General features: G+C 39.5%; 4 protein-coding genes across 5 annotated transcripts; 3 read left to right on the top strand and 1 right to left on the bottom strand.

The window, feature by feature from the left end:
- The first annotated feature begins 10,164 nt into the window (after positions 1–10,164).
- Positions 10,165–55,912, top strand: si:dkey-174m14.3 (uncharacterized protein LOC563117 homolog). 2 transcript variants are annotated; one of them, XM_061707102.1, is made up of 7 exons: positions 10,165–10,967; positions 18,844–18,881; positions 40,796–40,957; positions 46,449–46,515; positions 48,594–48,701; positions 49,622–49,702; positions 53,191–55,912. In XM_061707102.1, the coding sequence occupies exons 1-7, from the start codon at positions 10,665–10,667 to the stop codon at positions 54,601–54,603; spliced, it is 2,172 nt and encodes a 723-aa protein (XP_061563086.1). In that variant the 5' UTR covers positions 10,165–10,664; the 3' UTR covers positions 54,604–55,912. The 2 variants fall into 2 exon arrangements, with proteins under 2 accessions (XP_061563086.1, XP_061563087.1); XM_061707103.1 differs by lacking the exons at positions 10,165–10,967; positions 18,844–18,881 and adding an exon at positions 37,362–37,546.
- A 2,416-nt stretch (positions 55,913–58,328) lies between these two features.
- rdh14b (retinol dehydrogenase 14b) lies at positions 58,329–61,474 on the bottom strand. The gene is made up of 2 exons (XM_061707105.1): positions 61,060–61,474; positions 58,329–59,211 (listed from the first exon to the last, which is right to left on the bottom strand). Exons 1-2 carry the CDS (start codon positions 61,411–61,413, stop codon positions 58,594–58,596), a joined length of 972 nt encoding a protein of 323 aa, XP_061563089.1. The 5' UTR covers positions 61,414–61,474; the 3' UTR covers positions 58,329–58,593.
- A 1,659-nt stretch (positions 61,475–63,133) lies between these two features.
- Positions 63,134–79,027, top strand: LOC133418424 (interleukin-31 receptor subunit alpha-like). Its single transcript, XM_061707101.1, has 16 exons — positions 63,134–63,243; positions 65,665–65,934; positions 66,023–66,152; positions 66,251–66,438; positions 66,596–66,705; positions 69,692–69,721; positions 70,053–70,197; positions 70,993–71,075; positions 72,654–72,870; positions 72,995–73,159; positions 75,743–75,844; positions 75,941–76,090; positions 76,174–76,314; positions 77,204–77,288; positions 77,482–77,563; positions 78,367–79,027. Exons 1-16 carry the CDS (start codon positions 63,189–63,191, stop codon positions 78,775–78,777), a joined length of 2,364 nt encoding a protein of 787 aa, XP_061563085.1. The 5' UTR covers positions 63,134–63,188; the 3' UTR covers positions 78,778–79,027.
- Positions 79,028–81,788: 2,761 nt separating this feature from the next.
- rngtt (RNA guanylyltransferase and 5'-phosphatase) lies at positions 81,789–217,451 on the top strand. The gene is made up of 16 exons (XM_061746417.1): positions 81,789–82,177; positions 87,700–87,809; positions 87,890–87,993; positions 88,101–88,189; positions 91,665–91,740; positions 94,177–94,426; positions 99,552–99,661; positions 100,826–100,927; positions 122,448–122,583; positions 132,734–132,805; positions 148,229–148,393; positions 173,179–173,247; positions 189,335–189,435; positions 197,048–197,114; positions 213,936–214,059; positions 216,782–217,451. The coding sequence occupies exons 1-16, from the start codon at positions 82,114–82,116 to the stop codon at positions 216,946–216,948; spliced, it is 1,806 nt and encodes a 601-aa protein (XP_061602401.1). The 5' UTR covers positions 81,789–82,113; the 3' UTR covers positions 216,949–217,451.
- The last annotated feature ends 40,729 nt before the right edge of the window (positions 217,452–258,180 follow it).

Raw genomic sequence — 258,180 nt, 5'->3', positions numbered from 1 at the left:
TTAGAGGTAAAGGATGCTTAACTGCAGTCATGCCCTCAGGTTCAGTTAGTTTACACTTACTAGCCGCTCTTATTCATTAAATGAATGCACAGTATACTTCACTGTATCTGCCCAAGGATAATAAAAAAGGAAAGATTTATGAAAACACTGCAGTTAAATAAATTTATTGAATTTGACTTTTGCATTTCTTTTGCCTGAAGTATTTAATTAAGCTCTGAGCACTTTCAGTAGCCAAGGCATCTTGTTGGATAATGGCTTATGGTGATTTTATCAATATTTCTCTTCAACAAAGTGGAAGCAGTACATAAAATTGCACGGTTTGCCTCAAGGCTGTTTTGCATTTCCTTGAGATATTCAGAGGAATTCCTGCTTTTATGTCTTAACCATGAAGCTGCAGAGACAGGAGGTGCTTAGCTTTATTTACCTTTGCAGAATGACCGGATTAGATTTCATCAAGTTTAAAGGAGACACGTTACGTTGTTGTCATTTGTTTTCAAATGCAGATTCAAATTTAAAAGCATTAGTTAAATGTCTTGACAGGCTTAGGTCAAAATATCAGAGGAAAATGCCGTAATACCATTTGCATGAACCTCCTGGTTCTCCATCACAAGATAGGAGATAAAAATACTGACATTTCAGGTTTTGAAAACAATATTATTATTATTTTCCTGATGTGGTTGAGGGCTGAAGCTGACAAATATTCCTTTGGGGATACCAACAAAAAAAGATAGAGAAAGAGATTTGCATTGTTTAAGATGCTTTTCTTTGCTCAGGCTTCAAAGTGCCACAGGAAAGGGTAAAGGAGAAGATGAATGGAGAAGGACTGGATAAACTTATGGACATCATACATCCATGACAGTCTGCCTTTTCTCAGCTGTGGTGCATGTGGGGGGAATGCTGAGCTGGAAGAACTCATCCCTGTTACAATGAAGAGGATGCCAAATATGTTCTTAGTAAGGTTTGGAGGGTTATTTTTAATACATATGCCTGTTTTTCTCTAAGTGGATTACATGGTCGGAAACATAACTACAGAGCAGTAAAAAAAAAATGTAGCAAAATACAATAAATTGGAAGTAGTTGGTTACGTTAATCAGAGCATTAAAATTGTTGATTGTTTGTTCTGCCATTGAACATTGGTTTCACTACAACTGCATTCCTCCACCTAATTGTTGTTTTTTGTTGTAGAAAGGAATGATACCAGATTAGCCAGCAGGGACTGGAACACCAAGGAAAAGGAAAATAGATATTCCACCAGATGCAACAGTGACACGTGACATGTAAAAGAATTTGTCCTGGAAAGAGCATATACATTCTGTAACTAACAAAATCTCTAGATCCCTTGGTATCATCAGAAGAATCAGAGGTTTGGTCCATCAGGCTTGTCTCGTTACTCTTTATTACAGTTTAATTTATCCTTATCTCATTTATGGCAACATTGTTTGGGCAAGTACATATTCATCAAATTTACACAAATTACTCATTACTCAAAATAAATTTGTAAGAATAGCTACTTCTGCCTCCTATTTGGCCCCATCTGCCCCTTTGTTTAAAAAATTAAATTTATTATCCATCTATGATATTGACATACTCCAATCATGTGCTTTCATTTACAAATGCACTTATCTTGCAAATATGCTTCCAAGTACTTTCAAAGAGTTTTTTAAGACCAATTCGCAAATTCATAACTATAATACCAGACAATATGAGGATCTCCATTCTTCATTCAGTCGTACCAATAGCAGTCAGTTCTCCATCAAAGACAGAGGTGCCTCACTCTGGAACTCTCATATACTTATCGCAAAATCTTCACTGTCTATTAATAGTTTTAAACAGAGATGGAAGACCAGCCTTATTGATCAAGCGTCTAGAAGTGCTTCCACTTAATGTGGACTCACTTCTGCACGTGCACACCGAGAAATTGTCTGTTTATATCCATCTTTTTGGAACGCTGTTTTTTTTTTTGTTTTTTTGTTTTTTGTTCTTGCTATTATTTCAATACAATGTATTTTCTTGGTGAGAACTTTGAATAAGCCCATTTAGGGCTTCCTTTCTCACCTGCACATATTTTCATGCTTTTTATGTTCATTTAAACTTTTGTACCGTTTTTTTATGTTGTGCAAATAAACAAATCAAATAAACAAATCAAAATGTATGACATAGACATGGGATCATCCATCACCAGGGTGTCTTCATTTGGAAGAGACCGATATCTGTCTGTGGTGGACAAAGTAGGAGAAGAGCAGCTATTTACGGAACTTTTTCCTGATCTTTCTGAAAGTTTTGCTGATGCTGGTAGCTACAACTGTGTTTGTTTCAAAGAAACGTGAGCGGACCTCATTGATGTAACAAAGAGATGATCTAAGGTTCTGTGTCTTTGTTTATAAGGAAGGTTGTAAATTAATCAATCAAGAATACCTCTGCTAGGTGGAAATGACAGTCGTCAGCAGTTATCCTGTTTAAGTACAGTACATGTAATATGAACTGCGTCCTCATGCTGATACTACTGAGAGTTATACACTTTACTCCTGAATTGAATGTTACTCTGAAAGCCAGCTGTCTATCTTGTTGCTGTAACGAATGCATCAAATTAGGTTTTCAGTTTTGTTTAATCCGTCATCATATTCACTTTGCATGTGATTCATGAGACATATGGCATACATTTATTTTGATCAAAATGAGTAATTGCTTGTGCAGAGAGAGCACTGACAAAACTGTCTTTGCCAACGCATTTATTCAGTCTTAGAGGATGTCCACAATATTGTAAAAAGTAAAAGGTAAAAATGCCTGAAATAAAGCTTATTACAAAAAACTCTTCCCACACTCTTTGCAAGACATGAGAAGGGGAAAAAAAATCTAATAATCATATGAAAATAGTTAATCCAAAACATAAGATTGAAAAAGTGAATTATTTGGAGGTCGGAAGAATGTGATGGTTTAACTCCCAAATGCTTCATTAAATTGACAAGTTCAGGACCTCGCATTGCTCAGTTGGTTGATCAACACACCTATGAGGCTTTCACCCTTGTGCAGGCGGCACATGTTAGAATCCTGGCCTGTGGCTTTTTACTGCATGTCTTCCCCTCTCTCTACCCAATTTTCCTAACTAGTCTTCCAAAACTAGACTTTCAAAATAAAGGCCTCAAAGCCCCTTTAAAAAAAAAATTACAAGTTCTGCCCTACCAGTGACTCTGTTTTGTATAAAATTATCACCACAAACCAATGCAAACACTGATAAAGACTGTGGCCTAACAGTAGTGCAGGACCTGCAACCAACAATGCTTTTCCAGTTTCTGTGATGAACAGGGACCTGAATATTGGTACTTTAAATTAAAGAGAGTGCACAGGTTCATTAGTATTACTGAATCTGGCACAGAGACTCTTAGGGCCCGATTTACTAAAGGTTTGCGTGTGTTAAAACGTGTGCAAACTTGACAGCACCCGCAAACTTTTTCAGTGCACACGCAATTTAGTACTCTTTATTTAGGATCTTAGTAAATCGGGCCCTTAGAGATGTAATGTACTCCTTTGAGTACCTGAAAAGTAATAATAATACTTAGTGATGTGGAATTAATTGCATTTTAATTGTGAGTTCAACTTTGACTTAATTACAAATATAGTGTACCGGTAATCAAGAAAAATATATTTTGCCATAATTTGTCTTTTGTTCTGTAACACATGCACTCCAGGCATAGACTTAACGTAACCATATTTCAGTGATTCCTTCTTCTTTTTTGTAATGCAATGAAGTTATTTCACTGAAATTGAGGTCACAGTGGGTTTTTATTGGCAAAAATGTTAAAGGGGTTATTTGAGCAGCTCCTTGCTCCTTTGACCTGATTCATTTTATTAAGTCTGAAATCTTATTTTGACCTAAATTTAAGTTTACCAAAAGACATTTCCATGCCAGTTAGATGACTGTTATTATAAATAATAATAATTTCAATTTTGACCAAAATAATTAACAACAAAATTACTCATTTTGTTTAGGGGAACTCTAATTGATTATGACTACCACTGTCTTGAGAAGTGCTTGATCCTGTAAGCCATAAACAAAATATCCCCCTACAAATAGCAATTTATATACTTTGTAAGATTATATTTTCTTTGAGCCAGACTTACCTCAGAGAGCTGGTAGGACAACTGCTTTGATTTCCTCAAACACGCTTCATCATCTCTACGCCTGTGAAAAACCTATAATATAACATGTACGTATATCTAGAATAACACATTTACTCAACTGTATAATTTCACGGTTGAATAAATAGTCCTACTCACAGTGTGTTATGTCCTAACACACAGTGATGAATGTATTTAATGAATCTTTTATAGTGGTTTAAAAAAAAAAATCTTTAAATCAAAAAAAAAAAAAAACTTCAGACAGTATCTTTGCTCTTACTTGGGATCATTTAGGATATAGTTCAGGACAAGATTATTGCATGGACCGTAAAAACTGAACTGAAAAGAATAAGTGAAAAAAGAACAAAATATAGACTCATTAACATATCAGTGTGAAAGGAAATGTCTTTTTATTTTAGCATCTTAATTGCTTAAGCACATTAATTTAGCTTGATGTAAAGCAATCTGACGTATCCGTCCGTCCGTCCGTCCGTCCATCCGTCCGTCCATCCATCCATCCATCCATCCATCCATCTTCTTCTGCTCATCCGTTACCGGGTCGATGGGGCAGCAGTCTTAGCAGAGATGCCCAGACTTCCTTCACCCCCCAGACACTTCCTCCAGCTCTTCCAGGGGGACTGAGACGTTCCCAGGCCAGTCAAGAGACATAGTCTCTCCAGCATGTCCTGGGTCTTCTTCCCAGTGGGACATGCCTGGAACACCTCTCCAATCTGACATTATAAATCCAATCTGACATAATGTTGGTCAAATGAGGCACCCCATGTTGTGTCTGAGTATGAAATTTGTATTCCACTGTGGTCTGTCTTGATGAGGTCTTATCGTGGCTGTGACTTTATAGTTCCTCTTGGCCATTTATCTGCATTATCTCGCAATATGGTAATTCTTGGGGACTTTAAGATTCACATGGACGACAATAATCCCATTACCAGAGACTTTAGATCCTGTTTAGATAGTTTTGGTTTACAGCAATACATCAACCTCCCAACTCATTCCAAAGCTCATATTCTGGACTTGGTCTGCTGCTCAGGTGTTAATCCTACGGACTGCAAAGCTCATTTCATTCCTTTCTCCGACCATAAACTAATTTTAAAATTAGTTTAAAATGTCGGTCTCTGTTCAAAATCCACCCTCCTCGTTACATTTCTTTTAGGAAACTTAAGGATATTCATTTAGACACCATTTGGCTAGAGAGAACCCCCCCACCCCATCCAGTCTCTCCACTCCTGATGAATTAGTTGCTCATTTTAATAACAATGTCAACAATCTCCTTGAAACATTTGCTCGTCTGAAACACAGGTCGGTTACCTTTTCCCGCTCGACTCCATGGTTAACTCTCACCCTCCAACAACTCAAATCTAAAGGACGCCGGCTTGAACACCTGGCTAAAAAAACTGGAATCACTGTCCATGAGGATATGTATAACAATCAGATCTATAAGGATTGTATTGCCTCTGCTAAATCTATATACTACTCTGGTTTAGTTTGCAGTTTCCAGTGATGGGAGCTCTAAATCTCTCTTCTCTCCTGATTTGATCCCTGCTCATCTGTATTCAACAGACTTCTGTAATTCCCTTTTATCCTTCTTTACTTCGAAAATATCTAATATCCACCTTCAACTTACTTCTGATAAATCTGCTGCATCCACCATGGACTCTCTACTCCCCTCTGCCGATCATCTATTCTCCAGTTTTACTCCAAATCGAAAATCCAAATCCAAATTGACTGAATTCCACTGAACTGAGACGGCCACCGTCCACAGGGAACACTTATTTTAGTGAAGTAGAGGCTCAACACGTTTATATTAGAAAAACAAAAGTTAAAGATTCCTTCATTGGACAAAAACTGAATGAAGGAATTACCAGTATCCAGTATTATGTAGTATAGTCAGATGTCTGTTTATTAGATTCTGATGAATGCAGACTTACGCAAAAGCTACAGTAATTCAGGACTATTTGTGATGCCGGCATTACTGTGTTGCAAAGCGGACTGATGGAAATAGCCTACATATTAACAACATGTTGAATGCGTAAAGTTCTATTATGATTTTTATTATGAGATTTTTGCTTTTTTATTTGTCGTGTTAAACTGTTATTGAATGTACGGATAGTAATACACCAAAGGGTATAATATATGTATCATACTAGACTAATGAAATATAATAAAATAAAATATTTCATTACCAAGTTTGATGATTAAAAGAATTCAAAAAAGAAGCTCAAGTGTAAAATATGCTGGTTACTCACACTTAATCACAATTCCTGGCCTGTGTTCATGATTTACAGCTGGTAAAACAGATGAAAAGCAGTGGTAGCTACTCTTAACTGTGTGTCCGTAAGGAATAGGGCTTGGTCACCAAGGTGCATTCTGGGACGCGGCGGCCGTGTTGGATGCCTCGTGAGTGTAAACAAACCGCAGTGTAGTAGCAGTGTAGTAGCACCAAGTGAACAGACAGAACGCAAAAAAAAGATGTTAAAATACCGGAAAGGAACTGGAATTTATCGGGATACCTTAAACAAGGAAGCCAGGGAGCGGTATATGGAGAAAATAATGATTATTAATGGTTTGGATCCATATGAAATCCCTACTAAAGAGTGGAGCTCCACTCATTAGTAAGGACTTACTGCCGCAGTTCTGCACAACCCACGTCTTAGGCTACCTTGTTTGCAAGTGTTTGGCAGCTGCTTTGGTAAATGTTTGACTCGCCATGTGTTTCAATAAATTAGTATAATAGTACAACATACAGTACATGTTTTGTATTACTCTTACTTTTTTCTTTTTCTTTTTTAGCTGCTATATTATGCGGAAGAGGCTCCGAGGCGTGAGCAATATTTTTGTTTTCCTCGTGGGATTATTTTTTTCCTCTGCAGCTACAAATAGAGTTAATATTTTTTCCTCAACAAACTAGTTTTATCTGAAGATTGGGGTTAATCGCACCGCAGAGAGCTGGCCAGCAACTGCGTTTAGCTGGAGAAGTGGGGAATAAAACCTGTGTGAATGATCCGACCCCCAGTCTGTGTTAGTGTTTGTTTGTGGTTTACTGTGGAAGGTTATGTTTGGTCGTCTTACAGCCGCGATCCAAGCGAGCCGACGACTTACTCTGTTATCTGAGATACTTGGCCTCCGTGGTTCTGCCTCCGAGCAGGAAAGCGGTGAAAAGTTAAACCATTAGCGACCTTTTCCCTACGTTTGTCATGTGTGGAGCTGCTGCACCCCACAACACAGCAACGGATTACCATGGTTACAGAATAACGGAAAGTAACGATTACAAGTACCGGTAGGCTAAGACACAACGAAGAGGGAGCACGTCTGTACACAGTGGTCCGAAGAGCAGCTAAGGTAGCCTCCAACAGGGCGGCTCCGCCAGGTGATGACGTCAAGACGACCAAGCCCTATAGGGACGCAATCATCGTATTTCCTTTTATCCACCCGTCACCCTGAGTGGGGCCTGGAATGTAGCCAACAAGACGTGGACGGAGGACTCTGATCTTGCTGCTAGGTTAGGGTTCGTGACCGAGTTGGTCGCCGGGGTGGACGAACGTCAGGCGAGCAGAGCTCTATACCCGGTGCTCTTAGTGCTGATTGCGTATGCTTCCCGAGGCCAGATGTCCGAGAGACGCATAAGGAGGATGATAGATGACCTTAGAGTCCCTCTCGGATCTGTGATTGAGATGCTCCGTGCCAGGGACGTGACCACAACCTGGATGAATTTCGGCCACTTGGTGTGTGATGGGAATATCAGGGAAATCCTGGAGCGCTTGGCGGAGGCTTTGCCTGTCAGCGCGGTTAGGCTGAGAGTCGCACTGGACCAGGCCGCCGGATCTGGACTAACCCGGCTGGATGTTATAACCAGGGCGATCGCGGAGATAAGGGACTTCCCATGGTTCCTTATCCAAAGGCTGTACAAGGAGGAGTGGAGGGCAGCGTACAATGCCATTCGGGCGGTCGGGGCAAATCAATGGTATTGGTGCCGTAAGGACCTCTCCGTCGTGAGGTCGTCCCAATTCAAGTATCTCTCGTGGGTCTGCGGTCGCGTGCTGATTGAGGTGGGAGGAGACAAATCCCTTGCGCGCTATAAGGGATTTGTACCTCACAAGATCAATGAACCTGTGATTACCAAAATCATCGCCGCATACATTGAATCGGTGGATCACGGCGACATCACTCTGGACTCCACCGCTGCAGAGGTGGACGAGACAGCGATCATGATCACAGCTGCGCGGTTACTCATAGCGGACGCGCCACCCTCTGGTCGGCCAGGGAACTGCACCGTTCCACAACAATAAGTTTAGAAAGTTAGGGAACCCAGGTGGGTTACAGAAGCATCAAAGATGCTTAACATTGTGGAGAATGTGACCAGTTTGTTTTGTAACTTACACTCATTATACATCCTGGTCTATTAAAAGATAAAATAAAATAAATGTTATGTATAACACCTGAGGTCAAACAACTGAATGGTTATTTTAAATACATCTATTGCAGCTGTAGAAGCAGTTCTGAAGTATTCATTCAGTAACATATCATACTTCTGCCCTTATTTGAAGATCACTTTGCTGTACTCCACATTCCCACGCTCCATTAAACATTTTGGCAAGTGCATAGTCAAAAACAAACAGTTTATGAAAAATGGGGACGAAATATTCCATTTCTCCACTTAACTTGTCATTTTATATCATTGTAATAAGTCCTTGTTCTGAACATTTATCCGGGCTGAATCCATCCCGAGTGTCAGAGGATGACATTAAAATGTAAAACACAAGAAGCTTAAAATTACACCAAATGTGTTATTTGGCTGAGCTGGCAGACTCCTCTAAACGGCATGAAAATTAGCTCCTGAATGTTGAAACAGATTGTTCTAATTAAACAGAAAACACTTTTTGTCAAGTCTCTCTTTTCTAATTTTCACTCTAATCCACAGCTGTGAATTACAATAACTCAAATTCCACACTTTTGGACACTGTACTGAAACCTAGTGGAGGTTATGACAACAAGATTATGAAGAGTAACTGAGATTCCATTTACAGAAAATAACTCTGAACAAATGCAGATTTGTGTTCATTTGAGCCTTTAAAAGAGTGAGATTGTTTTCACTTCCCACTACTCTTTATGCTAAACTCGACTAACCATTTCCTGGCAGCTCCATGCTTCATAAAGAGATATGAGAAGGGTATTGATTGACTAAAACAGTGCAAATGCAAAATGTGAAATGAGTAACATTTCTATCTGAACCACAAAAGATAATCTCCACTTCAGACACGTGGTCTGGTTTAAAGATTTTACCACAGGCACAATTCTGCAGTTAATCAGAGATATTGGTGTGATTATCTACCATTACCTATGACTTCACAAGTTTATCCATTAGCCTGAAAGTGGATGCGTGGGTGTGTGTCTGTGCTGCCATGTGGTCTGTTGGATCAATGCTTTTCGACAACCAATGACCTGGAAAAAGCTGAAAAAGCTTTGTCTGCTCCGCTATCAATAGGCAGTCTAATTAAGAACAGCCCCCTCTGTGTAAGCACTGCTCAACTAGCAAAGACACTTGGCAAGACTATATGGATCATGTCTCTTATTAAACCCAAACCTGAAGCTTCTGCAGATTAACAGCCGAGTAGCTATGGTTTTCACTGTCGTTTTGGCCTCAGAACATGGATGTCCTTGCCCGGCATAGCAGCACAGCAGGGGGGGGTTATACTGGCACTGAAGGAGGCCATCTGTTCTGCCTAGAGTGAATTGTATTGGACCACTTTTAGGTCAGGCTTGCACAATAGTGAACCCAGATTGGGGTAGAACTCTTTAAAATCACAGCAATTTACTCCACCGTGTGCTATGGCATTTAGAGAGAGGACACATCTTTCCATCCAACACTCAAACCAATGGATGCGAAGCACATCACACCCTGCTCCCAGAAAGGCACAGCTCAGCAGATATCCCTGAAATCTTGGGCTCCCTGCAGCCCAATGTTCAGCGGTGATCAGGTGTGGTTGGAGGATTTGATAAGTTCGGCTTCTAATCAGTCCTCATCCAGCAGGCCGTCCAGTCCCAGTGTCCCCAGCAGCAGCCCGGGAGGCAGCAGAAGCAGTGACGATGGTACTGGCAGCTTACACAGCTGGAACTCCGGGGTTACGTGCCTCCTGCACAGCTCCATCAAGAAGCAGAGCCACAAAGCTTTTCAAATTCGAATCAGAGAGGAAAGTGATTGGGAGAAGCAAGCAGAAGGTCCCTCCAGTGGGCCTCATGGTGGAGCTCATCTACAGGCAGAGCAGGGAGGGGGCAGCCACCATGAACTGCATCAGGGCAGGGCACAGAGTCACGCCACAGTTAAGAGTGTTAAACTGCAGCAGCTGCTGGAGGAGAGGATAAAAGCCAAGCTGAAGTTTTCAAAGTTCCTGGATGAAGTAACTTCCAACATACTGGACCCCAACAGCCTGCAGGCATTTGGAAAACCAGTGTCTCCTTCTTGCTTCACCATCAAAAACTCGTATCACCCTGAAAACCACATTCAAGTGGTAAACCCTAGATTGTGTATCTCCATGGCCCAACATCAAGAAGCGTTACCTGAGTCAAAGACTCCAAAAGAGGAAACTTACACTGAAATTCCACTGAAAACATATCTGGAGACAGATATCGACTCCGTCCGGACGGATTTTGAAGCACAGGACCTGGAGATGAAAGCAGAGACATGGGCACAGCTGGAGGTAGATGAGAAAAATGTGATTCCACCTCCTCCACAGTTCTGTCAAGGATTCAAGATGAAAAGTCCCCTTCCTGAGTTTCGTCGTGACTTCCCCAGATACCCTTACAGATCTGCCTCTGTGCCCAGGGACATCAACATGGTGAGTGATGAAAGTAGTCACAGTCTTTAATCAAAGCGGGCCTCTGAACATATGTTATTACTGCAGTGGAAATTGTTTCTCATAGAGGCTGAAGTGATGTCTGAATTAATCAGCCATCACTTTGAATGATTTGAGAGAACTGTTGCCATTTGTCTTAGGTGTTTCTGCTGCATTATTCAGAGTGAAGATGTACAGGACAATGAGCAAAACTTAAGAGTTACAGCTTCTTTGTCTCATCCAGTGTTAGGGGTTTTTGTATTTGTAACCTGACATGCAGCAAAAAAGAATACAAAAGTAATATATAAAACAATAAATTATTAAAACAAGATATATACTGAAAAAATCTTTTGCACCACGGGGAAATTTCATCTCACAATATGAATCAGAAAAACACATGAATTTATGCTCATTTATAGCCCTGCCCCCCATACACATATTCGTATAGAAGAAAAACGAGACCATCATAACTTTACAGCTCTATTTACAGCATTAGCTTTATATCATTCTTACACGGTAGCATTTTTAAACCTGCATTAATAAGTTATGGATTACTTTGGGGCAACAAAATAAACTGCTGAATCACACTGACACCTTTCAGATGTATTTGTTGAGTTTCCAGTCACCAAAGGAATACTACTGCAACATTTGCATACTTTTGAGCTCTGTTCTCACTCTCCGCCAACATTTTTAATACTCATCTGTCATTTCAGTTGTTAAATATGCCTGTGTTCTGTTGTTCTACACTTTATATGGTTGCTTTTAGGGTTTTTATGTTTTGTGCCCAAAAAAGCACTGATGTGTGTGGTGACAGTGAAGCCTACATGTTTATGTTTTGGGATCCAAAAAACAATCCTCTTAAATGTTTTGTTGAGCTCCAAGGACTTGGGAATCATAGAAATAGTTACTCATTGCAAGTTTTTACAAATAAATCCCATTATTATTCACATTATAAGTCACTTTCAGTCATGTCAAGTGTTACGATCACAAGTTGAAACACTCGGCTCAATTCTGTAACCAGAACATATCTAAAAGGACACCACACTCGAGTTTAAGTTGATCATGAGGGAAACCTGAGCCAACCACCCAGTGGGCCGTCGGACCCAGAACCTCCCTCCTTAACCTAACAAGAACAGGAACTTAACCTCACAAAACAAAAACAGAGGGAAGAAAACCAAACTGACAGACCCCCATCCTCAAAGCAACACAAACAAAAGAAACACAGGAACCTGAAGGAAGACAAGAAGTCAAAATTACTTCCTTGGCGTTCTTATGGATGCTTTCCTAGATCCCACAAACCAAAACATTTCAATTTCATTTAATTTAATTTCATTTAATATGGATAATGGCAAAGCAGTTTTGAGATAATAGGTGTTTTAAGCAAAAATGGCAAAAAAAAATGTCAGCACAGGGAATGAGTACATCACCTCTAGGTATGGGGTGCCCCAAGGGTCCCTTCTCTTTGCCACATACACCACCTCTCTGGGCCAGATTATTCATTTACATGACTTCTCAGATCACTGCTATGCAGATGATACACAACTCTACCTGCCATTCCTACCAGACAACCCTGCGATCTCTGAATGATTCTCAGCTTGCCCCTCTGACCTGTCTGGATGGATGAAAGATCACCACCTTCAACTTAGCCCACCTGAGACTGAGGACCTAGTCAATCCTGCCTATTATTCATTCGGCCTCGATGTATTTGTAAATTTAGCTTTATTATTGCCGCTCCTGCAAAGGTTACAAAGGACCTGGGCATGTATGATGACCAGTTATCTTTCTCTAACCATGTTGCCTCGGTGTCCCATCATGCCGTTTTGCTCTCTACACCCCTTAAAAAATAAGACGGAACTGATTCATTATGCAACTCGACTCCTGGTACAAGCCATGGTTCTATCCTGGCTAAAATACTGCCATGCCCTTCTAGCCAGCCTTCCAGCTTGTGTGATCAAACTGCTACAAAAGGTCAAGAATGCAGCGGCATGTCGGGTTTTTAATCAACCCAGACAGGCACGTGTAGCACCTCTGTTCATTGAGCTTCACTGGCTACCTGTGGCTGCTTGAATAAAACACAAGTTTCTGTCACTTGCCTACAAGGTTATCTCGGGGTCTGAACCTGCCTATGAACTTGATCGTAGAGGCTTACACAGGGTTGTTTTAACTTCAGAATGTTTCTCTAACAACAGATACACCACACCGAGACCTGCAGGACCTACCGGATCAGTTGCAAACATCCCAGAGGTCTTTTGTCCAAACCTCAGAGCCTCACAGCAGTTTTTGTTACACAGGGTAGACGAATATATATTATTAGGAAACTAATAACATTTTGACGTTGATCAGCTCATAAAATATTTGGTACTCAACTAAATTAGTCAATAAATTAGAAGAAAAAAAGTAAGCTTAGTTTTCATAAGGCATTTTTCCCCTAATCTGTACAAATAGTTTAAATACTGTACATTCTCACAGGTGATGTTCCATTTTCTTTAAGATAAAAAGAAGACACAAAAATAATTATAGAATTATAGCCATACTACTTGCACAAAGAAAAAGAATATACTTAACCTTATAAACCTTAACCTTATTCAGGGGAAATTGCTCTATCACCTACATATGTTGTTATCTGGTATGACCAGCCATATTGTTAATTCAAACATGTGACACATACTTTATTCATTGCCGTCATTTAAAAAAAATCAACTGCTTATGAATATATCAGAAAATTCTGAAAATTCTGAGAATTAAGAGTTCGATTGTGGATTGATCTCCTTTCCATCTGTTCTTATCAGATAAGGAGACTAAATAACTATATGGTTAATACAGTCTTTTGTTTTTACATTACATAATTCGCGGTTAGAAAAAAATTCTAGTTTGCAAAATAGCTGGATTTTTCCTGAGATCATGATCACAAGAGAATACATTCTGCCAAGCTTATTGTTGCTGGTAAATACTCCTTCGGTTGGATTAATCAGCATCATTCTGTTAGGTTTTAGATATGATGAAAATCGACAATGGAAAGTCCTAAGGAAGCTAGCATCCATCTATTTTCTATATCTGTCACAGCTGTAATTTTTTCTGGTGGGGAAAAAATGTTTTGTCAAGGTTGAATTGACTTGCCCAGTTTATTTGGTGTGATTGTTAACTCTAACCCAGGACTGATAAACAGACAGTTTATTTGTCTGTCATGACCTACTTACTTCCTACTACTGCAGTATGACAGACCATTCATGACCATTCATGATCCATTTATTACTGTTACATCATGAAATCAGGCTCTGTAAGCCTTCATGTCTTACCCCAAAACATTAAACTACAACTTTAAAATGTCCCTTCAAAATACCCAGTGCAGTTGCAACTTTCAGCCAGCTACTTTGTGCTTTTAAACCAAGTCTTAACTAGTTTCAACCACCTATCGGGTAGGTATCACAGGTAACAGCATGCTGTGTCTAGTTTTATTCATGTATTTATTCTATTATTATGTAGACACCATGAGGAGAAGATATTCATTCCTGAATAACAGACAGTTGGAAAAGACTCAAGGCTGACATACTAGTTCAGGACACAGAGAACAGCAAACACATCTGCCATTGATGTCTTGGGTCAGCAGTGTGCCTCTCCATTCATTTTGTGGCCTCTCAAAACAAGACACGGGCAGAGACCCGGAGGGTGTAACGTCAACATTAACACTACATTAATAGCTAATGGGGTTGTCAAACTAGTGGATCATATTTTTAGTTCTTTTTAGAGTCCTAATATCATTGACACCTGTGGAAGGTGAAAACATCAAAACATTGTGATGAGACCTTACATAGCTCTTCTTAGTCTTGAAATTTGTTCAACAGTTCTAATTTTACTGCTTTCTTGTCAAACGGCCATCCACCAGGGGCTGTAATATCCAGGGGAATTGCTGCTGGTACGGTCTCTCAGAGCAAGTTGGTCCTGGGGGACAAGCCAGACAAGGGAGGGACTTATCTATAAGTCTATAAATTTGTACCATTGGATCCGATCTGGCTCAGCCCACATTTGTTTGCCCTTCTGTGGAGGGCCACCAGCAAGAAGGGCCATAGGGGTCGGGTCAGTAGCGGAATATGTCAGAGCCGGGCTGGGGGGGCGGGGCATACGACCGGGCTCTTTGCAGCCTGGAGCCAGTTAAATAGCACTAACATCGTCTCCCGTTCGTCCGGACCACTTCACTTTTGGAAGCTCATCCCTTTTCAGGGTGGTTTTAGTTTCATTCTGACACCATGTTACGTTACTCTAAGCTTAACTATCTTAAAATAACGAGATAGAGAGAGTTACTTGCTGTTAACCGTTTACTTCAACGTCCTTAGCAACAGTAACCAATGACAACACATCCGGGTCCCTACATACTAACAACCAGCCCCCTGATTGGCTGAGACATAACCACGTTTATACTGTACTGTAACAGGTTGGATTAACTTTACACAACAACATAGTCCAACAAACCACAAAAACAACAAAAACATAGCCTAATAAAACGAATACATTTCAGGAGTTCAGCACCACGGAGAGCCTCCAGATCACTCTGAAATCACCATCTGACATCCACTTCCACTAATGACAGTAGTGTAGTAAAATGTCACGGCGGCCCATAAATTCACATACAAGTTCAAATTCAATTTGAAGTATTATGGCCTACTCACCACTACTTGAAGGTACAGTACAACGTCGCGTCGGCTTCATCTCCCATAGGAGGAGGATTAAGGCAAACAAAATATGAGTCTAGTTTGGGCAATTCGGCTTTTTCTTGCTCCCTTTTTTATCTTTCTTTGCGTTTTATTGCTCCACTTTTGTGTTTATAACTCCCGCTCATGTTTAGGTTGTAGGATTACTGCGCTCTGTTGACAAGTGATCGATGATGACGTATGACGTTGATAGACGGCTGTTGATGACGAACGATTTTACCCAAAATACATTTGGAGATTTACTTGCAATTTTTGTTTTAATGTTAAATGTGAGTGTGAAAATCTCAACATATTATACAATGCTTTATACCTAATATGAACCAAGTGGTGCCAAAAAAAAAAAAAAAAAAATCTTGCGGGGCGGCGGGGCCTGCGGCGGGCCTGCGGCCCATTGGGCCCCAGGCCGGGGGAGTACCGCCACCCCCCCCCCCCAGTCCCCCCTGAAGCCCCGGCCGTGGGTCCGGTGCATTTTGAGCAGAAGTCAAAGGTTTTGGCCTTGGGTGCTGACCGTGAGCTACCCAGATTTGTCCTGGAGGCGTCCGAACCGGTGCCATTTTCCATAATCAGGAACAGCCCTGCAAAAGTGGCTTTCAGGAACCTTTACGGGGTGAACAACGTTCCTGTAGTAGGAGAGGTACTCAGATTGGCCAACAGGAACTGCCAGGTGGGGGGTCTCTGCTAATCGGGTTTCTAAATTATGTTTAGCAACTCTCACATAAATCATGGACCAGAAACATTTTGCTGTGAGTACATTTGATGAGATTACAATAAAAAAACAATAGATGGACCGAAGAGTCGGTTCAGGCCTGGTTGGCATATTACACCAATGTAGAGGTCCAGCAGGGTTTTTGTTTTAATCGCAACTACTACCAAACAAAGTTACATCCGTTGTTTTACCTGTTTCTTCCTCACTTTCTTCCTTTGCCGCGTTCTTCTTGTTCATCTTCTTTTATGCTGCTGACTGTTTCAGAATGGTGAAAATGCACATTACTGCCACCTTGTGGTCAGCCGTGTTATTTGTTAAGTCAATAGCTCTTGTGTGGGCCATTATGTAATGGAGACACGCCAGCTAAAAGGGGCTGAGGAGACGGACAGCCCTGTTAGAGGTTCCTGTCTGGCGGATTTACCCTGAATTCGCACTAATGGAAATCACCTTACGTCTCCTTGTTGTCTTTCAACAAGTTTCCACTTAAGAAATTATTGCACTTTATGTCAGTAGGTTTGCAGTCGGTTTGCAGGTTAAAAAGAAGAAAAAAAAAAGCTCATACATCAGAATTAGGAAATACTTTGAATGAATTCCAAATGGTTAATCCATTTGGCAAGAATGAAAACAGTTAGTTAGTCATGTATGCACACAGGCTGGCTGCTGCTCAGCTGGTCCACCGCTTCAGGTAAGCCATGTCTCTGTAAGTCTGCATTGGAGCGCTGCTTTGTGCTGACCAGCACAAGTGCAGTTTTATGAAATGGCTCATTAGCATTCTGTCCATCACTGACTCCTCCACAGAAACAATCTGAAGTGAACAATGCAGTCATTTACTTACCAACTAAGCCCACTCAGTCGCTTTTGTTTTGTCACGTCCATCATCTGCTCAGTTTGAGGAATAACTTCGATAAAATGGTTGTGGGATCAGTCAGATTGTTTAAACAACTGTTAGCTTCCCTAGCAACTGGTGTTTCCACAGTCTTACAAGCAGCAGCGTGCAGTTTACACAAGGACAGGCCTGAAGGCTCAATCAGCAGTTGCTGCATTAAAAGCGAGCGTATTTGCAGTCTCAGCATGACATTCACACCAGTAGTAAATGATAATACATTTGGCTTCGGTTACCTCATTTCAGAATGAACATTGCTTCACTCACTAGTATCACAGAAGTTTGCCTTTTGGCGCAGATATCACTCCCTGAATGGAAACCATCCATGTGTTTTGTAATTTACTGTATTTGCAATGTCTCCATGGTGCTCCCTAAACCCTAAACACACCTGACAGATCCTCCAAATCGGCTCTGCTCCTATTTAATAATAAAGGAGAAGATCACATTGCCTTAATTTATTGTCTGATTAAAATTCAGCCTTTGCCGTCACCTTAGCAACTGCTTGAAAAAAGGTGGGTGGTGTGGGGGCTGCGAGGCAGGCTTGTGAGCCTGTTGGTGTTCATCTCGCTGTAGTCTGTGAGTATCTATGTGTTGCAAAGTTTCATCTCCTCGCAGAAGTCCTTGTACTTGTGCAAACGCAGGAACGAAAAATTCTCTGCAGGCAATCAACCTTCTGTTGCACTTACATGTACTAATTTGTTTTCCTGCTGACCCTGGACGACGACAACTAATCTGTTGGGAAGGATTGCCTTTGTGCATACATGCAGGAAAACCCCCAACGACAGCTGACAGTTTTACCTGCTTTCTAGCTTTCACTGCATGGCGATGATACAGCGCCACCAAGGCCACTCTTGATTCGGCCTGTGCTCCAAATCTGAATGAGGATTCTGGGGGGAATATTCCCAGCCTGAGGCTTAATACAGCCTGTTCTGAAAAACTGCCAGTAAGAGACTTCTATAAAACATATTCTTCCTCACAGCTTTGGACTTGAGATGTAAGATTCAACAGATTGAACCACCTGTTCCCTCCCTCCTTTCTCATTCTCCCTCATTCTCCCCTCCTGTCTTCGTTTCTATCTTTGGTCCCACTCTGCAGTTCAGCACCTCGACGAGGATGCTGCGATTCTGCTCATTCTCATGTGTGGACTTGCCATGTATCTGCATTCAAGCTACAATGGAGATTCCCGGTCTCCCTCCCGTCCCCTCTCTCCCTCAACTTCCTCTCCCTCGCTCTCTATCCCTCCCTCTCTCTCTCTCTCATTCTTGGTATGATATGACTGTTCTCTTCGCACCTCAAGTGAGCACAGATGTACACATCCGGCTGCAGTCTGATGGGTTTTCTCACAAGCAGGAGTGGAAGGGAAAGAGGGGAGGAAGCAGATGAGGGAGCATCCAAGAGAGGAGAGTGGGAGGTGTGTATGGGGGGGGGGCATAAGTATAAACAGAGGGAAACAGAGAGCGTGTGCCTGCTGAATATGTATGTTTCTCTTTTGGATGAGTGTGTGTGGTGCAGCGATGCCCTACTTGGCAGCTCCTGGGCCACTTTGATGGGTCCGCTCCGCTAACATGCTGTCATTTCCTTTAGCTGCCTGACGAGGAGTTGAACAACATAGATGCTATCAGGTAAGCCTCTACCTCCATCTCCTTCACTCCCTCAGTTCTGCTCACATCTTTCAGCGCTCCATAATCACGCCCCCGCATTCTTCCTGTCTTCTTCCTTTAAGCTTCTTCCCTCCCACTCTTCCTCTCTGTCTTTCCACTCTTGCACAGTCTTGCTGCCTGACTCTCCTTGTCTTCCCTTCTGGCTCAGCTGCTGCTGCTGCTGCTGCTGCTGCTGGAGTGGCGTGGTGTGGTGTGGTGTCGGTGGTGGCAGCAGCTGTGCAGGTGGCGGCGGCGCTGGGGTGTGCATGTGTTGGGGTTTCTCTGAGCTTTAAGGGAGAGCCGGGTAAGCCGATCCAGATAACACATAGAGGGGGGTTTCTCCGTCCCCAGCGAGACTCAGCCAGCAGGATTTTATCTCTCCGTCTCCAGGATGAAGCTCTGCGTGAGCAGAAGGTACTGCTTCACCGTTTGCATCTCTGATTTGGATTACTGCCTCGGTTTCGTCAATACCTACGTGTGTGAATGTGTGTGTTACATGCTCATTTGTACGTGATGTGACTGCACTTCAAATGTCAGTTTAATGCTGTGCTGGTTAGACTAATTGATCTTCTCCGATAGTTTGTCAAAGATAGAAAGGCTCTTTCTTTTTTCTTTTTGCTAGTTGTATGCAGTAATTCTCTCGGTTGACAATTCACCGCAATGAATGTATCTGAATCGAGCTCAGTGATTTTTAATCAGTTCTCAATGTGTTGAGGTTGTAAGACTGCCCACCTACAGTTCTTATGCGTGTGTTTTTGCATGATTTTCAACAAACAACTACCAGAATGAACTGATTAACTTCCCTGCATGATAACACTGCTTTGCCACAAGGACTAACTAGGCAATAATATCTCTCATTTTTGTTTTTAGAAAAGCCAGATATTCTGAAACGTTAACTATAACCTGTGCGAGAACTAACTAATGCCTTCACATGCTTGTGTAAACAGATTTTAATACGCTCATTATGAAATGAGTAGTAATCACCCACTTTTCTGATTAAATTTGCATTGGACGGGAACGGAAGCAGCAATGGAAAAAATAAAAAGACAATGTGCAGGAGCAATTTCTTCCTCGTCTCCTTCGTTTCCTTTTTACCTTGCTGTCCTAGACAGGTTTTAATTAACACTATTGCTAATGAACAATTAATAATACGGTGCAGCTTTTTCTTTTGTGTTCGATTATTGATGGTGTTATTACGATTTCAGGCAGATTATAATATAAAAGCTGTATAAGCAGCCAATGATGGGTAATTAATCTTAACGGGGTGTTTCCTTAATGCGAGGCATCAATTGTTCTCATGTCTGTGTCACAGCTCTAATTGAATTATAACAGCTCTGCAGAGATAAGATGGGGTGGTACTATACCTTTTCACCTCACACTTCGCACAGGAAACAGCCTTAGCCTGGAGGCTGAGACAAAGTTGAGATGAGGTTAAACAGTAAGCTGGACCTACCTCCGAGTCTGACCTATACCTTTCCATCCCACCTCGACCCCCTCCCCACGAACCTCATATCCCTTATATCCGAGACGCTCTCCAGCCTAAATGATGAAATTTCCTGAAATCTTTCCTGCTTTGCTGCTATCTCCTTCTCTCTCTGTCTCTCTCTGTCTCTCTCTCTCTCTGTCATAAGTCCTGTCCCTCCCTTGGCCGGGCTGCTACGCTGGGAGCCCTGTGGCGGAGATAGGGATGTAAATTTTACATGGCAACACACTGGAGCATTGAAGCAGAGAAAGTGCCTCAGTTGGTTAAACATATTTAAGATATCAAAGAGCGCCTAACATTTTTGCCAAAAAAAAAAGAGCCAAAAACCAAAACATTCAAAGTAATTTAAAGAATTAGACTTACTTCTCTTTAATGCCAGATCGAAACTGAACAAAAACATGACACTGATGTTCAGGTAAAAATCACATAAAAGAGTGTTCTTTGATGAGATTTGGGTCGTTTTCTTTGAAAACAGCATTAAACCTATGCAAGGCATTTAAAACCCTCTCAGATAAATGTCATGTGTCCTTAACTTCTTATCTTATCTAAACCGTCTTAGAAATGGCAATTAAATTATTTCTGTATCGATTAATCAATAAAATTGTCTAAAATACATATTTTTAGACTGTAAATATAGATGGGTAACAGATAAAAGAAAAAAACAGCTTAAAATAGTACAGAAAATCCCAGTAATGACTCAAATGCTCATAAATATACTGGTACTATATATAGACACTCAGTTGATGTTTTAATGACAGTGGTGGGGATTGTTATCCAACCTGTCATCTCACAGGTGTTCACCCAGGTGTGGATCTGCTGACTGTGACAGCTAAATTATTCACATCATTTCCCTGTTCATTAAGCAATTTACTGACCTTCTGTGCTCTGTTTTTTTGAAGTTTCCGGTTCCCCCTTTTAAACATTTTGCCAAAGATGCCACAGTTTCTTCACTCTCTTGAGCTGATTTCACAACAATTTCCAAATGGTGTCTGAAACGCCAGGCCTGCAAATTGTGAGGAGGTGCCACTTCACACCTGCCGCAGACAACAGGAGATTGCTCTTGTCAGGCGTATTTTCGCTGCAGAGTGTACTGAGTTTGGTTTGGCTGATGGAGGAGCTGGTTTACGTGTGCAGATGGATTGAGATCACGCAAGAACTGTGCTGCAACTGCTTCTTAAAATGGCCATAAACAACCCTGTCCCTGTATGTTCATTGCATTTGTCTGAGGGTGTTTTTGAAACCACCACTTACAAATTTCTTGTTAATATTATTACTATTTATGTATGGTATGGTGCAAGCAAACAAGATATATGTCAATTTTTAAATGTTTTAGCTGCTGAGAGGATTTTGATGTGTTTAGATTGAGACAGCTGTGTCTTTATCTCTTACTAAGCTAAGTGGCTGCATTATGGCATGAGTGCTATCATCCATCCATCCATTCTTGTGTTTTTTCTATTCATGCTATTCAAGAACTGGACAAACCCTCTGGCACCACCCATATCTTGTTTTTTTAAGTCCCTGGACCTCAGTTCGAGCTCATCCTGGTGGAGCTCTAGGCAAAGGTAGCTAGTCAACTGCTTGTTTGAAGTCCAGTTAGTAAATCTGGAAGGGTCCGGGCCAACCTGCAGGGTCTTACTTAGCTAAACTTTGTCCTGGACCTTTCACTAATTCTTATGTTACTTTTAACTGAACAGCAAGCTGTATTATCTCGACAATAAGAATTATTATGCTCTGTTTTATCTTATAGTATCCTGTCTGATGAGCAAGCCGATCTAGCTCTTCGGCTGGAGCCTATCCCAGCTGTCTTTGGTGATGGTGGTGTAGTATCAGTCTAATTTATCTTAGTTTTGGCCTAAAACAAAAAGCAAATAAACGATTCTACAAAAATGGTAAACTACTTCTTTCATTTTGACATGATCACTTTATCATTGGATGTATCGTCTTTACTTTTTCACATGCGACTCAGTGCTTGAAAACGTAACCTCTAAATATCATTTTCATTAAAAATCTCACTTATCATTATCTTTAACTATAGTATTCTGTACTCTAGTACTGTAATACCGGATTGTGGTATGTTTTCATTTTATAAGGAATGTGTTAATTTTGTTTTTTATTCACCAATGGGCCAAAATATTACTGATTGAAGCAAATTGCTCTTTAGCTTTTGACAATGTCACATGTCGAGATCTTGGACACGTAACTCCAAATTGAGCTTTACCTTTAAGTTCAACTTTAATAAGGACAGTTTGTTGTGGCCAAATTGTTGATTTAATCTATACAGCTCAACATTGACGGTAAATGGAGAGACAAATGCAAAATCTGGTACTAAAGGGTTCCTAAGGTCAGTTTTTTCTCTTTTTTTGACTAGGTAGTCAAAATGCTTTGACTGGTGTAGATCAAGTAGTGCTGCTGTAATAGAGGGCTTTGTTTTAAAGTGGCGTGGGAGAAAGGCTGGTCTGAAGGCTTTAAAATGTAGTTTTGACCTGCTGGAGTGGACAGGGTTGCTCAGATTAATGTGCTCTCCTGCCCTGTGTGGTTTGAACAGTCAGCCTCTTCCCTCCCACTCCGTCTGTGGGCCTCTCCCTCCTAATGCAACGGCTCCTATGGGGGTCATCAGCTATCATCTCAACCCCATTATTCTTCTTCCCCTCTGCCCTCTTCTGCACCAACAATCAGATTGTACAGGTGGAAACTATCTCTCATGAGGATGAAGCTGGCTAAATGGTTTAGCTGAAAATACCGGCTGCTTTAACTTAAATTTTTGTATTTCTTTTTTCCTTGTAATGCAGCCTGAAGAAGCGAACATTAAGCTGCATTGGTGCCTATAAATTTTTCCACCAATTTCCAACTTTCCTATATTCTTGTTTGACTATCATTTTAAACCTCTTCAGCTTTTCACACAGAGATAAAGAGAAATATTTCCAAATAAATCCAATGACATTATACGTGCCTGTCTACTCATTTGCAGTTGAAGTTGAAAACTTTCAATCAGTGCTGTGACAGTCAGTTTAAGTTGGTGCTCTTTCTTTAAATAAAAAACACCCAACAAAAAACAAAAACAGGAATTCATCACATTTGTGAAATCTATGATGACATAAAGACAGAAATGTTTGGGGAATCTTGAAAAAAGGTTTGTTGATGTCCGTTGCTCTGGAAAATGTTAACTAACTAAACTACATAAAGATGACGAAAATTAAGATTCTTAAAATTTACGTACAACTGGAGAAATTGTAAAACCATTATTACATTCCCCAGGAAATTCAACATAAATGTAAGTTTAAAAGTAACGTGTATAACATGCAGTAGAGTTGAGCTGGAAAAGAGAAGCAACTTCTTACTCTCTTAATATTGGCCAACATCAACGCTGCTTTTTTTCTCTAGATTATGTGGATAGACTCAAATACTGTGTTTTGTGGATGGATGATACCTAAATACAGTTATCTGGTTTAGATGACAGACACTGAATTGAAATTAACTATAGCCAAGGAACCTTATTCCATCTATGAGATAATTTAGTGGAATTATCACTGTTTGAGTGCTTTTTGCTCCATCTGGACCAAGACCTCTTTCCATCATTGACGGTACAATGAACTTTGAGTAATAGAAGCAAATTCACATCCATCATATACATCTGTGTGTGAATCTGACTAATGAGATGTATGTCTCACAAAAAACTCTTCTGTCAGTCGTTTAATATGATTGAGGTTAATGTTTTGGAATTGCCAATTAAAAGTCCTGATGTTAATTCATCAGAAGTGTCCCAGAAGGCCCCAAAGTGAGCGGCTCATGTGAAGAAATCCATCATTGCAGAGTTTAAAATGTTCTTCACAGATAAAAGTGCTGGAAAACCTCCAACCTGGTGTGTAGCCTTTATCCTTTAGTGTGTAGCCATCATTACCTTCCGCTTTCTGACTATGTTCTGACTAAGTTCCTGTGATGTGTGTCAACTGAAGTAATCAAAGATGATTATTTGCCCAGTAAAGAGTTAAAAGGGATAGAATCTCGTAGGAGGAACATTTGCACTGCACCATCAGTCAGTCTCCATTGAGCCCCGTGTTAAAATGTCCACGTGTGGCAGAAATAATCATATTTACCGATTCTTTTGGTTTCAATTGGTAGATTTCACACTTGTAAAAACTGTATGGAAGGGCAGGATGTTTATGTAGCTCATTAGACAGTTTTTGGGTTGGCAAACGGTCTGCTGCTCGCAGCTGAGAGCTGAGCCCGCAGCTAATCCGGCCTTCTGCCGGCGGCCGCTGCCATCGACTGGCTGGTTTAAGGCCTGCGGCTGAATGTATAATGTTAGCTAGCATCAGAGGTAAACATGAGTTCAGCTACGCTAAACTAGGACGCTTGTGGTTAATTAATTATGGTGGGCGTGTTCTGTTTATTACAAAACATTTGTCTATTTCCGGGTTAACCAGGGTTGGACAGCAAAACTGATTGTTTTGTCGTCTTCCACTGGCTTCAAAAACAACTCTTCAGATGACTAGGGTTGTCACCCGTCCCTTGAAATACGGAATTGTTACGTAATTGGGAATTAAAAGTTGCGTTCCGTATTGAACCAATACAGACACATATTATGCTCTTATTTATTGATGTCATAATTTACAGGTAAAGGTCGAAAATTTGAATATATTGCAAAACTTCATTCGTTTCAGTAAATTCAACTTAAGGTGAAACAAATATTATTTCCCACAACATGCAAAGTGAGATATTTCAAGCCTTTATTTGTAATATATGTTTTGTGATTATGGCTCACAGTTTATGAAAACCCCAAATAAAAAATCTCCGAAAATTAGATTATGAAATCAAAAAACAATTCAATCATCAAAACTATAACAAATAAAGGTTTAAAATATCTACAGTTGCGTTGCATGTAATGAGACTATGTAATATAATAGTTTCACCTTTTAAGTTGAATTATTGAAATAAATTATTTATGCGGTTCATATTCGAAACACGCAAAGACCGTATTCATGTCATCTCCACGGCTTTTTGTGACTTTTCACATCCAAACATTATTATGGTTTTTATTCCTTTTGGGCCACGTCTACATATTTCCCCCTCTACGTTTTAAAAAATAGCATAATTTACATAAGATCGTTTTCAAAATGTCTTCATTTACACAAACCCACATAAATACGCTGTTAAGGGATGCTATGAGCAGCCAAACCTACAGGGGGCAGTGTAACGAGAAGCGTAAAGTCATGCTAGCCAATCGGAATCCTGGAAAAAAACATCAACAAATGACACAAGTAACTACAGTGGCCAAATAAATTGTAAACACAGGTCGCACACATGACGCTGGTGAAGTTTCTGTCGCATAATGTGACGTTCTGAAGCCTAAATGTGAGTTTTTGCAAATCTCCACTTTGGCCGGAGTTTTCAGAAATTTTCTTTTTGGTGACTTTGAGCTTCGTTCAAAACGCATGAAAACACCACAGTTTTTGCTACGAGTAAACTGGGCCTTGGTGTCGTCTGTTGACGTGTGTCGAGTGCTGTCTGCGGCATAGCTTTTTTGAGGAATTTTACATTTTAAAGAGGTTTTTTATGGTTTAAACTTGCAAATGGACAATTTTAAAGAGCATGTTTTTGCAAGTTTTAAGGAGATTCATAAAAATTTGAGCTGGGCTCAGAGGTTTTATTTTTGTTTTTTAAGGCCAAGGTAACCAACCATAACACCATGGGTCTATGAGTTGTTGTCAGTAGATTCACAGTAGAAACTGCCAAAGACACATTCCTTGTGTCTGGATGCTAAATATTAAATTACTGTATAATAGGGCTTGGTCGTCTTGACGTCATCACCTGGCGGAGCCGCCATTTTGGAAGCTACCTAGCTGCTCTTCGGACCACTGCACATTGTGTACAGACGTGCTCCCTCTTCGTTGTGTCTTACTTGTAATCGTTACTTTCCGTTATTCTGTAACCATGGTAACCCGTTGCTGTGTTGTAGCTGCAGTAGCTCCACACATAACCGACGTGGGGAAAAGACCGCTAATGGTTTAACTTTTCACCGCTTTCCTGCTCGGAGGCAGAACCACGGAGGCCAAGTATCTGAGATAACAGAGTAAAAGAGTCGTCGGCTCGCTTGGATCGCGGCTGTAGGACGACCAAACATAACCTTCCGCAGTAAAGCACAAACAAGCACTCACACGGCCCGGGGTCGGATCATTCACACAGGTTTTATTCCCACTTCTCCAGCTAAACGCAGTTGCTGGCCAGCTCTCTGCGCGGCGATTAACCCCAATCTTCAGATAAAACTAGTTTGTTGAGGAAAAAAATATTAACTCTATTTGTAGCTACAGAGGAAAAAAATAATCCCACGAGGAAAACAAAAATATTGCTCACGCCTCAGAGCCTCTTCAACATAATATAGCGGTCAAAAACAGAAAAGAAAAAAGTAAGAGTAATACAAAACATGTACTGTATGTTGTACTATTATACTAATTTATTGAAACACATGGCGAGTCAAACATTTACCAAAGCAGCTGCCAAACACTCGTAAACAAGGTAGCCGAAGACGTGGGTTGTGCAGAACTGCGGCAGTAAGTCCTTACTAATGAGTGGAGCTCCACTCTTTAGTAGGGATTTCATATGGATCCAAACCGTTAATAATCATTATTTTCTCCATATACCGCTCCCTGGCTTCCTTGTTTAAGGCATCCCGGTAAATTCCAGTTCCTTTTCGACATTTTAACATCTTTTTCTGCGTTCCGTCTGTTCACTTGGTGCTACCACACTGCTACTACACTGCTGTTTGTTTACACTCACGATGCTGCCAAAACGGCCGCCGCGTCCCAGAATGCAGCTTGGTGACCAAGCCCTATTAACACACATAAACGCTGTGTAAAACCACTAATGGTCTCAAATAACCAAAATATTTAGTTTTAGGCCAAAAGATTTGATTTCCTTTGGACAAAGAGGAGAGAGGCCCTTAAGCTGTGAAATCACGGTGACCTCCCTAATGAGGCAAGGCATTAAACACACACATTACTGTTTCTCTAACGCATTTCTGCAGCATGTACACCAGTGATCATACTGAGATCTCCTTTACCCACTACATTAATGACACTGGTGGAAAGCTACTATATTGCTTTCTATATTTTTCAATATAGTCTTTTTTGGGGGGGTAAAAGCTCTATTCACTCAACCCACAGTTGAGGCTTTTTAGGCAGCCTCTTGAGAGTGAATGGATACCTAAGTACATCTGAGCTGCCCACTATATAAGTCTATAAGTACATGAGTTAAATGCATCTCTGACACACACACATTCACACAAGGGTACACACACACACGCAGCAAAACAGAGCAGTACACTGCAGACTAGCAGATTTGCAGAGGTGTTTCTTTGTTGTGTCTAATCACTACCTGTCCGTTCGGGCTCCACTCGAAAACAATATGCTGTGATAGTGCACACTGGGCTGCATACCGGGGTGTTTGTGTGCGCGCTCATAAATGTGTGTTTTTGTGCCTGTTCTATTTTTAATGAGTTGAAACTTTTTGAAAGCTGCTTGTGCTTTTCCATCCCACATGTTTTGGATTGTGGCTGCAAAGGTTGCAAGCAATGTTCTTATTTTTTTGTCGCAAACAAGTCAAATAGGCCACAACATTTAATAGCCCGTTTCACTGCACAGCACAGCTGCATACATCAACTGAGAAGTCATCATCATCATAAAAATAAAAATAAATCCCCTGGAAATAGTTTATGGAAGGAGAGCATGGATGTAGGCTTTCCTTTTTCTTTCTTTCTTTCAATTTAATTGAAACATTGAAATGCAAAAGCAATTCGGAGCAGAACCACTGACTCGGAACAAGGTTATCAAATCAAATCAAATCAAATCAAACTTTATTTATATAGCACTTTTCCTACAAATAATGAAACACAAAGTGCTTAACAGAAAAAAAAAAAAAAAAAAAAAAAAAAAAAAAAAAAAAAAAAAAAAAAAAAAAAAAAAACAAATAAACATAAAACTTATTAATGTCCCCCCCCCCCCCCCCCCCCCCGCAGACAAAAGCACACTACAATTCACCTAAATTCCTAACACACACAGACACGCACGCAGACACATGGTGTAGACATGGCTAGGCACAGAGGATCCAGGTGAGGAAACGGTAACAGGGAGCCGTCCAGGCCAGGAGGTCTCATAGCCCGCAGCTACAAGGGGGGGGGGGGCCCACAGAGACCATCCCGGCCCGGACGGATAGAGGAGTCCACACCACAGCGGTGAAGCCGTGGTGCAGAGCTCCACAACCATCCAGGCCAGAACGACCCCCAGGACGACCCCCTGCAGGCCAGAGTCACTCCCAGCATGGAGGCTCCCCATGAGGAAACACTGGAGATAAAAGCTACAAGAAAACAGGATAAAATACACTAAAGGAGTTTATAAAAAACATAAAACATACAAACATAAAATCCTAAAAGTATGTCTAGAAAGTAAGACATTAAAAACTAAAATAATAAAACAGTAAAATGTATAAAATAGACCATAAATAACAACTAAAATATTTAGATAAAACATTGAGATTAAACAAAAATAAAATACGATAAGAAAGGATAAACTAAATATAAAACAGAGCAGTAAGATTTAATAAAAATAAGGGTGAGCATAAGAAATGTAAAAGAGTTAAATGAGTCAGTTAAAAGCCTGATTAAAGAGATGGGTCTTGAGCCTCTTTTTAAAAACATCAACAGTCTCTGCGGCCCTGAGGTTCTCCGGGAGGCTGTTCCACAATCGGGGACCATAAAAACTGAATGCCGCCTCCCCGTGTGTCCTGGTTCTAACTTTTGGTATGGTTAAAAGGCCAGCACCGGAGGACCTCAGGGTCCGCGAGGGTCGATAGGGTAAAAGTAGTGCAGACAAATAAGAAGGCCCAAGACCATTAAGACACTTAAAAACTAGTAAAAGAACCTTAAAATCGATCCTGAAGCGCACGGGGAGCCAATGCAGCGATTTTAAAACAGGTGTAATGTGCTCCCGCCCTCTGGTCCTCGTCAGCACGCGTGCGGCTGAATTCTGTAATAATTGTAGGTTGTACATGTTCTTTTTGGGAAGACCAGAGAGCAGGGCGTTACAATAATCTAAACGACATGAGATAAAAGCATGCATTAGCACCTCCGTACTGGCCTGAGAGAGAAACGGGCGGACTCTGGCTATGTTCTTAAGATGGTAAAAACCGATCTTTGTTATGTTTTTAATATGTGGAATAAAAGTGAGCTCAGAGTCAAAAATCACGCCCAGATTTTTAACTGATTTTGAGGGTTTAAAATCCTGTAACTTTGGTAAAAGTTTCTCTCTCTGGCCTTCGGGACCGATGAGTAAAATCTCTGTTTTGCCCTGGTTGAGCTGTAGGAAGTTTGCTGCCATCCATGACTTGATGTCTAAAATACAGTTAAAAAGGGCATCAATTGGCCCAGTGTCATCAGGAGACACGGCGATGTACAGTTGCGTATCGTCAGCGTAACTATGGAAGCTGATGCCGTGTCTCCTGATGACGTCCCCAAGGGGCAGCATGTACAGATTAAAAAGAGTTGGACCTAAAATTGACCCTTGGGGAACCCCACACTTTAACTTATAGGTTCCTGAGGAACATGTATCCATACTTACGAAGAAACTTCGATCAGTGAGGTAGGACGTGAACCATTTAAGAACAGTACCAGAGAGGCCGACCAGGTGCTTCAGTCTGTTTAATAAAATGTGATGGTCTACTGTATCGAAGGCGGCGGTTAGATCCAGCAGAACCAAGACTGTGAGTTTTTGGTTATCTAAATTGCACCTGATGTCATTTAAAATCTTTAAAAGTGCTGTCTCTGTACTGTGGTTCATCCTAAAACCGGACTGATGAGCCTCTAAAATGTGTGTTGAGTTTAAAAATTCATTCACTTGATTAAAAACAAGTTTTTCTAAAATTTTACTTAAAAACGGTAAGTTGGATACAGGCCGGTAGTTATTTAAAACATTGGGGTCCAACCCACTCTTCTTCAGAAGGGGCTTCACCACCGCCGTTTTAAAGGCGGCGGGGAAGGCACCCGTCTGAAGAGAGCAGTTGACCAAATACAAAAGCTGTTCCTCAAAGAACCCATAGAGTGTTTTAAAAAACGGTGTGGGAATGGGGTCTAAAAGGCAGGTTGTGGGCTTTACCTTGGAGAAAACTCTACAAAGTGTCCCCGCATCAACCAAGGCAAAACTCTCCAGTGTTTCCTCAGGTAAAAGCATTGATCCAGGTGTGTTAAGAGTTAAAATCTGTTGAGATAAAAGACTGGATCTAATGTCATCAATTTTACCCCTGAAGTGGTCTGCAAAATCCTCACAGAGGGCATCTGTTGCTGTCTTATGGGATCTGTTCAGGTTTCCATTTGTTAGAAGATCTATTGTGGAGAAAAGGAATTTGGAATTGTTTTTGTTATTTAGAATTAGGTTTTTGAAATGGGCGGTTCTTGCTTTTTTAATACTGTTATTGTAGTACTTAAGGTGTTGGCAAAAAATGTCATAATGAACTGTTAATTTTGATTTCCTCCATCTTCTTTCGGCACTCCTGCAGTTTCTTTTTAGTTTCTTTATTTCCTCAGTTCTCCATGGGGGTGTAGGTTTTACGCTAATTCTTTTAGTTAAAATCGGAGCCACTGAGTCCAGCGTTGTTTTGAGTATTTTGTTAAAATTGTCAACGATAAAATCACAGGGAGCTGGTAAGATTTCTGCAGGAGTGTTCTGTAAAATCTGGATAAAATTTGCAGCCACTTCAGGAGTTAGGTTACGTTTCCTCACCGTTCTCACCGGGGCCTCCCGCTGGTTAAAACTGGTGATGTTAAAAAACACGCAAAAATGGTCAGACACAGCCAGGTCCACAACAGAGCACGCACCCAGGGACAGGCCGTAGGTTATGACCAGGTCCAGGGTGCGCCCCCTGCTGTGGGTCGGCTGTGTGACATGTTGCTTAAAATCTAGACAGTTTAAAAGGTTTAAAAATTCTCTGGATACTGGGTCTGAGATGTTGTCTAAGTGCAGATTAAAATCACCAGTTATTAAGCAGGATCAGCAGGAAACTTGGGAAGTTTCAGCATTAACTGTGAATATTTTTGGGTTGGAGAAAGAGGAGGTCTCGGCTCTGAGAGGGATTTACTGGCACCATAATAGGACATTTTTTTGACTTTTCTTTCTTCCTGTCTTTCTTTTGAACACTATGGGCCAAATCCACAAAGAACAGATTGCGCCCGCAAATAGCTCTGTGAATTGCCCCGCATTTGCGCCCGCAATTTGCCCCGCCTTAAGGTCCTATTCACAAAAGATTTTGCTCTAATGATACACCGGGGGAAACACGCCCATAAAGTTTTGCGGCTGAGTGCAATTTGCACTTGTCTGAGTAAGTGAGCGGAGCTGTTTCCAGTGTTCTCCATATTTCAGCACACAGATTGGTCCATAATGAAAACTGCAGAAATAAAAAATAAAGCGAGTGAAAATAAAACGTCCCTCCCCACTTTTCAAACTCATGCTTCTGTCCCCCCCCCCCCCCCCAGCTTTTTTTACATTTCATAAACTGTAAATAACGGTAGGCTCAGCCTGTATTACAGATCATCAAGAGACTGTGCGTAGACGGGACGGGAGCCGGCTCCCCCTCCTCCCTCCTCCCTCCGTGCTGCTCAAGGATGATTTATGGTTCCGCGTTAAATCGACGCAGAGCATACGGCGTAGGGTACGCAGCGACGCGCACCGTACAGTGCGCGTCGCCGTGTACCCTACGGCGTAACCTTACGACGTAGGCTCTGCGTCGATTTAACGCAGACCATTATTTAGGCATAATTAGGCTTAACTAGTGTGTGCGTATGTGACAGACGTGCATGGGACGATTGTGAAATACGGAATGAACTGTTTTATATGAATTCTAATTCCCAATTACGTAACAATTCCGTATTTCAAGGGACGGGTGGCAAGCCCACTCACCGCGGCTGCATCTCCAGCAGCAGCTGAGAGTCCTGACTGATGCTGAGCTTCACAGGGACACGATCAGCGCTATTTTATTATAAGTCTGATATATGTTGTGATATGTGATGACATTATTAAGCTGTTAAACACACACATTCTAGATTTATATGTTTATATGGAATTGTTTGTAATAAAGCAGCCCCTTATAGGATGAATCCTGAGCTCCTGTTATTTTTATTTTTAAATCTGAGATAAGTCCGCAACAACCCCACTTGATCTGACTGTGTACAGTCATGTCTGACTATAGATTTCACCCTTAATATCATTCAGTATCACACAGGCTTGAATGATATTGAAGAGAGAGAGAAACAGAGAGATGGGGAGTGAGGAGTGCGTTTGCGCGCAGTTTAATACACGCTTCTGAAAGACGGTATTTGCTCCACTATTTTTGCGTGTGGCAAATAGCGCTGGCCTTTGTGAATTAGACGGTTTTTGCAATGAGACTTATTTGCATAGAAAGGGGGCAATTTTGCACCGAATGTATGAATATTACCTAATTTACATGCATGCAAATGGCACAGGCGCACAATGCCACTATTTGCTTGGCAGCGCAGTTTGTGGTGCAATTCCCCCTTTGTGGGTGCTTTGTGAATTAGACGCTCTCTTTTTGTCTCATTTGCACCGGTTTAGCGGCCGCAAAAGCCGCGCAATCCTTTTGTGGATTTGGCCCTATGTTCTGTCAAGATTTAACTCTTCCTCTCTTCCATAAATTAATTTATTAAAACAAATGGTGCAGTATTCTTTCAGATACAAGTATTTACTCCAAAGGACATACAAAATTATAATTTTTGTTGATAAAAAAAAACAACAACTTGTTAGATAAACAGAACAGAGCTGTATTTTCCTTCTCAAGTGTATTTATCCCAAATTCAACAGAATCAAGATATTCAGTAATTGTTTAAAACATGTTCTTTTATTTTTGTGCTTACCCTCTTTGGTCGACAATTTAGATACAAGTTTCCAGGTGCAAATTAGCAGATGACATCATGTCTGTTGATATCTGAAACAAAACTTCTACAACAGACTGAGAACTAGCTCCTCCCTCAGTCGCTCTCCAAGAAAACCCACCATAAACTCTTCAAAGTTCATCCCTGATTCCTCTCCTTCATGCGCAAAAGTCCAAGAATGACCTCATCTCCGTCTGTCTGTGATTCTCTGAATCAATGTTTGTTATGGTTTGAGGGGGAACGCTGCTTCTACTATGTTTGATCCTAGTTTACAAGTCAGATCTGTGTGAAGGCAGTGCACTCATGTGATGGGCAGCTAACAGCTGGTGAGGAAATATTCACTAAACTGACTGTTGCTCTGGAACAGAAATCACTTACCCTACCTTTAAATTCAATTCCACTTAGGTGGCTAATGTGCGATTAACCATCCAAGCTGGAAACAGCTATTAGCAGTCCAATATAACAACAACCATATAAAATAATACCATTGTAACCAGCACCATTTTTCATGACCAAACATCTTAGTTGTGGGTATAAAAAGCACAGAAATGTGCATTCAGGTGTTTTTCTGCTTCTGTTTGGACCTCCATCGGCTCATTGCTCATCCCCAAAAATCCTCTGGGGATGTTGTTATGATTACATATTCCCCTGTGCAGAGTACCATCAGCAACACATGGAATCCGTTCAGTGGGTCATTATCCCCTGCTGCTGGTGCATGTTGGTGGGTAACTGCTTAGGTGCCTGCTCTCGAGTTAATCAATGCTGGAGAGAGAAATGGCAAAGACGTAAACCCACACACCATCACCCCAATTTGAAAGATGCATCTTTTTTTTCTGTGAGGTGGGTGACTCATACTGTACATGTTATGGAGTTTGCTTCCTTGTTAATTTGAAGGCATGCAGAGGAGAAGAGCATCTTTTTCACCATGTTCCTCTGCTGGATGAGTCAGCCCTTCAGGTTCCCCCACTGTAATGCTGAGGTCTGGGCCTGCGATGGGCTTTTCCTGAAAGTCAATCTATCTGCAAGGTAGATGTGATCAGGAAGGCAGAGATGGAGAAACAGAGCAGCCATAGAGGAAGCAGAAATTAGGATTCGCACTGGAGATTTCACACCCACTTGCATTGATTTCCTTTCTAATTTGGCTTCCTCTTTACTGTCTTTGACTGAATTGTAAATTCCTTGGCTTACATTTCCCCCCAGAAGTGTCGTGCCTTCCCCTCTGCCTCATTCCACAACTTTAATTTCCTCCACCTCCTCCTTTACCACCTCCCTCTTCTCTTCCTCCTCTTTTCAGAGCTCTGATTTCCTCTCAAATGTCAGCATGGCACGAGTGGGTGGCAGGCATTACCATCTGAATGTGCCCCTTCGAAGTCTTTGCTACAGCTGATGGAGGAAGAAACGAGAGAATGAATGAGCGCTGTATTATGCGCTGCTATGGTTTGACAGCGGACACTTGACATGGCCTGAGATGTCTCATTTACATCTCTCCTTTTTTGTTCTTTTTAAGACAGTTACTGCTGGTTCATTTTGCTCCTTGGTGATAGAGATGGAGTGGTAAAAGAATGATGCTGCAGTACACACACACACACACACACACACAGAAATTCAAAGGTACATACAAATGCATGCCAACATCTCTATCTTCCAAGTATGTATGCTGAGGCAAATAAGTATTCACCATACATTTCTACATCTCATACAAATGCAAAGGCACCTCAACCTGATCTCGTGCATAAACACACACACACACACACACACACACACACACACACACACACACACACACACACACACACACACACACACACACACACACACACACACACACACACACACACACACACACACACACACACACATAGAGGTTGTGTGCTACAGTATGACTCAGAGGGGAGATGCTGGAGTGAAGGCTCCAGCGGCGGTGGTGAGCTGTCACCATCTGGAAAAGTACATGTCTGTGCCACCTCAGCCAGCAGCATAACTTGCCTCTCAACAACTCAGTGTCAGTGGACAAGTATGTTTGTTGGTTTTAATGTCACCTGTTTTTTTTTTTTTTTGCATGCCTGTGTGTATGTGTGTCTATATGTGTGCACACAATCTAAGGCTACAACACAACGCAAATGAGATGTTTTAGTGAGCTGTAACCTCCTGCAGTTCAGATCCACACAGTCCATTGTTTCCTTCCTGAATGGTCAATGCAGCCCTCGGATCAGGGGAGCTTTGATCACGCTTTGACAGCTGTCTCATCTAATAATGTGCTCCATTTGTCTGTGTGATAAAAGCTGCACCTGTGCCGTGGCCGCCATCAAGACTCAGAGGATTGGAGAGCCGGAGGAAATATTTACCCAGGACGTTTTTGTCTTTTGGCCTTGTCACACTCTTTCCAGTCCGTCTGGATCTACGTGTTAACACCTGTCCTTTGTGTTGACCATACACTAAATAAAAATGTTGATCTTTTTCAAATGATGAGCATGATATTGGATGACTTTTTCTGGTAAACTTAGTGAAAGGCTCTTCTTTTACAGTTCCTCTCATTTGTTGGGTGCCGCAAAGGTCCGTATTCAGCCCTGCGTTATTCTCACATTCAATGTTGTCTTTGGGGCCTTTTTTTTTTATTAAATAACCATTATTTCCCTTGAATTTACAACTATATCCATGTTTCCTATAATGCCAGACAACAGAAACCTACCGCAACATTACTAAACTGTAAGGCTGCTCTGACAGTAGGTAATCTGTTTCATGGCCAAGCACAACTGACCCCTAAAGTCTGGTTCATTTGGCAAGTGGAAGTGCTCCTGTCAGTCCACAAGGACAGCATGACTCCGTCCCTCTCACTGGAAGAGAACTGGAGGAGTAGTACATGCATATGCAGCTCTGCAGTAGTTGCTGTTGTTAAAGATCAGCAAGTAGTTTTTGACAGCCTTTGGTGCAGGTTGTTGCTATAATGACTCTCTTTTTGCACATCTAAACACAACAGTTGCAGTATTCTTAAAGGCAGACATTTTGGCTGCATTACAGCTGAAACCAAGAGCAGCGAAGTCAGCAGCACTTGCTGTTCTGCCTCTATTGTTTTTATTTTTCTAAGGGATGTCTCTTATCTTCTTATCTTATTTCAAGAGTTGAATTGGGTGGAGTAATGTGGATGCCAGGCATAACTGCTACAAAGGTTTTATGTCCGTAAGTAAAACCTACTATAGTGTAAATAGCCTATGAGTGATTGACAGGGAGAGGCCTCATTACTCCCTCAAAGACCTATAAAAAGTTATTAACACTTTCATCACCTGTCAACTAGATGTTCTGTATGCCAGCTCAGGTCGGTCTGATTTGCCGTGTTGGCATAAGCAGCTTGTCTTTTCACTGGCATGCAAAATTGGTTAAGTTTTGTTTCAAAATGTGCTTTGAAAATAACTTTGAGCCTCTTATAAAGGACTTTGAATGTCTGGGCCCCTACTATTTTCATTTTAGGTGAAAAATAACAAGGTTCTGATTATTGTGATATGTGATTTTATGTGTTTTCCTTCAGATGGACAAACTATCTGATATGTTACTTGCATCTGTGCAAAGGAATCATATATTACATATATTGTATAATCAAAGCTAAAGAGAGTCTGTGGACACTGTTCCTTTCCGTAGATTTTTCTTTTTCGTCTTTAAAAGAGAGGTTTTGATGGATAACTGAGAGGAGCTCTGACAGAAAGTCCAAAATTGCAGCAAACAACATGCAGTCAGTAAAAAAGAAGGAGAAGAAAAAAAACAAAAATTTGCCTAAAAGCTGCTTCAGAGAGGTGGATTAAACACTTTTGAAAGACGTTAACCTTCAAAATGCATTTTCTTTCTCTACTGCTCTTAATTTAATGAAGAGTTTAATGTTTTTTTTTTTACTGCCAAGGACAAAACTGTGGGAATTTTTGCAACCAAAATGACTATAATTACAAAATGCTGGCAGCAGCGCCTGTGTCCCTCAGATGTGAACCTTCCTTACATTGTAGTTATTAATAGCTGTCCACATCTCTGTTTGCTTTGTTTGGCAGGGCCAGCACAGGTAGAGCACTAAGTAATTCTGAAGGCAGCACTTAGCTGGTCTCCTTTGGAAAACTAACATACATGCCGGCCCCCTGTGAGCAAGCCCTATAAACACATGAGAGGGAAGGAACACAGACAAACCATGAAAAAGATATACATTGGCAAAACTGCCTTAAAAGTCCCCCGAAATGGCAGCAAACACCCAAAAAAGAGGTAAGAATGACTATCTCACGACATCTTTCCATCAGTCCTCATTTTTATCTGTTTGTCTGTTCACCCGCCCACGAGGGGTCCCCTCTTGTCGTCCAGCGGTGCTAAAGCAGCCTCGTTGAGCCTCTCTAAGCCCAGAAGTCATGCTGCCTCGTCATCCCATCTCACCAGAATGAAAACACTCATTACGTCCTACTCAACTGCCGCTCGCAGAAGAGGTCACTAATGGGGGGATTTTTCATCCCTGAAGCTACTTCATGTAGTTATCCTGCACCAAACAACAAACACCTGCATTCCCCTGCTAATGTCTGCCAATCAAAATGGAGCAAGAGGTGAGCTGGTGGGCACTGCTAGATAACGCAGCACTCAAATGTCATCCAGTCAGTTGAGACGTTCATTGAATTACTCTGTAGGAAGGTGTTTTCACTGGCAATGTTGCAGATAGAGCAGCCTTTTGCAGAAACATAAACAACATACTAGATCTGGTCCAAACTTGTCATTTCTATCATTTCTGTACTTGAGAATGTATCCTGTTATAGAGTGATATTTATCAGCAGTCCACTTTCAACATGTTCCGCGCGTATAGCCAAGTGGACAGCAGTTGTCTGCCTGCAATCTAGAAAAATTATTTTTGAGTGTGACGTGTTATGAGTGTCTGCTTTAAAGGTATTGTGACATCATTTTTAACATGCTTTTAACACTATTAAAAGTCTTGGCCAACATCCCTCAAATGTGTCTAAAAGAGTGTAACAAGAAAAACTTCACTCTAGTACTCTTTTCCTGGCTTTTTATGACAGTGTTTTTTTGCGCCGTGAAAAACGCTTCCTTTTCCCCCTTTCCTGTCAATCATTGCCCCGTTCCTCCTCCAAACCTCCTCCTCCAGCCATACGCTCACAGCGGCGTCGGAGAGTTAAGCCGGGAGCGACAGGCGAAGCATGCACGGAAAAGCAGCAGGGCGAACCACAGCAAACAATCATAAAAATAAAGGCATGCAAGCAGCACTGTCCCCTTATCTTAAGTCCAGTCAGTGGCCGCGGGTCTTCTCAGCAGTTTTCCTCCGGTGATTAGAACAAAAGAGGCTCTAAACAGTTCCGTGTTAAGCCTGATTTATGGTTCTGCGTTAAATCGACGCAGAGCCTACGCCGTAGGGTTCAGCGTACGGTGCGCGTCGCCGCGTAACCCTACGCCGTAGGCTCTGCGTCGGTGTAACGCGGAACCATAAATCAGCCTTTATGGTGCGCTGGAGAGGAGAGGAGGCAGGGAGCTGGGTGGAGGGGGCGGTGATTTAGCGGGTCTATACGTAACGACCCGCCACCAAACCAGATGCGCCGTTTTTGCATAGTTATGCGGAAAATCCCAGAAAGCACACAATACACTGAATGTTAAAAGTTCGTTGTTTTTTGGGTGTAATTGATGTCAAGACACCCAACAAAACACAAAAAATCAAGAAAAATTTGTTTTTCATGTCACAATACCTTTAATATAAACTGTGACGTCTTTCTAAAGCCAGACAACTTTTTTGTAAAGCGTTTAATCCCAACACTGTGACAAAAATAAAATTACTATTAAACAGCTGAAGATCTTAGCTCGACGGCCATGATTTGGACTCATCCAACCCGTTAAATCCAACGCAACATGCTTTTTTTTCTGAGTATTCCACGTAGTGATGTCCTATTTAGGTATTGCCATGTCCATTAGTGCGAAAAACCATAAAAGTCTAATCTGTGGATGCAGTTTGGTTGATTAATCTGCGTGACTACGTCATGTTTTGTTGTGAGACCGGGATGTGACATATGATATAAAACAGAAGTTGTTAAAAAAAGTCTCTGTGTAGTCATGCTCAGTCCAAAGATACTGACTTTGGTTGAGTACATAACACCTGAGGGACAATTTTTCTCAAAATATTTAGCTTATTATCACTTACAGTTTTTTTTAACTCAGCATTATTTAGATCGTAATGCATGTTCGTTTGGTGCCTTTTTAAAAGAATATGAAGATTTTAGGTAACAAGGATTTAAGGCTTGAAATTACCAAATCTATTCAGACCCTGGTGTAGCTTTGCATGTAAATGCATAAAATGCTGAGGTAAAAAATAGGGTTAAGATTCAATTTCTGAAAGATTTGCTGTCACTAAAATGTTTTATCATTTTTTCATCAAAACTAAGTATGGAACGCATTTAATTTCTCCACAATACTGGCAGAGCATGTATGTACTGTACATACGTACATTCAATACATGTCTATGTAAGTGTGGAACTCCAAATAAAGAGGCCTACAAAACTCAAATTTAAAGAATATAAATGAAAGTGCAGAGAAATGCAGATCATAAAAGAATCTAAGTGAAGTTTGGACCCAGCCAAGTTTCATCCAGCTGACTGTGAAATATCCTGCCTGCTCATTAGATGGGAATTGGATAATACTTCCTCTTTCCTTAAAAAAAAAGAAGAGTTATGCCTGATTTCTTTGCTGGTTCCTTACAACCCTTGCCCTTTGTATAATCTTGTTAAGAGAAAGAAAAAGAGACAAAGATAAAGCGCAAAGAGCGCCGTGTCCACATCTTCATCCATTTTGTGCTGTCTGTTATCCGGCAGCGGATAGAGTCATTACCTTCCTTCCTCCATCTGTCCGTCAATACAAGGTCCATTAAGCAGAGCCACGCACGCTCAGATCCATCACAGCAACAGACATTTCCTCTATTTCCACTCACACTTTCCACTTTATTAAATTGAAGCCCAGGTAATGCACATGCTCTAAAAATAGCCATCATTGTGCTTTCTTGGTAAATTACATGTTGGAAATATCGCTGTTTGGAAATCTGACCCTTCAGTCTCTATTAGTATGATGTATTAGAGTTCATTAACTCATACTCCACAGATTGTAGCTTCCTTTTTTCTCTCTCCGTGTAACCAATCTCACAAGTGATTAGGTTTCTGCAGTGTGCATCAGAGTTTTATTTTGAAAAGCTCTCATTCTCAAAGGTCTAATGACTTCAAAAGTTCCTTAACCCTGGCTTCTTAAGCTGAGGTCATTTTCTAGTTTCTTGTTATATTTATACAAAACACTTTTACAAATAATGTCTTTGCTTGTTTCACTTTACCATGATGTTCTCATCACAGCTGCATGGCCATTGAAAAGTTATGTTGACTTTCATAAGTCAGTTTGAAAATCTTTGACCTACTAGAAGCCTTTTTGTACCCCTTAAACATAACATAACATATGCTCTGATACCGTCCATCTTCCGTGTGTGTGTAGCTCACTGTTGGAGCAGAAGGAGGACCTGCGGAAGAGACTTTCCTACACAACACACAAGCTGGAGTTGCTGCAGAGTGAGTTCGACTCCACGCGGCAGTACTTGGAGACGGAGCTGCGTAGAGCACAGGAGGAGCTGGACAAGTTCACTGATAAGCTGCGCAGGTGGGCTCTCATCAAACACTATTCATGACTGAAGATAATAAGGAGGCAAAAAGAAAAAGCTGTGACACAAAAGGAGGGTGTTTTTTTTGTGGTCTGTAAGATTCTTCATTGCATGATTGATCTAAGAGAGGACGACAATGACATAGTTCACTCACAGAGCTAAAGGTTTTAGTTCACTTCAACTATTTGTTTAATGTCAATTCACAGAAAAAGTCATCACTAAGCAGTTTACAGAGGAACCAAACACACCCAATAATGCCATCCAATTCATGATAACTGTGATAAAGGTTGCAGAAGGGAGGAACATTTATTATAACTTTCTATTGGAGAGACAAAACATTCTAAATTTGTAGTAATGTAATATATACAACCATTAATATTAACATTTTGTTTGGTCATAAGTAGATACATACCAACTCATAACATTTAAAATGATAATAATGATAATTATAATGTTTATTTATTTAAGAACTATTACAAATTATATCAAATAACAAATTATTAATGTTGAATAAAATTAAAATACTTACACATTCAGGTGGAAACAAAAGCTTCCCCCTCAATAATAAAGTAAAGTAAAGTCGAATAAAAAAAAGAGAGAAAAAAATTGAATCTTTTAGGTCACTTTGAGCTGTAAAAATATCGGAAAAAGTTTCTTAAATTCATAATGTCGTGTTGTATAGTGATAGAGTCAGCTAAACATATGAAATATTATTAAAGGGTTAAATAAACTACTACTACTACTACTACTACTACTACTACTACTACTACTACTACTACTACTACTACTACTACTACCACTACTAGTACTACTACTACTACCACTACTAGTACTACTACTACTACTACTACTACTACTACCACTACTAGTACTACTACTACTACCACTACTAGTACTACTACTACTACTACTACTACTACTACCACTACTAGTACTACTACTACTACCACTACTAGTACTACTACTACTACTACTACTACTACTACTACTACTACTACTACTACTACTACCACTACTAGTACTACTACTACTACCACTACTAGTACTACTACTACTACTACTACTACTACTACCACTACTAGTACTACTACTACTACCACTACTAGTACTACTACTACTACTACTACTACTACTACCACTACTACTACTACTACTACTACCACTACTAGTACTACTACTACTACTACTACTACTACTACCACTACTACTACTACTACTACTACTACTGTCATTTAGCAGACACTTTTATCCAAAGCGAGAGAACAACACAAGCACAAAATCACATAGTGATGCTTGATAAATACATCAAAATAGGCCAGATGAAAAGAAGAAAACGCCACAATAAGTATTGTAAATGAGGGCTCGCCCTCAATGATTTTTCGAGTTTAAATAAAGATATATATATATATATAATCAATCAAATATCCTAAATTCTAGATTACAGAAAACAGTCTTAAATCTTAAAAAATCATCTTCACAATAATGAATGAGCAGTTAGTGCACTAATGTTTAGCATATCTGATTTGGCTAGCTTGTTATTATATAAACACATATTTAATATTCTTTTGTTAAAATTTAATACCACAGATAAACTATATTTAGCCATTTCTAGTAATATAAAAACTTAAAATTTGAAGAGTCACTGGGCTCAATGAGTAAAATTTCCAAAAATAAAAATAAAATGCGATGTTGTGTTTCATGTTCTCAAAGTATTTCTACAATATAGTATTTCACACAAATGAATGTGATGGAGAAATTCCAAAAGTATAAATTAAACTGAATTTGCCTTTAAACCTTTTTTATTTCTTTTTTCATGTAATTCCCTATTGTATAATACAACAGGTTCCATGTTACCCAAAGTCATTTATATCAGTTCAGGTACATATGTGATAACTCCGATGGAAAGTTTCCAATATTGTAGAATGTAGAATGATAAAAATGTACTATAAATAAACAAATGTGAATTAAATCAACCAGGGAACCAGCTGAAATGTAAACTTCATAGTTTTTACATATTTGTCTACGTTCCCGGGTTGATAAAGTTTTTTCAGGTGTCATTATATGTGCAGATATGAAAGGAGAAGTAATGATAACCTGCCATGAACCTGAGAGGAACCTAACATCAACCTTCTCATTCCTCAGAGCTCATGAATCTGAGATGTAATGTTTCATTTAGCATCTTGTCTTTCTCATTTTCAGACAGTTCTCCTCCCTGGCTTGTCTTATTCATAGTGAATGTAGAACAACATCATAAATCTAATACAGAACACCTTTTCTGTGATAATTCTGTACTGCAGACAATCATCGTGGCATGTTGCTCAGCGCTACACCAGATGTTTCCCCGCTCTGATCAGTTGAGGGTCCGGAGTGGTTTTCACTCTGTGCCTGTTGATAACAACACCTTGAAATCAATATTTAATTGAGAAATCCCAGACTAGTCATTTTTTTTCTTTTGCATTTGAACATCTATGCCAATCTCACTTAAGATAAAAGTTGAGTAGAAAAGGCAACTTCAGCACCATCACGTTCAGTCTTAATACCAGCGGATTGTTTGCTGTGAAATAGAGAAAACACCTTATTTTGTGGGATAAATTAATAGATAAATAGATTAATTAAAATGCTGTAATTTCTTTAAAAGCACATGATCTACACTAAAATAAATGGAAACCATGTAGTATATATGACATCTTGTAGTGACATTTGTGGTCTTTAAAGTAAACCTCTACACAGAGTCCAAGAGCAAAAAACTATTCACAAAACATTGAAAAACTGCAAGCTAAAACTTTGCCAAAGAGCCTGAAACCATTCTATGAGTGTTGGCAGCGTGTTCTTTAGTCAGATGGAACCAAAATAAATTTGTTTGGAACAAATGGGTCTTGGCACGCTTGGTGAAGACCTGGCCAAGATGACCAGGAGCAGGGAGCTGGGACACTGATGATTTGATTACTTTCTATAAAAATGTTGTCAAAAAAAATATTTTTCATAACTAATTGCTTTTCATTCTTTTTAAACTTTGGCTACATAAAAAAAACAAACTAAAACTGTGTGTGTGTGTGTGTGTGTGCGTGCGTGCGTGCGTGCGTGCGTGCGTGCGTGCGTGCGTGCGTGCGTGCGTGCGTGCGTGCGTGCGTGCGTGCGTGCGTGCGTGCGTGCGTGCGTGCGTGTGTGTGTGTGTGTGAAAATGGTTCATTAATACGACACAGTATTTCTCCTCATGCTCTGAGGAATATGTGTTCAGTGTTTCAATGTTTTCATTTTTCTCTTTTCTGGAATTGTCTTCTTCAGACTACGATGTTCTTGGTTTACAAAGTCAATCTGTTTTGTTTGCTACCCACAACCTTCTTTGGCAAGTTTATTTTCTCTTTGTTAGACCTCTTTGGGCATGCTATATTTGAGGAAAATGTTCAAGTCTAACAACAAATTTGTTTGGGCTAGGTCGTAATAAGTGCAATTAATGTTACAATTAATCCAGGGGATTGTGGCCAATAACTCACTCACGTTACATCGGACCACCAAAACTTTAGCTCTAACAAAAAGCATGAAATAAAGTTGAAAGTTGTAGCTTTTATGAGATCAATTTGTAGCAATCGCTTTGTGTGTGTGTGTGTGTGTGTGTGTGTGTGTGTGTGTGTGTGTGTGTGTGTGTGTGTGTGTGTGTGTGTGTATAACTTACTACAACTGTGATTCTAACTGCTGAGTCAAAAAATGACCCTAGGACAACCTTTGTACCCTGTTAGTGTACAGATTTGATAAAAATGCAAACAGAGAAGATGTTTCATTTTTTTGTAATGTTGGGATCAATTCAGGAAAAGTCATCAAATTTTGAAATGAAAAAAGATGGATGGAAGACAGTGTGCAGGTTTTGTTGTATGTTATCAGTCGCATATACTGTATTTTTGGAGGAATTTTCCCATCAAGGTCCCATCAATATCTCTGTTGAGTTTGGTTCAGGGCTCATGTGAATAGTTTTCTTTTTCAGCCCCTAGGTTTTCTGGTGTGTTTGGAGTCTGGCGTGTTCAAGTCGAATGACCTAGTTCAATGTTTCAAGTTTCAAAGTTTGAGTAGCTGGACATACTGTAAGGCCTCATGCTCAGGTCCTCAGGTTCCAACAGCGCAAATTTAAGTAAATGGTTTTCACTACACATGATGCTGTGCACTATGCCGAACATCTCCAGAGATGAGCCTCATATGTCCAAAGGTCATCAGTCCAGAATTCTTATTGATTGTTTAGATGAAACAATGTCTTCATTGAACGTCTGCTGATGTGGACCCTGCCTCACAAATGTGATCAAGACTTGCTGAACCGTATCAGGTTGGAAAATGACAAGGTCTCAACGTGTTAGGAAATCATCAATCTTCAATTAGATAAACTGTCTATAAATAGAGAGGTTAGTACTGTGGTACTGTAGTGGTAATGCTTTTAGTAGTGAAAACACAAAACGTAGCACGTTTATGGCACATTAAAGGCACAGCTTAACAACATTGAAACATCAGTCCAGCAGTGAAGTAAGGTAAAAAAAAAAAGAATCATGATGTGGCTTTGCCTCACTGCCTGGACCACTTGCTATCATCAATGAGAATATTAAGTCTATCAAAACATCCTACTGGTTAATGTCAGAATGTTTCAGTAGAAGTTCGGTGAATGCAGCAGAAAAGGCCTTTCTGAGTGTTTTGGTGAGAGTCCAGGTTTCACCCCCATAGGCTGTGGAGGAACCTCGAAAGGGCTGTTCACACCAGACATCCTCCAAAGATGTCTGCATTGAAGCAGCTCTGTAAGATATTTAGCATATCTGATTTCTGCAAAAAATCTGATATTTTGCAAAAATCCACAGAATGTGACATTTATTCAAAGTTCCAAATATATTGTTGTGAAGCCTCGTTTCAGCTCCCCTGAAACTGGGATCAATACACAATGAAATCTCAGTTATACAATCGGTTATCAGCGCAGTAATGAAATCATAAATTAAATAACAGTTTAACAGTTTTACATGAAACAGCATTGCACATCCGGAGAGGATCTTTAACAGCGTACAAGAGGATTATTTGGGGTTATTATAACTTTTCTAGAATTTAGCTCTTGAAACTCAAAGAAGTGTCGACATTTTTCAAGTAAAGAACAATAAAACTAAACAAAACTATATATAATTGTATGCCTTTTTTCCCCCCACTTTAATATTCTTGTGGTTTTTCCGATGTACTGTATCTGACGCCAGGATGCAAGTAAGAGAACATTATTTCCATGCAGATGCCAATAGGGAGGTAATTACTGTCATTATATAAGTTAACATGATGAGAAGGTTCATGTTCAGTTCAACGATACGCGACAAAAGACTTATGTATAAATGAAACTTAGACAAATAAAATTTCCCTTTGACTGATACACCACTGAGCCTTGGCGATAAGCATATTTCTGGAAGGGTTTTCAGGTTTTACGCTGTGCTCACAGGCTATTATCTGCGAATGAGCAATGTTGTTTATTGTGTTGTTTAGAATACAAAGCAGCTACTCAGCACTGCAGAGGATCAACCAAGATCTGGAGGAAAAGATCCAGAGAAATGTAAGTACCAAAACATTTGTGTGTGTGTGTGTGTGTGTCTGTGTGTGTGTGACTTTTTTCAAAGCATTTGCATCTGTAAACGCGTGTAATACCCAGACGGAAACGCTCTCATGTTTGCCACAGAAGACTGTGAAATGTTTGAGGAAGTCGTGGGGTGTGAAAGCTGCTGCAGAACACTTGGAGACCCAGATTGAAAATGAATCCCCTGCTGTTGGCGCCACTGACATTAATTATGCCTTATTACAGTTGGTTGTCCTCCTTCCAGTGGGGAGCGATAGCAAACCCATTGTTCCCTGGAGCAGCGCACCTCACTTCAATTGCCAGACGTTGCGTTTGCCCTCCGAAAGATACAATTAGTCTGCCCGAGAACACTGCATGACCATCAGGTGTTTTTGCTGCTGAACAGACAGCTGAAAATGCTCATCGGATGGCTTTGTTGCAGCGAAAGATAATAATAATTACAGTCGTCAGCGTTGTGGATATAATGTTAGACACCAGGTACAGATAATAGGGAGCTAAAGGTCACCCAGCGTTTTAAGTGAATAAATCAGCTAATCTTAAAATAAAAGCCAAAAAAGCTCTTTTCCATGAGAAGTCTTCTCGTCAGCTGTTGTGGATTCATCTCACGTATATCCTCCTCAAGAGGGAGAGAGGTGCTGAGTAAGTCTCTCTGCAATCGTAAAGCTTGTTTACTCCAGCGGTCCCACACACCTCCCTGACCCCTGGGCCCTGCACTGCTACAACAGAGAATGTAATTACAACACGGATAAACACATGTCTGTGCCTCTACTCACACCAGTGTCCAAATAGGTAAAACTCTGAACACTTAAACAGAAAAAAACATCCAGTGTACAACTGCTATATGTCAGTACAAACATCCACAATCCAAAATGAATTTGCTTGAATATAATCAACAGTAGCCAAAACTACCTATATATCATGTCTCATTCCCCCTTCTTTTAGATTATTATTTTAAATCTTCTGTGGATCTGTTTTTGGACCAAGATATTTTACATTTTGTTATCTTTTATAAATATAGACATTTAAACACACACGCAGAAACAAAAAGGCAGCACTTTTTTTAGGAAGACCATATATACAACCACACATAAGGATTGACCTCTTCAGTTACACCTAGTAGGACATTACTGAAACTGTTGTTCATGCAACTGTAGATACAAATAAACAACATAAAAATACATAAAATACATAAAAAATTATTTAAAATAAATCCTTCATGTAAACACGTGCCAAGAAGCAACATTTGGTATTCCTCTTGTTTTCAAAATTCCAACAAAAACAACTTACAAGTTTCCTACATCCCTCTCTGAAAAAAATTTAAAAAATAATGCATTAATCCAACTGAAACCTAGTTTTAAATGCATGTGAACACCTTAGTCTGAATGAAATCGAACTAAACTGAACTTCTCACGGGCATGCTGCTACACCCAGAAAGCCCTGTGTGTTTACTTTTAACCAGACTGAGACAGGTCTGCACGCTCTGCACATGCTCAATAGTTCCCATCCTCAACTTTGATGCAGAAGTAATAGAAGAGGCCAAAATAGAAAAGTAGAAAAAATGTAGAGAGCTGTAAGTCTGTCCACGTCACCATTTGCCATTAATCCAGCTTGCTGCCTCCAGCTCAACCAAAGATTTCTCTGTTGTCTTGGTTTGTGGTACATCCGATGAAATGGAAAATCCCAGCGTTTAAAATATGAAAGCGGGTGCTAACACCAGCTCTTGTGGGGGAGGCTGTAACACTTTGTTTGATAAATCAATTTCCTTTACATGCATGTGTATAAGGATAAGGAAAGGAATCCAGTTTAACAGCTTAAAGCTGCAGCTGTAGCCCGACTAAAGTGTGCATACGAACCTACTGAATGAAAATATACAGTATATATTTTAGATGAATATATTCCTTTATATGAAGGAAAGGTACATGGGAAAAATAAAGCACACTGCGTATTAAGGAACACACTAGAAACTGCAAATATGTATTTGATACTGTACACAGTGATTTTTGTTTCAACTGAAGGTTCGTGTGTAAATGAATAAAATCATTTCATGTTGTCGTCAGTCACAGCACCACGATGATGAGAAACGGGCTCTGAGCAGAGAGATCATCGTCCTCAACAACCACCTGATGGAGGCAAAGCTCACCATCGAGAAGCTGCAAGAAGACAACGTAAGTTAGAGCCATACCAGCGTTTGTTCGTCAATATTGATTTGTCCCTGGAAAACAAAGTCAAATTAACCGTCGCTATGCTGGCTCAGGATCTGAGTTTGGCCAGGAATTAAACTCTCTTAAACCTCTGAAGTTTGGCATGAGTTCAATTTCTGTTCCCCAAAAATATCACATTGATCCACTAAATGTGTCTTTTTTGTGTGTTTGGTTAAACCTGAGAAACTTAAGTTTGAACAAGAGTTTAAGGACTTTATTAATTAAAATCAGACATGCTAAGACACCCTACACACTAATATTGTTATGATTAACCCATGTTTAGATGCAAACTGTCGGAAACTCTGATTTCTGGATTATGTGTGTCAGTCCCTTAACGAACAATTTAATCTCTCCCAAATAGAGCAATTTAATTTCAAATGGTCATTCAATTTGATAAAAATGTATATAATCATGTACCAAAAGCGCAATCGACATTTCTAAACAAGAAATTCACTGTTTATATAAAAGGAAACAGAAAAATCCAGATTTTATGGGGACTTTTATGTCTTTTTTGCCTGATAAATAGAAATATCAATAATAAAACATAATCCTGCAAAAGTTAGTTGTCACATTGAGAAAATATTCTTATTTGAAATATACATCTCATTATAGCATATTTTATGTATAAAGATCCACCATAATTTTTGTATTTTTTTATGATTGTTTAAATAGTCAGCGCAAAACTAATTAAACAGCAGCAACTAAAGACTAGAAAAACAACAAAATACTCCACAATGAGATGTATTAAATGACATTTGACACCTGTAGGTGTTAACAAATTCTCTCCCACATTTCTGAACATGCAAAGTGAGGTTTTTCTGGAGTAGAAGTGATGTACTGCCTTCACTGGTTCTCATAGCCGTGTACGTTGTGTGTGTCCACAGGACCTGTACAGAAAGGACTGTAACCTGGCGGCTCAGCTGCTGCAGTGCAACAAGTCTCTGTACAGAGCCCAGCTCTCTGAGGTGAATCCTGCACTCACTCCTACAAGCTAACAGGAAGGTCATCTTGCCCATCATTAGCCACAAAAGATAAGAGACAAGACTTGGCAGAGTGATTGGAAGCGAGAGTCACTGCAGATACAGTAGAAGACCTAAAGCAGTTTGTTGTTGAGCTGAATAACCTTCACCTGAGAGAGATGAAAGAGGTTTCAAAAAGTTGTTAGTTCTAAGCTTAACTGGCATATAATCATGAGGTAGGTATTAAAGGAAGTACATACAGTATGGATTATATAATATATTCAGCCAGTTTTAAAGTATAGCGTGTTATCAATTCACTTTTTTTTACCTGTATTTCAAAAATGGACCTACATTTTGATGCGTTTTGTCATTTAAATTTCAAAAGGAGTTCATTTGGTGCCATATCAGTTGAAACTACTGTACTGTAGATCTCCTGCTGGCTATATGTACCTGGAGTCCAGGCCAGTCTCTTTGTCCCTGACTGTCAAGGTGCCGTTAAGCCCAAAGGAACTGAACAAGGTTCTGTAATCATAGAATTTTTCGACCATGGTGACGTGCAAGTCAGCAGGGAAACCACTTAAAGGCACATTGTGAAGCAAAGTGAAGGACAGTTGCAGGCAAAAGGCAGATAAACAGCACACTGCAGCCTCGTGCAGGAAAAAAAGAAAGCATGTGGGTATTGATGAGTGTTTTAACACCAGGCCAGCTTGGCTTCACTTTTTGCTGAATCAGCCGTGGGCTTTGTGCCTCGCCTGTGTGACAATAAAGCTGGCAATTATCCAGAAGCTTAAAGAATGACTTTCCTCGTTTTAACCATATAGCTGAAGGGACATATCAATGCAAACTGCATTTGGTTGCGTAAGGCCTATAAAATATCAACCCCACATATAAACAGCATATGCAAGCACATGCACAGCCAAGGATCCATCACAGAATGAGAAAGTGTCCTGCTGGCTCCCTCCTAAACATGATGATGGGGGTCAGAGGCCATACATGCCCTTGCTCCACGTCCACCGGCCCGCTGCTCCCGTGGGCGGGATCGAAGCACATTGATGAATTGCGCTGCAGTATTTTTGAAAAGCACACAGGCCTTTCAGCAGCCACTGAGCTGCTTTAGCTATTTATTCTTGCTGCAAAAGAAGCGCAACCTGCAATCCTTAGCACGGGACATAAATCTCTCTTCTAAGTTGTTTAAAAAAAGAACCCAAATTAGATATATAAGGACTGTAATTAATCAGCATTTACTTTAGATGTAATCAAAACTGTTTTGATAAGAATGTCTTTCATGTGCTTGTCTTTTCATTTGCCAACTAACTGGACGAACAAAAGTTATAATAAGCTTGCATCTCATTGCCAATTAAGAGCAACTGACTATATTCCTGCTGATGATGTGCTGCAGTTAACTTCCTTGTTGCTATGGAGCGGTTCAGATAGTAGATGGAAGCTTTCTTACAGAGAAATGCTCAAATTAGACCCGTCTTTCTCAACTAACGCAACTCAGTTTGCCATGATTGTCAAACGCATTCTATTATTTTGTTTTATTGAGTTCCTGGTGTCAGAAAACCACAAAATGGTTTCATAATCAGAAATCAGTGACTTACTGACACACATACTGAAGTAAACATAAACAGGGATGGAAAACCTGTATAAGGGATAAGGATAAGGATAATCTTTATTGTCTCTCTTGAGAGAAATTTGTCTTGGACAAAAACTAGAGACTCCAGGCACCACATATATAACAAGACATATAAAATCACAATAAACAAAAACACATCGTCATATCCCCCCCGCTCTTTGCATGCCCCCTCGCAATGTCCTGAAAAAACACCTACACAAAAAATACCTTGCTACAGCAACATTATTGCACATCCCTCTACACATATAGCAGCATAATCATTATTGCACATCCCTCTATTCTATTGTATGCAAAGGGGATACACAGTCACATGTGTACAGTTGCTTCTTATTAACAATTAAATCTTAATTTCGGGATCATATATAGGCTATGTTAAAAAATGCAATTGGTTTTAATGACAAAGTGTCACTGCGCTCAGTGATTCTGGAGTAGTCTCAAACAAAAGCTAACAGTCTTCAGGCGGGTTTTGTAAAGTCTTTGGTCTTCAAGTCCAACCAGTGGGTCGGGCTCACACTGTGAAACAGCCCATGACTTGGATCAGTGGTGACTGAAGACAGCCCTCGGCAGAATTCTGGCACAGACAGAAATGTGGGACCAAATTTCCACAATATGCCGCTTCTACAGCCATGATTTATTTATGTAAGACCTAGATACTAAATTCAAAGATGGTGCAGGGTCAGGAGAATACAAACTACTCGCCAACTGCCTACACAAAAACGTCTAAACCTCTCTGCGCATGAGATTTACTGAACGGCTCCGATGGCTTCACATAAAAAATGTTTTCAATAATGCTTGGGAATGTTTCGCAGTGATTTGCAAATCTCATGAACCACATTTTATTCACAATAGACCACAGAAAACGTGTCAAATGTTCAAACTCAGGAAATGTAACTGCTTTAGAAAAATAGGTAATTTGGAACATGGTCTGTTTTTCTTTACTCCTGAGAAACCCTTTAAGATGCTGCCATCAAATTCAAAATTAGGTCATATCTTCCACGTATTATGTCTCACTCGTAGCATGTTTTCAGTTAATATGATTTGTTATGAATAAAATGTGGTTTTATCATTGCATTCTGTTTTTAAAACCAACTCTTCTTATATTGGGGTTGTAAAACCTCTAGAGAAGGAACTTCATTATAAATAAGGAAAATGATTGATTGTTGATTATGCTTGAAGTTAAAGGCGTTCTGCCAAGATTTACAAAACTCTTTCTTAACAGTGGTCTATGGGTAAAAATCCTTTTGAGCGCTAGGGATGGAAACTGTGAAAAATGTGCCTGGGAAACAGCATCAGATTGATGTCTCGTTGTATATCTAAGCTAAAGACTGCAACTGCTTTGATGATTTCATTTGCAGCTTTACTTTATAACCCACGTCTTCAAAACAGCTGGCAGGGGTTGGCACGACTTTTGGCAAGTGCCATTTTTGAGTAAAGGCAAGGAAAAAAAATGATGCTAGAAAACCTGTATTTCAAAACCAGATTGGCACAGATGGAAATCGACGCTCACCGTTTGCATAATTTAACAGCTCAAAATTAATACTGTACAGCTTGGCACAAATAACCCCTAACCCACTGCGCAGTGTAATCTGCAGTAAGATTAAACTGTTGTGTGCTTTAGAGGAGCCTTAAGGTACACAGCCTGATAGACTTTTTGATTAAAATAACTAGGGAATGTTTTGTAGGGCAATGAAGTGTACAATATTCAAGATAGTCTCTACTGTCCATAGAATGGGGTGCTTTGTTTAAGGATTGCATTGATAATATGCAAAACTTTTAAAGAATACCTCCCGTTGATGGTGCTTTAACACTTATATCACACTTGTTCTCCTCGATTCTCTTTTTTTTTCCTGACACGTAGCTGCCTGCTGACATTCAGGAGCGACTGTCCATGCACCTGGAAGAGTCTCCTCTCTGCCACAGCTACCCTGACTCTGTCTCGGCTTCTCTCATTGCGGAGGTGCTTGAGAAGCCAGACGAAGCCTGCAGCAGCAGCCAGGCGTCTCGTTCCCCCAGCCCCCAAACCCAAGACCAGGCTTTTATTCTGGAGAGACTGGGCCCTGGCGAACGGCTGGGGCTCCGTGCAGCCTATAAATCTGATCTGTACAGCAGTGACACAGCCCTTTACTGCCCTGATGACCGCCACCGTGAGAGGAGGCCCAGCATGGATCTCCACGGTCAGAGAAAGCTGCTGTACGGGCCCCAGAACTCCACCGACAGCACCCCGGAAGACGGTTCAGTGGGGCTGAGAGCTGGCTTCTCCCAGGAACATTTTGCCAAGTTCCCTGCTACACTGGGTGGAGGCTCCAGCTCTTACTCCAGCTTCAGCGGAGGGGGATCAGAGGACAAGGGCAACGGCCCACCCAGCAGTGCAGCCTCCTCCCCGCACCATCATTCCCTGTACATGGATTGGAGAGACGCAGGAGACTATGAGAGAAAAAGTGACTCATCCTGGGACCAGGACAGTCCAAGGGGCTTTGCCAATGCTCATCCCTTCCAACAGACGGAGCTGAGCCACCACCAGAACGGCAGCTCACCAGTCTACAGCCGCACCATGTCCTCCTGTTTCAGTGAGCCCTACGAGCCGCTCCCCCCATCCTCCTCCCCGAGTGTGGCCTATGGCGACAGTCGTCGAGGTAGCACGTTGGCACCTGAAGAGGAGGAGCTGATTGGTCGATGGAGGCAACTCAGTGTGGAGGATTTGAGTGCCCACACCTACCGCAGCCCAGGCCGGGCCTCACCTTACAGCTTCTCAGAGCAGCACTTCTCCGTCCGCCCTGCTAAGATCCGGCTGGGGCCGCTCTACAGCAGCTTCCAGGAAGGAGCTGATTATTACCACCATGGAGCAGGTGCCATGGACCCAGTGTGGGTCGGTACCAGCCCCAGTCCCGAATGCAGTCCAGATCTCCGGCAGGCACACAGCCAAGCCCACCTGTACCGGACCGAGGAAAGCCACGACCCGGAGCACGGCGTCTACCACTCAGGGAGCTCCAAAGACAGGGAGGGCAACGTCGCCGCTGGTGGTCAGAGCACGGATTATGCAGACCCCAGCCCCAACAGCTCCACCGAGTCCCTCAACCAGACGGCCCTAGAGATGGCTGCAGAGCTGCAGCACTATCAAGTGGAGATGCACAGCATCCCTCCACAGGTCACCCCATCGCCTCCGCCAGCCCCACCTCCCCCTCCCCCGTACAACCAAAAGTTTGGCTCGTTGGGGCTCACCAGGAAGGACAGTCTGACCAAGGCCCAGCTTTACGGGACTCTTCTGAACTGAAGGACCTGACGATCAGGTTCAGTCTCTGAAAAGCTCAAACACACAAGCCCTTGACGTACTCAGCCACACCTTGTGTTGGCACAAACATTTCCCTGAAAATGGTCTGAGAAGCAGCGAGGAGCCAGACGATTCATGAAGATTTCACTAGTGCAGATCATTTAAGACCCTTTGGTGTCTGGTCACGGGATCGCAAACGTTTACAGCGCAAACATGCGGAAGGAGCAAGTCACAAGTCAAGAGCTGGAGGATAAGACGGAACGGCCAGAGAAGAGCTCACGAACTCTTACAATGTATAAGAATGTGTATGTATTTAAATACCAATGTAAAAATATATAGTATTAACTGAAAATTGAGTGATATATTTTGTATGTAGCTGTTAGAAAGAAATGGATCCAAAACAAGCGCAAATCTTCAGGTCAGTTCTTTTTCAGTTCTATAATGCCTTTTTTGATCGCCAAAAGGAAATTATATCATCCTGGTAGGAAGTTACTTCTGACTGTCAGCATTATAGAGTGACTATAAAAGGTTATTATGAAAGGCTTTAGCTGTGCTGGCTTCCTAGGAGCTGAACGTTGCATGTTTTGCCAGAAATATTAGACAACAATCCACATCATCAGTACAAAACAGTGATTCAGCAGAAGGGTTCTTGAGGTTTGCTATAAGACTATAGATCAGTCCTGCTATTGGCCACAACTTTCTACAATGACTGAATACTGAAACAATATCATTTCCCTTCAAAGATTAAAAAAGTATCATTGAAGTGAATTGAAAGGAATCTGTTGTTAAAAAGCATTGCAATCCCAATGCCTTTACTTTTGCCGCCCTGCTTGCAGTCCGTCTGCCCGTATAGTCTGAAAGCCAGATGGAGGGGCGTTGGAGTCTCGTTCCAGCAGCCACATCTTGGGGAAACAAATATAACTTTATACCTGATACTCCCGACGTGTCCTCTTCAGTGCTCCAAGCTCATCCATTTCATTTGACAGTGATCCTACTTTTCAAGAACAGAAATGGTTTAAAAACTCCTCCTCCCTTCTCTCGGTTTTGCTCCTGCTCGACAACCGTCACATCCCCTTTTAACTGATTAGGGAAATCGGGATCTCAGTTTGGGTAATTGTTGGCCTTTTGGACGCTCAATAACCTGTTTTAGCGTAAACAACTCTGCTGTTGCCATCGTTCCTCATTGTAACGTGTAAAAAAGTGCCCGAAATAGTAGCAGAAATCTCTTAAGCGGCACGGCATCCAAACTGACATGAGAAAATCTGTCAAAAATCTGGGTTTTAGAGGAAAAGTTCAAGAATATACAAATATACACACAGACCCACTGCAAAAAGCTGCCACTAGCACAGCGCCCTTCTCGATTATATTGATAATCCTGGAACATGTATATAAATTAAACTCTGCAGATGGTATAACTTAAAACTCACCTTTGAAATAAGACTTGCCCATACAAACCGCACAGGGATCAGTTTCAGTCGTTGTTTTAATCATTTGATCATCGTGCGGTGTGTTGACAGAGAGAAACAAAAACAAACGCATCCCTAAGGTTGTAATGTTTCATTTTTATTCTGTTAATTGAAGTTGACAGTATTAATGGCTGTGTTTTATTGTTATTGATGGAACTTTTTGAGACGTTAACATCTGTCTTAGCAGTCCGTATATTACTTTATCATTTGCTTTTCAGTTTTTCCTGCCCCCATTCTACCTCACGCCCACACCCCCACTAAGCCTCTGTAACCCCTGTTTATTTGACAGTGATGCATGTTTATATATTTTGGTTGTTTTGTTCACTTAATAAAGCACAAGTTATACATATAACCCATTGCCCCCAGCGTTCATTTAGTTTTACACGTGGGGATCTGAAATCTGGATGCATGAAAGAAACAATATCTTTTACTTTTACTACTTTCAGACATGTGATGTGTGACGTTTGTGTCTAGCAAGTTGTGGTGATGACTACAGCATCACCTATTAGTTGTACATCTGTGTTTCACATTTTGCTTTTACAGGATTACACTCCAACCTTAAAGGTATTGTGACATGAAAAACACATTTTTCTTGATTTTTTGTGTTTTGTTGGGTGTCTTGACATCAATTACACCCAAAAAACAATGAACTTTTAACATTCAGTGTATTGTGTGCTTTCTGGGATTTTCCGCATAACTATGCAAAAACGGCGCATCTGGTTTGGTGGCGGGTCGTTACGTATAGACCCGCTAAATCACCGCCCCCTCCACCCAGCTCCCTGCCTCCTCTCCTCTCCAGCGCACCATAAAGGCTGATTTATGGTTCCGCGTTACACTGACGTAGAGCCTACGGCGTAGGGTTACGCGGCGACGCGCACCGAACGCTGAACCCTACGGCGTAGGCTCTGCGTCGATTTAACGCGGAACCATAAATCAGGCTTAACACGGAGCTGTTTAGAGCCTCTTCTGTTCTAATCACCGGAGGAAAACTGCTAAGAAGACCCGCGGCCACTGACTGGACTTAAGATAAGAGGACACTGCTGCTTGCATGCCTTTATTTTTATGATTGTTTGCTGTGGACTGTCTGCTTCGCCCTGCTGCTTTTCCGTGCATGCTTCGCCTGTCGCTCCCGGCTTAACTCTCCGACGCCGCTGTGAGCGTATTGCTCGCGGGGAGCTGCGGTCCCGGTCCTCTGGTCCCGGTTGGACTTCATTCCCGGGCTGTAGTCGCCCTGTCTGGGCTGTGTGTCGGTGTTTGTGGTTCGGTGTGCGCGCGTGTGTGTGGAGACGCCGGCAGAAGTGTGTAGCGGTTGGTTGGAGGAGGTTTGGAGGAGGAGCGGGGCAATGATTGACAGGAAAGGGGAAAAAGGAAGCGTTTTTCACGGCGCAAAAAAACACTGTCATAAAAAGCCAGTAATGGAGTACTAGAGTGAAGTTTTTCTTGTTACACCCTTTTAGACACATTTGAGGGATGTTGGCCAAGACTTTTAATAGTGTTAAAAGCATGTTAAAAATGATGTCACAATACCTTTAAAGCCCCCTGTGTATCAACTACTGAGCTTTGACACCACCTCAGACCGGAGAAACAGCCACACAAGAGCCACAGCTTCCCAACACATTTGATTGCAAACAGATGATCGGTTTTAATCACTAAAACTGTCAGCAGCTTTAATGTTGCGGGTAATTGACAGACTCTATTACTGGTCTCCGTTCCGGCCTTCCGGCTGATGTTAGAGGTGATTTATATGTCAGATTAAACCCATCCATGATGTAGCAGAGGTTATCCTCTGCATCACAGACCTCTTCAGGATGCTGCAGAAATCACTTAATAGCCACTTCTCACCTCTTCTTTCTTTACAATCCAAGACACATGCACAGTTTGGTTTTTAAACCGAACTATGATTCCTTTTTACGTTGATGGGTTTCTGAATCTTGGTAGTGTCACTTGTGTAAAAGAAATTAAATTAAGATATCTAGGCGAGACATTAACAGAGTGACTAGGCTTGCTGGATGCAACAAATTTTAAAAGGTACAGTGATCATTTTCATACTGCTTATTTCCACATTTCTTTCAGTGTTTAGACATTGCTTCCCTTCTCCAGAAGGCTTGTACCATAGGTGCTGAGACACAGCTTCATGCACATGTAGTTTTGATATATTTAACATGTTTTTTTTTAAAATCTTTTCCCCGTAAACTAATTTCTTAAAAGTTGTGCAAAAAAGCAGACCAGTTTTCCAGAACTGGAATTTATTGGACTAGTGTAAGTTTGAACCATCGCTTTAACAGGCACGAATTCAATCTCACATCCTTACGCAATCTCTAATCAGCTCAGTCCAATGTACCTCACATGCTCTTAATTATCACACTTCAGTGGCACAATATGTCATTCCATTCATGTTCTTATCTCCAGGGTGGTTAAAGATTTTTCAAAACCAATCTCCTGCAGAATGGTACCCACAGGGCTGCAAGAGTATTTAGTGCTCCAACACTTAAGTTCACACAGTACTGTCCACAGAACTGGCCTATGCTTAGTTAGAGAGTCCAACCATGTTTTTACTTATGTCCCACAGTCTTTTGGCTGCCTGGTCATCTGTAGCTTTGTCCATCAGCTTCTCCTCCTCGCAGTTAGCGAAGCACTTCCCCGACACTCCCTCCACCTCTGGGGAGCACGCCAGATACAGCGGAGTCTGGGCTCCCTCCAACGGGCTCTTGAAAAAGACCAACGAGGCGAGGTAGAACAGCGGCTTAGCCAGGAGAGGGATTTGTACGTGCCTGCCCAGCCTGGTCCGCACGATTCCCGGAGTGAGAGCGTTGACCGTGACCCTGGTGCCCTCGAGATGGCGAGCGAGCTCAAGCGTAAACAGCAAGTTGGCCAACTTGCTCTGGCTGTAACAAAACGCCTTGTTGTAGTTATTTTCGCTGTTTAAGTCATCAAAATTGATGTGGCCATATTTGTAAAGTTTAGAGGAAACTACAACGATGCGGCTTGGAGCTGAGGTCTTCAGAAGGTCCAGCAGCAGGTGAGTAAGGAGGAAATGACCCAGGTGATTCACTCCCAGCTGCATCTCAAATCCATCCTCCGTCTTTGTGTAAGGACACTGGTAGATGCCGGCATTGTTGATAAGCACGTCAATCTTGGATTCCTCCTAAAAAGAAACACACATTTAAACATTTTGGACTCTACAAAGACAGATTGGTATCATCTCTGCAGCAATGATAAACAAACAAATACTGGTGAAGACGTACTCTTAGTGTGTTTAAAATTGCTCGTGGCTTCATTTGTTGCAGTTTTTATGATCTCCAACACATATTTGTTTACATTTATGGTGATTTAAAATCATTAATTATTTTATATATATTAAAAAAAAAAAAGATTTAATTCCATCCACAACATTTATGTTCAAGGCATCTAGAAATAAAACTAATTTGGTTTCACAAGGAACACGCAGAGACACCCAGTGGTTATGAAAGAGAAATGCAGGCAAATACAGACCAGGCAAACTGCTGCCTCCACAAATAATCCATGTTTACCTCGACACAACTGAGACATTCATAATTATGTCACGGCTTGAAAGATTATTATTTTTAAAGGCTTTCAATATAGGAAAAGCAGATGCCAAAATTAACATAAATGAACACTGAATCAATGTCACTTTAAATTATCCAAACACAACATAACAAATAGTATTTATTAACCGATCACACCATCTGTGGTCATTCTAAAAGTAAAATGAAAAAAAAAACTCAAACCCCAGGATAATTTTTTTTTTACTTCACCTCAGTCAATCTGAAACATTTTTCCACCAAGTCTAGATTGTGTATGTTTATTATTGACACTTTCATGAAATTTAAGAAAAGCATGTACCTATTTTCCAAATGTCCATTTTTATGAATCTGTATTTGCACTATTTTCATTTAAACATGGGGCTTATAACATATCACAGCATTTGTTTTTATATACAATTAACAAAAAATTATATCGGTTACATTTACACACAACTACAATAAACTTTTAAAATTGTATTTGTGTGCTATAATATTCTGCTGTTTATCGTCCCATTGGAGTAGAAGAATGTTAAATAAATATATAGCCAACCAACAATGTTATTCTTTTTACTTGTCTTAGGGATGACAGAGGTGATTGTGTGCTGCCAGGGGTGTGGGGTTTATGATTTAACTAATTATCACTGATGTCAGTTTCCATTTTCAGAACTTTTTTATTTTGTTGGCAATATTATCTGACTGCATGTCGACAACAAAAGTTCAAAACCGTTGTTTGTTCAGGATCAACACAGAAAGTCACCACCACGGACAGCCCTCTTATATCCAGCTAAACTCTTTTATAAAGTGGACACAACACATGACAACAACAGCATCTAGATTGTACACGAAACTAGCCCTTTCAAAAGGGAAATTTAGCAGATTGTGAGCACATAATAAGTACAAGAAGCACAATAAGCAAACAAAGAAGAATGTACACATGCATGAGATGAAATGACAACCTAAATTGGTTTTGTCGGTTTCTTTAGCATCTTTTCACTTTCTGTTTTCAGAGCTATCATTATTATTATTATTATTATTATTATTATTATTATTATTACAGTTATTACAGCTATTATTATAATTAATAATAATAAAAATAACAATAACAATAATATTACTACTATTACTATTATTATTATTTTGTGTAACCTCATGATACCCATGAAGCCCAGACCTTTTCGGTCAAAATAATCACAGTGTTGACCAGGGAAAAACCTGGATTCCAGGATTTTTTATGCTTGTGATTGACCAAAATAAACGAACTAACATAATTGTAATTTGTAAGTGGTTGACATGTAGTTATTTTACATTTCCTGTAAACCTGTCTTAAAATGTAAGATACAGATACTGGAAAATTTCCCGTATTTTTAAATCCCAAACTTGCCAGGTACTGTAGGCCTATGCCATATCTCCTACTATGCGCCCCCTCACTCCCTCACTCCCTCACTTACCTCAATGACCTCCTCACAGAACCTGCGGACGGAGCGGAGCGAGGACAAGTCCAGGTGTTTGAGGACCAGCTCGCCCTGCTCCGGCCCCGCCTGGAGCTTCAGGTCCCGGGCCGCCTCCTCGGCGCTGCCCGGGTCCCGGCAGGCCATGATGACCCTCGCCCGGAGCCGCAGCAGCTCCCCGGCCACAGCCCGGCCGATGCCGCTGTTGGCCCCGGTCACGATCACCGTCTTCCCCCGCATGCTGCCGGCCGGAAACCGGAGCAGCTCCACCGCTTTCTGCCGCGGGAACAACCGGCGCATGAGGAGCAGGACTCCGCCGCCGACCACAGCGGCGATCAGCACGGCGGTGGACATGGAGACGCTCGGCAAGGACGGATCAGCTGATTATCTGTCCGAGTTACGAACGCAGCCCGGAAATAAATATGGCGTACTGCGCAAACTCCAACATGTTCTATTAGGTCGATTATATAAGAGTAGTATTTTTACATAAATGTACGGTCTTACAAATGTCAAATCTCAATTGACAATTCTAATGTAATGAATTTACTGTTCTAAAAACCTATTACATTTACTTTAACAGGTCGGAAAAGTACTTCCGGGGTCTACTTTAACATAATCACATAACAGGACTGTCATGTGACAGAAGAACTTTATCACAATATTCTAATTTTCTGAGACAGTCCTGTAATTCAACATGACAGCGGTTCACTAGTGGGCACTTTTAAACGTAGACTAAAAACTAATCACTTTGGTCTGGCTCTTATGTAGCATCAAATTTGATAGTTTTATTCTGTTTAACATTTTTTAGAGGTATTTGTTTTATTTATTTATCTATTTCTTGTAATGTTTTTATTATTATTATATTTTATTGTTGGAGACTGATTATTTTTTAGCCTTAATTCTTGAACTTTTATCATTGTTTCATTTTAATTAACTGTATTGTATGTCAGTGTGCATTGGTCTCCCAGTTATTATTTTTGTTTTTATTATGCTTATTTTTCAGTCAAAATGTTAAGCACTTTGTATTTCATGTACCTGGATGAAAGGTGCTATACAAGCACAAAATCACATAGGAGGGTCCAGCAGGATAAGTGCTGGTCAGACTGCTGAGAGTCCAGTTGGACACAGGTGCTGCCATTATTTTATATATATATATATATATATATATATATATATATATATATATATATATATATATATATATATATATATATATATATATGTATATAAAGTGCGTGCAGCTTACTAGATGCAGAAGTGCTTTAGAGTCTTTAACGACGAAAGAGACTGTTGTTATAATAAAGAATTTTAAAATATATTAACTGTATAACATTTTTTGCTATTGATACATTTCAACAAAATCACATTCATTCTTTTAGCTATTTTTCTATTTGACAGTCCTGGCACCTTTTAAAATAATATAAGTCAACCACTAGGTGGAGCCAAAGGAACAAAAATGATCGTTGAGTATATTTACGTGCGCCAGGGCACACATGTCTCTGTAAAGCATCCGAACTAACTCAGTAGTTGTTTTACAATCCCTCCGTGCGAGAAGACTTTGTAGAAAAATAATTAAGCGAAGTGCAAACGACGAAAAGACTATTTTGAAGACCTTGAACCCGGTCAGATCCCAAAATATGAGACTTGCAAATGATTCAAACTGTTTCTGTATTTTTGAATCCATGACAGAAAATACAGTAGAGCTCCTTCAAAAAATGTGAAATACAATTCATTATTGATTCCTCTATTAACTTAAAAGGCGTGACCCGTGAGATAATTGAAATACTACGTCTATTATCCTATGTTCTGATAATCATATCTGACACATAAGGCAAGCGCGTGCCGTGTTAGAGGGTTATTGTCCTCTGAAATAAAATAAATAAATGAAAAAAAAAGTGGAGGTAGAGGAAAGATTGGGGGCTGGCTTTCGGTTGCTTCCTCTTGTGGCTGTTTCCAGTTGGGTAATATCCCTCGTTTATTTCAATGCTTGCTTCAGTTCCTGGTAACAGCTGAAACACATCGGGGACAACATGCGGTTCAGCCGTAATAGACTCCGTGACTGAGCCCGTCACTAACACATCTCTCAGCTCGGATGCTTTAAACAACCATTCTGGCTTTAGAGAAAAACGATGTATGCGTTCTTGGTTTCGTTTGTTTTGCTTTTTATCTCCTCTATTCGTGGAGGTAAGTAACCCCTGGGTTGATTATGTGCAATATTGTAGAAAACAACATTAAGTATTTGTTTCACACATTTGCTGTTGTAGTCCTACATGTTTGGGCTTCAGAGTCACTGCAGTGATGGTCTTTTTATTTATTCATTTATTTATTATTTTGGGCAACATTTTTTTTCTATTACTTACTTCTATTTTTTACTAGTACTTTCTGATCCATGTCTTATCAAGATTAAATGTCAGGCATATTACTTTTTAAAAAGTAACTATGGTAATTGATAATATGATTTTGTTAGCAGGAGATATTTCATTTCTGATCTTGCTCAGAGTATAGATAGCATAAAATGGCCTGATATGATAGAGACAGTCCTGCTGTCTTCATAAAATGTGTCTCTTACTGTATATATTGTATGATGCAGAATACGTCATGACCCTCTGGGAGTATAGAAAAGAGACTAAAAGGTACTTAGCCTGTGTTATTGTGTCATGATTTAGACTGATCACTGATATATTGAGAAAAATGAGGATAGGCATGCAAAGATCCCCAGAAGAAAAAAGTGCTTGATTTAAAACATGGAGAGCTATGCAATGGATGTTCCAATGAAAGTTATCAAGACACAGATAATGTTGATAATAAACCCCGAACTGTCTTATTATTCAGTGTTATATGAGATCTAGCGGGATTTGTAGAGAAAGATTATGATTGTGAGAGGCAGTAAAGAGGTGATTTGTTACTTAGCTAAAGTATTTTCAGTACTATGATGTATTCCATATTCAAAGTAAAAATATTCATGCAAATGTTTAGTCAGGAAATGTGCAATCATGTGTTTGAGACAAACTTTTCAAGGATTTCGGAGATAAATGGAAAGTTGGATCAAGTATGTAGCGTAATTAGCCAATACATAAGAGTGTACTGTCAGTCATTCGTGACTTTTTTTCTGTGATTGACAGTTTTATTTGTCAAATAGTTCATAAACCCATGCTAAGTGATGGTGGAATACAATGGTACCCTGCCTAAACTGATGCAACGTAACCTGAGTTTGTTCTTAGTCTTCTCTATAAGCAGTCGCTTTGGCTCGGTACAAGAATTTAATTTTTTTGTAAAATATAAAGCTGTCTTTACTGTCAGTGTCAGATGCTCTGAAGCTTGCTCTTGTCTGATGTTAAGATATATCCTGTGTGTGCACGTCTTCTGGTGAATTAGAAAGGCTGAATCAAGCTTTCAAAAGACTTGTAAAGACTTGTTAGGGCTTTTGTTTTTGATTGATAGCTTGGATTTAATGGGTGACTTGAATTAGCGTTGGCTCGCACTCATCTGATGCCAGTGCATGAGCTAAGGTAGCCTGTTTGTTGCTTTAAAATACATCTGTTTGAGATTAATAAGGAGATAACCTGAATCATTTAGAGCCAATGTAGATCATCTTCCTCCAATTTGTTTCTTTGTGTGATAATTTACAGATTACATGGGTGCTTGACTCTGTAACTAACTGTAATCTGAACAATAACGTGTTAGACACAGACAGGATGACTGTTGTTTGACACATCCTCCCGTGTTCAGACATTCCACCAGTTTCTCCATACTTGTGGAGTTCCAATGACATGAATGACGGTGCACTCTCTAAAGTAATCCCACAAATGCTTCACATTTGTAATCACTCCACCTGCAACTGATTCTACAGCAGCAACAGGAAATGTTGAGTCACTGAGAGCGGAGACCAGCCAGTAACTCTTGCTGTCAGACACAAACAGGCAGATACAGTACATGCAACGGATTTGCAGTCACTGTGCGTTATATTACTTTGCAGAGCTTGAATGTATTATATGAAGACAATGTCAGGATATGCCTTTCACCATCATGTGAAATTCCCTCTCAAGGCATTCTGGGGAAGTTGGCTTAAGAATAAGACTTTTTTAGATGAAAGAAAAAACAAGAATCTTGTCCAAACTAAAGTGTGAATTCATTGCCTGCTTTTCTGAGACATAGAGGCTGTAATTTAATGACAGAAATAAAACAAGGGGGAAAAAAATCTATTATAAAATTAACCACCAAAACTCTTTTCATGAACTGTAAGACGTACGCTCTTAAATGAAAGATAACACTATTTTTATGATGTGGTTAATATGATCAGTTTTGTGGTTGGTACTTATCCATTATCAGAAACTGGTTCCACCACAAATCAAAATGCTCTTTTAAATGCAGAACAAACCATATGTACTGCAAATATTACTATGCTTCACTTTTTTTGGTTGAGAATACTGGTTCTGGTACAACCATCATATCTTTTGTGAAATATTATCTATCTCTGTTGCCCAAAAGGTTTGAATAAGTTTGTTTTCCAAGAAACATTTCTCTTTTTATTCCTCTGTTTTTTTCATTTATGAAGTATAAAAACTAACAATGGAAAAGCTTTAATTGAATTCTAATTTCTCACAGACGGCCACGACAACAAGTGTGATGTCGTACCGAAAAATCAGTTCATTGAAGAGGGATCCACGGCTGAGATATTTTGCCAAACCACATGTGTAAATGAGAACATCTCCTGGACTTTGAACAACAATCCCACTGATCCAAGCAAGTCAACGATAATCAACTCCACACACACAGTCCTTTCACTGGAAAACTTCACTCCCCGCAGTGCTACCGTGCAGTGTCACAGCGCAAAAACCAACATAGTCCTCGGAGGCACCATCATCAGAACATATAGTAAGACGTCATTTCCTTATTTTGCATCGATCAATGTGGCTTTTGATTTTTGCAGTGAGGTGATAAATATGGCACCTTTTTTTTTCAGCAAAGCCTAAAAACATATCATGTATCTGGCATTATAAATCTAAAGAAATGTACGGTGTTCCCGAGCTGTTAACATGTAAATGGGAGCATCACGCAAACCCTTCAGTGGACATAAACTATACAGTACTCTGGTAAGTTAAGAATTTTCTTCGCCTTTGTGTAAGAAATGATGTCCTTATTTGTATTTCTATCAAAAGTTATAACTGAAACTTGCTTCTTTTAATGATAGTTCTTTAAACTCAACCTCCTGTCAAATGTGCAACACAAGTGAAACATACTGCACATCCAGGGATGTCCATTCTGATATGGAAATATTTGAAGACATGTTGGTTAACCCCGTCACTGTTAGAATTAGAGCTAAAACTGCTGATTGGGAGGCGTACTCTGATCCCTATACATTTGACCCATTTCACAGATGTAAGTACCATACATTATATTTTGCATTAACAAATGTATTTATTTATTTCCAAAAGATCTCTTGGTGTTTTGCTAAAGCTTTGATAAAGCTGCCTTTATTTATTTCCAAAAGATCTCTTGGTGTTTTGATAAAGCTGCCTTGATTATTTTCCGTCAGTGAAAATTAATGCCCCGACGGTAGAGGTAGCCGCCTTCTTGGATTGTCTGCTTGTGACGTGGGAACGGACATTCTTACAACCATGGCACTGTGAAGTCAAATACTACAAGGTATGACCACTTGAAAAGTATATAGCTGAGAAACCAATTATATCATTAATAATCATGTCACAAAAAAAAAAAAAAATAGACTTCTGTGTTACGGTCCAGTCATTTCAAGAAGTCACATGTAGAAAATAATTCTTTTCATACGCAAAAACTAAAAGTGAAGATTGGCACAGTGCTTTGTATAGTTTTGAAGAACTTGTATATTATTTTAAGAAACATTTGCAAATTGTGAAGAAAAGGGAAATCTACCATAAGACACTATCTTTATTCCAACCTGGCAACATTTGTGTTTTTGTTTCAACACGGTGAGCGCCTCTACTATTCTGTGTCATGTATTTAACAAAAACATTTGAATATTTGAGTGAATGATTAAACCACAGCCTGATTTCAGCATTATTACATATCTTGGACTATTTACTGTATAAAAGAGAAACTCTTTCAAAAAACAAAAAAAAAGGCTTTTAAAAAACAAAAAAGCTTTGAAGTCACAGTGTGGAGAAATTTCATCGGTAGCCTATTGTTTTGGAGGCTTAATGTTTCACAATTGTTCACTGGCTTCCCTGTATTTTAATCGTAAGTGCGCGCCTGTCAGAACACAGTCTATAAGTTCCCTTAAGACTTAAATGAAGAAGCAGGAAGCAGTCAATGTCCTTTTCTGCTCTGCTTTAATCCCATCTAGAGTGCACTTACAAATGTGGTGGGTGTGTGTGTGTGGTTCTGGAATAAACCAAAAAATTATAAAAAATCAATAAACAGCAATAAACATATGTTTAACAACAACACACAATCCAAATAACAATGTCATTAGCATGAACATCTCACAGAGATAATATGCATGAGACACCATCACATATCTAGCTGGCAATAAAGAAATCAGTCAGTGACATTCTGGTAACACAACATAGATCACTCTTGAACCATTAGCAAACCTTGCTGTATAAAACTGCTGGAAATACTCACCAGCAGACTCACAAATATATAACAACAAAGAACAACACAACTTACGTTTCCCTGGACACACACTGAACCACAAACGGCAGATCAACCGACACAAAGCAATATAACAGCTTCATTCACATTATGAATTATCTGGCCTCTCGTCATCGTCTTTCTTCTTCTGCCTCATGGTCCGTGGCACTCAGCGGGAGTTAACCTCTGCTGTGCAAATCAGACCATCAGCCCCAGGGAACACCTTGTTAATTCTCCCATCACGCCATGATGCTCTAGGTAGTTAGGGATTGACAATCATCACGATAGTGTCCAACTGAAGAGGGGATTTATCTGACTGCTACTTGGACCGGGTTTGCAGTGTGGGCGGGTGGTGGCGCAGGAACTGCACCCAGAAGCGATCGGCACTTGACAATGGCGACGGCTGAGCAGCTCTGAGGTGTGATATACTGCCTGAGGTAGCGAAGGGTGTGGCCGCCCCATCAGGAGCAGATTTGGGGGTGACCCGGTCTGCATCTGCTACGTCTGATGGTACATAGCAGAGGGGCTTGGAATTGAGGATACCCTCAATCTGGATCACTTTGTCACTGACAACTTGTGAGCCCCGGGCAGCAGTCAGAGCAGCCTTAATAGACCTGCTTTCCCACTCCCAAGAGCCTCCGCAGTGGGGGGCACTAGGTGGGTTGAAGCGAAACTTTATCTGGTACTCTGCCAGCTGGGTTTGGAGAGAAGAGTGAGGGGTTTCAAAGTCTTATTGTAATTTCCTATCTCCACCCCTGAAGTCAAGGACTACAGGGTGGATCACATCGTCTTCCAGATCCTGGTGTTGTGCCACAAAGGCGGTGCTGGTTCAGTTATTAAAGAGTTATTAATAATTGTCTTAAGATAGTTATTAATGATTAATAAAGAAGATTACTTATCAAAATGAATCAATCAAAACGGGGCACCACCTGACTTATCAGGAAAGTAGCTCAAAGTAGCTGTTATTACACGTGCCAGCCTGTTGCCAGGGGTGGCGTTACACAACAACAATGAAGGAAGGAGTCCAAGCACATACTTTTGCAACCAGCAGTTGTGACAAATATGTATAAAATGAACACAAAAGTCTTCTCTCATTCAAATGAATCCGAATTTATTTACACAAGTGTTAAAAGATAGTTAAACAACACTTAGGATAAATTCCGATGCCTAAACTACACATAAACAGCAACAAACTAAACACTAACACAAACTTCAGATTATATATACCGTGTGTGTGTGTGTGTGTGTGTGTGTGTGTGTGTGTGTGTGTGTGTGTGTGTGTGTGTGTGTGTGTGTGTGTGTGTGTGTGTGTGTGTGTGTGTGTGTGTGTGTGTGTGTGTGTGTGTGTGTGGCAAATATGAACAGCCATTTCATATATCCATGAAAAACCGCTCATCTTAACAAGGAACTTGCAAAAACAAGTGAAGCAAATTTAAAAAGCATTGGCGAGGAGCTGGAGAGACCTCTTTCAGAAGTAGAGGCCTGGAAAAATATGTTTTTTTTGGGCACACACAGAACCACAAACAGCAGATCAACCAACACAAAGCAATATAACAGCTTCAATCACGTTATTCAGCCTATCATCGTCTCTTCAGCTCTTCATCTCTTCTTCAGCCACATGATCTGCGGCACTCAGTGATATCGAGCTCGAAAATTGCTGTACTTCTATCGTAGAATTCCTCCCCATGAACCTTTTACATGCTTTGTGAAAGAATTTGCTAACATAACATATTATTACACTTGGGGAAAAAAGGTGATATAAAGTAGCTAAAGTAGTCAACATTTATATGCTTTTTGTTGAACTGGACAATTATATTGTCACCATGGCAACGTGATGGAAAAAAAACACAAACAAATAACAACAACAAATAAAATCTATTATATATATATATATATATATATATATATATATATATATATATATATATATATATATATATATATATACATACATACATACGTACATATATATTCTTTGGGGCTTGATAAAGGCTACTTATGTCTGTCTTTTCTGTTCCAGGCTTTACCACATAGTGAAGAAACCCCAAAGGTAAAGAAACACTCTGTTTTGATTAGGCGCTTGTTTTTAGAATTTTCTTTTTTGGTTTCTTACAAAGACCAGATTCCATCCAACAAGATAAGATAAAGAATAAAGAAATTCAGGTTCATGACCAAACATGTTTTTTATATGAAGTAGCATAATCTATTATTTTTAAGATGTAATTACTCCCCAAAGTGGATTTATTTGTGCATCACAGGTTTTAACAACTCTTAATACATGAATATACATAAATCAGTATTAAAGCTGAAGTGGCTGATTAATTTGTTGGATCATGTTTCTTACTCCAACCTTTATTTTTCACAACGGCTGCTTCCTTAAGATCCTAAACTGTGACAACTGCACTAATGCCACCATTGAAGATGTGGAATCCTGCAGTAACCATACGGTTTTGGCTCGATGTGCCTACCACGATGCTCCCTGGAGCGACTGGAGCTCCAAGAAGATGGTTCTGACCAAACTAAACAGTAAGAGCAGTGCTTATTTAGAATTGCACACAAGAATTCAATAAAAGAAATCTGGAAGTGAAAAAAGAAGGCTATATATGCATTTTAAAATCACATATTTGCATTTTTGAGAAGTAACTTAAAAAGGTTTATTTGTTGTGCACACTGAAAGAGCATATCTGTTTTCCCCTTTGTTTTAAAGTAATAAAGTTCAGCATGGGTGCTGCGATTCATGGATATGTATTGCAATTGATCAAAAAACAAAAGTAGATAACAGCTTTCTGGAATATTTCTGCTCATGTGATAGTACCTTTTTTGTTTTTGGTGCTTCTTTCCCTTCAATTGTGTGATGTTGTGGCAGTAACATTTTAAATAGAATCATCACCCTGATAACTCATAACTAAATCACTTGTTCATACACGCTTACAGTAAAATGTGCCAAATAATAAAGAGATGGAACAATTAAATGTGATTTACTACATTACTCTTTGAGGAATCGTGGCTGTTGAAAATATTCCAGATATGTCGCAAGTCTGCAGATTCCACTCCAACAAATAGCTATATGTCTCGCAGTCTTGAAGGTTACTAGTTACTAGAAAAATACACTTCCATGGCTGATTCTTGTGAAACTGTACGATGAAAAACGTTGATTGAATTTCAAGAAACCTGACACCTGTTTGTACTGATTGCTGCTAGCTTAGAGCAGTTTGAATTTTGGTTCCATATGTGTGCAGTGATCCTGTTCCTCCACACTTGATTACATGTGTCTACTTGTCTATACCCATTTGACTGTCAACATATTTGAACCTTTTCCAGGGAATCGTACCAGGCTGCAGCTGTGGAGAAAAGTGACGGAAGTCGGAAAAAATGGGAATAGAAAAGTTCACGTCATGTGGATGGTAAGGAAGAGCATAATTAGTGCCTTTGCACAGCAAACACTCACCAGCCACTTTGTTAGGTACAGCTGCTATAGAGAGTGAATGTATATTTTTATTTTAAAGCAGTACAAAGGAACTTCTCCAATTTTTCACACAGAGGGCAGAAGTTGCTTTTACGACACTGACCAAGATCCCTATTTGTTTAGTCTTTGGCTCGGTGTCTTTCACACCCCTTCACTCTGGTTCTCGAATCAGATTCCCTTCTCTATAAACCAACACGTTCAGAAACTAATTTCGCTATTAAACTCAGATAGGGAACAGAGTTAGTCAAGATTGGTTCATGATGGTATTTTTGCTGGGGAATCCAAACAAATTTAACTTATGATATCTTTAGAAATTGTTGTTGAATTCATTTATTATTCATTATAGATTTTTTTAAATCTATTTATCTTTTTATATTATTACATATTACATAATTATTACATACAGAACAACAACAACATCATAAAAGTATATATATATATATATATATATATATAAAATCTATTTATCTTTGTATATTATTACATATTACATAATTATTACATACAGAACAACAACAACATCACCAAAGTATATATATATATATATATATATATATATATATATATATATATATATATATATATATATATATATATATATCATGCATGGATACATGATCTTATGTTGTGGAAACACTGCATTTTGTGGTTCGTTGTCCTTTTGTTGTATGTTTGTCTATATGTATTTTTGATGTCTTGTTGTACAACTAATTCTCCCTCTGGGGACTTTAAAGTTAAGTTGACATCACAGTATAATTATGCACTAGAGACCCCCTCTTCATTCTGCCTCCACTCTCCACCTGTGGATCCACAGTGATTCTAAGAAGGCACCACATGTGCCCCCCAGTGTGTGCTTTCACACATGCTATTCTGCAGTCTGCAGACAGTCCCCAATCAGCAAAAAGTAACGTCTCTAGTCACTGAATGTTTTGTCCATTCAGGATTAAAAAAACAGTGTCACTGAATAACCAGCAATAAGAGAAGAAAAGTTTCTTTGGATTGTGTCCGTGGGTACAAACACAGCAGTACAAACACTCAGTTGCCTTGTAGCTGATACCCTAAGTCTAGAGATAAACTTAATAATAACGCCTTAAAACACTGCTATCAGGCGCCATCCTCATGATGGACTGATTTCATCTGATTTCAACTTTTCTACATCAACAACCCGTCGGGCACTTGCCTGTGAATGCAGCTATAGGCCCGCCGGTGTGACGTCTACTGTTACTGATACTGAGCTAGGGACATCGTTGCTAATGTGTGACATAGTGCCGGAAAGTTGTTACTGTGCCAGCTTTTTGTCAGTAGCAGGACCACAAGCGCCAGGCTTAAAGCTCCTTTCAATTAAATGAATGCTAGTATTTTGATGTGAAAAACTTCTTTATGCTGCTTTTATTGTCTATATTCATTTCAAAATGTATAGCTTTGCCATTCATTTGCTACTTTTAGGACATCAGAATCTGGTCTTAAAAAAAATCCGTCTTCGTATCAATTTGTTGTCATGTTTTTGTCTTTACAGGATACTTCTAAGACTTGTGAAGAGGCTTTTAACTACACTATCAAACTAACTACCTACAAAAAAGACACGGCCGGAGGAATTGATACATCTCTTTTATGTGACAGCTCACCCTGTGCTATTGAAGTCGACCAAAATTCACACATAATCAAAATCATAGCTTCCTATAATGGCAATGTGCTTGCAGACGACTCGGTTTATGTACCAGCTGTTGGAGAGGGTGAGTTTCACTACATTTGTAATGGGTGACCACCATTGGTTTTCTTTAAAAGAATGTCAGTTGTTGAATAATTTTTTTTTTACTTGCCCATTACTCCTTTTTTTCTTCTTGATCTTCATGGCAGACCTCCCTCGAGTTGAGGACCTCCACACCTCAACCAATCGAGGTGTTTTACTGGTTAGCTGGAAGGCTCTTCAGCAGCCTGTCGGTGGCTACATGATCGACTGGACCCACGATGGAAATGAATATCATTGGATGGAGAGCAGCGTCGCTAATGCAGCTCTGTTTGGTAGGTCGCAGAGGTGCAAAGGTGACCGGTTACCGGAGAGACGTATGGATATCAAAACAGTGTGCCATTATCACACAGAGTGAATCCTTTCTCTGATTCATCAGCTCATCAAAGAAAATAATGGAATCATTAGTGGTATAACACATTAAAAGCTGCTGTGTAATGCATTTGCCAGGAAGAACGTATCTTTTTTAAAAGCTTCTCAAGAACTCTGATTCATCATGTGCTGCTTACTGCTCAGTGTCTTGAAGGTCTGATTCAATTATTAAAACCGTCATACACCGTATGGCCCCATTCACACCTGCCATCAGAATTGTTGTACATACATATATATATATACATATATAAATGTAGGTATATATATATATATACGTGTATGTACTGTATATATGTTGCAGGCTCTAAGTGCAGGTCAGAAATTCAGAAAAAAAAACAACTAAAGATAAGTGCAGTAAGCAGCAACTTCAATGTTACGATGGCACGAAAGGCCAAAAGTGGATCCTGTGTTGAAAGATTTAACATTCTGGCCTGGGAAAAATACTTCCAAACCCCAAATTATCATCATTGTCATTGTCATATCATCATTGTGGTTATCATGACACCACAATGACGAAAACAGTTAAGGGCTCACCACATGTTTGTGTCCTCTGGGCGACCATAAATGTGTGTAGCGGAGCGATGCAGCTCAGATCAGGTCAGTAAAGTCAGAAACTGGCCCTACACTGGCAGCATTGGCTACGCAAATGCATTATATCATAGCTGAGCAACACATTCTCCCTGTCAATCTCTGGTTAACGCAGGAAAACATGGTTCTGAACTTGTGTCTGTTTATTACAAGAAACAAAAATTTGCTTTGTTTTGGAAAAGAGTTAAAGCTGTGAGGAGAGAAACATTTAAAAAGATATAGGAAAGTGAGATGGGTGACCGATTCTGCCAGAAAGGGACGCAACTTTTCATGTTCACACACCTGTGTGAAATGACCCAAACAGAAAAAGAGCTCCGTGTACAAAGGGAGGGAGAATTCAAGGGGTTGAGGCTGTTGCTCACTTTGTAGACAAATATGAGAGCTCAAATTACGACTTTTGTTTGATTGAGACAGCTGGTTTGGTTTGATTACTTTAGGCATTTTTATTTAGTATACAATAATTTATTCCCCTTAACTTGAATTTCCTTTTCTACTTAACTTGGGGATCGTCTTGTTGCAAAACCTTTAATTTACCGTAAACCGTTAATTATTCAGTGAAGAAAATATTCTTGCATTTAGTATAGACTTTTATTGTGTACACTCATGATTACTGCTTCGCTTTAATGATAATGTTTTCCAGACATTCTGCGTTTTTGCAGATTTGGCAGCAGAAAATCTGTTAGGGTTTATATGCAATCCAGTGTTTGGTTGAGATCGCCCCAGGATTCAAATACACACACACATGTAGTGGTTTCACAACTTTCAGGATGTCTGAAGAAAAAAAAAGGCCCAAAAAAGAAAAAAAAAAGGATTTAATTGTAATGGTGGTTATTGGAGCGATGAGGGATGGATGTTTGGGTCCAGAGCTGGGTGAGAGAGTCACTCTGGGGAGGTAGATCTGCTGGCTGTGATGGGTGGTGCACGAGGTGACGGAGGGTGAGCAGGCAGGAGTCAGAGGTGGGCAGTTTCCTCAAATGGGCTGTGGCTGGTGCAGGGACAGGATCCAACCAGGGAGGGAGATGAAATCCAAAAGTTGGCACCTGAGCACGCCGAGGAACAAGAGTTGGGTTGACATTTTAGTGGTGGAAACTGCTTTTGGATGACTAAAGAGTGGTTGCCTGAATGACGGTCATTGAGCTGATGAAGCCCACGTCGCAGCTCACTGTCCTGTCCTGTCCAGCATTTTCTGCAGATGAGTGAACTCTGATGTCCCGAAAGCTTGTTGCATGAATGAAATATCATTTTTGGAGGATGGGTTCATAATAAAGAATAATAAAATAAGATACAGTAAGCCAGAGTGGAATGTGAGAATTCTTTAGAGGACGTGGATAAAATGCCATTTCATTGTGAAACAGCGAAAAGAGGCCAGTGAAGAAGAAGATGGGGAATAAATTCTGATAAAAGTACTCATGAACATGTGGAAGCTGTGTACTGGGAATCCTAGAAGTGGAAAAATTGCTGTAGGCTAATTTGGCACCCTTACCAACCTGTGTAAATAATAAAATACCGACAATCCGGCTTCAAAGCAATCTTCTAAGGAAGTTTTTTTTCTTCAGATGGTTGGACTGATTGAGTGCCAGAGTGACTGTGTCTAAATAAAGTTGTTTTTTTGTAAAACTAAACGGGAACAATAATAGAAGTATGAACATTCCGACAATCAGTTTATGCCTTAAATATAGCTGAAAACCGGTACTTGGTGTGTGGACGCATAGACGTGTACTTTCAAGCAGGTACCCTTTCTCCAGTTGCGTGTCCTGTCTCTTTTTGGCTCAGTTTTTTTTAGTCTGCTGTGAAAAAAAAGGTCACTCATTGTACATCCATTTTTTTAACAACAGTTAATTATCACTTCACTGTAACTTTTGCTATGTTTTTTTTCTTCTTTTCTCTCCATCCTGAAGATCTCCATGATGAAAAGCCATACAATATCACAGTAACGCCCTTTCTGGATGACAAAACAGGCCACGGCGCACACGTCCTCCAGATGTGCTCCAGAGTCGGAGGTAGACCAGATTGATGTTTAAATGCATTTGGAAGAGTTTTCTTTTTTTTTTCTTTTATGTTCTACTAACCAGATATTAAAAATGTGATCTCCACAGTTCCAGGTGATGTTACTTTGAGAAACGTTCAACCTTACGACAAAGGTGCCTTTGTAAGCTGGAAGACGGATTCCCAGGATCCATGCAGCGGTGTTGTTACGCACTACATCATCTTTTATGAGACAGACACTCCTAAACACAGACGGCTCAGTAAGTTTACCCCAGTATGTAGGAGGTTTGGACTTTTCTTTTTGTATCACATTTATAAAATATATCTGATGGGTTTCTTGTAGATCTTACTGTGGATGGCCAAAAGCGCGACATATTTTTGAAAGATTTGACTCCAGACACTTCTTACATCTTATACATCGAGGCCAAATCGCTCACTGGAAGCACTACAAGCCAAAAAAGGAGCTTTATAACCCAAAGATTTGGTGAGTCGTGTGTGAGAGCTCAAGTTCAAATCCTGAACATGTTGAAGAGGCCCTTTTTTTTGTTCTCAAGTCACTCATTTAAACTGTAAATAAGAGAAGTGAAGGGAATAGCTTTTGATGAATTACCATCAGAATCAGAATCAGAATCAGAATCATCTCCATGACAACAGCTCCCTCATCTGTGTCACTTCTTCATGGCGAAGAAGATGAGTAGTTTGGCACCTTTTAAAATGTTTTTCTTGACTTTCAAAGGTACAGTACATACATCCTTTATAAACCCTGCCAGGATTTTATTTGAATACCATCACAAATCCAGATCAAGCTGCTAGTTTAGAAGGTTTAGTAAAGTGTATGAAAGTGTAATAGAGCAAGGTAACACAGCCCATCGTGAGTGCACATTTCAATGTATTATTTTTTTCACAATCTACTCACAAGATGGGCAAATGAGGATGAGCTATTCACTGAATGTGACTGGATTTGTCAGGGTTTGACACTTCCCCCCAGTTTGAGTTTTAGTTCTGTCCCTCCTGTTTCCCCTTTGCCCTGATTGTGTCTGCACCTGTGTCTCGTCGTGTCTCGTTATCCCCTGTGTATATCTGGTCTTGTCATTCCTTTGTTGCCTGTCGGTCCGTACTGTTTGTTCCCTCCATGTACTCCTGGTTTTCGATCCCTGTATACGTGAGTTGTTTTTGATCCTGCTCTGCAGCATTTTAGTTTGGCTTTTTTGTGGAATAAATCCTTCTGTTTTTTGAGAACTCCTGCCTCCAGCCTCCCTCTCTCTCCTTGCGTTTGGGTCCTCAACACCACGCCTTGTGACAGGATTTGAAATTGTATTGTAGTGTTTTTTTTGTTGTACTTTGCAAACTTCCTCCTTTCTTTTCTTCAACAGATCCACGGCTCATTACAGCAATCATCGTCTGTGGAAGCATTGTAATGGTTCTGGTGTTGTTTCTTGGGTTGTGCTGTGCCATTCAGTAGGTGACAGATTTACTGAATGAATATCTCTGATAATGTTAAACCAAACTACTGAACCAGCGTCACTTTCAGTTATCCACACTGAAACACCTGCCTTGTCGCTGCACTCTGGATGTACAGTACATTCACACAGAATTTCCTGTCAAAAAAAAAAAACATCTTTCTGGTATCTGTTCTAATTTCTAATTTAAGGTGGAAGAAATATTTGGAGAAGCCGTTGCCAAATCCAGGGCTCAGTTTTGCGGCTACGTGGTTGTTGCAGAGCCATCAACAGGTCTGTAAAGAGGAAACAAGTGGATTGAATTTCACCCACATCAACATGGTTGAAGGAGTGAGAAGAACATTGGGTTCTGGGTTATTTGTGGTCACTATTGCGATTGCATTATGTAGGTTGTAATGACGGGGATGGAGTGGGGGTGGGAGTGTACACTTGATTCTTTGAGGTGCTGGACCACTTCAAAGACACACTGTGTATACATGAGCACACAGGACCACATGGGGGCAGCATATCATGAGAAGGTTCATGTGTGTTCATGAACATATGCACACTTACCCATCGTGAAACTTGACTTTAAATAGTCTATCCAGAAAAGTAACTTGATTGACATGCATGTAGAATAGACTCGCGGCCAGCGTAACTTCCTATTTTTCTTGACTTTACAAACATAGACTCAACGGAACAAGAATTTGTATCACTTTCACTGAAACAAAGGGATAGTTCAAGGCTTGATGATATTGTCCCCAGTATTTCCGTGGCTGTTTTGTCACCACGGTGGATCTATATGTTCAATGTAGCACCTTAATGGTTGTTTTTTGATAGATGATTATTTGACTCCTACATATGGTTTTACACATTTTGCTGTGTTTTAGATTTTTGAAATGCGTGTGTGTGTGTGTGTGTGTGTGTACATGTATGTACACATCATTCATTTTTTTAATGACAGTGTGTGCTTAAATTGTTCCCACAAACGTTCCCCGTAGCCTGAACTGCACTCCCCCAGAATAACTTCCAGTTACTTCCTATTAAATTATCATTAATTTGCTTCATGCTGATGTTTGTGTTTCTGCCCACGGCAGGTGTCCCACTTGCAGCCGCCCAGTAATCCCACTGAAAGCCCTTGCGACAGAGTCTACACAGAGGAATCTGTGACGGAGACCACCCCTCAATCCGCCGGAGACGCTGATGTTCACACAATCAGGGAGCAGACGGAGGAATACTCTCAACCAGTCATCTCTCTCATGCCAGAGGATGACAAGCCAGCTGAACCTGCCGGGATACAGTTCCCACCTTCTTCTGATGAATCAACAATGTTCCTTTCTTCTGAGAGCAGTCCGGTTTACCCTTATCGAAGCCAAACCTCTGTGAAAGTGAATGTAGCAAGGACTGTAAAGCAGTCCAAGCATGACTCACACAAACAGCATGAAAAGATGTCGATGAAGACTGTTTACGTCAGTTTGGACATGTACAAACAAGGCGATGCTAGGTGAGGAAAATGGAAAAGTTATATAAACAGATTTGTGGGGTAGAGACTTCCAAAGTCCACCTTCAATCGCCAGAGAGAGATGCAGGATGGGTTTTGTCTGTTTGTGTGATGTTCTGCAATTAACAATAATAATAATAATAATAATTAAAGCTGCAGGCAGCGATGAACGGGCCCTCGCGCGTGCAATTTTCACCAATAAAGGTCAGGGACTCAAAACCGAGTCCGATGACACCACCCACGACTCTTTATGTCAAACCATTGAAAGGTTATGGCAGAAAGTAGGAACTATCAGATATCGACCAATCAGATGAAGGGGCGGGGCTAATTTGCACCAATTATGGTCAAGGACTCAAAACCATGTCCGATGACACCACCCACGAGTCTTTATGTCAAACCATTCAAAAGTTATTGCAGAAAATAGAAACTATCACATATCGACCAATCAGAAGAAGGGGTGGGGCTAATTTGCACCAAGTAAGGTGAAGGACTCAAAACCGAGTCTGATGACACCACCCACGACTCTGTATGTCATACCATTCAAAGGTTATGGCAGAAAATAGATTATCAAATATTGACCAATCAGAAGAAGGGGCGGGGCTAATTTGCATTAATTATGTTCAAGGACTCAAAACCAAATCAGATGACACCACCCACGACTCTTTATGTCAAACCATTCAAAAGTTATGGCAGAAAGTAAGAACTATTAAATATGGAGTGTCACACCAACTGGCAAATTACTATGAATTAACTATTTTATAAAATGCGGTGTGGTCAACAACAAAACAAAAATGAAGATATTCCAAACTTTCCTCCCTCTTCCACCCTAAACGCGTGTGAGTGACGGTGTTCCCCTCCAATGTGACGTAAACACCGTGAATCACTGTGACTACGTTTACATGCAGTCAAAATTCGGGTTATGCTAATATTCAGGTTTTAAAAGGGTTATTGACTGCATGTAAACGCAGTCAGTGACAACAAAGTAAACAATATAACTAATACAAGATGTGACTAAACAAGTCACACATTTATGAATAAGTAAAGCTTCAGTGGCTGAATCTTTTATTAGTTACTGTCAAATAAAATCAAAGATGAACGGTTGTAAACTCATTTTAAATGGTTATAAAACATTTTTTCTATGTTTTTTTTTTACTGTATCAAGCTACTTTATAAAGGTATTAGGAACTACTATTTAAGGCAAACACCAGTATGGTATAATGAGTTCTCAGTAATACAAACATTTAGCTTTTTAAACAGTTTTACAACAAAAATGTGCTCACTTCATGCAGTATTGACTAAATGATTCCAATATATACTGTTATGATGTTTCACAGTCTGGATTATGAAATACCTCTGCTTTATACTTTTATTTTGTTTTATAAGTATTGTTAGTTTTTTATTATGTTTTTTTTTCCCAGTTTGTTTACACAGCAGTAAACTTGCAAAGCTATCAGTAATCGTACCTCTTTACATGAACATTTCAAGCAATAAAGCAAATATATAACCGAAATTGTTTTGTCTACGGGGTTTTCTTATGTTCTTGTATATATGTATATATATATGTATTTTTTTTGTGTGTTTTCTTTAGAATTGGGACTTCCATATACTGTACTTTGATTTACCTCATGCGTTTTTATTTTTATTTTGATACTAGTTTTTCTTCTGTGCCTTAGTTATTTTTAGTTTTGCTCCCAGTCTTTGGTTCCAGTTTGTGACTACTGTACTCAGTGCAGGTTTTGTTTTCTTGTTTAGTTGTTACCGCATGCCTCCCCCGTGTGGTCAGACGTGGTATTGCAACATAGACTGTCAGGTTCTGCTTCTTTCTTACTGCAAAATATGACAATGTATATGAAATGGAGCATTTATAAACTCAATAAATGTTAAATATTTTCTTCACAGTCCTGCAGTTTCCATCCTCTGCAACACATAAACCGGGTACTTCGAGAGGTTGGGAAGCATAGCAAGAATTATATGAAATGTGTGTACGTGTATATCAATTGTCTAAATTAATTTCAGAAACGTTATTGCCTGGGTGCGGAATGTCTTTAATTTAATGGTTGTAGACAATTCATAACGCAAAGTGGAGTATGTTGTTTTCATGGAGATGTTTACATTTCTAATTCTGATAATGTATATCCCTTTCACAGTATTCCTTCTTGCATTATTTAAAACCTCTTAAATACTGATAGCCCGTAAATAATCTAAATATTGATGATAGTGGGTACAATATACAACAAACAGATATGCACATTGAAATTTGTTTTTCATTAAAAAAATGCATGTCGATATACATGCATATACACACACACACACACACATATATATATATATATATATATATATATATATATATATATATAGAGAGAGAGAGAGAGAGAGAGAGAGAGATACTTTATTACAGACTGAATGTCCAATAAAAGATTAAAAATAAAATAAAAAGTAACAACAAATATTTTTTTTTAAATGCCATACATTATTTCGTACATAAGGTTTCCTTTTTAAAATGTAGACATCGGACCAAGAAATTTATTATTAAAAATAAAGATGTTAATAATGTACATATTTGTTCATTATTAAACAACATTTATATTTTTTCCACATTATACTTCCTCCAATAAGCTCTTGACAAACAACAACAATAAGTACAAAAAGCTCTATCCAGTATATATAACCTTGGAAGTTTCAATAAATTGTGCATAATAAACGATTTGTTTGACATTGCAAGCGCTGTAATTTATTTGCTGAATCTACGTTATTACTGAGATCTTTATGTCAACTTTTCCCAACGGTTTTTTATGTGTCCAAAATTATAGGGAACTAGTTAGAGTTCATTTTAAGTTCAACTTAAAAAAGAATCTCGCAAAGAACAAAAATATACACTAAATGCATGTCTTAAATGCCCAGTTTAAGTAGGAATATTATAGAAACATGTATGCTTTTTGTAGCTGTGTCACTTGTTGACCAGCAGGGGGCAGCAGGACACGGTGCTCAGACTTGTTCGAGCTTTATTTATTAACACGAAGAAGCCTGGTGGGCATTGCTGTGCTAGCCATTTGCTAACAATCAGGATTAAAGGAAGACAAACGGAGATATAAAACAGTATTTCTCGTAATATGTCTTACAGTACGTATTGACAGCCTGCGTGTAGCGTGAACCCCTTCCTGTCCGTCAGAATGTGGATCCTGGTCGGACTTACTGGATGATCCTGCTGAAATCAGTCGAGGGAGGGCCGTGAAGCCTCGGTGCTCGAGTGGATCCCGACCCGGGGTCGGAGCGCTGCGAGCCCGCAGCATCAAGCCGCGGATTAGCCGGGGGATTAGTCAGTATTTTAACTTTCCAGAACATGTCGCACACTGGACCCCCTCCTCGGTGGCGGAACTGTCCCAGGAGAGGTCAGCCTGTTGCAAGTGAGTGGAAACGTGTGGAAGCGTAGTATTTAATCAGAATGTTGTGGTTTTAGTGCTGGTATTGAGAGACCTTGCTCTCTTCTCTTAAACTCCTTTATTCACTGCTTTCTGTAATTCAACACTGATAATAAAGCAACAGATAGCTGTTTTGTTTAGTTGTTGGTTATTCGGGAATTAAAGGGGTAATTTTAAATGTAAAACAGCTAACTAATCCATAGTATGTTGCCATATTTATATATATGGTTATATATAAATAGCCGGAGTAAGTTAATTACAGGGAGGATTTTTTTTTAAACCTTAATATTTTCTCAAAGGGTTTGTTTACAGAGCGACTGAATTTGCCATATTTTTAAATGTGACGCCACGCTTTCGCGCGTTTCTCAGAAACGCGACTCCGCTGCCAAAGCTCGGATCTCTGCCCAAATGCGTGTGTCCTTTTCTGGCTTTTAATATTATACTAATCGATCGGATGCAATCTGGGAGGTGTTGTGCTTCTCTTTGATCTGCAAACGTGTTTAAAAATGTTGCATGCGTGCATTTGAACGGCTTTTAGCAGTAGCATCACGTGTCATAACAACATTTGGTGATGCTGCTTTTAGCCACTAGAGAGGAGCTGGAAATGTGGACGTTTTTAAACGTAGACTAAAAACTCATCTCTTTGGTCTGGCTTTTATCTAGCTTCAAATTTTATAGTTTTATTCTGTTCAACATTTTTTTTAGAGGTATTTGTTTTATTTATTTGTCTATTTCGGAATCACATAACATGTTGAATTACAGGACTGTCTCAGAAAATTTGAATATTGTGATAAAGTCCTTTATTTTCTGTAATGTAAAAATGTCATCCATTCTGGATTCATTACAAATCAACTGAAATATTGCAAGCCTTTTATTATTTTAATATGGTTGATCATGGTTTACAGTTTAAGAAAACTCAAATATCCTATCTCAAAAAATTTGAATATTCTGGGAATCTTAATCTTAAACTGTAAACCATGATCCGCAATATTAAAATAATAAAAGGCTTGCAATATTTCAGTTGATTTGTAATGAATCCAGAATGTATGACATTTTTGTTTTTTTTAATTGCATTACAGAAAATAAAGGACTATATCACAATATTCTAATTTTCTGAGACAGTCCTGTAATTCAACATGACAGCGGTTCACTAGTGGACATTTTTAAACATAGACTAAAAACTCATCTCTTTGGTCTGGCTCTTATGTAGCATCAAATTTTATAGTTTTATTCTGTTTAACATTTTTTCATAGGTATTTGTTTTATTTATTTATCTATTTCTTGTAATGTTTTTATTATTATTATATGTTATTTTTTTTAGCCCTAATTCTTGAACTTTTATCATTATTTAATTTTAATTGACTATATTGTATGTCAATGTGTCTCCCAGTTTTTATTTTTATAGAATAGACTTTATTGTCATTGTGCTCAGGTTACAACGAGATTGGTTAGGATGTTCCCACCAAAGTGCAAAGGAAGCAATCAAAATAAGAGGAATAAATAAGTATAAAAAGCACAGTATAAAACCATAAAAGCAATAAAAACAATGAATGGATAAAGTGCAACAAACTGTGACCCGTACATAACTCCCACATCATTCAGAAAATACACCTGCTCTGTTATGTTATGTATTGTTGTGTTTATGTTATGCTATGTTGTGTATTATTTAACAGTCTAATGGCCCAGGGATAATGGGTGTTTTTGAGTCTGTTTGTCCGCTGCTTCAGGACTCTGTACCTCTGCCACAGGGCAGCAGGTCAAAAAGACTGTACCCGGGGTGAGATGGGTCCTGTAAAATCCTTTTTGCCCTTTTCAGCCCCTTTTGTTTTTATTATGCTTATTTTTCAGTCAAAATGTTAAGCACTTTGTATTTCATGTACCTGGATGAAAGGTGCTATACAAATAAAATTTGATTGATTGATTGAACAAACCGGGTCCGCCTTCATCCCGGTGCAGTGTTTGTTGCACATAGGGTTGCCAACCGTCCCTTGAAAAACTGAATCGTCCTGTATTTATAAACTAAAGTACACGTCCCGTATTGAGCTGAAAAGGGACGCAATTTGTCCCGTATTAATGTGAGAGTCAAAAAATAGTCATAAAATGCCAATGGAAAATGACATTGAGCTGTTGAGTTCATAAGTTATTTTTTTCTGTTTTACTACAACTGTACCCTACAGTCATGGCCTTTGAGGCACAATTATGTTTACAAGTTTTCTACAGACTTTCTGTTTGCACTTTTGTTATTGCACTAAAAATGTGCACTATTACAGAATGGATATGCTGCTTTCTTTCTATTGTTTTATATTAATTTATACAATTTTAAGTGACGCAGGACATGTTTCTGTTTAAGAAAGATACTTATTTTATTCAGTTCATTTTGTATTGAAGTGAATTGCTGGATAATCATTTGTTCTCCATGTGTTCATGGCATTCAAAAATATGCATCTAATTCAATTCAGGATCGAGTCAATTTCATATACCATAACTGATGCAGACTTTCGATCTGACTGCTGATAAGAAGCTGTTTGATCCATCTGTTCTGTAGTCTGGAGGACACAGCAGTCATGGTTTCTAAAAACGATTTCAAGTTTCATTTTTTGAGACTGCATTAAGTTTTAGTCTATTTTGCCTCAGTCCATTTTAAATGAGCCTTTGCCCAGATAAGACAGTTGCAATACTAAATCATGTTTACAAATGGCTTCTTCTTTGCATGGTTATTGGTAGAACTTTAACTTGCAGTTGTGGATGATGGTAAACTCTGTTCTTTGACAGATATTTCCAGAAGTGTTCCTCAGCATATGCAGTGTTTTCCATCACATAATGATGTACATTTTTATGCTGTGTTGACTAAGAGCCTGAAGATCCCATGCATCCCATCTTGATTATTGGACTTGTCCCATGTCCACAGGGATTTCTCAATATTTCTGCTGAATTGTTTCATATTATTTACTGTAAATTATGAGATATTCAAAATGTTTGAATTCAATGCTGAGGAATATTATTATTAAATTGTAACATGATTTGTAGAAGCAGTTTTTCCACAGATTGATGAACTGCCCATCTTTACTTCTGTGATACTCTGCCTACTTAAGATGGTCTTCTTTTAAACCTTAGAGAATTGCAAGATATGTCTCCAGGTGTTTCTTTTTATACCCCAATCACAATGAAGTTGGGATGCTGTGTAAAATGTTAATAAAAACTAAATTTAATGATTAGGGAAATCTCATAAATCAATATTTTATATTAAATAGAAAGTACACAACACATATGTTGAAATGAAGAAATGTTTCAATTTCATGGTAAATATTGGCTTACTTTGAGTATGATGACAGTAACACAGCTCAAAACAATTTGGAACAGGACCAACAAAAGGCTGGAAAAGTAATTGGTAGACATCAAAAACAACTGGAGGGGCATTTGAAAACTAATTAGGTTAATTGGCAACAAGTCAGTAACTGGGGTATAACTGGGCTTCAAATGACAGAGCCTTTCACATGAAAATATGGACGGCGGTCCATCAATATGCAACAAACTAAACAAAAAATTGGAACAGTTTCAGGAAAATGTTCAACTTAAAATTGTGGAAAGGGAAGATCCCATCACATACAGTGTATAATATCCCCAAAAGATTCAGAGAATCAGGAGGAATCTATGTGTGCATTGGACAAGGCTGATCCTCACGTGAAACTGTGTCAAAAACAAGCATGATTTTTCTCCTGGAAATCACTGCTTGGGCTCAGGAACACTTCCAGAGATGGACTTGAACTGTACGTGAACACAATTCATTATGAAATTCACAAATGCAGTTTACCAATCCCAGCATGCAAAGAAGAAGTCGTATTTGAAAACGATTTTCGAGATGCTGCATCTTCTCCGACCCAGAGCTTATTTAAAATGGTCTGAGGCAAAAACTGAAAATTGTTTTATTTGGAAACCATGGACCTGTGTCCTGTGAACCACAGGGGCCAATGACCAGCTAACTTTTTATCAGTGCTTAGTTCAAAAGCCTGGATCTCTGATGGTATGGAGTTGCATTGGTGAACTTTTCACAACTGAAAAGACATAAATGCTGAAAAATACATTGAGGTTTTAGAGCAACATATGCTCCCATCCAGACATCTCTTTCAGAGAAGCCTTGCATACTGTATTTCAGCAACACACTGCTAAACCACATACTGCATCCACAACAGCATTGCTTTGCAGGAGATGAGTCTAGGTGCTAAACTGATCTGCATGCAGTCCAGACCTTTCACTAACAGAAAACATTTTGAGCATCATAAAATGAAAGATCAGACAACGAAGGCCCAGGACTGTTGAGCAACTAGAATCCTGCATCAGAAAACTATGGGATAAAATTCCTCTCCTAACAAGAACTGGTGTCTTCACTTCCCAGAGGTTTACCTACAGTTGTTAAAAGAAGAGGGTATTCTGCAGGATGATAAACATCGCCCTGTTCTACCATTTTTTTCTTTGTGTTGATGCCAAATGTCTTTGAGTTTCAACATCTGATATGTTGTTGTGTTGGGAATAAAAAATGGGTTTATAAGATTTTCAAATCCTTTCATTCTGTTTTTATCGTCATTTTACACAACATCTCAACCTCATTTGAATTACGGTTGGAATACAACTTGTATTTTTCAAGCTTATGCTGCCTTCATTTCCAAAATGAGCTAACATTTGTCATGGAATGGTAAAAGTCGTACTGTCAACATTTGATGTTGTTGTTTTTTTTGTTTTTTTTTTTTATGTTTCCCTGATTGTGTGCTTGTATTGGTACTAGTTTGAGATGAGCACTTGTGTCAAATATGTTTTTATGGATAGTTTCTTCTTTCAGGCCACCTGATTAACACTGACCTAAATTTATATTTTTGTTTATGATCACATTGGCTATGGAACATGAACTTTTTTTTTAGTCCATAAATTAGAAAAGCAAAGCAACAAAAACATTTTTAGAATAATCAGTATTACATCAGCAATTGTTACTGGTATTGTTGTCAGATCTCATTTTATTTCAGCATCTGATTATGAAAAATCTGTTTGCATCGAAAATTAGATGTTTTAAACGATGGAAATGAGCATATTTGTGGCACTGTTTTTAACTTTTGTGTTTTCATCAACAACAAAAGATTAAGTTGCGTATTTTGCTCTCTATAAGGTGGATATTGTATTTTAGATCTGGTGCAATGTTTTTAATGCTACATTTAAAAGCAAGACAATCATTTTCAGATCTAATGGATGACATAATTGATAACATAAATTAGCATGAAGTCTTTCATTGTTTTTTGTTTTTTTTTGTGTAAGTAATCTGTGCCCACCCTGGTGCATGTAGGGTTTTTATTTGTTCTACTTTTTAAGGCCAGTTTTTCAACCACATTACATTTGTAATATAGCTAATTTATTATTATTTTTGTGTGAATTTGAAATTTCTCAATTAACCTGCTTCTGCTCAGCCTGTTCAACTTTTGTTGCAGTGCTGGACTATTAAACTACTTGTATTTTCTTCCTAGATAAATTCCTGCCAATGAAAACGATGTTGGGGCCCAGATATGATGATCAAGTTGCAGAGGAGAACAGGTTTCATCCGAGCATGCTGTTAATTTATTTAAAAAGTCTAAAAGTAAGTAACTCGGCAAATACGGAAGAATCGGTCTCATTTAGAAAAGCCTCATCTCACTGTATTTCTTTTCTCTTCCTCAGGTAAAAATGGGTTTGCTTGTGGATTTGACAAACACTACTCGCTTTTATGACCGCAGTGACATTGAAAAAGAAGGGATCAAATATGTGAAGCTTCAGTGTAAAGGGTAAGAGCAGATTCATTGGGACAAACTAAACTGATTGTCCAGAGTTTGTGCTCTGTAGATCCTTTAGGTCACATCTGCTGAGGGCTGTTTTTCTTTTTCTCATTTAGTCACGGGGAATGTCCTTCTAAGGATACAACATCGATGTTCATCAGGCTCTGTGAGCACTTCATAGAGAAGAATCCAACAGAATTGATAGGTAAATATGGGATTTGTTAAGTAATTAATTGACTCTGATTTTTAGCCTTCAGTTTTTTCATAGTGGTAGTTTTTACACAGATGACTGCTTTGAATGTTTTAATAAGAAGGGTTGGATGTATTCGGTACATTGTTTTGTATGTATCAGAAGAGACTCTTCTCCATTTCTGACGTCCATGCTTGGTTCTGGAGTAACATCTGAATGAATACCTTTTTAGGGGTAGAGCAACACAGTACTCCGCCACAGCCAATAAAGTCTTATATCTGTATTTCAACTTTTTCCAACATGCAGAATCTTCTGCAGGGGTGTGCCTGCAATCAGGTCAGATTTCCTCTTTTGTCCAAGCTTTGCAAAAGCCATTTGGCTTTGCAGACTACCAGAACTCCAAACTTTTGGTCACTCACGTTACCCTGGAAGCTATGGCTCCCACAATCCAGTATGAGAGCTACTGCTTTTTTGTGGGCCTGCCCCCATGGGGTTTGGCCCAGGAAACAGGGAATTGATCACCCCTCTGAAAACCCTTATTCCTGTCCACGTAAGTCTGCAAAGCTCATACTGGACACGGCACACTGAGCTGCTGCTCTTCAGCTGAAGAGGCAGGTGGCTGAGTAAATTCTCTTAGGGCAATGGGAGAGAATGAGCCCGCCACTTTGGGCATAATGGTTGGGTTGGGTGTAAGGGGTGTAAGATCTGGACAGCAGATCTGCCCCCCTCATTCAAAATGAACTTTATGCCTGCTGAAGATTGGGACACACTGCAAGGAGCTCCAGGTAATTTATGTGTGACTGCTGGAGGTCTGGATTCCAGCGCCCATTGACGCATTGGCCCATGTGTAGTCCAACCCAGCTTGACAGATAGAACAGAAAGCTAGCCACTGCCAGCAGCACAGTGCCAGAGTGGACTCCAACATGCCCATCACCATCCAAGCGCAATGATGCACGGGATCAAACCCGGAGGGAGGCCACCCGCCGCTGGAAATCCCTCCAATGTGGTTGAGTCGGACCACTCATGTCCTCAAAGTCCAGAGAGGAGGTCCCCTTGTATGAGACAACTAGACTGGTGGTCTTTCCACAAGCTGAAACTTCTGCCAGCAGTTTGGGAAAAACAGGGTGAAGCTGTTTTGCTGTTCTTGCAGCCGGGTGCAATTTAACCCCTCATAACGTGACCTGGTTGTTGCTGAAATGCTAAAACACAAGGGTGGTGTTAGCTGGTGTGTGTTAAACCTTGTTTGAATGATGCTGCAGCACAGCACAAGCTACTTGTAGGATGGTGTCACATCATCGTTATCACCAGCCAATCAGAGTTGGCGTAATGAGAGAAATGCTTCCGAAGAATATGCAAGGGGCGTATCCCATAGTGAGACATCCAAACGACGGCTATGAACGACAACGAGATTCACTCTTAACTGATAACACTGTTATGCGTCCGCTGACGAAACATTCATTCTGGCCATGTTGATTCCTTACTTACACAGGAGGTTTGTAAAGCAAACGTCCAGTGACTTGACAGATTGTTAACACTGAGTAAGCTTATTGGCATGTATCCCTTTAATGAATCTCGGTTTGACTTTATTTTTTTTAATTTTGTACAGTTAGATATTATTATTATTATTATTATTGCTGCTTTGGCTAATTTGCAACATTTTTCTCTGACTTATATCTTTTGCATATAAGATGATTCAGTTTTCTATTGCCAGCATTAAATGAACATAATAAGGATGTTAGATTCTCATAAAATCATTCTTTCCAATTTACTGTTTCATGAGAAAATCAGTTTGGTTTAGTCAAAGCTGGTGATTCGATGTTCATCACATTGTAGTCAGCTTGAAATAATATGCTGCCTCATTCAAACATACTGTGTTTTTGCCTACTCTACTCTCATTCAGTCGTGCTCTGAAGAAGTATTTTAAGTTGTTTGCATGTGTACCTCAAGAGTTCTCCTGTAACTTCTGGTAGCTGTTTTCTGTCGTTTTATGATTGTTCAGCCATGTCCAAATATAGCTGAGTAATTCTTACGATATAAATATATTTTATTTATAAATTGTACATATTTCGGTAACGATAATAATCTGTTTTAGTTTTTCATATGTTTATAAGTACACTCTTCTATTACTTAAACCTCACCTTAAATTTAAAATAAAAAACTACTAGATTTAGGTTTTGTTTGCTTAAATGACAATCTCCGAGACTTAATTTGGAGCCATTGCCTTCTGTGTGCAGCAGAGGGCAGGCTTACTCCACCTTTTTAATAAGAGCATATGGAACTAGGGTTGCTCTGGTTGCATCTTTTATTATTAACATTGTTTCTAACCATACACTGATGGTAAATATTGAACAGTTTCCCAGCACTGCCAGTCAACTACTGATAGCCATGAGCAGCTCTCAGTTTAAACCCCTCCAATATTTTGAACCTGGAGATGTAAAAGATTAGGATCACCATTGCACACATTTTTGAAGTTTGTGTTTGCTGTGTAGGTGGTTTAAAAAAAACAAGAACAAAAAAAACAACAACACGTAGCTCTCAGTGGTGAATTAGTTGTTTTTTTTGTTTGTTTTTTTTAAAAAAAAGGGTTGTGGCTCTATGAAGTGTACATAGATGGAGGGACTGCACTGCTGCACTGGTGACAACAGGGTGCTCTCTCGTACTTTGTCCTGTTCTATTGTAATTCGCCCTGTTCTCGTCCGCTCTTTACCTCCAACTGCGACTTCTAAATGGAAAAGCCCGAACATTGGAGCAGATTGTGTGAATATCATCGAAGCAACATCCTGCCTTTGGCCAGCTGGTGGTTAGGGTTTGTTGTCTCTGCAGTACACAAGTCCAAATAAAAAATTTGGACATGTAAATGTGATGCTCGTCCTCCAACACTGGTTTGTCTTCATCACTAGTGCTGGTACTGATGGTCAGATTCACTGGACCGGGGAAGTGTTGGAATCAAATATTTTGATTCATTGTTTTTGAAGTTTCCACCCTACCTGCTAATGAAACAAAACAAAAACTATCTTTCTTCAGGCTGTTTAACACACACACTTATCCTGTTCAACTTGAAATAAATAAATAGCAGGAATTGCTGTTTGCCCTTTGTCCTTTTTTTCCTTCACATTTCCCTTAATGTTTCAATAATCCTGCGATCTCCTTTGTGTGACAAGCTGGCTGGTTTCAGATTTTTGATACGAGTATAAAGACAAGACCCCCCTTCAAGGATATCCATGCCACTTCTCCAAACATGACTTCATCCATGTTATATCTCAAAAAGCACAGATACAGTTGATGTGAGAGATTGCTGTGGATAATGCTGCTTGGCTGTTTAAATAATGGACTTGCTTACATTATTCTGTATTAAAACAAAGCAAGTGAAACGAGCAGGCTATTATGTGACATCCATTACCATTGACAAAGAGTGTATTTAAATCTTTAGTGTTGTGTCCTTTTTTTTATTTTTTTTTATAAAATGCTTCTCTTATACTTTGTTCCAAAGGTGTTCACTGCACGCACGGTTTTAACCGGACAGGCTTTCTGATATGTGCATACCTCGTGGAGAAGATGGACTGGAGGTAAGGGCTTTATGCACCGTGATCACTCAAACACAGCTGGAATGGCACTTTCAGAGTCTTCACAATCATCTTGCGTGATAATTCAAAACACACAACAGAGACTTCCCTGCAGTGGGTTGCGTAATAACTTCCGTTTCATTTTTCCAGCCCCCGTAGTGTTTTTTGTTTTTCTTTGAACCCATTTCTTATCCAATTTTTTTTTTCTCCCAGTTGTAGCTGCATCTTTTGACTCCACAAAGGTTTACTCTGTCACTAATATTAATAGATTAATAGAAAGCTTTGCAAAAAAGCTGGTTGGTTAGCAGTGACCAGGCCTGTCACAGTGATGAAAAATTTACAGCGGCTGAGCAGGAGTGGAGAGGATGCGTCTTTAGTCAGAGGAAAAGCTGGAGTCTGAGAAAGCAGAATCTCTGGAGACACGGAGGCTGAATCAAACCCTCCCACCACCCACTATTTCCTGTGAAACAAATATTCTGAGACCATTTACAGCTGTCATCCACTATTGTCCTTTGCACAATAATTCCACTATTGAATTGTCAACAATGGGCTGGTTGTTGTTAAGGCTACAGCTAATAGCTATATTTATGTATTTCTTTTCAAGTCTTATTACCTGTTAAAAGCACAACAGATACGATATTCTGACTTTAGCATTTATTATGTGTAAACTGTACATGTGCTTATTGAGTCATAGTTACGTGCAAAACCAGTGTCCTGTAAGTGGTACTATACTGAAGTAGATCAGAGTCCCTCAAGTGGATTATATTTTGTAATACTAGTACTTCAGTTCCATGTACATGCTGTAATTAAATGTTGATAACTGTAGCACCCGGTCCCACGACTGCACAAATGCACAGTTCAAACCCAGTCGTTTATGCTCATTTTGAGTGACACTTTGTTGATTTGTTGACCTGTCTTTCTCAGGGGCTCAAATTTAATGAAACCCTCAACTCAGCTTTTGTTGTTTCTTTATCTATTAAGCTGATGTGAAGTGTGGACTTAAATCCAGCAGTGAAATTGTTTGAGAGCCTTTGACGGGCACCCACCTCATGCAGCCATCTGTAGGCTGCAAAATAAAATAAATCTATCAGAAAGGGAGTGGGAAGTAACCTGATGCAACAGATGGTTATTTGCACAAAACAAGGCAAGTCTTCATCAGAGGCTGTTTGAAAAAGGGCAAGACTGTTAAAAAAAATACTCAACAGGTGGGTGATTGGATCAACCATCTGTCCATCAGTCAAGCAAGAATAGCATCAACCAGTCAGGCCATCAAAGTGAAGCCAGATGATGAATCAATCTGTCTGAAGCCGTTCAGGAGAAAACAACAAATAACAAAAAAAAAAAATGCTGCTTTTTCAGTCGAGAGACTTTTTAGTTCAGGTATAACTGATGCTAAAGCAGTAATTGCAGTACTGCCGTCGTCACACCCAAAACTCATCCGTAGCTTCCGCCTAACTGGTTTAAATGACAGCCTAAAAAATGCAGCTATTAACCATGATAAATTCTCTGAAGATGCAGACTTGTAAGTATTTTGTGTGAATCCATTTGCTTTGCAAGATTAGGCATGCATATTAAGATTGGTCAGATGTTTATTAGGATTTACTGTCAGCTCAGATTTGATTAAATGAAGCAGGGCTGATTGAAAAGGAGCGTGACCGTATAGATGGTCAATAACATAAACCCTTCTGTACAAGCAAGCCAGGAGTGTTTGAAAGTAGCAGCAGTTAACTTGTGAAAAAGATCAAATTAAATGCAGAAACGACTATGGAGACTAAACATTTTCTTTGGTTACGTCTATTGGTTCTGTACTTTAGGCAGTCCGTATCTGCAAAGAGGTTTTAAATTGTTGAAAAATAGTATTTATTTTCTGTTAAGGTTCTTTTAGTCCAATTGTACAAACACCCTCTAAACAACAGAACAAAATGAACAAATTAAAGCTTGACAGTATGCACTTTGAATGTAGACTTTCATCAAATTTGAAGCCTTGACTGATTTTTCTTATTCTGTTGTTTTTATTGAAAGCCAAAGCATCAAGCATTGCCTAAAGCTCTTAAGTGTGTTTAGAAAATGTTGTTTTATATTTCATGATGCATGATGTATTTTATATTTGATAATGTACGTAATGTGTTGAAGTTGGGCTTTTGTTTGACAGTTCAGTTTGTTGTGATGGAAGAAACGGGTAACATCACATTCTCAATTAGATTTTAATTACTTATTGATTCTTAACTCTTTACTGATTTGAAAATTTAATTAATTGACCGACACATAAAGCACCAGTGTTAACAGTGCTAAAAATGCCACATTTAAATCAACGGTCCACCAATAAACCTGTATAGCCTTTTAAATGTATTTTACAGCCAACCGTACAGTTTTAGCCATTTAAATGAAAAAGATCAAATCCGGTTTGAAGACACCTGGTTTTTGTTTTCTGTCAATCAGCATGGAGGCAGCAGTGAAAGTGTTTGCCCAGTCCCGGCCCCCGGGGATCTACAAGGGAGACTACCTCAAAGAGCTTTTCCGTAGCCATGGTGAGGAAGAGGACGCACCCCCTCCTCCCGAACTCCCCGAGTGGTGCTTCGAGGACGATGACGGGGACATGGACGATGACGGTAATGCGGTCAGCCAGGAGTCGGGTCCCAGCTCCTCTGGGTCAGCGCATGGCAAAAGAAAGAAAGAGAAACTAAAACTGGTAAGAGTTCCATGAAATGATCCCTCTCCACTTAATACTGATCTAATGCAGGACCGTGTGTGTGTGTGTGTGTGTGTGTGTGTGTGTGTGTGTGTGTGTGTGTGTGTGTGTGTGTGTGTGTGTGTGTGTGTGTGTGTGTGTGTGTGTGTGTGTGTGTGTGTGTGTGTGTGTGTGTGTGTGTGTGTGTGTGTGTGTGTGTGTGTGTGTGTGTGTGTGTGTGTGTGTGTGTGTGTGTGTGTGTGTGTATTATACATACAGTGTATATATACATACACACACACACACACACACACAATTTGTGCATCAAATTTAGTATATTAAACATATACTTACAGACACACATTTATTTATATATATATATATATAATATCTATATATATATATAGATATTATATACCGGTGTGTATATATATATATATATGTGTGTGTGTGTCTGTGAGTATATGTATAATAATCAACTAAATTTGATGCACAAATTGGAAGAAAATGACACTTTCCATCTTCTCTGTTGCTGCTGTGTGATTTTGATTAGATAAAAGCTTTCTCTGCTTTCATCAGGTTGATTTGGTGAAATAAGAAGAGTTGAATCATCTCCACTTGCTTAGTAATTTGGTTCATATTTCAGCTTCAGTATAATTTGCCGTAGTTTTTTAAAGCTTCAATTTAAAAGACGGCAATGACGGAACATGCAATTCTTGTAAAGGCAATGAAAAGGGGGGGAAAAGTTAATGAAACATATATTTGTTGGAGTGAACCATTTGTTACTTTACACCGCAACAGTAGAGCTTGTTTTCATTGCATGCAGAGATAACTGAAAACCTGAATTAAGGTAAATGAGTAGTTGGGAATGACATGTTGGACGAGAGAGCAGCAGCACCTGCAGTCTGCAGCACCTGACTGTTGTCAAGAAATGCAGGTTGAGACACTGGTCTCCATCTCTGGTTGTTGTGGGAGAAACAGCTGCTTGTGTACCGGTTTTTGTGTCGTACATAAATGAATCAAGTGGTTCTGAAACAGTTTCTCTTGAATATATCTTTAAAACATTTGGTGATGGATTCAATGAGATATGAACAGCAAATTTGTATTTAGCCTTTTCATTTAATATCCGTTTTCTTGCCATACACTATATTAACATTTAGATACTGGATGCATCTGCTGTAATGCTTTGAAGACTTAAATTTATAGTTTTTATATTTTTCCCATCATCATGTTGCTCCTTTGATACAGTGAGGGAGCACTTGGATGCCTTTCGCACTGATTCTGATGTAATGAGTCTTTTAAAAGGAGGCTGAAATGCATCATTTATTTTTAATTTCAAAAGTTCTTTGAAGGGAAAACCATTGCTAAATATGATCATGGAGGACATATGAGCAGAGGAAAAAAAATGAAGCCTCTGTATTTTCAGGAACGAGATCCCTGCCAAATATTTCAGTAAAATAAAACATTGATAATGTGTGTTTACTTTAAATCAGTGTCAGCAGTTCACGTCTTATTTTTTTCTTTGCTTTTCTCTCTGCTAATAGTCTATATTAACACAGGTGAATTCCTAATGAACCTGTGCTTATTTGCATTGATTTTGGTTTGACTTTTTGTACTTGCATGTACACTGAGGAAGGAGGTCCATAAATGCAGCTCCCAGCCAGGCTGCTGCTAGTGAGCAGGGACATGTGAATGAGGAGCTCTTCATTCTCCTGGCAACACTCTTCACTTTTATTCAGCCTCTTATATGGTCTCTAATACTGCAGGCTTTAAAAATAGCTTTAAAAGGACTTTGTTAATTGATTATGTCTGTATCAGTGGCATTGTATGATGTATTTATATCTTTTTTTTATTTAATATTAATTCAATAGATTTCAAATATTTTTCTCATTTGGTGGAAACAAATGCATATACCACCCAACCTTATATTCATGATCATCTTTTAATAGAATATAAATGCAGTTTACACATGAAGTCTTTTAGCAAGTTTCTGTTTAGAAAACAAGAGAAGCGTGGAGTAATTACCTCTGAAATTCAAGGGACTGTTTGATATGTTCTTGATCATTTGAATGAGTTTGATTGAAAATTCCTGTCTCAGTTTCTATTGATCAGAGATAATTGGTTAGTATTCAGGTGTCGTCTCTTGTTGACTAACTGTTCAAAGCCCTATTTTGCTTATGATCATCTGGCAAAAGTAAGCAACACATTTACTGAGGATCAACGAATGACTGATTCTGATTTTAAAAGGACACCTACTGTTCGTTTATAAAAACAGACGCCATGTAGTTTTCCTTTAATGAAGCAAATAAACTCATTGAATCAGCTCTAATATTCGGGATACGGCAAAATTTAAAACTAATTGCTGTTACAGTTTGGTCTGAGCAATTTGAATTTGTGTGATCGGTACACCACTTTTATAATCTAAAGCAATTACAAATACATCTACGTCCATGGGTATATTGAATAATATGTCTTAATATTGTGGAATCAGGTCCATCTCAGCAGAGTCTTAAATTCATTTGTCTGCTGGTTAATGTTCTCTGAGTATTAGGGTTTTATCAGAGTCGGTATCAGTCTGAGACATTCAGGTTCAGGTGAAATTAGTCTGAGTAATTTATGTTACTCTGAGGGTTATCTGCTGATCTGAAAGGGGAAATGTTTCAGTTCTTTTTATGCAGATTTAATCAGCATCACTACAGCAAACAGTCAAGTGTCAATTTTTACCAAAACTGTATCAAAGCTTTAGTTGATTTATTTATTATTTGAAATTTTAATCAGTTTGCTAAATTAGGATCAAATGAAAAAAATCTGCAATTAATTAATATTTAACTTGAATTAATAGAAAAAGATCCACATGATAATGACAGGTCACTGTTTGTCTAAATACAGGGAACATGGCATTTCTCTCCCAATATTGATATTTGTGTGAGCTGCATAGTTATGTGAACTGTTTCCAAAATGTACTTGGCAGCTGACTTGCATATATTTTATTTTGTATGATCCAGAATAGTGACAATTACAATGGTAGAGTTGTGGTTTCAACGAGCCCCTCACATCCATTTTGCATCAGCTGCATCTTTGTAAACAGGCACTTACTAAATCAATACACAATCATGCAGAAAGCATGATTACTGGATTCCAACTGCCACCCTTTTATTTAAAAACAAAAAGAAAAAAAAAAAGCCCACCCAGATGAAATTGTGGTAATCTTCTAGCAAACCTTCTATGTTGTGGCCCTTCATCATTCAAGCATGTAAGGGAAGACCTCATTGGTACATTATCATAGTGATCGTTATAAATGTTGGTGCCCTATTGTTATTTTCGGCAAGTAAATGTGGCGGCTGAGTACTGGGCCCTGATCTATTTATTCTGTCTGCGGCAGTAAGTACAAATAGCAACACCACATCTAACATGAATGAAAATGTGAGCGAGAGAGGAGAAAATGAAGGCACTCTTATCACTCAACACTATGTATTGGAAATAAATGAAAATAAGAGTTGAATAAGAGTTCTTGTATTTTTAGATAAGTCGATTTACCCACTTGTTCAAACATACAGCCAAAATACAGTTCTAAAGGTAATATTTGCACATTTTGTTATAAATAAGTGCTGATCAACTTCTGTGGAAGCAGAGTCATGAACTCTCATTTTGCGTTTATTGATGGTAGTTTAGTTTGTATGACATTGGTTGTCGACTTGTGCAGATCTTTGACTATGTAACAGCAACTGGACGGAAATACTTTTTTTTTATAATCTTTTTATTCTCATACAAAGTTAAACTAATCTCTATTTGTCTTTAGGTTGAGGTATTGATACTGTCACCTACGTGTCTCTTTAGGGGCTCACTTTTACGTAGCTCCATTGGCCCCTGTACTAACATTAATTACCATGTTGCTGCAAACATATACAGTCTATACATGCAGCACTCAAACCTGCTACAATTCATATTGATTTGGGTCCAACTTAAAGGAGCATGAGGCAGGATTTATGAAAAAAATGTGTATACGTTTTAAGTTTTCTAGTAATAATGTCAGATGAAGCGTTCCAAACCAAAAAGAATGAGCCCTCTAGTTTATCTCTCCGTTGCCTTGAACAGGCTGTGTGCTGCAAAATGTGCTGCAATTGTGGCACCAAATTTCCCACGCTGTCCTGCGGATGTGACGTCACATGACGCTGCATGTGCGTTCTCCCCGTTCTCCCGTGCCGGCTTTGCTGTTGGCTGCAGTACCCCCAACGGCCGTCGTGGCGAAGGTGGCGCTAAGCAGTCTCATTTCTTAAAAGGAGCCTCATGCTCCTTTAATAAATTATGAAGGTTGTATTAACCTCATAATCTTCTGTTTAAATAATGAAGGTCAAACGTCCAAGATATTTAACATTTTCAAGAGAGAAAAAATATTTCCTTACTGAATTATACCAATGAAAATAAAGGACTAATTGAAACTCATTTATATTTGATCTTTAATTTCATGAAACCTGAGTGTTTGCTTCTGATGCAGTGCTGCTGATTAAAATGTCTGTTGGAATAATCTTGCGTCCAGACCCGCAGATGCCTCAGAGTAACATCCATTCCTCAGACTAATTTCTCCCGATAATTAAGGTCTCAGTCTAATACTGAGTTTAATACAGTCATAATACTCAGGGGACATATTAGCCTCCAGAAGGCTAAATTTAATATTACTCAACGTAAAATGAGCATGATTCCACATTATTAATTAATTTTGAATATAATCACGTTGGGAAAAGTATTTATAGTCACATGTGAAATTATCAGAGAGATCTATAGACTGAATCATATCAAGATCTGATTAAAAGTTGATCATAAGGATGATTAATGGCCTTCACCTTAATTGGATGTATTTTCAGATCAGCTGAAAGACAGACAGCGGATCCAGAGCAGCAGATTTTATAAGGCACATGGGAATGGCTTTTGAAGTAACCAGTCAGAGAAAAAAAGCAGTTTCTATTGTAATTATTAGTATAATTATCCTCCTTTTTGTATCTGCACACAAAGATTCACAAAGCTTAGAAGCAGCTGTTTTGATGACTGACAAAAAAAAACAGTTTTCCGCTGTGTGTAGGAGGGTTTGAATGTTGTCTTTAAATCCAATCCAAGCCCAACCTTCTACTTTCCGCCTCTTTCCTCCCAGGGTGCGATATTTCTTGAAGACATCACAGTGAAAGGCGTCACACAGGTTACCGCTCAACCCAAGTTGGGAGAAATCCAAAGAATGTGTCAGGAGATGGCGGAGTGGGACAAGTAAGAAGCTCCGTAATTGCCCTCCTCGTCCCCTTCTGGGAAACTGTGTGTATCTGAGTATATGTATGTAGGTGTGCTATGCTGAGTGACTCATCTGTTTCAACTCCTTGTTTTTAAGATCTTCCCATTTTCAGTCTCTTGGCAAGAGAGTCAAGAATAGATTTTTTTTTTCTCCCTCTTTTGGAGAAATATGCAGCTGCAGCTTAGTTTTAATTATTTTATATAAAATTGGGGAGAATCAGGCTGACTGCAGTGTCTTATCACAGAAGAGAGAAAGCTCCATCCCACGATTGTTCTCTACCTGTTTTTGTTTTCTTAATTATTAATACAGATACTCCCTTGTGCTCCTGTCTGGCTATACAGTATGGTCTAATTTAAGTGAAATATCTCTTTTGAGCTTTTCTTCTTGTGAAGCCAGTATCATCAACATTGCTTTTGTTCTAAATGTACCAAACAAGTCTTTTTTTTTTTGTTTTCTTCCAATCTTCTTTCTTTTAAGAGGTACATTTTTGTCACAACATCCATTCCCTTCTGCAGACTTTTAGTGTTCCCATAGAAATTCAAATCTTTACCTTCAAAAGGAGCAAAATTAATTGAGAAATGAAAGAAAACTTTAAAAAAAGAGTGAGAATAATTCCTAATGCACATTATTGCCTTTTTGGCACCCCAAAGACTAAAATAGCCAGTTGCAGACCTTGAAAAGTAATGCATCAGGACTCTGTTGCAGACTACTCATAATTTATTTATACAAATGATGTAAGCATCACTATGCTGAATGAGCAAGAGCTCAAGTTTTGGCTCTGTGTTAAATTTTCTTCAGCCCAATGAGTGTAAAATGTCTTCACCAGGTGGTTGGTAACTATGTCTTTGCTGACAGGTGCTGCAAAGTTCATGTTCAACAGGTTTTTAAATTGAACAGTCACATGCAGCATCTGTGTAAGTTGCGTCGTAGACAAGAAAAACAATGGGCTGTTGCTCATGTAACAAAGATTTATGGTATATTTTTCTTTTGGAGAAACATCATTTTTTCAATGCCTCATTATAGAAAGATGTTAGTTGAAATGATGGTATTAAGATGAGCTTAACTGGAATAGTGTGTGTTGTGGTGAGGTCTTTGGACGAGACCAAACATGAATGTAAAACGGGCTTTGATTTTTGTTTCAGGTCTGGGTTTCCCGGTGCACAGCCTGTGTCCATGGACAGACAAAACCTTCGTTTCCTCGAGCAGAATCCATATAAAGTGAGCTGGAAAGCTGATGGCACACGGTAAGTTGTAAATTGTTTGGAGCAAATTACTCCTAGTCCAGATCATTAGAATTGTCATTTTTTGTGTCTCTAATTGCTACACTTTCCATTTGATTAGAGTCATTAGGAATCTCTGCATAAACATTTATGTAATATCCACAGGAACTCAGCGTCAGAGATTTCAGTTCATCATACTCACACACTCTCAAAACTACAGAAATTATCTTATAACCCTTCATAGATTGATGGGCAGTAAAAATAGATTCTCTTTAAAATCACAGACATGTTTTTTGCTCTTTGGTATTCACACACAACTGAATGCTTCAGACAATTTACCTGCCAAAAAGTCTGCTTTTATGGAGGCGCTTGCTTGGGCTAATGATCAAATTAATCATGCACAATGATTACCAGGACTTAACTGCTACTTGTGCTTGTGATTGCTTAATTTCTGAGGTTGCTTTTACCTGTTTTAAGATCTGGTTTACTTTTTACTTTTTTTTTTTCCATATTTTTTTTACAAACTTCATGACATGAAACGGGAAGAAGTGTTCGAGGATGTACTTTCTTATTCACTTGAGTGTATGTGCAGAACTCTAGGGAAAAGGATAAGGACCAAAAAATATTTGAAAAACAGGCAATGTGAAATATTTTAACTGAACATTGACACTATGATATTGATTGATATATTTAAAGTGATCCTAAATAAATAAGAACTCCACCTTGCAACTACTACTGCAATAGAAACACACTCCATGTAAATAAGCATTGAAACTGACATCTTGTGCAGCGGAGTTCCATCTTGTTAGGGGTGCTATGATTAGTTGACATTGCCAACAAAAGTCAGTAATAAAAATAGTCTCTAATGAATTTAATTGTTGGTGGGGGAATAATTTCAACAGAGTGAGGCATCTGCTCCTGGTCTTCCCATCTCTGCTGGGAATTGCATATCTGCAATAGTGTCACCACACCTGTTTTTCAACAGAAGGAGGCACCATCCTTCCTATCTTTGCCGAAAGTTGCACATGTTCAATATAGTACAGTGCCAGGTAAACAATGCAAATCCACAGCAACTGACAGCAAAGTTAAAAAAAGATATATTTTTAGATTAAGTGTTCATCGTTCTTGTTAATTACCACATCATTTAAACAAGCTGAAAGCAAATAAGAGCCATTTAATAATTGAGATTCATAATCCGACTAGTCGACTAATTGTTTCAATAGTCGATGACCAATCGATTATTAGAAAAATAGTTAGGTGCAGCTTAGGTGCAGCCCTACATCCGATGAGGCATAAACTGTATATTAGTTTAAATTCATGGCACTTTAAAAATATCAGGCTACCATTTAATGCGATGGCATTAAATTTGTCACTATATTGTGCAGCCCTATTAGTAGCGTAACCTCCGGAGTTACTCGGGGATCGCCTGAGCCAGTACTGACTGAGCTTTCTCAAGGTGAAACATTTGATACCTAATCATGACAGTTCTTACTCCAGAATCAAAAATTGGGAACAAGATCCTCAGAACCTGGTAGCTACATTTGGAAACCACATGGGAGCCTGCACTCTCGAGACTTGAGTGCTCCATTAGTATAATACGCTACACTAGGGACTCTAAGATATGATTTAGCTCTGTCTTTAAAAGCCTTTCACGGCAGAATAAGACCGAAAGATATGCAGACAAGTCTTTGGTTTTGTCATTAGGTTTTAATTACAGTTTCAAGACGGTCAAATAAAGTCTTCACCGTACAGCATTAAAGATATGCACTGTGGAATTGTAAATTGTTTCCACTGATCAACATACCGGTACTTCCATTGAGGTGGATGACTGCATCCAATGTCTTGTTCGTGAGGCATAGCAAATGGAGCAGGGGCACTTATTATTTCCTGTCACGTTTCGCCGTGAATTTGTTCTTCTTTTGTTTTCTGTCTCTGGTGCTCTAAGCTACTGCTGTGATGGGCGAGGAGAGTTTTAGTATTCTGGTAGTCTGCTCTGAAGCACCGTCTCTCTGGCTGCTGCAAATGTGCGGTGTGCTGATGAATATTTAATGACTGCAGTCAATTTCAGAATTTTTACATATCTGTGCTTCAATTTCCTGTAATAGTGGGACCGGGTGAGAACAGATTTGGCTTCTATCCAGGATGCTGCGTGTAATTAGTATCTTTAATCTGTAAACGCGTTTAAAAAAAAAAAAAAAAAAAAAAAAAAAATCATGGTGCATGTTCTGCTTTTAGATATGAAAAGTGTCACAGTGGTCTTCCTGCTATCTGCTTAATCTTATGCTTCACCCTGTTTTCCAACAGTTTCTGAAGTTTAGTAGGGCAGTGGCGCTATATGAGATCTATTCAGTGATGATGCTGGGAATGACTCATCACTGAGGGATGCGCTGTACTGCCAATATGATGAGCTGTATTATTATTATTACTTTGTTTATTACATTTAAAGATAAAAATTATGCAGTGCAAATCAGGTTAGATAAAGTTTGACCCACAACACTTGCAGTACCTCATCTGTCAAGAGGGTGCAGTGAGCAACATTGTTTTGAAAAATAATCAAAACATCATCATTAAAATGTGTAATGGAGTTAAACGAATGCAGCAAAAGTTTGTTTAAAATTTTCATTTTAAAGGGACTCTAGTTAAGCTCCACGGTAATGTAGTAACACCGGACCAAGCCCTCAGAGAACAGATGGGTCTTGGCATGCCTTGCTGGGTAAATGTACGTGTTTAATGATAAATGGTAAAATAGGGGCAGCACAGTGGCTAAGTGGTGAGCACTGTTGCCTCACAGCAAGAAAGTTCCGCGTGTGTGTGAGGTTGTGTCGGCCATCCGGCATATAATCTTGCCAAATCAGTGTGTGGACTATGGCCCGCTATGATGACCCCTCTGCTCAGAGGGAGAATGAGGTAAAATAGATAAAGAAAATCGTACATTATTATAGAGGGACTTATTTAAAGATGTATAAAACAGTTTTGCATTTAAAAAAAAAAATCTAGACATAAAAAGTAACATGTCCTGAACTTAAAACTTAGATTTGCTTTGCTTTGTGTTTTGGTGAATGAATGAGTTCCATGTCACCGCCAGCCCCACGGACCAGAGTTATGTTGAGTTTAGTGTCATCACCTGATTTATTTTTGCTTGTTTCCAACAGGGTGGAAGTCTATTATTAATCCCAAATGTAAAGGGATTGCTACCTGTGTCATCATAGAAAAGAGGAGCTCTATAATGTAAGATGTGCTGTTTATTGTCAGAGGTGGGTTGATGAATAATTCATCCACAGGGAAATTAAAGTGTATAAGAAACACTACAGTTGTTTAGGAAAATTCAGTGTGAATGTATATTTTTGTAGCTGGAGTGAACCCTCTTTTGTTATGAAGTAATACATTTCCTGCCTCCTGTAGATTTTCTGCAGGCTCCTGAAGTTTGTTGACGCTAAGATACACAGTCCTCACCTCAAGCGTAGTATATTTTTCCTGGCCTAAAAAAAAAAAAATCGATTTCATAGATGATAAACTGGGAGGATTCTCTCTGTTTTGTTCTGTCGCTGAGGTTTCAAGATCATGCTTGGGATGCTGCTGTTTTTCTGCCTATTTTAAGCAGACATTTTATACTGGAAATAGGTGAAATAGTTTGCAGTAATCCTTAAAAAACGAGCAGAAAGGTAGCTGGAATGTATAGATTCACAAATTTCAAGCCTTGTTTTCGTTTTTCGCATACAAAATAAAGACGTGCTCTGATTTGTAGTTTTCAAAAGGAAAAGCTTAATTTGAAAGAGAGCTTGTACACATTCTGCTTTGCTGATGCTTCTTTACAATGAATTGCGTAATTATACCTTGCTTGGAGCTCAGTTCTTTCATGTAAGTTTAACTTTGCGTGAAATTTAATTTACACAAAAGAATTGATGGTGGCAGGAGAAATACGTTTTATAGAAAGCATTTCAAAATTTACCAGGGGTAACATCAAGATAAGGAGATATCGGCTATTCGGCTCAAGTTATCAATGGATATAGGCAAATGAATTAACAGTATTGATTATTATTTTATTGATTCTGCTTTTAATCTTTTCTGAAGCTATTAAGTCTGAAATCTCCTTGAGGATCAGGTGTGAATTTAGTCAAAGTGTCTATAACCCGAGGAGGAACCCAGCCACTGAACAGTCCAAAGCCTCAATATATCCAACACAAACTAGATTTCCATCCTGGTTCAGGTGTGACTGAGCTTAACGACGACCGCCACGTGTATTTTTAATCGGCAGGATGTCAGCAGAAAATATGCTATTGTCAATGGCTTGGACACGAGATGGCTAATAATAGAAATATGCTGGAGATTGAGCTTCTAGGAAGGAGAAAAAGATGAAGACCAAAGATGAGATTTCTCAGTGTGGTTGAAGATGATATGCAGTCGGGTGTCTGGAGTAAGACACTGTTGCACCCTAAGGAGAAGTTTATAACACAGGGGACTTGCAATTTATAAAACTTATAAATTATGATTTTTTTTTTCTGCAGGACTGGTGAAATTTACTGTTGGTGGAGGAGCAGGGTGATCTCATAATTTGTCATTCTTATCATGTCGTGCATGGACTACACAGATAATTTCTTATTAAATGTCCTCCTTTCTGTCCTATGGCACTTTAAGACCTGAAATGGATTTTTAATAGAAAATATGTCTCATCAAGGTGGTGGGGGAAATGATTTTTCCTGCATAATGTCAGAGTTTCTTATTCAAGTATTACATTTTCTGACTCCCTCAAGGTTTCCTTTTGTGTGGAACAGAAAATGAAAAAAGGCATCTTTTGATCTTGTCATTTCTATTCACAAGTATTTCTACTTCTTTCTTTTCATTTAACTGTAAAATTTAGCAAACAAATTTTAGAGTGAAAATGTTAGATTTCAGCTCCCTCACTTGCTCTTGGTGTTGCTCAGTAAGTTTTACTCAGTTGCAATATTGCAGTTCTCTCTCTCACATACCTACCATACCTCAAACGGGAGAGGATTAAAAAAAACAACCCCAAAAAATCTGCCTCTGCTTGTAATCTGCCAAGAGGGGTGGCTTCTGAAGGACTTTGGAAAGAACAGTAAAGTCACTAGATCTGGCATGACTTGGTTTTCTAATTGCATTGTTGTAGAGGTTTCTGCCAGCGCTAAATTGGTTTGTGCCTCAGAGAGGAAGATGAGGAGGAAGGAGAGGGTCCAATTATGTCCATGAGAATTTAAACATGCAACTCTCCACAATTTGGACTTGATAAGCTCAAGAGGACTGGTGAAAAGCTTCTGCTTCGAGATATTCTCTTCAAAGTCCTTTCCTCCACCCAGTCACAACTGCAGACACTAATTTAAAATGAGAAATGAATTATGCATGCTTCCTGTAGGGTGTGTGTGCGTGCGTGTGTGTGTGGGATGTTTGCAGCTGATTGGTTGGTAATCACACAACAGAAGTACTTTTATTGTACAGGGTTTACTAGTTATTGAGTTAGTTAGACAATACCATTTTATGAATGAAAACTAAGTCTGACAGTTGTTTTCACTAAATTTTTCACTTGTAAAAGTATAACATGTTGATGTGGCACCATTGCGTGGTACTCGCCTCTTCTCTTCTTCACTTTGTGCTGAAAACTCCCACCTGCCACCTTGAGCTGTGTAGGGACCAGCTGCTTGTTGTTGCAGCAGAGTCCGTGTGAACGTGCAGTGACACAGACAGGACTTGAAACGTATGTGTGCATGTGCTGAATTGTAAAAGCCCTGTATGAATTTGCTACCCGCTCTGCGTGCTAAGCTCTCTGAGATCTGTTTCTGTCTGACCATGATGCCTGGGTGCTTCAGTGATCAGCTTCAGTTTGCGGGAAAGAAAAGAGCCATCTGAATTCATGGGCTGCTCCCGGTTAAAAAATGTGCTCCCAGATTTGTAATTCATAGCCCGTGCCACATGTTTGCACCATGGTCACGGATTTGTAAACTGTGTGTTTAAGAATTCCACATGGCTACCACACGGCAGGTCTGCAGTGGTTTCATTTCACATTAGTCCTTTTTGCTCCACTCGCTTGGAAAACTAGAGGATCCCTCCTAAAATTGAGTAGAGTCAAGCCGAGCTACGGAATGTGATGACAAAAGTCAGAAGATTTCATTGGTACCACAGATGCGTATTTGTTCCCTCTTTTGTTGTATCTAAGACCAAAGATCCCCTCTAATGCAGTAAGATACAGCGACTTAAGGTCAGTAGAGCCTTGTCAAGCCTATAACATCCCCCACCGTTTACGTTCAATGACATTTTATCTTTTTAGTTTCTCGATATAAGCTAGAGGAGATTTTTTAAGTTTGGATAGATGGTTTTTGTGATTTTTATATATTTTTTTTTTAAAGAGAAAAATAAATAAAAAAAAAAAACAACCTCTGCTGCCTTTTGTTTAAATTTGCATTTTTGGACATTTTTGTTGAAAATGAAACGTACTATGACAAAATTTTTCTTGCATGGCCAGCTCTACCGATTTACTTCATGAAATGGGTCTGGTTCGTACTGCACCAATCACAACAGGGCGGGGGGGCAGATCGATGTGATGACTCGTATAGATGTGCCCAGAAGTCGTAATTCTAAACAACCAAATCGGTGCAGGACTGGTTTTAGGAAGATGGTTAACGGAGGATATTTCTCTACTCACCACCGTTTTGTCTGTCATGCAAAGTTTTGTTAAAATCAGTTGGGTCTTTTAGATCTGTGCAGCTAGCGAGTGCAATCCTGACTTTGTTGCAAGCAGTTTCTCTTTTGGTGCAGGAGGTATTTGTTTCCATTAAGTACAGAGACTTTAGACACTACTATAATTAATCTTCTTACATATTTAATGGTTCAATCTGTACTGTTTGTCTGTTAGGTATACCATTTGCCAAACTGAGATTATTCATGTGCTAATATTGACATTGCTTTGCATTAGCCACCTTCCTTTTTAATTTTATTGCACTTGATTCTTAAATCAGTTACCTAAATTTCTTTTGTCTCTTTGTTTAACACAAAAGGGACCTTCCCCTTGATGTACCTCTAATGATGTGCAAAGCCGTTGAATCGAGTGTAAGCCCTCCCCTGGAGCTCGGCTGCTGTCAGTCATACCGCAGGACTGGGCTTTCAGAGCTGAGACAACGGCCGTCTGCACCTCATTAGGGCTAAAGAGCTTGGGGAACATGGCTCAGGGGTTGAGGATAAATCCTGAGACTCAGCACCCATCAGAGAGCAGGAAAGAGCTGAGGAGGAGGAGGTGGTGGTGAGGGGCCTACACTTGTGTCCGTATAGGAGCACATTATATTTAATGATTTTTGATTTGTCAGAAGAACAGAACAGTGTCTGCTGTGAATATAACTTTAGAGAAGAGAGGAAGGGATGAATCAGGTGGAACTGTAATGAAAACTAAGTCCGCTGGGGAGTAGAAACGAACTGATGGTCTCCTCTTTTTTCTTCTGAACACACTTGACAGTGTTAGCTATGGCTAGCAGGCCAATTAGACAATGAGAGAAGCACTTCTGCTCTGCACAGACTTGTGTCCACACTGGTTGACTGATCTGCTCAGTTGTGACACTCTGAATTTGTGTTTGATCTTTTTAGCCATCAGCCTTTTACTGGGATGAAATCTATTATCCCTTAAGAGAAGATCTTCCTGTCTGTGAGAATCATTATTTGCCTTAGCTGAGCTATCCAGACATTTCCTGTTTCCCCTCTCATCCAACTCGGCCCCCACTGCCTCTGCATCATTTTAATGTTTTCATCGTTTGTCCTCTCCCACCCTGGAAATGTAAGTGCGGCTTTATCGGGCCCACTCACCATTCTTTCCTTAACCTCCCACATATTTAGTGTTTCCCGCAGTTCATATGTGACTATTGGATGACCCTGCTTTTATGTCTCAAGACTATTGTGATCTTTGGTTGATATCGTCATGGCTACAAGCTAAACTCATCACAGGAAGCCCTTGAATGTATTCTTTTAACAGAGGAGTGTGTTATGATGATCACTTTCCTCTACCAGCATACTTGAGAAGCACTTAACTATAATGCAAATTACAAGCTCCTGCGTCTAGCTTCTCACCCCATTCCCCTGCAAAGTTATGACTAACTGCAAAGATGGTGTTTTCTGCTCCATTTGTTCCTGGATATGTTAATAAAGGAAACAAAGCTGTAGGACTTGTACAATCTTACCATTTTTGTTAAGCTACTCTAACTGTGTTAGTAAATGAAATAATTTTATTAATAACTGGAGAGTAATTTAACACACAGTGGGCCTCAAATATAATGAACATACACAAGAAGCAATGCTCCATTTGTAACATAGTGCTATTCCCAAATATTTTGAGAAATGACCTACGTGTTCAGCTCGAGCATCTGGATCTTTTATCTTGCACTTAGTGAAACAGAGATGATAATACATTAGCTATTATCATGCTAACTGCAAAGAATAGTCATGCCATAATGTAATGATTTTTTTTTTTCCAGAATCTGTCATTTTAGTGGGTGTTGATCAATCAGAATGATATTCTTCAGCATGAGAACAACAACACAAGGAACATTTCTTCTATCGTTGCACATTTTTCCCGGCTCCTGTGAAGCCCCCCTCGCTCTAATTTTTGGCATCTTTTTGAAGTCTCTCCTCTTTATGCCAGCTGGTATGAATGGCATATTTATTACATGTAATCCTTGTGATACGATGGCGGAGAGTCACAGCAGGACTGCAACATGTGTCGCCGTGTCTTTTGGGAACTATGTATCAGTCTTTCATCCCAAAAGGTGTGCAATCTTTCCAATGTGTATTAGTTGTGACTTTTTTTATACCATCAAAACTTTTCTCAGAATTTCTTATGTAAAGGTTAAAATATCACTTATTTGTGTTTTAGTTACCTTGAAGCTTTACCTTTTCAAATTACAGTGAAGCTTTAGTAGCTCATTATGACTTCGCTTAATCGTACTTTGAGTGCTTTTGGCCTAATGAGTAACAGACAGCCTGCAAAATATAATTGAGTTTAAAGCATGTGTGACTTGAAAACAGATTGCCAATTATATACTACTTTTGTAAATAGAGTTTTTATTCTGACACTCAGTTATCCAGCTTATCTTCAAGCAAAGGTTTCAAGGGACTTTATGGAGAAGTTAAAATAAATCTCAAGCCTCAAAGGAGGCCTTTCTTTCTTTTTTTTGCAGCATTAAGTTTAGACAAAGATTAAACTTGATAAACTCTGATTAATGTTAACACCCCATTAGATAGACTTCCTTGCCTTTGCAGCATAGATGAGAATATAGGAGCAATGTCACAGATGCTACTAAATCACAATCATGGTGTAATTCCTGTGTCACTTATAGGCTTAATAAAACCCTCTGTAGCAGACCTTGGATTTGAAGAAAGGTAGAGAGTCTCGACTGATGCGTAAGGTTTGTTTTATTGAAGTCGCATCCGGAATCATGCCGACAGAGTCCTTACGACACCGTGAAAACTATATAGAAAAAGGATACAAACAATTCATAAAACTAGTTTCCACAGCGCGTATAAAAAACTCATGAATGAAACAGTTCTTAATTTAATAATGCAATGTTAAAAACATACACAACTATATCGAATTGTCAAAGGAAACAACCAGAAAACAAAAACAAACATCGTACCTCGCTGCGCTCTCCAAGGAATGCGAAACAAACAAACTGCTTTCCTCTCGCACAAACAGAGCAGACCCTGAAAAGGTGATTGTCTGTTCGTCACCATCAACATCAAAAATGTATGGACTGAACGGGACAGAGCCTCAGATGACAAAAAACCCAATCCTGTATGACAGGCCCGGGGAAGTTCTACAGTGTACCCGGCTTCCACGAAGCCAGCTGATCATCAAAGCCGCGGGGCCGCCCACCGGACCTTTTCAATCATGCGGGCGGATTTCCGGTCAATTTACACCCAAATCATATCAAATAAATACAAAATACAATATATATGAAAGAAATCACAATTTTAAGACATATCCAAAAAATATATCAACTAAACAAATGACAACTCAATATGGTCCTTTACACCCTCTGTTATATTTAAGCTATTGGAGGCTAATATTGAGAACTGTTACTTAAATCAGTACATTGAAGTATGTTCATGAGAGGCTTGCTTTGCTTACAGCTTGATCATAAATATGGTGGATTCAGTCACCTTTTGCTTCATCTCTCACTGGCTGAGCAGTTCCTGGTTTGAGTCATGATTCTTGGCTTCCAATTCAAGGGAGGCCCCTTAAAAATGTTTACATTTTAAAAGTTTCATTGCTGAATATTGAGGATAAATATTAAGTATTTTTAACAGGTCTAGGGTTGTGCACTGCTTTCATAGGGCTTTTCAACCAAAGTGTTCCGGTTTTAGTTTGGTGCCAGTGCCAGACTTGCACATTCGATTCCCATTATTTCCATATTCCCATTACACTTTTTAGCAAAAGAAAAGCGAGATACTGAATTTGCGATAAAGGTAATCCCTGAAGGGACTTTGTGTGTCTTTTGAATGGTGTTTTTCTCTGTATGAGCATCACTCCTCTATTTCTCACTTCATATCGCCGTAACTCTCCTTATCTCTCCGTATCTCGTCATTTCATACTTCTCTTCAAAACAAACACTTTGAAGTGGATGGATAAAAACATCTTTCGTCTTGGAAAAATGATTGTGACTGACGGTACTTCTGTTATGAAAAGAGTCAACAGAAGACGAGGGCGGTGGATGATCATTCAAATGATTATTCAGAGGCAAAGCCCTTATGTATCGCAATAATCCAGTAATGCATATTGATTAAGTAGCGTTATAGCACAAAGACACCGTATTAACTTTAGATTGACCGTCTGTCACATTCAGCACTGCCAGAGATGTGCAAATGCAAAAAAAGTGTTTTCATTAGACTTTTGCGCTAAACTGAATTACCGACACAACTGTAAAACCACCTCAAGGGAGCATAAAAAGGTTTTTGCGATATTCACGTTTTTTGAATTAGACGCATTTCCATAACAGAGGTTTCTTTGCAACATTTAGGTTTTCTGCAAAATTGGAGGTAATGGAAATGCGGTTGTTATTCTCAGGGATTTCCTTCCCCTTTACGGATTACCTGCTTTGGTAATGTAATAAGTGACGTAGAGTCCTGGCTCTCCGCCTGGTGGAAAAGCAATCCAGTTGTAGAACCTGCTTGGAACTGGCTCTAGCACCAGCACCGATTTTGAGTTGGTCAAAAATGCCTATTATGTGATAGTTTAAGCTGCCGATTATCACTTGGGACTCACATTCACTGTTCATTAATTTGTACAGTTTAGGCGTATTAAATTCATTTTCACCAAGGGACACATCAGCACCACAGCTGCTGTCAAAGGGCCAATTGTAAGTTTAAAGGCTGAATTATACTTCTGCGTCAAAACGACGCCGTGTCTACGGCGTGTGGTTTTTGGACACGCAGAGGACACGCCGTCACATGCGCCGTCAGTGACGTGCACCTCCCGAAAATTGTAACTACGCGTCGAGGAGACGCCGTCCACACGCAGACCGAGAGGGCTGTGATTGGTTCGTTTGAAAGCGAAGCATTTCCGGTTTCCGGTTTGAAGCAGTAGTGAACTTCCAGGGCTTTTTTCTTCGTTTATGTGTGATTTTTTTTGTTTTTGTTTTTTGCACAATAGTTGTCCTTATTTCTTTGATTTACTGTGACCGGAAAAAGTCGGATAAACCATTCAGAAAAAGATCGCTAACTAGTGGCCGCGGGGGGTACTGCACCGCGACCAAATGGAGAGACGGAGAAGTCTGAACAGTTCGTGACGGTGTCACGGGTGCGCCGTGTGTGTGACGCAGAACCATACTCAGCCCTTAAGACTGCATTAATGTAACCATTCCTCAGAATAATGCTAAAGAGCAGTCTCTGTATTGATTATTATTATTAGGGGTGTCAAATTAGCGCGTTAATTGCGATTAATTAATTACAGGCATATTTATTGCGTTGTTTTTTTAATCACTTAATCAATTTTTCTAATCTCTAACTTTACTTTTTCTTATTAAAAGAGCTGTGGTAAATAAATGACGTGACATTTTACAAAAAATAAATGACTGCACGCAGCCTTGCAGGTAGTTTACATCCATCTGTTGATGCATTGGTTATAAAATTGATCTGGCGGCATGAACACCTACACCTGAATATAAACACTGAATTTATAGCCACACATTTAAAGTAGTATATGGAAGTAAATCATATTGTCTAAGCTCATACGTATGTTAGTCCAGTTTAAGTTAAGTTGAAGAGGCCATGCTGCTTGTCCCTGAACGCAGCAAGCAGATCTCTCAGCACCCTGAGACACCATCCTCATCCACTGACCATGTTTTGAATATAACAATAAACAAAAACCAAAACACAAGGAAAACCATTACCTTGCACACACATTGAACTTTTCTCATTCTAATACAGTTCATTGTATATTTTAGAAATAGTATTTGTTTTCTGGCTCGATGTGTGACACAAATTTCCTGTGGTGTAGCAGCATGCAGGTCATCATCAGTAATGCGGGATCTGTGTTTGGTCGTATTTATAATCAGGACTGAGAACATCTGTTCGTGCAGATAAGTGCTCCCGAACATGAACAAAATACGGAGTGGTGGCATCAAAGCAGGGGGCAGTAGATGGTAAAAGTCCTATAATGCAGCGTTTTGTAAGCTTGCTCTCTTTATTAACGCCATCTGAAGGTGGTGCTCTGTTGATGTCAGCTTTGAAAGGATTGGTGAAGATGGCAAAGTCTGAGTGCTGTGTTCTGAAGTAAGAGAAGCCCAGATCAAAGTCATTACTTAGCTGGCTTACCTTAGTAGCCAAAAGAGTACACTAAAAAGTGCCAGGAACACTGGTGCTGAGATCTCTGACACACAGGAAGCTGGTACGTTTGTCCTGTTCTAGTTAGGACTTCCATAGGTGCATTTTTACGCTGGAAAGCTGTGACTATTTCATTCATTCAATCTGCTTAATGACTTTTTCATCCCTGCGCTCTGTGATTTTGTTGTGCCAGATGCTGTTATGTCACCAATTTGGATCTGACAGTTCAGGCAAGGATTTGAACCTTTTTAGTTTGCATTTTTTCCTTCAGGTCAACAACTTGTTTGAAGATGAGCGGCACGTCCCCGTGCTCTGAGGCCACCTCTTGCTAAAAGAGCTGGTACTGGCCAGGCCATGCAGCCACATGAAGTTTAATGTTTTCATGATCGTAGCCATTAAAAACTTTTCTCTGCGCAGTGCTTCCTGATAGATAATGCAGTGGTATGTTACCACAGATGTGCAGCAGTTTGTTTTTTGTTTTTTTTTTCTTTCCTTTTTTAGTAGTCTAACCAAGCCCCCCTTTTTACACCACACATTGTGGGTGTTAGCCCCATCAGCTTGTCCTAGGGTCATTTATTTTCACTTATGGACTTGCACTTTGGAGCTCTCAGACTGACATTGAGGGCAGAGAGGATTCGTGTGTTTAAACCTTTGCCCAATCTGGCTCAATATTGGAAAACAGCAGTATTATTTGAAATTATTTGAAATTCTAGGGTGTGATCCAGGGAGACAGCCTGGATCATTCTACCCTGAGCAAGCTCTGTGATGAAATGATAACATGCACCTTGATATGATGTACCCTGAACAGCTTGCTTGATTGATATACCGTCAGACGAAGTGACAGATGTGTGATATATTGGTGATTTTGAGTTGGTGGAGGACTGTTGTCCAGTTTGGGTGTTTTAGGTCAAAACAGATCAGCTCAGTTACCATTAGAGCTCTTAACCAAATACACAGTAATTACCCAGTACAGTGAGCAACCCTGAGATTACAGTTCAACATAAAGTTCCACTTATAATAAGGGAGATCCAAGTCCAAATTGAAAGCTATGAGGGGTCTCAATCAAATTTACACCAGATACATTCTCATATCATATTTGGCAAACAGGTTGTTAAAAAAGCTGCCAATTTAAACATAACAGTCTTTTATTGCTGAATCTCTGAGATGGGGGCACTGAAGGATTAAAAAGTAATTTTCCTGCAATAGCCTTTCTTTCTCTTTTTTTTTTAAATCCAAAAAGGAGGAAAATACAGATATGCTAGCTCAAAAACCAGTAAATCCAGCAAAATGTAAGGTTCTTTAATTCAGTCATGCCAACAAAGTATGACCCCCAGAACACTGCATAAGCCTTTAGGTTAAAAAAAGAAAATGTCTACAGTTTCTTATCTATACATTAACATTTATTTTTATAAACTATATTATACAAGCAGAATATGTTTGCTACAGAATATTAAATGTCTTTCCACTATGTCCCTCTTTCCCTCAGTAGTTGGTTAAGTTGTGTTGGAACCAGGTTAGAAATGATTTAGTTTTGCTCGTCTTAGTTTTTATCTCACCTGCAAAGGCTTGCCATGGATTAGTGGAACTTTGACAACTGCTGCTGCATGCACTTTGAAGATGGAGTAATCTCCTAACAGCTAAGGAAGAGCTTTTGTGTTGGACAAGGGTAACAAGGGAGTTTTATATATATAAAAAATGTATACACATTCTTTAAATAATTATATATTTTTTTTATCACAAGTCAATCAGTGGTCTTTCAGGGTCATCCACCGATTGTGGGTACTACTGTATACGACTGGTAAATATTTCATGTAATTAGAAGATATCTCCATGAACCTTTCTTTGTTGGACATTACAGGTATTTATAGATTCAAGTTTTTGTTCGATTGCAATTTCACTGCAACCTTATTATCACATTATGAAATCTTGTTAATAATGTGCAAATTGAAGCCCAAATCTCGAGTGGTATTCTTCTTTGCTCGTAGCAATCCAGCTTTCATTTGTGAGGATTACCATATTAAATCTTCAAAATAAAATGATCCCAGAAAATTACAGGCCATTATCGTTTGTCTGGAAGAACTGCATTAGAGCAGAGTAATTGTGTTAATAAAGTATCACAAGCTTCATCTTGATTGCAAAAAAAAATATAGTTTCAACTTTTTTTTATCCCCAAAGGTGGGAATTCGTGTTCAGCCAGCAGTCCAAAATAAAACACATGATCATAACAACACGCATCATACATGCATTATACATACAGGACAGATTGGTTAAAACAAAATTACTGGGAAAAAAAAACCTTTAAACTATTTAGGAGACCCACAGCAGCAGGTAAAAGTGAGTTTTTGATCCTGTTGGTCCTTCATTTAAGTATATAACATCTGCGGCCAGGAGGAAGCAGCACAAACTGTTAAAGAACGGATGATTTGGATTGACTCCTTTTCAAGGCTCTGATGAACATTCAAATTATTCAACATCACACCGGCAACCACCCCAGATACTTTAACAAAATTAAAAAACGTAGTCTTGGTTTTTAAGCTAACCAAACCGAACCAGCAGACAACTGCAAAGACAATGAGAGTTAAAAAAAATAATAATCTAAAAATTAAGTAGATTATGTTAAAATTACAGGCGTTGTTGATATTTTTGCACACATCATCAGTCTGTGGCTCAAGGGTGAGCTTGTTGTCAATTAAAATTACACTGACTGACAACTTCAACTGGCTGGTCATCCTTTACTACCGGAGAGCTGACTGTAGATTTCTTCCCAACATCTGCAATCATCTCTTTAGTTTAAGCCACATTGATTTTGAAGAAAAAAACAAAATAGGATTTGCACCGATGAAAATTGTCGTCACATGGTGAGAATTGTTCAGGTTGCCTTTGGACAGCGAACTGGATAGCGTGATGACCTGGTTGAAGACTCTGGAAAGTATTCGTATGAAGAACAAATAAAAGTGGATATAAAACACAACTTTGTGGTGTTCCACTGGAATATAAGAGAGCGTTCAGGAAAACACAACTAACCTTCAAACGCTACAACCTTTCAGTTTAAAAAAAATCCAGCAGCCAACATTGAAGACCATTTTTATTGTGATGGTTGGTCTTCAATCTTTGTGCTAAAACATGAGGCTGAATGCAATCAAGAGCTGTTGAAGAATCAATCGAAAATAGCAACACTAATGACGTAGCACACGCCATGTGTGACAGGGTCATATTTAATACGGCGGTAATGGCATCATCCAAACCCCTGCTGGACCTGGAGGCGAATTGGGTTTGGTCCAAATCTGCCTCAACTATCCTAAGCTCATCTTTCACCAATCTATCAAGGGTTTTCATTATTAATGAGGTCTGGGCTACAGGCCGATAGTCATTCAGTTTTTTATGTGTGTTGTTTTTTGGCACAGGGACGGTTATTGAGTCCTTCCTGATGCGGGGGACCCTTTACAGGTGGAGTGGCACTGAAAAAACTAAAGCAAAAAACGTTTGCCAACTGTTGAGCATAGTTCCGTTTGACTGAGATTGATTTTGTTGCATATCAAAAGGAATAATTTGCTTGCGACATCCATGTGAAGTCCCCAGTTGAAGACTGTTTCTGTCACTGTTGTTTTTTTGATGAGGTGTTGTCCACTATAGCAACTTTTGCAACATTCTTCTTTGCACGATGGTCTGCACGGATTCCAGAGCACAGCACCAGCCTTTTTATCTATTTGTTCACTCATTCAAGTCTTTGGTTTTGATGCTGCTGCCCAAGTGGAGCCTGTAGATGAACCTGTATGCTTCTGTTGTGCCACAGCGGTTGCGCTGTTCAGTTATCAAGATTTATTAATAATTTTATTCAACAATTATTAATAATTAATAAAGTAGATTACTTATCTAATTGAATTATCAGAATCAAATCAGGGCACCACCTGGGTTTAACCATGAAAAATGATAACTTTAACAGCAAATCAGTCTCAAAAATAGGGGTTATTCTGTAGAGTAACAGTAAAGGGCTGTTATTTCTGCAGGATGATGTTGAAGCCTCTTAAATAGTTCAGCACTAGCTCTGTCAAACAGCCATTGTGACAAAATATGTGTAAAACAACACAAACGACTCAATCAGAATTTATTTACACCCAGGTGTCAAGCAGGTGGAAAAGCGACACCATCGAATAAATCCTGACGGCACTCTACATAAAACACTAAACATTAGAAAAACGACAAGAATAAAACTTTAACTGCACAAAGAAAAAGGAATCAAAAATAATAAACACGTGGTACAAAACTTTCGATCATCTGTGTCTCAAAACAACTGGCTGCACGTGGCCTGCAAAGATGGCTGCGGCATTTAAAGATCGCGGCGCCCTCGCCACGCCACGTGCAATCAGAAGGGATGACAAACACGGCATTTAAACCGTGAATAACTGGCGAAACTGGCGCCACAAATTAAACAAACAACAATAACGTCGGTAGTTGCCGGCGTTACACACTAATATGCATATGGTAAATAACGTTGCACACAAATTTAGCTCTAAACCGCTCTAAATTAAACTGATCGCCCAAAACACAGCCTCACGCTTTCTCGATTCCGGATCGGGAAGGACTCGCATTCTCGGGTGCTGATCGAGTGTCTGCTGGGGTTTTCCAGGTGTGGGAGAGCATTCGTTTCGGCTCGGCTCCACCATGCGGCTCGGTTCCTCTGTCCAGCGGGGATCCCACCGGCAGATCGCTCCTGCAGGGATCCTCCGGTAGCCAGCGACTGCTCGGCCCTCTCCTGTTCCTACTTTGAAAAGAAAAGACAGTCTTGCAGCGTGCAACAGCCGGGCCGATCCTTCCCGTCATGGAGCCTCTTGACGCGGCCTCCAGGCGCGGGACGGCCCACTGTAATCAGGGCCGCTCCCGTTTCATCGCCGAGGCACGAGCTTCACGGATGCAGGAGGGTCTGGCTTCTCGGGCTGATGTGGACACGCTGCCGGAGGATCGGGTCCTCCTGGCGAAAGAACTCAAGCAGAGAAAAAGTTAGTAGGAGTGGGAGCCGGCAGCGCTCCGGGCCGCAGGAGACCTCTACGGATCTTCAGGCAGGATGATCCGGCTATTAAAAATAATGCCTGTTCTGTCTTCTTTCACATAGCTAAGATGTTGTATTTCCAGTCTGCTCAGTTGAACAGACGATCCAGTTATCTGTAGTCTTCCACTAACTCCATCTCTTTTCCCAGGATGCAAATGTTATTATTTCTGGTCCTCCTAAAATCTAGTCATCCCATTTTGTCTGATTCACAGATGAGGGGACGGTTCCCACACAATCCACATAGTGGTCAAGTAGTCCTCTGTGATCGGTCTTTGGTTCGTCACTGACGCACCTCTCAAAAGCAGTCACCTGAGTATTTCTTGAAATGACAGAAGTCTGAGGTGTACAGAGTGAAAAGAAACTGTTATAGCACGGTTCCCAGCAGCGCTTCGGTGTTGCTAACCACCCGCTCAGACACACAGGCCTTCAATCTCACAAACTAGGGTCTGTCAGATAGTCAATAATCTGTGACGGCTTTCCTTTGTATTTTCTGGAGTTTCTCACATAACAGGTTAGATAGAATTCTGTTAAACAAGCTGGATAGATCAAAGAAGATGTTCCTCACAGTGTTGCCCACTGTTACTGGATGAGAGTAGGCTTGTTGAAGCATGTAAATGATGGTGTCTTGAAATTCTAATGTAAATCAGTAGCTAGACTCTTCTCCTCCATTGTTCCCCGATGATGGAACGACCTACCAAACTGTCCGATCTGCAGGGTCTGTATCTACTTGTAAGAGCAAGCTAAAGACTCAGCTCTTTAGGGAGCACTTCTGCATCTAGTAAACGTCTCTGCTCAGCAGAATTAGTTAGAAGATCCAGCTCTTCGCAGGACTCAGCACTGAGTAGGCTGCATGCACTTATGACAAGATGATCGTATGATGGTGTCTTTTTAGACGTAGCTTTGTTGTATAAAGGGACTGTTGGGTTGGGCGGAGAAAAAAAATTCAAAAATTCTAGCATTGGCATGGCAGCACCTGTGTCCAACTGGACTCACAGCAGTCTTTGTTTTTTTGCTTGTGGTGTTCTCTCAGATGTAAGTCACTTTGGATAAAAGCGTCTGCTAAACGATAGTTATAGTAGTAAAGTCATATATTTCTCTGGAAAAGGAGTTCTTGTGTACCCTCAATTAATGCACGTTTCAGGACAGACCTCATTTTTTTTATTTTATTTTTTTTATTTAACCTTTATTTAACCAGGCAAGCAATTTAAGAACACATTTCTTATTTACAAGTGCAGCCTAGGGGGGTAAGGGGAGGGAGCTAAGATGAAAAAAACAAAAAACAAAGTATATAAATACACAAAAATACATTAAAACACAATACAAAAGATAAAACAATTAATCATAGTTATTCAGGATATAATCACGATTCTTTGAGGGTCCAGGAAATTAACAGAATTATTCAGAAACGTTGGGAGATTATGTTGCTTTTTTCCCCATCCAAAATTTATCACATGGTTCAGTTTTATGATATAAAAAAACACACATCTGATTTAGGACTCTTACTTATTAGAATATGCATCTTGTTAAATGTGTGCATGCAGGATCCATATTTCAGAATCTGTAGCTTTTAACAGCAACTTCCATTTTTAAAGGACTGCCTTTTGTCTTAGCTACAACCTTAGAATCAAAATAATTTATTTTGGTTAATCGATAAAGCAACATGCTGGGGTGAAAGCAGCCCCAGGTCTGCTATAGAGGGTATGCATTGACGTCACTTTCCCACTGGACCACGCCCCCTTACTCGCATTGAGTGGCAAAAATGGCTGCAACTAGTAGGGGAAACTGTGGAGAAGACGGGATAACAGCCGATTATCGGCTTAAATTAAAGGCAGTTGGACTTGACAGTGACCCGTACAGTTACCTGAAGAACCGGTTGTCTATGGACATAAATATCAGGAAACTCGATTTGTGGCCAAATAATAATATGTACTTAATTTTCTACGCCGGGGAAATACACGAAGCAAAGCTTGAAGGCACACAAAAGTTTTGATGCTTGGTCCTACTTCAAGGCAGGATTTGTTGTAGAAATTAAAGTAATGAGGACACCGGACTTTATGATTTGACCGTTTAACGTAGCACTACCCAAAAATCCAACATTACCTGATACAAAATGGGAACCGCAAATCCACGTTTCGGTGCCTGAAATCCAGTTGTTTCTGTGAATTGCAGCGATCCATTTGTCTCTCTTAAGTTTATTTTTCGGCAGTCTGTAAAACGATAACTCCGATTTCTTGCTAAATCTATGAGTACAGTCGATGGCACAACAGCTCTTTCCCATTTTAGATGATGTTTTCAAGTGCTCAAACTGAAAGTCTACGCTGCCACTCAGTCTTTCTGCCACTCAGTGGGCGTAACCCACTGTGAAGTCGCATCTGTGACGTCATGTGCATTCCCTCTATTAGATGGTAAGGAATGTTAACTTAATTGAGCACCAAGACAATGAGAATTGCATGGCAAATTAATATGCAAAATAGCAGATAATGTTGGCACTTAAGGCATTTGACCTCTGTTGAAATAAATAGACATTTTAATTCTGATAAGACTCAACAATGTAATTCCGTTTCAGTGATTGTGTGGACAAGATCCTTGCAGAAAAATATATACGATTATTACCCTGCTTGCACGGAAGTGGATACATATGTAAAAATAAGCAAGTGTTGGAAGCAGAGACCATCATTTTACGTCTGTTCACAGTAGTTTGCTGGATATCTGTAGTTGTACTGTACCCAATAGAGTCTGGAAAACTGAAGGAGATGCCTGGACAAATACGGTAGTCCTTTTTCATACATGTTGTTTGCAAATACAAAGTAAAAATGACTTCATCTGTAGGGTTCCACTTTATCACTTTGGTGGAATGGCATTGATGATTCATGTTGGAGGAATAACATCCCAATTTATTTTGACGTAGTTCTAAGTGCTATTGTTAATTTCCCTTTTCTTTCCATAACATGTTCTGTTCACATTTAAAATGGCTTTAATTCTTGTTGTTTCGATGCACAACAAAAGTTTGCACTCTTTACTGTGTAAGAATAAACCTAGGGCATCTATTTATTTAATGCAGAAGCTGCACACTTTTGCTCCCTAGTGCAGATTTATTTAGCACATCAGTATGTCGTAACGTTTCGAGCGGTCTCCTCACTTATTTTTTCCTGGATCTATGCTTTGAGACCAGCACCTGTTGAGCTTTTGGATGTGCGCGACCTATTTTATCCTTTAATGCAGAGGCTGCAATTGTTATGCTTCAACTGAGCTTGCCTGGGCTGTGGAGGCCTACAACCCAGGCCGTTTTTGTGGTTGTTTTTACTCTTAATTGGTGTTCACATAGTCCTAGAGATTTGTCATTGCAGAAAAAAAGTGCTCTATCTAAAGCAGAGCCAAATATAAAAATACCTTGTTGTTTTTTTGTGATACAGTTCCTTACATCTTTTTTGTTAATAATATCTGTAATTTAATGTTTGGGTTACAGAGCAAAGGAATTCAATAGCTCTGTTTGGGAGTCTCTATGCAGAAATGTCAGATTATTAAAGGGAACATTTAATGTGAAGTCATGTCAAGCAAAAATGTATTTAACATTAGTTCCACAAATGATTTCCCCACTTCACTTCATGAATCTATTCCAACACTTGACAAATTCACCTTGTTTGCCTGTTAGTCATCTCCATAATAGGACCAACTTTTTCTCCACAGGTACATGATGCTGATCAACGGCAAAAATGAAGTATACATGGTCGACAGGGACAACAGTATCTTCCAGATAGCAAACTTGGAGTTTCCCTTCCGGAAAGAGCCACACGTCCACTTATCACACACTCTTCTGGATGGGGTGAGTTATTATTGTACCATTTACTTTATGTTGAATTGTTGTGTTATCCATGAAAATACTTCATGTCCAGTGCAGGATTGGAAATGAGTTCCCGCTACCTGCCATATGTGGGTTATTTTGAGTAGTGCTCTTGCTCAATCTCCCAGCCACTGCCGCGGACATGTAAAACACGTCGTAAAATAAATAATAACCTTAGAATTTTTCACATTTAACAACAGGGATGGCACCTCGAGTGCGTTTTCTCTGCCTAGACATTTTACGTGAAACTTTTTTTATTGCACTGTAAATGAAGAACAAAAAAAAAAGTTTTCTGTTTTAGTTCATTCTTTTTTTAAATATAATAATAACATGGTGTTAAGTAGCAGAAGTCATAAGATGCGTTGAGCCAAAAACTGAAATTAGCTTGTGACTAACTCTGGTGCAGCCTTTTTAATGTACCTGCACATTGTCCTTTAAATAAATAATAGGGGCGTAACGATACACTAATCTCACAATACCGTACGATACACGATATTGAGGTCACGATAACCAGTGGCGGCCTTTGGCATCAGGGGGCCCGTTTCAATATTTAATATGGGGCCCTATTTATTAATATATTCACCAGCTATGTGTCCTGCGTCCGTGACGCATTATAAGCTGAAAGAACGCAGTAAACGCATCCATGCGTGACGCATGGATGCGTTTACTGCGTTGGTGTTATTATGCCGCGTTCCATGTGTCCTCGGAAGTCAGAATTTCCCAGTTCCCAGTCGGAATTTTCAACTGGAACGCCCCTCAAAGTGGGATTTCCTACTGGGAAAGTGGGAGAAGCTTCACCACCCCCGAGTTACCATTCCAAGATGGCTGCCATTCCCAGTTCCCAGTTCCGATTTCCGAGGTAAATGGAACGCGGCATTAGAGTGGGCGGCAGCCGCTGCTGTAGTCGGTGCAGATGCTGGACCAAAGAAAGAGGTCACTTTCGGAAGACTACTGTTACCTTTCTTAATTTCCAGTCCTATCTCCGAACCGTAGTTGGGAGAGCTCGTATTTAAATACGGTTTCTGGCTCGTTGCTGGTAACCGGCGGTTGTCTGGAGTCCGGGGAAAGTGAAGGAAAAAAGGACGGAGGAAAAATACTGTCCGTGCAACGTCGCACATTTATTACAAACTTGTAAAGAGCAAACAAAACACGTGAGGGCCGACAACTGAAACTAACGGAGGACACACTGAAAAGTAACTGAACACGTGTACCGGTCTTCCACACGCGCACACCTGCATCTCCCTCTCTCTCCTCTGCTGCACCCACTACGTCTCACACACACACACCCGAACACAGACACCGCCTTAAAGGGGACCGGGCTGGCCGGTAACACTACTCACAGCTTTCTTCTTTATATCTGCTAATTTTCTCTTTTCAGCACCACTCTGGTATGTTCGTTTCATTTTTCTTGGATGTTAGCTGGTTAGTTTAGTGGCGGGTAGTGATTTATTATTGTGTCTTCCTTGCGCATTTATTTTTTTGTCAGTCAGTTGGGGGGCCCCCTGGTGGCCGGGGCCCGTTTCAACTGAAACGGTTGAAACATAGGTAAGGCCGCCTATGACGATAACAATACGATATTATAGCAGTATTTTTTCAACAACCTTGAATGAGGAACATATGACTGGAAAAAATTGTCTTTTATTTGAAAGACACAAAATACAAAACAATGCTGTGCATTTGCCCTATTGTTACAGGTTGTAATGCTTTATAACTGTTTAAGTTTTAAAGAGAAAGCCAGGCCAACCATTTTCCACAAACTGAACTAAAAGTAAATGTCAGGTTTGCATTATGCATCTTCAGTAAAAGTATTTTAGTAAAAATATTTTGCCACAAACTGAATAGTTTCTCTCATGTATGATTTGACTTTTTTTCTTTTCCAGAAATTTAACAACTAAAATTAAATGAATAAATAAAAGTAAATATATTCTTTATATTCTGATGTAAATCAGGGACTATAATGACACTAGTCAGTTTATCTGTAGTGATTAGTCTGTTTTAGATTGGACGGAGTGATACGGCACTAGGTGCTGTGTTGATGTTCTAAAATCCTACACTGTTGAGCGGACATTAAAGTACACTCGAACTCAGCAGAAGTTGTCCCCGTGTTTATCATACTCACGACCCGAAAAAGGTTTAATTTAATAAGGTAAGGCGTAACTCTACACCAGACTTAAAAGTTCAGAGCTCAAAACCCCGCTAGAGTCCCGTGATCAGGACGTAAAACGGGACTAGTTTCTTCTGAGCGGAGTAAGATTTTTTTTTGTCCATATTAATAACCCAATATCGCGATACAGTTTGTCACCTCCACGACACGTATTGTGACGTTTTTGTATGTGGCACGATATATTGTTACACTCCAAATAAATAAATAAATAAAATAAAACACGAGACATAGAAGTATACATTTTTTAAATAGTCGAGTATATGACAACAGTTACCCTGACAGGTGGTGTCTGACAAGAAGAGTCTTTTCTGTTCTTTGTGAACACTAGTATGCTTTGGGTTTTATTTTTCTAATACTTTTTTCTTGATTTAGTCCAGTAAAACATCTAATTTTACTGTCTAAACTGACAAAAAACTAAACAAAAGAGCACCATTTATAAACGAAAGACAAAGTGCCAGCAGTTATTTCATGGCCATCTATTGCTTACACATTTTTCTCTTCGCTCTGGTGAAATACCGCATGCCAACCGTCAATTATAGCATTTCTTCCATAGTTTTCATTGTTCCATTATTTGTTGTCAAGATGTTGGAAGTTAAAGGTCGTGTAAATAGAGGTGGTACTGTTTATAGTGGAGAACAAACCTGCTTCCTGTTCCAAGCGGAGTTGAGTCCTAATGTAGTGTGGAAGAAAAAGGATATAATTGTTATTCATTTTCTTGAAGGTGTTTTACTGTAACACTTAGCTGTGCGCAGGGGTCGATGACTTATCCTCTCGCTGTAATAACAGGCTCAGGCTTTCATGGGCATGTTTGCACTGTATAGGTCACTCAGATCCCTGCTCCCCCCAGCAGCAGGTGCACAGACATGAGTCATTTCACACTCCCTTTCCGACGAAACCTAGGGGAGGAAATTGCTGCATGTTCATGTAGTTAGAGGTTTGATTATGAATTTTAAGCAGTGTTTGTGTTTGGTATTCTTGCAGATAATTTGCCCGTCATTGTTTTGTTTTATTCTGCTTTGTCAAAGTTCAACAATTTATTCAAATGACTGTGTGACTCCATGTAACACATCCGACTAATGTGATGAATTGAGCTTCCACGCTCAGACAGGATGTTTAATTGCAGCTTTTTGCTGTTCCTAGGAAGGAGCAGTGATATGTATTTACATTGCCACAAGGTTTGTTTTGACTTTAACTGTTGATGCCTCTGGCTCTCGGTTCATAAAGGTCCGCGTTTAGCTTTTAATAGTGAGCCGTGTAGATGCATCATTGTGTTTTCTGATATGATTCATCTTACTCCCAAAGCGACTGGTCTCTGTTTTCAGGGCATTTCATAGTAGTTTTGAACAAACTTAACAATGTTTAACAAGCTTTTATAAGTTCTATTCCACTTTTGGATTGAATTTCTGCTGGATTTACTTGGTCACTTGGTTACTATGTGTATTTGCCTCTTTCTGTCTGTGTAATGGGTTAAGGTGCCTCATGCACATTGACGGGAGCCTTTTGCAATTTCATCATTTCTTGTCTCCTGTCCCTCTACCAGTGCAGTGCATGCCTGTTGTTCACTCCCTTTTTTCTTTCCGTCAGTCTGGCTCTTGGAAGGTTAGTTTATATACTCGGACCGCTTGTCCTGAGACGTGGGAAGTAAAATGTTATTAGCCATGAAGGATACAAATTGGAATAATTTCTCTTCATGACTGTGCATAATAATGCACTACTAAAAGCAATTAACACACAGTTGTACTCTATCATCTTTGAAAAACAGCACTGTGGAATTTTCCACCATATTGAGGTTTGTTTAAAAGCAAAAATCTGAACCTTTTGTTGTGAAAAATAAAGCGTTACATTTTGTAGCTTGATCCTCAGTCAAAGACAAATACAATTTCTTGCCATTCTAGACATCTAGCCTTTTTCCTACCATTTTTTTAAAATAAAAATATCTAAATATCTACCATATAGTCATGAAGAAATGAATTTATGCCCAGAGAAATGGGGATATGGTTGCTTCATTTATTTTTTCTCTGAGTGACATTTGATTCCCATGATAGGTCATCTTACCTGAGCTCCATGCTTCTTCTTATAACACCACCATTGGAACACCTCAATCTGGTATCAAAACTAAACACTAAATACACAACTTGATGTGACAGGGAATGTTTAAAAAAAACAAAAAAAAACATTTGCAAAAGACTCTTGGCAGGTAAAAGAATTAACCATTTGTCAACCCTGTCTACAGCTTCCCCAGAAACATTTTCAGGCCTGATATGGACCAGAAATGACAGATGAGGCATCGTAATGGTGCACAGGCTAGGGTTGCACGGTGTAGGGAACATTTATCATCACTGCATGAGTTATATGTGCAATATCAATTTTGCAAAAGAAATTTGCAAAGTGATACTAATGGTTTAAAAAAAGAAAAGTAACAGTAGTCCATTATTTTTCGAAGTGTCATGCATTCACACTCTAAATGTTCGCAATGTATTTTTCATTGTCAGCTTTATTTATATAGCGCATATAAATCCTACGGCCAACCAAAGTGCTTTACAGTAAAAAAAATCATCATCAATAAGAAACAAACATTAAATTAAGACGGATAAAAATCCAGTAGGTGTGGCTGCTCAGCCAAATGCCGAGGTGAACAAATGGGCTTTAAGACACGTTTTAAAAATGGAAAGGCTATTAATAGCCAGCATAGAGAGAGTGAATGTGTTCCACAGCGTGGGAGCCACAACTACAAAAGATTGATCTCTTCTGGTCCAGGACCATCTGGTCAGCTGACCCAAGGCTTGATTCACCGTAACAAGGTCGGATAAATAATCTGGGGCCAATCAATTCAAAGACTAAAAATTAGAGTTACAATAATCTAAGTGCGATGTAATAAAAGCGTGGATAACTCTTTCCAGATTAGCTCTGGCTAGAAGCCGAAGCTGGAAGAAGATAGCCTTAACCACGGGGTGATTTGCTTGTCTAATTTGAATGAGCCATCAATAAAACCAAGATTCCTTGCCTGTGATTGTATATAAGGTGCTAGTGGGCCAAGGGAGCTGGTAAGAACCTGGACACTGTCAGGCCGACCAAACGGAACAATCGCAGTTTTCGTTTCATTTAATCTAGAAAATTTAAGTCCATCTATGTCTTAATATCCCCCATCCAATTAAACACAGCATGAAGAGATTCCTTAGAAGGGGGCTTTAATGGCAAGTAAACCTGCACATCGTCAGCGAAGCAGTGAAAAGGAATAATATGCTTCCTAAATATTGACCCCAGGGGTAACATGTAAAGGGAGAACAGTAGAGGACCCAGAGCCGATCCCTGGGGGACCTCACAGGTCAGAGGGGTCACTGAAGAGGAAAACTGCCCCAACGGCACACAGAAAGATCTATCAGCAAGGTATGATTTAAACTAGTCAAACACTGTGTCTTTAATGCCTACACAGTGCTCAAGGCTTGACAGGAGAATAGTGTGATCCACTGTGTCAAATGCTGCTATTAGGTCTGAAAGAATTGAAAAGGCACAATTACCAGAATCAAGGTTTAACAGAAGATCATTAAAAACATTTAAAAGAGCAGTTTCAGTGCTGTGAAGAGGCTTAAAACTAGACTGAAACGATTCAACAGTGTTGGCTCATTAAAAAAAAATGATTTTAGTTGGTTACAAACAACTTTCTCTAAAACTTTAGAAACAACAGGGTTTTTAGAAATTGGCCTGAAATTGGACAGCACCAATGGATCCAAGTTTTTCCTTTTTTTTTTTTTTAAAAGGGGTCGGACTAAGTCAGGGTTCAAAGGAGGAAGGAATGGATCCAGAGCTGAGACAAAGGTTTATAAGAAACAAGATACAGTAAAAGATCCAACTGAGCTAAGAACCTTTTTTAAGCAAACGAGATGGAATGCTGTCGGATGGACAATTAGCAGAACGTAGATGTTCAACAATATCAGTGAGTCTAGAAAGTGAAATAGGCTCAAACTGGTGAAAGACAGCTGAGCTTGTAGGAATTGAGGGAATCTGAGCAGGCTGAGGCAGCGAGGATTTAAGAGCAGGATTGTTGTTTACAAAAAACTGCAAAAAAATAAATAAAAAAAACAGGTCGGAAAAGGATATATGGCAGATTTCAGTTATTTGTACATTAAATCCATATGATGGTACACAATCCAAAACGTGGCCTTTTTTGCAGACATTGAAATCACCAACAATGAAATAGTGATCATATTCCAGAACCACACACACACACACACACACACACACACACACACACACTGTTGGATGTTGGATCAAAACAATGTGTGTTCTTCCATGCTTCTATATGGGTTTAACTGCCCTGTTTTACATTGCTTCTTGTGATAGTTTCTTTGGGCAAGAACAATAAAGATTTCTTTTATTAATTTTTTTTACAGTCTTAACCAGTAAGGACCCATGATGACACAGTTGTCACACTGCCTTTAAATACTCTGGAGTTCCTGACACATATCGTCCACTTCGTTTGTATTTTGCACCTCAAATTTCTTCAAGTAGAAATGGGTCTTGGTTTTCCTGGGTTACCTTTCACCCAATTTGGTGGCCAACAACGTTGCTGAAATGACCACATACTCATGTGGAAAATATTTCAAGGGAAGCTGAAAATGTTCTTCTGCAATGATTAATTGTTTTTTTTTTTTAAGAAAGCTGTACTGCCATATAAAGTTGTTTTTGTTTTTTAATAATACAGCAGTTGCTGGGTGCAGTTTTTATTTACTTTCTTTCCCAATCAAACAATGTTGCTTTAGTAAAGATAATACTTCTAACTTTTTCAGTGTCTTCATTGGCCATTTATTCTGAGGGATAATTTATAAGACACTAGAGAAACATTAGCTGCATACACTGAAGAATATGTTTATACTGTGTGTTGCAAGTGACATGATATTCACTGTTTTCTTAAATCATATCACTTATTTTTCGAATTTCTTGCCACCCCCATAAATACCGGATCATCTTCTATCAGAGCATGCAGGAAATACTTACTAATTTCTTCTTTGTCTTTGTCCTGGCTTACTTGCTAATTACCTGCCCTAATAGGCTAGTGCTGCCACTAACGATTATTTTCTTGTCCATTTATCTATTGATTATTTTTTTTGAATAATCTAACAATTATTTTTTTAATTAATTTTAAATTAAGGATTTTTGTTCTTTTTAATGCATCTTTCTGTTAACTGCCAACAAATAATGCATTTAGCCATTCTCACAATGTATTACTAAAAAATAAGATACATCTCATACATAAACAAAAAGCACAAGTGTCTTAGGGCATCTTTTGGTTTATTCAGAAAATTCTCCTTAAAAAGTCCTTAATTCTAACATAGATTCTGTTCAATGTTGTAAGTCTGAATGGTTTTCCATCACATGCCTTAATCACTACAAATTCCCGTTGAATAAAGTTACTTTTTTTTATTTTAAATGATCTTTGCCAACTGTTACATTGACAAACGTGATAAAGAACATATTAATAGAAATTAGGGATGTCCCAATACCATTTTTTTCACACCAAGTACGAGTATGAGTATTTTAATTTGTGTACTCGCCGATACCGAGTACCGATCCGATACTTCTACCACAAAAATAACTAGGCTAAAAATGCAATGAAAAATGCAATGAATTGGAAGACAGGTTTTATTTGCAACAGAAATTCAATTTTAAACAAAACTCGGCCAGCTAGGCTACATTGAGCTGTTACTTTTCTTTATCCCTTTTATCCACGTACGCGTCAATCTCATGACATCACTGAGTGATTCTTTGGGAACAATGTTTGTTTTTGCATGTTTTGTCACATATACACAGACTCAAACACACACAGTTTCTATGAGTTCATGGGCTTGTTCTAGTTCTGCCTGGTTAAAAAAGTACAAAGGCTTGAAATTTTGTGCTACTTGTGCTTAATTTATTTTTTTTATTCTGTTATTTTATTATTTATTAAAGTACTTGAATTTACTTTAAGATTAATTTAATTTAGCTATTTTTTATTTATTTTATTGATTTAATTTGCCTGAAGATGATTATTTTGTACTTCAGACGTTACTCAACAGTTACTCAGTACTTGAGTAGTTTTTTCACCAAGTACTTTTTTACTTTTACTCAAGTAATTATTTGGATGACTACTTTTTACTTCTAATTGAGTCATATTATTCTGAAGTAACAGTACTTTTACTTGAGTACATTTTTTGGCTCCTCTACCCACCTCCGGAAACAACACAAACAATCAAATAGAATTTAAAAAACAGGCTAAATGAAATGATGTTACACACTCTTGTACAGTAGGTGGTGGTATGCACCTTAAAGTTGGTTGCTATCCGCCAATAAAACAGAGAAGAAGAAGAACATTAACAATCCCATTCTTACAGTCCGGTTATATAGAGTGCCGTTTCAGGCAAGATAGTGACAATTAATGTAAGCAGGACGTCAGCAGGGTGGACATATTTCATAATAAGGGACGACGACAGAAGCAACACAGACTGCAGGCTGTCGGCGCGGCTAACGCGGCTAACGGCTAACCGGAATGTAACAATGGGATTGTTTATGTTGTACTGTGAGTTACGTGGAGTGTTTAATAAAGTTCCCTGTGAGTAAGGTTTGTCCAGTTTGTATAATTAAGGACGATAGAATTTACTGAAACATGGAACAGCTAGCTACAGCCACAGAGCTGCTGCTGCTCAGCCAGGCTGGCAGGCCCGGGGAGCCGCGGGGCGGCTCAACATCCCACCCTAGCGGCGCTAACCAGTAACTACAAGTATCGGTGCGTGGTAAAGCGGAGAATTTTTGCGAGTACGAGTATATGAGGGCAGTATCGGCCCCCGATACCGATACCAGTATCTGTATTGATACCAGTATCGGTATCGGGGCATCCCTAATAGAAATCAATATTGTTTAGTTTTTTATTGCTCAAAAAAGTAAAAAAATAGACAAACACTTTGAAGCAGGTAAGCCATTAGCATCATAATTTTATTTTTTACACCAGAAAATCATCAAACCACGACTTACATGTGAAAACTATAAAATAACAAATTACATTTAATGCAGATAATGCTTTTACTGTTTATTTACCTTAATAATTAGGTAAATACTTTGTTTTAGTGTCATCACTTTGAGGTTGGAGAACCACAGGAAGTTTTCTTTTAAGATCCTCACGCGTGGCGTTTCTTGTGCTGCTGTGATACGCCATTTCGATTTTACAGAGCGTGGAGAGCACCATTTTGTTGGGTTTCTCCCTGAAAAAGTCCCAAACCTTAGATGCCCGAATCCAGTTTTTAGAGGTAGAAGTTTCATATGCTTCTTGTACTCGCCATTGTCAGGGTGTTGTGTATATGCGGCATGCGACTCATCGACACATTCTATGCAAGTTGATATATTTACGTACAGTAATCAACGTAATCGATTGTTGCAGCTCTAATGTAGGCCACAATTATTTTTTGTTGATTATTAATTGATTATTGGCTTAGCAATTTGTCGTGGTTCTGATAAGTTTTGATACTATTATAGTTTACACCTACCGACAATTGAATTATTCACATGCCCTTCCTAAACAATAGTAGCCATTTGTTTTGTTCACTTTGACTAGTTCGAGAGTGGAGACGGTCCCGTTTTCATCTTAGCTGTCGCTTGGTCACCAGGTTGTGTAACACTTTACTTAAAACTAATCATCTGCCTGAATGTCCTGTACCGCAGCTGCACGTCACCTCCACTGGAGAGCTTTGCATAATAGATGTGAAGGACTATTTCTGCGTTATGTCCTCCTTCACCAGACCCTACCCAATACACACACACACACACACACACACACACACACACACACACACACACACACACACACACACACACACACACACACAGACACCACTTTAGTCATACAGGGATGTTTCTGTATACTTTCTTTGTCTTTCTACTCAACCGTATAATTGTTTTAAAGATCTTTTCATACCCTGACCTTTGTCTTTATCCCTGCAGGAGATGATCATCGACAAGGTGAATGGTCAGCCCGTCCCCCGCTATTTGATATATGACATCATCAAATTCAGAGTGAGTAGCCTGAGCTTTTTAGAATGTACAGGGTCAAGGTCTAAGGTGGAGAGCACTTGGGAAGAATGCCATTAACCCTGCAATGCTCTTTTTGCATTTTCTTTCCCCTAAGGTTGAACAAAAGGATTTGTATTTTCTGTGGCTGTAATCAGCAGCTTGTAGCATACATAACAAGAACAAAAGGTTGACATGTGTGTCAAGAAGTTGCATAGTCTGGACATGGGATTTCAGGTTTTAGTTTGTTTTTTAAAGCTGAAAAATCTTAATTCCCTGTTGGCTTCTTTGGATACTATAATGTAGTCGTCTGCAAAGAAGAGCTCATTCAAGCTCTGCAATATTTGCATAGAGATGAGACGGTTTTCCCATTCTGCATGGCTTTGCCTAAAGCCCACACCCTGTCATGCATCAGGCTTTTTTTTATAAACTTTGACCTTAAAGATCATTTTGGATGACCCCAATGCTGAATATTTAACCTTTCGACTTTAGGTAGTGATGAGTGCAAAAACCACAAAGGTGTATGTTTTTGCATGACTCTTGTAATCTGGTTTATCGTAATCTTGTCGTCATGGCACAATCCAGGCATTATCTGTCTATGTATTGTCACTTTCATAACCTGAGTATGCTTCTCTGGGGACCGACCAGCCTGGAGATTTGGGTTTGGAACAAATCAACTCTTTCAATGACAAAATCCCCCTCTTTTTCCAATCACCATAGGCTTCTGAAATATGACATTTCCCTGGGTTGCTCTGGAACTTCCCATGTCCCAGAGACAACAAATATCCCCTCTGTAGAGAGCGGCCCCATTCTTACAGTACAATAGTCCCAGGTTAAAACACGTCTTCTATGTTTCTCCTGTCTGGGAGACAGAAAGCGATTTAAACTGCTCTGACAAAAGGCAGATGACCAAACCCTGAGCGATCAGCTGTGATTATCTGTGACTCCATATTGTGAGTGTCAGAAGCTTCACAATTTTCTTTTGAAAAACCTCAAGGATTTAGCGCCATCACTTTTCTCCTGCATTGTAACAGTAAATGTTAACAAGGGAACAGACAGAATTGTTTTTCAATAGTCTAAATCAACTCAGGCTGTTACAGAGTCACACGGTCACCAAGTTTCTGTCTGATTTCTAGATTATTCTGAGGTAATGCTAAAACCAATAGTTAATATAGTGTGGGATTGTCATATTTATTTTCTAATGTCAAATGGCAACACATTGACACAAGACAAGGCACGTTTATTTGTACAGCACATTTCAGCAACAAGGCAATTCAAGGTGCTTTACATAATGAAAAAGGCAAAGGCATAATAAGAAAACGTTAGACTTAAGATAGAATAACAATGTGGTACTGAAATTGAACACTGTTTACATTTAAATTCACCTTGGAACCTTATTTGTGTTTTTTCCTGTAATGATATGGGGTTTGGAAAAACGTGCAATTACGATCAGTGAATCTGTGTTATCTATTTTACATCTCAGATATTATCAGACTCAGCAGTTTTTTTTTCCTTTTTATTTTGTCAAGCACTTTGCGTTACAGTTCTGCTTGCAAAAGATCCCTAAATTAAGTATTTAAGCTTTTATCAGTGAAACTGGTTAACCTCAGCTATTTAAATATTTTCAGTGATTCTTATTGGATTTTAATTAGCATAATTCCAATCTATTACTTGCATCTATGCTGAGTGCATCCATGTTTACATTTTTTTTTAAAATGTATGTGTAATATGATGTTTCTCCCTTTTGGATTGTTTCAACCTGGCCATTTTGCTTGAACATCCTGAGGACAGTACAAGGCTGTTAATCTCTTAACACGCTTCCAAATTGTGAATTTATTCATCTTCTCAAGCAATTTGCATGTTGCTACTGGTGAGCAGGCAGATTCGGAGACAGCATACTGAGCTGGCAGTTTGCCTTTGGTAAGCCTCTGCTGTGGCCTTTAAAAATAACTTTATAGTAAGGCTGGGGATCAATTCAAATGCAGTGGCGGCTTGTCAATAGCGGGCGCTAGGGCGCCGCCCCCATTAAAATTACTGGGGGGAAAAAAAAAAATATATAGACACAGTACACAAAAATTACATAATAAAAAGTAATTATCACATCTGTACACTCATAAAATGTGTCTGACTTAATTTTTCAAGCCTTCCCATACTGAGTTTATTCAGAGTTGTTTTTTGTGCAGACTGAAATACATAGGTTTCAATGGCGAGGGGCGCCGGCCAAATGAGTGTGTATTGCATGTTCTTAAACTTTTCTTCCATGTGACTTCATGCTGGTCTCTAATTGGCTACTCAAAGACTCTCCTCCGGGGGCAGCTCTCTGCGCCCGTGGCCAATCAGCGTGTTTTCTGTCATTCTTCATCCAATCTGGTTGATTCATGAGCTGTCAATCAAAGCCACACCCCTGACAGTGTAGACGCGGAACTGCATCTGTCACTCGCATACAAACGGAGTCACAGCCATAGACATGTATCCTTATCCGCCCCATGGAGCTGCTGCTGCTGCGATACGTCAACGTCGCCACCTTATTGGATGTGGCAAGACTGCGCTGTAAACTAATACAAGTAAATTGACTTATTTTCATGAAGCGCCTTTCTACAAAGAAATGTACGTTTTACGTCTCTTTATTCATTCACACACGCACTAATATACTTGGGAAACAGTTAGGCACCAAATATAATATATTTAATTTTCTGAGATGGCAAAAATAAGAACTTTATTCCCACATAGGAGTAATTCATGTTATATCAGCAATAGAGAACAAGGTAGTGCCGAAAAACAATATATATATCCCCCCTCACAAAAATAAGAAAAATAGAGAAACATATTTTCTCATCAACAAAACAAATTTTTCAAATAACAAAATAACATATTTGAACCATTTTTCAGACAATATCTGTCAATATCGCTATATAATAGATATATAAAATATAATTAAAAAGAAATATAAAAAATCTGAAAAATAGTTCAAATGTGTTGTTTTGTTACTTGAAAATTTTAAAATATGTTTATGTAAAATATGCTACATGTATATGTATATATGTAGTATATGTAGTGATATGTAATAAAGAATAACAAAAAAATGTATGTTCAAGTAGAGTTTACAGTTGTGTTGTAATCCCCACTCGCCATTCCCCCCCAAAAATTTTTATCACCAGCCGCCACTGTTCAAATGTCAAGAATCGATTATCACCATTCAATTTTATTCAGAATCGATATCGATTTAGGTTAGTGTTATTAAAAAAAAAAGTTGATTTGAGCTGATCCCTGAATTACATGACTGTGTAGTTATGCAACATTTTAATACTAGTATTAAACTTCACTCCATTTTCATTGTTTGATAGTTTGACACCACATGTCAATGACGTGACTACTGGGATTTCACCGGGCGAAAATATTTTTTTTTCAGGAATTAATATGAGAATCGATTTAGATTTTTTTCAACACAGACCTACTTGATAGGTAACTTTGGATGAAGGGGAAGTGAGGTGGTCATTATGTTGGTCACCCCCCTTTCTCCATCGATCAGAGGGACCACATAAGTGGTGAAGGGAATGTCTAGCATTTCTTCACGACTCTCACCGAGCCATCAGTAAAGCGCCGTTATATTGATTCCTGCTGGCCATTATTAACCTTCTCCATTATCTGCAGTGGCTGCGCCTTTGTACTCATGCTCGTACTTAGAACCATGGCCTAAAGTGACACCCTGACGCGTGCGTGCGTGCCTGCCTCAATTGGAGTCTCATGAAAGTAACTATGCCCTTCTGGAACAGTGGGTACTTTTTAACTGTGTGTAAAAGGTCAGTTTTGTTGAGTTTGATGTGAAACTAAGGTGTCAGCTTTTACTCTCATAGCTTTTATGTTGTGCGTGCTGCTGGATACTTCACCTCTTCAGCCATGCAATGGATTGGCTGTGACAGCCACCGTCAGACGGAGACTGAATCTTCTGCTCATGCTCTGGCTGCAGGGCATTAACGAGGATTTTGTCTTGCAGGGCTCTGCTGATTGTCAGTCACTGGGGAATTGGCAAGAGAACAAAAATTACATTTATGTCCCCTATAATTATTTAATTTTTTTTTTTTTTCAACATCCCCACCAGTGTGTAGCCATTTTTGAAATGGACATGTAACTGGCTCAGCTTGATTAACAACTGAGCTGAAAGGAGTGCTTATAACATTCCCCCAGAGGCTTTATCTTTTGAGGTAAGAACAACTTCACTGACATCAGTTCCTTTTATTTCTGCCTGAACGGTTTGTCTCCAGGTACAGTCTGAAAAAGTTCAGGACTTTCTAACCTTAAGTTATTGCCTTTGCTGCATCATTGCTTTTAAGGATCCTGCAGGAATACTGTGATAACTTTCTTCGGTTATATCTCACCGTATACCTTGAATATAAAATGTATACATTTGCTGTGCTTCAGTAAATGTGCACTTTGTCATAGCTCAGTGATAGTGACTTTTCTTCAGAATAAATTGAAAGGGATTTAAGTTGGCAGATAAACAAATGCTAGTGGTGGCTTAAAGACTTTTTCTCACACCAGACAATTTATCCTTTTGGGCAGAGAAGTCACAGATGTAATATAGTAAGTTTTCTTTCTTTTATTTTCTTTTCCCACTTTTGCACTTGTCTGGTGAGCATGTATGGACGGCCCTGTGATATGAGTTTGCTGTGGTGGAATCTGGATCGAGATCTGACAGGGAGCTGAAACCCTAGTGTGGATTTAAATAACTTCTGTTAAAAATGACACTTTGGAATGAACAAAGTGGACTAGCATGAGCTTAGCCTTAGAGAAGGACACCATCAGCACAGCACTCCATCAGTACGGATATCATTTTAGTGACCAGACATAAGATGAGACTTTATTCTCATTGTATCAAGCAGGCATCAGATTCTTCCGCGGATCCGCGGAATTCCGCGGATTTTGGTCTCAGCAAAACGTTTCCGTGGTCTCCGCGGAACGGGGGGAAAAATAAATAAAAAAGTAGGGTTACGGCGTAGGTTCTGCGTCGATTTAACGCAGGACCATAAATCAGCCTTCACAGACAGACAGCCAGGACGCGGCAGCAGCAGAAATGAAGAGGAGCCGGCAGCTCAGTTTAAAATACAGTTTTGCAGCGGGACAAAAAAGCAGCAGCACTGATGTGTTGCAGGTAGGCTGTGCAGAGATGAGTATGGGCTTGCCACCCGCCCCTTGAAATACGGAATTGTTACGTAATTGGGAATTAAAAGTTGCGTTTCGTATTGAACCAATACGGAACCCCTTTGCGCTCCGTTGCCTCGTTAAGCCTCAGTTATGGTTCCGCGTTAAATCGACGCAGAACCTCCGCCGTAGGGTACGCGGCGACCCGCAATGTACGGCGTAGGTTCTGCGTTGGTCTGACGCGGAACCATAAATCAGCCTTTACCTCTCACTGCTGCTAACTGCACCGACACGCGCGACTTTAAACAAAAACAAAGTAAAGTCAAGATGTCTCCCGAGGCTCCAAACACCCCACCTCGTCCTAAAAGAGGAAACAGAGGTCTCTCTGAGGTGTGTCAGGCAGCATGCTGCAGGAACCTCCATAAACGTAATATAACGTCCCAGAGGAGCCAGGCATCTGTTGCTCAGTTCCTCATACCTGAATCATCCCCTGAGCTGGATATGGTATGATATGGGACATATATATGGGATATATATATATATATATATATATATACATACATATACATATATATATATTATGCTCTTATTTATTGGTCATAATATACAGGTGAAGGTCGAAAAATTAGAATATATTGCTAAACTTAATTAGTTTCAGTAAATTCAACTAAAGGTGAAACAAATATATTATTTACCACTACATGCAAAGTGAGATATTTCAAGCCTTTATTTGTTATAATTTTAATGATTATGGCTCACAGCTTATGAAAACTCAAAATAAAAAATCTCAAAAAATTTGAATATTTTATGAAATCAATAAAGAATTAAATAATCAAAATTATAACAAATAGTTCAGTGGAGCTCATGAAGGGAGCTCCTCATCACTGAACTTTGAGCAGATCTGTTCGGAGTTCCACACCACAGTTCTGAAAGACAAGGAGCTGCTTGTCTTTTGTCGTTTTGTCATTTAATTTAGGTGTGAAAGGGGGATTCTGGCTAGAAGTTTAAGATATAATTATCTTGATTTCAAGATTTATTCATGCATGAAGAATTACCCATGATGATGAATGCGTGTTATTATGTTATCAAAATGCATAATTCTTTGCAAAAATTCTGATTTTTTGTGTGTATTCTTGCATTGATAAAAGATGTGATTATGGAGCTTTGAGACCACCAGAATGCACCATTTTGAGTCTATTTTTCAAAATTTTACGGGGGGGCATGCCCCCGGACCCCCCTAGAGGGTTCGGGCGCTTTGCGCCCTCACTCGTCTGCGTCGAGAATTTTCCTCTTTTTTTAGGACAAGCCATTCTGATGCCTGATCAAGATGCAAAGACATTTGTTTGGTAGCTCCCAGACAGAAGCTATTCCTCACTGAAAGGTGTATAGACAAGCAAAAAGAATAAAACATGATATAACAAAATGACAAGCATAAATAATAAAAATAATATACCAATATGGCTTTATTAACAATTTCCAAAGGATATGTGTGGGAAACTTTCAAGACAATATCAGAGGCTTGTCAGGATAGATAGATGAACAACAAATTCAGAAGAACATTTTTCAGAGTGCTCAAGATCTCAAGCTGAGGCGAAAGCATCTCAAAAATTGAAGAGAACAACCTTTTTTTTAATAGAAAAAGTTAGACATTAAATGATGTGACCTTATGTTTGTAGGAGAAGCAGGGAATATGTGGGAGTGTTATGTGGTTGCCAGGAATGTCCAGGGTATTTCCTCCTCTGGTAGAGGATTTTGTACAGCCAGTTAAAATGAAAAATCTATCGCTGGCTTCTGGGGAATATCAACCATTAGTGGCCAACAGTGACTTTACAGATGACCTCAGATACTGTAAATCGCTCATAAATATCATCAAAGTCATTCTGGTGAGACTTTGTTTGACATTTTGCCTTCAATTATAAAACCTGTCCGTCCTCACCTCCATGTCAGTTTTTAAAAAGTGATTGAACATAGGGAACTTAGGAAAATATCTGAGTTTTTCAGAATTGATATAATCATGAACAAGTGCGTATACAGTAGGAATTCAATACAATATACAGTTAATTTTTTTGCTCCTGCCTTCACACAGCACATGAACAAAGAGGATACTGAAATAAATGAAGTGGGTGGAACAAACGGGAGTCATGAATCCAAAGTTGTTAGAGAGATTCCTGAATTATCATGCAATGTCATCAAACATAGTGGTTTGACAGACGTGTGCTTTTTCTGAAAGGGGATCATCTCTACCCACTCTCACAGTGACTCATAGAGACGCAGCAGCAGAACGCTTCAGAATAGCTTATTGTATAACCAAATAGACTATCATGATGAATTCCTGCCCATGGCCAGCCGCTCTACATTTTTAGATATAAATCGGCTGCCGTGCAGTGCCAAGTGGAGATGTGTCGGCTCCTAATGTGGAGCACAGGTGGAAATTGGTGAAATTCTACAAATTTTGAGCGAAAATCTTCCTCATAGAACTCACCACTTCATACCAAACTGAGGGTATTTCTCATCCAGCATCCTATCAAGAACTGTCACCTCATTCAACACCCCCACACACACATTAATAGATGTTTTGTTGTTTTTTTTAACATGCTGCGGCAATAGAGCCCCGAAGCTTATTAAGCCTTTTTTGCTTTTAAAGCATAAGAGCAGGATTCAAAATCCGTCTGTAAATCCGTCTTATCCAAAACTGTAAAAAAAAAAAGAAGCTGTTGCTTTCTTTCTTTTTTTGTGTCCTGAGGGAGGCAGCATATTAAGCCTGATTTTTGCCACCAGTGTATAACGCTGAATATAATGTGTCCCTAATTATCCATGACAGAATTCCCTGTACTGTTCACCCTTTTGCTTCTCCAACCTCACAGTGTAGCAGCCTTTATTTTTTCTAGTGGGGCTGTCTTTTAGTTCTATATTCAATACACATCCTATTTAGTTTCCATATGCTCTCAGTGCAGTTTGCTCATATGGGGGTTATGTAATTTCCCTTTTCAAACCTCTTTGTTTAGTTACCTCGCTCTATAAATGATAAAATTCATGCATCTGTTGATTAATTGGTTTCAGTTTGGTTTAAAGCAACACCAAGGAGCTTTTGACATGTTCAGCTCAGCAGGTCCTCCTATAGGTGTGGAGGTGAAGTTGCATCATTACTATCTGGAGTCTGTGAGTCGCCACGATGTCCACTGTTGCTCAGTGAGGTAACTTAGTCGATGTCGATGAGTGACATGATGCCACAAAGTGATACACAGCTGTCTCAACAGACAACTGGGACTGATGTCCACTGTAGCTCAGTAAGCTAGATTCATCCGTGTTGATGTGTGATATAATACCGTAAAGCGATACGCAGTTGTTGCGAGAGACAACTGGGATGGAAGTCCAAAGTTACTTTGATACTACTACAGACGGCGACAGCTACACGATGATTACTAAAAGTAATCAAATATTCCCTCAAAGGAAATTGAAACTCATATTTTATCATGAAAGAATGTCTTTTATGCTGCTTTAAGATGTATGTACACTTACCAGGCCTTTTATTAGTGAGTGAATGTAATTTTGAACTAAGAATATGTTTGGTAGACTTTTAAGTGCTTGGCTCTAAAATATCTGGGAATTCCAACCAGTAGAGTCTGTTTGGAAGTATAACATTTCATAAATGAACTTCTAATATATATATAAATCTTGCAACTATAGAAAACATCGTAAAAAATCTTACTTAAAGACAGTTTAAGCTTCATAGTATGTGTATAGTGTACATGGAGTTTTTAATAGCCAGTTTTTCCATTACGGGGTCTGTGGAATCACTATCGGTGCTTATTAAAATTCTCTCTAACAAAATGTGTGTTTATCTATCAAGGTTAATCTGTTCCTGTCATGTGTCAGAAATGGTCAAACTATCTCTTCAACAAATGAAGAAACGCACAATAAATGTGTAAACGTATGGTGCCCACAGAGATTTTACCCTCTAGACCAGAGCAAAAGAAATTAAGAAAGAGAAAAATGTTATGGTGATTTCACAGATATAATTCAGTTTTTTTTCCATCAGTCACGTTTGTTTAACAAGATTTGCCTGTGTTGTGTTTTCCCCCTGAACAGTCGTGGACAGCACATGCCTTGAATCATCAACACTCGCGGTACATCTTGTACTGTGCTGATGGCACAGCTGACAGATGGTCCAGAACGTGTGGGACATTATACCAGCTGTTGCTCCAGGAGAGCGTGGCGTGGTCACTTCTGTCAGACCTCCCTCCAAAACAAACTCAAAAAAAAAAAAAAAAAAAGAACATACGGCTCAGTGACAGTTAATCAAATTGCAATTTGTTCATGATCTTGGTTGAAGTTTTTATCTCAAACTTTTTAAATCCACATTTAGCAAGACAGATGGACATAGATAAAACGCCTCAAGGACATAGTCATGGTTCGCTGCTTGATTGCCATCAGATCAGCCATAACAACTTGACAAACATTTGGCCATTTCATTTTCAGCAAACACAGGGCGTCCTGATAAATGCAACAACCAGAGAACCCAAGACTACATTTTAATGTGCCTCTTGCTTTGTTCAGCCAATTTAAAGTAGATTTAATAATTGCTACTACTACTTTTATCCAAAGCGACTTACACGACTGTCTCAGAAAATTAGAATATTGTGATAAAGTTCTTTATTTTCTGTAATGCAATTACAAAAACTGATGTCATACATTCTGGATTCATTACAAATCAACTGAAATATTGCAAGCCTTTTACTATTTTAATATTGCTGATTATGGTTTACAGTTTAAAGAGCATATTGCAGGTTAGGGTTTTTTCAAAAATTATGCCTGACCTTATGTGAAAATGACTATGTGAGAAGTTAATGTAGGATTTAATATGTTTTACAAGACATAAGGGCACTTATTCAGAGGAAAAGGTGGCTGATTTTAGCAAAGCTCCTAAAAACGCTTTTTTTTTCGAACACTGCGTCATATGACGCAGCACTGGGGAGCAGTCTCCACAGCTCTGCCCCATCTGACTGCGCAGACCCCGTACACACGTAGCCGGTATCTGCTAAACCGAAGATATTTTCCTACGTTTGGACCTGTCATCCACATGAAAACGCAAATAAACGAATGTTTAAAAAAACTCCGGACAGAGACAACCGGAGTTTTGCGTTTTCGAACGTCACATTATGCTCCAAAACAACAACAAATCTGCTCTGATTCTGACGTCTAACGTGCAACCTTTGTTTACTACAGAACTACAGATGATCCACCATCTGTTCTCCAAGCTATTTATTAAATAAATAGTCTCTGCTCTTGAGCACCGTTTACTGCGTTACACCGACGCAGAGACTACGCCGTAGGGTACGCGGCGACGCGCAGCCCTACGCCGTACCCTACGGCGTACTCTGCTGGCTGCGTCGATTTAACGCGGCAGCTCCGTGGTGGGACACGGGGGGACTCGGGCCCGTTACCGAGAAGGAGACGCGGCTCCCGGGAGAGCTGCGCCGCGGAGGCCGGCCCGAAGGCCGGAGGAACAGATGATCTGCAGGTTTGGAATGCTTATGAATGTCGTCAAAAAACGCAGATCTTCGGTTATGTGTGGAAGGTTTTTTTTTTTTTTTTAACAACGATGTAATGTGGATACAAATTATTTTATAAACGAAGGGGGGGAAATATACGGTTTTAAAAATACCCGGCTATTTCGGATGCATTTAATCAGAAAAAAGATAAGATAATAAGCTTGTTATCTGTTTAGAAAGTACAAACGTAGACAGATTACAAGTACTCATCCATCTTTTAGGAGTTATTTTCTGAGTTTCTTTCAGGAGCGCACGGACGGTTGCTGCGGTGAATAAAGGCGGATTTATGGTTCCGCGTAAAATCGACGTGGCGACGCACGCAGCGTTCGGTGCGTCGCCACGTACCCTACGCCGTAGGGTCTGCGTTGGTGTAACGCGGACCCATAAATCAGCCTTTTAAAAAGCGAGTTTCAGCTGTCAATCAAAAGAACGTGGGGGCCCTAACGGGTTTGTAATTATAAGGCTGTGACCCGTCATATTGGTGTGAATACACATTCACAACCTCTTCAGTGTCACAACTAACATTAAGATCCATTATTTTTCCTATTGTTGAAATTCACCGCACTCGCTCCCGCTACGTCACTTCCGGTTCAGCTTTTTCAGATGCGGAAGTAAAATACTCTCACAAAAACAACTCTGGAGGTCACTGTAGTATATATTTATGCGTATTTCAATGAAAATTCAGTTCCTACATTATTTTCCTACACATTGATTCACAGGGGTCTCCAACCTGCAATCTGCTCTTTAAGATTAAGATTCCCAGAATATTAAATTTTTTTGAGATATTGGGATATTTGAGTTTTCTTAAGCTGTAAGCCATGATATATATATATATATATATATATATATATATATACCCCCGGCTGTGGGCGCGGTGCAATCAAATCAAAAAAACATTTTTTTAATCCACGCTCGTGCGTGGATTGCGCCCTGGGCAGTCGCCCATATTGCCCATATCAAAAAAACGGCCCTGGTCCGGTGGATGGGGAATTTACACCCCGACGGCACCATTGATAAAGGTAGAGTGATATTTGTTCTTTGTGGAAATGACTTTGCTCACCACTGAAGCCGCTCAAGTTTAGCCACATAAACGCAAAGCACCCGGTTGCAAGCGCAGCCGCAGCTAACGTTAGCAGCAACGATGTTGCCACAGCAACGCTCTTCACCAAACTAAACTCGAGGAGAGCAGCCGCGCATGCGCACGTCTGCGACCGAGAGGCTGGCGAATGATCTTGCCAAGTGGATGTAAATGGCTAGGACTGCATCTGTTCAAGTCTGTTAAAAAGATGAATGACTTTATAAAGCCACTTTTTTGTTGTTACATATCAATCTTTTGATCTACCACAATAATGTCATGATTACCCATGACATTATTGTAATGGGTGCAATAATGAGGAAAACGCCTCAAGTTCAGGGCTTTTCTCAGCAATGTTTTTGTGAGATTGAAAAAGAGATTAATTAATTACAGATTTTAATTAATTAATCTACATTTTTTTAATCGCTTGACAGCACTAGTTGTTTACTGGTATGATGGAAGCATCAGGACCACTTACTGTCGAGCATTGCCGTAACACACCTGTATAAGCGGATTGTCGTGAAATTATGATGGAGATCACATCATTTACGGTCTTTTTGGATGACGAAAATACAACTTCACAGACACAAAAGTGGTCATATTCTGTTTCCACTCTCTAGAAGTACAAACAGAAGACGGTAGTAAGCTGTCATTAACATGACTGTACTCTTAAGCCTTTATAATTACAGCAATACTCTGATTTTCCACTCCAATTTGCTGGGTTCCTGCATGACACAAGACAATCCACGCTCGCAGTTAAGTCTAATCATCACTGATTATTGGTCATTCGCCCCCTGATGAAATTGAAACAGAAATCTCTTTCCCTTTCCCTCCTCCAGTCAATATAAAGATTCTGAGAAGAGAAATGGCCTTTATCAAACAAAGACTATTTTAAATGCTCCCAACTCATACCTCTCCATTCAGAGCCTGCCAACACATTTATCACCGAATATTGATTGACAATGGCTTCATTTTTAGAGCCCATAGAAATTTCACCGTTCACTTGTGTTTTGACATTTTTTCTAGCTAGAATCTGTCCTTTCAATTCTTGAAAAAGTTAGATAGTATTGTGAAAACTATTCTTAAAGTCATCATTGTAGAAAGAAAAATTTAAATTTTAATAGAGGCCATTGACACAGCACTTTCTTTGTAGAAACCTTTACAGTAAACATTCAACACTTAAACTTTATTTATTTATATAGCACCAAATCATACAGTATGAATGCAACACATGGTGTTTTACACACAGAATAAAATAACAATCAGAAAACACAATCATTACCAATTATTACCAATTACCAATATACTAGTTGTTTAATCTATTAATAACTCTTTTATTGGTGTATTTGCATCAAAACCTGTGATTTAAAAAGAGATTAATGTTGTACTACTCGCACAGTTGAAAGCCAGTTCTTGGTAAAATAAAAAAGAAGGTCTTCTCTTTCATTTTGACAGTGTTCGTCGAAAAATAGCTTGTTTAATTTGATCTAATGAGGACAATAGTTAGACTTAAAAATATTTGGAGATGTGTAGGAGTCTTGAAATGAGCCTCTGTTTTGGCAACAAAGACATGGAACCTTATTTGGACCTTGAGATACTTACTTCTTCTAACTTGTGAGAAATACTAAATGTCAAATTGTTGTCACACATTAATCGGGTGCAACTGGCTGACTTTCACAACTTGTTTTATTTGTGCACATAAAAAGCGAAATCTGTGAGTCATTGTTTTTAAGCCTTTTGCCATCTTAGCAACAGAGATGATGTTAACTGTCATTCGACAGACGCGTTTCTTCATGACTCCTCTGCATCATTTAGCACCATCATGTGCATGCTATCGGTTTTCTTTTCTATTTTGAGGCTGTTCTAAGTTTCCTCTTAAGCGTGGTCCACCAGATGGGTTTGATAGCACCTTTGCTCTGCCTCACTGGTCCTGTTTGGTCAAAAGGCAATGACAGCTCAGGTGTGCGTGCTTATCATGTGTAGGGCAACTGACTTTCAGGCCAGTTTCGGGAGGAAGCAGTCGTGCATTATTAACTTCTAATGTTAATATCGCCTTTATCTGAACTGATGTCCCATGAAGGATTTGTGCATCTACTTCTTACTGCAATGCTGCAATGTGAGAACGGTACAAGGATGCAGTTAACTGTGTTTATGCCTTGAAAATCTGGACAGTGAATTATTTTGGTAAATACTGAAACATTCATTACTTTTACACGTTTAATGTGGGCAGTGCAAACTTTAGAAAAACAAGCCTTTAATATGCAGGACTTTGTTTTTGTGATGGGTCAAATGTGGTTGGAGTATTGAGTCAAAATCTGTGTAAACAGGTGTGGGCTGTTATCTATTTATTTATTTAACGATTAAGCAGCTGAAAGTTCTAAATTTAATTTGAAGCACAGCAATAACATCTACACAGAGTTGTGAGCTTGTAGCATGTGGTTGAAAGAAGCTCTCATTGCAAATTAAATGGACCATCCGCAAACTGGAAAAACAAAAATCCATTCCATTAAAGAGAAAATATGAATGTTATGAGTGGTCTCTCCGAATAAAAGAAATAGATTCTGAGGAAAGATGAAGAAAATGATGGCTCTGTCCTTTGCGTGGTATAAAAAAAATCCCCTTTCTACATCCATATATGTGGCTTTCAACAACGCTAGGTTACCATTGTTTATTAATGAAGCAGCAGAAAATAGATGCAGCTGGATGAAACATACAGGGAGATGCTGTCAGCACAGATTCAAGCATATATGCATCAACACTGCGTCTCAACCCATATGGACGATAACCCACAGCACATTAGTTAAGCAGCATGGGAGTTTTGAGGATGAAGAAGTAGGATGTTCTATAGACTATGTATCAGATTGAGCTGTATTGCTCTTGCTGAATATCAAACAATTGCAAGAGGAACCAAAAACAACAACTGAGGATGGCTGCAGGCCCTGGACCATCTATCCCAGACCTACCGCAGACACATTCCCTGCAAAGCTTTTATGTTTTTGGGTTGTTGTTTTTTTTTACTTTTGAAAAACAGAAGCATAAAATACACTGTATTTATAAACTGTGTTTGATAACCCCAGCATGGGGTGTAGAGTTTGCACTTTTTAGCCCTTTTCCAGCTTTAATAACAGAAATGGATTTCAAATGTTCTTCGCTCCATTTGTTGTATTCAAAATTGAGATGTAATAAAAAAGTATTGGTATATTTTTGGTAATCTTCATAGTTTCCTAAATCCAAACCTCCAAAGGATAATAGCATATATTCTTATTTTGGAATAACCCATATCATTTCTGTTAATAGAAATAAATATAAGCTATGACTGAAGTGTTTGATGCTCATCCAATTACACTCCTTGTCTTCATTTGGCAAATCTCCATCAGCTTATTTAGGAATCATGCAGTCAGTCTGCTGTGAAAACATTTTATTATTCGCAAGTGTGATTTTATTACACCTGATGAAGTTTTACCCTGACTACTTCATGTTATAACATTTTTATTGTGCTGAAGTTAGTTATATTGCATTACAGAGCACCTCTTATGGTTAGGATGAGTCTGTCTACATCATTCTTGGAAAGAATGACTTTTGCTTTGAGTTAGTATAAATAGTCATGCGTACATGTGAGAATCGGTGTACATTAAGATAACTGATTTTTGTTTTGTGTTTCAGGCGCAGCCAGTTGGCCAGTGTGATTTCAACATCCGGTTGTTATGCATAGAAAAGGAAATAATTTCTCCCCGAATGGAAAAGATGAAGACTGGACAGATTGACAAAACCAAGGAGCCTTTCAGTGTCCGAAATAAGCCCTTCTTTGACATCCATGCTTCACGCAAGGTAAGGGGGTCCAAGACAAACGGCACTTAGCAACATTGCTTTGGCAAACGTGACCAGTAATGGCCTATTTCAGCATTTTGCACAAAGTCATGCAGAGACAGCCCAAATGTCTTGCATGTAGTTTTAGTGTAGATGCTCAATGAATGAAACAGCAGCTTATAAAGCTAAACCTCCCCATCAGTCAGTCAGAACTGAAGAAGCCTATGAATAAGAGATAAAATGTCAAGAACCAAGAAAAGTCCAGTTGCCTTCTATTTAGTCGTGCATATCGTATGCTCAGGCAAACTCCATGAGTAATATCACAGTTGGAGCCCTGGGAGCTGTTTTCCAGACTAACAGTTCTTTGAGGCCAAATTGGTCCCCGGAGAGGTGGCAGAACAAGAGCAGCTGACACACACTGATGCACCTTGATCTTCAATCTTGAGGGATTTCCTGACACTGAGACCATTGCACAATGGGAATTATCAGGAGTGAATTTAAAATGTGAGTGGTCGCAAGAGCCGACTGCAGCGCAGTCCTGAGGTTTATTATGTAAATTATTATGAGGTAATATACTTTCACAGCCTTTGTTGAATGCTGAGTTCCCTTTTCTTGACTTTTTTTTTTGGGCTATATTTTTCAGGGTTTCCCATGCCCATTATCACGCCTAATGTGACAGTTGTCCATATGCTAAACACAGCAAAGCTTTTATTTTGACACTTACTGGCTGCTAAGTCCTCTTCAAAGGTCTGCTCTTGTGCTCACATCTCTGCTCTGTTGGAGGTCGTAGCACAATTTATTTTCTGTTTTTCTCAGGCCGAGATCAGTTAGAACTCGTACATTCACAGATGATCAAACTATCAGAGAGTGGCGTTTTATTTTGATGTTTCCTAGGCTCTTGTCATGTCTTTTTCTGCCATCACTGATATATTGTGCTTTGTGAAATTCTCACTATGAAGGGTTGTTTTACCTATGGTCCTAATTCTGAGCATTCCTTCTAAGAACGTTTATGGGAGATGTAAAAGACCCTACAGATGTAGGGGTTCATCGTGAAACAGATATCCTGGAAATGAAGTCACTGGAACTGTATGCGGGTTTTGACTGCCTTATTGTGTTCCTCGGAGGCCATCTGCTCCCCATACAGTCCTGTCTCTGTTGTAGGGAACATTTAAGAGGGAAACTGGAATCTGGCTCATTAATTCATACGAGCACAACCCTCCACTTCATATCAATCAAATTCCTTTTGGGGATATTTCAGTGGCATGCTGCAGTTGTATGCTGGGTTTTGTCTGTTGCATGGCTGCTGTTTTTCATCTCACTTACACATTCGGGCTGACTCCTCCTTACCAATTGGAGTCTTTTATTCTTTTTGCTTCCTCCACATGTTCAGTGATAATACAAAGAACCCTTTTTGTTTCATACAGTTCCTGCGTCCGGAGAGCGAGATATTATATTTTGTGAATTTCCCTCTTGTGAGGATGGATTAGACCTGGTTAACAAAGCATGTAAAAGTAAAAGATGATTCAAAGATAATGGTTCTTAATAAAAGAGCTGCTCTGCTTCATGGTTAATAGGCTATAACGTGTACTTTTTACTTAAAATGTGAAGATTCATGCTTAATTTCAGTGGTGGATATTTTCAAGTGCAAGGTTTTCCCTTATAGCATACATTACCTAAACTGTTTATGATGACGTTTATTTCCACAAATAGACAGACAGACAGAAATGGACGGACGGACGGATGGATGGCTGGGATGGATGCAGAGGTGGAAAAAGTACAAAAATATTGTACTTAAGTAAAAGTACAAATTTTCTGCTTGAAAATTACTTAAGTAAAAGTAAAAAGTACCCATTAAGAACATTACTTAAGTAAAAGTATAAAAGTACCTCAAATAAATATAATAAAGTACCAAAAGTACATGGTGTAAAATGTACTTAAGTACAAAAGTAAAAAGTACAAAGTACAAAGTACAAAATTCAAAGTACAAAATTATTTTCAAAAGGATTGCAAAGAAATTAAGAATCCAAGAATTTGCTTACAACTCTAAATAATGGTGATATTATTCTGACCACTTTAGCGTTTGTTTCCATTACCCCATTTTAATTTCTCCCTTTGCTCATCATTGCTGCTGTTCCCCATTAGCCCCGCTGACAGGTCCACCCCCAGCCTGTAGTATGCAGTGACAACATTAAGCAACCCCAGCTGATAAAGGATGAGACTTTTGAACTTTTAAATGCCAAAACCACCTTAGAAGGGGTGGCATCAAAGAATGATGCGTATGGACACGCGTCGGCTGCCGCTCAAGGCTGATTTATGGTTCCGCGTTACACCAACGCACCCTACGGCGAGGCTCTGCGTCGATTTAACGCGGAACCATAATTCAGGCTTCAGTCCTCATCGGTACTCGACGCGACGGCGGTTCCTCCGGCCTTCCGGCCCGCCTCTGCGGCGCAACTCTCCCGGGAGCTGCGGCTCCTTCACGCGCCCCCCTTCCTTCCCGTCCGCCTCATGGTTCCGCGTTAAATCGACGCACACCGGCTACGGCGTAGCGTGTGCGTCGCCGCGTACCCTACGCCGTAGCTCTGCGCCGGTGTAACGCGGAACCATAAATCAGCCCCCGCTGTGCTGTTCTTTAATTTGTAGCGAGTAACGACGTGTCCAATTTTAAATATAGCGGATTAAAAGTACGATTTTTTTCCTTGAAAATGTAATGAAGTAAAAGTAAAAGTACAGAAAAATGAAAGTATCAATAAAAGTACAAATTCTCAAAAATCTTATTTAAGTACAATAACGAAGTACTTGTACTTCGTTACTTTACACCACTGGATGGATGGATGGATGGATGGATGGATGGATGGATTTTTTTTCTCCAATATGAACAATGTCTTTCATTTTATTGTTGTACGGTTGTTGGTAGTGTAGAGCTGTCATTGGTTTCACAGTAACTACCCCGCCTCGCATACCAGGTACCTCCAACCAGGGACACATATTTTGTTTTCAAACTCCGTTGCAGTTTATTTCACACCTCACAATGGAACAAATAAATGTAAGCTCCAATAAAAAAAATTACAACCTATTTTAAATAACAAAACAACAAAATGTGTTTAAAAACCAACTCCCTGTCAATAACCAGTGCATAATGCGCAGAGTCTCTTGGGCCCGAGGCAAAAATTCCCACACTTTTATTTTTTTCTTTTGCTCTTCCTGCTTGTTTGTTTTTTCTGTTTTTTTTGTTTTTTGCCTTAATATCTTACTGCCAGATAGATAGCTTCTCTTAATTTTGTAGACCCACTTTTGTCAGGTTTACATAAGACACAGCAAGAGCGAGAGGCGGGGTCCCCCCCTTTAGGGAGTTCTCCACTGACCAGCCACTGTCATTGCAAATTCTCCTTTGAACCGCAAATATTTAAGTTGGATGGCCCTCGGGGCCGTTTGGCAAGCACCTTTGATTATGCTAGCAGTGTTCAAGCATTCATTTTTTCATTCAATCATACTTCTCTGTTATGCTTGGCGTCCCGCAAGGTTCAATGACTCTGCGCCCCCCCACTTTGGGAACCACTTGTCCGTATAAAGGTATTTAAAATTTACCATGTATATATCAAAAGTTCCCACATTTAAACTAATTCAGCTCTATACAGTTATTTCAATGCTTTCCCATTTTTTTTAAGATTATGTAAATACTTTTACTTAAGCTCTGGTATGAGCTTTTCATTGTGTATGTCTAATGAAATTAGTTTGGCAAAACGCATTACACAGAGAAAACATTATTTTTGAAAGGTTTCAAGGTAGTTGAATGATTTTTAGAGTTATTTAGTTGAATAAGTCGATGGATGGGTGGTTTAGAGCAGAGCAGAGCATTTTAGCACTACTGGTTTAGTGCCCAAAGAATGTATTTTGGTTGAGAACCACATTCGGTATGTGTGATTCACTTATTGCTCTGGTGATGACTATTATTTTCTGATCTTCCTTTCAATCAGTACGTTAGGATCTCAAAAATCAATTAGTTTTTTTTAAATGTCCTTTTCCTGTTATGTGTATGCTTCATGTTCATAGCAACAGCCAGTAGTGCAGCTTCTTTTCAGTGTGAAGGTTGAACTGAAAAGCAATTGTAAGCAATTGTCTTGTGATGTGCTTTGGTGAGCATACCACAGAGATACAGAGCAAACGCTCCCCTTTCAGTCATGTTTTTACTCCTCTATCTATAGCAGAGTGGAGTTAAAGGGTTTGTCTTGAGTCGGTTTTTGACGTTTTAGTAAGCCACTCAAAAATATGTGCTTTCAAGTCTTTGTCCCCGTCACATTAACTCTGATCACAAAGGCGTTCTGTAGGAAATGCAGCCGATGCCACCTTTACCAAGGATGGGTTTTGGGGGCAAACTTTGCTTTCTACAGCTCTGTAAAATAGAAGGAGAAGCAAGTGACTAATTTAATATGCACAAATATAAGGGCTCTTATTATTTGTCATACCTCAGAATTGACCAAAGCTTATACTGCAGATGGAGTTGGCAATGAAGGTTTTAATTTTTCATGCACCCAGTTGCATTTCATTTTTTCTCTTGTGGTTAAAGTTGGATGTCACCAGTGTAAATATAAAACAGACTTATCCTGGTTTAAAGCACCGTCTCCTTGCTTAAAAAAACACAACTAAAAGTACTAAAGGAAACTCTGTCCCACACGTTATTAAGTACATGTGTATTTTAGCTTGCAAATAAATTACCTTTGTAAAACAACGTAGTTTTATAAAGTGTTATGTGTAACAATTTGTGTATATATCACACAAGAGAGAAGACTAACAATCATCCACACTTTTCTTTTCTGCAAAAAGATATGTGGCACCCCTAATTTTAAGTGAATATTAAGACTGCTTCTGAGTTAATTTCACACTTTTATTTAAAGCCCTTATTGCTATGAGGAGATTTCCACAAGATAATCTGAGCAATATTGAACTTAAAGCAAAAACCTTTTTTTTTTTTTTTTTTTTAAACCCATATCGTTTTGAATCAAATGGGTAACCCCAAGAATCTGAAAGCGGTCCAATCATGTGATACCTGTAGTCTTCATCAAATTGCATGTGGTCATCGCACAGTTATGACCACCTGCCTCAAATTCAAAACAACAGACATAGCGATAATGAAATGGAGCTGTCTGTGCCTATCAAATACCCACACCCCGAGTCGGTATGAATGCGTGCTCAGCTGTGCAGTTGTCTCCTGCAAAAAGAGTCTGCTTCAGAGCTTTAAAGTTTCTCATTAGATGGGTAATCTCACAACTGACTGCGATGTAAAAGTTAAGGTTCACTGAAAGTGCTGCAATTTTAATAATATACAAAAACACACATGACCCCATTAAAACAAACAAGTCATAAATTATTAGAAAATACTGTGAACATTGCACTGGATCCATTGAAAACACTAAAATGGGTCATGATGTCTGACGACTAAGAGGTCTTATGTACCTCTGCCTCACTGGAACTCTAATTCTATTCAATTTCATAATTTTACGTTTTTAATGCCCTGGATCGCTTTTTAAACGCTGACAAACTTAAGCAAATAAATAGCAAATGCCACAGGAATTTGGAATGCTGTACATCAAAACTTTTTCTCCTTACTGGTGGATATTACAGTTCTTGGTGAATATCTTTTATATCAATTGGATAAAATAAAAAACTGATGAACCCTAACCAAAATTAACCAAAATAAATTATTTTTCCCCCCTAAATGATGCAGTTAACAGTGTAGCATCATCTGGTTTAAAGGGGACCTATTATGAAAAACATATTTTTTTCTTGCTTTAACATGTATAAAGTGGTCTCCCCTCAGCCTGCAACTCAGAGAAGGAGGAAAGCAACCAAATTCTGCAGTGTCTGTACAGCCGCCCGGATGATCCATCCAGTATGACGTGGCTTCTACGAGCCGTTCAGATTCTGCTCCCTTTTGTTACGTAACGAAAATGCCATTTACATAGGTTGGCCTCCGATGCGTGAAACCACGCCCACAACTAGCTCTGGCCGGAACAACAACTCCGCCGGCCGGAGCTTCTGCCATTTTTTCGTAGCGGTGTATCACGTCATTCAGGCAGCCAATCAGCACAGTGCCTCATTATCATAGCCCCGTCCACTCACAATCCCGCATAGATAATGAGGTTAGAGAATGGGAAGATAAAGACATGGCTCAGAGGCTGAATTTCTAATTTATTTAGCAAAAACAATCAAAAGCTTGTTTTTAAGACATTCAAGGCCTGTTTAAAATAGGTATTAGATGCCATAATAGGTCCCCTTTAAATCATGCAGTACTTCAGGTTTGAGTTTTAGTGGAAAATGTATTTTTCTTTGGTTAATACTTTTGAGACCTGTCAGATAGACATTATATTGTATTTAGCAGATGCTTTTATTCAAAGCGACTTACAACAGAGAAATGCAATCAAGCCACAGTAACATAGATCATAAAGCAGGTGCAGGTAAGACAACATTCAAGTGCACTTTAGGAAAGTTAGAGACAGAGCGCAGTTCACGACAGAAAGTTTTCTCGGAGGAGTAGAGACTTCAAGAGCTTCTTGAATGTAGAGAGGGACGATTTTGCTCTTGTGGCCACTGGTAACTTGTTCACCATTGAGGAAACACATGAGAGAACAGTCTGGACTAAGATCTTTGTGTGAAAAAGGAGCCAGGCCATGGTGTGCTCTTGTGAAGACCACAGTGCTCGTGAAAGGATGTAGTTCATATGGGCAGGTGCTGACCCCAAGATCACATTGTAGGCTTGAGAGACTTGTAAGTAAAAGTACATTGACTACGTTTACATGCAGTCAAAATTCGGGTTAAGGTCAATATTCCGGTTACTGAAACATTCGGAATAATCTGTTTACATGCGTGAGCAAACAGGGTTATCCCTGTATACATGGTAATTGTACTTGCACACTAAGACTGCAAAATCAGCAGTGTATCAAACACTTTTTCTCCCCACTGTAGCACCTTTCTGGTTAAAAATTGCAAAGGGCTTCACAATAAAACACAGGACAAAAAACAAAACAAAAATTAAGCAAAAGTAACTTTTAAAAGATCTAAAGAGATCAGCATCTACAGATCTCAGTGTGAGAGAAAGGGAGTTCCAGAGGGAGGGGAGCACTGCTGCAAAGGCTCTGTCATTAGTTTCCAGCCATGTTTGCTTCATTGCAAGCAGACCCTGGTCACGTGATCTCACAGACCTACAGGGACACAAGGCTTCAAAAGGTTTCTAATATAAACCGGTGCCTGATCATTCAAACCTTATATATGTTAAAACGAGAATTTTAAACTCTACTCTGTAGTGAATAGGGAGCCAGTGCAGCTGGATTAGTTAGGGGGTGACATGTGAAAACTCGGTAGGTTAGCCTTGCCACCATTCTGTACAACCTGAAAACATTCCAGTGATGTATTTTTTTCTCCACTTAAACGTGACCATCGAATTACAATAATTAAGACGTGATGAAATGAAGGCACGGATTATCATCTCCATCTCAGATCGTGACACAATTGGACCGAGCTTGGCAGTATTTTGCCAATGTTAAAATGGTAAAAACCAAAAGTAAAAAGTGATTTAATGTGAGAAGACAAAACGAGATCCAGAGTTAGCACAAGGTCTCGATTATCTTGGGGAGAAACCTAACAAAACAAGGATTTCATTTGTTGCATCATTCAGTTGAAGAAAATTGTCTTTCATCCAACTCCTGATAGAATTCAAACACCTAGGCAAGATCTGTATCTTTAAAACACCCTGAGGTTTAAAAAAAATGTCTTTAAAAGAGCCTAAAATATGCTGCAAAGGGAGAAAAATAAACAATAAAGGCCCCAAAACAGACCCAAAGGTAAGTGATGAAGAAGAGGACTTAAACTTAGCAATAGCCACAGAAAATTATCTTACAGATAGATAAGAGGAAAACCATTTGAAAGCAGAACCTGATACCTCGACCCAGTGTTTCAACTTGTCGAGGAGGAAATGGTGATCGACTGATGGAGTGGTTTGTACACTTTGTAAGACTTTGTTGGCTTATCATGGGAGCACAACCGCGACGCATAAGCACCTGCAAAAGAAGCACAGAAGATGCTTCCAAACAGCAAAGGGCAACTTAAGTATGATTATTATTTAAACTTCACACCAGTTTGTGGGTTTTTTTTTACGATAATTGTCTTTGAATATTAAGCAGGCTACCTCCATGTAATGTTTGAGGAAATGACGTTGCACACGCATTTACAAATTCTTTGAGTTGCTTTCAAAATAAACAGAAATTAAATGGCAATCATTTTATTTATTTATTTTTGGGTGGGAAATTAGACTTTTTACATTTCTGACTTTTTCAATTAAAAAGGACAATATTTTTTCACCATCATCATTTGAGATAATGGGAACACCAGGAGGAATAGGAGTAACAATAACACTAATGGTGTAAATGGCACCTTAGGATTACCTCTGCTATTCAAAATTAGATTTGATAAGTATGTAGTCCTCACATCTTTAACAGTATTGTTAAACAAAACTAAAAGATCCCTTTAAGTGAACCAGGTGAACATGCAAACCAGCTTTACTCCATCAACACACGCTTTTCTACAAAAGCATTTTAGACAACGAATACTGTTATTTACCTAGGGTGATATCTTCGAGACAGGAGCTAGTCTAGTTTTAACGGGGAAGATATGATCTAAAATGGAAAGACAATAACTGTTAAAAAGATCTTTTGAAAGATTGACATCATAGGAGGGTAAAACCAACTGAAAAGAATCAGAAAACACACCAACAGCATAGGAGTTTAAGATGCGAGAGCACAGAAAACGACAAGATAAAAAAGAATGAGTGATGATCAGAAATAAAAATGAAACCTACGGTAAAGCACAAGTTTCGAACGGTGGTTCTAACGATAAAAAAAGTGTCCGACATTCACTGAGCGACATGAGAATCGACTCCTACAGACCCCAACGTGTCCTCCGCGGCCAGATGTCCAAGGCTGACTGATAAAGCAGCTGGGCATACAGCAACGAGGGACGAGGCGTGCTGCCAGGTTTCAGTGAGAAAGAGGAAATTCAAGTTTCTTAAGAGTATACAATTGTTCAACAGGAACGTTTTTATTAGTCACAGATCGGTCTTAAAGAGTGCCATGCTCAGAGAGGCAGGATTTTTATCAGTGACGGCCCGAGCCACAAAGTGCAAGAGCTGAGGGTTTGAGGGTCCTGACCCTCAGACATTCCTCTCATTCCTCTCACCACAGGCAAGGCAAGACAAGCAAGCAGAGAGTTACGGTAGGATGTACATTCCTCAGGTAGTACGACCTCATGGATCCCAGGCCCTATATGTCCAAGCAGGGACACGGGAAAAAGAACGCTTGACATTGTCACTCCTAGCTTCCAGAGCAGCCTGATCTTCACCTGGATGCCAGGTCTTTTCCCTCTCCTCCTCTGTAGTCTACTTTGCACTAGTAGTAGGGCATCACTTTGGATGCCGGATAAGGATCCAGCCACTGGGAATAGCGATAGGAGAACGCCAGAGCAAGGAAGGAGAGGAATCTTTACCGATCGTAGAAAATCCGACAGACAAGAATGTCAGGCAATCATTAACTAAAGCAGAAACATCAGCACAGAGAAAAGCAGCACAGCAGATTTACAGGACAGACTGCTGCCAGCAGCGGCTGCACCAGACACAGGTGTCATACTGCAAAGAGCTTTCAACCACTGGAGGCTCTTGTGTTTTATAGGACCAGCCACAGATAACCAGTGAAACTGGGTGAACATTGGTACGACGTGTGTCTGTCTGGGTTGATTGAAAACCAGGCATGCCGCTGGATTCTGGATCTTTTGTATGAGTTTGATTGCACAAGATGAAAGGCCAGCTAGGGGGGGATTGCAAGACATAACCATTGGCCTGTACCAGGAGTTGAGTTGCGTATTGCGTCAGGTATGGTCTTATTTTTTTAATGTTGTAGAGAGCAAAGCAGCATGAGCAGGGCACCAAGGCGACATGGTCAGAGAAGAATAACTGGTCATCAAACACGAAACCCAGGTTCTTTGTAACCTTTGTGGGAATAACCTGTTCTATAATTGAGAATGTTATGGTATGCTTTGTCCATTGGGTTTCATTTAAACAAATACTTATGTTCAGTGGCCTGGAGCACTTGCTTTAGGGTTTCCAGAGGGACAGAGCCTTGTAATCTGCCAGGGTTTTGACAAAAACTTTATTATTTATAGTCAATGTGTACACAGTAAAATTTCAATGATAACAAAAAAGAGGAAAATAAAATTATACTGTGAAATATAGTTCTTGGGAAGAAAAAAATTAAAGATTTTTATAAACACTAAATCATTATCAGCCAGAGATTGAGATCGATGACAAAAGGTGTGTCAAGGCCTTTTACAGTGAAAACAAACAAGTTTCATTTAAATTATTGTTCGCTAAGAAAAATATATAGAATCCAGAAAGTTTCCAAAATCAAAGCTATTTTAACATGCATTTATATTTAGATTTCAGTTTATTAATTATTGCAAATTGCAATGGAAATGATCCTCACTAATGTGCAAAAGGACTTCGCACTGCAATTACATGTCTCATTAGACGATAATCTCATGATTCTGACGGGCTGTCTTAAAGTGCCAGTTACTTTGTGTGTAGTTTTGCATCCATTTATCCAGTGTGTGGTGCATAGGTTGTGACTGCTGATATGACTGACATCCAGTATTGCCCTTTTATTGAATTTCAGTGTTTGAGTGGTACAACTACTTGTCTCCCCTCGAGAAGTTTTCCATTGAATTACGTGCTTCCAAGTTCTTTGTTTTTTCACATCAGAATATATTGACAGCATCTGATTTCAGTTTTCTGTCTGTCTCTTTCCAGAGAGCAGTAATCAAACCCATGGCACTGATTAGATAGAACAAAAGCCATCTACATCAAGGCATACTAAGATTATATGCTTTTTCCCCTTAAGAGAAAGATGCACAGTATTTATTGGACTACATTTAGCTTTGATCACAACACATTTGTCATGGCTTCATTTTGACAACCGCATGCAATTTAAAAATATTAATTGTGAGCAAGGCCTGCATATCTATTTCACCAATATTTATGGTGTCTTCTTGCATATCTTGTATTTATGTTGGGGGAGTTGAACTGCCGTGTGAAGTCTTCTCCTGCACCCCCTTACCATTCTTGATGGTGCTTAAAGTATAACCCCTGACGTGGCCAATCCAATGTGGGATAGTTATTTATCATTCTCCCGCAGCCTTTCTTTCACAATATGAGCCCAATAAAGTCTGGCATTGTAATGTGGAATATGTTGAATGTTGATGTCCAAGTCTGAGTGTTATTTTCCTGGTTGAATCATGTTTGTGCCAGTCAGGACAGAAGAAAGTAACACCACCTGGACAGCATGTCTCATTAGTAGCAGGTTGTCAGTCAGCTGGTTTCTTGTTGCTGGATGACCTCACACCTTGAAAGCTGTGGGCTCCTTAGCTGTTGCAGCTGGAAAGGCATATATTTGTCTCATTAATGTTGGTATTTTATCAGTGTAAAAGGGCTTTTTTTGGTATTAAGATAAATCAATTGCTAATAGCTGACTGACTGAATAGTTGACTCTAATTTGTAGTAATTTTGGTGTATAGTCAGTCACTAAGATCAAGGATTTGCCTTGAGTTAACCATATGGATCATAGCTGAAATGTTTAAATTGAAGTTAATCTGTCTTTACATTTTTTTAATTAGTAGCAGAAATGCAGCTGGAGGGCATGCAGTTAAAACCGCACCAATCAGCTTTGTCCCACCTAGTTCAGTAACAATGCAGCCCAAAAAGGCAACCAGTCTATGTAATACATGCACCCCCCCTGATTCAATAACTTTATGACCTGCACCCACTCACAGAGGGAAACATGTAGTTTGTTGTATTGTGGCTCATGCTTCTTGGAAAAACACACAACATAGACTCGCTGACTGATGATGTTTGCTTACGTCTTTTGCCTTCACATTTTTAGAATTGTTTAAAGCATGCAAGAAATTATGCAACAACTGATGCTGCACATTGTATCTATACAGCAAAGGTCAAACTCACTGGCAACACGGTGGCTGAATATGAAGCAATATTGACTTATTGCACCCCATTTTTATTTGCTTCACTTGATTTCTTCATGGCTACCTGCTTCAGAGTTGATCTACTTAAGGAAAGAGGCATGTGTTCTCTGGGTAAGGTCGACAGATGGCTATCTTCTGATGTTCTTTGGCCAATTTTGTGTTTTGTCTTTCTGCCTGTAGTTTATCTTCATTTCTTTTTTTCTTTTTGACCTGCGATGATGTCCTGACATTCCTGCCAACAAAAGGTCATACTGTGATGTACAGACAGACTATTATTATTATAGAAAAATTGATTTTTTTTTGGGGGGGGGGTCTGTAAACATACTTGCAGTTTTTGTGCAAGAACATGAAGGTTTTTTTTTGTTTTTAAAAATGTAACTCTAGACATTTTATCCATGCATACTATTTAAACGTTACATTGTAAATTTCCCATGGCTGTTTTTGGCTGGCTGAAACCTGAAAGAAGAAAGTATTGGAGACAGGAATAACCTTATTACCTTGTTATTGAATGAACCATTTAAGCTGTCACTAAGAAACTTGAGCTTTTACAGGGGCCAGTAGTAATATTACATTTGTTTTTTCCTCTCAAGCTAGAGAACCTAAGTACCAGTTTGTAATGTGCTCATCCATCTATCTATCATTGGGCGTTTTTAGATAAGACCCCGTTATTTTCCCTGGATGAAGTACTTTTGTTTAACAAATGCTGTTATTCCTGGTGCCTGAACCTGAGTTGAGGGTAGGAAATAAGAGTCAGGAGACGTTATCGAGTGGTAATAACTTGATGACCCTTGCTGGCTTCACAAATGTCAGAAGAGCAGACTCATGCAGCGATGGGTGCAGGAGATGGAGCAGGTGCCAGATCCATGCAGCCCCCAAAAACAACAGTTTTTATGTTATGGCTTCCCCCAAATGGTGTAGCGCTATGTATAGATTTTTGTTATTATTGTAGTAACAGTAGACTATAAACTTTGACTTTATAACTTGCCTGGGATCAATAAAATTGATTAGAGTGAACTGTAACTTCTTTTCAGTGTCGCTGAACCTTCTCTGAAGCACTTCCAGCAGTATACTTTTAGCTTTATATTTTGTACCATGTCAGGTAAATTCATATAAAGTTTATTGCTTGATATAAATTCTCCTCTATTGAATCCCAAGTTGAAATGTCCAACTTTGCAGCAGAAATAAACACATTTGCAGCCTGGATCAAAAAAAGTTGTGGTCTCCATAGACTGCACATGACTAGATTTCACATCTAATAAGGCTTTGGTACTACTCCAGATGAATTAATATAAAGCACTACATTTATTTATAAAATGGGGCATAGCCTTTTGATTGGCAGTCAGTTTAGCCAACGACTAGCCATCAGGACTTCCTCATCAGTCACCGACATGTTACGAAGCTTAGTGACGCAATCATCAGTTAGCACTCAAGGCTGAATTATGCTTCTGCGTCAAAACGACGCCGTGTCTACGGCGTGTGGTTTTTGTACACGCAGAGGACACGCCGTCACATGCGCCGTCAGTGACGTGCACCTCCCGAAAATTGTAACTACGCGTCGAGGAGACGCCGACCACACGCAGACCGAGAGGGCTGTGATTGGTTCGTTTGAAAGCGAAGCATTTCCGGTTTCCGGTTTGAATCAGTAGTGAACTTCCAGGGCTTTTTTCTTCGTTTATATGTGATTTTTTTTGTTTTTGTTTTTTGCACAATAGTTGTCCTTATTTCTTTGATTTACTGTGACCGGAAAAAGTCGGATAAACCATTCAGAAAAAGATCGCTAACTAGTGGCCGCGGGGGGTACTGCACCGCGACCAAATGGAGAGACGGAGAACTCTGAACGATTCGTGACGGCGTCACGGGTGCGCCGTGTGCTCTCCGTGTGTGTGACGCAGAACCATACCCGCACCTTCACTCGTACTAACCCAGTGTGGCCTAAACGCAGCGCTCATCTCTGACTTCACCAGCCGGCCGATTAGCCGGCCAGCCAGCCACCAATCAGGCTAGTTGGGCTCAGAATCTCCAAATTCTGGTCCATGGATGGTTGATCGGTGCATCTCTACTTAAAATCTATTGCAACAAAACGTTGTGTGCATTTACAGTAGAAAAGGGTGTGGTTGCAGTGTCTGTCTTATTTGTCTTATGTGGTATTTTCAACACATGCCACAGAAAATTAATTTTAACTTGAGAAAATTGTCTGCCTGGTTACCCCAAAAGAAAAATTAAAAGGCATAATGTCGACTTTAAGATTAGTTTAATCTGTTACGTATAATTATGAATACAACGCATTTAAGGTTACTGTGAAGGACAGGTGACCTGTCCGCATACCCAGTTTTTCATCCCATTGAGGACTCGGGCCGTCACCCTCCACCGCAAAGGGGTTAGGAGCAGGTATGGAAAAAGATTGAATAAATTAATTAAATCCCTTACTTAACTTTACTCCTACACTCATTATACAGTGAACAACCCCAAAGAAACATGAATTATTTAAGATGGATTCAAAGGGCAGTTAAAATGATCTATGCGTTTATGGTGGCTGATTGGCATTTCCATCTGTGTTTTATCTGTCCCCAGGGCCTTAGTTGGAATCCTTTTTACCATTTGATTTATATGAAAGAAAACTATATGTTTTCAGTTTTCTCTCATTTTTGAATACTAGTTACATAAAACGAGAAGCTTAAATGTTTAAATGTTAAATATTTTGGGAGTTGCACATACAAAGAAATAAATGAAAAGTAACAAAATAAGAAAATTATGGGGAGTCGTAGAAAGAAAAAAAACCTGGGTTACAAAGTCAATCAAGAAATACTTCAGTAAAAGTAGAGGCTTTGTTTTTATAGTTTATACTCAAGAGCCTTAACCAATAGTTTGACCTTTCAATTTGTATCTATTTAATTTAATTTAATTTATTTATTTTTTTGAGTTGACTCTGTTAAAACAGATAAAATGCCAACCGCATATCAGTTCTGACATTTTGTATGTATTACTCACACAGCTAATAACCCGATTGATCAGCTGCTTCTGCTTATGGAGAACTAACATGGCCAACGCTCACTGACATGAAACGCAACATGGCCAGTTGGTACTTTCTCACGCTGATCATCAGTCTGCTCTCTGTATGAGTGTGTCTGAGTGTGTGGGCGGTGTTCGGCACTGCTGTGCATCTGCGGTAGCGAGTTCATCTTCCTTCTCTCTGGCAGAGGTATGACTTCAGAAAAGAATTTAATTGGCTTAAGTCCCATCTCTCCAACATAATAAGTTAATATTGCATGTCTATCAAGCTTCACAGCATTTGTATTGATTGTAGTCACTTGGTTTTTATTTGCTGTTGATGGGAATCATCATTGTGGAGGAATGAAATATTAGATAAATTCAACGTTTTTTGTTTGATGTTGGTACATTTAATTTGCCTTTTGACCAGCCAGTAAAATGCCATGTGTGCAAATGCTGCTAACCTAAACAGCGTCAAAGTTATTTAAAAAAAAAAATGGTTGTTATAGTTTTGTTTCTATAATTCTTAGTTGTGTGGACGGTATGTTTTTATTTCTTCTAAAGGTTTCTGCACACTGCAGGCTTTTTTCAGTGTTATAAAAAATGTGGATCTGCTTAAACCTGGTTAAGACATCGGTCTACACAAACTCTACACACTTCCCTTGCGTTGAAGGCTACGACCTGATATGGCGGGATATAGATTGCATCATCAGCTTAACCGTTCTGGAGTAGCTTTTATATATTCGCAAAAAATGGTTTAAAAATAATTAGAGTAGAATATGTTTCCGATCATAATCAGGAGAAGAGACCAGTTTTTAGATACCAGTTTTGCAGAGAGTGAGTAGTACACCATGATGTATCTCAGGCTACAGATACAAACATTAAATGTGACAGCATCCTCATAGTGTCGACTTACAACTCCACCAAGTCTGGTTCTTTCTCAGAGTTCCATAAACCTTAGCGTCTTTAGTTTTTTTTTTTTTTTTGTAATTAGGGCCCGAGCACTGACAGTGCGAAGGCCCTATTGTATCTGACTGTAGACACACACACACGTATGTTTGGGGTGTCACTGATGAAAAATGGAACATTCGTGATGGTGTCTTGTGTTGTAGCTCTAAAGGCAGCCCACATAAAAGCTGCCGCTGAAGTGTGGTTCAGTTTCTTGTTATACTTATTATTGATCTGTCAACGTATACTGATGATACACTTCTACCTCCGATGTAGCCTATGATTCAGGAGGTCTCACGATCATACAGTCTACACGTACCATTCTTGATGTTGCAGCCAAGATTCAGTAAATGCAGTTGTACAGTGTGAGATGTAATAATCTAATAAGACTGTAACAATTTTTGCAACAAAACTATTCTCCTTTCTGTCCTTAAAGGAAGCACGAGTCTACTTTTTGATGGACACACAATGCTCAGTCTGCTTAAATGCAATGATTGCATACCATTCTTTTACCTTGATCATATTTTTATGAAGCATCCTACATTTATCAAGAAGCAACTTTGGATTTGCAGATATTGACATTTTCCAGACAGCATACCCTTGTTCAACTCTTGGTCAGTCAGTCAGTGATTTTTGGAGCCCTGGCCACTAGCTCTGTTATAGGTTTTCATTTAATAGTCAGCCGCATACTGGCTTCAGAGGGTCGTTCACATTAGGCTTGAAAGGAGCCTCAAGCAACAGCCTTATGGTCTGACTGGAATATCAATCCATCTATTCCAGCTTTGAATCAGCCCCGCACCTACACCTCTTAAGAACAGTGAGGATGAACGAGACAGGGGGTGGACACAATGGCTTGAGGAGAGAAAAGATGGTGAATAATATTAGTGCAGGTGTGGTGAGAAAAAGCAATGAGAGAAAGAGAAAGTGTTGCTTTTATTACAGCATTTTTCTGCCTTATTCTCCCTTTTATGGATTTAAGCATTCTGTTAAAAAATAAATGACTATAAGTCATGTGTAACTCTGCTTCATACAATGCTTACATCTAGGAGCCATTACTTATTTATTAAAATTCTCGTCACATTCTGTGATTGTGGTTTGTTAGGTTGATATTGGATAAAACCACTGTTTAGATACTTCAGTAAATCTTTGGTGACGTCTGGTAGATTGCTCCTTCAGCAGAGATCTCATTCTGCAGTCGCTTCACTCCTACCTATTTCTTATTCCAATTGTGTGCTTGTAGCCCATATAATCCATAATTGTTAACCACCTCGGAAATGGCCATTCACTCTCAAGGTCAAGCACAAAACATAATTTTCCCTTGCGGGATTCCAAGTGGCATTCTTCACTGCACAAATGTTTGTTGATTTAATAACAATATAAAGTCTTTTTCTTCTCTTGAATTTATCCACTGGTGTTATTTAGAAGTGTCTTCAACCAAAAGAGGGGAAAAAAACTCCAAGCTATCATCCATATTTAACATGTGACCTTTTATGCTTATTTACACTTTGCAGAGGTTTTTTTCTAAATTGCTATTTGCAGTTTGGTCTGACCTTTCCACTGGTAAACGGAGAAAATTTGAAAAATACCCTCACGAAGTTAGGAACAGCCATCAAACGTACTCCAGTGTGGATAGATTATGTTTATGCCCCAGTTAGTTTGATGAGTTTTTGACAGGTCATTACCTAATTGGCTGTCAGTGTTTGCAGATATTTCAATAACTGATAAATTGTCATTCTTCAGAATGACTAAAACAGACACCCACACATTTCTGCACAAAGCTTGGTTGACATCTTAGCCTACCACGTGCAGTGTTTTTCTCTATCCCATTTAGCTGCATCAGTGAACACATCGGGGTAATGTGACATTCACTATTTCTCCCAGAGACACTTCAGGATGTGGACTGGGCAGGAAGGGGATTGATCTGGTCTTCCAGTCTGTGAACAACAGCTCTGTATCTTCAGCTTTATTAAACAATCCCTCTATCTCTCCACTGTGGCCATCACTAACACATTTTCTGTGAATTTATGCCTGGGGTTCCTTCTAAATATATTTTAAATTTACCCCAAATTTTCAAAAATAAAAGGCTAATTTATAGTGATGCACCGAAATGAAAATTTGTGACCGAAACCGAAAATAATAATAAAAACTTGGCCGAATACCGAATAATACCGAACAATGGTTCTTCGCAGTTTTTCATTTATTTTGCCAATTTTTTCACCATTGCATAAATCAAATAAATGTGCAGTGAAATACTCGCCAGTCACAATTTGTCTTACTGTACTTATTGTATTTTTTCTCATAATCCTTTTTCATTTTCTCCCGTTGAAATCCAACTAATCGGGTCGCGGTGGGGCGGGGCTGATCTCCGCAATTTGAAGCCTTGTATAATAATTGTAAAAATCTGGGTTGTTTTCTTGGAGGATCTCGTCATATCAGACAGTGAGGGTTCTCCACCGCATCTGTAGTACGGGGGCTTTTCTCTGCGCTCTTTCCCCGATCTCCTGCGCTGTGCGTCCCATGACCGTCTCCATCACCAAGCGGCTTTCCCAAGTCCAACTCAGCCTGGATCATTTCTCTTGTCCTCTGCTTTTTTCCCACATCCAAGTAATGATCTGACATGCTGACATGCTGCATTTAACACCGCATGCTCCTCACTCCACGCTGTTCACTGTTTGATTGCGTCATCACACGCCGTTATTAATTGTTCGGTTTTTTCCCAACTTATTCCACCGAACACCGAAAGTGTTTTTTTTTTTTTGCTATTTTCGGCCAGACAATTTAAGTTACCGAACATTCGGTGCATCACTACTAATTTATACTAGTTTCCAATCACTACTGATGATTCGAACCTGTTGGATACAAATACAGGCACCTTTTCTTTGCTGTGCATGATTACCTTGTGTTCTTACACTACAGCTGTGTAGCTGAACCTGGTTATGACATTTTTACTCTGAATCAGTCATATTTTAAATGAGCTTTGTTCCTTTCATTGTGTTTTTGAACACCAGGATTTTGGACTATTGTAACTAAGTACTATTGGAAGAATTACTTCAACACCATGGTGCGTGTACTGAATGCTAAATGAATGCAGGGTTGAAACCTAGCATGACTTTAAAAGAAAAATTATATAAACATTGGTAGGCAGAACAGTTCTTAACTCTATTCTCAAAACATTGTTAAATGCAGCAATGCCCTTCAGAGTTTATATATCTGTATAGCATGAAAAAAATTGCAATTGTCATTTATTAGTCACTTTCTTCCAAGGTATGCCACATAGCAATGTAGTCCTTCAGAAAGCAGTTTCCATTTTCCTAATTTTTGTCACACTTTTGTCTGAAAATGTTGAATACATGACAACAAAGTACAAGGTAAATGTGTGCTTATGCTGAAAAATCCACATCCCTTTAAAGGTTGCGTAATGGAGACAAGTAGTATGTGGTCTTAAGACCGCAGAAAAAGAAGGTGTAATGAAATAAAGTAGTTATAAAAGCAGAGCTCGATAGAAAAAGAAATTCATACTTTTAAATGATGAAAAGGCTGCCAAAAAAAGCACAATGTGAACTGAGTCTTTTGAAAACTCATATATAAGCAATGTGCTCTTGAGCTTGACGTCACAAGAGGTGACTGTAGCTTGACCTCAGCATTTCTGTTTCAGAAGGAATGTATTCTTCTTTTGGTCATAAATCATATCTGAGCTCAGTTGTGTGCAGGAGTTATGTCCTTGCTGTTATTAAAAGCTACTAACTTTATCCTATTAAATGTTATTGATGTAGGTGTCCTGTGGTGTTATTGAACACCACAGGAAAATCATTGTAAATAACTGTACAAAAAAATATAGAAATACATTTATTTGAAATACAGTGAAGAATAAGAGTGATGGGAAAGGGCACAGTGTTACCTCCATGGTGTCAGGCTGAAGAAATCATAAAACTGGGGACCTTTCATCATTGTACAATGAGCTCAAAAAGAAACACTGGAGAGGGAGTTGTTCCAACTTCCATCACTCTGACAGTCATTTTCCAGAGGGAAAGTCACTGCTTAGCATGTTAGAAGTTGGTTTGTTTCCCAAAATGTTTCCATCGCTATTGCCCCGTTTCTGCCCTGCAGTTTCCATTGAAAGCTTGATCTCTTAATGGAGCTTTGCTGTTCACCTCCGCCTACACAACCCTACTGTACCATGCTCAGCTCTGTTTCCTTTCTAAAGAGGTTTACAATAAAAGGAGGATTTCAGCCCCTCTTTGCGTTATAACTCCAAGGAACTTCCTTACTGTAGGAGGATGTGTGAGAGGAAGTCATCTCCCCATGCAGGGTTCACTGTGCTCTCCGAAGACGGTGGGTGGGTGTGCTAAGATGGCAAGAGAACTGACTTGGAACTCCCAGATCTTGCCGCCTACATGCCTTTCCCTCATAAATGCTTCGTTTCTTTTTAGTCCGGCTATCTGCCTTCTTCATGTCACCATGGTTGTCAAGCTTTGTGTGATCTGCTGTGACTCATTCATCATTCTGGAGAGCACTGATGTCGCTCTGCTATCTTTGCAAATAGCTGGGAGTGAAGACTTTTTCATAGCTTTTAGTCTTGTGTATTCTGCTCTCCTCTAATTACTATTGACTTCTTTTGCTTCCCGGAGAGAATATCTGCTGAGAAATAGTGCAGTTGAGCTCATCTCTAATGTCTAATCACTGGTCAGTTGAACAAGGCATTATTTAAAAATGTGAAATGATCCAGATAATGAAAATATGTTGCTGTTAGGCCACTGGTCCAAAGCTGGAAAGTCCTCATACGCTAGAATTTTTTTTGTTGTTTTTTTTTTTATTAGGAAAAAAAAAAGTCTGGCTACTAAAAAGCAATCAGCATAATTTTGATTTTTCTGTCCCCAAACTGATAATGCCTTAGAGAAAGGGGGAAAATTATCATCACTGTTTTTCATAATGCAAATTACTCGAAGTTCCAGATTCCAGATTCTGATTCATTGATTAACAGGGTTACCATATCAACAACACAGGTTTACTGTGCTGTGCACTGGCTTAAATTAATGTTGTTGTTTTTGGGGGTTTTTGTTGTCCAATTTGGTTTGTACTCTACTTGAATGAGAGCCAGGCAGCATGTGGGTAATGATCATGCACCTGCTGCCAGCTTTAAGCTACTTCATAATGGCTATGTTCACACAGTAGGAAAAAGCAACCCTAATCCAATTTTTGCCCATATGTATTTTTTTTTAATTATGTATTTATTTTTTGGCTGTCTGAAATCTGATTTTTCTTCTTTTTTTTCTCTCTTTTCTTCTTTCCATATCAGACGTGGGTCACTTTCATATATGATGCCAAGTCGAATACGTATCTGATATTTTCCAAAGCCAGTCCGTCTGAACCGTCAGGTTTGCATCTCATCCGTGTCTGACTCCATTTCCTCATCCACACAAGTGGAAGCCATCGCTCCACATGTAACCAGTTAGATATTTTAGTTTCCTTTTGCTCAGGTTTCTTCTCATTATAGTTAGTTTGAGTTTGTCCACTTCCACTGTGCAAAAAACACAACAAAAAAAATCATTCAGGTTCCCAGCTGCTGTAATTTTTTTACATCCATACACATGATGTATGACATTTGACATCATTTCGTCTTCCTGCACATGTGGGTCACTTTAAAGGGGATGCCTTTTCACAACGAAATCAGATATAAGATACATCTAAACTACTAATGTGAACATTTGGCCAAAAATCCGAATTGAGCATTAAGCCCTGCAGTGTGAATGTGGCTTATTTGACTTGTGATTGCAGTAATGAAAGAATGAGCCTTTAAAATATTCCTTGACATATCCTTTACAAATGTTTAACAGAGATAAAAAAATATCTGACAGATGCAGCGTGCTATGAGAAGCTCATTTTGTTATGTTTCACCTTCATATTTTTGTTCAGTTTAAAGTCTGGGTAAATCCGCTCTATTACAGCAAATATTATTTGATGCATTATACTGTACTCGGCTCAGTACAAAGAGAACTTTTTTGAAAGCCTAACAGCTGCTAAAACAGGCCTCTTGGTTTTATGATAATTACATTGGTGTGTTTAATGCTTTTTTCTTTTCCATTGCGTTAAATAATCATTAGATTGTGGTATCAATCTTTTTTTTTTCTTGATTTCTGGAAGCAACAAAATTACTTTTGTCGGCAATCTGCCATTTCCTTCACAGCAATGTCTTGGCTCATTTTTCTGATTGTTGACAGTCCTCTTTTCTGCTCAACACTTTGTCATCTCCAATTCAACAGGGACCCCCTTATCCACATCTGCATATTGGAATGTTTCAAGAGCAGGCAATATTTAAGCATAGGAACAGAATCATTTCAGTTTGCTTCAACCAGCCAGAGCATCAAAACGACTTGCCTCATAATGTCTATCCTTCTGAGCCCTCATTGCTGTGTTGTCTGGCAGCAAGACATTAGCCTGCATCCTTTAGCTCGCCTGGGTCATGATGTAGAGGCTGTTGCGCAGCTTGTTGATTAATCATTCTCTCATCTGGAAAAATCAGAGGAGCGGGTCAAAGCCTCAGAGTCTTGGTCATGTTTGAGTCAGTTAGAGGGTAGTTATGGGTAGGGGTGGGTTAAAAATATCGATATATCGATATTTTATCGATATACATGTGTAGGAACGATTATCGATACATAAATCCAAGTATCGATTTAAATTTTTTTTTTTTTTTTTTTTAATCCCGATTAAATGTGCTCCTTGAGCCTTTCTCACATTCAGAAAAAAGCATGTTATGTTATTTGGTCTGTAGTCCTTACTCTTTCCCCCCAAAAATGAAACTGGTGACCTGTACCCCACCTCACTCACTATTAGTGATGCACCGAAATGAAAATATGTGGCCGAAACCGAAAATAATAATAAACACTTGGCCCAATACGGAATAACATACCAAACAATGGTTCTTTGCAGTTTTTATTTTATTTTGCCAATTTTTTCACTATTGCATCAAATAAAAGTGCTTAAGGCATGCTTTTCAAAGAAAAACATATTTTACAAAATTACAATACAAATACAAATATTTTTTTGAACATGAACAACTGAACATTTTTTAATTTGCCAGCATTTTTTAAATATTCCAGTAGACATTATACCAACAAGGCACAATAACTTAAAATGAATAAATTGGCAAAATAAGTTTTTTGGCCATCTTTGAGCTTACATTAGGCCTATAACTGACTGCTGAAAAATTGTAACATAGGCCTTAAAACAAAAAAAAAATGCATTTAAGGCATTGAAGGGCATTGTAAAAAAGAAAAGTGCAAAAGAAGTGGATAAAACAAAATAAAGAAAAGATTTTATTTTATTTTATTGCTTTTATGTTAAATACAGCTTATTATTATTATCATTATTATTATTATTATTATTATTATTATTATTATTATTATTATTATTACCTGCGTGCCATCTGTGCCAAGTCAGGAAAGCGGCCTTGATTGGTCCTCCAAGGGTTATCGCTCCTGGGGATGGGGACTTCTGACAGATAACCATCTAACTGTTGAGCGGTTGCGCTTGTCGTCTGCCTGGCATCTGGGTTATTTTCTTGGAGGATCTCAAACATATCAGACAGTGAGGGTTCGCGCACCGCATCTGTAGTACGGGCCCTTTTCTCTGCGCTCTCTCCCCGATCTCCTGCGCGGTGCGTCCCATGACCGTCTCCATCACCAAGCAGCGTTCCCAAATCCAACTCTGGATCATTTCTCGTGTCCTCTGCTTTTCCCCACATCCAAGTTCTAACATGCTGACATGTCTGCTGCATATAACACCACACGGCCCTTACTCCACGCTGTTCGCTGTTTGATTGCGTCATCTAAACATGCCGTTATTAATTGTTCGTTTTTTTTCCTCACTTATTCCACCGAACACCAAGTGTTTTTTTTGCTATTTTCGGCCGAACAATTTCGTTTACCGAACATTCGGTGCATCACTACCCACTATAGTCGGCTCCAGCAGCCTATGAATCACTTGTGCCCCTTAGTCTGACAAGAGGAAACAAGAGACAATAATCAATACAAGTGTATTCTTCACTCTCCTTTTGTTCAACATTCCCGTGCCTTCCTGCATTTCTAAAATGCCATCTTAATGGCTTGGATCATGTTACCTGATATCCTTTGCAGTGTACTAAGGAATCCACTTTTTATTTTTATTGATTTATTTATTGTTATTGACCAAGGCAATTTCCTGCTTGCTTAGTAATATTTAGTCTCTAAATTTATAGAAAAGAACAAGGTTACTTATCAACTTTTCTTGTAAAACACATCAAAATACCATCTCTGACTTAAATGGAAATAGTTGCTTTTGCAGTTGTTGTGCTTCATGATTAAGAAAATGTACTTTTACTGCACATTTGTTCTTCTTCGACTCCTGGGCATCCCTGATGAGGCTGCTGTATTTTCCTTTTCTCTGTTTCAGTCCGCTCTTTCCAGTCATCAGCTTAATGATTTGTTGCTGGGCCGTTACCCAACCTGCTATTTTAAGTTACATATTTTAATTTCTCAGTCATGCACAGTCAGTCAGAAGATAGGTGCTTAGTTTCAGAGCTAGATGGATTAAAACAAGGTATCAGACATTTGCTTAAAATTGCAGGATTTGCTACATGTAAGCCTTACAGTTATGTTGAAACTTTGTACTTTAGGAGTATTAGCAGTTTTCAAGTACTGTGGCTGTAGTTGGCTTTATATCTCAGTATTTTTTTAATGTGTTTCCAGCTAAAGCGTTTGGCTGCCCATCTTGTTCTCTGTCAGTTTTGCTTGACTGAAACCATGTCCCTGTATTTTCAGCTCCTGGAAGGCAGCTTTACATCCCAGGTCAGCCATGAAGTTGATGGACTAATCTTCCAGCCATGTGGGGTAAGCCTCCATCTATGTTTGACAGCCTATCATTTGTCTCACCTGTAGTTCCCCTGCCCCAGGTGAATGTCAGATGCTGAGTTTTGTTCCAGCATCCTTTTATAAGAATCAGACAGCTTGTCACCACCAGCCCTGATTGGTCATCTTCTGTACCAGGCTTTCTGTCTCTCATTGTAAAGGAGAGCACACACCTGCTAATGTACATTCCTACATGAATTCACATGAGCACAGGCCTGTCTGTGAGACACTGCACATTAATGAGACACATGAAGGTTTGTGTTATGACAGAAGTGGTTTGAACTGTGTTTTTTACTTTAGAAAAGGAGAAAATCCAATTTATCTGTGACGGTAACATAATTCTTTTTCTTCTTCTGTGATGGGGTGAAAGACTCATATTTCTTTTTGTAAAATGTGAATAAATGAGTGTAATGTCAATTCAGGAACTACATTGAGTTGCCTCTAGAAACTACATATTATCTGATCCGGTTAAAAATTTCGAAAGGGTCAAAAGCAAAAAATGCCAGTCAATAAAAATTAGATTTACTGTTGACGCTACTCTGTTAGTGTTTATATTTCTCTTGTTTTGCATCTAATAAAATAAAACAGCTTGATAATATTAAATAATACAGACCAATCAAATGGTTGCGAAAAAAAAAGACAGGTTCCAGTGCTGTGGAAGACATTTTTGTACCTTGTTCACATACCATACACATAACATTCATCTGTCCTTCATAACTGCAGAGAACTGCTTGGCCCCTTTGTAGCATGGTGTGGGAACAATCATCTCATCTTAAATGTAAACAAGACAGGAGATAAATAAGTTTATGTACCTCAGCGTTCACCTGGACAATCAATTGGATTGGAGGCACAACAATGATGCTGTCTACAACAACAGACAAAGCAGAACTTATTTTTGAGGGAGATTAGGTCAGTGTTTGCATCACAAAGGTACATATTTTCTCGAAGTCGGCTGTGGAGTATCCAATCTGATTTCCAGTCATCTGTTGGGGGTATGAGCATCAGAGCCAAATGAAAAAACTGAGAAAGAAGCCTGGCTCTGTTCGAGGGACTCTTCTGGAGCTGTATCTGCAAAGAAAGGTGCTTTATAAAATGAAAACCATACTGGGCAACACTGAAAATCCTCCTCACAAGACCTTTATTCAACAACATAGCCTTTAGTCAGAGGCATCTTCAGATCTGCTGCAATACGGATCCACTACAGGAGATGCTTCCTGCTTACAGATGTTGAGAACATTGAGAAAGGCTGAAGATAATTTTAATAATGACTGCTACTTCAACTTATAATTAGTGTTGCACCCTGGAAAGGTAAGAGCCGAACCCACACCTTACTACATAGTGTACACCCTAGAGAAGCTCTACAGAGAACAGTGAAGTGAGCTAATCAGCAGACTGACCTTTCAGACACTAGTACTAGTAGTTATAAACAAAAGTTAGCATCAGTGGTAGCTGAAAGTGGTCAAATAACTGCCTGTAACAGAGCCTTACTGGATAATTAGTTGACATAAATGGGTGTTGGAAATTAATGGAATTAAAGACTATTTGGATTCTAAGTCAACCACATATCATAGTAATTGTGTTGCTCCATCGTGTATGTCTCAACTATCCTTGAGAGCCATTCTGTGGTAAACAGTCAGGTTGGGTAGTGAAGTTTGGCAAAGCAGCTGTGTTGACTGTCTTTTGACTGTAGCACAGCGACTGCAGCATGCTTCGAGAAATGGATGCTGATGAAATGTATCTGATTGTCCAGGCATGCATCTCCAAAGGCTCCTTCACTATTATGTACTTGTTTCAGTGTGACTACATAAATACTTTATTTTTTAAGGCGTTTGCAATCCCTGATGCTCTTGTGTGGTTCATGTAAATTGTCATTTTTTTTCGTATTTTAATTAATATATGAATTTGAATGAAGGAAAGGTAGAATTGAGTCTGTCATTACCAAAGTTGATTAATTTCTAAAACCTTAGACATGACGTGAATGTTTTTGGAAATAGAATTCATTAATTGCAAAATGGAATAAGATTTTCAGTTTCTCTTTTAGCTGTAGGCTACTTGATGCCTGAGAGGACAAGTGGTGGAAGCTGTATTCAGTTTCTAAACACTACACGATCCTAATGAGAAAATGATTTTTGGATTTAGCATGGTACATTTCTATTTTGATGCCGCCAGTCTTTGATCTATGATGATATTGTTCAGTCTGTGAATTTCATAGATGATGACTAACTAGGCTATTTTTGTCTGAGCATGTATTAAACCTGAAAACAACAGCAACAACATTAGGAACAAGCTGTCAAAATTGCTCTCCAACCCTTTTTTTATGGCTTTGTTTCACTTAGGAGGAACGATTGATTTTTATCAAGCTTGAAATGAGTCAGCTGGGGCAATGTGCGAACATCCTGTCCACAAGAAAACTATTTTTCTGGACAGGACATTCTTCAGGCAAGTCATTATTTGTCAGGTGCCTTTCATCACTCCTCTTATTATTCCCGCCTTTGAATAGGACAGAAGTTCCTTCAGAAGATTGCAAGGCTGTGTACAAAACACCAGTGATTTGAGAAAAGAACACCGGAAAGATTTTTATTTATTTATTTTCGTAGTGTCACTTTTTTAACTTTCTGTGCTCAGTTACTTGTAATTCAGTCACCATTTAGTGATATTTTTTGGCAGTTTAGCATTTTTGACAGATGAAACCTCCTTTGATGTTACACATACAGTGTGAAAGGAAATCTCACCACAACTAAAAAGGCATAATTTTCTGTAGATGCATATAAAACACAGGAAACCGAGAGCAAAACTGCAGTGAAATGGGTTGGCAATTTATAGAGAACAAATAAAGGCAATTGAGCAAATAAATTCTCTTTTTTTCCCCCCTTTTTCCCTTAACCTTCCTTCTTTGTCATGGGTTATTGGCAGCTATTTGTAGAAATTGCCTTGGTAAGCCACCTTATTGAAATGAGATGTCATTTTTGTAAGTGTGCGGCGCATTGGGACCAAGCATTGGTTTTCTATGAGCTCTTATTGCCACCCCCTAGTGAGCGTTTCATGTTTGGAATTTGGAAGCACATTTTCCTTTGGGGCGTTTCAGTACTATGTTGTGTTTGCCTATTTTGTAAGAAATGATGTTCATTTATTACTTTAGTGCATCCAGTTGAAGATCAGAGCGATTCTGGCTTTGAATCTTTTTTACATCTTTTCACATTCAAACATGACGGAGTTGCCATAGAGGAAGTGATCTGCAAATGACCTGCAAATGAACCACTTAACATTGACTGGATATACATTTCTGTCTGGATTCTGAACTTGCATCTGGTCAAAATTATTCCATTTAACTAATTCATCAAAGGTTTGTAATATGGCCCTGTTTTACGCATTCACATTACTGCATTACTGAGTTCTTGAATTTATTTGCTGACTGGCCATTCTCATTCATTTTTTCTTCGATACCAAAGGTTTGTCTAGATTCAACTCAACAGTAACAAAGGATGCAATTGAGACGGCCTCTGAAAGGCAGAGAAACAAATCATGTGACATAAATTATGTGACAACTAGAAGAGTATCTACAAAAAAACACAATAGCATGCAGTGGAGAAGGAATGCTGTTGAATGACTGCCGGTTTTACAGTGCATCTTGCTGACCCAAGCTAAATATGAACTTTTAGTTATTATTTTGCAGATACCTTGATTGTTTTGAATGGCTCTAGGGCTGTGTCTGAAACCACCAGCTCTTCACTACCGGTATATTGGGGAGTGGCAGCCTAGTGGTTACAGAGGAGGGCTGGAGTCTGGAGGACCCAGGTTCAAGCACCTGGATTGCAACCAAAAGTCAACCACCTTGGGCCCCTGAGCAAGGCCCTTAACCCTTACTGCTGGCAGACCACTGCTACTAGTTCAACTAGAAAATGGGTTAAATGCAGAGAAAGAATTTCCCCATTGTGGGAGTACTAAGGGATTATTATTTATTTTTATTTTATATAGCCCCCATGGTCATTGTGTAGGGACTCTTACATGAAGATCAAGTAATGAGTTCATCGACTGAATGAACTGGTGGACTACTACGGTCATTTTTATCTGTGCTGTTGGTTTGCTGTCGCACAGATAAAACATAACAAATCACCATCAATTTATGTGCCAGTACTGCATAACCTATTTTAATATCTTCTCAGATGAATTTGTCTCCATTATAACTTGAAGCCCATTTATTGTCCACTTTCATACACTGATACATCTGTCTGTGCTAAATAACGTTTCCGTCACTATCCCTCATACTTCTATACATGATTCGCCTTCATACGGTTGTTAAGCATCACATCCACCGGAGGTCGTGAAGAGTTAATCACAGTTATATACAAACAGCGAGGGTATGTCTATATACGTTATTCTACATTCTCCAACATCTGTGATCGCACACTCATAAATCTACATAGACATTTACAGAGATCTTGTGACTGTGGAGGCTGTTGGAGATCAGCAACTCGTTAATTAAAGGAATTTGTTTTCATTTGCATTACTTTGAAGACACAGGAAACAATCACAGTGGTGCAAACGGCATAAAAAGTACAATAGAAACACTCCAACACTAATACTAAATGACTACAGCAACAATTAATTTCCCTTTGGGGATAAAGTATTTTTGAATTTGAACAGTATAGAAATGAAATGTCTTTGAAACAGAACTGGATGCAAAGCTTTGTCTTGACACCTTCAAAACTGAGCTATAGTTATAGGGTAATGTACTCTACATAGACTGGTAGTACCGTAATAAAGAATACACATCACAATTCTGCCATTACATGTTTAAAAAGGATCAAGAATGAAAACTTGAGACTGACTGAAAGCTTCATGACTGACTGGATCCATTATGTAACCTAATTTGCAGCAGTTCAGATTCAGTTTGTCACAGAAATAGAGTTTCAGTCTGAAAAGAGGATACTGTTGTCAGATCTGTGCTTAGTGAATAAGGGTAACTTAAGTTTGCTTTTTGGAATCAAAAGGAGAGAGGGAAGATACCATTGTCAATGCAGAATTTCTTTTAATCCATAACAGAAGATGTGAAGGTTTCTTTTTAAACTTCTGTTCTTTGATTCAGGTATCTAGATATATCGTAAGCTTCATTTTAGAGTGGATAAACGTTGGTCATTACACTTTTATCACAGTTAAAATCAAAAAAGTAAAAATAAAAGGGTTTAAATTATTTACCACAAACACTTCTAACAATCTGTCAAGCCAATAACTTATTGATGTTAGTGTTCAGGTCTCCACAATAGCCAGTCTTGTTTTAATCCTTCTTTGTGTGGATGGATTTAAGTGGTCTCAGGGTTAATCGGAGCGCAGCCTCGTTGATGTGAATGTCTATTAATATCAGTACAAATGTTGCTGCAGCGGCAGCTGCAGTCGCTGGTCGTGTTATCTTACCCAACACCTTGTGTCCTAGGGATGTGTTTTCTTTATTTAAGGAGCATTGAATAGATTTGGAATTGATAAGACAACCAGTGCTACAGATGGCAGAATTGAAAGCTCTTCAGATAATCTATGTGCAAAGATGACAAAGAAGTTTGGGGTTTTTTCTCCTTATTTATTCTCTTGTTTATAAAAACTATAGAAATAACAAAGTGATTCATATATAAAGGCATGTGAATGAGATTCTTTTATTTATTATTCTTTTCAATGTAAATGTTCACTTTTGTATCAGTTTGTTGGAGATCAGTTGAACATTTAGTTAATCGCGTAATTCTCTCCGTATTTTATACAGCTGATGAATTAGCATAAAATCTGTATGAAGGTTTGCAAGCAGGTAGCTTTTAAGATTTGCTTTTCAGATTTGCAATGTCCCAGTTTTCCTCACCCCTGATTCTTAAGGCATATTCTTTTATTTTGCTGCACCATTTTTGCACCGTGACATCTAAACCCATCAAGCAGGCACAAACACATCGCTGATGGCTTTCTCAAGGAAAGTGGCCAGTGCATCTCAGCTGTAGCAGAGAGAGGTTCTCCCTGGGGAGCAGATTTATTGGACTTGTCCAGCCTTTTGTCTGTAATCCCTAACACATTATGTCTGCCTCGCAGCACTAGCTATTATTGAAATGAAAGTGGGGGGAAAAATAAATGTAATCAAAGGACTTGACGTAAACCCTTCAGCAACCTTACTTTTCAACAAAGGAATTGGACATTTATAAAGCTTCTTGCGACTAGAGATCCTTTTTGATTCTATCTTGTGTTTATTGTATATATTGATCAGGCACTCAAAGGTCTCATTATAGTGTAGATAATGCAATAGTTTTTTTACAATCTATAAAATAATCCTACTTTATAATCTATACATTCATTGATTGTGCTCAAAGGTTCTAACATGCTTGAGTGTAACATACAATACAGGGTTCAACCTTTTCTAACTAATACATTTTAGCACAGCACACTGTTTATTCACTTAAACCTATTTATTACCTCGCACACACTTGCGGCTCACTTTTATTGTGTCTGCACTTAGTGTTTAATGTACTGACTTCACATCTGCAGTAACCGCCTTGTTCACTTTTCACATGAACTGACACCATCATGTGAGTTTCTGCCACTATTTAAGAGTTTTAATTTCACACCTACTCCAGCGTTATGTTTTTTGTTTTGTTTTTTAAATAAAGGGATCCTGGACACTTGTGCAGTAGAGAAACAACCAGACATGGCCCCAATGTGAAGTACAACAGTGTATTCCAAGCATGGTGCAGCCGTCACACCATGTTAAAAAGTGGGCTAATACTGTAGCTTGACTCTCAGCAACTGATACGCATTTTAACAATTGGCTACAGAGCATACCATTTTACTTGGCTGGAGTAAAGGGATATTAATCTTTCAGAAGAAACTTGGTGACAACTCATGATGTTTAGTCTGTTCCCCCTTTGTGTGATGGATAATAGTTGGTATCTGATTTCTGCAAATGTTGCAGATATTAACTCAAACAGTCTGTGAGATCATTTTAAAGTATATTTCTTCTTTGAAATGACTTCTGTGTAATGTGTAAAAAAAACAACCTGTAGACCCATATTTGTAACATTAAACAGTTTTATTCAACAAGGCCAGAGCAGCATACATAGCTGCTTTGCCAAAGTATGCTCTAGACTTATACATTGTTGTTTTTTAAGGGTTTTGTAGGTTTAGTCTGACATTCACTACCTTTTTCACACATTTCTTTGCATTATATTTGGTAGCTTTAGTTCACACTTTAGAATGAGAATTTAAACACACGTGTAGGTCAAATTGATATTGCCAGCTTCATCATCATTAGTGTATGATTACGGTCAATTTTGATAGTATGTATCGAAAACCGTACTTTGGTGCTGATCTCGCCATAGCGAGTGCAATTTTAGCACAACTAATCAGCTTTATCGAGTGAAAAAAGACTAATGTCACAGACGCAAGCTGTTGAAATGAGTTCTGGGTGGGTGGGTGGGTTAGGGAAATTTTGTAGGGGTGTGATGAACCTTTAAACCACACCAATAAATCAATTTAATGATGAACGTTCCAATCGCATTGATGCAAAATGAAGATATTCCTTAGACATCAATACATGTAATCCTTATCAAAACATGTTATCGAGTGGCCTGTCTCTTTTTATTAAAATAACAGTTTTTCATTTAACTGCCAACAAGGCTGTTAAATGTCACTGTCTTGTATAATTCGGTAGCCCTTGAATTAAACTGAATCAAAACCGTATTGGTGCAGACTTTGTGATATCAGCAAAAAGCGAATCATCATCCAGTCAATCGATGAATATCAGTCAGATTAGGCTTGATGCTCCTCAGCACACTTTTTATTGCCCTCTAAAAAAGACCAGGAGTAGTAGTTTCACAACTGTCATCCGGAGGTCCCCATAGAAACGAACGAACCAACTGTTCTATCATGTTAAGGAACAGGAACAAGTGGAGTTGAGACATAAGTGGAGCCATTCGACGTGGTTTGGTCACCTGATAATTATGCCTTCTGGGTGCCTCAAATCAGTTGTTACCGGCATGACTGTAGCTATGCTAAACAAACGCATTACATTCAGTGTGCTTTTCTTTGAAAACGTAATGGGATTTAGTTTAGTGACGGTTGCAAATGTTGCATTTGAAGCTCAGAGAAAATACTGCTGCAATCAATACTGATTCCATAAGAGCATGTGTAAAAGAATTAGACCTCTACCTTTTATTTTTGACAGGGAGAATGGACTGTATAAAAAAAAGAAAAGAAAAAAGAGCCGTGGCTGTAAATCTTAATAATCCTGTATGTTTTGTGTTCTTGTTTACTCCAAAAGCTTTGTGGGTATTGAAAGTAGCGGGCTGGTTTTCTCCCAGTGAGAACATAGATTTCACCAATTCCTTTATATCTGTATTTCTGGACTTAAAGAGAAAGCAGCTTCATCAGATTTCACATTGTTTGTCAATTTTTACTTGTTAATACTTGTTGCTTCACATTTACATCAGTGCAGCTCCACCGTGTTCTTTCCTTTTTCTTTCCTCATGATATTGGCTCAAATTTAAGTGAGCTAAACAGAAATGTAAGATTCATGTTAAAATGTTGACACCATCAAGTGTGGAAAATAAAGTATAGAAAACTGGAGATGATCTCTACACTGCACTTTTAAAATGTGCAGCAATGTAAACTGCAAAGTACCTGTTGAGCTCTGTGGTTCAACGACGACTGCCTTGATGAGCCCACTTCTTGTTTTTAGGGCAGTTTGCTACAGTCTTCCTGAGAGGCTGTGATTTTCCATTCATGATTGAGTAACTACAACGGTAGTCTTTTTAAATAGTTTGGTTACAGTCACAAAGTTTTAGGTGGAAGGATTGTTGACCAGTTTTAATTTGAATCTGGGTTCAGGAATGTTAAACGGGAGAATCGGCTTCACTAAGCTTCAACAGTAAATGTGTTTCCTGAGCCATTTCGTGCTGTGATTTTTGAAATCCACCACATTTAAGAATTTTGTTTGGATTTTTTTTTTAAACCAGAGATAAGAGTAGAGAGCTCAGGATTTTTTATTTATTTATAAATTTCACAGAAACCATTACTGTTTTCTCAAAGCTTGCAAGTGCGAGCTTACAAGTAATTGAATAAAGGCCAGAAGATGCTTTTGACAAGACAAATGAAAGCAGTTCTGTTATCTCAACAATATGGAAATAGTTTGTTTATCAAACAGATTCCTGTTCTGTTTGAGTGTAAAAGTCTCCTGAAATAAATCCGGACAACAAACTTATCTACAGCCAATTACAAAACTATAACTAAAGACATGTCCTGCCTTATTTACCAGTGACGTTCTTAAAAGAGATTAAAAGAGGTTGCTGGCAGAAGGAAATTGCATTGTTGTATTTTATTTCAGGAAATTTTAAATGATTCTTGGGTGAGAATGAGTCTTGTAGGGGTAATGTGATATTCAATACCATACAAGTAATTAATTTGTCACAAAACCACAAAATTAAAGCTGCTAGTTTTGGTATTTACTGTAATCTGTCCCTTTTTAAAGCAAAAAACAGCAAATCGTCATAGAAACAGACGTTTTACACAGTGCAGGTCTCTGCCGTCTCACACCTGCAGCCTCTGAAATTCTAAATTGAAACCACATATTATTTATATGCAGATGCACATCGCTAAATGGAAATGCATTTGCTAGATAACAGATGCGTTCCTGACGGCAAGGTTGGTTCCGAAGGTCTGTTTTTTCACTTCACTATTATAGCTTGTGTTTTTTAAGTGCAGTCATTTATTAACTAAACTAATCATACTTATGAAGTGCATCAAGCAGTACATTTTCATTTAAAAAAATGAATTTGAAGGTTTGTTGTCTGTGCCTGCAGTCTGATTGGACTTTAATGGGGCTGTTGCTATGGTTCTGCTCATCTGAGTTAATGCAGAGAAAATATCACTGTGGTTTCAAATGGTGGTGTATACATTTTGGCTTGCAGAGTTGGAAACAAGCTTGATTAATATTGGCAAGAAACGGAATGGAAAGATTTGCGTAGCATAGTAATAATATTTTTGATGTGAAATACTAGAAAATTATTAAAGCTGATTAAAGCTTCTTTCGAGAGAGTGCGTGATTGTTTTAATGTTGATGGCATTGGTAAGATTTAAAAAAGGCTGGATCAGAATTCGGTTTCCCTTTGTTCACCTTTTTTCAAAAGCCTTCAAGGGTATAAGAACGGCAAAATCCACTCTTTCCATTCTTGTTAGATATTTTCCAGCTGCTCAGCAGTTTGGGGCCTCCTCTGTTGTATGTTTTATTTCATAATACAGAAAGGGTTTTTATTTAGAGCCAAGTCGTGACTGCAGGCAGAGGCAATGTAATTTGAACTTTTAATACCTAATCATGTTATTGACCTGCTCCTAATTAACCTAATGAGTTGTTCCACGCTCTACTGGATGCAGTTCACTTTTATTTGTGGGCCATTTAACCTCCAATATTTATTAAACTGAAGAAAAACTGAAGAAAAATTCTCAACAATTTAAATGTGACCGGGTGCTCCACTTGACTCGCAAATGTTTACATTCGATGTTGATGTGAACATCCGAGCCCCCTTTTTGTTTCTCTCCTAATTCGACATGTTTAATTGGTATCAGGTCAGTCAGTGAGAGGGATTAGTCAGGCGAGTTAATGAGCTCTGGATGTTAATGTGACATCAATTGTGTTAACAAAAACAAATACTCCTGACTGACCTAAAGCTATGTTGGTTCCAAAAATAGATTTGTATAATGGTAGGTCAATATTAGTTAATCTTTTGTGATCCAATTCAGCTTTACAAATGGATTAGCACTCAAGGGAAGCAAAGATTATTTGTCAGTGCTAAAGGTGAATAAAACATTTTAGTTACCAGAAAGTCGCTGCTGTGGCCATTGTGTGCATCTCCTCCATGTTTCCTAGTGGTTTTTACACTTTCTCCCGCTATTATCACTGGATGATGAATGCGTGTTTAACATAAACGTAAGGTGTGTTATTGCTTGAAAGCGAGTGGGAGGGGAGGGGAGGGAAGGCAAGTCGGGAGGCGTTATCCGCCGTGGGTGTGTTGAACGACGTATTATCCCTACATCAGCAGGATGAAAGACGCCGTCACCAGGTGTGATTTTCAAAACGAGGATGGATGAACATCGGGATGAGCGTTTTTTGGCCGGGTTTTGCTTCTTGCAAAGCCCCAGTTTATCATTTTTGTGGCCAGTTGTTCAAACACAGGGCCAGCTCGACATGCCACCCCGCGTTAGTCAATGTAAAAAGGACAGGTGACATGTGTGGTCCACGTGTTAAATGTGGGGTATCAGCCAATGTAAAAGGGCTCTTGACTCCTCTTTTCAGGTTGCCTTCCTCAGTCTCTCAATAGTTGTAGCTCAAATAGGAAATCCCCCAACAGCTAAAGATATTTAGCTTTATACGTCTGACGATCAGTGTCTTTGACGAGTCTTTGAGTTGTTCACACATTAGGACCAAATCGACTCGTGTCCAACAACATACTGCTGATTCATTGCTGATGCATGTACGAGCTCTGCAACTGACAAATTTGAAAGAGCTTTTAAGAGCTATGGTTTCATTCTACACTGCAAAGTTGTCTGCACAATCTTAGGTTATATGTCATAGTTTGCACATCTGTGCAGTGTTTGAATAGTGTTTCAGTGTAATATGTTTTGTAACCACTAGTTTTTCAGTTTGTATCATGAAGAAAGTTAATCTTTGAGAGAGCTAGCTGAAGTTGCTATAAAATTAAGGTTGCAAATACAAATTAAAGCTGCAAGCAGCGATGAACGGGCCCTCGCACTCACGGCCACCGCCCCCCATAAGCATATCAGAAATGACACCACCCACGACTTCCTATGTCAAACCATTGAAAAGTTATAGCAGAAAATCGGGACAACGAATCAGAAGAAGGGGCGGGGCTAATTCAGGCCAACGAAGCTTAAGGACTCATTACAGAGTCCCATGACACCACCCACGACTTCCTATGTCAAACCATTCAAAAGTTATAGCAGAAAAAAGGGACAACCAATCAGAAGAAGGGGCGGGGCTAATTCAGGCCAATGAAGGTCAAGGACTCCATACAGAATCTGATGACACCACCCACGACTCTTTATGTCAAACCATTCAAAAGTTATGGCAGAGAAAAGTATTCTAGGGGGTGCTGTTGAGCCATTAGGCCACGCCCATTAATGCAAGCCATGAAATATCAAATTTATCGCCAGGCCTGGCTTGCATGCAAAATTTGGTGACTTTTGGAGAACTATCAAATATTGACCAATCAGATGAAGGGGGGGCGCGCCTTTTGGTGTCTAGCGTCGCCACGGTAACACTTTTGAAAGAGAAAAGTAATGCGCGTAGTCGCAGGATGGAGACGCACATTTTGATGTATAACACACTTGGGGACACGTTACGGTTCGGGCTGAATTAACTGCCGAAGGAATGGCATAAATTTCGCCAAAATGACACGATTAATTCAAAATGGCCAACATCCTGTTCGGTTTCGGGCATGACCCCAAGAGACTTTTGTTTAAGTTGCGCCATGATACAGGTGTGTACCGATTTTCGTGCATGTACGTCTAACCGTATTGTGGGGCTTGAGGCACAAAGTTTTCAAGGGGGCGCTGTTGAGCCATTTTGCCACGCCCATTAATGCAAACCATTAAATACCAAATTTTTTGCCAGGCCTGGCTTGGGTGCAAAATTTGGTGCCTTTTGGGGAACTATCAAATATGGACCAATCAGATGAAGGGGGGGTGCGCTTGTTGGCGTCTAGCATCGCCACGGTAACACTTTTGAAAGAGAAAAGTAATGCGTGAAGTCGCAGGGTGGAGACGCACATTTTGATGTATAACACATCTGGGTTCACGATACGGTTCGGGCTGAATTAATTCTCGAAGGAATGGTATATATTGCTCCAAAATTACGCGATTAATGCAGAATGTTCAAAATGGCCGACTTCCTGTTCGGTTTCGGCCATGGCGCCAAGAGACTTTTCTTTTAGTTGCGACATGATACAGGTGTGTACCGATTTTCGTTCATGTATGTCAAAGCGTATTATGGGGCTTGAGGCGCAAAGTTATTTCGGTCTGGACCAATCAGATGAAGGGTGGGCACGCTTTTTGGCGTCTAGCGTCGCCACGGTAACGCTTTTGAAAGAGAAAAGTAATGCGTGGGGTCGGAGGATGGAGACGCACATTTTGATGTATAACACACTTGGGGGAACGTTACGGTTCGGGCTGAATTAACTGCCGAAGGAAGGCATAAATTTCGCCAAAATGACACTATTAATTCAAAATGGCCGACTTCCTGTTCGGTTTCTCGACATGACGCCCAGAGACTTTTCTTTAAGTTGCGCCATGATACAGGTGTGTACCGATTTTCGTGCATGTACGTCAAACCGTATCGTGGGGCTTGAGGCACAAAGTTTTCAAGGGGGCGCTGTTGAGCCATTTTGCCACGCCCATTAATGCAAACCATTAAATATCAAATTTTTCGCCAGGCCTGACTTGGGTGCAAAATTTGGTGACTTTTTGGGCATGTTAAGGGGGGCAAAAAGGCCATCACTTTGTCAGAAGAAAAATAATAATAAGAAGAAAAATTCCTGCAAATACAATAGGGCCTTCGCACTGAAGGTGCTCGGGCCCTAACAAGAGTACAAGTGACGATCAGATGAATTTGTTAAGGCCACCTTTCTTTCTCAGGCTCCTTGCACATTTGCATAAAATGGAGCACAAAGCTTCTTAGATTCAAAATCACAGATCGTCTGGTGCTTTAATCATTACAAAAGCAGGTTTTAGTACGTTTTTAGTAATGAAAAAGTGTGAAGTACCTTAAATTTTTAAGTAGTAATGCTGAACATGCAATGCAACTCAAACCAACCAAGTTTTACTTCTATTAGATATTAAGTTTCTATGTTTATGTATGTAACTGCTGTTATGTCATGATGGCAGCAGTTTAGGCTGGGCTTTGTATTGAATTAGGGCAAAATGAACATATTCGTCCTTCTTGGTTCCCATAGTAACATAACCTACAATTTAACTGTAACTGCAAAGTATATTTGGTTTCATATCACGTAGCTCAGCAGGTTTTGAGACTGGACATAATTTCCTCCTCTGAGAATCTAACTCTGGTTATTTCATGAATTTCTAGTTAAGAGTTGTTTTTTGGTCCAGGTTAAAATCTCTGTAGAAAAAGGGTTCATGGGTCTCCAGCTGACGGCGAGAGATTCATATTTAATTTCAAAACTTGAAGTGGAAACTTAAACTTCCTGGTCATACTGTTCTGAAATGTATGTGTACAATAGCACAAAAAAAGTCTCCAAGAAAATAAACAAATGTTGTTTGGTGTCTCCAGGAAAACAATAACATGCATTTTTATTTGCAGGTCAGATCCAGTCACTCAGGATACATTTGGGTACACATTTAAATGCACATAACACACTCACCAAGAGCTGGCCTCTTGTGACTGGATTTCCTGTGTCTGAACATTGTTGATGTGTGACATAGCATGAAGAAATGATTGTAATTATTCCAAGAGGCAACTGGGGCAAAAGTCTAACATTTGGGTGGCATTTATCAATAGTAGGGAAAGAGGCTGCAAGAGTTAGACAAAACTGCCTAAAATAAATCAAACAGTCCTTGAAGTGATAAAGAATCTTATAGTGTAACATATTCAACAGGATCAATAGTCTGAGTTGGAATTGTATAAAAACATTTCTTTATTGGTCTGCTTTAACTTCATCAAACATTGCTTTGTATATATTTTAAATGTATTCCTTGTAGAGTACTGCTCCCTTCTGTATTACAGCAGTGTACCGTTGGACTGGAGTCTGGACCAGCCGTGATAAGGACCCTCGGCGTCCGTGCAGGGGGGTGTCTGCTCAACCAGTTGAGCTACCAGGCACAAAGTGTTATATTTTTATGTCCAGACGCGGGTACCATGAAAAAACACAGTAGGGGCCTTAGTTGTCGCTGGTCTTTCATGTAGGTTCGGTGTTCAACATCCCATAGAAGGATCAGGAAAGTGTAATAAAAAATGAATTTTTGCTCTTAGACAGGATCAGAAAACCTTTTGTAAAACCTTATTCTTTCATTCACACAAAAATCCTTCCTACCGACCTGCAGTGGTTCTGATTTTTAACACAAAATGTAAAATGCTTGGAATGAATGTAAGAAAATAAATGGGATTCATGGGACAGCTGGGCTTAAAAAATATCGAGAAAATATATCAAAGGCTTTATTTCTATTCAGAAAAGCCCCAAATCGCACCAAAGTCCGGCTCTCGTCCAGGCGTTGTTTACCTATGAGTAAGAAATATGTTTTTGGATTTTGTTAGGAGTGGTGGTGTTTTTCTGGCTGGGATGATTTTACATTTCTAAAGTCCTGCCATTGGGACACATGTGGGTGGAACCAAGACATCCATATTTAGTTGAGCACCACAACAGTCCGGGATCTCTGGAGGAATCCTGTCTGTTTTCCCCACACTTTGGAATAGTTACCTGGCAACCTGACAGTGACAGAATCTGGTCATCTGTTCCCGCCCCCACCCGTGATGTCTTTTATACATTTCTCATGTTTCAATGTGCTCGATTTATGTGTTTCAAAATGTCAGGCACGCATGAATAATGTGAGCAATAGAGGGAAGCATGTTGTTTGGTCTGTGTCACGCACTACGGTGGAGCGGAGTGAAGCATCGTAGTAAAAATGGAACAATGTATTCACTTTGAGTCATTGTACAGTATGTAATTACAATTATATTTGCTACATCTATTTTTATGCTCCCCCTCAAAATATTTTCCACTCAGTTAGACTCTTCTACCTCAAATTTCAAGTATTTAGATAATATGTAATTAGCTCTTTTATTGTGTCAGGAACTAATTTTTAACCAAAGATCGATTCAAGTCCACCGAAGATTCATTATTTGTGTGAAGATGTGAGTTTATTAACTGACTGTTGACAAAGAATTGAGCTGTGCATGCATGTTTTGGCTCGAGGGAAATGAAGAGCTGATTATGGAACAGCAGTCAACCTTGTTTAAAAATAAAAGAAAAAAATGTAGTTTTATTACAACAGATTGTCATTATTGTTTTTCTTCCCCCTGCAGAGGTACAAAGCAGGGAGGTGTGATGACATCCTAAAGTGGAAGCCCCCCAACCTCAACTCTGTAGACTTCCGCCTCAAGATCACCAAAGTTGGAGGAGAAGGGTAAGTCACTGTTGCCAGGGAAACGCTCTGCCTGATGAATCCAACAGCACCTATCATTTTGTTACACACCGGGGTGTGCACTTTGAGACAAACACAAACACACACACACACACACACACACACACACACACACACACACACACACACACTTGTGCACATATACACACCATTCTCTCTGCATCACTGTCCACAGCTTGCTTTGGATCAAACCACCTTGAATTTCTTTGACATTAAAGCCTTGTTTCCTTCAGTATTTTTCTACTTCCTTTGGGATTAAATTATTTTTTCTGCAATATAGCAACAGTGTGGAATCTCATTTCTGTTTTCATAGTTAGCTCTGTGCATTTATGTGTTGATATATTAGATAATTCTTATTTGTCTTTTGTTGTTTATTATTCTCTGCAACATAAATGATTTAGATCCACAACTGCTTGTTTTGTCCCTGGTAAATAAAACCCCAGAGAGCCATTCTGTTTCAGGAAAGTCAATCAACCCTTTGTGGATAATTACACACTGTGAATGGGTTTGTAGTTATAATGGAAATTACAAAGTTCCCATCTTCAACTCTGTGCAGCAGGGCATTTCATCCAGTAGTAAATGGCTCAGAATTTAACAAAACTAATGACACACATAATTTCACACCTGCTAGAAATCGGCATGGATCCATCGTAACTTTAGGCTCGTTGGCCTGCTGACATCTGCACTTTAAGTACATCAAAGCTCTTGTTTTTCTCACTAAAGTCCCATAGAGCCTCAAGCGTGGCTGTACAAATAAGTCTTGTTTCTCTTCTGTCAGCGTAATGCACATCCTTTTCCTCTGTCTTCCCCCCTCCAGCCAAGTCTGTTACTGCAACCTAAGTTGCTGTCAACTTTCGGCTCTTGCTGCCTTTCCCTCTGTGCACCAGTCGACCTCAGTGACTGTTCCAGCTTTGTAGCCATGAGCCTACCAACATACAGCAACAGCAGACTGAGAGGATCACAGCAGGGCACAGTCGCTCATTTTACTCCAAAGACCGCCAGAAGGCCAGCCTGTCAGCTTCTTGTCTCCTCCCTCGTGTGTGGGAGAACATAGACGTTTATTGTTGCCATCTGAGAACGTTCTGATATTTCCTCAAAAGATTATTTAAAAAAAAAAAATGTATTTATTGATTATTTATTTTGCTCACCATAACACACTGAGTCTTAAAGTAGGTTTCAAACCTCAGCTTACTTGCCCTCTGGAGTGAAGAGAGCGATGGACAGAAGTGTTTGGAGGTAACAACTGTTTTTTCATCAGCCCACACAATCGATTCTTGGGCGCATGTTTGCGTACCACTGAGGCATACAGCCTTGCAAGTTTTATTATGCTTTCCCAAAGCAAGCAGAGGGCCAGAGGATGATTATTGTATGGCAGTGAGAGCGCATAAGTGGAAAAGAATAAAAATGGAAGGATGAAGCAATAGCAGAGACATGGCCAGCGCCCTTTTCAACCATGGTGTCTAAGTATTGTATAGATTACATGAATTATAAATAATTTGATCCAGTATTCCCTCTGAGGATAACTGAATAAGGGTTACACTATCATTCGTTAGACTTCAAGGAATGAGGTGGGGAGACTGGTCCTGACTGGCTCGGCTTGCTTCTCCATTGGCTGATGTCCAGACCTCCTCTTACTAGTTGGAGACTCAAGTGTCATTACAGCATCGTGATCCATATTTGTTGAAAATAATCCCTAAGAAGTACACACCTTACATGGAAATGGATCATGAACTAAACATCTCCAGTGAAAGGATTCATACCATTATGAAGACTCTGAGTTAGACTTCAGTTTTCTGCTGTTCCAGTTATGTGATTTAGATGCTGTTTTCCATTTTCTGAAGCAGAAAAGATTTGATTTGAAAGATTATAAACTTTGAGAGCAATGACTCTGTCACACAAAAATGAAGAACTGTGGAAAAACTGGGAATGAAATGCTGTCTATAAATAAAAATACTTTTTGCTGGAGTTGTATATATTTGTATATATATATTTATATATTTATATATATTTGTATTTGTATATTTTCTGCAAGAATCAGACTGCATTTGAGTTCTGATAGTCTTGACTTTGTTTTTAAAATGAATCAGGAATTGTTCAGGATTCAGGATCAGATTCTTGAGAGGATGATGGGGAACCATTTATAACACTATTACTTACATTAAACAGTATTCTAGGATTATAATTGTTACTGAGAAAAGTAGGCTGATATTGGGCCCTTAACTGCTTTCTGATCAATTTGCATTTGATTCTGGAATTGTGAGCTTCAGGATGCAGGCCTTCCATTGACGTTCAGAAGGGCTCGAATGCGTTGGTTGATCCAAGATGCATTATTGGATTTTTGTTTTCTGATTTCTGATCTTTGTTGGTCTAGAATGGAGAGACACTGGTCATCATACAATTGCAATAGTGCCTCTGATCCAAGCAATGGTCCATAGTGGTTTAGGGAGGGATGTACAATTAAAGCTATTACAAAATGTAACTACAGTGTCAGCATTTAAAATACAATAATATCTCTTGGTGCACGCAGAAGAGAGGGACTGATGAAGAGACACTTTAAAATAAGTCACAGACAAGCACATGTAAAATCTTCAGAGGTTAAGGTGACACCAGAGGAGAGCACCAAGTTTAACACGTGGCCTCGGCGTTCTTTCCAGACACCCAGAGCATCACCCCTGAGCAAATATTTAAAGAAAGAGTGGCAAGTAAAACAAACTCCCTAACAGGAGAAAAACCTTGAAGCCAAACAGTGAGAAGGAAAAACTTTCCTTTAGAACGGGAGAAACCTTGAGTAGGAGCTGGCTCTTAAGGGGGGGGCCAGGTAGAGGAAGAAAAGAGGACAGCATGCAGCTCAGGAAGCTCTGGCCTGTGTTTAACTTCTGGCAATTGTACCATGCCCAAGTACCTTCCACCAGTACCAGAGGATGCACTCAACTAGACAATCCATGCTGTGTCTGTGCTAAAACCGACCTCTGCTGTCTGATTCGCTTCGCTACTGTTAGAGCACGGTGCTGTGCTTGAGCACTGGACAGTTCCTGCTCTCTAATCTCTGTCATTGCTGGCAGAGGTGTGCGTATGCATGGAACAGTTGCACATGTATGTGGAGGAGGGCATGTATTAGTGCTGTCAGGCGATTAAAAAAATTTATCTAATTAATTACAGGATTTATAATTAATCTAATTAATCGCATTTTAATCTCATATCTGCTAAAGGTCCCCAAATAAAGAATTCGAATTCTAGGACATTACAAAATTGCAGTGCATGACTAATCAATTGAATACACTAAGAAGAGAAGATTTGAAATCTACGTTTTTATTGGCGAAGTGAGCTCACGCTAGCACTAGTACCTGTAACGTTTACAGTGGAACTTGTCCGAACATGTTTAATGTTTAAATGATAATTCAGGCTGGAGCAGCTCCGGTGATAGGAAAATTCTTTTTTACAAAATGTACAAATCACTGCGTTCTTGTTGACAGTCCCGTCTTCTTTCTTTTTATACATAAACTTGCCATTCACAGGCCCTAGTAAAGATTTGCTCGCCTCGCGTCCACGTCTGTCACCTGCTTTGTTTGTTTGACTAGCAGCAGGTGGGAAGTGACCTGCCACTGCCAAGTGGCCTACGGGTCCCTCAATGGGCCAAATTTAAAATGCTCACGCATTTTGCCTTTCATAAATTAATTGCATTAATTTTCATAATGCGTTAATTAGCAGTGTAATTAATTAATCTAATTAATGCGCTAAACTGACAGCCCTAGCATGCATGCAATACATGCTTGACAGTCATCTAAAAACACAGCAGCATAACCCAGAAAGTAGCAACGTGACGTCTGGACAAGCAGTAATTGCGCTCAAGCATGATTGAGATTGAAGTAATGTGAGTGCAGGTCGATGGGCAATCAGGACAGAGTTTCAGTCATGCCTGAATACGCCACAGTACAACCCTGAGAGTGTGAGTGTGCCCTGAGACCACGAACGTGCTCGAGTATGGAACAGAGCACTCACACCAGTCAAATGAACCAGATTTAGGAATCAATTGTGCTTGGGCACTATATGGATTGTCTTGTGTCAGTGTGCCCTTAATCCTTTTTTCTCAAGTGCTTTAGAAAAAAAAAGTATCAGTTGTTTCTGTTTGCACCATTGGTTTATAATGGATAAGTCTAATAAAGAGAGAATACGTTGGAAAATCTGAAGTTTTAAGGTGGCTTTCCTCTCTCACTACATGTCACTGGCCCAGAAGTGTAATCAGTCCTACAATAGTTTCACCCCAACTACAGCTCACATGGAAACTCCTCACAAATAAAACTATTGATTATTGATTCAATTATCTGTCAATGCTCTAAAACATGACATGCATGTAATGATTACTCTGTACCATAGTCACGGTAAGGCAGGTGGATAATACACTGTGGCATTTTGCTCCAGTTCCAAGTAATTTTAACGATCAGGTTGTAATTATTTTCGCTTGTACAGATTCCCTAACCACGTGAAATGCAGGGGATAAAGGTCTGATTTAAACTCTTCACGGTCTCTGTTGACATTTAACTGCACTTGGAATTGCTTTAACAAAAATTCCTGTCCTGTATTTTTTATCCTAATACACCATCTTGTTTACATTAATATATCTTGTTTCTTCTGTGCTTTCTTGTTTTACGATTATTTATCTCAATGTAACTCAAAGGAAAATTGATGTTGCAGGTTTTTTGATGAAAGTAAGACTCACAGTCACAAATGACCCCCCTCAAGGTTTAAATTCTGAGAGGAACGTCAGCTTAATGCTTGATTGATAAAAGCGTTTGTTCCCATGCAGTTCACAGATTTATACACTTGTCCGTTTCCTCCTCTGTTCCATTTCCGCTGGGAGTTAACTTACGGATGTTTTACAGAAGCTGCCACCCTCTGGGTTGTTTATTTCCTTTTTTTTTTTTTTTTTTTTTAAGTCCTGCAGGTCCCTGAAAGTCTGACGCATTGGTACCAGTGATTGCAACGGACTGGACTTGGCACTGGACAGTATACATCAAAAGCATGGCTATTTGGCTCCCTTAATGTCTAGTGCTGCTTCCTTCCTCCTCCTGCTAGCTGTCATTACACAGGAGGGGGTGTGAGTGGCTGGGAAGATGGTGTCCAATTTCAGCACCAATTGAGATCCCTGAATATACTGCAGACTGCATAGCCACATGTGTTTAGTCGGTTTAGCTCTGCAGTCCCCCTTATTTCCATGCCTAAAATGGTGAACTAATATGAAATCAGTGCCAGCGATTTGTATTTTTAGGCAGGGTATACTTAGCAGTAGACAAAGTGCCTTTTTTCACTGAGGGGTAAGTGAACAATCTGTTGGTGATCTATGAAACACACTTCCGTCTTGAAACATTTGGACTATGATACATTTTTTTTTTTAAACACATGCAAGGGAGTTATATGACTCAATGGACAAAATAACTTCAATATTTCACTGAGGAAAATGACATTGCCAGATGGGGTTTAGAAATTAAAGGTCTTTTAATATAAGCAGTTATGAACGAGTGATATTCTTGACATTTGGAAGAGTCTGGGATGCAAAACAACTAAAGACATCTCTTTACTCCAACTATGTTCATTTGTTAGTTTTGTTTGTGGGTGTAGTTTCACTTCCAGCAGGTGTAGTGCAGCTCAGCGTCAGGTGATTAACTCAGGCATCCAAGCATATATTACACTTCTTAAACACTGCGTTATTTTCAATCTGTACTGTGTACAATTCTGAAACCATCCAAACGCTTCTGTTCTCTGACACATCATCAATAAACACTAGTTGCCTGATGCCAGTGGAAGTGATGTGTGCCCATGCCATCACCCAGCCTCTGAGAGTTTAATAGAGGATGCTTTGTTTTGGCTCATAAGCCATTACAGGCTTTATCTATACTCTGTCATTCTTGAGCAGATTGAACTTGGCTTTATCTGTCCAAAAAATAGTGTTCCAGAAGTACTCTGGCTTTAAAATAATTTGATTGTAGAGTTTTCCTCACTTGGCTGGATTTTGTATAAAGGTTTTTTCTTTTACCCTGGATGAGTTCCTGTAGTTATCTGCGTCTCTTGTTGCCCATGGATATCCACGCATTTCTCCTTTGCCAGATTTAGAATAATCTCCAAACCTTCCTTTTAATAAAGGAATACGCCACAGCTGTCCATGAAACAGCTTTTCATTCACTCTCAAAGGTCCTTAAACTAAAGAATGTAGACCTCATACTCATATGATATATTTTAGTTAACAGTAACTCATTTTGTTTCAGTGCACCCATAGTTTGTTGATAAAGTCTACAAACATGCCTAGAGTTTCCTCTCTAGGTTGAGACACGTCAAGCTGTGTGAGGAGACAGAAGGGCTCAGAGAGGTGTAATCACACGTCTCTGTTGTTCTGTTACTAGCCGGCAAATGGAAGTGGAGTAGGGATTGCTTTACGCTGTTGTTGGCACTAGGGCTGCAGCTATCGAATATTTTAGTAATCGAGTATTCTACTGAAAATTCCATCGATTAATCGAGTAATCGGATAAAACATATTTTTGTTTAGTTAAAGAGCAATTATAAATATACATAAGATGTTAGATGTTAATTGAGATTACTAAGACTAAATTATATAATACAGTAGGTTCATGGCTGTGCATTTAAAAACCCTGAACTTACAGTACACCAATTGACCAAATTCACTGCCTTCACTCAAAAAACTAAGGATCTTACCAAGAAATATTCTTATTTCTAACCTAAAAATGCCATTACACCTGATAACACACATCACTTAAAAGGTTAGGTGTTTTTCCCACGTGTTTCAATTGTTTTCAGTGTTCAGTGTTTTCAGTGTTCAAAATAAAATGATGAGACCTGCTGTATTGGAGCACATTAGGCACCAGCGCTACTTGATGTTTTATCCATCAATGACTACAGAGCTAAAACTGAAAACTACCCAATTAGTTTTATTACGTTTTTATTTTTCACCCTCATCACTCTCCAGCTCTGTGTTTTTACAGATTAAATGCGTTAGCCACGCATCGACAGTATTCATAATTAATAGAAACCTAGCCCTCCACAGGGCTGACGTTATGTTAGCAAGGTACCGTAACATTAATCTCATTAATTAGCGCTACGTTAACTTAATTGTACCTTGTCTCGGATGACGGTCCTCCGCTCTCGGAGTAAACAGGGTGTTGGGTGGAGATGCTGCAGCATTGAGGATGATGTACTGTTGTATCAAGCGCTGTCTTACAGTGAAGACATGCAACAGTGTTCGCCTTGGTGTCCAGCTTGAAATGCTCCCACACTTTCGACATTTTCTGCCTTTTCTTGTAGTTAAAACCAAACATATCCGCCGCCTCTTTCTTCTTCCTTTACGTGCGTGGCCTCAGCACGTTGTGCCGCATTAAACGTAGTCCGGGCGAAATACCCTGCTTTGAGCTGGCAAAATTAAACGATTCCTCGAGGCAGAGAAAATTCCTCCATCATTTTTTGTAATCGAATTACTCGAATTATTCGAGGAATCGTTTCAGCCCTAGTTGGCACTCTCGTACTCTGGTGTTAAAATCCTGCGCTCACAGTGCTGCTGTTGTTAAACAGGATCTTTTTGTCTTTGCAGGCTGCTACCACAGACTGTTGGATTGCTCTACGTCGGCAGCTATGACAGGCCCTTTGCAAAGATGCGGGTAAGGAAAATAAATGTGTTGTGTTTTCGGTTGTTTTTTGGTGGTTGTTCTTTTATTCAGCCACATGCCAACAAGCCAATGTTACCTGTGCTTCTACATCTTCCTCTGCTGCAGTGAGAACAGTTTGATGAATTGAATTGCCATCCAATTTCCTCTCTACATTTCCCACCGGATTAGTTTGTTGTGCTAAATTAAAATCAAATAATTGTAATGATAAATACTCTATGGTACATGGTAGATTGCTGAGGTTGCCTCAAATCATCCATTTATTCTGGTCATGTCAACAAGCATGCTGAGAATTCTGACTTGTGGCCTGCCTTGATGCATTTGAACTCTTATTTTTTGCTTTGTGTTTTTGTTTCAATAAAGTTTTAATACATTCAGAGTAATTTACATCCCTGCAATGACTGATTTTCTACCATTTAATTTTCCATTTAATTAATACAGTTCTTTTTTAGTGGGTTTTAATACAGTTCATTTTTAGTGGGTTTTATTCCAACCAGCTATGTTTTTCTCAAGTTGAAAGCCACTCTTTGAATTCTCCCAGCATGCTAGGAGAATTCAAAGAGTTTCAGTACCCCACTGTTTCTTCTTTATGTTGTTATTCATTAATGAGCTGCTGTTTCACACTGGGAAATTTTATTGTGCATTTAACAATTCAAAATTGTTTTGCCGTGTTATTCCAATAAACTTATTTAGGTTAAACTGTAGCACTAAGACTGCCCATTATACTGCATAATCATTAAAATTATGCCTATTTTGTCTGGTTGGGATGTATTAACATTTGAACCTCTAAGAAATTGTTGAACAAATTGTGAAACATTCCGAAACTGTGGCATCTCTTGGCTGTTGGTTAAATAAAATGGTATTTGACTTTACCTCTGGCTCCAAGAAATTGTTAGGTAGTTTGTTAATTGGACTATTACATTGGCGGCATGTTGTCATTAATCCCCGCAGCAGCCTCCAGCACTGAATCCATCACTGACACATGAAGTAACTTTCAGAAACTGCAGTTCCTCTAATAGTCTTTTGAGGCTGCAGCCAAAACTAGATCATACGGCATAGATCAATGCCTACCTTTACATGAGAAATGAACGTGTTTACAACCGGGTACAAAGAACTCTTGTGGTCTCCTTCGCTGATTTCCTTATTCACAGCAGCCGTGTATGAGCTACACATTTGTATAGATCCTTTGTTGGTACCCCTTCCATTAAAGAAAGAATAAGCCCACAAAGTTCACTGAAATTACTTGAAACTGACAAAAGTAATACAAAAAATAATAATTATTTACTGAAAATTGAATAATGAAAATTGTACATTACTCTCTAATTGTGGTTCAACAGAATCATTTAAAGAAACTGACGCAACTTAATATTTTGTTGCAAAGTAATTTCTGTAAATCTCCATGAGACTTCTGCACCTGACGGGTATTTTGACCCACTCATAATCAAACTCCTCTAGGTGTCTCGGGTTTGAAGGGTTTCTTCTCCAGACTGCATGCTTTCAGCTCTTCCCACAGATATTCAGTAACATTTAGTTCAGGACTCATAGTATGCTAATTCAGAATAATCCAATGTTTAGTTCTCAGTCATTCTGGTGTGTTTTTTGAAGGACCCATGACTTTCAAATGAAGCCACGCATTCTGACACTGGGCAGCACATTTTGTAGTCTTAAGATGTCATTGTACCTGACCTGCACAGTTTCAAGACATCCTGTACCAGATGTTGGAAAGTATCTCCAGAACATAACCGAGCTTCCTCCATGTTTTACAGTAGCTTCAGTCTTATTGTGTTTGAGTGCCTTGAGTGAACATAGAGCTGATCTGACTTGCCAAACAGCTCCAGTTTTGTCTCATCTGTCCAAAGTACATTCTCCCAAAAGCCCTTTGGCTTGGCAATATATATTTTGACAAAATGCCCCATCTCTTCCTTTTGATTTGTTCTCAAAAAAAAGAGTTTTCCTCTGTCGTCCACTTAGGCTCAAACAGTGAAAGATGGTGCAATCGGTCACTGGTGTATCTTGACCTTGGAGTTAATCTTGAATCTCTTTGGTTACCATTCATGTTATCTGTCTCCTCATTTGTCATCAGTTTTCCTCTTGTTATAATTTTCTTTCTGTTCTCTTCAGTCAACTCTCTCCTTTGTTTTCTCTGGTCCATATTAAGTGTGGTCAACACCATGATACCAAATAGCAGAGTGATGGCTTTTCTGTTGTTAAAATTATTTCACTTTGCCAGGGGTACCCCAATTATTTCTCAAGGTCAGTTTTATTAGGTTTTTTTATGTTTTATTTATCACTTTGTTGAACCACCATTCAAAAGCAATGTCTGATTATAATATTAAATTTTCAGTAAATTAATGTATTACTTTCATGAGTTTATTTCAGTCACCAATGTGCATTTTTCTTTCTTTTTAGAGGGTACCCAACAATTTTGTCCACGAGTTCAACTTACCTGTTTAGACTAAGTTATGCATGGTTGATATTACAGCTCCTCTTAGTGACAGGTGAGTGGCTTGGCTACTATCTAATTCTACTGGACTAATAAGCCCTGTTTCCACTGAGCGGTCCGGTACGGTTTAGACTGGTCCAGTCAATTCAGGTGAGCATTTCCACTGCAAGTCAGACCGCCACGGCCCATGCGGGGTGTAGACCAAATGCACAGTGTAGTGCGACGACAACAAAAGCGAAGCTGCCATAGAGACACTACCAACAGAAACAATGGAGGTATTCCAGCAGCTCGATTTTGCTATGCTTGGTTCTTGGTAATTCTTATGTACAATCCATGCCACATTGTTTGAGAGAAGAGAAGAGAAGAAGAGAAGAGAAGGCAGCGAAGAAGGTTTACAAATGCTTACGCTGTTTTCGCGTTTATTTTTGTTGTAGGTAGTGATGTTTTCTGTCCACCATATCAATGGATTGTACAAAAAACAGCGGCCCAAAAAGGGACCATACCGGACCGCTCAGTGGAAACGGGGCTTTACTGTCCTCAGTTTGTCAGACAGATGTATCCCTTGTACATTTTTTCTGGTTCCAGAAATTCAATTTGCACCATCACTAGCTTTCCTCAGGTTTAGTGAAGTTTATTTTATTTTACCTGGCTTGATACATAATACAAGGAGACGTGTGGCTGATCCATCTCATCTAAACGGGCACTCTTGTTTCAGATCATTTCAGGACCATTCCAAGTGGAAGTCCAGGGGATGGTCCTGAAATGATGACCGAAGATTTTACCAGTTTTTTTACAGTCTTTGGATCAGGAAGTGATCTGTGTGGACCAACCACAGCTAAAGGCTGAGTTATGGTTCTGCGTCAAATCGACGCCGTGCACACGCCGTCGCTGTGACGCCGTCGTGAACCCTTCGGACTTCTCCGTCACTCCATTTCGCCGCGGTGCAGTACCCCCAGCGACCACGAGGTTGCGATGAGGTCGCGATCTTTTCCTGAATGGTTTATCCGACTTTTCCGGTCACAGTGAATGAAAGAGATAAGGATAACTATTGTGCAAAAAACCAAAACATAAAATCACACATACACAAAGAAAAGAGCGCTGAAAGTTCACGACTGCTTCAAACCGGAAACTGGAAATGCGTTGCTTCCAAGCGAACCAATCACAGTGTCTGCGTTTGGTCTGCGTCACCTCGACGCGTAGTTACAATTTTTGGGAGGTACGCATCAGTGACGGCGTGTGGTACGCGTCGGCGCGTACCCTACGGCGTAGGCACGGCGTCGTTTTGACGCAGAACCATAACTCAGTCTTAAATTACCAACATGTTAAGCAACAATTCACTTGGCAGTTGTATAATAGATCCAAACTTTTGCAGTAATACTCCTTTGTATTGTACTTTTAGTTTTTACATGCTAGCACTTATAGGTTCAATTTTTACTGATGTTCATATGATAATTTTTTGTGAGAATGGGTTCCAATGTTGTGTTTGATCAACTTATCAGTGTATAGTTTTATACATCTGGACCAGTTACAAAATAGTTGCTGTGTGTTGTTTCCACCAATCAGTTAAAGTTGGTTCACCATAATGAAGATAACCATAACATAATAACCATCATCTCATCTGTATTTGGGTCCAACCAGAGTTCACGTGTCTGGAGTAGAGACGCAGAGGTAGAGTAGAGTAGAGGAGCAATGTGATTTTACATTTGTTCTATTGCAGTTTCTATAATACCCTTGTGCTATATGGAAATGTACCATTTGACCTAAATTACTTCTGGTATGTGCAGGCTTTCCAACAGTCATGGTTCAGAAGTGCATTCAATGAGTCGCTGTGTTCCCGCGGGTACTATCATTGTTGTAGCAGATTGGTGTGTAACAGCTCTGGACTCGGTAACTGAACATGGTGGGTTGTCTATTTGAAGTTCTGTTCAAGCTGAGATGGAACAAAAACTCCAGCCCTGGGGTCATTTCCTAGCAGTGTTTATGTTGCTATTTGTGTTGTAAAATGCGCTTTGCAGTCAGTCCAAGTGTTAATATGGTTAAAGGGGAAAAAAAGTGTAATTATATGTCAGCAAAAAACAAGATGTCATGTGATTTTTGGTCAGAACGCTGTTCCTGAGAAATCTTACACCTCTGCACAGTAAGTGTGGGAATTTGTTGTCTGCAATGCACCATCACACAAAAAGTTTTCATCATCATTGCCTCGCTCATGGGAATTTTTGTAATTTCATAATACTCATTTGATGGAATTTGAGGCACATCCAGTTGGCACTTATCGAAATGCACTTGGCTGCCGGTGGAGGAAATTAAACCAACCTTTTCTGTAATTTGAAAAATGTCATATTCTTCATGAAAACTTTTTTTATTGGCTCAGTTCTTCCAATTCGGCTACTTATTGTTGTATTTTCTGTTGGTTTCTAAAGGGGATGAGTTCTAGAGGAGCTTTAATTGTGATTTATAGGTTCTACCTTTGAAATTGAGCACAGCACTGGAAACCTTGTGTCTTGCTGCACTTCTTTCAAATCTAAATGAATGTCAATAGCCAAATGACTGACAATGATGTTTGACAATTTGTACTGTTTTTATTTATTTTATTTTTTTTTTAATGGCAGATACATTCTGCTTTCTTTTGCTTAACTACCTGGATTTATATATTTTAAGGCTTTTTGACATTGTAATTATTTTTTTTGTTAATTGTGGATATACCCAGCAGAGGTATTTACAGTGATGTCAGCCTCTAGTTTCAGAAAATAGTTCCAGCATCCTCAGTTTCTTGAGATGACGAAAACATGTAAAAGGTAGGACGGTTTACTCAAGTGGTCCACATGTGTATGTTGGACTTGTCATTTGACTGTGTTCCTCAGGTTGTCCTGTTGGGGGGACGCTAGGATCTTGGGATACTGGGTCCGTTGCTACGGGCTGTTCAGTCCTCATACAAGCGGAGCAAGAGTTTTGTCTGCATTGATGGTAGTGACTCAAATTTGTTCCAGGTGGAAGTTGGACTCTGACAGGGCTGCCATTTATCACCAACTTCCAGGTGCAGCCGAGGGATAGAGGGTGTCCGGTTTAGCAGTGTCAGGATTTCAGCTCTCACTGGAGCAGTTCACAGCTGAGTGTGAAGGGATAGGGATGAGAATCAGCATCTCCAAATCTGATACCATGGCTCTCATTTGGAAAATGGTGTAATGCCCTCTGTCGGGAGTGAGGTGCTGCCTAAAGTGGAGGAGTTAAATTATTTGGGTAAGAAAGAGTTGGGCCAAAAGGCAATTGCCTATTTATCAGTCAGTTCATGTTCCTACCCCTCAACTTATTGTGGACAGTAACTGAAAATGATAAGGCTGCACATACAAGTGACTGAAATGAGTGCAGACTCCAGCTCCACATTGAGAGGAGCCAATCGTGGTGGTTCAAGCATCTGGTTAGGATGCATCCTGGACACTTCCCTAAGGAGATGTTTCTATCTTATGATTTTCTTGATGTAGGATCTTTTTATAACATTGAACAAAAGCTACATAAGGTGGATTCCATACAGTAGCCTTTACATTGCCCTCAAGTTGAAATGTGCTTTGGTTAAAATATCACTCCATGGGAGTGGCTTATAGGCCAGTTAATGTCAGCAGTGTTTTGTCAGTCAGGATGGACTTGAATTTGGGCAAGTGCTGTTACCATAACTGACAGTCTCAAAATTATAACTCAAGCAACTGTCACCTCTTTACAGCATTACTGACTCCAACAAAGCACATTTTTACGATGCCCTATCAAGAACATCAACAGGGACTTCAGAAAATGGTCTTGTCAACATTATCTGTACACCTTTTATTTTTCAACGTCTGGCTCTGATAGAAACATGAAATCAGAGCTATTGGACAGCCTAAACCTTTGGTTTTTATTGTTAAATACGGCCTTTCCTCAAACCTTTATCGAAATAGAGTTAAAAGCCGTCACACTTCTTGGAAATAATGGTGTTATAAACACACTTGGGTGCCATCAGGCTTGAAAGGGAGAAGTGCACAAACGATGCCTCCAATCTGACAGGAGTATAAACTTATATTGGATGTGGTCTTCATGGATTACATCCTCAACACATCAATAGTTGACTTAGGTTTACGTCTGTACATAAGCTTCTCAGAATTTAAGATCCATTTTCAATCCTCTTGCAGACTAGAACTTCTAGACAGGTTGAATTTGTTCACGTTTGAAAGAATTAATGGCTATTGATTCTTCATTCGGGTGTAGTCCCAGCACTTACTGAAGTTGGCTCCTTGTGCAGAGCAGTATGTGACTTGCACATACAGCTCATTAATCATAATTAATCTGAATGGCACCTGGCACTGGTGACTGGGATGAGAGCAGCTGTCCGTCAAAAACTGGCAGCTTTGACAAAGCTGCGATGGCTTAGCAGTATTCACCTCACCTCGGAACTCTGAAATGCCTCCAACTATTGTTTCTGTTTGCATGACAATTTCATCTTGCACTTCTACACGTCTGAATGGGTTTAATAAGGACGCCCACTTCTCTATAAATCAATGGAAAGACTTGATGGACTTTTCTTGCTTCATATTTGTGTTGCCCACAGGTTTTGTCTGTTACCTTAGATGTGGGATTAAATCCATGAACAATGCTGGAATAATTGAAAGTGTCGCCCACAGAAAACACTTGATCTTTCTGTGCTGCAAAACTGCCTGACCATTTAGATGTTCAAAAAGTAAAACACGCCACTGTGGGTTGGGCAGTTGTTTTTGACGTGATTCTTGACGATATGTTGTTCACTTGCTCTTCCTTCTTTTTTTTTTTTTTTTTTTTTTTTGTCAATTTGAGGGAATTGGATTATGATTAGTTTTTAACATTTTCACCTTTTAGAAGCCCTGAATCTGACATTGTATATTATAAAGAATTATCTTACTTTTTTCTACCCTAGTTTATAAGAACCATATTTATCTGTGCTTGTTGAATTGTAGGTAATACAACGGATTTCAGACAAATACTTGGGTTTAAGCATCCACTCTGCTTGCTGAGTATTGTGATTGAATTTTATATATTTCAGATGCTGATGTTATTGCTCACAGACAGCTGCTGAAGCTGCCTGGCCGCATATATTGAAGATTGAACATTTGTTTTTCTTCTTTTCATCAGTGATGTTATTCCTTATGAGGGTTTGTTCATATTGGTTCTTTTGCATCCTATATCATTTTTCCATTTCATATATTTGTATATATATTTTTTTGTTTCATTTAGTGTTTTGTTATTAGAACGGACCTGTCTGCTGCAGCGTCTAATACCTGGGGATCTGCTTCGATTAAACTCAGAATGAAATAGAGGAAAGGCAGGTGAAAAGAGCAAAACAAAACACCTATTTGTGGAAATCACAAACTGAGTATTTATTCATCTGTATATTTTATCTTTCCAATGCAATAGACTGCAGTAATGAGCGCTAATCCCCATGAATTTCTAATATTTGAGAGAGGCAGCTTTACCGTATTGCCTTCAAACTTGTAAAAACTCAAATGTCGACAAGTTGAGTTGCGTCAAGTTGGTTTTTGTCTCAGTTTCTGCATTTAATAAAATAGACAACATGTTATATTGGTAAGAGAATTTCCTATTAAGATGCTCAGCTATGCCCAGCTTTTAGTTCTAACAAGTCTCTTCCAGGAAGTCCAATTTAGTTCTGTGAGTTAGTTTCACCATTGTTGATGTGTGACTTAATGTTTTAAGGGATGAGCAGTTGTCACAGCAGACCAACAGGGTGGGAGTCCAAAGTTCCTTTGGATTGTTTTTGACTATAGTAGGGATTGGTGACCGTAAGAGCTGGACCAGTCTTTCTGAAAATAATCAAGTAATAATTAAAATGTAATTAAAACTAATGTTAAATTAATCAATAAGAGAAGTATGATTATGCATCAGCCTAACATCCATGAATAAGCCTTATCTTCCTAAGACCACAATAAAAATACCCCTTATTATAGACCACAGAGTGAAATTACTCTTCACCAGTCCAAGTGCAAATAACCAATACTGACACTCACTTGCTTCCACTTGTTTCTATTCACTCACGCGATAAGTCCATAAATCCATCCGTTCCTGCAGGAACCCTTGTAATCTCTGACAATAATTGAAAAGCTCCTCTTTCCAATGTTACTCGCATCATTACTTGCCTCACATATCATAAAAAAAATTAAAGTTGTGCAATGGATTTCTGAAATAAACGTCCACGCATTTCTTTGAGTTGTTTTACTGTGTAGTGTAACTATGTTATAAAAATAGTTTGTCTTTATCAGTGAGTTGGGATTAGATATCCTTGGTGTCTAGGACAGGAATGCAGAGATGGTGGTAGAGTTTGGAAAAGGAATGGAGATGGCTGCAGTGAATTATTTCTTCCAGAAGAGGCATGAAGAAGAAAGAAATGATTTCAAATATGCTGTTTTTTTATTGAACATTGGCCCCATTGGGCTTTAAGTGCAAACTTTGCTCTTATTTAACCAAAAATGAATGAATAAAGTGCAAAACTCTGTAAAATAAGTTGAAAAAAAGTTTTAAAAAAATATAATAAAATATAAAGTTTTATCTCTGAAAAAAAAATCAGCAAATCAGCACTTGCAAACATACAGTAAGTTATATTTCCAATTAAATAAAACAAGACATTTTCTAATTAAACTAAACTGGGTCTTTGCATGCTAAATAATAATGCAACCCATGAAGGAGGTAGAGGTGTGTAATGTCAGTCATTACATTTGCTGTTCACATTTGCAAGTTTTTTGCAAGGAACATGAGCCGGTCTACCGCATCTGGCTTGAGGGATGCCCGGTGGCATGTTACAACGCCCCCTCCTACACTAAAGAGCCTCTCCGATGGGGCACTTGTCGCAGGTATTGAGAGGTATTTCCATCTATCATTAATATGGTATCAATAATTAATATGTGTGCAGACAACGTTAAAAAAAAAAGTGAAAAATCGATTTTACGAGTTTCACGTTTTAACATCGTTCTAATTACATAATCGCGATTACGATTTAAAATCGATTAATCGAACAGCCCTAGTGTGTAGTTGTTGAAACAGGCTCTGGGTGGCCAAGATGTGCTTCCAGATGACTGGACAAGTGCAGCTAATGTGATCAGGGAGACAAACACGAGAGTAGTTGGTGTGTCATCTGGGAGGAAGGTAGAAAACAGACTTGGTGGTGGAATGAGAAAGTCAAGAACTGTATACAGAGACAGAAGTGAGCCAAGAATAAGTGAGACTGAAGGAATGTAAGAGAGTAGATGGGAGTACTGGGAAATGCAACGTAAGATGAAAGGTAGACGTGGCAAAGGGCGTTTGCTAGGCTCTGCTTGTATTCTAGGTTGGACAGCAAAGAGGGAGAAACTGATCTGTACAGGTTGGTGAAGCAGAGAGACAATGATGGGAAAGATGTGCAGCAGGTTAGGGTGGTGAAGGATAAAGAGGGAAATATATTGACAGGAGCAGAAGTGTGAGATGGTAAGTGTACTCTGAAGAGTTGAGGAATGAGGAAAATAAGAGAATGAAGAGTAGTAGAGGTAACCGTTGTGGACCACGAAGTACTAAAGATTAGTAAAGGGGAAGTTAGGAAGGCTTTGAAAAGGGTGGAAAGAGAGTGGAAAGTCCGTTTGTCCTGATAATAGAGCTTTGGAGTTGCAGTATTTGCTTTGAGAATATTGATGGAGAAGCACAGAGGGAGCTTCGTTGTGTTTTTGTAGATCTAGAAAAAGCTTATGACAGGTTAGGGATGTTAAAAATTAATCGATTTTCGATTAATTTCCATTATGAAATTACCCGATTAAAATTAACGATTACAATTAATCTATTTATTTATTTATTTTTTTCGTTTAATTTCACCAGCTGGTATTACGCCCGGACCACATTTAATGCGACACAACTCGCTGCGCCGTGCACATAAAGTAAGAAAGAGACGGCGGATATGTTTGGTTTTAGTAACATGCTCAGGCAATGAGTCTGCAATGGCCCAGACGGGAGACACATGTAGCTCAGTGCTTAACTTTATTTTTAATCCACTCTATATTCTTCTGGTTGTTCTCCGATATGCTCCCGCTCCCCTAAAGCCTGAATTATGGTTCCGCCTTAAATCGACGCAGAGCCGCCGCCGTAGCCTACGGCGGCGGCTCTGCGTTGTTGTAACGCGGAACCATAAATCAGCCTTCACCCGTTACATACATAGGTTTCTCTAAACATCTGTCCCCGCTACAGTTTTAACTAAAAGAAAATGTGCTCCAATACAGCAGGTCTCATAATTTTATTTTGAACACTGCCAAAACTCTAACTTAAAACGTAACTAGAACTTAAAATGTGCTTGACACAAATGACACTATTATGGCTGCTGCTACTACTAATAGCCTTGAAGGGCACTTTATATTATTCTTCCTATTCTTTGTGGTACAAAAATGTCTTTTTGTTACTTTTGTATCAAATAAATATTTGATTAAGGAATACATTAAAATGTCCTTTGTATTTTATATAAGCAAAAAAAATTATGTTTGTATCTCAGATGGGGGAAAAACGCCGCTTATCAACTAATCGATGATCGATCGATAAGGTTATCAACAATCAATTAATGAAATAATCGATAATTTGCATCCCTAGACAGGGTACAGAGAGAAGAACTGTGGTACTGTATGAAGAAGTCTGGAGTGGTAGAGAAGTATGTTAGAATTGTGAGAGCTGCAAAGAAGGTGGTGAGGTGCACCGTAGGAGTTCAACGTGGAGGTCGGCCATGAGCCCCTTCTTGTCTGTCTGATGGACAGACTAATAGATACACAGGATCTATTAGATAGATACATAGTTACACAGGAATCTCCATGGTCCATGGCTTGCAGATGATTTTGTATTCTTTATTGAGAGCAGGGAGCACGTGGAGGAAATCTGGAGAAGTGAAGATTTGCACTGGAAGAGGGAGGAAGGTTAGCCACTGGAAGACAGTACATTTGTGTGAATTAGAGACACAAGTGGAACAGTGAGGTTACAGGGAGAAAAGATGAATAAAATAGAGGATTTTAAGGGCTTAGGGACAACAGTCCAGAGCAATGGTGAGTGTGGAAAAGAGGTCAAGAATCTCGTGCAAGCAGATTGCAATGGAGTTATGTGTCACGAAATATATCAGTAAGAATGAAAGGAAAGATGTTCAAGACGGTGGTGAAACCAGCAATGTTGTACGGAGGAAGGGACAGGAGTCAAGGCTAGAGGTAGCAGAAATGAAAACTGACAAGGATGGATAGGATCAGGAACGAGTTCATCAGAGGGACATGATCGATGTTTTGGAGATAAAGTCAGAGGCCAAACTGAGATGGTTCGGACGTGTACAGGGGAGGGATAGTGAGTTTATTGGGAAAAAGATGCTTAGGCAGGGAACTGCCAGGCAGGACGCCTAGAGGAGGACCAACGAGGAGATTTATAGATTTAGTGAAGGAGGATATGAGGTCTGTTGGTGTGGGAGAAGAGGATGCAGAGGATAGGGGTAGATGGAGACGGATGACTTGCCGTGGCGACCCCTGAAGGAAGCAGCTGAAAAGAAAAAAAATGAGTTTGGCATTGGAAATGTTACCATCATAAGTATTAGGATCAAGCGGAAAAAAGATTTAAGAGGAAACTTGAACTCTATTTAAGACAGTAATTTCATCTGTTTGGTGGATACGATTTGTTTTAGATGACGGGTTTGTCTATTATGTATTGTATGTATTGTTTTGGCTTTTATGTTTAGATTTTTGTTTTGTGTGCTTTTTAGTTGTGATTGTACTGTATGTGTTGCAGACCCCAGGAAGACTAGCTGGCTGCTATGGCACCAGCTAATGGGGATCCTTAATAAATAAATACATAAAAGCCAACCCATCAGCTAAATAATTGTACTTCCTTGCATTGAACACCAGGGATCTGCCCTGTATTTGATGGAGATTGACATTGGGCAAGTAGAAACGAGAGTGTAGCACCGTTGGTCTGTTAAAATATACTATGGTGTAAAATACCATGTCGGTTAGAACTAGAGTATTTATGTGGTGAAACCAAGCAAATTCAGATGAAAACCAAATCTTGCACGGTCAGGAGTTAATGTTTGATACTGTTCAATGTGTTCATTGACAAGCCTGACTTCAAGTTGTCAAGTATTTCTAGAAAATCTGCTATTCATTTGTGAAGTGAGACAAAAGCGTAGGAACTAGTGTGAGTTTTTCTCTTTTTTTGTCATAGTCCTTTGTAGTATTCAAATCTTTGCCCCTGCTCTACAATAGTACGACGCAAGGTGGTTAAGAGTTTGGATGTCCCTGATAACTGGTGGCACACGTGTGCCGCGTAATGAGGCAGATTTGGAAGGATTAAGCACCAAGTGGTGATGGGAAATGGCAGCCAACATATCTCCCCTCACCAGCAGGCAGAGATCCAGCCCGTAGCTGCGCGTCCCGCCTGCCTGTGCAGCCCTTCACAGTTTTCTGGCACGCCGCTGTGTGGAGCTTTAGGAAAGCTTAGAAATTCTGTCACCGCTTTAGATCATCTACCCGTTCTTCTCCACACGAAGAAATGTTTGTCTCATCTGTTTTTTGTCTGCAAAGTGAGATAAAATTCTCAAAATGTTAACAATAATTAAATTCTGAGATGACGATTTGAGAAGGCCTGAATGCCATTTCAGCGGCTTCCCTCTCTGATCTGCTTTATTTCGCGGCGCTTCTGTCTTACTTCCTCACACACTCCTTTGCTTCCTGTGTGATTTCGGCCCACACTGTGAGCCCAGATGCCCAACACTCCAGGATCACATAAGCTCTTACTTTGTAGTGTCTTGCCAAATGTTGGTGTTTTCCTGGCAGCCGTTGCGGTCACACATGTTCCCTCCAAACCCCTGAAGGTCAGAGTCTTAACAGTTTGTTTGATTTTTTTTGTTTGTTTTTTTAAGCCAATGTCAGTTTTAATGGAGAAGTCGCTGACATGCACTTTATCTTAACTTTCTTGTGTCACTGTGTTGCCTATTATAAAATCCCAATTTGGTTGCACTTTCTTTCACCTTCTGCCCTGGAGCCTGGGGATTTGCATTTTCCAAGTCTCAAGAATCTTCTCAGTGAGACACAGTCCCTTGACAAATAAACAACAGATGCTCAAATGTCTTCTTTGACTCATACTTGATCTTCAGTATCGTGTACCATTTTCATACACTTGAGCTTTGTTAGTGTGCTGCTCTGATTTTTGTTCTCAAAGCAGAGTGTGATGTAATAAGTCAATGATCCCGTTCAGCCCAGTAGGTGGAGAAGGAACTGTTGCACTTCTTTGTAGAGAGATGGATCAAAGTGATACAGGCGCTCACACTGTGTCGGTGTTGTTTGGTGCTCATGTTTTAGTAAAAATCCTTTAGAAGTACCGCAGTGGTGGAGACTCGATTCACATGATTTAATAGAATGAATGTGCTGACATCTTCTCTGATTGTCTCGCTGTCATTCTTCAGACACAGTCAGGTCATTTTCCCCTGAACAGAAACCACAGCCATGTGTGGGCATTCATGTTAATACGTCCTATGCATTTGTTTAATCTGAAATTCACTTTCATGTCAGCTTTATGAAGCAAATAGCTTAGAGCAACAGAGTGGAAAAGTACTGCAGTGTAAGTTATTTAACTCAAGCTGAAGCATTCAAAGTTGGTCTGAACATCTTTTCAACATCCTGTGATTGTAGAAGAACACTGACTTATTAGTGTGCATCAATACAAGCAGTATCTTTACAATCATCTTAGAGGGAAGTTTGGTTAAATAGAAAACAAAAATGTATCATGACTGGAGACTAGGGATGGGCGGTATGGACAAAAAAATGTATCACGATAATTTCTGGCATTTAACCCAATAGCGATTAAAAAAAAATACCAATACAAAAAGTGTCATCAACGGGAATATTTCTTTCTCTCTTTCTTTCTTTCAGGCTCATTTCTTTCTTTCTTTCTTTCTTTCTGGCTCATTTCTTTCTTTCTTTCTGGCTCATTTCTTTCTTTCATTTCTTTCTTTCTTTCAGGCTCATTTCTTTCTTTCTTTCTTTCAGGCTCATTTCTTTCTTTCTTTCTTTCTTTCTTTCAGGCTCATTTCTTTCTTTCTTTCTTTCGGGCTTCTTTCTTTCTTTCTTTCTGGCTCATTTCTTTCTTTCTTTCTTTCAGGCTCATTTCTTTCTTTCTTTCTTTCAGGCTCATTTCTTTCTTTCTTTCTTTCTTTCAGACTCATTTCTTTCTTTCTTTCTTTCAGGCTCATTTCTTTCTTTCTTTCTTTCTTTCAGGCTCATTTCTTTCTTTCTTTCTTTCAGGCTCATTTCTTTCTTTCTTTCTTTCAGGCTCATTTCTTTCTTTCTTTCTTTCTTTCAGACTCATTTCTTTCTTTCTTTCTTTCAGGCTCATTTCTTTCTTTCTTTCTTTCTTTCTTTCTTTCAGGCTCATTTCTTTCTTTCAGGCTTCTTTCTTTCTTTCTGGCTCATTTCTTTCTTTCTTTCTTTCAGGCTCATTTCTTTCTTTCTTTCTTTCTTTCAGGCTCATTTCTTTCTTTCTTTCTTTCAGGCTCATTTCTTTCTTTCTTTCTTTCTTTCAGACTCATTTCTTTCTTTCTTTCTTTCAGGCTCATTTCTTTCTTTCTTTCTTTCTTTCAGGCTCATTTCTTTCTTTCTTTCTTTCTTTCTTTCAGGCTCATTTCTTTCTTTCAGGCTTCTTTCTTTCTTTCTTTCTGGCTCATTTCTTTCTTTCTTTCTTTCAGGCTCATTTCTTTCTTTCTTTCTTTCTTTCAGGCTCATTTCTTTCTTTCTTTCTTTCAGGCTCATTTCTTTCTTTCAGGCTTCTTTCTTTCTTTCTTTCTGGCTCATTTCTTTCTTTCTTTCTTTCAGGCTCATTTCTTTCTTTCTTTCTTTCTTTCAGGCTCATTTCTTTCTTTCTTTCTTTCAGGCTCATTTCTTTCTTTCTTTCTTTCTTTCAGGCTCATTTCTTTCTTTCTTTCTTTCAGGCTTCTTTCTTTCTTTCTTTCTTTCTTTCTTTCAGGCTTCTTTCTTTCTTTCAGGCTTCTTTCTTTCTTTCTGGCTCATTTCTTTCTTTCTTTCTTTCAGGCTCATTTCTTTCTTTCTTTCTTTCAGACTCATTTCTTTTTTCTTTCTTTCTTTCAGACTCATTTCTTTCTTTCTTTCAGGCTCATTTCTTTTTTCTTTCTTTCTTTCAGGCTCATTTCTTTCTTCTTTCTTTCTTTCTTTCTTTCTTTCAGGCTCATTTCTTTTTTCTTTCTTTCTTTCAGGCTCATTTCTTTCTTTCTTTCTTTCTTTCTTTCTTTCTTTCTTTCTTTCAGGCTCATTTCCTCAATTTATCGTTTTTACCGTGAGATGACAAATTCTTACCGTGAGGAATTTTTTTGACGGTTTATCGTGAATGGTAAAATATCGCCCATTCCTACTGGAGACCAAATCTAATTAAAGAAAATCAACACACAGCAAAGTAAGAGTGTTCAAACATTCACGGTGTGACGAGAACTAAGGGGATTAGGACTGAATAGCTGTGCAGCCTTGTCTCTGGAGCCACAGAGAAAGGTCGTGTGCTCGGATAAGTCCTGATGGCTAACTTTGTCATATAGATTTTTTTCCTTCCCTAATGGAACAGACTCAGAATGTGAAAGAGTGGTTCAGATAGCGTGACCCATCGTTTTCACACATGGATCAGTCACCGCAGAGCCCGGATCTCAACACCACTGCAGACCTTTGGGATGTGCCGGAGAAGACTGTACTCAGCAGTCAGACCACTTTAGAGGAGGTTTAAGTGAACTCACCGTAAAGGTTTAAATGCAACCACACAATTTAAGGGCAGCTGCTTTGACCACTTAGCTGCTCACCTCAGCTGACTTTTCCCATCTATCCAATACGTTGTCTGCTGTTATTCATACTGTATGTATGTGTATATAGTGGCTGACTTCAGCACTGATGTCGTCCTTCAGGTTTGCTGTACTTTAATTTTGTTGTTTTTGCTGTTATTTGCAAAAATGCTGCATATCTCATGGTTTCAGTTTCTATAATGTATGAATATAGCATGTTTCTCTCTGTTTTGCGCCAATGGTTTTTGAATTAATTGTTTGGACTAAAGTCTTGTCAAACAGTTTTTTGTTTTTTTTTTATTGGTAACTATAGATACTTTAGTATCTACATTGATTTTTATGACATTGAGGGGAAAAAATTGATGTTCACATGATGGAGGTTTCATACAGCGTTTGACATCAGTTACTCTTATTTCAGAACCATTATAAATCAGTCCCACTATATGGAACAGAATATCCTGCTGGTTTTTTGCATTTTCAAGGGTAATAACACTCACTGAGGAAAACAAAATGATTTTAATTTGCTAACTTGCATCTCTCATCTCTGTATGCACAGGCGACCAAAGAGCTGAAACAATACGACAACAAGATCATCGAGTGCACCTTTGCCAATGACAGTTGGGTGTTCATGAGGCAGCGGGTGGATAAGAGCTTCCCCAACTCCTACGAGACAGCCATGGGTGAGACTTTGTTCTTCCCTCTCAAGTACTTATTTATTAATGCTGAACTGTCTCCTCTATCTGGGTCTCTATCAGAGTGAAAAACGATCAGTCAACCTGCGATTAATGGCTTATTTTATCTGTGTTTCACATCATCCTCTGTTCTGTTGTTAGATTTCTTCATTATGAGATACTGTGTGTGTGCGGAGGGGCTTGCATTCTGCCGTGTAAGATTGCACGTCTGGCTTCGTACTCCGTTCCCAGGACAACTTGGTTTCATCGTGTCTTTTCTTTAAGTGAACAAGCTGACATTTTGCTGCAAACATTTTTTTCTTTTCTCTTCTTTAAATATTCCTCGTTCATGAACAGGAATCCATAATATATTTTAGGCTGGGAAACTAGAAAATTAAATAATTGTTATTGCTGTGATATTTGAAGTTCAGCTGATAATTACATTTGTTAATGTGGCACAGGCTGCAGGGCACAGACGGTGCTCAGAATTCATTTTAATAAAAAGAAAAGTCCTGGTGGTATTGCCTCTGGTTTTCTGGTTCTCTGCTGAGACTGCAGAGTGGAGCTGGAGCTTTGTGTCTGGCCTTAAAACAACGCTGACTCCACTGAACCTGCCCTGCTCTTCTTCAGCAGCCACGTTTTACACAAACGTACATCAAATCGTTAATGTAAAGGTCACTTTCATACAGTCCAGACGGCACTTAAAGTTTCATACAACTTAAACTTAGACCAGCAAGGTCATCTCTTTAAACAACAAATCTCATCAACGCAGCAGCAGAAGACACATGAGAGGATGAACGAGTGAACAGACCCATCAGACTCCTAAAGTCAAGAGCTTAGATCCGTCAGATCTATTTCTCCAGAAATCCCGGCGTGATCATAGACTGCATATAAAACAGATGCAGCTACTGTGACATCACTAATACACACTACCGTTTTGAGGCACTGACCTGGTAATATAGTTGTCTTTTCCGTGACTATTTGACATAAAGAATGGATTTGCACCACAAACATTGTTTCCACACGTTACGTAGCCAATTTGTCTCGCAGGTGACTTAAGTGAAGACAAAAATCCATAATCCAGCCCAAAAGCAGTTTTTCCTTACGGTTCAATCAAGCTAAATTTCACCCTTTGTTCCAAGAAAAAGTTTTATCTGCTGAATTTGGGAAACCGTTGTTTTATTTCTTGTAAGAACTGCTGTTTGTTTATACCCATTAGAGGAACCGAATGTTGAAAAACTAAAAGAGGGTGCTGGAGAATGAATGCAGAAATAATCTAGCACACCAGTAACCTTTGTAAGTGTATGATTTAAATGTAAATGTTGACGTCACTGCACAAGGCACACAGGTAGGAAATAAAGCGATAAAAACAGTCTACACAATCAAGAGAAAATGTATACAAACATTGCATTGATTGAAGAAGATACAAAAACAACAACATAGTGCATTATTGAGCTGTAGTTTGTGGCCTGACGGTTTTGCAGCCTTGAAAGTTAGATTGCAGAAGTGCTTTTCTATTTGTGTTCCCTTCAAATTCAGACGGATAGTAGTGAATGTCTCCCAGAGCTCCTAATACTTTTCCCCTTTTGGAGACTGCGAATAATAATGATGGGTGTGCTGTTGGTATTGTGAAGAGAGAACTATTTCTAGCACCCGCATCTCAAACGTAAAAAAATCCAAATTAGTTTTTAATTCCTGATGTGAGGCAACTCAAAGTTGGAACACTTCTCAAGCCTGATAGTTTGACAGGAGTTGCATCTACAATCAGCCTGAGCATCCTAATCTCTTAGTCTTTTGTCGTTTCATCTAATACGAGCCTGGTCCTGCTCAAGGTTTCTTCCCTCCTAAAGGGGAGTTTTTCCTTGCTACTGTTTGGCTTAAGGCTTTTCTCCCACTAGGGGAGTTTTTACCTGCCATTGTTTATGTAATAATTGCTGGGGGGTTTATGTTCTGGGTCTCTGGAAAACGTCTAGAGACAACTTTTGTTGTATTAGATCAGGGGTCGGCAACCCAAAATGTTGAAAGAGCCGTATTGGACCAAAAACACAAAAAACAAATATGTCTGGAGCCGCAAAAAATGAAAAGTCTTGTATCAGAATTAGAATGAAGGCAACACATGCTGCATGTTTCTATATTAGTTATAACTGGGGGAAGACTTTTTTTTTTTATTATGCATTTCGAGAAAAAAGTCGAAATGTTGAGAAAAAAGTAAAGTTTTCGAGAAAAAAGTCGAAATGTCGGGATTAATAATGAAGTACAATTTCGAGAAAGAAGTCGAAATGTTGAGAAAAAAGTTGAAATGTCGAGAAAAAAGTCGAAATGTCGAGGAAATAGTCAAAATTTCGTGAAAATTGTCGAGAAAAAAGTCAAAATTTCGAGAAAAAAGTTGAAATGTCGAGATTAAAAAGGAAAGGAATATGGAAGAAAAAAGGAAAAAAAAAAGAAGAAAGGAGAAGAAAAAGAAAAAAAGAAGAAAAAAGGAAAAAAAAGGTCAAACATTTTTGAAAAAGGTCCAGGAGCCAATAGAGCGGCGCTAAAGAGCCGCATGCGGCTCTAGAGCTGCGGGTTGCCGACCCTTGTATTAGACGCTATACAAATAAAATTGAATTGAATATGGTCAGGTTGGTCTTTTCGTCTAAAAGAAACATGAACTTAGTGTTGCTGGAAAAGCCTGTCATCATCTGTGTAGTAATGTCCTTCCTCTGGCGTGTGTTTGTTTTTCTCCTCCCAGCTGTGTGTAAAAGCATCAAGGAACCCGTCACGAAGGAAATCCTTTTGGAGTACGTGGACCGCTGCGCTCAGGCTGTCCAAGCCCAGAACCGGAAACGCCCATCTGACCCGGACTCTCAGCTAATGCCCCCTCCCCCTCCAAAAAGACCCAACCGGGCCATCCCCTAGCCCACAGCTGGGCCCTCCGGACCCCACAGTCACAGTGTACATCCACATCACCAGCCACAACCCCCCAGGAAAAAACAACAGAAAACATTTCAAGGCTTTCTTCCTGCATTTGCTTCATCAGCCTGTACATGTAAGGACTTGAGAATGACTGCCTCAATGTGACTTGTTTAAACTGTAGACTTCTTTGTAGCTTTAATTGCTTGTGTTCTTATTAAAATCCTAAACATGATGCTTAGGTTCTTTTTTTTAATTGTTTTTCTATTTATATATTTTTTTAAGTCTCAGCTAAATGGTGATTATCATCAGGGGCATTGTTAAAGCTACAAATAACACCTGCCAGATCTTGTTTACGCTTTTGGTGACAAGTTCCTTAGTTTGATTTTAAAAGGGGAGTAAACATCATTAAACCTCATCTGCTGTCTTCTTTTTAGTTTGTGATCATCAAAGATCTCGTTGAAATTGACGCAAAACTGTGTCGGTGTGAGGTTTGGATTCATTAAAAGAAAGAAAAAACAACGGTTTTCATGCAAGTCATCAGTCTGTAACGTTCAGTGAGCAAATGTTTTCCAGTCTTCTCCCACTGATGGGGATGGATCTCAGTGGTCTGCCTCGGCCCATCTGTGTGCACTTTCTGTTTTAAAGGTCATGCTAGTGGGGGCCCACAGCGGGACTATACAGTCCTTACAAACAAAGGGAAGATGTAAAAACAGTGAAATCAAGGCACAGGTGGGTGACTGATGAATGGAAAGGTTAAAGAACTACGCTGGATCACTTATCTAGACTGAAAATTAGGTTTTGCATTTTAATTAGTCGTCCCCCAAGTTTGGTCGTTGTTTGGTTAAAAGCCTTAGACCCGTGGTCAATTACTGCTGTGCCTTTATAAACCTTTCAGATGTACTAAAAAGATGTCATCCAAAGATCCCCACATGGGAGCTTCAAAGCAGACTTGGAGCCAGAGGCATAAACACCATTTCCAATCTGTACATCTGTGTCGCTCCCCTCATCTCCACACAAATCTGTGAAAATGATGTGCAGAAGTTGGTGCCGCCTCTTTTAATCCGGTTTCTTTCACCGTTAAGCATAGCAAAAATCATTTTAAGGATCTTAGTATTTAAAAAAAAAACATCCTCAGTCGAGCAACGACATATATAAGCTTTTTCACCTAGAATGTTAGGGGGGAAAGCTGCAGCCAGGTGCCACTAATTAGCAGGTCTTTTTGCCATTTTTCTGGTCTGAAGCATTCAAGTGTGTTTAAACATGGTGCCAACAGGGGAAGATATAAGCAGTAGATTTAGAGAAGTAATAGGTTTCAACATTCTGCAGTGAAAAAGATTATTCAGACGGACAGTTTCTTCCCCCAGCCCGGGCATCCCGGCTAGTTTACACGAGACACTTTAAGATAGTACAATACAAAAGAAAAAGCTACATCTTGGGTGTTGCAGGACTAGTTGAAAGTGTTAAAGCAAGCGGCCCATGTACTGAGACTACAGTCCTGCAGCGGTCCAGGGTTCAAGTCCCAGCCTGCAGCCCCTTGCTGCATGTCCAACCCATTCTCTCTCTCTCTACCCCCTTCCTGTCTACACCTTGAATAGAGGCCACTAGAGCCACAATATCTTAAAAAAAAAAAAAAAAGAAACTGTTAAACTCCACACCAGCACATTTAGAAAAGACTGACCAAGTCTGGTTTGTTTGGTCTCTGTCCAAAAAGAAGGAAGAAGCAAGCTTCGTTATAATTGCATCTAGACCAGAGGTCGGCAACCCACGGCTCTAGAGCCGCATGCGGCTCTTTAGCGCCGCCCTGGTGGCTCCTGGAGCTTTTTCAAAAATGTTTGACCTTTTTTTCCTTTTTTTCTTTTTTTTTCTTTTTTTTCCTTTTTTTCTTCTTTTTTTCTTTTTTTCCTTTTTTTCTTTTTTCTTCTCTTTTTCCGTTTTTCCAATTTTTTGCTTCCTTTTTCCTTTCCTTTTTAATCTCGACATTTCGACTTTTTTCTCGAAATTTTGACTTTTTTCTCAAGATTGTACTTCAACATTAATCTTGACATTTCGACTTTTTTCTCGAAATATCAACTTTTTGCTCGACATTTCGACTTTTTTCTCGACATTATGACTTTTTTCTCAACATTTCAACTTTTTTCTTGAAATTTTGACTTTTTTCTCGACATTTCGACTTTTTTCTCGAGATTGTACTTCAACGTTAATCTCGACATTTCGACTGTTTTCTCGACATTTTGACTTTTTCCATGAGATTTTGACTATTTCCTCAACATTTCGACTTTTTTCTCAACATTTTGACTTTTTTCTCAAAGTGCATAATGAAAAAAACATCTTCCCCCAGTTATAACTAATATAGAAACATGCAGCATGTGTTTCCTTCATTCTAAGGCTGATACAAGACTTTTAATTTTTTGCGGCTCCAGACATATTTGTTTTTTGTGTTTTCGGTCCAATATGGCTCTTTCAAAATTTTGGGTTGCCGACCGCTGATCTAGACAAACCACAAGACTTGGAGTGTTGTCCTTTTTAAAAATTCAACCGAAATCAAGTTTACATCCATCGTTGTGTTTGGCAGCAGAAACAACCCCTATATAGGTCATAGAGGTCATGTTGTTACTGCACCTGCTGGTCTCCTTTACTCTGTGTTTTGAGACTTGGACGCTTTTCCACTTTGCAGGTGGGGTTTTCAGGGGTGTTGAGTTTTCAGGGGTCCTCGATCACGGCTAAAAAGAGACATGGAAATTGGAGTCAGACGTGTAGAGACCTTTTTCCTTTTCTGCTTCTACATTAGTCACTAAATTGTTAAATTAATAACTGTAAGCATTTGACTCCTAGACTACTTTCAGGTTTTATGAGCGTTGTCGTGATGGTTAGTTAATGGTTATGAATATTTATCCATGCCTTTTATTTCTGCCATTATTCCAGTGCCTTCAGCTGTTATTTTCACTTAAAAGCTACAAATGATGTCGGCGACTGGAGAAAATTAACTTTGAAGCCTATCTGTATCTCAGCAGGAAGCGCTTGCAAATTGTTGCAACAAACACACCTCTTAGCAATGTTAGATCATACGAGGTACGTTCAGATGTATTTTTAACCATCCACACCACCCACATTCACAACATCTTAACTTCATGCAAATCAATGGATGGGTCATGTTTTAAACAGCTGTTACCTGTAGATTGATCTACACAATTATAATCATTAGGCAAAAACCACAACTGCAAAAATATGACGCACCATGAATAAGAACATGTTTATGATTGTGTAGCTCGCCAGATAATGGTGTCAGCATGTGATAATGAGCTGATTTCCACTCTTGTTACTACTCGCACTTAAGATAAAACAAAACATCTAACTGCTGCCAAGCGCTACGATGGAAAGGTAACTTGTCAGTTAACACATCACACACCATTGACTGTGATTAGGAATGGGTGATATTTTACCGTTCACGATATACCGTCAAAAGAATTCCTCACGATAAGAATTTGTCATGTCGCGGTAAAAACAATACATTCCCGTTGATGTTTTTGTGTAAAGCTGATTTTTGGAAGGAAGGAAGGAAGGGAGGGAGGGAGGGAGGGAAGAAAGAAAAATTCCCGTTGATGACAAACATGGCGGATCTGAGAGCGAGATAGATTCATAGTTAAAAAGGTGGAGTTGAATTGGTATTTTTTTTATCGTTATCGGGATAAATGCCAGAAATAATCGTGATACATTTTTTAGTCCATACCGCTCATCCCTAACTGTGATAAAGTAAAACTATTAATACTATTACCGCTAGTCAAGATATTTCTTCCACAATCCCCCAACTACAGCAGAGATACTCTTAATAGGCTTTATATAAAATTAAAACATCCCCATCAGCACTCGACAACACTTGGAAATCTTCTTTTCATGCCCAAGCATGGCACAATTTAACTCAGCTTGTGTGAGCGTGCTTTATAGGTCTTCAGTGCACAATCATACTTGTCTGGTAAATTATGGTCTGCAAATGGTGATTGCTCTTGACTTTTATTGTGCCTTTTTAACCTTGTCTAGGCTCTTCAAGTTGTGGACACATTTAGAGTAAACGATTTAGGACATGACTACCCTGAGACTCGCTCAGATCCACCCGGCAATGTTGACTAATTGTTGAAACCGTTGGTCCACATGCTATGATACACCTGGTGCACGCTCTGACGCCCCCGCTGTACGAAGAGCAGAATTACTGTAGGACTTTCTGCCATCTGTCTCCAACTATCGCCTGTAATTCCATTAATGCAGGTTTTTAGTATATTTAGGTAAAAGCATACTGCCTGTAAATCAGACTCTTTTCTTTTAACCTACTAAACAAAACATATGCATTCATACACCTCGAGGCTGACTTTAATTTAATTAAAATGGTTCATTAAAATAACATTTAAGAAGATAATATTTGACTATATTTAATATTTCCTTATTTTAAGTCCCTGCGGAGGTAAACACAATAAATCCAAAGGAGTTGTGCAAATGTACCACTCCTTTTAAGGAAAAAAAAAATCTTCCATTAACAATTAAAGGGGATTTTAAATAAAACAACCAGGATTTGGTCAAAGTGAAGACTTTTTCAGCTTTTAAGAGGCTTCACAAAAATGACATTTTAAGCAAAGTACCTCCATTTTCAGGGGCTGTAAATGTTGTGGACGTCTCTCACCCTTCTGCCTTCAGTTAGTTCAGTAACTTTGCATCGGTTTTATTTCAAATCTCTTGTGTTGAATCGATTGTACTGTAAATCATAAAAATTCTTCTCAGCTTCCAAATGCTAATGGACCTGACTGCAACCGTGATTGGTTTTATTTTGCATTTGTTTCTGCAAAAGAACACGTGTAAACGAACATCCTCCAACAGTGGTAATTCCCTCTTATTTATTTGCGGTCTGTTCTCAGCTCCAAACTCCTCCAGCAGCCGTTTCCACCAGCTCTTTATAACGTTGCGTCTGACCTCTGACCTCCGTGTGAGGACAGGATACAGCTGATGTTAATCCTGGTCATCATGTCCTTGGTTCTTTTTTCAGTCCCTTTAGGAATTGTTGTTGTCGGAAAAACATTTTGGATTTCTTTCTGAACCAGCTGCCCGTTTCCCGCCAACCCCCCCACCACCCCGTGCAGCGTCAAAACCTGACTGTTGTGCCAAAAACAAAAACACAGAATAAAATGGTATCCATCAGTTTGAAACTTTTATTTTATTGCACTTTTTGAAAGACTAACCTTTCCCAGCATTTATTAGAAATGTGTTTCACTACACTACAAGGAAGTAGGACAACTTATTTTTAGGCCTGAGAGTCAGAGCTTGAGCTTATTTTAAGATTATGATGACGATACATCGTTAGTCACACCACATGGAGATCAGGACTCGGAGAATCAATGTTGGTTGCGCAGTGTGAAAAATCACGCCTCCACGCGTGTGTGTGAGTCTAAACTTGTAGTTTGATGGCGCCTGAGGCGACGGTTCTCCTTATAGCAGGGATGGATGAGCTGCACTTCCAGGGCTCTCTTCCCCTCTGGCTGCACATGAAAGCTGGCTGGTTCTCATCAAAGCCGCGCGGGCTCACCTTTTTGTCGTGGGGTTGCCACCGCCGAGGCATCACTCCTCTCATGTGGCAGGTGCAGGATTCACAGCAACAGATGCCATTTACCCGTATTCTTCCTGCTCCTACCATTCGCTCAAACGCAGCCTTTGAAAGCGATCCACATGTTGCTTGATGTGATACCAAAAACATATTTATCCAAACCCATCTATCTCATTCTCCACTTGAGAATATGACCAGGATGCCCATTTAAAAAAAAACAAACGAGTAAAAGTGGCAAATCCGGGCAGGATGAGTTTGAGCCCCGAACTGGAGGAGGCTGAATGAATGTGGGAATATAAACACACTCTCTGCCCTTCCATGAGCACAGGTGGTAGGGAAAGGATTATGAGGATTACTCTCAGCTCAGGTGTTGTACGCTGGGAACGGCGGTGTTTCGCCGCAATATTAAATCAATAAAGATAAGTCACAGGTCATGGCGGTTTTAATATTATCTGAAATTTGCATAATGCAGTTCTACGGCTCTCACTGAGTGAAATTGGATGTGTAGAAATGGGTATTTGAGCTCAGGGTAGCTTATATTTTGGCAGTTTTTTTGTTTTTTTTTAATTGTGTAATTAACCAATTTTTGCCAACATTTTAGTTCACTGAAACAATTCATTTACAGGCAATAGTTCAGGATGTGTTTAGATTTCCTTATGAAGTCATTTTCATCCTGTCAAGTATACATCCATGCAAATTAATCCAAAATGCATCAAATTTATTTTGCTGATGAGAAGAAAATTATTTTTTTTCATGCGTATTCTCTGAAATGTAATTTACTGTGTAGAAGATGGTGTATTTTGATCTCTGAAGGGACTGACGTAACACATCCCCGTCACGTCTGACATTACTCTGTCACGTTCATTGCTTTGTGAGTTGCCTTGATTAAGCCATTCAGTCATCCCTCTCTTGGTATTTCTGGGCATAGGTGGCCCCTAGAGCTGCTTCTCTCACTACATTTTTTAAGAGGACACAAACTGCTGCCTTATATTCTCAAGTTTTGAAGTTGAGGTGTTCACACTACATGACTTATGACTGAGGCGTCACACTACTGTACATGATTTGACGACAGTTTAGTTGTCCAAGAATTTCACCAGGTCTCCATGTTTTGCTAAAAAGACCAAAAATTACGTTGAAGTTCATGAGGTGTTAATGCACTGTCAGAGCATTCATGAAGAAAAACTTGCTGATGCTTCTCGGGTGTGTGTTTCTGACAGACATTTCAGTTTCCCAAACTGTTTCTGCATTTTGGCTTAGTTTAAAAAAATCAATAATCACATTTTTTTTTAAAGATGATGTTAATCTGAAGTTGTATCTACCTCATTTAAAACATACAACCTCACACGGCTGTGTTCAGACTTCCAGCTCAGATCTGATCTTTGACATATCCAGATTGTATCTAAATAGATTTATCGAGTCTGAACAGGCAAAAACTACATAAAAAGCTATTTTTTCTGATTCTCATTCAAACCACATATTAAGATGGTTTCAAATTCAGTTCCAAACAGATTTGTCTGAATTTTAACGGTCTGGTTACTTAAAAAGGAGCAGGAGCAGAATATGTTTGACTCACTGGACAGTCATACACAGTGTCTTCCTCTATTTGTAGGACATTTGTACCTCAGCCCCACATTATCTGTCTGTGACATCAGCAAAGCTCAGCACCTCATTTTAGCTTACGTACATCACTTCTATGCATCTCGGCTACCATAGCAACCACAAGGATTAGGAAATGTCAGCAAGGACGTATAGATCAAATTTGACTTTCACTTCTGATATATAATATACATTAGTTGGTCAGGAAGCTCAGATCCTGATCAAATATAATAGAAAATCAGATTCGGGTTGCAATCTGAGCCTTAGTTTTGTAGAGCCTGAGCGTGGAAATTGGCCATTTAGTGAGCTGTTTAAGTATGCAGGATACTGTTACATCAAAGAAACAAATTTGAGTAGATTTATCCATTCTATTAATAGTTTCCAAAACAACTTCACACCATGCTGTTTGCTGTGCCTCAGAAGTGGGTTGCACAAAGCTGTAGGACATCTCTAATAAGGCACAGTCTACAAAAGACAGAGGTGGACTCAAGTGGAGTGTGTGTCACCCCCTGCCTAAAATCTGCTTCCAAATGATGTTAAACTAAGCTCTTTAAAGGAATACAAGTCTTTTTGGATCACTCACAACACGGAGTCTGCTCTGGTGAGTCCTTCAAATCCCTCGACTCGTAGAACATAGAAACAGGACCCGGACTTGTAGCTGTAGCAAAGAGTTTTTAATGATTGTTTAAATTAAGGAATTTGTCTGGTTTGGCTTTGTGTTTAAAAAAAAACACAAAGTCAAAGGAGGGTTTTATCAAAATGTCTACAGTGATTCTGTTTGAGTCAGCGCATCACTGAGCGGTGTGTACCCGGATGGATAAGCAGATTCAGGCGCGTCCTCGGACCTCCGGATCTCTGAGGTGAACACTCGGACTCCGACGGCAGAGCCGCCTGGGAGATTTGCGAGGCCCTGTGCGAAATGGCTGGGGGGGCCCCCAGCCAAAATTTTTGGGGTTTTTCGGGTCAGATCGGGTGTCTATATGTGCAATTTTAACTCTCCAATTAGCAAAATACTGGATACCTTCCCCTGCCTCATCATCATCTGGGCTTGCCTCGACGCGGGGCCCCACGGCTGCTTGAGACCCGGTCAGATCGGTGATTTTTGTAACAAATTTATCAAACGAGCCTTTCAGAGAGGCATTAAACTCTTCCATTTTCTTTAGTTTTTTTCTTTTTTCATCCCCTGATGGAAATTTCCTGATTCTGTCTCGTTCTCTCGACGTTGTGTGACAGCTTGTTCCAACTCCACCCGTCTGGATCAGAGCAGCTTGTGTCTGCGCTTGGTCTGACGCAGTTGTATTGAACAACAGACCCGTATCATTGCACATATATTTATTGATATGCACAGACTAGTACACATTTAGGTCTGTAATGGAACGTGACTGTTGATATTTATAAGGGGGAAAAAAAAAAAAAACGGCCCATAGCGCGAGGCCCCGTGCGGTCGCACGGTTCGCACACCCCTTGCGGCGGCCCTGTCCGACGGTATAGCAAACATGCCAAACAGCTCGAGCTGTTTATCGTCAGCCGCTATCAACAGAGCTATAAAGTCATGGCTAAAAAGGAAGCTGTTGTAATGCATGTCTGGGATATTTTCACCAAAACATGTCTGACATTTAATTAAGTCCTCAAAAAACGGTGGAAACTTGAAAAAAGTGCATGTATCTCCTATAAAGTACTATAAATTATCTCCATCCTCTTAACTCACACATCTTCTCTGTGTTGCTATAAAAGTGGTGGATTTGTTGCACTGAGTCTTCATTAAGAGGTTAATCAGGCTATATTGACTGCTCTACAGCCTCTTCTCTGTGTGGTTGTCTGTAATTATGTGGATGTTTAGAGGCACTTATCTTGTGGTTCTGCCCAAAACTCCTAGAAAAGGCCCATGAACTACAAGGAAGCATAAAGTCAAGAATATTAAGTCTTCATCCGACTGGTTTGGATAACGAGTTTTGCTCTCAGTAATGAAGTCAGACAGTGGTGCCCCGATTACCTCTCTAAAATTAGAAATTTAATTGCACGCATTTTTCAGCCGCGGGAGTCGAGGAGGCATGGCAGCGTAAATCTATTACCCCCAGATTCTCCCCCTCATAAGATCCTCTTTGGCGTGATGCCATACAGCAAAGAATGAGTCCCATTTCAGCGGGAAATGTCAGAGAGTCATTTGTGATTCTGCTGGTGTTTGTAACGACAACAGAGACTGCCAATACCATGTCGATGCGTTTTGTGACCAGCTCTTCAACGAACATGACTAAAAGCAAAGCTCCTTTGACGTGATCTGCTTTAGGATGGGGACACAAGCCGAGTTCCACCAATCCCTTTATATCTGAGAGAGGCCAGGCCTATTTGTGGTTGATGCCTCCAAAAGAAAGACACCAAGGAAGTCTGAACTCAACAGCACTGCAGACCAGAAGAAAATGTATTTTCATATTGAAGGGTAAACGTTTCGGCTCAAACGGTGAGCAGATCAAGAGTGGCAGAGAATGAGCTGAAATGATTGTCAACATGACCAGTAAAAAAGGGCTTCATATTTTTCTCAGAAGAAAAAAAAAAACATCTCCAGCAGTTTTTCCTCTATGCAGCCTACAGTGAAGTAAAAGATTAAAGTTTTCCCTTTACTCTTATTTATTCTGTTTATTTTGATGCGAGTGAGAGTGCCAACTCTGGAGGACAAGAGGTCAAGGGGATTAAGGGTGTTATTTTCTTATTGTTTTGAGAAAGCCTGTCTCTAAGTGTCAAACTCAAGCTCGCAGGCCAAATCCAACCCACCACCTAATTTCATTTCATAACTACATGTCCCAGAGCTGCATCTCAATTTTCCGAAGTTAAAGCCATTTCCTAGAACAATTTTGTTCTTGCTCAGCCGTCTGAGATTTAATTGGGCTGAAAAACAGGCCCCCGTGTGAGATTGTCCAAGGGTTTTATGTTGGCCCCATATGAGCAGCTCCCAATGGTTATTCTGGGTTACATGGGTGAAGAATTCACCCAGAATTGGCGTCAAGTGGACCATTCACATGGGAACAATATGGAATCAGTCCCTTTATGTCTGATGGGCCAAAAATACAAAGATCATGCACTATTCATTGGTTCCAGGAGGGAAATGGTTCAAGGAGGAGTGTGTGTGAGAGAAAGATGGTTTTAGTTAGCTTAATTAGTAGGAATAATTGAGTAGGATTTACTGTAAATATTGTAGCGTAAGTGTCTGTATATGTGTATTGTTGTAGTTTGTCTGTAAATACAGATGTTGTGTTTGTAAGTATGTTGATCCCCCCATTAAGGTATTTCCCAATCGCATCCACACTTATAAACTACATGATCATTTTATCAGTTGTGGTTCTTGACTTACTTTATTAGTTTCTCAGCAAATTGTAACAAGAAAAGGAAACCCAGACTTTATTTTCCTCTGCTGCGGTTACAGCATGTGTTGCCTCCATGGCTGTTTGACCAGGTGACAGTCCAAGAATAATAATTTAATATGTATATACCGTATATACTGTATACCGTAGGGCTGTCAAAGTTAATGCGTTAATAAGGTGTTAATGCAAATTGTGTTTAATGACACTATATTTTTTTAAATGCGAGATAAATGCACGCACGTTCGGCCCAACTTGTAGTCGGAGAAACAAGAAGTGATGCAGCTGTAATCAAGCGCCAACCATCGGTTTCAGTTTGCGGCAGTGAGACAAGAAGCTGCAGGTTTTGGTTAGCTGATGCTCTGTGACAAAAGGCCATAAAACCAAACAGTTCATTGAATGAGACATTTTCCATCTTAGGCTGACAAATAGTAGTTACATTAAATCAGACCTTTGAATTTGACTCAATTCAATTTTACTTATATAGCGTCTAATACAACAGAAGTTGTCTCTTGGCGCTCTAGGAATTCAGAGGCGATACCAAACAAATAAATGGTTTCAAGCCCAGAAAGTGACTTTTTTTTCCATAAAGAATACCAATAGAAATGTTACCATTACGGTGTGAGGTAATATTTAATATTTTTGGTCTTAAAGATGGCATTATAACTACTCATTACTGTATAATGTATATATAGGATATTGTCGGTTGTTTTTTTTAATTGTCATCAGATGAACATTAAATCAAAAAAGTTAAATCAGTTTTTCTAAGATGCAGCAAGTGTTTTACATCTAAAGAGATCATTTGTGCGTGAATGTAAAACTGCAGAGGAGAATCAAATGCTGTTTTACATGTGGACTGTGGGTTATAGCACATACATGTCTTTTGAAACTGGCAAAGTGGGGTCATAATCTCAAAAATAAATGAATTTAAAAAAAAGCTGGCTACAAGACTTTGCAAACGCAGCTAAGAATCACACAAGAGCAACAGCTACATAGTAAAGCACCGCATCGACCTCAGTACTCTCCAACAGCAGCCTGGAGTCTATCTAATAACACTTTATTTCAGGAAGGGCTTACTTATTGATAAAAAGCTAGTCTAAGAAAAAATAGCTTGTTCAGTTAGTATCTTTTTCCTCTTCTTGGAGTCATCTAACAAACCTTTTTTCCCTCTTTTAACCTGTGTCATGGTGTTTATAATACTTGTAAGATCATGGTGTGTACCTGTCACGGGAGATTATTCCCACCTGCCTCGCCCACACATCTCCAAAATGATACTCAGAGCAGCGTCGCGTCATGATTCAGTTCTTATCAGAAGACCATGTACCATCTGAATTCATTTGAATTTGCAGTCTGAAGGTAAAACATTTTTCATTCAATATAACCAATGAGACAATGAGACCAGAAAAACGGTATCTTTATATATGATGCTAATAGTGACAGGCAACAATTTACATATGACAAACAATAACGCCACTTAGTCTTTTCAGCTCTTCTCTGTTTTTCTTTTTCTCTTTTGCTGTCTACCTGACTCAGATATCGAATTTTCCCCTGTGACCAGTGACACTTTACCAGCTAACTTTCACAGTTGATGGGAAATAGTGTTTGTGACGGATCAGGTACAATTAAAGATGTGTTATCCTGAATACCTAAGTAGCTGAACCCAGAAGTTCCAGTTTCACAGTTGTGTAGTTTATCTAAATGTTGAAATCTAAATGTTCAATGAAAAGGGGATTGTTTAAAAAAAATTACATAAATAAACAATGCAAATTGTGACAGACTGGGAGAAGAGAGCTGGAGAGAGAGTTCAAACCCAGAGCACTTTCTCACCTCCACACAGCAGGCAAATTACAGGAAGAGAGGATATAACTGTGACTAACGACCCTCATAAGACCTTTGAGAACTCATGGAAATCAGGCTAAATGATGCAGTGAGGAGGAGGTAGCCTGAGAGCAGGTATTTTTTATATTTAGAAGACACACAGCAGATTAAAAGTCATAATAACTCTGTCTCTGCTGATTTTGACCTTTCCCTTTTAGTCTGTCACTTCATGAATATGAAAATGCTGAGCAGCTGGAGTGCCCTTTTAACATTTTTTGATGTTTAAATAGGAAACAAAAAAAAGTTGCAGCTGTGATGCATCCTTCAAAGCGTTACCTTTGTTCCAGGGACACGGGATGATTGCATTTCAGAGGTAAGAGCACTTCACGGCAGCAAAATGAACCTCGTGTACATTCATTTTCTACTCCAGCAGCATCCTTTTTTTTTTCCCTCCGTTTGAGCCACTGTTCAAAAAATGAGATTCTCAGTCAATTGTGCCCTGAGGACTGAGCACATTGGGCTGAAAGATTTACCAAAATTAATAAAAGATGACAGCAAAGGAACCGAAATGGGAAATGGCCAAAATGAGATGAGAGAGAGAGAGAGAGAGAGAGAGAGAGAGAGAGAGAGAGAGAGAGAGAGAGAGAGAGAGAGAGAGAGAGAGAGAGAGAGAGAGAGAGAGAGAGAGAGAGAGAGAGAGAGAGAGAGAGAGAGAGAGAGAGAGAGAGAGAGAGAGAGATGTTCAAGGACCAAAATAATCCATTGACAATAGAACAAACTAAAGCAACAAGTGATGTGCAGTTACAAAAACGGCAAAAAGGCTATGCCAAATAACCAGAATGTGAAACAAAGCAAAGAAAATCAGACCATGCGACCATGATTCTGCTCGTGTCATGGAGGTTTTCACTCTCAGCTCGCTCCTTCATGAAACCAGCAAGAACCCTGGTTTCAGATACAGACGGTGATGATTACAGATCTGCACCGCTGCCCTGCAGCCAACATCAGTCTTAAGTGCTTTGATTCATTGTCAGTGTGTCCTCACGTTGCCCTGTGATCATCTCACTGGTGCTTTCTCTTTCTCAATATTAAGGATTTTTTGAGTTCTCCTCAATGTTTCCATCTTGTGCATTTTGTTTCAGATTACGAGGAACGGCAATGTTCAAAGCAACATATGTTTCACTCGATACCAAATATGCATCCTCCTGACCAAAAGCTTTTTAATCAACTTCAAGCTGGTCAAGTAGCATGAAAAAGGGAGGAGACAAAGCAGCAAGTGTCAGAGCAAGGCAGTGGTTTTAGGTTTTAAGCTGCGCTGGGAAGAATTTTATTTTTACCTGCATCTCATCAGCACATCTTCTAAAGTGATGCTGAGATTCAGAGGAGCTGCAGCTTCTCACTAACTGAGATGAAAACTCACCACTCACACCAAGAAGAAGCATTTAAAATTCATTATTAGCAGCTGCAAGTTTAATAGGACTGGGATAAAAGCTGTGTCTTTTGCATCTCAAGTAAGTGTTTGCTGCTACTGTAAAAGCAAGCTATTTCTTCATGTGTTTTCAAAGCACTGTGTTGTGCCAGAGGGGGTCCTGGATCAGTTATCGAAGAGTTATTAATGATTGTCCTTTGACAATTATTGATAATTAATAAGGTATATTATTTATCAAATTGAATTATCAAAATGAATTAATCAAAACGGGGCACCACCTGATATAATCAGGAAAATGATAACTAAACAGCAAAATCAGTCTCAAGGTAAGTTATTCTTCAGAATAATAGTGAAGGAGGGAGTCCGAGCACAGACCTTTACAACCAGCAGTTGTGACAAATATGTGTAAAATAAGCACAAACAACTTCTCTCATTCAAATTAATCAGAATTTATTTACACAAGTGTCAAAAAGATGATAAAACAATACTTAGGATAAATTCTGATGCCTAAACTACACATAAACAACAACTAACTACCGGTAAACATTAAACACAAACTTCTGATCATCTGCGTGTGTGTGTGTATCAGAACAGCGTCACGTCATGAGGACACACAACCAAAATGGCGGACCACGTCACGATGGCTGTTCATACACGTGCTAGGCTAAGACAAAAGTGTTTGTTTGTTATGAATGATCATGTGGCGGCGCCTGATTGGATCACATAGGCCTACCAGCCTATAATAGACAAGCTCTTTGTCCGATCTGCTTGATGCCTTGAAAAAGGTCTATGACTGAAACGTTGGCCTAATAAACAAGTGTACGGTGAGAAGAAGGTGTGCGGGAGTTTTCTTTTTAAATTTGGCTGCAGCTTTCCTCCTCCGACGCACCTTTCTGCAAATCTGGTGTGCAAAAAAGTTTTCTACTTAGGCTAAGACAAAATAAAAGATGGCTGGCAAAGTCACGTGGTGACTGAGTCGCACGCTGTTCAAACTACGGGGAAGATTTCTCCACCCAGGTTACTGACAAGGTCTGATGGTCCAAGTACTAACGTGTCTGTGTGGGTTAGTGAGAAGGAAAGGAGAACAGTCACAGTAAAATACACACGTAACGACCGCCAGTCTGCAGGAGAGACCGTCGGCACGTTACACAAGAATAAGCAAAACAACACTGCAGATAATCACGCCAGCAGCTGTGGGAAAAACAGGCGTGATCTCTCACTGCCGGTACTTTTATCGTTCTGCTGCTCCCCACTCAGGAGCCAGTCTGGGGTTGAAACCATCACTCTCGCTCTAAGCTTTTGACGGGAAACAGGAGGACGAACCGCTTCGGCAGTGAGCGATCACTTAAACACAACGACGTCGGCCCGCACGAGAGCCCGCCGGCGCGTTACACAGTAATATACAAAGCAAACAACAGTAAACACAATCAACGCTAACCGCTTTAAACTAACTCTGCCCAGACACAAGCCTCTTCGAGCTGGTTGGAGGAGGCTGTCGGCAGCGTCCTGGGGTTTTTAGAACTCTTGGTTGGAGTCCTGGTCCACCAGGTGCTGATTAACGCTCTCAGTGGTGGTTCAGTGTGAGTGGCCCTCAATTCTCCCTCTCTCCCTGACTCTGAAACAAAAAAGAAGATGATGCAGCGCCGCTGGCAGCCGGGCGGTCCCCCCCGGTCGTCGGAGCCGGTCACGTCGTCTCGTGCACACGGGTCCCGTTCACTTTGTCGGAACGTCGCGGGTAAATCCGTTTTACCGCTGATGAGCGCGTGGGCTTCGGTTGATGCTGGACACGCTGAGCGAGGATGAGGTAGTCTTTGCGGGACGCAACAGTTCCTTGTGCAAAGAGAAAACTCGGAGTGACGAGAGAGTCGGAAAGAGAATATCGGGGAGCGCGAGCAGCGTTCCATGTTAAACAGCTGATCATTAGACCGGAGATATACTTGCAGTTCAGACCGCGTACGCATCATGGCCGCCACGCATATCCTGCGTTCATTTGATGCGTTGACGTGCACCTTCTCCAAAAGACGTGACCTGGGGGCACGGTGGCGCAGGCAAGAAGGTACTGGGTTCGATTCCCGCCGGGGACGCTGTGGGCGCTGAAGTGCGTGTTAGTTCTCCCATGACTTCAGTGCCCACACCCTGGGTGGGGTTGGTGAAAAGGTTCTGTGTGGAGTTTGCATGTTCTCCCCGTGTTCCCCTGGGTAGCTAATGGGAGCTACCCTCACAAAAACATGCAACAGTCCTGGGCTATACATGCCCCCTCTGGCCAACCGGGGAGCCAGATGGGGTGGGGAGGATCCGGCCGGAATAACGTGATCCTTCCACGCGCTACGTCCGGCCGGAGAAGCCCCACCCTGTCTGGTGAAAAGAAGCTGCTCACTCCTCAGGTTAAGGAGGAGACCTGAGCTCAGCGCAGGGCCCTCTTGTGGCCGCGAGTGGCGCTGGTCCCGGTCCGGTACCAGCTAGTGACGACGCGGAGGTCGCTGGCGCTGTTTCCTTTGGCGAAATCGCAACCAAAGCAATGTTATAATCTCCTACATCATCCAATGGTGTCATGTAAACTTGTTTGTTGTTCTAATCTGCTACTGCTACTACCTCTACTACTAAATATTGAATCACTTTTCCAACTGTTGCTCTGCTTACGGCCCCCTATCAGTCACCGCCGGTGTACTACGCGAGTGATGTTGCGGTTGGTGGTGCACGTGAACGGACGTGAACGGACGCGAACACAAGCACCAACAGAGAGTATATCTCGGCTCTTACGCTCCGCAGGTGGTCCTGGCCCTTTTTCCTCGGCTCTGGAGGGGAAAAAGACCTGAAGCAAAAACGAGCCGGAGGAAAAAGAGGAAGAGTTCGGGGAGCCACTGCTTTTTATCCACCGGGGACGCGCTGACGGCAACAGTTCACTGTCCTTACCGTACGCGCGCCGACTCAGGCACGCCTTTTCTTGACACCTCCTGTGGACTACAAACCCGCTGGGCTTTGGAGTTTTTCCCTTTATTCCTTTGTCTCCAAAACCATGCGGTCAGTCAATAAAACTGGAGGCCGGTCTCAGACTGAGGCCTCAGAACTGGACCTTAAAGTTGAAATTCACATAGTCACAACCACAGAGGACTGTGGCTCAACAACTGTGATTCTTAATGTAGATCTTTGATCTCCAGACATACAGATGTTGTTAGACAATATGAAAGTCAATGATTGTTGACATATTATTGGATGCCTGCTGCAATGTCTTTCTTTGTATCATCTTTAGATTTTCTACTGACCTTTTTTGCGGTTGAATTTTAAAGGAGCTTGAGGCTCCTTTTAAGAAATGAGACTCTCTAGCGCCACCCTTCACCACAACGGCCGTTGGGGGTACTGCAGCCAACAGTGAAGCCGGCACGGGAGAACGGGGAGAACGCACATGCAGCGTCATGTGACGTCACATCCGCAGCCCAGCGCGGGAAATTCGGGACCGAATTGCAGCACATTTTGCAGCACACAGCCTGTTCAAGGCAAAGGAGAGATACACTAGAGGAATCATTCTTTTGGGTTTGGAACGCTTCATCTGACATTATTACTAGAAAACTTAAAATGTATACAGATTTTTTTCATAAATCCTGCCACAATCCGGCCTCAAGCTCCTTTAAATATAGATTTTTATTTTTTCAGCCATTGTTCTGCATTCCTTTGTGCTGCTTATGAGATTTCTGCTGCTAACACACGCAAGGAGCTGATTGAATAATACCCAGAATAAGACCACAAATCCAGACAAACTGTCATGGTTTTGGGGTTTATATTTGTTTTATTTTGAAACTCTCTATCCTTGTGTTAAAGTTAAAGTTTCCTTTGTTCCCATCTGCCCTGATTGGTTGCACCGGTGTCTCGTCAGTCCTGTGAGTGTATCTTGTCTTGTCTTTCCCTTTGTCCCTGCTGGTCTGTACTGTTTTGTTCCTTATTTGTACTCTGTTCAGTTTCAGTGGGTTTTCAGTGTTTGTTCCTCTGTGTGTGGGTTTCTAGGTTTGTCTTGACTTGATTTTTGTTCCTTTTGATTATACTTGTGCTATCCCTGCCTAGCAGCGCTTTTTGTTTGAATAAATTACTTTTTTCAATTTCGCTTGGCGTCTCCTCTCCTACATTTGGGTCCTGCCACAATCTCTGAATCGTGACACAAACTGAAGGCATGATGTCGACAACAGTAGGCAGGAAAATAAACCCAGAACAAAGTTTAAAGCATTCCTTCCTTCAATCATGCCAACCTGACCAGGACACGCTGGGAATAACAGAAATGCTTTATTAGGTGTTTTATCTAGACAAGGCTGTGGAACTGAATTCTTCCTCAGATTCAGACGATATATGAAGACAGCAAGACATCCTGAGCCTTCAATAACTCAGGAATAAACCTGGTCTGCACGGTGAACCCAGCTGCCACAGAAATGTTCAACTACCTCAGCAACCTCAGGTCAAGCCCGTACCACAGTCCACAGGTCCATCTTCCTCTGTGGGAGAAATGCTGCTGAAACACTTATTCTGCACACTGATTGCATTTTGCCATCTTATGCACGGACATTTATTATAAGGAGAGCACTTGCAAGTATGTTAATAACCTAGATCTGAAATCTCCAGATCCTTTTGTTTTGATGCAATTTCCAGCCTCAATCATACCACATCCTCATCGCACTCACAGAGGAAAACTCTAAAATCGCTCCACGCCTGATTCTCACAGATTAGCACGTTGTGATACTCAAAGAGACAGCAAAGTGGTGGGGAGATGAGAAATGTGGTGTAAGGGATGGAGGAGAGAGAAGCTTTTTGTCGCAGTGAAAGTCATTTTTCAGGTGATGTAGCTGCAGGCCAGAGGCCGGCTGCTGTCTCAAGTTGTTGCTCGGCAGGACTATACCTTAAAGTTAACTTTTCCTTAGTCGCGGTGAAAATGCCAGAGGGTACAGCCTCATCTTGCCGCGCCTCATTGTGTCTGAGGAAATGGAGACAGTGATGCGTGGGGAGGGTGGGTATGTGTCCAGTGAGGAGCTGTAAAGGAAATGGACTTGACAAAGGCTTGGAACAAGACAGCAATTGTAGTGACAGAGTTGGCACAGCAGAAGGACTTTGTTGTGCTTGGAGAATCCTTTTGCTCTGCGGCTCTCCTTCAAAAGCTGCATTCACTGCCACCAGAGACAAAATATAGATGATATACAGTATATTTACATTACTTATAGGACTCTGGTTCCTTGTAAAGCTCACCAGTTTAGTCTGTCTCCAAACCTCCCATTAGATTCCATTTTATACCTCATTCCCTCACTTCTGCAACCACAGTCCATTTAACCAAGAAACTGAAGCAGATTTATTTTAATATACCAAGCAGAGATTGAGCAACATTAATAAAAGCGCAAAAGTCTTGATAAATCATATAACGTCCTACCAAATTTCTGGATCTAATTGAGTTTAGTACTGCACTGTGCCGAGATCAGTGCCTTTGCAAAAGACTTATACTCGTGTCACAAAATGACCAGCAGAGAACCAATGTTTCTATAAATCTGCCATTTGTGGAGAGATGAAATTGATTTATTATCCCATTACCCTGCGGTCACTGTAATCTGTCTGTCATGCGATACAAAGATAATGTGTGACTGAAATTATTTGCCCAGTAATGCTGCAAATTACAGTATGTCTCCATTGTTCAACAGTTAAATGCTAATCTGCAGTTTTTCTTTCAACCCACCTTCAATTGTTCATTTACCAAAGTTTTAATGAGAAGACGTTCCTCTGAAACGACTTGTACATGTTCCTTTAACATATACACCCACCGGCCAGCTGTCAATGGGGCTGGTGAGTGTAGAGCACATATAGTATACTGCAATATGTATATGTGTGAGTATATATATATATATATATATATATATATATATATATATATATATATATATACACATATATATATACACATATATATATATACACATATATATATGCATACATATATATATATATATATATATATATATATATATACACATATATATAAGCATTTGAGGCCACTTTCGCTTCTTGTCCTCTGGGAGGGAGCATAACAGGTCATGGAGTGTTCGGTTAAACCTCTCACACTGCCCATTTCCTTCTGGATGGTACGGGGTCGTCCTAGTTTTTGCGATGCCATACAGCTGGCAGAGGCGTTTCAGTAGTTCCCCTTCAAAGCTGCGGCCCTGGTCAGAATGGACCCTTTTAGGAACCCTGTAGGTATAGAACCATCTCTCTGTCACAATTTTGACTACTGTGTGGGCCTTTTGATTAGACGTTGGGTATGCTTGAGTGAACTTAGAAAAGACATCTGTTACGACCAGTATATGTTCCCTCCCATCACTGGCTCTCTCCAAAGTAGTAAAGTCGATGGCTAACACTTCTAATGGTTTGGAGGCCATTAAGTGTCCCATAAAAGTTCTGACTGATGGTCGTACTGCTTTGGAAATGACACAACGTTCACACTCTTTGCACCACTGGTCGATGTCTGAACGCATGTTAGGCCAGTAGCATCTCTCCCGGACAAGGGCTGTTGTCCTCTCTGCTCCCTGGTGGCCATGATTGTCATGTAGGCTGGTCAGTACCTCAGTTTGTAGTGCTTTTGGTAATAGCAGCTGGTGCACAACCTCCTCACAACTTCTTACAGACTGTTATTACAAAGAAAGATGCAAGACTCTTTGTACACAAAATTCATAGAAATTGTGAGTATCAAGGTTTACCACAACAGTCAGCACCAGCCAGTTTTTAGCCATAGCTCTGCCTTCTGGCCCATTAAGACTCAATATCCCAGCCTTCCCTGCAGAGCTTTGCCAGAGATGAGAGATGACCTCCTGGACTGTGGTCTCTACCAAACGTTTCCTTCAAATCCTCTCATGCTTTAAATGTGGTGACTCTTTTCGTCCATCACCTAATCTAACTCGTCACAGGGAGTTTAACAGCAATACACCATTCAGCTTCAAACTGGGCAAGGCCACTCCAGGTTTCACTACTGAGGGCCACGTGAACATTAAGTACCCCAGCAGAGAACAGATAAAACAAAAAAGATGCTCGACTGGTCCATCATGATGAAGAGAGAGCTGAGCTGAAATCTCAACATCTCAATTTATCAGTAAATGTACGTATCTCCTCAGACTGTTGTCCCAGTGACCCATTCTGGGTTAAGTGCCGGAAAGAAAGGAGGCAGGTTAAGTGCCGGAAAGAAAGTAAACACATAGAATACTCCCATTATTCAGTGCAGGATGGTGAACATGTAATGGACTTTTTTTTTTTGTTTGTTTGTTTTTCATTTTTTGTACTGGCAGGAGACACAACCTGACTTCTTCCACTCTGTGGAAGTTGTGTTCGTGCTGCAGCAGGAAAGAAGGCAGATGTGGTTCCAGGGTGGAGAGCTTGTTTCCTCTCTGACTGTCCAGGGAAGCATCTTGGAGGGGAGAGGGTAGTCTTGTGAGGGCTGGTTATTCCTCTGTCCACCTGGCTGGTTACAGAGACATGAAGGAGGTGAGGCCTGTTTGTCACACAGTCATCATCATCCTGGAGGACCCGAGGACGGCAACCCACCAGTGCACACTTTAATCTAAAAGAAAAAAAGGCGGCCCAAGTATTGAGCAAAACTTACGAGCCCAAAGACAGGAAGAAAGAAATATTGCAAATGGGCTATTGCAGTCTCACTTCCATGCAAACTATCTTTGCCCTGGTGAATAATTCATCACTCTTTCTGTCAGTTTTATGAACCCTGCAGTCTGTTGATTGTTCCCAAAAACAAAATTGAGTCTGAAGTTCTCCACAGGTAGAAAAACAAAAACCCTCTGCATGGCAAAGTAAATACTTACAGACTAACTGTGTAATTAATCAAAACGTTTCAGCTGAGACCATTAAAGTCATATTAAACTGCTGAAAAAAAGAAACATTTAAAATCTGTCTAAATTTGTTGACCATAGCACCTTTATGTGAATAATGTGAATTATTAATAAAATAACAAATGTAGCTAAACTGGTCAGATCAGTTGTGTTTCTGGGATGATTATTCTAATTATTTTAAGGTCACTAGTTTTTTTTTACAATTAAACATTTTAAAAATGTTTTAAACATTTGCATTACTTGCTGTTCAAAGGCAAGTTTATTTACATAATAAACTTGCCAATGTCCCCTACTGTTATCCTCCATGGCGATTTCAACATTCATATTGACGACCCATCCAGCACCTTGGCAAACGACTTCACATCACTCCTGAACTGCCTTGGTATCATACAACACGTCAACCTCCCAACACATAACAAGGGTCACATTCTGGACTTAATCTGCTGCACGGACATCACTCCCGCCAACCTCACTATCATGGACTTCCCCATTTCAGATCACAAAGCTGTACTCTACGACATCCATACCCAACTGCACAAAGTCAAAGAACAACGGATCATCTCCTTCAGAAACATCAAACCCATCAACCCCACAGATCTCTCCACCCTTATCAGCTCCTTCCCCAATCCCCCCTCATCCTCCTCCCCTGCTGATCTGGTAAACCACTACAACAACTGTCTCTCCTCCTCCCTCACTGCCCTGGCTCCACTGAAAACCCGCTCAGTTTCATTTACTCACTCCGTTCCCTGGTTCACCTCTGACCTCCACCAGCTCAAAACTACAGGCCGTCGACTGGAGCGACTGTACAAAAGAACCAGACTCACAGTGCACAGCCAAATGTACTCCGATCACCTTCACCACTACAAAAATGCACTTAATACTGCCAAATCTTCATATTACTCCAACCTCATTAATTCTGCCACAGGAAACAATCTAGTCCTTTTTTCAACTGTCAACCACCTACTTCAGCCCCCAAAAACCCTCCCTCCAGACATCTCCACCGACCAGTGTACCGCCTTCCTGGACTTCTTCAGCTCCAAAATCAACACCATTCACCAGCAACTGGCCTCAACACGCACTTCCACAAATGACCCACCCTGGATAACCACTACCAACCAACCTCTCACCAGCTCTCTCACCAATTTCACTCTGGTATCAGAGCACACCATCTCAGAACTCATCCGTAAAGCCAAAACCACCACCTGTCAGCTTGATCCCCTCCCCACCCTGCTTGTCAAAGCATGTCTGCCATCCATTTCCCCCATGATCACAGAAATTATTAACTCTTCCCTCACCACTGGAACTGTTCCCCCAACCCTCAAACTAGCTGCCATCACACCCACCCTGAAAAAACCCGGTGCAGACCCATCCGACCTCAATCATCACAGGCCCATCTCCAACCTTCCCTTCATCTCCAAAACTCTGGAAAGGGTGGTTGCCGCAGAATTACAGTCCCCCCTCAATTTAAATAACCTCCCTGAATCCTTTCAATCTGGTTTCCGCCGCAATCACAGCACTGAAACAGCCCTGGTTAAAATCCCAGACGACCTCCTCCGTGCAGCTGACTCCGGCCTACTCACCATCCTCATCCTCCTGGACTTCAGCGCAGCTTTCGACACCATTTCTCACCCAATACTCCTGGACCGCCTGGCTGGCATTGGGATCACTAGTGTTGCACTCTCCTGGTTTTCATCATACCTCACTGACCGTCAACAGTTTGTCCAACTACGGAACCATAAATCTGGGTGCACGGGTGTCACACTGGGTGTCCCCCAGGGGTCAGTGTTGGGTCCACTTCTCTTCACCATCTACCTCCTACCCCTGGGTTCAATTCTCCGTCATCATAGAGTCCATTTTCACTTCTACGCCGATGACACACAGATTTATATCTCCTCCAAACCCACCGCTGCCATTCCTCCCGCTTCCCTCACCACCTGCCTCCAAGACATCAATACCTGGATGGGCAAAAACTTCTTAAAACTCAACGGCAATAAAACTGAGGCTCTTCTCATCGGCTCCAAATCGACCCTCACCAAGTCACAACTCTCCCCCGCTCTTCCCATCATCATCGACGGCTTCCCGGTACCCTTTTCCCCCCACGTCAAGAGCCTCGGCGTCATTCTGGACAGTACACTCTCATTTGCACCTCACATCCATAACATCACCCGGACTGCATTCTTCCACCTCCGCAACATCTCCAGACTCCGTCCAGCACTGTCCCAATCCAGCACCGAAATCCTGGTCCACTCATTCATCACATCCCGTATTGATTATTGCAACGCCTCCTCACTGGCCTCCCAACCAAACTCACAGACAAACTGCAACTCATTCAGAACTCGGCCGCCCGGATCATCACCCGCACCAAGTCATTGGACCACATCACCCCCGTCCTTATACAACTTCACTGGCTCCCAGTCCACTACCGCATCATCTACAAAAACCTCCTCCTCACCTACAAAGCCCTTCACAACCTAGCACCCACTTACCTCTTTGACCTCCTTCAAGAATACACTCCCTCCCGCACCCTCCGCTAAACCTCTGCTGGACTTCTTAACATTCTCACTCCACGCCTCAGCACCATGGGTGCCCGAGCTTTCAGTTGCTCGGCACCCAGACTCTGGAACTCCCTCCCCCCACACATAAAAAAAATAGACTCAATCACCACATTCAAAACACAACTCAAAACTCACCTGTTCAAACTTGCCCACTCACTCTGACCGGACATTGTGCACTACATCTCACCAGTTTGTTTATTTAGTGTTTTATTTACTTCTTATTTTTTTTACGCTGTCTATTGCTGCTTTCATGGATGTCTTTTTTGTATTCTTAACTTATAAAATGTATTTTTAATTGTATTTCTTGTTTTAATCTTGTAAGGTGACCTTGGGTGACATGAAAGGCGCCTCGAAATAAAATAAAAAAAAATGAATTATAACACATTTCATGTAGAATAGAATAGAAGAATAGAATAGAACTTTATTAATCCCACAGAGGAGAAATTTGCTAATGTACAAGACATTTCCAAGTGCTTTATATAAAAAGCACAACATTTTAATAAATATTAAAAAGTAAAGAGTTTAAAAGCATAAATGAAGACAGACATGAGTTAAAAAGAATAAAACAAAGGAGATGCAAGAATTACTGAAGATCCTGCACTTAAAAAACAGAAACTTCAAGAGTTCAGACTGAATTATGTCATGATTAGAATACATTTTTATATTTGTAAGACAGCAAAGGATCCAAGGAGTTCCCTCCATGGGCTAGGATGCCTAGATTCAACACCTATCTTACGGAATGTAAAATATTAATATTTACTCTTATCCATACATTCTTTTGTTTTTCGTACGCTTCACAAACCAACATTTCGTCTGTTAAAACCTTTCTGCATTGGTGTTATTACCGACTTGCATGGTGATGTACTCCATCTCCTCTCTGCTGCTTCTAAAGCTTTTTTCAAATTATCCTTCTAGTTCAGCAGTGATTTGAAAAGATGACATAGTGGTATCTATTACAGGCGCCTGTAACTCAATGCAAGAGGCAATTCTGGGAAACCCTGCAACCCTTCCTCCCGGTCAATAGAAAACCCTCCTAATGTAGCAGACAAAGTGTTGCAGGTTCATGCAGCGTCTGCAGCTGTCACAAAAGCATCTGTTTGATTTCTGTGGAGATCCACCTGCCTCAGCTTTCAAATACACCTTAATAAGGCATTTAGGCTGAGATTTTACTATTGATCTACACCTCTGACAAACCAAGTTTTTATATTTAAAAAAAAGAAAACTATTACTGTTGAGGGTTATTATCTTCAGCAATCTTCAGATCTGTTATAAACTGTATAAAAAGCACTGCAGCCACTCTCTGTAATGTCACCCAGCTTTCTGAAAGGATGTTTTAAAGCTCATTCTTCAGACTTGAGGAGGCATCTTGGCTGGAGGTGATCCCAACCAACACAGATTAATCCAAAACTGGGTGATTCGGCAGAATAGACAAGGTTGCACTGCAAAAACTCAAAATCTTAACAAGAATATTTGTCTTATTTCTAGTTAAAATGTCAATTTTTTAGTCAAAGAAATCTCATTACACTTAAAACACTTAAATCACCAGATAAATAAATTGTTATTTGACAATTTTCACCTGTTTCAAGTAAATTTTCACTTGAAATAAGTAAAAATAACAATTTATTTATCTGGTGATGACTCTTGTTTTAAGTGTAATGAGACATTTTAACTAGAAATAAGACAAATATTCCTGGTAAGATTTTAAGTTTTTGCAGTGTGGCAGTCATTTGAAAAACAGCTTACCATTACCACAGTCAATTAGCTTTTTTAGTTTAGTTTTTACTAAACTAAAATCCTAAATGATGTTACCTAAAATTGATTCTGATCCAATATATATATATATATATATATATATATATATATATATATATATATATATATATATATATAAGCATATTTCAAATTTTTTAATACAATAAATCCGCCCCTCGATGGGGAAAAAACTAAGCTTCATCTCGCCAACAATGTGCTTACTGTACTGCGGTGACTGGATGTAGAATTTGAGGTTTTTCAAAGGGTCTGAAACTGAGTGATTAGCATGTAAATGAAAAATAAACAACAATGCCTTTATCTGTCATTTCTCCAAACACAGAAAGCAGAAATAATGTGGGGTTTTTAAACATTTTTTGCATATTGCACACTATGATTAACTAATGAAAAAAAAAAGCAAAATGCTATTCAAATGTCTATGTATCACAAAGATGTTTCTGGTGTTTAAAACAGCCAATTTGGCTGTGAGGCGAGAAAGAAAATAGATGTTTCAAATTGGACCCTGGCTCCTATTTGTAATTATGCATTTTTGAAAACATAGAGCAGAAAATTGAGTGAGAATTTTAGTGTAAGGTGGTGTTTGTAATTGATATGATGGAACAAGAGGAAAAGCTTTGAAATGAGAGCTTCAGTGAAGAAAGTGAAGAAAATCCTTTGTGCAAATGCAGCACAGACTCTTTGTTTGGGCAGAGGCAACGCAAAGCAGAGCTGATCTGAGTTATAGCATTACAGTATTTGTAAGGATTTAAGAGGCTGAATTCACCAACAGTACTGGCTGTCACACAGCAAATAGGCTCCTGCTTGTTTAATATATGCGGCTGGTTACTCATGGATGGCATTATTGGATTACTTCAAAAAATTAAATCTTTAATGTTGGAGGAACATATATTATACCATCAGTCCATGTCTTTTCTTTTTTCACAGAAAAGCTGAATAAATAAGAATACAGCGTCATACCTGGACATGGTAATGATGACTCAATGAGCTCATCCAGTGAAATCTGAAGACCACGTTCCTCCCAAGCAAATATAGAGAAGATAAAAACAAGTTATTTCTAAGTAGAAAGTAGAAAGGATCACAAAAGATTTTATTCTGATGTACTGTTAAGTTTAGTTCTGTGACTGATGCCGTCTAAATGTGCACGATTACACTATCACACCATATTTTTAATCAGTTAAGTGGCTTCCAAGGAACTATTTGCTTGAACAAAATAAAGCTCCTTGATGGCATAAAAACACTTGTATTTCAAATGTTGGAGCAAGCAAGGCATTGGATTAAAACTCCTTGGAAAGTTTTTGTTGCAGGTTTAAAAAATAAATTGTTGTTGAGTAACTTTTCTCTTCTCCCTCCTCTGCTCTCCTTTTATTTTGCGCACCTGTTTAGCTCGTCTCCACTTTTTATGTCTTTTTCTGCTTATTTTGCACTCCAAGTACAGCCGGAGGTATAGGACAAGATACGCACCAAATCTTCATGTTTTGTTCCTTATTTTATTAATGTTTGCTACAGGTGAATAGATGCACCACAACACTAGTAGGGATGTCATAGTCCACATTTTCAGCAGCATGGCAGAGGAATATGATGTTACCAGATGGCAAAAATGCAGCGATGCCTCAGCAGGTTTACATTTATTTTTATTAATACAACTTATTATCTAACAAACTACACATCGATCTAAAATAAATTCATTTCTCTAGAGTCTAGATCATTATAACAATCCTCTTTGGGAATTACTTCAACAAGTTTGAATTGGCCACTTCTGAGGTACACAAATGCTGCATGAGGGGAAATTGCGTAAAGATAAAGATAGGTTGGATCATTCTTCTTGGATCAGAGCCGGTGATGTCACAGTAGCCTGCAAATGTGAACAGCTTGAGTTGTTGAGTTGTTTTTAGAGAAGTGCAGCCAAAACAAAGTGGAAAGTGATGTTTGATTGGGTTGTCACTTCAGACAATGAATACAGGCTCATGCTGTCAAACACAGAGGGAAATATGCTTTTTCATTATATGCCCCCTTTGAATCTTTTTTCTTGTGAGAAAAAGAAAAACTGTACCTGGGATGATTGTAAACAGAAATCCATGAATATTAAGACCTACAAGAATGAGAATCACTTTACAAGAATGTTTCCAGATGTTGACTCTAATTGCATCAGTTAAAGACGTTACATAGAGGCACTCATCATGTACGGTATCTTTCTCATCGTTTTGTTGAGCCTTCACCGTGAAGCTGCAGCATTCTGGGTGTTGGCTGATGTAGATATTTTAAGAATTCCCAGAACTGTAGCAAGTGCTTACTCTCTTCTGGGTGTTTTCCATCTAGGCTTCATATTTCTTCTTTGCTTTGGAAGGCTGATTAAATCATACTAAAATCACATAATTGCTCCATAGGTTATCTGCCGTCTACAGCATCAGTTCAATTTTTATGTACTTTTATCCCCGTGCTGCAGATGTGAACCAAATGATAAACGTCCAGAACCTTTCATGTGCTCCAGTCTTATTGATGTAAAAGCAAAAGTAGGAGATAATAATAAACTGTCAGATCCTCAAAATATCACATTATGTTTAACAACGCCCTTGACTTTAATTTCTCCTCATTTTTCTTTCATGACAAATGAGCACCTTTGTCTTTGCACGTCTTGTCAGCTCAGCACTCAGCAGTGTCAAACGTCTTCCTCCTCCTCTGTTTTGGAGAACAAAAGAGTGCCTAGATTATAACAGTTTAAAATGTAAATAGCAGAAGTGGGAGATGACAATTCTGTCTCCCCTCCTCCAGCTTGTCCATCAGTTACATCCTCAGCCTTCTTTCAACACCGACCTCCACCAGCAGTTTGCCTAAACTCCATGTCAGACAACGCCTACCACCTTTTGGGTCAACATAAAGTCTCCTGTTGCATTGTTGTCTGCAATGCTGCCATCATTCTGCTGTCACAGACACGTGTACGTGTGTATAAATAAATATATCGATCGCTCGCTCTTTCTCTCTCTCAAAACACATACACACACACACACACACACACCCTCCCAGGACTGCAACCTTCAGCATCTTTAATTTTTCTCCTCATTGTGATTAACAGGCTCATGCACATGGACCCTGCAGGATGTCATTTTCTCTGCATATTTAGTGCAAATTTGGTGTGTGAACATGATGGATGGGCACAGATCTGTACTGTGCAGTTGGGCCTCTGTCTGTGTGGAGATTTGTCCCTACAGAGAGGCACCCCTAATTGAATTCACTGATGTCTCTATATATTAGCGCTGGTTTTCCCTCAGGAAAAACAAAACAAAACAAAAACATAATGTCTTATTTGGTGTACATGAGACCATGTCACCATTTCACATTGTATTACCTTGTTTTTCTGGTTGGAAAAATACAACTAGGGGACATTTTTTTTAATTTTATATTCATGTTGTGTAAAAGATGAACAGACATGCATATACATTTGTTGGTATCTTTCCATTAAATACAGTAGAAAAAGCCCCCACAATTTACAAAAAAAATGACTAATTAACATCAGACACAGACAGTTTTTTTCCTTGACACTTGTGTTTTTTTGTCATTGATTGGCTGATTTATTTTTTTCTTTCAATTTATTCTTTCCTTCTTTATTTCAGCATTTTAAAGCACACAACATCAAACCATTCATCCATGACTTCATGAGTTTACTGTTATCGGGCTGAAGTTTAATCACCCAGGCTCAAAAAACCCATTTGCTCCTTTCTTTTTCATATTTCTCTCTCTCTAGTGCTGCAGCATCCAAGTTTACCCCCAAACAGTAATTAAAGTTTCTTTCTATCTTATCGTAGCAGTCATTTTAGAAGCACAAAATCAAATTTTAAAGGTGGATGTGAATGGCAAATGCAATCAGCGAGGATAAATCATACCAGTGTGGATGCAAAGTGAATACTAATGATGGATCTTTGAACTGAAGTCTAGACTCACATAAAAGCAAGGTGTTGGATTGAGGAGGTTTTTTCCCAGTCTTGTTAACCACATTTTAACGACAGGTTTATGATATCGTCAAGCGATCGTATAGCTGCAGGGATTTCTACACTAAAAAAAAGAAAAAGTTGCAAAAACTTTCAAAGCATCAGATTTTTGAGTTTATAGGCCATAAAAGAAACCGTATTCTACTGTTTCTTCAGTTCACTTATCTTTCATTTCATTTTAAACAAAGAATACTTGCTCAGGATGTCTTTGAGATGAATAAAGAGCTCTAAATTTGCTGAGAAAGATCAGCTGTGCGTACTATCCATGCAACCATGTTGGTGTCCTCTTCCTAATCAGGGCAGGATTGTACCTGAGCTCTCTTGGGACGAAAGGCAAGACTACACACTGGACACGTCCCCAGTCCTTCTCCCAGCTCTCTGGGTGAAAAGAGGGGAGACCCCATTTAACCAAGAATTGGAAAAGAGCATGCCCAAGGGCGTATGCCTGGTACAAGCACCGTTGTTGTTTGGGTAGCTAAAGAATATTCAGGTACAAGTACATTGTCTTGTAACACAATTATCAACTAGATTCAGCACTCAGCAGATAAAATGCTGCAGCTTATCTGTGTAAGTTGATCTGAAACAGAGACAAGTGTCACTTATATCACTTATTCGTTCTATGCCCAGATGTGCTTCTATAAGTTAATAACAAAAGTCTGTGAAAGAAAGCATTTTACATAGAAATATAGTGAACATCAGCTGGTGGTGTGCTTTCTTGGGTACAGAAATCCATAAATGTACCTCTCAGTAACATTTAGAGGCTGCTAAAGCTATCTTGTTCAAATGTTAGGCAAAAAGGTTTAGAGTCAGTGGTGTGATAAACTCTCTTTTTCCGTTAGGTGGAGCGAAATAGTGGATGGAAGATCAAGCATGTTTGTGACCCTAATCCAAAACTGAAAGTATATTCTTGCAGTCAAAGTGGCTCCATGTGTGCAGATGGATCTGGATTCTATTTATGAAACGTTAAAACCTTTACGAACAATTCTTTTGAAGGGCATTTTATAATGCTGTTATGCAACTCTTAATCAAGTTTAGACTCAAGATATACAACTGTAGGACTAAGTGAGACAGATATCAGACAAAATTACTGGCATAAACAGACACGACAGTCACTCTGAAACCTGAAATAAGAGTTAACAAGAACAATGCTTTAGATATCAAGATGAATTTACATTTTACAGCCACACAAATATTCAACTTAATCTTCAAACTATTAATACATTCATAAAACTTTGATGGGATGGGATTCTTGGTGGAACAACTGAAGAGGGAAAAAGAAGAAAATACAGATTTGGGCTTCTTGAGTGCAAACATTAGAGAATTAGATGAACTAATAGAGAAAGAAAAACACATCTCACCTTAACCGACTCTTGAAATGAAGTAATTGGAGATATCAGTAGAGCTCTCCTTGCACATTTGCAGAGACACATGTCTCCCAATTTAAATAAGCTTTTTGTCATAATTTTCTGTTGGTTTAATAATCAGACATTTAAATTTCCATCATTATTACAAAAGGACAGATATTATTCCATCTCTTTGGCTTGTGTCTTGTTTTGCTCTGATGCTGGATGTTGGTATTTTATTCTTTTGATCATTTTTTCATTCATAATTTCAAGTGATACCAAAATGTTTCTGATGGACAATCATTGTGACTAGCCCCACTCTTGCACAATCTGTTCCTTACATTTGAAATGAGGCAAATCGACCCTCCATCGTCTTCAAGACACCTGTTTAGGTTGATTATAACAGCCTGTCTCTGCTCTTTGTCCACTTTGACAGTGATGAAGACACAGTAGTACCAAATCAGTAGTCTAATTGCACACTTAAAGGCTGCAGGAATGATTCAATGCACTCCAGTCCAGCCCCCTCTTTGGCTTTAGGTCAATAAACTCAGCTTAAAAGTAAAAATGCATCATTTATTTATCAAAAAACTTGCACAGGAAGTGCGTGAAACCCTAACCCCATGATTCAATAGCTTATAGAATCAATCACCTTTTGCATCAGTCGTGTAAAGTAATCTTTTTTTCATGATATTATCAGTCTCCTTTTAAATAGAAGATGTATTGCTCAGTCTTCTTTACAGTATTGCATCAGTTTGGTGAGGTTCGCTGACATTAAGTCACACAGATCTTTCTTAACGTCCTATATTACAGCATTTTAGTCACGTGGAGCTCTGGCTCTTGACTGGGTCATAACACATGGATTCTTTTGTTTCTCATCCACACTGTTGTAGATTTGCTGCTGTGCTTCAGATCATTTTCAGCCACGCCTTAACTCTCCTCACAAATGGCCTCACATTTGTCTGTGAGGTATCCAGGTGTACAGCAGAGATCACGGTCAACCCAATGACTGCAAGACACCCCTTTTCTGTCATTGCAACAGAATTTGAAACTCTGTGAAAAGTGTTTGGTCTGGACTGCAGGACGGTCAGTTTAGTACCTGCACTTTTTTACCGCTGAGAAACTCTGTTGTAACACGTGCAGAATGTGGCTTGACATTGTCTTTGTCAGGGTTTCACCCTTCCGGTTTTATTTTGAAGGCCTGTCCTGGTGTTTTAGTTCTGGTTTGACCTTCCTGTTTCCCATCTGCCCTGATCCTCTGCACCTGTGTCTCGTTATCCCTTGTGTTTATCTGGTCTTGTCTTTCCCCTCCTCCCTGCTGGTCCGTACTGTTTGCTCCCTCCATGTTCTCCTCGTCAGGTTTTCCTAGTTTTCTTATTCATGTTCATTTTCTGTTTTTTGATCCTGCTCAGCAGTGTTTTTGGTTAAGTTTTTTGTGAATAAATCTCAGTTTTTTGGGGGGGAAATCCTGCATCTGGGTCCTCACTAAAACCATTCTTCACAGTCTTGCTGAAATAAACAAGAAAGTTTTGACTTTCACTTATAGATGTAGCTACGAACTTTGTTAACTGACAATGGTGTTCCTGAGCCCGTGTGTAATATCCTTTACAGAATGATGTCAGCTTTTAATGCATGCAGACTCTGAAGGAGCAAAGGTCGGGGTTATTCAATATTGGTTTGCCAATCACGTGCAGGAATTTCCCCAGATTATCTTTTGATACCATCATGGAGTGTAAATGAAAAAATCCCTAAATTCCCTACAACAGTATGTTAAAGGAGCAATATGTAATGTGAAGCAAAGAACTAAATTCATACTCCACACTCCAATCAAAAATGGGGGCAGTAGACGACAAAACGCAACTACCTCCTCCCCGTCATTTCAAAGCTAAATGTTTTGTGAATCAAAACTCCAAATCTGTGGATCAAAACACAATCTGTAACCAAGAAATCAAGATCTCTAACCAAGAGTGCAGTCGTTTTTCTCAATTACACTTTTGTTTCACACCATTTCTAAAACCATCTATTTCTGAGCCGTCTTTCTCAAATGTACTTTCTTTTTGAAGTTGCAACTCTGAAACAAGTCAATCAGTTATGCGTTAATCTACTGCGGGCTGCTGGGACATACAGTTAGTTGAGATCAATACATTTAGCGTTAAATCATCAACATAGTAACTTGAATTACTATATAACCAAAAATGTTTAGCAAAACAAAAATCTGTAGTGGTTTACTTGCTAATCTAAAAGAAACATTGCAAGTTTAGCATCAAACTTCATTCCTTTGCTGTCCATCAGAAGTACCTGTACCAGGTGGTAGTTGTGGTGGCAAAGGTCTCTTCCCCAGAGCTTCAGGTTCTGTTTACCTAATCTAAAATGGTCATTTGGGTGCAGTACTTAGATTACTAACAAGTTCAAGTATTGCCCTAAACCGTGGGCCTTGTTCATGTCATCATGTTGTACTGAGGCCACTATTGTGCTCGCTCCCACCACACATGGCAGAAACTGGTGTAACGAGACTGGACGGACTGAAGCTAGTTATTTATTTAGCATGCTTATTCAGTAGATACATCATCTCCGCAGCCAAATACCTAGTCATCATTTCTTTGACACGACTGAACTTATTTCTTCTCATGCTCTACTGTTTTTAGATTTTTGGGGGGATATTTTAACCTACAATCGTATGAATTGCTCTGTTTTTGTATTATTTGTATCTTTATCAAGGAAACCCACAGTGTTATATTACTTTTACCGTAGATGACCATTTAGTAGCCCGGGCGTTTAATATGCTAAATCCACTTGGACCCCAGGCGTTTATAAGAACCAGGCGGGTATTTGCACCAGGCTACAATTTATTTTTGCAATGAGCAGCACCAGACCATTACTTACAAAGAACATATGAGATCACCATAGTACCACTGGAACTAAAATTGTACACACTGTACACAACACAACACCTCACGACGAGCTCCCGATCACAAATCGTGAGCTCGCAAGAAAATCAAGCGTGTTTGAAATCCTGGTCGCTCCTCGTGAAGGAATCACAGATGAAGCAGCTGCGACCCGATTTGACTCATCCTTTCACAGAGAGCATGCACAATCTCTGATGTTACGTCAAAAACTATTATTTGTAGTTTAAGTTTTGCAAATTCACATTACAAATCATGTTTTAATAGCAAAAAAAAAGAGCGCATTTCTGCGTTGTTGTGGCGGAACCATAAATCAACATTACGGCGTACCCTGCACCGTAGGCTCTGCGTTGGTGTAACGCGGAACCATAAATCAGCCTTCAGTGTGTGCGCTGTCTGCTGAACTCTTTTTTCTCTTCTCATTTTGCTGGGACGCCGGGTTCCTCCACCGAGACACAACTTTTGCGGTACGCGTTCTTTGTTGTGTCTAAAAATGATTCGCAGTGCACACACCCAATCAGAAACGGTACAGATATTTTGGGATTTTAATATATAAAAAAATAAAATTAAAAATAATAAATAATCCCCTCGCCGCTTCACTCCGCTCACATGCTCTGATATACAAAGACAGTTTGTCTGTGTAACGGCGACACACGGAGCTGATCAGAGCAGTATGAACGATACTGTACACAATACAATGCAAATACAGTGTTATTACCAGGTTATTACCGGTAGTCGCCCGGGCGTTTAATTGAACCGGCGTTTATTATGCCAAATGGGCTCGGACCCCCGGCGGCTATTAGAGCACAGGCGCGTATTTGCGCGCGGGCGACTATTTGGTCATCTACGGTATGTTAGAATACAATATTATCGGATCATGCCGCACACAACTTATGCTTATGCTCTGTTTGTCATTGATTGTGTGAGTCAGTATCCACAGTGTTAGCTCATGCTGGTCTCCGTCTATGGTAACATTAGCCCATATCAATGTCAGGATCATCATTACCTTCTCAACAAACACAGCCTCATGTTATTCCCAGTTTGTCCCTTTGTACATGCATGCATGTCTCTGCTTCTCAGTTATCATTAGGTGAGTTGAAGGTCTCAAATGCAGGAGGTTGTGAGGTGGCCGGTTTGCATAAAAGCAATTGCACAGGTCAGTAGCTCCAAAATAAATCCAAAAGGCCTCCAATAGAAAAGAGCAACAACAGAGCAGGATGCAAAAAGCCTGGATAAAGCCAGTCTGCCGGTTGAGAAACTGCAACTTTTGTTAATGCCAGATGAGTCAGTCCAGAGATTAGATGGTTGGTTCTTGGGACAGACACCACCGATGGAAAGCTGCGTAGATTTTTCACACCTTAGGATGAAATATTTATATTCTTGGGCAGTGCACTCATCTTCTCTGTTGCTCGCTGCTTCTTTCTTTCACTTTCTGTCCATGTTTGAATACCCCCTTTAACTCACTCTGAGGGATGCTTATAAGAATAAAGCAGAAGCGGGTGTGGGTAGGGTAGGCTAACATAGAAGGGGACTTGACTATGTCAGTCTGTTTTCATCCCAAATTAATGAAACAATGTGCTGCTGCCCTATTAACATTGCATGGAAGGGGTTGAAATATCCAATTCAGTCCCGGCTATGGCTCTTAATAGTCATGATCAATGTTTAGTCATGATCAATTTGGCATCAATGTTCCTGCATAGATGTATGTCAAAATTGTATGTTATAAGAGCATTTCAGTAAATGTATTTAGTTACACGACTCTGCTGTACTGCTGCTGTTAATACGAATCAATTGTTTATATAATTGAGTGTATAAGTATTAATTTAAAATGTGTTGCTGAATTACAGTTTTTACAGAATTACAGTTTGAGTTAAAATTACTGACAAAGGTTGTTTCATGTTGAATGTAGGTTATGCATACACCAATGCAGCATTTTTCGTAGACTAATGAGTCTTTGATGTTTGTGTGTAGGTGTGTGGGTGTTCTTGTGGGTGTTTTTGTACTGAGCCTTTAGCTGATGGTTAAACTCCCAGAGGACGGATGTCGGACAGTGGTGTGAATGACTGCAGCTGCTCAGTGCTCACGCTTCAGCTGGGATCACTCCTCATGACTAGATCTTTTCCAAAGGCCTGCTGTTTATCCACATGATGCGAGAACACCAACATTTCATTCAAAGAGAGTCGGTTGCCATGACATCCAAGCTTAGCCTTGGTTCAGATAGCAGATGTTGACCAATTTCAGATCATTTTTCTTTTGTTGTGTGTCTCCTCGTAGCCTCAAGGATATAATGAACTGTTTGTGTGCAGCTCTGTAAGACTTGAAACACTTGTGAAAACGATGCACCGGGCTGGGGAATACACACAACTCATCTTTGTAGTGGAGGATAGAAGACACATTCGCACCTATTGGGTGCCCCTGGGTGTCCCTGGGATAGCAGGCACAGGACATCCTGTTATTGGTCTCTTTTTTGATGTAATATTGTCATTTGTGAGGTCATTCTCCTGCAGAAAAATGACTGTGCTCTCATGTTTCTGTGTTCAACCTTGACTGTGTCATATGACCAATCTTCAATCTTCGCTGGTTGTCATGCCAACAGAATATCTAAGGCAGCCGTGCTACAGTAGTTCAGTGAAGAGTCAGGATGTTTGCACATCACAGACAGGTACGTAACATCAGAGTGTAAGCTTTAGTTGTATGTTTTTTTTTCTTTTCTGATTCTGAATCATTCAAAACCATGCAATGTTTAAGATGTGGACAAAATTGACAGCTGCTTTTCGGCTCTGCAGACAAATACCTGTATATTGTTTCTCTATCCCTGATTTTCACGTTTTTTTTCAAAAATATTTCCCCTGAGAAGATATTAATATTTATTTAATTTAATTTGATTCTAACTTACTAGTTAGAAAATAACTGGACACTAAATTAATATATTTCTTTATATTTTACCTGCTGATATGAGATAATTGTTGGTGAATGAATAATAATAATAATAATAATAATAATAATAATAATAATAATAATTAGTAATAATAATATAATAAGCTAAGTAATGGTTCATGGATGTTTCTCAAATGTTTTGAGACTGGACCTGTTCACAGTTTAATATTCAGCCCTTTTCTTACAGTTTCCTTTTAAGCCCCTGCAAATCCCCTTCTATAAGCACTTCTTTATAACATTCAATATTCATGACTTCGTAGAAAGACATCAATGTTAATCCTTTTTTTGGGGGGGGGGGTGCTTTTATTAGGAAGTCAACACTCAAATTCTCAGTTTAACCGCCTGCTTTTGATCTCTGCTACTCAAATTGGATGAATTTGAGTGGCTCATCAAATGTGTCCAGGATTTGATTTAAATGTTTTACAAATCTTGATTCCCCCATGACCCTGCAAGGATTAAATTGGTATAGACAATGGATGGATGGATAAATCTTAATTCCTGAAGCAAAAATCCAGAAGAAATCTGTCTTGCACTGTAATAGTCATGGTTTAACAGTTACACCATCTGAGCCAATACTGTGCAAGCTTGTCAAAGCATTTCACATCAAAGCGGAGCATTTGACATCGTTGACCATGGTATATTACAAGAGCAACTGGATGATTGGGTCAGACTTTCTGGAATAGTACCTGACTGGTTTGAGTGTTACTTAAAGGACAGTGACTACATTGTGTCATTAGGTAACTTTACAAAGGAATCAATAAAAAATTACAGAGTGGAGTTCCCCACAGTTCTATCCTAGGACCCCTCCTATTTATTATCAATGTGCTTCATCTAACTCAATAAGATAAGCTACCATAACTGCGCAGATGACACAGAACTTTAATTACAATGTCACCAAGTGACAATGAGTCCATAGAAGCATTGACAAGATGCATAGAAAAAAATCAATGAGTAAATGTGCCATAATTTTCTTTAGTTGAACAAAAACAAAACTGAAGTAGTTGTTTTTGGACCCAAAAGAAGAGTGTTTAAGAGTCAGCACACAACATTAGTAATTACAGTTACAAACCGCTGATAAGGCCCGAAATCTGGCTGTAGTCATGGTCTCAAACCTGAACCTTCAGAGACACATAAAAACAATTACAAACTCGGCCTTCTCACTTGAAAAACTTCTCCATGATCAAAGGCCTAATGGATCAGCAAGATCTTGAAAAAATCATCCATTAATCTTCAAGGCAAGGCAAGGCAAGTTTATTTCTATAGCAGAATTCAACACCAAGGATTCAGAGTGCTTTACAACGACATAAAAACATAAAAAAACACGATTTAAAGTTTAAACAAAATAGAAAGAAATACGAACAATAGATAAAATCAATAGTTAAAATATGATTACGTTTTGGAACTGCAGATTTAGAGCTTTATTCAAAGGCAGCTGGAAATAGATGTGTCTTGAACCTAGACTTAAAGGGGACATATTATGGCATTTAATGTATATTTTAAACAGGCCTTGAATGTCTTAAAAACAATCTAAAGCTTGTTTTTTTCTACATAAATCAGAAATTCAGCCTGTGGGCCATGTCTCTAGTTTTACCGCTTCTAAAGCCTTTTTCTGTGCTTAATTGTAAGGGCGGGGAGGCTATGATAATGAGGCTCTGTGCTGATTGGCTGCTTGAATGACGTGTAGGAGGGGAGGAGAATAAGCGCCGCTCCGGGCAGAAGAGCAGCCGGCTGCGTACACAAAGCGTGTCCCATGCGAGAAGCTTCTGCGACAAAATCAATTCCATTGCTTTATTTTTTTTTGTATTGGACTGTCCTAACTGGCCGCGAGTTTAACGGTTTCAGTGTGGACAGAGAGCGTCCGATGTGACGCATCTCGACGTGATAGTCGGACGCTCTCATTCAGTTACACGCTGTAAACGGATCTTAAAGCCTGATTTACGGTTCTGCGTTAAATCGACGCGTACCCTACGCCGTAGGCTCTGCGTTGGTGTAACGTGGAACCATAAATCAGCCTTTAGTCACCTCGTCTTCACACAGGAAGATTTCTCATCATTTCTTATGTTACAAGACAGATGAATCATGTTAACTGTAAAGAAATCACAACACTGAATTTTCACAAATGGCAACTTTATTGTTAAAAAAATAAAACATAAGTTGTATATAAATAACATGTATGCACTATTGCTGGCTCAAGGAAGGACCGTGCGTTTTCTGAAGGTGTCGTTGAACAGCTTCAGGTGCATTGCTTGGAAGATCTAAAACCATAAAGAGAAAAAAAATGTATTACTAATTACTAATTTACCTAACGAGTGAGTGAGCTCAGCTAAATACTTAGCCCATGCAAAGATCATACTTGTAGACAAATATAAATAACATAAAAAAATAACGTCACTTACCGCTGACTTGTGTGCAGTTGCCGGGTCCGTGCTGTTGGAACTGATCCTTTTATGAGGGTAAGTGTCGATGCAAAACCTCATTTTAACTGTCCCTCGCTGTGGAAACCGGTGGAAACAGTCACCGCTTCTAAACAATGGCTGAAGCTCCGGCCGGCGGAGAAAGCTGGTTGTGGGCGTGGTTTCAGCAGCGGAGGACGACCTATGGAAATCTGCTCCCGTCGTTACGTAACGACGGGAGCAGATTCAGAACGGCCCAAAAAAGTCACATGACACAACTTCATTCGGACGGGGGTCACAGACCCTGCAGATTTTCATGGGATTTCATCTTCCCTCTGTTGGCAGGGTGAGGGGAGACCACTTTATATATGTTAAAACAAGAAAAAACGTGTTTTTCATAATAGGTCCCCTTTAAATTCACTGAGTGTTTCAGCTGATCTGAGGCTTTCTGGGAGTTTGTTCCATACATGTGGAGCATATAAGCTGAATCCAGCTTCTCCATGGATGGAACCTTGGGGAACTCCACATGTCAGTCGAATTGATTACTGAAACAGTGTTTTCATTGGTGGGCCTAAAATGTCAATCAGACAGCCTCAGCTAATCCAGAATGCAACTGCCCAAGTCCTTACATTGGCTCCCTGTAATTCTGCCCTATAAAAATAAAAATTCTCACCCTGTTGTTGTCATGAATGTCAAATCTAGCAATGGAGAAATACTGGGTTTTTGTTGTTGTTGTTGTTTTTGTTTTATTTTTTTTAATCCAGGCTGTATGCTCAATATGGGCATGCCAAGTAATGGCATGACCATATTGCAATTGTCCAAAACGCCCCAAAGGGCAATGTTGCAAGCATTTTGCTAACAAGCTAAAGTTGCAAAAGTCCCACTGCGCACCAGCAGGTGTACAGCATGACCCCGCTCTGATATGGAAGAAAAAAATCCCCAAAAAATAAAACACGCCCGAAAAAATGAGGAAAAACATGAAAATGAAGGCGATATATTAGTATACAGAAAAGGTTTCCCTTTTCTTCTTCTTCTTCTTCTTATTCCGCACCCTTTTTCGCCCGTTAATGCGGCCCGAACCGCAACGTGCACTCATGCATGGCATACATCGTTAGATGCGTCTCCATCGTATCTCGATGGGTATTACTTTTCTCAGTCAAAGTGTTACCATGGCAACGCTAGATGGAAAAAAAAAGAAATGGGGAAAATTGTGCCGCTTATTGCTCGGCCGAACTTTATTGTAGAGACATCGTTCAAATTTTCAAACACTCGGCCCGATTGGCACTAAAGGACCGTACAACCTCATTATAGCAATTATTACAGTTTTTGTGATATTTAACTTTCAATTTTTACAAAAAATTCCATTTGACTTTGGACGCTTGTTGCTAGGCAACAGGATATTGTAGACACCATCGTACAAATGTTCCCAGACTCGGCGCGCTGTGGACTTCAACATATGCAAATTTCATGAAGCTGTGATTTAAGGAAATTTTATGTCAAAATCCAGGCCAAATGGCCCCATTCATTTCGATGGGGCTTTTTACCATGGTGAAAAAAAAACCTATCCGTTAACGTAGCCTTAACCGGAATGTGCACCCACACATAGCATACATCAACACATGTGGATCCATCGTGCCTCGAAGGGCAATACTTTTCTCAGTCAAAAGCGTTACCGTGGCAACGCTAGATGACAAGAAGCAGAAAAAAAGGTGAAAATTCGAACG

The sequence above is a fragment of the Cololabis saira genome, chromosome 18 (assembly GCF_033807715.1).
Source record: "Cololabis saira isolate AMF1-May2022 chromosome 18, fColSai1.1, whole genome shotgun sequence".
NCBI classification, from domain to species: Eukaryota; Metazoa; Chordata; class Actinopteri; order Beloniformes; family Belonidae; genus Cololabis; species Cololabis saira.
The sequence above is the reverse complement of the archived record's forward strand: the minus strand, read 5'-3'. Positions and strand labels throughout refer to the sequence as shown.

Coding starts and splice junctions, on each gene's coding strand:
- si:dkey-174m14.3 (XM_061707102.1), top strand. CDS start 10,665: ATGGCCCAACATCAAGAAGCGTTACCTGAGTCAAAGACTCCAAAAGAG. Junction 10,968..18,843: donor TGCCCAGGGACATCAACATG/GTGAGTGATGAA, acceptor CATTTCCTTTAG/CTGCCTGACGAGGAGTTGAA. Junction 48,702..49,621: donor AGAAGCTGCAAGAAGACAAC/GTAAGTTAGAGC, acceptor GTGTGTCCACAG/GACCTGTACAGAAAGGACTG.
- rdh14b (XM_061707105.1), bottom strand. CDS start 61,413: ATGTCCACCGCCGTGCTGATCGCCGCTGTGGTCGGCGGCGGAGTCCTG. Junction 59,212..61,059: donor TCTGTGAGGAGGTCATTGAG/GTAAGTGAGGGA, acceptor GTTTCTTTTTAG/GAGGAATCCAAGATTGACGT.
- LOC133418424 (XM_061707101.1), top strand. CDS start 63,189: ATGTATGCGTTCTTGGTTTCGTTTGTTTTGCTTTTTATCTCCTCTATT. Junction 63,244..65,664: donor TATCTCCTCTATTCGTGGAG/GTAAGTAACCCC, acceptor AATTTCTCACAG/ACGGCCACGACAACAAGTGT. Junction 76,091..76,173: donor TCCTAAACACAGACGGCTCA/GTAAGTTTACCC, acceptor GGTTTCTTGTAG/ATCTTACTGTGGATGGCCAA.
- rngtt (XM_061746417.1), top strand. CDS start 82,114: ATGTCGCACACTGGACCCCCTCCTCGGTGGCGGAACTGTCCCAGGAGA. Junction 87,994..88,100: donor GTGAAGCTTCAGTGTAAAGG/GTAAGAGCAGAT, acceptor TTTCTCATTTAG/TCACGGGGAATGTCCTTCTA. Junction 88,190..91,664: donor GAATCCAACAGAATTGATAG/GTAAATATGGGA, acceptor TTTGTTCCAAAG/GTGTTCACTGCACGCACGGT.